The following is a 288,358-nucleotide window of genomic DNA, read 5'->3' on the forward strand; positions in this document are numbered from 1 at the left end:
GCGATTGCAAACCTAAACATTCAAGCTGTCAGAAATACCTGGTTGCCAAATATACCATACTATTTGTATTTTTTGAAAAATCGCGGCTTGCTCTATGCCCGGCACAATCGGCATACCAGTGGTACACTTGCGGCACACTGAGAAAAATGTTGACGAAGGTTGGTGTGCGGAGTGACCTACCCCTTGGGATGAGGGTCACTTTCCAGACAGATGGAAGAAACAGAATCTAGTGTTACTGCCAGAGCGAGCATAACCTCTGGGGGATCCAGCATCGTGCATGCCTATATGCCTGTTGGATACGCTCGGAAAACTCTTGGAGAGGATTATCTTCAACAGGCTGACGAAATGTGCGGAGAGTGAGTATGGATTGTCGAAGATGCAGTTCGGATTCAGGAGAGGCTGTGGTTGAGAGACCCGAGAAGTCAGTCCATTTACGTTCTTTATTCATAATTATATAGCTAGCTTTAACAAACTCATCACCTTGCTTCACACAGCAAAATATTAACGTTTATTTTAAAAAAGCATACATTATTTGCCGATTTTTTATGCGAAGACCTGCCACCCAACTATTTACAGCCCCATTTTGACACCAAAACGTGCTTTTTTCTGTAATTATGGCCAAAAAAGTGGGGAAACTCTAAATTTGCGCGGATTCATTTTTTCAATTTTTTTTTTCTCTGTGGTAAACTAGTGAAAATATCCTTTGAAAAGTCGAAAAAAAATGGCCGCATTATCAAATGAGCTGTAAACAGCAAGCTCCGTCAACAATTTAAACATCGGTGGAACAAAAGAGACGATGAATTCTCTGGGCCTCACCTCTCAAATGAGCAAACATTATTATTATTATTTAGCTTTATTAAGGAGGCTTTCAGCCTTAGGCTGGTTCGCCTCCAAAATGAGCAAACATCAGTCTGTGCGTGAAACATGGTGAACATTTCCTTACGTAAAAGGGAAAATCCCATAAGATACTGTCACTCTTCTCGTGAAAAGACGGCGGCTTGCTGGTACCATGATGGTGGAATGAACAGATACAACAAAGCCCGCTAGATTTCAAGCATAGATTGTCAGATGCTTATAGCGCCCATTACACATGTCAATATATTGACAAACATCGTATTGTCAATTTTCCTTACAATATTATCAATACATAAATATTGACAACATTAATGACAACACGCTAAAGCGCTCGTTACACGGGTCTATATATTGACAGTAAATTAAAATACTGACAATATTATTGAAATTGTAATATTGATGACGATGGATTGATGACGAGTATTGTTGAAAACTGATTTTCATTTCACTTTGTCAATATTCTTCCCCTACCCAAGAGGAGGGAGAACGTATAGCAAACCCCACACGCATCAATATATTGACGCGAAGGGGAATTATTGACAATAATATTGATGATGTGAATTCAGAAATATTGTCAATCTCGATGTATTGACGTCAATATAGAATGTATTGACAATACGATTATTGTCAATAAAAGCAATCGTGTAGGGTCCACTTATGTCATTTAGATGGACTGACTCACACAGCACCTTCGCGCATGCAGCGAGGCATGCAGTGTTGCCATTTGTCTTAATCTTCGTGTGTGATTTAAAATCAATTTCAAACTAAATAAAAAATGTATCTTTTTACACTCACCAATCCCCCAGGCTTCGTTTATATGGATGTACATTTTCTACAAAATCACAAGCATAATCATGTTATTTTTTTTACTTTAAAATAAAATAAATACTTTCAGCGTTTCACATCCCAAGAAACATTGCAAGTTTTATCACGGTTTTAAAGCATGCTACAAGTCTAATTCATAGTCTACAAACCCCCATAAAACCCTAATTGTTACTTGGGATACCTACCCGTAACGAAAATTAATTATTATATGCATGATTTTCATTTATGGTTATTTACCAAAACATCAGCATGATAGTTTCTATTTAGGAAACTGCGTAGCGTGAACGTGGGTTATTCCCGAGGTTATTCCACACGTGTAGTAATTCCGCGCACTCGGTAATCGATTTGATTAAATTCGATTAATTTGGAAGTACATGTCATGTTATCTGTTGTCCTGTGGATTTTCTGAGTCCTGTCAAACAGTTACAACATTTGGTAAACCAATTTGGTATTTGAATGACGAGTCCGCGGAATTACAGCTCACGCAGAATAACCCACGTTCATGGTACATCCAATGTTAATAAATAAACTATGTGTGTGGCCATTAATACAGTTCATATGATATATTTTCTTGCACGTCTTCTGGTCATTAGTTGACTTTAATAATCATCAATAGTAATTTTCCAGAAAGTATAAGAGAATTTTCATCACGATAAAACTAGTGTCTCATTATGATAAAACTCAGCATTATATGTATGGGTAACATTAGGTAAACGTTATTGTTCGAACGAAACAGGAGAGTTCAGTGATATCAAAAATAAAATTGGATGCTATAATTAATCACCTAGTTCTTATATCATTATGAGAACATAATAATAGGCCTGGAATAGATTATTATTTAACACTATTTATTCTAAAAATCCTGAAAATTAATTTAAAATGTGCAAGTATAAGTAAATGTTGGGTGAAAATTGGTTTCTATATAGGTCCAGGACTCCGCTGTTTGGTAATTTTTGAACTACGGAACTGTTCGGTAAAAGTTTAAAAATCAGTGAAAATTTTTAAAAATTTAGAAATTTATTCCAAAAATGTACGGCCTAGTTAACCCCATTTAATGATACAAATCAAATTTGTCGATTTTATTGATTTCCTTCGAGTAACGGTCATTTGAATTTTTTTCCAATTTTTGCATCTGTTCAAAAACCCGGCAAATTTTACCAACTTCGGTGATCCGAATTCAGTGTGTAGCTAGTATTTTCAATACATACAGGTCCAGCAATCGCTTCTGTTTGGACCCGAATGCAAACATTAACTCTAACACTTTCGTTCGCTGATCCATATTTCTTGTGTGGGGAAATTGAGACAAGTAATATTGACTTTAATAAATTGAGGTAAAAAGGCTTCTAACGTATTGCCATTAATGTTGTCAATATTCGAATATTCGAATTGATGGCAAAATTGACGGTTTTTTGTCAATACTTTCTGAGTATTGACAAAGTGAAATTAAAATCAACTTTTCGTCAATACTTGGCACCAATCATCATCTTCAATATCACCTTTTCAATAATATTGTCAGTATGTCAATTTATTGTCAATATATTGATATGTGTAATGGGCGCTTATGAGATACCATAGGAGTAAAGAGTTGCAGAGTCGCCGTCAACGAGCATGCAACCATATATCTGCTTTTCTTTCATAAGGGCCAATGCCGCAAACGTAAATAATTGCTTTTTCGGCGAATTTCTCGAGAATGAAAACTCACACAAGTAAACCACCACGATGATTGTGTAGAGCGAGAGTCCTCCTGCCCGATAGAATTGGTGGCTTACATTGATTGACTTTGAATTACGAGAAATTTACGAAAGAAGACATTGATTACGTTTTCGACATTGGTCCTTATGAACGCTCAGTCTCGATATCACGAAAATTTTGTTTTGACACATCGATGTCCAACTACACTGAACCAAATTGTCCATACATGAATGTATGATTATTGCTTCACTTGAGCCCCATACGGATTATTTTTCTATTTGTGAAAGATTATCATTCTCTGATTCAGCTCTCAAAGCACAGAAGAACTGAATAGCATTAATTCTAAAACAGGATGATTTTCATTCTGCACGCTGTAAACCATTAGTTCTAAATCAGCATGATTATCATCCATTCTTAGGAAGACTTGTAATGAACAAACCGTATGATTAACATTGAGAAAGATACGGACTCGTCATACAGTTTCAAAATAAATTGTCATGCAATGTTTAAATGAAATATAAGAGCAATCTGAATGAAAAATATATGGAAGAAGAAAGCTTATTTTACAGTTTAAAAATTGTGATCATAACGAAATATATCTCTTCTAAATAATTGGAACTGTAAATTAATGTTGTAAATTAAACGCTTCTGTTTTATAAGTTGAACAATTGTTTTATTCATTTATGATAAAACAACCACACTAAATGCTGCACTGGGCCGGCCTCGCCCTTGGCGTCCCCATTGAACAGTGGATTCGCCGAATAGGACTCGTCATCCACGGAATCGAACCCAATCACGTTCTGTAGGAACTTGTGCAATTTAAGATGTTGGTTGTTTGTGGCCTCGAAAAGCAGTTTGAAAATGTTGTCCAAAATCTGCTGGAACGAGCTCATCAGCTGGTTGGTCTTGAAGATATCACTGGAAGATAAATTTGTTTAGGTAGAATCGTATTGCTTGAAACAAAGGACCTCCCTCCCAGTAACTTACTGAAGTCTAGGAATTTGAATCAACCAGCGGATGTTGTTTTGATTACACGTTTCTGTCGATGGCCACTTAGCCAGTTTGTAAAACTCCACTCGTTCGGCGACTTGCCGTAGTACGAAAGAGGCAGTTCGGCGTTGTGGTACTTGCTTTCCTCAAAGTCGCTGACCACCTCCTCGAGGGGGGGTCTGGATCGCGAACAATCCACGGGCACTGAAGCATTCGAATCAAACGGGAACGGAACGAGTAGATATTTTTTTGCCACATGAATCCGAAAACTTTTTTCTCGTTCGCGTTTTGGTGACACTCCCCGTGGTATGCGAAAAAACTGTGTACTGCTATTCGAGAGAGTCGCAACAAGCTGCGAAAAAATTGCAAGGCCAAAACGCAATGGGAGACTGAAACGATATGAAAATGAATCGCAATGACAGTTGTATGATTTTCGTTATGGGGTTCACTTGGATGATTTTAGTTCATTTATGCTATTGAATTCATTTATTGTTAATAAAGGGTGATACGGTCAAAATTTGGTCAAGGGAAAACGCGTGTAAATCGGTGAAATCGTTTATTTAAAAAATCAAATTAAATTTCTTTTTCAAGTTCAATTAGTATAAAATTCAGGAAAAATATTCAGTTAGGCTTCCGCTTTTCCAAATCCGAATTGCCGGGCCTTACGCTTGACCCCTGCCATCAGATTTTGTACAGCCACCTTGTCCACCTTCTTCGCCGCAGAAAGCCAGTTTGCCTTGAACTGCTGCTCGCCCTTAGCAGTTTTTTTGGTCTTCTTTAGGTTCCGCTTGACAATAGCCCAGTATTTCTCAATTGGGCGGAGCTCTGGCGTGTTGGGAGGGTTCTTGTCCTTGGGAACCACCTGCACGTTGTTGGCGGCGTACCACTCCATGGCCTTTTTACCGTAATGGCAAGATGCCAAATCCGGCCAAAACAGTACGGAACAACCGTGTTTCTTCAGGAAAGGCAGCAGACGTTTATTCAAACACTCGTTCACGTAAATTTCTTGGTTGACAGTCCCGAAAGCTATGAAAATGTTGCTTTTCAAGCCACAGGTACAGATGGCTTGCCAAACCAGATATTTCTTTGCGAACTTTGACAGTTTCATGTGCTTGAAAACATCTGCTACCTTTCCCCTTCCTTTTGCCGTATAAAACTCCTGTCCCGGAAGCTGCTTGTAGTCGGCTTTGACGTAGGTTTCGTCGTCCATTACCACGCAGTCAAACTTCGTCAGCATCGTCGTGTACAGTCTCCGGGATCGCGCTTTGGCCGTCGTATTTTGTTTATCATCGCGATTTGGAGTCACTACCTTCTTGTTAGTCGATAGTCCGGCTCGTTGTTTGGCTCGATGCACGGTTGTAGACGATACACCCAGCTTATTTGAGGCATCTCGGAAAAAGAGGTTAGGGTTTCGCTTGAAACTACCGGCAACTCTCTTTGTCGTCTCAGCGGCTTCCGGTTTTCGATTTCCCCCCGATCCAGACTTCCTGGCTGTCGACAAACGTTCCCCAAACACTTTAATTACATTTGTAACGGTTGATTTGGCAACTTTTAGCGATTTTGCCAACTTTGCGTGCGAGTAGCTCGGATTTTCGCGATGCGCGAGCAAAATTTTGATACGCTGCTCTTCTTGCTTGGACGGCATTTTGACAACTGAAGAGTGAATTCCAAAATCAAAATAGGAGCAACATTCTACACACACACACCTTCAAAAAGAGGGGTGTTCAGGTTTTTTAAATGCAAAATTGAAAGAAATACGTCAAGTTGATATTGACCAAATTTTGACCGTATCACCCTTTACCTTTCAAAATTTGAACGGTACTTCATTAAGTGGTTGATGTTATTTCCTTTTATGATATGTATGATGAATCATCCCATTTAATGTCAATTATTAGTCAATCGGGTATCTCATATTATTTTCGATGTTAAAGAAATCGGATAGCTCTGAATGATTAATCATGCAATGACGACATGGTAAATTCGCTCAGTGTATGCCAGTTATACCACCACTGAGGCAACACAAAAAAGGGATCAAATTTTAGCCAGCTATTTTGCATGAAGTTCCACATATGTTATGTGTCCACCTTTAGCCGCTGACTTGGTCCTGCCTAGGACTTAGTGCCACGCCGTCCGAAGTGGTAATGAGCAGAGTAAGTAGTGGTAGTACATTGATTTATCATTTCAATTGATTAGCCTACCTGGCTCTTCATCTTTGTTTAATTTGATATTCTAATTTAATATTTTCTTTTTTCAACTAGTTTACAGAATACCCCTTTGGGGATGTGTTTTATTTGAATTGAAAAAAGTGATAACCTACCTAACTACGAGTATAACTTAACCTAACGTGCTAGATCACGTATGATCTGATGATTTGATCTCAGACAGGTGTATCTGAACCTTTCCAGGATGAATACTCTCCGTTCTTCTAATGTCTGAATTACAGCCAGGAGGTGGATCTTAGAATTTCTAGTCCGCGGGGGACTGTTTAGGACCATCCTAAGGATCTTGTTCTGGATCCTTTGGAGTTTAAGGTGATGGCATTTAGCGCAACTCTCCCAGATTGGCATACCGTACTCGATTACAGGAAGGATGATTTGTTTCTAGACAGCAAGCTTATTTTTCAGGGAAAGGGTTGACTTCCTGTTGATAAGTGGATACAACGATCTTATCAAGATGTTGCACTTGGTTTTCGTTTTGTCAACGTGCTCTCTGAAAAAAAGCTTGCTGTCTAGTGTTAGCCCGAGGTACACGACCTCTTTGGACCATTCCACCACTGTACCGTTCAGGCAGATCTTATTATTCACCGACCGAACAAGTCTAGGAGATTTATAGTGTGGAAAGATAATGACCTGGGTCTTTGCCGCGTTGATACGGATCTTCCAGCTGTTGAAATATTCAGACAGGACGTCCAGGCCTCTCTGAATTTTGGCAGTCAGAGCTCCGATGACCCTACCCTTGTAGACGATGGATGTGTCATCTGCGAACAGAGACAACGATCCACCATCAGGGAGAGCCGGCATTTAGGAGGTAAACAGGTTGAATAGGATGGGGCCAAGGATGCTTCCTTGTGGAACCCCGGCACCGATGTTGAAAGCATCCGATGTGATGCCATTCAGAGAGACACGAAACGTCCTGTGTGATAGATAGTTGTTTATTATCTTCACTAGGAAGATTGGAAGACCGTACTGTTGCAATTTGAACACCAGGCCATCATGCCAGACATTGTCGAATGCTTTTTCAACGTCCTACAACGCCATGGCAGATGTTTTCGAAACAGACTTGTTCCGTCTGAGAATGTTTGTTACTCGAGTCAGTTGGTGGACGGTCGAACGACCTTTCCGAAAACCAAACTGTTCCTCGAGTAACAAGTTGTTTTCATCGGCAGATGTTAGGGTTAGGAGCCGGTGGTACACTGCTCTTTCGAACAGTTTTGATAACCCTGAGAGAAGGCTGATTGGTCGATAACTTGAAGGAGAGGACGGATCCTTCCCAGGTTTCCGGATGGGTATGACTTTAGCTGACTTCCAACACGAGGGGAAGTAGCCAAGTCTGAGGCACTGACTAAAAATCAGTGCCAGATGGTTGTAGATTCTGGAACTCAAGTGTTTGAGTTCCAGATTCAGGATGTTGTCGAAACCTGGGGCCTTCATGTTTTTAGATGATTTGATATAGGCCAACAGTTCGTCAGCCGTAATCTCGGATTCCTCTGGGAAAATGTTAGGAATCTGAAGAAAATTGGTTGCATTTTCAGCAACCTCAGATTCATGAGGGCTGACGATGTTTTGTCCGAGATTATGGGAGCTGACGAAGTGTTGACCTATCGTGGCAGCCTTCTCTTCAGGAGTTATCAGATGAACCACTGGGTCGCCGGGAATGGACCTTGGCTTGTTTTTAAGAATTTTTGTAAGTTTCCAGAAGGGCTTAGCACAATCTGGGAGAGAGCGGATCTTACTAGCAAAATCGTTATTTCTGAGATCCACTTCAAGTTAGGCCAGCCAGTACGCTGGTACTGCCTACGAATGGTGTTACGGAGTCTAATGATATCTTTGGTAGGGCTGTCAAGGTTCAGAGTGTTACTCACCTGTCTGGATACTGGCACGTGTTGTTTCCTGGCCCGGGAAATCGCCTCCTCGATGGTTTGAAGACACCGGTCAACATCTTAGGACCTCCCCGGTTGGACATCGTAGTCGATGGTTGTGTCGACGCAGTGTTGATATTGCGCCCAGTTGACTCGATGGTAGTTGCGCCGGGAAGCTTCGAATCGGCTAACCGAGGATCCAACTTCGGCCACCACAGGGTAGTGGTCCGAGCTCAGCTCCTGGAATGCCACAGGTGAGCAGAGTAAGGAAAGCAGCGCTGTTTGTTTTATATCTTTTCAAATTCAAGCAGAATGATGTGCAACCAAGTGGTATATTCGGTTATGATGACTGGGTTTGGGGAAAACGTTTAGTTCATGAAAACAGTGATAAGGTAGTATTTATTTCAGCAGATTTGTTAAGTAATATCCTTTCGATTGGCGTATTTGGATTTTAGTTTCATCTATAAATGACAAAGTGACAAGCGTTCGAAACCTAACACTATTTCACCACACATATTTTTTTTATTTGTACCCCAGTATAGTCGACAAAGACGTAGTTCTACGTCAAAATATAACACATACACAAACACACACATTTTCTCTACTTTTAAAGTTGATACATATGTCTTTATCGACAACGGAAAATTGATTCAATAATTCTCATTATTTGATGGTTTAGAAGAGTTTTTACAAATAATAGTCATAAGTACACAAATTTTATTATTCTGTACTAAATTTTATATATTTAATATTCATAATAATCTGAAAATGATTAGATAGGTAGATTTTGACATTGTATCATCATTTTTTTCTTTCAATTCGTTTATATGGGAGCCTTAACTGTCCTAAAAAAACTTTTCGGAGCCGAAAGTATTTTTTTCCCATAGTAACTATAAAATTTAATGGATGGCCCCTTAGAATATTATTGAGATCTCATCTAACAAATAGATATTTTGCTGAGCAAAATAAAATGCCAAGCTAACCGGTTGTTGGAGATTTTATCTAGAATTAATCTACTATTGAGAAAACATTCCAACATTTTCATCAGTTAACTGATATTCACTAAACGCCCAGCAGGATTAATCATAGACGTGTACAAATAACTAGCATCAACCAATTTACATCCACCCCTTACTACGCCGTCGTCGCTTCGCAATCTCAGGTGTGCTGGCTGGGGCGTTCAACTAGCGCCTCATTGCTGAAGGCGACCAGTCTTGAGCGATACTCGAACGACGACGGACGGAAGTCGTATCGGTCGGTGGTGGCTTCTCGTATAAGTTCATACCTTTCTGCGGTAGCTCTTCTGGCTACTTTTGTGTTTATTATACTTTCGAATCGGAATAAAGGGGAAAAAAGCTAGTCAACACGCGACAATCAATACAAATCACGGTACGGCTTATCGTATTTACAAAATTAATAATTCATTAACAGTGAATGGACATCGGAAGAGCAATAACATAGTGTACCTACACACAATTCATTGAACGCAGACTGTGACGGTTTTGGAATTTCTCTTTTTTACTTTACTGGCTTGGTGAACTTTTTTACTTCAGGTTTATTACAGTGTCTTGTCGGTTAGCAGCAGTCTTGCTTGCTACCACTCTTTTTTTCAACAATAACCTGCACTATTACGCATAGCGCTCTGGTTTACCTTGTTTTTGTTTTTTACTGCTGTTTTCTACTACGCGGACTTTTTCCTGCCAACCAATTAGCTAATAATTCGCGCAGCAGTGGTCAAGGTGCGATTTTTATGATTTTCAAATCTGGTGAAATAAATCGCATGGATTCTCGTTGAAATCGTTCACAGCGCCTAACACGAAAACGAAATTTGCCCAATCATCGACTAATCGTCCAAAGTGCAACAGCGATAACGCGAGTATTATATTTGTAATCAGAATCGAATCACCTTATTTCCAATCATAAAATGTTTCAACCAAAGAAGTGTACAAAGAAGAAAACCTGATAAATCGCCTTATCAAGTGCATGTGTTCGAACGGTAACAACGGAATTGTTGGGTTCCATCAAAGTCGCAACCGAACGGCGAGCAGTCTGAAACTTATTATGTGTGGTGGGTGACAGTTTGAATCGGGAGAAACAGAATCAAATGCAATCAAGTGCACCTACCTGACCGATAAGGGCCGCATTGTGCTCTCTAACCCCCTCTACCTTGTGCTTATTTGTTTGATAATCGTGTGTTCATCAACTTTCTTATTTAAATATATTGCGTCTGGATCGGATCGACTTCTGCTGCCATCGTCATCATCCTGCCTGCATTGCCGTCATATCGGTAGGAACATACAGGCATATCAACAACATACACAGTTGAAAGTGCTCGCCAACAAACGAACGATGGCTTCGAAAGCGCCAGCATTGCAAGACGATGAAAGATTCGCTCTGATGAAGGTAAGCGAGTTTCGATAAAATTACAATCTAGTGGTTTTTTGTTTTCGCTTGGATGATGGATTGATTTATTATACACTTCAAACAATACATCGCATCGTGTCGTAACCATAGTGCATCATTGTATCTTTATTGTTTTCATATTTTGGTGGTAAAATTGTCATAATAAGATTCTACGACTTTTAAATCAATAGCTATGAAAATTCCAATCACACAGATTCAAACAACTTCTTCTTCTTTGGCTTTATTACGGCCCCAGTGGGACATTACACCGGCTCTGAACTTAGAGTTCCTTGAACACATCCACAGTTGTTAATTGAGAGCTTACTAAGTCTGTACTATTTTTGCATTAGTATAGTTTTGTGGGAAGAACAATCATACTCTTTGTCCAATTCGAAAAATTCCTAGACCGGACTGGGAATTGAACCCAGCCACCTCCAGTATGGTCTTGCTTCATAGCTGCGCCTTTTCCGATTAAGCTAAGGTAGGCCGCAAGCAACTAGTGAGTTGATAATTCTCAAGATAAGTACTTTTTTCGTTATTTTTTTCATGATGGTACCTTTGGGCCTATCTAGTCCCACCACCACCCCATACGCTTTGTTTGAGCATGGGAGGCTTACAAGACGAGTTATCTTTTTGATATTTTGATTGAATCGTAGTCATCATGTCAAGAACCACATGTGAAAAGGGCATACAAGCTTTTTGTAAACTAACCGAGGATCGCCCACGCAAACCAACATCATCATCGTGAAGGGGAATGTTCCCCCTATCCGATGATGTTGATGGTTTGCGTGTGTGTGTCATGTGGGTGGCGAGAAAAGGTTTTTTTTTTTTTTTTTCTTTATTATAGAGATTTTTAGCCTGAGGCTAGTTCATCTCTTGGCGAGAAAAGGGCATAATAAGCTTGTATGCCCTTTTCACATGTTGTTCTTGATGCTATTGTGTCAATCTGTCAATCTCTTAAGATTCGTCTCGAGCTTTACCTCCCTCAGCAAACGGTTAAACAACTGAAATCCTCTAAAGAACAGTGAATTCTTCGTGCTTGTTTTTGTAAAATTCGGTAGTCTTGCATCTGTTACGTGTTCAGTTAAATACTGTGGTTTCATTCCATTTTTATTATACACATTAGTGTTCTACGTATAATTCCCAAGTTAAACAAAATTCATAGAATTATGTTGAGTAAACTGCTATACAACCAACACTAGTCATATAATGGTTATGGCCAGTTTAAGGCCAAATGACGAATCGACCTTCTCCGAACTGATTGAAACTTTGCATAATTGTTTGTTATGAGTAATTATTCGCCACCTCTAAGAACATGGCTCCCATATCGGTACACCTGGAGATCGCCGCAGCTTACAGAATTGCAAATCGACCACGTTTTGATCGACGGAAGGCACTTCTCGGACATTATCGACGTCAGGACCTATCGTGGTGCAAATATCGATTCGGACCACTACCTTCTAATGGTCAAGGTGCGCCAAAAACTTTCCGTTGCCAACAACATTCGATACCGACACCCGCCACTGTACAATCTGGAGCGACTGAAGCTGCCGGAAGTCGCAACTGAGTACGTGCAATGCCTCGACGCAGCGTTGCCGGATGAGTGAGAGCTCACCGAAACCCCTCTTGAGGACTGCTGGAGCAACGTGAAAGCAGCCATTAACAGCGCTGCTGAAGGCGCCGTTGGGTTCGTGGAGCGGAATCGACGGAACGATTGGTTCGACGAAGAGTGTCAGACGGTTTTGGACGAGAAGAACGCAGCGCGTGTCGGGATAAGGAGGGGGTATCTTAACGGACGAACGTGAGGTGATTGAAAGGTGGCAGCATGCCAGCTACCACGATAGGTGAAGTTAAGGATGCTATCCGACAGCTTAAGAACAACAAAACAGCTGGGAAAGATGGTATCGGAGCAGAACTTATCAAAATTGGCCCGGATAAGTTGGCCACTTGTCTGCACCGACTGATACCCAGGTAAAAATGTGATGCTTAACAATTGTTGATTAATCGATTTCAATTCAGCCTTAGATTGAATAATTGCTGTACATAGACCACGTTAACCTTTGTCCAGCTTTTAAACATCTAAATCTGGTGATTTTAATCAGCCAAAAGCTTAACAGTAATGTACATTATAAGCTTTTAAAGGTAATACATAACAGTCTTTTCCAACCCTTGTTCAGACTTCTAGTTTTATTTCAAAAATAATAATGGCAGACCGTTTCATATATTATGCATTTAGAGCAGTTCCATGCTTTAACTTGTTGCTGACTAATTGGATTACCATATTTATATTGTTAATATAAGTCTAAAAATTACCTATGCATTTCGGAATTCGAACCGGCAGTCGCTGATTCATAGGCGTCTACCATACCTACTGGACCATTTAGGCATTTGTGTGGTAAAAGGTATGATCATTAACTTCAAGCACGTCAAATTTAAGTTGAATAACAGCAACCGGAAGAGTATTATACAGCAATGCAGAATTGTAAACAACAACTGGTGACAGTTAAAAATTCCTCTCATTTTCAAGTGCACTTAGCACAATGTGACACAAGCACGCGATTTATTTTGATGATTTGGGTGCTATTTTAGAGCCAAAATTGAGTAATATTTTTGGAATTCGGTCTGAAAATTCAGTGCAATATAAAGTGGTGAACAGTCAAAACACAGAAGTACCTGGAACTATTCCTAAAAATCTCCTTATCCTTGTCTCTACTGCTGCCACAGCTTGTGATTAGAAAGGTAGGCAGTGAATTTAGTAGAACTAAAATGCCGGACATGCAACGAGTGACACAGACACTGACGACATTTAATAAATCAAGCTATCAAAATATGTGTAACGCATTGCTGATTTGTGGAGTTGTGTTAAGCTTAAATAAGGCTTGTTCAATCTTTGGATCAACTAACCTATTGAGGTTGGATTATGGGGATACAATTCGCTTCATGCACTACTAATCAACTATATATTCAGCCTGATGTTAATCAGCTTTGTACACCTTAATTATATCAACCAATAATCAGCTTCTGTTCTTAATGTTCAGCTTGAACTGTTACTTGGGTAGTCAGGATCTGGGATACACAACAGCTACCGGAGGAGTGGAAAGAGGGAGTAATATGCCCAGTATATAAAAAAAAGGCGACAAACTAGAATGTGAGAGCTATCGAGCGATCACTATTCTTAACGCGGCCTACAAAGTGCTTTCCCAGATCATCTTTCGCCGTTTATCGTCGCTAGCAAGCAAATTTGTGGGAAGTTATCAAGCCGGATTTGTGGACGGGTGATCGACAACGGACCAAATATTCACGTTGCGGCAGATCCTCCAAAAGTGTCGTGAATATCGAGTCCCTAAGGCCACTTTTGATACTATTGACCGTGAAGAGCTATGGAAGATTATGGACGAGAACGGTTTTCCCGGGAAGCTGACCAGACTGATCAGGGCTACGATGGATGGTGTACAGTGCTGCGTAAAGATATTGAGTGCGTTATCGGACTCGTTTGAAACTCGCAAAGGCGATGGTCTTTCCTGCCTCCTGTTCAACATTGCGCTAGAAGATGTTACGCAACGTGCGGGCTTTAACATGCGGGGAACGATCTTCAATAAGTCTAGCCAGTTCATCTGCTTCGCTGACGACGTGGACATTGTCGGAAGAACGTTTCAGGCCGTGGCGGAGCAGTACACCAGGCTGAAACGTGAAGCAGAGAAGGTTGGATTGATGGTGAATACGTCGAAGACAACGTATCTGTTAGCTGGAGGAACCGAGCGGGATAGGGCTCGCATAGGCAGAAGCGTGACAATCGACGGAGATGAGTTCGAGGTGGTGGATGAATTTGTGTACCTCGGATCATTGGTGACGTCGGATAACAACTGCAGCAGAGAAATTCGTCGGCGTATTATTGCCAGAAGTCATGCTTACTACGGACTCCACAAGGCCCTGAGGTCGGGTAAACTTCACCTCCGTACTAAATGTACCTTGCACAAGACACTGATAAGACCGGTAGTTTTCTACGGGCACGAAACGTGGACGATGCTCGAGGAGGACCTGCAAGCACTGGATGTTTTTGAACGACGAGTGCTTAGGACCATCTTTAGCGGGGTATGTGAGAACGGTGTATGGAGGCGAAGGATGAATCACGAGCTGGCGCAACTCTATGGTGAACGGAACCCTGTATCCAGAAAGTTGCGAAATCTGGACGGGTACGATGGGTGGGACAAGTTTTAAGAATGCCGGACAACAATCCCGCAAAAATGGTGTTTGCCTCGAATCCGGCCGGTACAAGACGAAGAGGAGTACCATAGAGGTAACTCTAAGACCACTGGGTCCCGAAGAAAATCATTATTATTTTTGGCTCACTCAGTACCAGAACAACGGTCCCAAGCAGTCCCAATCCCAATCACTCACCCCTGCATGTTCTGCATGAATCCACACACCCCTGATGTTATCTGTCAAACTTTCATAGCGAATCAAAACAAACATAGTGTAGTAATAGAATTTCAACTAGAATAGGGTACGTTAATTGTTTGCTTGGGACCAATAGGCTACTAAAGTGGTGAGCCAATTTAAAATCGTTAGTTTCGTATTGATTGTTGGGAGTACAGCGAGCAACGTAGTTAGACCAAGTGCAGCAGGATCTTGGAAGTGTGGGACTGTCAAGAAATTGAAGAAAAGCAGCCACGGACCGAGTGAATTGGCGTAACATTGTGATGCAGGTGCAATCCTGAGGGATGCCGGACCAGGATAAGTAAGTAAGTAAAGAGTAATTAATCACTTTTTTGCAAAAAATCATCTATTTAGGATTTTGTATTTTTTGATGTAGTACTACGTCTTTGTGAACTATACTGGAGTGCAAATCAAAAAAAATTGATAACGAAATATTGTTAGGTTATAAACGCTTATAACTTGGCCATTTACTGGTGAATTTTAATTCTTTTCACACCCTTTTGATTCAGAATTGGTAAAAAATTCGTTTGGTATGACGATTATAGAAATTTATCATTATTAAATTATTGAAAATTGATTAAAACTGTTATGTCGTAATCAACCAATCGTATTCAAGCAGACTTTTGAGGAAAATTTGACTCACTCAGTGAGTAACCCCACTTTCACGATTTTAAGTGAAATGTTCAGTGATGTCATGGTTAGATGTCATGGAATTCCAAATGAGTAATCAGTTCCAAATTTACCATGACATCATTGGGTTGCGGTCTTCTTTAAAGCTGTTCAGATGCATAAGGCCTACTAAAATGTGAACAGTTGAGTTCAGAATTCGTCTACCAGGTGGCACAATTAAATTATTTGCTTAACTTGAGATCTTGACTAGAAAGAAGGTTTCTGTTTTTCAAGTGAAAGAGACTCATTGGATGGTGTACATCACACTAGTATACTTTTAAACTTCTTTTTGCTAGCATACCATTTCACTTCTTATTGCTTTAATTTGCGACATCGACTAGATAGAAGGTAGCGGTCTTGGACAAAATTTTTCTGATGAATAAGACCTATGGATTGATGATTGACAGTTCAGTTCAGAATTTACTCACCTTGTGCAATTTGACATCTTATTGATTTAAAGCAAACACGACAGTACGACTAGATAGAAGTTTGCTGTCTTCAGATCTAACAAGAAATAACAAGACAACAAATAAAATAACAGGACAACAAAATAATAAATAACAAGACCAATCGTATCTCACTCGAAAAAATCACTAGCCACTAGTGCCATTTGATACCAATGGCTTGCTTAAGTCGACATCTTGACTAGATAGAAGGTTGCTGTCAACACGACCTATTTGTTTATTGGACAGCTAAATTACATTTTATTTTTATCTAGGTGCTCCAGCTACTACAGTAACTTTCCAGCCTTAATTGTTATGATATATATCTAAGTGTTTTTAAATTGTTCCTGCCTTCGCAATTCAGTAATTTAAGCAGGTTTTCTATACCTGCACTTGTTGACCAGGAAATTGGAACTCGGTTCATAGTGACTATGTGACTACTACTAGGTGTCAAAAAGGAAGCTCTAGGCTTATGTGGAAATATTATAAGTTGAGTTTTGGAAGCGTTGGGAGAAATCTTCCATTTTTGTAAATAAGAAGAGAAAATATCTAAACTTTTCTGCAGTCTGCTGCAAATAACACGAAGACTTCTTCTTTTAGCGGAAATGCCCGTGTCATCAGCGAACAAAGATTTGTGGCAACCCTGAGGCAAATCAGGGAGGTCCGAAGTGAAAATGTTTTACAATAAAGGCCCAAGAATGCTACCCTGAGGAACTCCTGCTCTAACAAGTAGTCGATTAGATTTGGAATTTTGATAATTTACCTGCAGAATTCTATCAGTTAAATAATTTTGAACCAATTTCATAATATAGTGAGGAAAATTAAACTTTTTCAATTTTAAAACCTTCGAGAGAAAATATTCAGATAATCCCGAGCAACCTGATTCCCAATAGGACTAGTAAGACCCAAACTAAAATTATGGGAACTCTCGAATTGCTTAGCAAGTTTCTGAGCTTTTTCCGATCAATCAAAATTTTACCACCTTCTTTAAGCGCTGCAATAGGCTTTTGAGATTATTTTCAAAAATTTTGTGAGTTTCCAAAAGGGTTTGGAACTGGGGTCTAATTTCGAAACATTACTTTTAGTGTTTGTTCCTCAGGGAGAATCGCTTTTTAATTTTTTCTTGCAAATCCCTCCAGATAACTTTCATGACAGGATCGCGTGTTCTTTGATATTGCCGCCTACGGACATTTTTCAAACGGATCAAGAGCTGAAGATAATCGTCTATTATAATTGAATCGAATTTAACCTTGCATTTTGGTACTGAGGCAGCTCATGCTTCAACTATAGAAGTAGTCAGAGATTCAAGAGCATAATTAATTTCATCTTTGGTTTGCAAAAGAATGTTTGGATCAAAGCTATATTCGATAAATGTTCGATATTACTCCCAATCACCTCTATGGTAGTTGAAGGTACACACTTAGAAATCCCTAATTTTACACGTGACAGAATCCATCTTTGACATAAAAGATGACACGTAAACAAACATGTCATGTAAAATTAAATGCTCCGAGACTGAAAAGTTTGTTACTCGATGAAAAGTACGTTTGATTGTGCTGAACTTCGCGTCTATTATGACTTGTCAGTCTCAGAGCACCTAAATTTACATAAATTTTTCTAAGTGTGTAGTGTTGTTGGGATTAGAAATTATTGTTTGGAATATTTCAATAGTTACGGGAAGGTGATCAGAACCGAAGTCAGCATGGGTAACCAATTGGCATGTTGGGCTGTTTGGATATTGAATAGTGTAATGCAGAACAATCCTCAAACAATTGCTTTGAGCATGATTTCAAGAGCGATGTTTTGCATTAAAATCATCAATAATAAAGAATTTAGACCTATGAAGGGTAACTTTCCGAAGAATCTTTTGCTGGCCTAAGCAATGGAATGGAAAACTGGCAGCTATAAAAGTAAGTTATCCAGTATGCAATTTGTGGTTCCATGACCCCATCCCTGACATTTACGGCACTGGGTGAGGTTTTGGAAATTTTCTCTAGTCTTCCTGAAGTGTTCCCACTTCACTCGGACATGGAGCATAAGACTAGCTTGTACGAAGGCCTTAAGTTTGTTTAGTTCACTAGACTTGAAGTGAACTAAATAAAAATCATTGGAAATCCCATTGCGTGAATTGCCAGGACGGGATTTCATTTTCATTTTGATTACTTGGACAGGGTCAACTCCAACTAATTTAGTCAAAACATATTTGATCTGATCCAGGGTTTTACCACTGGGCAAACCTTTCAAGACAACCTTGAACAGACGTTCAGTTTTGGTGTCATAAAAAAAATGTGTGTTGCTTCTCAGTAAGGTACGTGAGAAGACGTTTAAATCCGTCCAAGGTTTCAGCCAATACACGGCATTCACCCCGATAGCCAATTTGAAGTGAAAACTAAAATTGAACGAAGTTCAAAAGTTCCTTGCGAAGAGTATGGAAATCGGAAGTGGTTACAAAAATCGGGGAAACTTTTCCTTTTGGCATTAAGCTGGTAATGTTTAATGGAATTTTGCCTGGATGATGGATCATCCTCATCATCCGTAAGCATATCAAATTAATTGCTCAATTAAATTTAATCAGAAGGGGAATCAAGTGATTGCCCTTTTCTTTTGCGCTTAGGCGCCATGACGGCAGTAAAACGTTTCTCCAAATCGACTTCCAAACAGATTACTTTAAGAATCCAAAGGATCGAAAAGGATGATGGTCAATAGAGTGATGCAAAATTTGAAATTTTCGCTCCACAATACCTAAACGATTCCAAATCGGGTCCTGACTAACCTCTCAAAATTTGAACCCATTTGGTGAGAAACTGAGAAGGCACAAAGCATTTGAAGTTTGTATGGGAATTACTATGGTAAAAGCAAGATTTTTGTTCATGTCTATATAATAATTCACCACATCGGCCTGCTTCAAAAGCTTTCAATTTAACTTGTAGGAAATTTTCCCAGCTACAACTTTGCTCAAGATCACTTTTTGATTAAATGCAAGGATCGAAAGTTATCAATGGTTCAATGCGCTGATGTCTTATGATCATGCTCAATCAACTGCTCAGCAGGCAACATTGGTGTTTCTGGGGCGTTGAAAAGGACACAAAAATCATGGCTACTATGCCACACTGCAAAATACAGTGTTGCCTACAGAGCAGCTGCTTGATCATGTCATAAGTTTACCAATCTCTTAAATAATTAATAACTTTTTCCTGTCTCGTTTTACATAGAAACGATTTTAGCAAAGTTGTAGCTGAGAAAATTTTATATAAGAATGGCTATCGAACTGTTTCGCAGCTCAATATGGAAAAATACTAGAAGGCAATGAATAAAAACTTGAGATTTCCCATAATAATTTACATGTAAACTTCAAATGGCTTGTGCGAAGTCTGTTTCTAACCAAATAAGTTCTAACTTTGGGAGACTAATCAGGACCCGATTTGAAACCATTTAAGCACTGTGGAGCGAAAAAGTCAAATGTTGCATCAGTCTAATGGTCAAGCAGGATTACCTCGGGTAGGGTCCACACAAGGATCGAAGAGGAATAAGAGTCAAACAAGGTAGAAATTTTACAGGTTGAGCACTGAAAAGTGCTGTTTAAATTTGTTGTAGCTATATAGTTAGCAGTAACACTTCCTTCAGCAAAAAGCAAATAGATCCGCACGGCAAAAGAGCACGATGCGGACGAATTTTGCCAACACTGGTGTTGGGTATTCTTAGATTAAGATTAAAGACCTGTACTAATGGCCTCATGTTGATTGTTCCTCCTTGATATAATCATGTTGCTTTATTTGCAACCATTTGTAAACTTGATGACGTGACACATGGCTGTTAGTTGGCTCGTGAATCATAGCCAACATTTTTCTAACGATGATTGATTTTTCACCGTTCTCCGTCCGAACCTGCATCATCTCTTCTAAATACGTAAGTGTAGATTGTTGGTCACAGAATGTATGTACATAGGGGCAATTTGGCATGCACTCGCTGAAGGTCATCAGAATTGTTCAATACATTCACATCAGCAGCAACTTTGCCGGCGGTGGCGGTTCGTCAAGTAAATGAGGTTGTTCACAAGCATGAAGAAGAAAAAATAACAATAGCAAATCAAGATCAGCACGGCAACACCAGCGTATCGGAGATCAAAAAGCGGAAGCGAACAAAGTCAGAAGCATGATTCACAATCGATGGATAGCCGGTATATCCCAACAGCAGTCACGTCAAATCTCCGAAAAATGAGCAGTCTTTTGGCAAGCGAATAAACAAGAAAACCTCACCCTCTAGTGATGTATAAACATTTTATAAAATATCGAAGGAAATTGTTGAAAACCAATCATGTTAAAATAGTGTGTTGTTTGCGGAAGGATATTGTATTGCTGTAAACATATTTCAAATCATCCAAGACATCTCAGACCATAAAGGTCAATGAACGTCAGCAGCAGTCATATGCAGCACCCATGGGACTAGAATTGCATTTTGCCATCGGACTTCAAGGTGTGCGAATTAAATAAGCACTCTGCAAAAGAGAACTTGATGTTTGATCTTGAAGAACACTGCCTTCGCTTGCTACTCATGTGAGTAAATACATTCAAACCTTCAACCATTGTTAGTAAAAACACACTCATAAATGTTGCCATTCCATAGAACTCATATTAGGATCGCCCGCCACCAGTCAGCGGTTTTGATGATGGCGGTTTTAGTGCAATTTAGTGTGATGTTAATTTTTTGTGTTTCTCGTCTTAGTTGCATTGGTATATGTACTTGACCGTGAATTCCGTGAACCAGTTTTAGCATCTTCTGTTTTGGCTTTACGTTGGTTTATGCTTGTTCATAGACCATGTCATTTTTAACGAACCGTCCTTACACGGTCATTGTCAAGGTGGATCGTTTTGTTACCATTAGGAACCACGCTGTTTTGGAAAACATGTACGAACGATGTTTTTGTTTCTAAAGAAATACTTTTGTTTCTAAAGAAACACTATTCTTTGTGAAAATTGTTAATGCAAAATGTGTACAGAAGCATTGTGCAAGACTCATCTGGTAGAAGATTTTTGCTTTATCAAATGGAGTACAGGAATCATTCGTCACCCCACCGCAATTTTTCGGCTGTCTTCCAAACCAATTGAGCTGACATGCTTATGGTTGACCGCAATCCAAAACCCAAAAAACAAAAAAAAAAAACAGCTAAATTCGATGGAGGACAGCCGATAAATACGGGGGATTCCAGTCTTTAGTTTGCGCGGATGTGTTGTGATTGGCTAGAATTCCACATTTTAAGTAAAATCGCGAGAAATCGACATTTTGTGTTTTTTTTTTTTATTATGTCTTGTAAAAAGATGTGGGGTTTTTCCGCCACTTTGGAATCTCCCCATTCAATATCCAAATTTCAATAGGAAAACACAGTCAGATGAGATAGTAAATAAATTAATACATTGTTAACATTTGACACTAGGTCCTTTTCACATTGTGCTCTAACATTTGTTTAATAAGCGTGACTTCGATGATAAAAACTAGGTTTCCTTCACTTGTTAGCTTAATATTCTGATGAATGTTGTGGCTTATGTATTTAGAAGCAAGCATGTTGTTTGTTCCTTTAAGAAATGCTAGTGGAGCGTTGTGAAAAATTATAATGCAACGGGCGTCTACGGTAACTTAATAAAACAAAAACCAGAATCAATATTATATCATCAATCAAATCTCAACCAACCCACCCTCCAGTAACCTCCATCCTGTGCTTTAAAGACTAATCAAGGCAACCAGTTTGGAGCATAACGTCGTGCGCTGCGCCGTTCTATTTTCGTCAAATCAAAACAACGGAAAAAACGTAAAATCGGATTTAGCAATCCGCGTCAAAACAAGTTTTTTGAATTTTAGTTATATTTTATTGCATCACGAATGAGTTAGCTCGACTTTGTTTGTCAATAGAGTTTCGGTGCCACCCGAATGCATAAATATCGGACTCAACCTATCTGGTGTGACGCTTGTCATAAAAGATATTGTTTTGTACACAGCCATATATAGTGGGGATGACGTGCATGGAAGATGACGATTGATTACTGTGGCCGTCGCCACTCAAAAGATTCCATTACCAAGCGACGAACACTTTCATCTGACCGTGTCCGAGCTCATGGTGGAGTTTTCTGCAGCAGCCTGCTACTTGCGTTTATTGACAAGAAAGTTGCCTCAATGGAAGCAGTTCTTCGAGCATTGGAAAGTTCATTGCAATGGTTTTTTTCTTCTTCACCTATTGCAATTTTACATGTAACCTTTGTGACTAATCGAGGGCTGGAGATGGGTCAGATTTAAATAAAATTATCTTGCATGGTGGAAAATAACTTTCATTTTGCTTTAACCTCTAGCAAAGACATTAGTTTGATTTTTAAAATTCAAAGCATTAAGCAGGCCTAATCGCTAGAGCTTTAGAGTTTCGTAGAGTGGGTGAACCAATAGAAAGAGAAGCTTCCTCAGAAGATTACTATTTAGAGACGCGTAGAGCGAATATTTGCCAATCATGCAGCATGGTTTGCGAATGATTTTTTTTTTCAAATATGAGGAGAATTAAAAGGGAAACCACAGACAAACACATATAAATCTCGCATGTTGTTCATCGAATAAACATTTAACACTGATTTACATTTTTAGTTGGTAGTACCACCATAGAGGTAACTCTAAGACTAGAAGGTCCCGAAATAACGTGCTCAACTTTTTGGCTCAGCTCTGGTACTATCTTCGGTCCCAAGCTAATCGATGCACCCCTCGAAACATAGGAAAATCCACGAACCCCTCATTTTGTCTGTCAAACTTTCATATAGCGAATCAAAACAAACATTGTGTAGTACTAGAATTTCGACTAGAATGGGGTACGTTAATCGTTTGCTTGGGACCGATAGGCTAGTCAAGTAGTGAGCCAATTTAAAATCGTTAGTTTCGTATTGATTGTTGGTACCACCGCCGTAGAGCGCATAGTCAAGTCTTTTTCGTTTGCCGTTTACACACTACCGCAATCTGTTGAGCGTACTGCCCGTCACAAAGTACTCAACAGATGGCGGTAGTGTTAAATATTGAATGTGCTATGTCTGTTTGTCTGGGGAGAAACTTTAATGACAATTCCAAGGGAATTCTGACCACAATACCATGAAAATATTGACATAAACTCCATAGGAATTCTGACATGAATTTCAAGAGAATTGTGATAAAATTACAATACAGATATTTTCAAATCAGTTCTCGGGGAAAATAAATTATTTTACAGCAATCCACGTTCGAAACGCTGAGGACCCAACAAAAAATTCAGAGTCACAAATAAGCATATATATTGAATAAATGATGTATAACAGTGTACAATGCTGAATAAAAAGAGTTGTCGAATTATGTGCTGTAAAAGCTCATGAAAAAGATAGATGCACATTAATTCCACTGTTTGCTCTGCTCTGATTAATTTACTTATTAAAAACTGTAAAAGTGTTAAATGTCTTCCCAATTCAACGCCTGAAGTTTGATCTAATGACAAACTGAATAGGTGTAATTTGTACATAAATAACAATGTCTAATTAAAAGTTACTTCTTCTGAGAATCAAACGTATACATAACTGTTTTAAGGAAGCAGTGGATGTCTAATGAACGCTGAATAATGAAAAAATTATCGCATAAACTCTGTTACAACTCATATAAGTCGAATAAAAGCTTCTCGCAATACCTGAAAAAAAAGCTGAAATACAACACCACAAGTAGTGTTGAATAAATTCTCCAGATTTGTGTGAACAAAGCCTGAACAGAAGGTAATATTAAAAATAGTACAAGTACTATCAAGCATGCAGTTGAATAAACTGGCCAAGAAGTCGTTTCTTCAATAGACGATTGTTTGTTGGGGAGTTTGTATGGAATATTAGTAGAAATTATAAGTACAATTCCAAAGTTCTGCTCAGAATTGTAATGGCGAATTCCATGGAAATTGTGAGAAGAACTTTTAGAGAATTCTAAGATGAATCGCAACATACAATGTGAATACGCTGGAGTTTTGAGAAAAATTTCAACAGAATTTTGAGCAAAATTCAAATGGAATTCTGAAGTCCGATCCGCTTCATTGTCTGCTGGACGAATCAGACGGAAGAATTGACCTTCTTGGCCAGGTCCCGAATCGAAAGGTTCGGATTGTGCTTCAAGTAATCCCTCACCTTCCTTGCGTTCACGGGTTCGGTCGTCTTCGCTTTTCTTGCGCTGCCAGCTCGCCGATGGGTCGTCTGGGTCTCCTTGAATGATTTTACCACACGGGACGCGGTCGAATTATCGATTCCAAACTGTTTCGCGATCCACCTGTGGGACTGGCCTGGATTTTCCACGACCGCTCCCATAATGTACTGTCGAAGCACTTCTTGCTTGAAAGCCATATCGATAACCACTTGACAGATTGTGACGAGATTTTGCACATGTAAACATTACACTCTCAACTAGTTTTACACAATTACAATTTTTACACATGGAATAAAAAGTTATAAACGAAACAAAGCGTTTCATTTTATTCGAGTACAATCTTTACTCCTAGACTAAGTAAAATTTTCGTCAATTTTTCCTATTTTCCGGAAGATTTTTGAGGTTTTCCACTGGAAAACATGAGACAAATTTACTCATCGTTGAGTTCCTGCACTATTTCCGATTCATGAGTAAACATAACTCAAATTTGGATTGATCTCATTGGCCATGTCTCAGTCTTGGAAAAGAAGGAAACACCTTTAATCGTCTCATCATGTATATTTTCTAGAAGGAAACTTTTCGTATCATTTTGTTTCCTTGCTCGCACATGATGCCCTCCAGCGTTTAACAATGGTATTGTTGAACGCTAAATGCTTATCTGAACATTTCACTTCAAATTCGCTTTAAAACTGCGTATAACAGATAACAATTTAGCAAACGTGTTTAACCGTATTTCCTTTACTTTCAAACGTATTTTAAAATAAATAAATTGATTATAGTTATAGTACTATCTTAAAACAATATCTCCCGTCTAGATATTGGAAGTTGTTCATTATATCTAGCATCTATATTGCTAATGAAATAGATATAAAACCATGTCAATACTCATTGATCAATTAAAAGAGCAACACACATTTTCGTCTAGAAAATCATCATCAATTAGTTCAGTGGACATGTGAAATGGATAATCTTCTCAATCATAATAGATACTTAATAGAGTATAATATAGTAATTGTTGTTGAATTCCGTTTCCCTACATAATCTCGCCGATCTCCGCTTCAACGTGTTTTCTGACGTACTGAAGTCTCTAATAGCATTCAAATTGGCCTCATTCGATTACTCCCCAATGACCTGTCGTTAGTAACGCAACTCATTCATCCAAGTGTATGCCGAGAACTCGATCGCTACTAATTGGGGTGCTGACAGTATAAATCAATTATAATCGGGTGGATGACTGAGCTGAATTTCCGAACGTTTGGCTTCCTATAGGTCTGTTCCCGTACTTGCTTTTAAATATATGGTGCAGAAAGAACGGGAACATACTTTTGCTTTTTGCTACACAGAATCTTACAGAAAAGCAAGTACGGGAACAGACCTCATGTAAGCACACAAATAATTGGTTACGGAAAAATTCACTGGACTAAATTACATTACGAGATGCGTTGCACAATGGGAAACGGGTTATTAGAGTAACCTTGAAATTAATGGCGTACCGATCGGTATAAATTAATACGAATCTTGTTGCCTTGTTTTCATGCTAGAAAGGAAACAAACTTGTTTGATTCGCACCTCCTGCACACAGTGGTCCATATTGGAGAAAAAAAAGTTGTCAGAAACTCAATTTACAAAATTATCAGATCATCGCAGAAGCTACCGCACATGTTTCTGTAACATTTGGTTGATTTGATATCACGTTTGATTTTTTGTAAACACTCAATTTTGGAGTTCTTTTTTATTAGTTCGTATGTAAATTTGAAAATTTTTTGGTAAATACAATTTTTTTTATGAAGTCGATAATTCTTTCAAAATGCTGGTGAATTAACACGACCTATTTCAGTAAACATTCTAAGTTTTGTTTTTCTGAGTTTCGGCAATTTTGAACTTTCGAATGTATTTTTGGGGACAAATAAGAAAAACATATTGTATTTACTAATTCAATTTATATTCACAGTTTATTTCATCTATTTATTGAAGATGCGCACTTATTTCTCAAGCTACTTAGTTCCAATATTCTTGGTAGATAATAGGTGTCTCCGTTTTGCAGAAAAGGCAGAAATGCTGTCTCTGGGTATAGAAGCATGTCGGAACTTTCCACACATCAATTTTTATTTTCGAACGGTTTCTGTCTCTGCTCTACAGCAACCCGACCAACCGTTCGTGAAACTTCTTCAAAGTTCTTTATACAGAAATAAAGATTTATGTCGGCAATTCTTTACTTTAAATTTTCTATGATTTCGATGTACACATTTAAAAATCTTTATTGATCGATACTTACATTTAAGATTATTTCTTAATCGGTCATATGATAGTAATCTATAAAGGTGCCATACTAAATTTCTTTTAATTTCGATATGTCACATGAACTTTAGTATTCTTTACAAATATTCATCCATAAATATTTAAATACAGATATTATCGTAACTTTGAACTTTGACCAAGAACAGATTGCAATCGATGACATTTATAATCTCCTTGTTATCGATTTGCATCGCTGGTTAAAGAGAGTTCGAGACACACCACGAGACGCAATGTTTATATTATTTATCGACATATTCGGCATTTCATCGGAAGAAGCAATCTGCCGGTAAATGAACGAGAAGACCGATGGCCGCTACGCAGCAAATGTTTACCATTGTAGTTCTTCAAGTTTACGTCTATATACTTAATAACCCGTGATAGCATGCGTGGTGGGATTCTCGGCATTTGGAACCCAATGAGGAAAATTGATATCTTTTTGACCTCTATTACACCTACATGGTTGATCGTTAGACGAATAAATATTGAATTCATGTATGAAAAGATTTACAGAAATTTCAATACACCACATACTAGAATGTGTTTACCTGCCGTTGATAAGCTCATCAAAAGCAGCCGTGGGCCCGAGGATTAGCAACCAACAACGAAATCAGTTCGTGGACCCGAGGATTAGCAACCAACAACGAAATCAGTTTACAACAGAAATCGATATTTTGATCTGGCAACACAATCGATATATTAACATTGGTAACGATTGGTAGCAATATGTTGAGAAAGATCTTTATAAACGATTCACGATTAGACTTTTAGCATCTTTACAATTATTCATGAAATGGTGACGATCGCTATCGATTTTTCTTATGAATGGCTTTGAAGATTGATGTATGGAAAATTAAAGAAAATTAACGAAATGGTTGATCGGGAAATCACCACACACAAGCACTAATGTACATCAATCCACTTAAATTGGTATTTTCAGCAAGTTAATGAAAATGATCATTTTTACAACTTTGCATGTAGAACACTTCAATATAATTAATTAACACTCAAAAAAGTTAAACAAATTACGTTGCGTTTTAAGGAACTTAATTCATGCACGAACCCTTCATCCGATGCGCATTTATCTAACTAATAATTCTCAAGACACCAACTTGATTAAACTTCGTCTTTGTGCACCTTTTTAAGTTATTTCCAGAAAATCGCCCTTCTGGACCACTGTGCTCCTCCATAAGGCCTCTTCTATGCGGTATTGAAATCACGGTCACCTCGGTAGATTTGTGCAGATATTTATGTGTCTGCACGAACGCATGCTGAACTGTTGCAGAATGCGTTAGTCGAATGCAAAACTTCCCCTGCTTAGGTACAGCTGCAGCAGTGAGCGCATCGTGTGAATGTGTTAAGAGTTACATTCGTTTGTAAGTTTCAAAGAAAATCCTTGTAGCTATCCGAGGGCGGGGGACACCGCACGGGCACTGGTAGGGCTGTAATATTGGTAAACAGAGTTCGTATACTATGTACACCGCACCAAGGCAAACACAATATTGGGTAAATTGAACGGTTTTTGTTTTCTTCTTCGTGGTTCACTGAAGCACTCTCGGTTGGAGTTGCATACGGCGTAAAATTTCCAATGTCTCAATAATAGCAACAGTGTAAGTTTGAAGTGCGGGTTGTGTGCAGTTGATACTGATCACTGTTGAAATAGTTCTGCTTGTAAATAGGTGATTTATTGGCTTAGCATGTACCTTTAGTTAGTTGCATTGCCATTTTTAACCGACCTCTTTCTAGAAATTCTAAAGAGTGAGATTATCTTACAGTTAAAACAAAAAAACAACACTTTTTGCATTCTCTTCTATTTAGTTGAGTTATTCCAGCAATCGAAGCTGATTCTAAATTCTGTTAAATTATCTCCAATGGTGTTAGTGTTTCAAAGTCAAGTTCCGGAAAATGAATGCTACTGAAATACACTACTGCACTCAAGCCTCGATTGCAAGCCAAAACTAAAAAAAAATACACAAATGTAATTAAGGCCATTGTGCACAGAATAATACACAATACCTTTATGGCCTACCTCTAGGGGCCCAATTGACAGTCCATGGTCAAGAAAATGTTACAAGCATAGATGCTAACAGGTAGCTGTAGCTGCTCGATGAACCCGGCAGAAGGAGGGTAAAAGCGATGCAATATTACTCCCCTCAGCAACAAAAAGCATAATATCTCTATCTGGTGAAGGTGAACAACTTTTTTCTCTGGCTGGCTGCCACCGACCGGTTTCCGCTGGGTGGAAAACCCACCTCCAAGCTCCGAGCATCGAACCAGCTGATGCTGCTGCAGGTACCTATCCGTGCAGATGGAAGCGACCACCAATCGGTCCGTGGTCGTGGTGTCTTTATGTGCAAAACTGAAACTGCAAAAAACTGACAATTACCAACTCATGAATAAAAGATCTAAGCGAGTGAAAATCTCATCACCCCCCGCAAGTCTTCACCTATACTGTAGCACAAAAAGCCGGTGCACGATTATGGATGGAAGAAACCCAATCCAAGCGAGCGGACTCGCGTGGTGGCATTGCACTTCGATGCAAATCGTTCTCGCAGATCAGCATCATTCAGCAATGTGGTTTACCCACTGACTGACTGACTGACTGACTCACTCGCTCTCTAGTGGTTGGTGAGTCTGCCTAAGCCAGCAGCAGCAGAGTAGCCATTAGCGATGCATAGTTGGTTTCGGGCGCACGAGCGAACCTGATTTGCCATTTACACGTGGAATTTGTTTTTCACGCTGTCAATCTCGTTAGCTCTGGTGTTGGGACAAATCATATGGTAGCAGGGGTACTTGCTCTTTGAAATTGGAAACCTTGTTGGCAGTCTGCAGTCAGTGTCCCTCAATCAGCGTCCGTTATTATCACAGCAGGTGTTTGTAGGTAGAATGTCAACAACCAAGGGCACGTGTTGTAAATGGTTTTTGATAATTGACTATGTTGAGTGACTTTATTTAGTTCTTTAAATTACACTGTGCAACAAATCGAAACTTTTTTTTCTAGGGCTGAGAAAATTGACCATATTTGACTTTCTTAAAGATTTCTGAGTAAAAGTCCTGAACATACTTATATTCTAACACGTCCTACACAGCTAAAAAAAAGTAGTGTAAATTTCCGTTACTATGATGCACATAAATGGAGCGTCATAAATCATACAAATTTAAATTATAAATCGTGTAAATTTATGAGACATGTCATGCAATATTCCATATATTGTATGCAACTTTCCACCTTTGTTTGCAACATTTCTTGCAAGCTGCTAGTTTACGTGAAAAGGAAGTTTACATGCATGAATGTTTGTATGCATGGATGTTTACATCACCAGTAAAATTCAGATTTTTTTAGTGTGTAATTTTGTGGTACCACCCTCTTTATGAAGTTTGGTATGTTGTCCCGATGTCGGTCGTATACTGCCTAACTAAAGCATGTTACAACGTTGCTGTCGAAGAGTTTTTTGAAGAAAATTACTAGAGGAACATTTTTCTATAATATTTGAAAACAATATCTCGTTGCCTTACCCCTCGTTTGGGTGAGAATTCATGTAAAATCACTGTATAACTCGTAGTATGTGCTGGTATGTTGAGATTTAAGAATGAAAACACTCTAAATCCGATGATTTTAATTATACTTTCTAGGACTGAGACAATTTACCATATTTGACTTTTTTGTTGTCCCGTGAGTAAAAGTCTAGAACATACCTATATCCTAACACGTCCTAATTTTTGGTACCGCCATCTTTATTGGTATGTGGTCCCGATGATGGTCTTATACTGAAAACTTATTGGGAAATGCGTGGACAACACCAGCTAAGGAAATCTAATGTAATCTACCCACCACTCGTTCCCAGAGACTCAATATTGCTTCTTCCCCTCCATATCAGCTAGGGATAGTTAAAAACTTTATTAAGTCATTGGACAAGAAAATTCCAGCGTTTCTATGTTTGCGTGACGTGTTCCAGAAACTAAGGCCAGCTGAACTTAAAGAAGGTAGCAAGGAAATATCTATATCATAGAATAATCTTAATTTTATTCGTTCGGCAGGAATACTTAATGGATATCAGGAAGCTAAAGAAGAGTACAGTCTTCGAAAACCATCTTTTACCAAAGGAACAAGTTGCCTGGTGATGCGTTAAAGATGTGATTCATAATTGTCTTGGAACAAATCGGTCTCCAAGATGCCGATCAAATATTGAGAGTATGATAATCGCGTTCAACGATATAAATGTGCACATATCTCTAAAAATCCATTTCCTGCATGGCTATCTCGATCAACAATTGAGAACCGAAACCGATGAACACGGAAAAAGATTCCATCTGATTGCTGCACCTTTTGAAGCTTGGTATGCAGGAAAAAAATTGGTATCTCTCTGCAGAACTATGCTGGAACGTATTTGAAGCCGAGTAATTAATAGTTGCAATTTTGGTTTTATTGAGCATTTCCCATAGTTTTAGATCTTTGAGTGACTGCAGGGTGCCTTCCATTCATTTTGACTAAAAAAATGTTTTAAGCAATTATGGAATAATAAGATATTATGATGATATTTTGTATGTGTAAGTAACAAGAAAAGATTGTAAAGTTTGTGTTTGACACATAAAACCTGAAAATTTAGCTTTGACAGAGTCACAATGAGCGAATTTCTGACCGCCTCTTCGCGAAGATTGAAGAGCGAAGGGTGGGTGAGATAATGTGACAAAATCGCTTATTGCGACGCTCATGTAGCAAAATTGGCTGGTACTATGTGTCAAACACAAACTTCACAATATTTTCTTGATGTTTGGACAAACAAAATATTATAATAATATCTTATTGTTCCATAATTTCATAAAACATTTTTTTAGCCAAAATGAATGGAAGACACCCTGAGTATGTACTTTATAAGAAAAATCACAAAAATGAGGAATAATAGCATGTGTAATGTCGTAGCACATTCAAACAGACGTAACTCTTTGAAAAAGTTTTTCTTGAAAACATAGTATCTCAAAACATAGGACCTCAGTAACGACATCTTTCTGGCTTCTCGCGGAAAACAAGATTGCTCGTTAACTCGCAAACAATATTGCATAAAAGTTCTTTGACGTTTCTGTCAAAGTGATCCGATGCCAGCGCTGCGGCGAGTAGTTCGCGGAACTGATAATATTCAAATCAACAGTTAAATGCGTAATCGACGATACACAATGAAGTGCTACGTCTGTTTGTCTGTGGTTGTACCGTGAATTTATATGGATTTCATATTTTTGAGAGGGGGTGCTCAATTTTAAAAATCACCCGAACGAGGGGTAAGACGGCGATATATCGTTATTAAATATTCTAGAAAAATGATCCCCTAATCATTTCTAACAAAAAAAAACTCTCAGACAGCAATATCGTAACATGTTGTTCCTGCAAACGATCTTCCTAGCATTGATGTTCTTCGCTCGAACATGCCCGCATCATGCTATGCTCTCCTTGATGGTTTCAACGTGCATGGCTTAACGCAAATCAACTCGATACTGAATAGCAACTCTCGGCTGCTTGATCTCGTTCTGGCGAACGAAGCTGCAGGACTGGAATGTTCTATCCTAGAAGCCCCAGAGCCTTTGATTGGCATCGACACCAATCATCCTGCGTTGGAAGTTTCCATCAACCTATCTGTTCCTGTTCGCTACGATAACATGATGTACATGAGCTCGACTTTCGTAGAGCAGATTTCGTCGCGCTGAGTCACTCGCTTGCCCAGGCAGATTGGCAGTTCCTTGACACGTGTTCATCTATTGATGAAGCCGTCAACTACTTCGCTGAGGTCGTCGGCCGGGCAATAACTGATTCTGTCTCATTGAGGAGACCCTCTCCCAAACCCGTATGGTCCAATGCTCGACTACGGAATTTGAAGCGCCTGAGATCGAAGGCCCTCCGTAAATACTGTCGTACACGTAACCCATTCACCAAACGATTATTTTCAACAGCGAGCAACGAATATCGCTCATATAACCGCATTCTTTACAAGAGCTACACTACACTTTACAAGAGCTACACGCCAGCAATTCCCTTGAGAAATGCAATCTTCTGGCAGAACATTTCAAAAGCATTTTCAATGACACTACGGCTTCGTTGTCCCAAGTTGCTGAAGCGGTGAGGGACACTCCTAGTGATGCTTTCAATTTTTCGATTACCTCGGTTACAGTAGACCTCGTCGAATCCGCCATCAAGAAGCTGGAATTTTCTAATGCTGCTGGCCCTGACGGGATCCCCTCAAGCATCCTGAAGCGATGCTGTTCAGAGCTTACAACACCGCTTTCGAAGCTGTTCAATATTTCATTACAGCAGGGGGAGTTCCCTACGCGTTGGAAATCGTCAATCATGTTCCCGATCTACAAGAAAGGAGACAAAAGAAACGTCGAAAATTACCGAGGGATCACATCACTCAGTGCCTGCTCTAAAGTTTTTGAAATCATCATTAACGATGCATTATTCTCTAGCTGCAGAAATTACATTTCTCCTGACCAACACGGTTTTTATCCCAAGGGATCAGTTTCAACAAATCTAGCTCCGTTCATTTCTTTATGTCTTCGGAGTATGGAAGCTGGAGCGCAGGTGGACGTTGTATATACAGATCTCAAGGCTGCATTCGACCGGGTTGACCACTCCATACTGCTAGCTAAACTTGAAAAACTCGGTGTATCCTCGGGTTTAACTCGTTGGTTCAAGTCCTATCTGACCAATCGGGAACTTTGTGTTAGAATCGGATCAGAGCAATCGGACTATTTTACAAACAGCTCCGGTGTTCCTCAAGGTCAGTGTTGGAAAAGTTCGCGATATTTCACGAAGTTCACCAAGGGAAAAGTTCGCGAGTCATAGGGAACTTTGATGAACTTTTCCATCACTGCTCAAGGTAGCAACTTGGGACCATTGCTATTCTCGATTTTTGTGAATGAGGCCGAACTGATCCTCCCAACTGGTTGCCGATCGTTCTACGCGGATGATGTAAAGATCTATGTGATTGTTCGTAGCTTCGCCGATTGCTTGCGGCTTCAGCACCTAATCGATACTTTCGAAAAGTGGTGCTCAAGAAACTATCTCACGTTGAATGTACAAAAATGTAATATTATCTCATTTCATCGCAAGCTGAAACCAGTGGCATTCAACTATACGATAAATCACCAACTTCTGCAACGTGTGGACAATGTTCGTGACCTAGGAATCACGCTGGACTGCGCCTTAACATTCAAGCTTCATTACTCATTACAGATCGTTGCGAAAGCTAACAGACAACTCGGGTTCATTTTCAAGATCGCTGACGAGTTTCGCGATCCTGCCTGTCTAAAACCTCTATACTGCTCTCTAGTGCGATCGATCTTGGAATTCAGCTCGGTAGTATGGTGCCCGTATCAAGCAGTTTGGATAGCGAGGATTGAATCTGTTCAAAGGAAATTTGTTCGGTATGCCTTTCGTCACCTTCCTTGGAATGACCCTGTGAACCTTCCGCCGTACGAAGATCTTTGTCAACTCCTGGGTCTTGAAACACTAGAACATAGGCGGACGATTAGTCAGGCCGTGTTCGCAGCGAAAGTACTTATTGGTGATATCGACTCTCCAGGAATCTTGGCTGAATTCGAAATCTACGCACCCGAACGAGTTCTTCGGTCGAGGAGTTTCCTGCATCTTGGACCTCGTGCTGCAAACAACAGCTTGCATGACCCAATACGGTTCATGTCTGGGCGTTTCAACGAGTTTTACGAGTTTTTCGACTTCAACTGTGCAGCGGAAACCTTTCGTCACCGTATTCAACGCAGACTTCTGAGAAGGTGAGTAGCTGTCCATTTAATGAACACGCGAAGGATTGCGCTACCTGTTTATTTTTTGTTTCCAGTTCAACTGCATGACGAGGACTTCTACTTGATTCACGGACAACTCTATGCCATAGGAGGATAACTTTTTTTATGCTATAGACTTGATTAATGTTCGTTGTAATTGTATTGTATTATTGTGATTCATGTATTTCGAAAAGATATGGGGTTTTTACGCCTTTTCTAGGCTTTTCCCCATCAGGCTTCATTTAGACACGTTAAGTCCGATGAAGAAAAACAAAATAAATAAATAAATAAATAAATGTTTTAGTTAGGCAGCAACAACCATCACCGGGACAAGAGGGTGGTACTAAATAATTAGGTCGTGTTAGGGTATAAGTACGTTCTAGACTTTTAATCAGAGGACAACAAGAAATTCAAATATGGTTAATTTTCTCAGTCCAAGAAAGTCGTGTTATTCTTATAATTAGGCAAGACCGGTAGCATTATTAAAATGATTAAAATAACAGTAAAGTATGACTAAGATCATCGGATTCAGAGTGTTTTCATTCTTTTGGGTTGTTAAAATAATTGCTTTAAGGAAATCTCAACATACCAGCACAAACTATGATTTTTTATAGTGAATTTGAATAAATTCTAGATTTTTAGGGGGGTGCCCAATTTGAAAAATCACCCAAACGAGAGGTAAGACAACGAGATATCGTTTTCAAATGTTTTAGCAAAATTTTCCTCAAGTAATTTTCTAAAAAAAACTTCTGGACGACAATGTCGTAACATGCTTTAGTTCCGCAGTATACAACCGACATCAGGGCAACATACCAAAATTCATAAAGAGGGTGGAACCAAAAAAATAGGACGTGTTAGGGTATAAGTTTGTCCGCTACTTTTACTCAGGGGACCACTAGAATGTCAAATAAAGTGAATTTTCTCAGTTCTAGAAAGCTTTGTTGCACAGTGTTATTTGTAATAACTACCTATCTTTCTCATGTCTCATCGTATCGTAGTGATCATCAATGCGGAGGTTAGAACAGGCCAAAATGCACCTTACTTACATTCTTACTTAAGTATCCTGGGCACCTCCAGTAGAGTAAAGGTCCAACGTGAAAGACGTGCCTTCTGTCGACTTCCTTGATTTCCTCGTGGAGGGTTCACCACCACCACCAGCTCCTGGGTCTGCCTCTACTGCGATATCCTGCCGGGTGCTTCATTTTGAAAAAAGTTATGAACTTCTGATAGGCCACCCTCCAGTACGATTCACATCCCCAAAATATAAGTCTGTACAAAAATGGTAAAGATTGATGAGAAGGTTTAAAGGTCGCTCAAATGAATTGAAGTTTGTATGGAGCTTCAGTGAATTAGCATGGGAAATTTTCACTTTAATTACTCTTACTTTGGATGTACATATTTCAAAAGGGGGCGGGCCCGGCATCCATGTCTGTCACGCTAAAGGTTCTTCTTCTTCTTCAAGTTTATTGCTTATCGCCTATTAGCTTATTGAGTGAGAGCAACTTCTAGATGCCCGTTCAATTTTTACTTGACAGTGTTCAACGCCTGAACCATTTTTGCATTAGTATAATTGTGTGGCAAGTACAATCATGCAATCTTACCATAGAGGTAACTCTAAGACCAGAAGGTCCCGAAGAAACGTGCTCAACTTTTTGGCTCAGCTCTGGTACTATCTTCGGTCACAAGCTAATCGATGCACCCCTCGAAACATAGGAAAATCCATGAACCCCTTATTTTAAATGTCAAACTTTTATAGCAAATCAAAACAAACATAGTGTAGTACTAGAATTTCGACTAGAATGGGATTCGTTAATCGTTTGCTTGGGACCAGTAGGCTAGTCAAGTAGTGAGTCAATTTAAAATCGTTAGTTTCGAATTGATTGTTGATAGTATTGCTTTGTAGCTGCACCATAACCGACTGAGCTAAGGGGGCCCCTAAAGGTTACGAGTTCAAATCGCATCCCCGAACCAATCATGAATGAGCATAAACATTAGCATTAGCATGATTGACCGCCCGCGGATGCTACTTTGTTATTGCCAGATCAACTGTAATGACACCGAGGGCCAATAGACGATGCTTGGGATTAGCATTCATCCTCAATATGTAAAAACAGGTGATCTCAAACTAGGGAATACCAGCACCGGTTGCGCCCGAACGCAGGTCAAGAAAGAAAAAAGGTAGGAATATGTTGGCGTAATACCCGCTATGTTGAAAACCAAGAAATCCTCTGCACTTCCACGAGCAATCACTGGGATGTTGGATAAAAGGTTTGGGTTTGCAACAGGATTCGTTATGGTAAACGATAAGCACAATTGATATCCTAGCGATCCTATAATGCGAAGGAGCTTGGAATTGAACCCACGGTCTTTGCTCAGTAAGGCACTAGGCAAACGATCTCCTTTGTATTCACATTAACAAATCAAGCAATTAACGTATCTTGAATGTGGAGGGGCTTGAGATTAAACTCATGATGTTCTATTCAGCATGCAAAAATGGTCGCTCTAAGACCACCAAGCTTCTCATATCACATCATACAAGCTACGATCGCATTGTTACTGTAACCATTCAAAACCGTTGGTGACGTTGATGACGATGTTAAGTTTCACAAAACACACGATAATCAAGCGATGTTACCATAAGTCTCCTTAATATGATAGGACCTGGGCTTTATTCAATTCAAGCTCGAAGGCGGTGCCCTTTACACAAGAATAAGCCTCTATAGCCGATGATCTTTTAAACCTGAATGAAACTCAAGCTTCACTAAATTCTACTTTTACGCGACGTTTGTTGTTTCGATTTGGTCCTTACGTTAGATGGGAACAGAATCTATAAAACTACTAGGGGCTACCGTACCCCTAACAGAGCGTACAAATATTGCACATCTTTTAAGCTATCTCTATTGCATTTTAAATCGACTGTTTTCTCCTTCATATTTCACCGGATCGCCCCGATTTTGCGTCAAACCACCGCATCAAAACCACCAAACCACACAATCAAACACGTCCCATCGTGACTACCGCCATTCTTCAACCCATCCATGACCTAAAATGTGTGAGATCTTAAAAAAATATTCCAAGAGAATATTAAAAAGAATTAACGGGAAGAATTTGAACTCGAAGAACATTCTTAAAGCAATATGGAGAAAATAAATAGGGAATAAATAACAGGGAAAATTCCAAGATTATTCTTGAGAAATTTGGACAAGTTCTTTGAGGGGGATGATTCAAAGAGGATCCTTGAGAAAGTTTGAAATAAAACCCGTGAAGAATTCCATCAAAATTATTAAAATAAATAATTAGGGATGGACATTTTTTTTCAAAATTCCAAATTAAAGACATTTTCTAGATTTTGGAATTTGACATTTTTTCGACTTTCCGGGACAAAGTTTTGGTAAAAATTTTAATATGCCAGACATTAGAAAATAAATAAACTCAAGGGAAATTTCCATAGCTCTCAATATTTCTTCTCAGTTTTGATTCTAAGTTCTTTCTATTCCAAAACCAGGTGCTTATTCAATCAATTAGAAAAAGGGGCGTTTTTTTAATAATGGACCAGCCACTGGCTGAAAGTCAGTCTAATTAAAAAAAAAACGGACTTTATTGCCAAGGGTGTAGAAAACACTCTCTACGACGCTTCGAAAGCACTTATTAAACTCCGAATATCTTGCGATCAGCACAAATGAAAACCGCTTAAAGCGAAACATGGAGGAATATCAATGAAACAGCTTTCAGTCCATTGCTGCATCCATCACTGCCTTCACATCAATTTTAACAAATTAGGAAGAAAGTAAAATCCATCACGATACCCAATCATCAATTTTCACCAGACCGAATCGAGCCACCACCACCATCCGCTGTAATTTGCACTCGTCCAGCGCATCATTGTGCGATCTGTATCATTACAGTGTACAGTACCGCACATAATTACCGCACATTTTTTGCTGTCCAGCAAAGTTCAAAGAGCTGTAGCTTTTCCTGCATATGAAGTCCTCTAAAATCTTGGATGCTGGTTGGTCCAAGCATTATCGATATAACTTTGTGCTTGATTGGCAGAATCCAGGCATGACGAACCAGAGCGAACAGAAGCCACTACTGTTTTTCAGTGAATGTATTTTACATTCACTGAAAAACAGTTACATGTTCTGCCCGCTCTAATTTGTGATGCATAAGAGATACAGATTTGAGTTACGGACAAAAGTTGTAGCTAATAACAAAACCTACTAAAGCTCTATACATCATTTTGCGAATTGCTGTTGATGAAAAAAATTAGAGGTAAATGAATGTAAATGATTGCATGAAATGAATGCAAATGATTTTCCATGCCTGCCAGAATCTGTATGAAGTTTGAGCAATTTTAGTAAAACGCCTCTCTTTGGTATATCCTTTAAGTACAATAAACCAAATTTCGAAGACTACAAATCAAGAAGGCTGGCAACTTTCTCCCATACAAATGTCAAACGTCACTGAAACAGCGCCTCTGACAATCAAAGGTGGAACTTTGAAGCACAAGTGTTAGTGAGACTGCTCATTAACAGTGACTGTGTGTGTGTGACCTAATGTCACCGAAACGAATAATCGTAACACGGTACTCGTTGTTGTTCTTGTTTTGCTCTACAAAATTTCACGGCAATTGGTACCCTAATCACATCAAGCCGGTGGTTTTCCAACTCCAAACCGAAAAACTTGTCATGGTGGATCAAGTACAGGATTGGAACTCGGATCGATACCTAATGAAAGTGACTTTTACTTGTGTACGATGAACCGAAATATGGTTTACTTTGCCTGTTGGAAGCAATCAATTATAAGGAATTGGCGGCTTCCACCTCCGTTGAGTGAACTACCATCATTCGAAAGCTGCTGAAAATTCAAGGATCCAAAAAGAAGAAAGATCCGGTACCTAGGGGAATTTACGTATTCTCGTCAATCTAAGCAGCGTCCGAACTTCTTTTAGCGATTTTTCAGCGTCACACACATACATGACAGGTTTGTTTGTTGACATTTATCTGCTGCTTGCTGTTCTACCAATTCCAACCGACAGAAACGGGTTGAACATGTTTTTACAACGCTCCAAACTTCTCAGGTGAGAGTGACTATTGTCGGCAGTCTCTTTTTCTTCGGCACTCTTTCCATTTGAACTGCGTGTTAACCAGCTGTTCTATTATCGGCAACTCGAAATCAGCCGTATTTTGTAGTATGTATATTTCATTTAAAGAAAAATATGGTATAACAGGAATTCACAGTCGTAAAAATGTAATCAGATTTAAGCTGAAAAGGTAAGGAATCGGCTTAATACATTCAGCGAAGAGTTTTGATGGGAAAATACAGTGAAATAAACGTTTCAATTTCGGTTGCCGAAAACAGTCAATGGGTGCCGAAGCCATAATTTACCCTACATCACGATCCAACGGAAAGCGTAGCAGGAGAAATCGAAAAGGAAAGGTTGAAGGACTACAATCCCAAACGGAACGTGTTGATAAAGAATATATTTCCATTTTAGATGTTTTCAGAATATGAAACCACCGTATAGTAATCCTCTGTATGCTTTAACAATTATTGGAATCGACCAACCCCTTCCAGAGAATGATGACAACAGTGTCGGATTGGCCAGAGAACATTCAAGTGGTCAGCGAGTACTGTGCCAAGTTGCCGAGCGTCACAGCTTAACTCCCCCTGTTGTGGCCAGGTGCCAAAGCCATGCGGAACGGGCATGCATTTTATTAATGCAAAGGTCTCACCATCATTGTGAATGGCATCATTGCCATAGTTTTAATTTTCAAAACAAATTTACTTACGGATCTGTTCAATTTCAGCTGGAATTTTAACTCGTTGTCAGCATAAAGCAAAGAAAGAAACACTTTTTACGACGACAATCATAACAAAACCAATAATTGACAATTAATTATTTCTACCTGTATGTGAATGCACTCGTGAATTAACACACACCATCATACACATGTTCCACTTTTGCTCAGAAGAGGCTTTGCCGTGACTGTCTCCTGATTTTTGGCAGAGTTGCCAGTCTTCTTGATTTGTAGTCTTCGCAAATTTGCTAAATTTTTGCTCAATTGAAGTCAAAATATGGATCTAGCATTTGATTTTGCTAAAATCCATTCACCTCGAAAAAAGTTACATCCTTTTAATTGTTTTTAGCCATCTGATCTTGATCAACCAGCGGCCAAATTTTCAGCAAATTTCATGTTCATCCGGAAAAATAACAGCTCTTTGATCTTTTTTGGAGAGAAAAAAAACCAGCCAGGTGATATATTTTTGTCTGGTACTGTATATGTAGAAGATAATATGCATGCGTCTAGGTATTAGACGTATGCCGTTTGCGCTTCCATCAGCACGATCGACAGTCATAGATGCATTATGCACTGCCAACGTCGTTGTCGTCGTCGTTGTCGTCGACGCCGGTAGTGAAGACCCGATCAATCTGTGTACCCCGCCTGCTGTATAATTATTTTCGACAGTAATGTGGGCTAATCTAACAATAATTATCAATTGCATGCTCGCCCAGTGAGGGACCCTGTGTAGGTCGAATTAACCCCAGTCCAGTAGGGTGAAAAGATCAGGGAGAAAATCGTTGCACACACACCTTCCTTCGGTGATCATCAGAGAAGATCTTGCACTTACAAATGCAACAACAGCAGCAGCGGTGCGATATTCTTAAGTGGGTGTATCATTCAGTGACTAATGAGCTGGGCAAATTTGTTGTTTCCTATCATTCTCTGTAATTTAATTGCCTACAGCTATCTAGTTACCGGTGATCACAGAGAGTGACAGTGCTCCACTCAAAGCATCACGTCATGATCGGGTACGATCCATCTGTGCTCGGCGCGAGAGGTGAAGTTCATGTTTCGCGGAAAAATATCAAATGCTCTCACGTGTTTTGTGTCACGCCGGCCGGTAGAGTCAATTAAAAAAACTCTCTCAAGCTCACGCTCAAGGTCATCCGTGCGGTCACTTTATCCGCGTTGGGCTAACAGATCCGTGTTATGTAACTGCAGCAAAAACTCCTTCGCCGCGCGCTGGCTACTATTTACTGAGGCACTGTGTAATTAGGCGCTTACCTGAACTAAGCGCTTGATATTGGACCAGTTATTCTATAACATAAGCTACTATGCTACTACCTATACCTATCTGGAGCTTAGTTCGTGTCCGGGAAATTAGTGCACTAGAATGTGTGTACGGATAGAGTAGTCTCTGCATATAAGGGCAACGTGTTTGCCATGCCGGCTTCATTGGCTTTGAGCTTAGATCAAGGACTGAAAGATTTCCTATTTTGGATAATTGACTAACAGTGCATTGTTTCTCTCTTGTCGTTACAGTTCCGCCGACAAGTGGCAGATGTGTTGAAACCCGAACATGACGACTACTACCTTCTACGATGGCTGCGAGGTAAGTTCAATTTGGTATGAAAATTTTAGCAATTGTTTATGGCGCATACTGTAGGTACATTGTCTATTTATTTTGTAACACGTTATCAGATTGCGATTTACAGTATCACTGGACACAACTCGCAATTAGCCCGGGAGATATTACTTGCGAAGGAACTACCGCACATATAGCTACTACGACATTCATATGAACTCTCCAAGTTAGCGGTGTTCACCAGTCGCAAGGACCTGGAATCGCCTTTGGATCAGGGGGGTTTTCTTCAGTGAGCGGTGTTCTCGAATGAGGATCGCTTTGAGAAGCTTCTGATTGTTCAGTCGTAAAAAGAGTGCCGTTTATTTCGAAATCCTTGAATTTTTATAGCATGATGTTACATTGGTTTACATTTGGGTTTTGCTATTAACTAATGTATAGGAAAGAGATAGAAACAGACGCCTGGGACAGAAGTGTTGACAAATATTGGAATTTGGTGTTTTACCCTTGCATCGATGCAGTTGTTTGGTGTTTTGTTTCTACTGTTTGGCTCTGCATATCAGATTGCGATTTACACTATCACTGGACACTGGACACAACTCACCTAGCACAACATGTACAGCCAGAACATGAAATAATCCTGAACAGTGATAGGTGGGTTATTCCGTGCATATCTTAATTTCACGCACTTGACAATTAATTTGATGTTTTTGATTTTCTAACTCCGTTATCTTAATATATTTTCCAATATTATTTCATTTTCGAAAATTATATGAACCTCGTCAATTGGCGTCATTAACAACATATATCTAGATAGAGCTGAAATTAGGGCGTAACAGCCTTTGTAAACAATGACTTGTCTCGTTGATTTCTCGCAATTCAAGGCACGCTTACAAAAACCATCATATCCATCGGGAAGGAGAAGTCTTCCTCTACTCGATGGTGATGTCGATATGCCAGGGAGAGCCATGGCTTCCGAGAAATCATCAAGAGAAGTAATTGTTTACAAAAGCTGTTACGCCCTTATACCTGCTCTATCTAGATATACAGTGTATCTCAAAATTGATCGTACACCCTAGAGGACAATTTTTTGAAACAGAGTGAATAGATATATTTTTTTTTGAATTGTGGCTGGTGGTTGAACAGATGTTTATTGATTTATAACTATAGTTTTAGTCTTTATTGAAAGAACCTGAATGAAGATAGATTTGTTTTAGTAAAACGCTCGATTTTTAGCTTTTGACCAAGTGTACAAATTTTAGTAAAATTAGTGGCATATGAATGATCTTTATTACGACTAAAAATGAGCAAAATTTCAAGAAGTTACAATCATTTTATTTAAAGAAAATAAGGCTTTTCAGGAAAAATGTGATTTTCTTAAATTGCTTTATCATTTTGTAAACTCAACCAAATATGCCCAATACTCAGCCAAAAATTCAGAGACATATATTTTTAACTTGTGATTTTAGAGCCGTTTTTCTTAAATTTAAGTACAGCTGTGCTGTCAATTTTGAGATTCACTGTGTATATTAAATAACTTCTTAATAAATGTTCAAGCTTCAAGTCAAATTTTTCTAAGTTTCAAACTTTTTTTTTTCAAGTTCTTCCATCCTTGAAATTTAGATAACTTGCATAAACAAAAAGTTTTCAAAGACGATTAGAGCCAACGCTATTGGGCTCCTTTGGTAATGAGCCCCAAATATTGGATAGCGAAGATCAGTACTGTTATGGTAAATTTAGAGCTGGCTACTCTCTGATTTTTCATATCTGCTTCGCCACCCGCCTTAAATCCTTCTGCCGATAATTGTTATAAAAGAATGTATAACACAATTCAGTTCCCAAGTAACCAAAAGTTCTAATAAAAGGCTATTTGTGGCTTAAGCAGCTTGGTTGAAGGTGGTCTATAGAATTCTAAGTAGCCTCATTTTTAAGTGGTTATAAGAACTTGAAAGTTCCGGTACCATAATTGAAGAGCATTCAAAGCAGCCTCTGGCGGAACTTGAACGGAACTTTTAGAAAATAAGTTAAAAAAGGTTTTTGTCCTCTACACCAATTCTATATTTAGTTCGCACTTTTATGTAAGTTATTTTAGTTTTTTTATTAACAAGAAGCTTTTATGAAAGTTATTTCAAAAGGCAGGTATTAATGTAAATTGATTTATCAGCATTAGTAGTAGAATTGGAGCTGTTTGAAGAATTAAACCCAGGCCTTCTACGTCATCTGAGATATATTAAAGTGGGATGTTGTCTCGCCTACTGTTGGATTTTTCAGTGCCAGCTGACTGACTTGAATACGAAACACAACACCTTGATGAATTTTAAATTGGTGTTTGCCCTCATGGTATTCCAACACACTTGTGGCGCAGTGGTTAGCAAGCGAAGATCGCACGGGTTCGAATCCAGGAAATTACCCTTTAATATTTTTTTTTTTTGGATAGAATGTTGATGCACTGCATAAATATAAGAATTATGATTTATGAAATATTTCATATTTACGTACATTAAATTTTGTTACTTTGTTACTTGTGCGGATTGCTTCATGTGGCTTGAATGTTCTGTCGGAACTTTATTTGAACTTTATGGAACTTGAAAGTTCTGTCGGAACTTTATTTAAACTTTATGGAACTTGAAAGTTCTGTCGGGACTCTATTCGAACTTGATGGAACTTGAAAGTTCTTTGGGAGCTTTATTTGAACTTTATGGAACTTGAAGGTTCTGTCGGAACTTTATTTGAACTTTATGGAACCTGGAAGTGATTTTAATTGTTGAATGCGGAACTTTTGGTTACTTGGGTTCACTCTTACTGACACTGTGATATGAATAAAACTTGTATGGAATCAGGTCGCCATAGAACTTAAACATAATTAACCACCAAAAACATAGATTGCCATTCATACTGATTGAAACTACAGCTGTTCAAACTAACGCATTGAAAACGTGTACCAATCAATTAGTTGAGCAATAGTTTGTTTATTTGAAAAACTCGAACAGCTGGTACAATTTGGATCTTTTGCGTCGTAAACGTAAGAGGGACAAATCGTACAAAAAGTCTTGTAGCTCAAATAGTGATAATCATTGGAATAGGTACACAATCATGCGTAATAAATATTTACAATCGATAATAAAACTCGTTGTGAATATGTCCAGAGGGAGATTGATCAGCATCAAAACAACAGCCAGGGTTGCTTCCACTCACTTGCCATAAAAAAATGTTTTTCGGAATTATGAGATCGTTAGATAATATAATGGTATGCTGTACTTGTACATAACTGGAAAAGGGTGTGAAGTATGTGTTTGACTCATAAAACTTGTAAATTTCACTTTCAGAGCATCACAATCAGCGATCTTATGATTCGTGAGCGTTCTCTCAGAATGAGCGTTCACGAATCGAAAAATTCCTGATTGTGGCGCACTGAAAGCAATATTGACAGTTTTTTTTGTGTCAAACACATACTTCACGACCTCTTCTTGTAACTTACAAGTAGTAATTATCATTATAACATCTAATCTAGATAAAAATTTCAAAAGGTCCTATCTGCATTGATCGATTCTCTTCCTCGACTTTCTCTTTCGTCAATAACTCAGCTGCAAAACCTTTCCCTGTTGTATTTGACGTTTTGGACGCTAGATAAGAACCTCCTTTATCAAACCATGTGGTAGAATTAGCGCGAAATCTGTTTGCATAGCAGTGGTTATGAAAAGAGAAAGTCGATTAAGAGAATCGACCAAAGCAGATAGGACCATTTGAAATGTTCATCGAGTAATGATTTAATAATTCTGAAAAACGTTTTTTTATAGCAAGTGAGTGGAAGTAACCCTGACAACAGCAAAGAGTTATGGAAAATTTGGAAAACTTTATTGAAACCTAGTAATTGCAAACCGCTGTCCATAACTTTTACATTAGAACAGTCAGAACAAGTAATTGTATCTAAGTTTAATGATTATTTTGTCGACAGGTTTTCATTGATTAATCAATCCATTGAATAGGTCGATGAACCTGACGAAATAAAGCAGCCAGTTAATATTAGTTGTAGATTTGAAGGTTTTCACTCAATTACATTAGATGAACTTGGAGTTATTTGCTTTTCATTAGGAAACTCGGCTGGAGGAGATGATGTTAATGCTAGAGCTATTCAAGATTGCTTTCATGTTGTTGGCCACATCTTGCTGGACCTTATTAATGAATCATTGCAGACTGGACATGTACCACAAATTTGAAACGAATCCTATTTAAAAAGTTGCTGGAACGATCAAAGCCGAAGAGTTTCGTCCCATCAACATGTTGCACACATTCAGCGTTGCCAGTATTCCAGATTTATCTGGATTTTCCAGATTTTTAGTCGTATTGCCAGATACACAGACATACCACGTATATTTCCAGATTTTTTAAATATGTTCCAGATTTTCCCAGATTTTTTAAAAATGTTGCTTTAAAAATATCACTGCAATTGATTTACCCTCTAATAAAAAAAAGTTAAACTTGCTACTTCAATTATTAAAGGCCATCAACGTTGGACATTATCGGAGTTTTAAGGTAATTCTGAAAATAGTTCACAATTAAGTGTGAGGAGAATTCTTTGTGAAATCAAAGGAGAATTTCAAGCTACTTCTGAGTAGAATTACATCTATATTTGTGGGCTTCGGGGTCGTTCGGCGTCACCCATCATTTAGGCGTATTGTGAGTGCCACGAAGTGAGGGTTCGATTTCCGCTCCAGCCGGTGCAAATGTTGGCAACCTGAAACTTTCCCTACTGGTCTAGTGGGTGTGGTGTGTTGTCCGTTGTCTAGTGTCAAATATTCAGTCTGCGCAACCTCTGGTTGAAGACGGCGTAAATTGTCTTGTCAACCATGATGACAATTGCATGGAGATTTTGTCAATAAAGGAAATACAATCCGGAAGAGAAATCATAGAAAATTCTTATGATGAAACTAAGGAGTATGCTGAAACCACAGACAAACAGACATAACACTCGCAAGTTGTTCGTCGAACACGCATTTAACGGTAAATTTAAAAGTGTTCTAGTTGGTAGTACCATAGTGGTAACTCTAAGACTAGTAGGTCCCGAAAAAACGAGCTCTACTTTTTGGCTCAGCTCTGGTACTATCTTCGGTCCCAAGCTAATAGATTCACCCCTCGAAACATAGGAAATTCCACTAACCCCTCATTTTATCAGTCAAACGCCACCTGTGACGCGCACAATAAATTCCCTTGCGTTTGACGTTTACACACTACCGCCACCTGTTCAGCTTACTGCCCATCACGGTACGCTCAACAGATGGCGGTAGTGTTTTAGTGACGATGTTTTATAGTGAAAAGTAGGCAATGTGTTATGTCTGTTTGTTTGTGCTGATACGAATCGTGAGAATAATTTCAAAGGAATTCTGTCCAATGTTTCTATGGAGATTAGCTTTAATAAAATTTTAATCGCAATTTCTGGGAGACTTTCAAAACCATTTTGGCAAAGTACTTGAGTACTTAGGTAATACTGAAAAGGATTTCAAAACAATTCTGACCTTACCTACAAAGCAGTTCAAAGGGAATTATTGGATAAGTCTGAGAAGACTGTGACGGTCATTCTGAAGAGTGTACCAAGGAAATTGTTAAGAATATTTTAAGAAATTCATAGAGAAAAATGGACACGAAATTGAGCCAATTCTCGGGAATTATTACCAGTTTGAAGGAGTTGTGGAATTGGAGAGTGATTTATAAGAGATTACAAGAGGTAATGCTAAGAACTCTTATAATGTTACTGGACAAGTTTAGATATTTTCAAGATTGTTTTAGGGGAATATAGAAAAGAAATATGAATTAGGAAATAGGAATTCTACGATGATTCGAATTGAACTAAAAAAAAGGCGAAGATATCATGTGAAGAGTTCCAAGTAAATTCAGACTATCAAAAAAATGATGATCTGGGACGCAGGAAAAATATGAATTCCGGAATTTATAATCATTGGAAGATCTTGAGACTTCAAAAATGAAGCTGTCAGACTTTCATTTTAGTAATATAATGAAATTATTCTCTGGCATAATTGTCATGCGAATAGTGGATTTACCCGTAGTTTAGGAAAACTGTGTGTGAGTTCCACGATGTTAGGCTTTGATTCCCACTTCAGTCCGGTGAATTTTGCTTCAAAATAAAATTGCCTACTGGTCTGCTGGGTTTTGTGTGTTGATGATGTCAAGAATTAAACTGTAAATCTGATCAACCTCAGAGTAATATTAGAACTAATAAAATCTTTAAATTCTGGTACTGCATCAAATAGTAAGGACTACATCGACTATTAGTTCAAAAAATCCATCCCATCAAATTTCCTTTTTTTTTTAACTCTTTATTTGTTCCAAATTCAAAATAAATTACATTTCATTTTAACCTAGGTGCTCCAGTTACTGCAGTAACGTACCAGCCTTAATTGTTATGATATATATCTAAGTGTTTTTACATTGTTCATGTCTTGGCAATTAAGTATTTTAAACAGGTTTTTTAACCTGCATGTCAGTATAACAATTGATATCTTAAAACTAAAAACTAAAACTAATCTTATCTAAGTATAAAGGGAATTAATCGTTGCAATTGAGGATTGCAACGACTTTTGCCTTTAATTATTAATTATTTTGTTGGACATTTGTGCTAAAGTCTCAACATTCGAAATTCTATGTACTTCGGTAGTACTGTACCAGGGAGGCAACTTCAAAATCATTTTCAGAATTTTGTTCTGAATCCTTTGAAGTGCTTTTTTCCTGGTAGTGCAGCAACTAGACCATATTGGCACAGCGTAAAGCATGACCGGTCTAAAAACTTGTTTAAATATTAGAAGTTTATTCGTCAGGCAAAGTTTGGATTTCCTGTTTATAAGAGGATACAAACATTTAATATATTTGTTACATTTGGCTTGAATGCCCTCAATGTGATCTTTAAAAGTTAATTTTTGGTCAAGATATTTCACTTGGTTTGACCAGGAAATTGGAACTCCGTTCATAGTGACTATGTGACTACTACTAGGTTTCAAAAACGAAGCTCTAGGCTTATGTGGAAATATTATAAGTTGAGTTTTGGAAGCGTTGGGAGAAATCTTCCATTTTTGTAAATAAGAAGAGAAAATATCTAAACTTTTCTGCAGTCTGCTGCAAATAACACGAAGGCTTCTTCCTTTAGCGGAAATGCCTGTGTCATCAGCGAACAAAGATTTGTGGCAACCCTGAGGCAAATCAGGGAGGTCCGAAGTGAAAATGTTATACATTATAGGCCCAAGAATGCTACCCTGAGGAACTCCTGCCCTAACAGGTAGTCGATTAGATTTGGAATTTTGATAATTTACTTGAAGAGTTCTGCCAGTTAAATAATTTTGAACTAATTTCATAATATAAAGTGGAAAATTAAACTTTTTCAATTTAGCAATCAAACCTTCATGCCAAACACTGTCGAATGCTTTTTCTATGTCTAGAAGAGCAACTCCAGTTGAGTGGCCTTCAGATTTGTTTGAACGAATTAAATTGTTAACTCTTAAGAGTTGATGAGTAGTTGAATGCCCATGGCGAAATCCAAACTGCTCATCTGCAAAAATTGAGTTCGTATTGATGTGAAGCATCATTCTATTCAAAATTATCTTTTCAAAAAGTTTACTTATTGAAGAAAGCAAACTTATTGGACGGTAGCTAGAAGCTTCAGCTGGATTTTTATCCGGCTTCAAAATTGGAACAACTTTTGCATTTTTCCATTTATCAGGAAAGTATGCCAAATGGAAACATATGTTAAATAATTTTACCAAGCAAGACAAGGTACTCTCTGGGAGTTTTTTGATGAGGATATAGAAAATTCCATCATCACCTGGAGCTTTCATATTTTGAAAATTTTTAGTTATAGACCTTACTTCGTCCAAATCAGTCCCCCAGGAATCATCAAAAATATTTTCCCGAGAGAAAATATTCAGAAAATCCCGAGCAACCTGATTCTCAATAGGACTAGTAAGACCCAAACTGAAATTATGGGAACTCTCGAATTGCTTAGCAAGTTTCTGAGCTTTTTCCAAATTTGTGATCAAAATTTTACCACCTTCTTTAAGCGCTGGAATTGGCTTTTGAGGTTTTTTCAAAATTTTTGTGAGTTTCCAAAAGGGTTTGGAACTCGGGTCTAATTTAGAAACATTATTTTCAAAAGTTTTGTTCCTCAGGGCAGAGAATCGCTTTTTAATTTGTTTTTGCAAATCCCGCCAGATAACTTTCATGGCAGGATCGCAAGTTCTTTGATATTGTCTCCTACGGACATTTTTAAGACGGATCAAGAGCTGAAGATCATCGTCTATTATAATTGAATCGAATTTAACCTCGCATTTTGGTACTGAGGCAGCTCTTGCTTCAACTATAGAAGTAGTCAGAGATTCAAGAGCATAATTAATTTCATCTTTGGTTTGCAAAGGAATGTTTGGATCGAAGTTATATTCCATAAATGTTCGATATTGCTCCCAATCAGCTCTATGGTAATTGAAAGTAGAGCTGTTGGGATTAGAAATTATTTCTTGGGATATTTCAAAAGTTACTGGAAGGTGATCAGAACCGAAGTCAGCATGGGTAACCAATTGGCTACAAAGTTGACATGAATCAGTTAAGACCAAATCAATAGTTGAGGGATTTCTTGCAGAAGAAAAGCATGTTGGGCTGTTTGGATATTGAATAGTGTAATAACCTGCAGAACAATCATCAAACAGAATATTACCATTGGAATTGCTTTGAGCATTATTCCATGAGCGGTGTTTTGCATTAAAATCACCAATAATGAAGAATTTAGACCTATGACGGGTAAGTTTCTGGAGGTCACCCTTGAGAAAATTCTTTTGCTGGCCTACGCATTGGAATGGCAAATAGGCAGCTATAAACGTAAGTTGTCCAAATTTTGTTTCAACAGAAACTCCCAAAGTTTCAAAAACTTTGGTTTCAAATGAAGAAAGAATTTTGTGTTTGATTCGTCTATGAATAATGATGGCAACGCCACCACAGGGTCCATCAAGACGATCATTTCTATAAATCAAGTAATTTGCGTCCTTCTTAACCTTATGGTCAGGTTTAAGGAACGTTTCAGTTATAACGGCAATATGCACGTTATGAACTCTCAAAAAATTAAATAGCTCGTCTTCATTATCTTTAAGAGATCGAGCATTCCAATTTAAAATGTTTAATGCTTTAAAATCCATTACTGAATTTTAAAGTCATGACAATATTATTAGCAAATTTTACTCCAGTTTGAATAGCATCAAACATGGAGTTAGATTTAAGCATATCAGAAATCATGTCAATTAATGAATTCTGTAAAAATTCCATTTTAGGAGCAGTAATGCTTCCTAAGTCAAAATTGTCAAAATTTCCGTTAGAACGTTGGTTAGTATTTTGATTTCTACCCGCTGCAATAGCAGCATAGGTAGCTCCATTAACTCGCTGAACATTGTTAGCAGCGAGGGGAGTAGGTACAGAAGAAGCAGGGGTGATATTTGTACCTACGGGTACGAATGTAGAATTTGTTCCTCGCTGACCGTTGTTAACAGCAGAGGAATTTGTACTTGGTCGGAAACGTGGAGCGTTTCCTACCTGACGGTTAGAACGAGATTGTAGGATCGCTTTGCGAGTCTTACATTCCCAAAAATTGGATTTGTGGTTTTCACCACAATTTGAACATTTAAATTTCTTAGGATCTTCCTTCACAGGACAGTCGTCCTTTGCGTGAGAGGAATCACCACAATTCATGCATTTAGCTGGCATGTAGCAATTTTTAGTTCCGTGACCCCATCCCTGGCACTTACGGCACTGGGTGAGGTTTTGGAAATTTCCTCCAGTCTTCCTGAAGTGTTCCCACTTCACTCGGACATGGAGCATAAGGCTAGCTTTTTCTAAGGCCTTAAGGTTGTTTAGTTCACTAGACTTGAAGTGAACTAAATAAAAATCATTAGAAATCCCGTTGCGCGAATCGCCAGGACGGGATTTCATTTTCATTTTGATTACTTGGAGTGGCACAACTCCAAGTAATTTTGCCAGTTCATCTTTGATCTGATCCAGGGATTCACCACTGGGCAGTCCTTTCATGACAACCTTGAACAAACGTTCAGTTTTGGTGTCGTAAGTAAAAAATTTGTGCTTCTTCTCAGTAAGATACTTGAGAAGACATTTAAATCCGTCCAAGGTTTCAGCCAATACACGGCATTCACCCCGACGTCCAATTTGTAGTGAAAACTTAACTTTCACGAAATTCAAAAGTTCCATGCGAAGAGCATGGAAATCGGTAGTGGTTATCACAATAGGGGGAATCTTTTCCTTCTTGGCATTAAGCCGGGAAAGTTTACTAGAATTTTTCTTGGATGATGGATCATTCTCATCATCCGTGAGCAAATCAAATTGATTACTCAAATTAATTTCATCAGAAGGGGGGTCAAGAGTTTGCCCCTTTCTTTTGCGTTTAGGCGCCATGGCGGCAGTAAATTTTTTTCCAAATCAACTTCCAAGCAGATTACTATAAGAATCTGAAGGATCGAAGAGGAATTTTCCAAATCGATATCCAAGAAGGATTACCTCGGGTAGGGTCCAAACAAGGATCGAAGAGGAATAAGAGTTGAACAAGGTAGAAAATTTTTACAGGTTGAGCACTGAAAAGTGCTGTTTAAATTTGTTGTAGCTTTAGGTAGTAGTAACACTTCCTTCAGCAAAAAGCAAATAGATCCGCACGGCAAGAGAGCACGATGCGGACTGATCATCAAATTTCCTTGATTGTTTGCTTCTCATTCTTGTTAAAAAAAGTTACAGTTTAAAAAAACAGTTCTAACCATATTTCTGCTATTTTTCACCCAAATTTAACTAATTTTTTGAAATGCTGCGTAATGTATATTTGAACTTTTTATGCACACCGTGTCAATACTTTTCAACATTTGGATGATTTTAGTAATGCTTACAAGTTATTTGCTTTATATAATTAATTAAAACATGTAATTTATAACCATTCTAGTACATTCCAGATGATCATACTGACCTATTTTTACGGGAGATTGGCACATCACTTTGATTTCAATAGCATTATGTTAAAAAGAGAATTTTTTGGAGCATTCCAGATTTTATATTTTACCTGGTCCAGATTTTTCTGAAAATGACCTGGCAACGCTGCGACACATTAGAGAAAATTCTAGAACTTGTTGTGAAAGCCCAGCTGTTGGAATTTTTGAATAACAACTCTTTATTGATAACCGGAATATTCAGGATATCGGGAAGGTCATTTTTGTGAAACTGCATTGAATTTGGTGTTAGCAAAGTGGAAAGACAACTTGGAGCGCAAAGATAAGACTGTTGTGGTTTGTTTGGAACTAAAACGCACTTTTGAAACAATTTCTAGGCCCTTATTGTTAAGTACAATCGCGCGCTTTGGAACTATGAGCTCTGCATATAGTAAGTTGCGGCTTACCTGCCAGCCTGTAGCTGGCACAATTTACGAGCAAGGGTACTTCCCCCAAAGTCGTTCGGATTTTGGTGAAACAACAAAACAACAAGAAGGAATCAATTGGGTTGTTTAACTTCGAGAAATATACCGGTTTTCTGAGCACAACGATATTTTTTATCGATCTTGTAGGCATTCATCTCTATTTTTAAACCAAGATGTAAATTTTTGATCGTTGACACTAAATCTATTCGTTCACAGCTCGCTCCCATACAAAGTCCCAACAAGGTGATTTTTGCTAATGTAATCGTACTTATTTAAAATAGTTCAAGTGTACCAAAACTGATGAAATTTTGGATTTCGGTTCCATTTTCAATGCAGATAACGAATATCAATACCCCATCAACAATCCAATTGTAGACGTCTATTATCTTCTTATCTTTGTCCTCCTACTCGCTGTTGCTGCTGCTGTTCGATGGGGCCCTTCGATGACGGTCTGGCAGGGGTTCTGCTGCTACAAAGCACGGACTGTGCTGAGCGGTTTGCTTCTTTGGCTGCTTACCAGCTGTCCTTGACACCCGGAGGGGGGCGGGGGGTGATGAGCGGGGCTCGTATGTTGGAACCCTCCCGGCGATGTTGGTGATGAATCCGCAGATTGCCTACTCGCTGTAGGCAACCCCGGCAGACACCGCAGTGTTTCTGCACTCAAAATATTTTCAAATCTAAATAGATTGAAAGTTACGCTAAATCGAAACTCTCCTGACCAGGCATGGAAAATCATTTACATTCATTTCGTGCATTCATTTACATTCATTTGTCTATAACTTTTTTCATCAACAGAATTCCGTAAAGTAATGTATGAAACTTTTGTAAGGTTTATAATTAGCTACAACTTTTGACAACAATTCAAATCTGTATCTCTTATGCATGATAAACGAGGGCCACTATTGTTTTTGAGTGAATGCAAATTACATTCACCGAAAAACAATAATATGTTCTGCCCGTTCTAGTTCATCATGCATAATAGATACAGATTTGAGTTATAGACAAAAGTTGTAGTTAATTATACAACCTACAAAAGCTTAATACCTAATTTTACGGAATTCTGTTGACGAGAAAAGTTAGAGGCAAATGAATGTCAATGAATGCACGAAATGAATGCAAATGATTTTCCAAGATTGGTATAAAGGAGGAGAATACGAACTTAGTATACAATTGCTCTATGAATAGCAGTGTATAAAGTGCACATATTCTTTCTATGTATAATCAGCGTTATTAATTCGTGTTTGAGGTTTGAAGTTGCTGTCGTTCATTTTATTGCATCCTTGTTTTTATTTTCCTTTTATAAAAAAAATAACAAAAATAGGGATACTCTTAAATATTTTTGACGTAGAACTACGTCTTTTCTCGACTATACTGGGGTACAAATCAAAAAATATGTGTGGTGAAATAGTGTTAGGTTTTGAACGCTTGTAATTTTGTCATTTATAGATGAAATTAAAATCCAAATACGCCAATCGATAGGATATTACTTAACAAATCTTCTGAAATAAATAACTTTTCCCATTTTTAATAAAAAAAACTTTTGAAAAATGCGCAAATGATAATTTTCGGCCCTGTTTTCATGAACTAAACGTTTTCCCCAAACCCAGTCATCATAAACGGATACCACTTGGTTGCACATCATTCTGCTTGAACCTGAAAAGATATAAATCAGTGCTGCTTTCCTGCCTCTGCTCATTAGCGCTTCGGACGGCGTGGCACTAGATCACGGCGTGATCACCACAATGAGGAATGAGACTTTGAAAAGTAATGTATGTAAAACCTCCTCCCCCCTTAACAATGACCCGAAAAAGACATGGACTTTGACGACCACTTTTTTTCCGGGAGATAAATTTTAAGCTCCCCAATTATAAGTAAAAGCAAAAGCCAAAATTTTCAAAACAATTGCTTAAGAGGAGACATCATCCGATGAAATTCTGTTGCTAAATTTCCAACAACTGGCTGTACAACATATCTGGTACCTCTATATATGCAATTATATTAACATCCATTGTCCATCTTTTTTTTCATATTCCGCACAAAAGAAACGTTTTGCCTCGCCCCATTCGTAATAAAACGGCGGAAAATCCTGTTTGTTTGGGGGCTTAGAAAGTATGTTTTGTGCAGAATATGTAAAAAAGGAGGCCATACTTTAAAATAGGCCTGATAGGACTAGGAACTGTAAATAATAATTAAAATCTCAAATGTACTAAAGTTGCAAAGACGCATCTGTGTCACTTGAACATTCATACATGTAAACCACACAAACACAAGAAATAAAGATCATTTAAAATCAAAAGAAGCTAGCAAGCACTAACAAAATTTCAAATATTGTTTGTATGTGTCCCATACATGAATTGTTGCACGTGATCAACAAATGATATCTATGTGTCAGCCACATACTTAATATGCATACATATATAAACCATGCGTGACCACACATACTATTCATTTGAGGGTCTGTTCATAAACTACGTAGACAGTTTTTTTTTATTCTTGACCCCCCCCCCCCTGCGTAGACAAGTGTCCATACAAAAAATTTAAAATTTGTATGGGCCGTGGATAATTATCAACTCCCCCCCCAAACTGTCTACGTACTTTATTAATAGCCCCTGACGTATAAATTGCATGCGTACTTCTGAGTGGATTCTGTTTATGTGTGGTCAAATGAAAATCATGTGGACTTTCACATGGATATTTGTCAAGAAAAATGTGTAAATTGTTTTGAGTGAACCATAACCGAAACATTGAAATACTTGAAAATTTTAAGATAAAGCATAATAGTCAAAAATGCATGAAAATCATCAATTTTGCGTGGTTCTACGTCATACTGCGGTCGTGTCTAGGACACAACCCTTTAATTTATTTTTTTAATTAGAGAGCTTCGATTCGTATTAGCTCCGTGCATTGTTGTGCCCGAGTTGTTTTCCACATCCGCATCAGACATTCTTTCGTCATCTGCCTCGGACTCACCGTCGGCTCCTCCACCGGCATTGGAATCCGTTCCCGATCCCACTACCGAATTGAGCAGGTTCTTGTCCTTCTTGACTGCGGCACGTTTGGAAAAGAGAAAGAGCACCAAAGTCGTAATCTGGTTCCGGACGTGCCGCGAGGATGCATGATAGCAACCATGCATAGATATAGAAAGAGATAGAGATAGAGATTAAAGAGTAAGAAGGCAGTTGTCTCCTCTTCTTCTTAGGCAGACAGCTTATAAATCCTGGATGAGATGACATTTTGTTCAACACTGCCCTCGAAATCCATTGTAACAAATGATAAGACAATCTTATTAAAATGTCGTAATAATACCTCTGACCAAGGAAAAATGATTTATATAATTTTCATAAAAGTTGACGATACAAATACTAATGAGGAAAGGAATTCCGCATTTCCTTTTCCCAAGTCCTTTTCCTCTCCTTCCCTTCCCTTCTTCTCTTTTCAGAAAGCGAGTAATGGCGCTATAACCATATGCCATATAGGGCTAGGACAAGAGTTAGTGCTCAGGTCCCAACTGCTAGAAGAAAATGGTAGCGAGCAAGGGCGCTATAACCTAGGCGAATACAGCATTCCCTCCGTATAGGTTACGTCCGCACACCGCTCTCTGTTGTCCTTCGACTGAGGTCGGCTGGATCGATTGAGGGATGGCAGTGGGTTGGCGGTGCCGTCCACGCTTGTACGGAGGGAGGACTGTACGCTCGAACACAAGGGGTAAATACCTGTGTTCCATCCCAGGAGATCGGACAACCAAGGAGTGTACATTAACTTTCTTAGCTCTGTCACTCCCAACGATTTATATAGCCTATTTTCAAATCCAGCATACGGAGCGGTTGGTACGGTATGTCCCCGCTCTTTGATTACCTGTGGATTAAATGTTAACCACTGTCTATACTTATTAAGTAGACATGGTAAACATTCACTTCCACAAAAATTAACTAAACGCTACACAGTAGGCCTGGCCGCTTTATTGTTTGTTTCACATCCTTGATGTGCAGCAGGCATTAATAATGACAAGAAAAATGATAGATGTATCATTTTCCAGGATTCTTTCAAGTACTGGCTGTGTATGTGTAGACTAGACTAGACTAGACACTGCCCTCGAAATCCATTGAACACTAAATGTCCCTTTCAGTATTTATCATTAAAAAAATAAAAATATGAAGCGTTTATCAAGCGACGAACCTTTCGATAATTGACACCTTATACCATGCTCCTTATGCGAAACCTACAGCACTATCCTGTAAGCAAAGAGGTATGGGCCAGTGTTTAGCATGTGTTAAGTTCTAAGCCCTTGGATACAAATTACCTGATCGTAAAGTACTTAATCGAATAACAATGCAGAACTGGCGACCGTAAAGAAAATGTATATTGAACGCAGAAAAATATTAACCATTAACTGCTTCTCACGCATATTAAAATGCACGTTCATTGTTTCAAACGTTTATCGTTTTCATTCACACCATCCATACCCAACAAAACGATTGCATTCAAAGTGCTACGCTTCATGCCTTCCATTAACGCATTTAAATCTATACTTTCCCACAGCACGTTCCTGGAATCCGGAGGCCGCCGAAAAGATGCTGCGTGACTCGATGAAGTTTCGCGAACGCTGGAATGCCGACGACATCGACAAGTGGCCCACGCCGCAGATTCTTAAAGACTTGGCCCCGCATGGCATGGCGGGTTTCGACCGGGAGGGATCGCCGATCATCATCATCCCCTTTTCCGGGTTCGATATCTGGGGCCTACTGCATACGGTCTCCCGGGCAGACATCATCCGGATGACACTGCAGGCTCTGGAGGGATACATGAAGGTGGCCTTCGAGCAGAGTGAAAAAATGAACAATCCGGCCTGCCGACAGTTTGTGGTAATTTTCGATATGGAAAATTTCAGTCTGAAACAGTACGTGTGGCGGCCGGCGAGCGAAGTGATTATTTCACTGATCAAAATGTACGAAGCAAACTATCCAGAAATTCTTAAATGCTGCTACATCATCAACGCACCGAAAGTGTTTGCCTTCGCGTACAATATGGTGAAGAAATTTTTGGGTGACTACACGATCGACAAGATCAAAATTTACAAATCGGACCGAAACAAGTGGCTACCGGCAATCCTGGATCGCTGTCCGGCTTCCCAGATCCCGAAGCACTTCGGGGGCACCCAAACGGACGAGGATGGGAATCCCAAGTGCGAGAAGAAAATCTGCTATGGCGGAAAAGTACCAAAGTCCATGTACACCTCCAAGGAGGATAGCTTCAACAACAACCTCACCTTTACCGAGATCGAGATCAAGAAGGGCGGCAAGGTGAAGCTGACGTTCGACTGCGAGGACGCCGGGTGCTTCTTGAAGTGAGTATGCTAGTTTGGCTTAGTAGATACCTATTAACACGATGATCGCATGGACTGGGAAGCATATGAATGGACCATAAATCAACATTACCATCACCATATACTATCCTTTGTCCATAAGCTTTAATACGGTAGGTGGCCTTTGGTAGAGCCAACTCTGAGCAAGTTGTATACTCACTAGGTTTATGGCCATTGTTGTGATTGAAAGCTGTGGGTAATAAGCAACCAATCAACGCGTGATAGAGTTTCCATTCTACATAGATTACTCTACATTAGAAGGTTCATCAAATTCAAAATCAGAAAAAAAATGCGTCGAAAAGCTTTCAGATAAATACAGGCAATTTAGAATTCTGATGAATGTCGGCGTCTTAGTGGAATACCTGTATAAAGATAGAGAGAAAGATAGAGAGAGAGAGGGAAGGATTAGTAATTTCCATTTAATTCCACTACCTTATTATGCAGACTTCTTCAGTGTCTTGTACTAATACTCGACTCGACTCGACAAGACACTGAAGAAGTCTGCACATTGTAGATGAAATACGCGTATCTGTCAAGGATAATCAAATAAGGTAGTGGAATTAAATGGAAATTGGCCGGCGCCGGTGGTGTAGTGGTAAGCGTGACTGCTTTCTAACACCCCGATGGGTCTGGTTTCAATCCCAGCCGAGGTCGGTGGGATTTTTCTGAGGCATAAAAATTTCTGGTCACGTCTTCCTTCGGAAGGGAAGTAAAGCCGTTGGTCCCGGCCCATGTGTGTTGAATGGGTACGATATCCTACGCAGGTGTGGCAGCTGCCTTGCTGCACATTCGATTGCCGTCAATGGATGGCTATCGATGTCCGTCGGTGATTGGCAATAGATTGCGGAACAGAGACCGACGTTAAATAAAGGAAAGAAGAAGAAGAATATTATATTTGAACAAAATTCGAGTGAAGTTTAGTTCAATCACCTTTATTTTAGTACAAGAATAGTTAGTCCCCGAAATTTAGCATGACATGTGTGTTGCTTCAATTCCAGATGGGAATTCCGCACCTTCGACCACGACATCAAATTCGGCATCAAATGTGTCAACAAGAAAACTCAGGAAAGTGTAATCGAAGTCCCGCTGAAACGAGTAGCCTCCCACCAGGTGGACGAGTCTGGATTTATCACCTGTCAACCGGGATGCACCTGTAAGTAGTACATTGGGGAACATCCTACCTGCATTGTCTAACGATTCCCATTTCGCCATTTTCAGATTCTGTCCTATTTGACAACTCGTACAGCTACTTCAAGAACAAGAAAATTCGCTATTCGGTCCTGATGACGACACCGCTCAGTGAAATCGAACAGACGGCCAATGCAATCACCGTCACGGAAGAGGCAGTCGAAGTCACCGAGGATTAGGTTTGGGTTAATCAACCCGAAAGGTCGTCGACTGTGTTTATCGTTTTAGGTTCTAAATCACACCTTCATTTTTTTCGAACTATATTGAGAAAACAGCTTGAATGAAAATGTGTTTACATGGCCATGGTAATACAAAGCAAAAATCGGTACCTTGTACTTTCTGGAATGTTCGTCGAGAAATTAGCGGTACTAGTAAAACATAAAAAAAATGGTAGCATTCACAATTTAGTCAACACCCTGCTGTATCACTTTGTACATAACAGATTTGAATTTGAACTTTATCTTTTAAGCTAGATTTGTAACCTAATGTGAAGGAAAAAAAAGTCAATGAATAAACTTTGCACTCAGATTTCTTGAACTAGTTCAGGCGTTTAACGACTAAGCTTACTGGTGGTAGACTGTAATATGTGGCTATTCAAAAAATAGTGGATATTAATAGTTGAATATATCCAAATTCATATTTTTTTTTTCTAAAAGAAAAATACAAACAACAGGGAAGATACACAAGACCAAACATTGTTTCGTTATTCAACAAATGCTATATTCCAGTCCATAATTCACCTTAATTAGCGTCTCTAAAAAAACGAACTGAAAATACATGTGACAATATGATTATCCTGAAAAACAGATCACCAAAAAATATCTGTCACGAGAGTCAATTAGGAATCGGCTGTCAACAACAAAATGTGTGATTTTTAATTGTAATATCTATGTATAATTGAAAATAAACAGATTCAAGGAGCGAAACTTTTTGTTATTAGAGAAAATACCCATGCCATCCGAAACTCAGATTGTTTCGAATATACTCATCGTTTTCGTTCGAAACGTATTTTTGATGTAAAATCTTTTTTTATATGGAAAATATTAAACGGAAACGAGTTTATGAGTGATAGACTTCTCTGAAGCCCAAGTAAAAGTGCAAACTAAAATTAATCACGCCAAGGCTGTGTTCCATTTGTTGAATTTTCACTTAAATTTGACATTTCAAAAATATATTATAATTTTCAAAAATCCATCAACTTCCACCTTTTTGAACCCAGGTTTATTTGAAAAATTTCAATCTGTCAACCTTTCCAATAAACCTGCTATTCCACCAGACTTAACTCTGACCGTCAAGGAATTAATTTTGACAAACTCTTTTTTGAAAATTGGACGATCAGTAATAGAGAGATTTCCAAACATTTTAGCTAGCATTTTAGTTTATTTTCGAAGTGTCAAAGCGCCTTTTTCCTCTCATAGTCGACTTCATATGCTTCTTCTGCTGAACAAGAATTTAGGAGAATCGAGGCAAGTGTGTGCGTCGTTCTACAACGTTAGAAATAAAAAGCTTGCTGGTAAAGGGTGTCCCACATCAAATTGTACACGGAAAAAACACTATAGAAAATTACCCATTGGGTATTTTCTCTTGAACATTTGGGTAGAAGTAGTTTAGAGTGTATTGTTTACACTGTATTTTTATCGCTGTCAGTTTTTCGAAAGTTGCAAAAAATGGCGTCAACCGAAAAGCAACGTCGAGAATTGATTTTGCGCAAGCACCTGGAAAATCCTCAACTCTCTCGTCGGGACATCGGAAAACAACTCGGAATCATGCAGTCAACGGTGAGTGGTGTGATTTAACGTTTATACGAAACTCTGAGCATCGAACGGAAGGAGAAATCCGGTCAGAATGGATGTTCTTTTAGCGATCAGTATCACAAGCGTGTCGTGAAAGCAACAATCAATATGAAACTATCGATTTGAAATTGGCTCACTACTTGACTAGCCTATTGGTCCCAAGCTAATCGATTAACGTACCCCATTTTAGTCAAAATTTTAGTACTACACAATGTTTGTTTTGATTCGCTATGAAAGATTGACAGATAAAATGAGGGGTTAGTGGAATTTCCTATGTTTCGAGGGGTGAATCGATTAGCTTGGGACCGAAGATAGTACCAGAGCTGAGCCAAAAGTAGAGCTCGTTTCTTCGGGACCTACTAGCCTTAGAGTTACCTCTATGGTGAAAGCATTTAAGCGACAACTATTCAAATGTTTTCCTGGAGTGGTACGAAACCAACAGGGTCACTTTCGTTCCCAACCCCCAAAACACCGAAACTAAGGCTCATCGAAAAATACTGGGCTATTATGAAGCAGGCACTACGGAGGTCAAATCTGAGGAAGACATGAAGAAAAAGTAGGTTTCCGTACAGAAGAAGCTGCAGCCAGATGTTGTACAGAGCCTAATGAGTGGAGTTAAGCGTACGGTTATGGTATAGAAGGTGAATGAAATAAATATGGGTTATATTTTATTGTCTGAAAGTTTGAAAAGGATCGGTCAACTAGGTAATTTTCTACAGCGTTTTTTCCGTGATGCAATTTGATGTGGGACACCCTTTATAGCCGAGAGCGTAGACAGAACACGAAATAAAATAGATATTTATAAAACCATTACAACCACACTGGCATGTTGTTCATCGAACAAGCATTCAAAGGACAATTTAAAAGTATCGTAGTTGATAGTACTGCCACCTGTGACGCGCATAGTCAATTCCCTTGCGTGTAACGTTTACTCACTGCCGCCATCTGTTCAATGTAGTGCCCACCTCAGTGTACTCAACAGATGGCGGCAATGTTTTAGCGACGATGTTTTACAGTGAGAAATATTCAATGTGTTATGTCTGTTTGTCTGTGTTTTTAGGTTTCCGTGTGTAAGTGCACTAAGGCTCTGAACCATTTGGTGGATTATTTTAACTTTTGGTTAAAATTTGACAGATGAAAAGTTATCGATTAACCCTGCTATCCGAGCATGGTTATTTCTGACAGACAAGAAGTTAAATTTTGACAACCGTGGCTCGAAAACCGGTCGATCGACAGCACGGGGGTTTTCGAACATAGAAAATAACTTTCGAAATGTCACTTTTAACCACGAGTTAAATTTAACTCGGCAAATGGTTCACAGCCTAAACCGTGGACATAGGATCGTTTCTTGTACTTATACTTGGAGAGTCCCATTTTAGTTTGCATTAAATATTGTGCCTAGACTAGACCTGTGTGCCGGTCCTTTCATCGGCGGCGGCTTCGTAAAAATAATTTTTGCCTCGGCAGCGGTGGCGTGATTCCGTGCATCACTATGCTGGCTGTCAAAATGTCACAGTTCAAAGTTGAATTTAAACCAAAATATTGTTTTACTGTATATGTAACTTCCCTAATAAACAAATACCACAAACGAACTGTATCCCGAATGGGTAAACTATCCCACAAATGGTTTGGATGATACCCCGAACACGTCGTTAAGCCGTCAAAACATTTCGGAACAGTATCGGAACTATATCCTAAGGCAGTTTTTTCAGTTATTAAAATCATCCCGGATTAAATAGCCTATTCAGTAGAGATGGTCAGGCAAGGGTATTTTTACCCGAAACCCGACCCGTACCCGTACTCGACGGGTTTGGTTGAATACGGGTATGTAAATAAATAAATTTTCAGGTTCAGTTCGGGTACGAGTAACAACAAATGTGGAATAGTCGGATATCAATATTATCCAATAAAGAAAGTAATGATTTTGAGCATCAAAACAGACTTTTTGGTGAATTTCTTTAACAAATAATGTGTGTCTTGACAAAAGCAGAAACCTAGTATACACACTTAATCTAGCTCGGTAAAATCCAAGGGGGGGAGGTGGCTGTCAAATACGAACAATCGTCGCCTACCTCGCATAACTGGTTCCAAACGTAAACAAGCCATAAGAAACCTACAGCGTTTGTTTACGTTTGGAACCAGTTTCATACAAGATGATCAGTAGGCTGATTTGACAGCACTTCCCCCCCCCCCAGGTAAAATCTCCAAAAGCCGATTTCCTCGGCATTTACTTTTGCTGATATCTACGCAAAATATCTGTTTGTTAGTTGATATTTCAGCAAAATGTTATTTGATAGCTGAGTCTCGGCAATTGTTTTACCGAGTCTCAGCAATATAAATTGCAGAACTACTCGGCTGTTGGAATCTCGGCGAAAAAATTTAAGTGTGTATATGTTGATTGAACTGTAGATAATCAGGAATGGCTTTGTTTACCCAAACTCAAACCATAGAGATTTTCACGTCCGGTTGTGTTGGTGCGATATGTGAGAGCGTGTTAGTGAATATCCGAGGAAAATACATAACAAATCGATGTCAAACTCATTTTGACAGATCTACTTTCATACATTTTTTAGGTTAACCAGAGGAAAATAATAAATAACTTTACACGGCGTTGCTCCCGCTAGTGTGCGTGCGTTAAACGTCACTAATCTCTATACCCGTACCCGACAAGTTCGGGTCAGATGAGGGTATTAAGAAAACAAGGGGCTTATTACGGTAATCACGGCTCTTATTCTGAGTATCACTTGCTTATCACCGTGTAGTGAAACCCGTAATAAGGCCCAAAATTTTTGGGTTCTGATTTGGTGATGTTTCAGTACAATCTTCTCCATGTACTCTTTGAAAACTTATACCGACCACATACCAGTTTGATACAAGGGGCCCGTAACATCCTCATCATGCAGTGGAAGCTTCTTCAAATCAGAAATAGGCAATGTGGCGTCAGCATTTCTCCAGCAGCGTTTACAGTGAAAGCCTTTATCGTTGATGATGCCACGGATGTCTTAGAAAAACTTGATTGTTTTTTCCAGGGCGTTTTTTGAAAGAACTCTGGTAGTTGTTTTACAGCGACTTACTAAATTTTGTCACTGCTTGAATCAGTCGAGCCAGACGTGGCTCGAAGGATTTACAACATTTTACAACGTTGAGCTCTGTGACCAAGTTCGATGCTTGCGCCTGTAAAAAATTAATGAACAAAAATATTCAATAGAGTTATAGAAACGTTTTAACAAAAAAAGTAAACAGGTTATAATGCGATCTTCTAACACAGAGAATAATGGTTTTTGACCCCGACCGGGAAGACGACAGCGTCTTTTTGACCATCGCGATCTGTCGTTCACTACAGCCTCTATTTGATTTTTCCATTTAATCCATCCCTGTATAGCGTTGATGCGGAAATATCATATTTCAGAGCAAGAGATTTAATACACTTGCCATTGGCGTATTTCGAAAGTATTTGCAGCATCTTCTGAATCGTAAAACACTTTCGCTTATTTTGTGGTTCTATTCGAGGTTCTATCATAGAGGTAACTCTAAGACAAGTAGGTCCCGAAGAAACGTGCTCAACTTTTTGGCTCAGCTCTGCTTCTATCTTCGGTCCCAAGCTAGTCGAATCACCCCTCGAAACATAGGAAAATCCAATAACCCCTCATTTTATCTGTCAAACTTTCATAGCGAATCAAAACAAACATAGTGTGGTACTAGAATTTTGACTGGAATGGGGTACGTTAAACGATTTGCTTGGGACCAATAGGCTAGTCTAGTAGCGAGCCAATTTAAAATCGTTAGTTTCGTATTGATTGTTGGTTCTATTCCGATGTCTGGCTAACCTGAATGAAATCTGCAATCTGATTTGACGAAATCCTCAACGTTTGCGGCGTAGAGAGGGTCCAGCAATAACTCCTCCTCATCGAGATAATCTTCCTCCATTTCGAAGCTGCTATCTGCTTCCGACTGTGGCTGTTCTGCCGTTTCAACGGACTCAAAGACTATTTCCGCCTTAAACATCGTGCCGCACTGGAGATTGTTTCAAAAATAATGTTTTGACGTTGGATAACGTCTTTCGGCAACATACGGGGGTACAAAATTGAAAACAGTCATTTTGGATGCGTTACGAAAAATTAAAAGATTTTGAACGATAAAAACTCAACCGTCTCTCGATAGATTTACGAGATAATGGCATCAATCGATTGGAAATATTTCTAGCAATTTGCTGAATGTTTCAAAACTATTGATTTCATTCTGTAAACTATTGAAAAATGGTTAAAAGTAAACCATTGTCTAAAGATGGTGAAAATCGATTGATTTTTTTATATTCTTATACTTTCTCCAACCGAGACATCAGATGCGAGTATCTGACACCTCTGATATTTTCTGTTCTACTATATAAGCGTCCAACAAGGTCGCCCGTTCCATAATTGTCAACAACATCAGCCCAACAAAACGGCCCTTTTCAGGGCCACCAAACTTTCGCAAAAGAGTTATTAAGGAATATTCTTAAAATATAATATACACAATTAAGTACAACACATAACAGACGTTATCCAACGCCAACCCTGCGGTCGTATCTAGTATACAACCCTTCCAACTTTTTTATAGTATTTTCACTTTCTTTCTTACCTTGTTTATGTTACCTGTATTCAAGCTTGAAAATGCTCATTACAGCTAAAATGCTATTCCCAACAAACAATCGTCTATTGAAGAAACTAATTCTTGGCCATTTTATTCAACTGCATGCTTAATAGTACTTGTACTATTTTTAATAATAACTTCTGTTCAGGCTTTGTTCACACAAATCTGGAGAATTTATTCAACCTCAACATTGAACTGCTGGTGTTGTATAAGGTATGTCGAGAAGCTTTTATTCGACTTATATGAGTTGTAACAGAGTTTATACGATAACATTTTTGATTATTCCGAGGGGGGCGACACATCTAAATCTCAATTCTAGATGCTCAAAAAATCTCACACTAGCGAATCAATCTTCGAAAAATCATCTTTCATTTCTCGCATCTACTTGCATTGTGCTTCATCTTTTTACAGGAAATCTTCAAAATCGACATAAATCTTCCTTCTATCTACTCAGCGTGCGTGCAGCTAGCCACAGCAAAACACAATCTTTTCTGCATCGTAGATAGAGTCGTCCCCCTCGGATTATTCAGTGTTTATTAGACATCACTGCTTCCTTAAAACAGTGATGCTCTGTATACACTTTGATTATCATGTGAAGTAACGTTTAATTAGACATTATTATACATTTATTGAACCATTATTCAACTATGGGAAAATTAACCCGAAAATAAGAGGACAGGGGACAGGGACAGGGAAGGGTGTTGTTGTGTGTTTTAAGTGTATTGTAATTCAATATTTCTGACGTGGCTCGCACCACACAGATATTAGAAAATTTATTAAATACTTATACATGACATTGTATGGGATTCGAACCATGTACCTTCCGATCACCAGCCGCTTGCCTTGTCATCTGAGCTATCCTAGAATTCATCATATGGGCAACTCAATAATCTATAAAAGCTTGCATGAAAGTAAATACCTATCAGCACTCCCGATCGCAACTCTAGCTCCTTCAAGGCCCTGTGGGAATAATTAATTCATTCGTCGTTGTTTTAAATGAGGCCAATGTTGCCTTTTCACATCTCCAAGTCGAAAGAAAGGATGCTCGGTTATATTTTAAACTAGATCAATGCTTTCATTATCGTGAGTCATGTGATCGATATTACTATTTAAATTAATAATGTTCTACACAAATAAAAAAAAAGTTGATCTTGGGATTGAACTCACGACCTTCTAATTGGAAAGCGGAAACGATAACCACTACTCTACTGATTTCGCCTTGTTGTAAGACTGAATCAGTGTTGTCGAATAATGAATCTTATACGTCGTTTATAAAGCATTAACAAATCATGTGATTACAACATGGACGCATAGTTGTATAAGAGCTATTATGCTGACTGTATTCACCTTTATTAAGCAATATTGTAAAGTAATGCAATGAAGTCTAATAAAGGAGCTGGAGAACATTTATTAGACATCTAATAAAGCATGTTATTAAATCAATTGAAAACAGTCGAATTAAAGTGTCAATGTATGTACAAATTACACTTATTCAGTTTGTTATTAGATCAAACTTCTGGCGTTGAATTGGGAAGACATTTAACACTTTTACAGCTTTTAATAAGTAAATTAATCAGATCAGAGTGGAACAATGAGCTTTTTCAGCACATAATTCGACAACTCTTTTTATTCAGCATTGTACACTGTTATACAGCATTTATTCAATATATATGCTTATTTGTGACTTTGAATTGTTTGTTGGGTGGTATAAGAGTTATTTTGCTGAGTGTATTCACCTTTATACAGCAATATTGTAAAACAATGCAAAGAAATCTAATAATGGAGCTGGAAAACATTTATAAGACGTTTAAAAAAGCATTTTATTCAATCAATTGAAAACAGTCGAATAAAAGCGACAATATATGTGCAAATTACACTTATTCAGTTTGTTATTAGATCAACCTTCTGGTTCTGAATAAGGAAGACAGTCAACGTTTATAAAGCTTTTAATAAGGAAATTAATCATATCAGAGCAAACGGCGGAATAAAAGCGCCTCTATCGATCTCAATGAGCTTTTTTTCAGCACATAATTCGACATCCTGTTTTATTCAGCATTGTACACTGTTATACAGCATTTATTCAATGTGTATGCTTATTTGTGACTTTGAATTGTTTGTTGGGTTTTTCGGATTTATGAAGCTATGAAATATTTTAATGATAATCCTTATTTACAAGATGCAAGAAAAGCAGATAAAGTGTGTGTATGACACATAAAACCTGTCAATTTAGCTTTCAGAGGGTCAGAATAGCGATTAGTTCTAACGATGAGCAACGTGATGAGCGAGCAATCAGCGATCATACAATCGCTAGCTGTGACCTTCTGAAAGCAAAATTGACAAATTTTATATGTCATACACAAACTATACCACCTATTATTGCTTCTTACAAATAAAAATTACCACTATAGTATCTCATAGTTTCATAATTACGAAAAATAGAATTTTAGCTGTAATGAGCAATTGCAAGCCTGCCTGTATTAAGCGCCCATTACACATGTCAATATATTGACAAACATCGTATTGTCAATTTTCCTTACAATATTATCAATGCATTATTATTGACAACATTAATGACAACACGCTAAAGCGCTCGTTACACGGGTCAATATATTGACAGTAAATTGAAATACTGACAATATTATTGAAATGGTAATATTGATGACGATGGATTGATGACGAGTATTGTTGAAAACTGATTTTCATTTCACTTTGTCAATATTCTTCCCCTACCCAAGAGGAGGGAGAACGTATGTCATTTAGATGGACTGACTCACACAGCACCTTCGCGCATGCAGTGTTGCCATTTGTTTTAATCTTCGTGTGTGATTTAAAATCAATTTCAAACTAAATAAAAAATGTATCTTTTTACACTCACCAATCACCCAGGCTTCGTTTATATGGATGTACATTTTCTACAAATTCACAAGCATAATCATGTTTTTTTTTTACTTTAAAATAAAATAAATACTATCAGCGTTTCACATCCCAAGAAACATTGTAAGGTTTATCACGGTTTTAAAGCATGCTACAAGTCTAATTCATATTCTACAAAACCCCCATAAAACCCTAATTGTTACTTGGGATACCTATCCGTAACGAAAATTAATTATTATATGCATGATTTTCATTTATGGTTATTTACCAACATATCAGCATGATAGTTTTTTTTTTTTGGGAAACTGCGTAGCGTAAACGTGGGTTATTCCCGAGGTTATTCCACACGTGTAGTAATTCCGCGCACTCGGTAATCGATTTGATTAAATTCTATTAATTTGGAAGTACATGTCATGTTATCTGTTGCCCTGTTTATTTTCTGAGTCCTGTCAAACAGTTACAACATTTGGTAAACCAATTTGGTATTTGAATGACAAGTCCGCGGAATTACAGCTCACGCAGAATAAACCACGTTCATGGTACATCCAATGTTAATAAATAAACTATATGTGTGACCATTAATACAGTTCATATGACATATTTTCTTGCACGTCTTCTGGTCATTAGTTAACTTTAATAATCATCAATAGTAATTTTCCAGAAAGTATAAGAGAATTTTCATCACGATAAAACTAGTGTATCATTATGATAAAACTAAGCATTATATGTATGGGTAACATTAGGTAAACATTATTGTTCGAACGAAACAGGAGAGTTCAGTGATATCAAAAATAAAATTGGATGCTATAATTAATCACCTAGTTCTTACATCATTCTGAGAACATAATAATAGGCCTGGAATAGATTATTATTTAACACTATTTATTCTAAAAATCCTCAAAATTAACTTAAAATGTGCAAGTTTAAGTAAATGTTGGGTGAAAATTGGTTTCTATATATGTCCAGGACTCCGCTGTTTGGTAATTTTTGAACTACGGAACTGTTTGGTAAAAGTTTAAAAATCAGTGAAAATTTTTAAAAATTTAGGAATTTATTCCAAAAATGTACGGCTTAGTTAACCCCATTTAATGATACAAATCAAATTTGTCGATTTTATTGATTTCCTTCGAGTAACGGTCATTTGAATTTTTTTTCCAATTTTTGCAGCTGTTCAAAAACCCGGCAAATTTTACCGACTTCGGTGATCCGAATTCAGTGTGTAGCTAGTATTTTCAATACATACAGGTCCAGCAATCGTTTCTGTTTGGACCCGAATGCAAACATTAACTCTAACGCTTTCGTTCGCTGATCCATATTTCTTGTGTGGGGAAATTGAGACAAGTAATATTGACTTTAATAAATTGAGGTAAAAAGGCTTCTAACGTATTGCCATTAATGTTGTCAATATTCGAATATTCGAAATGATGGCAAAATTGACGGTTTTTTGTCAATACTTTCTGAGTATTGACAAAGTGAAATTAAAATCAACTTTTCGTCAATACTTGGCACCAATCATCATCTTCAATATCACCTTTTCAATAATATTGTCAGTGTGTCAATTTATTGTCAATATATTGATATGTGTAATGGGCGCTTTATTATAACTATTTAAATTTGATGTTTCTGAGGATCGATCGTAAACTTGTACGTGCTTGTACTTATTCACAGTTCGAAGAAATTCTCGCGACGTAGTATAACCATAGAGGTAACTCTAAGACCACTGGGTCCCGAAGAAAATCGTTATTATTTTTGGCTCACTCAGTACCAGAACAACGGTCCCAAGCAGTCCCAAGCTATTTCACTCACCCCTGCATGTTCTGCATGAATCTACACACCCCTGATGTTATCTGTCAAACTTTCATAGCGAATCAAAACAAACATAGTGTAGTAATAGAATTTCAACTAGAATAGGGTACGTTAATCGTTTGCTTGGGACCAATAGGCTAGTCAAGTAGTGAGCCAATTTAAAATCGTTAGTTTCGTATTGATTGTTGGTATATCCATAGAGGTAACTCTAAGACCACTGGGTCCCGAAGAAAATCATTATTATTTTTGGCTCACTCAGTACCAGAACAACGGTCCCAAGCAGTCCCAAGCTATTTCACTCACCCCTGCATGTTCTGCATGAATCCACACACCCCTGATGTTATCTGTCAAACTTTCATAGCGAATCAAAACAAACATAGTGTAGTAATAGAATTTCAACTAGAATAGGGTACGTTAATCGTTTGCTTGGGACCAATAGGCTAGTCAAGTAGTGAGCCAATTTAAAATCGTTAGTTTCGTATTGATTGTTGGTATATCCATAGAGGTAACTCTAAGACCACTGGGTCCCGAAGAAAATCATTATTATTTTTGGCTCACTCAGTACCAGAACAACGGTCCCAAGCAGTCCCAAGCTATTTCACTCACCCCTGCATGTTCTGCATGAATCCACACACCCCTGATGTTATCTGTCAAACTTTCATAGCGAATCAAAACAAACATAGTGTAGTAATAGAATTTCAACTAGAATAGGGTACGTTAATCGTTTGCTTGGGACCAATAGGCTACTAAAGTGGTGAGCCAATTTAAAATCGTTAGTTTCGTATTGATTGTTGGTATAACGAACTAAGAGGTATAGTATACGCTCTTTACCAATAATACGTATATTCGTTATGAGCCAGGTGAGACAGTAGGATTTTTTTAATGACATTCCTTGGTATTATTTCTAGTGATGCACCGAATAGAGCAATTCGGCCACGTATTTGTCGTTTGCACCAAAATTTTAACTGATATTTCCCATCTAACAAGTGGCTGACAAGGGGTTTGAGAGAAATTTTTAAACTACCATGCTTGTATTCGTATTCGTCCCCTAAGTATTCGACCGAGTATTCGGTCGAATGATATGGCGGCTGAATATTCGTTGCCTCACTTATGTGTTTTGGGAAATATAACATTCTAGGATCCTCTTATAGTTCTTCAAAGTGACTGCATCCTGAAAGTCTTGTCCAACCCAAGGGTCTTATTTTTTTTTTCAAGGACCAAAATCTTATTTTTTTTTTTGTCGAAGAGAAGACGAAGTATTTTTTTGACTTTGAATTCCCGCCTTTTTTCGGTTTTCCCGAATTCCCGGTGACCCTGAGTTTATGTTCTACGATTTTAAGTGAATTTTGAAGTGACGTTGTGTTAATTTCAGAAAATTTAGCATGTTTGATTACTTTTCAAATCAATAGAAGGATAAAATATGAAAATGTTATTGAAGTTTTTTTTTTAACTTTATTTCATTATTTTACGAAAATGTGTTATCGTTTTCAGTGTTTAAAAGAAAAGGCAATCTAGTTTCGTGCAACTTTGTCTCAGACGTCGTTTTGATTAGATTGAGGATTAGCCAACGGGCGAAACAAATAAAAATTCTTGGAAAAAAATATCTTGTACAAGCCGTTATTTCATACACCCTTATGAAAGATCACTGTCGAATTTTTCAAGCAAATTTCAGTACCGGGAGCAAAGTCGCGCGGGAACAAAACAAAATTCCACCAAAATAACAACCGCCTTTTCCCCCGTCAGAGTTCGGGTCTCTTCGGAATTCAAAAGGAAACCGAAAACCCGAAGGCTCCGCGAACATGGCGCTGTCAAAGTCGCCACAACTGTCAAAAGTGAAAAATGCCACTGTGTTGTTTTTGCTTTCCCGTGGAAATGCTGCTCTGATTTTATTCAATTCTTGGTGGTAATTTTAGCTTGAAAGTGGAAAATTTCCTACCGAAACTGTGTAACGATGTCCGTTTGATCGGTTGTCGGTGAAATTTCCACCGCGGAAGCGTTTTCCAGTTGGAAAAAGAACATTTTCTGCGCCAGTGCTACGGTGTTTCCCCTTCTCCCCCCGTGGTAAACGTAGAGAAGAGTGGAGCGCTCCTGAACTCATTAAAGTTTTTTAGTTAATTGCAATCTAATTCCTATTCGGGAAGGTTGCGAAAGCAAGGTTTGAATAATGACTCCGCAACCGCTCGAGCAGGGAGGAGCTGTCGCCAGCTTCATCCCGACCGGGCAGGAAATGGCGCAGCGGCAGAATCTGATCCCACTCGGGAGATTAATCGATTTTATCATTCAGCGGACGTACCATGAGCTAACGGTACTGGCGGAACTGTGAGTATTGTGGAAGGATGAGTGATGTGGAATGGATTTGAAGAATAACTGCTTTGCTTTCAGCTTACCCCGGAAGACGGATATGGAACGTAAGATCGAAATCTACAACTTTTCGGCCAGCACCCGGCAGCTCTTTATTCGTCTGCTAGCGCTGGTTAAGTGGGCGAACTCCGCATCCAAAGTGGATAAATCGGCCAAGATTATGGCCTTTCTGGACAAGCAATCCCTTCTGTTCATGGACACGGCGGACATGCTGTCGCGGATGGCTCGTGAAACGCTAGTCAACGCTAGGCTTCCGAACTTTCACATTCCGGCAGCGGTGGAAATTCTCACCACCGGGACCTACTCCCGGCTACCGTCGATCATTAGGGAGCGGATCGTTCCACCGGATCCGATAACTTTGGTTGAGAAGCGTCAAACACTGCAGCGTTTGAATCAGGTTATTCAGCATCGACTAGTGACCGGAAATTTGCTCCCTCAGCTGAGAAAGTTCAAGATTGAAAATGGTAGAGTCACCTTCAAAGTGGATCACGAATTTGAGGTTTCGCTGACGGTCATGGGTGATGGGCCGAACATCCCGTGGCGTCTGTTGGATATTGATGTTTTGGTGGAAGATAAGGAGACGGGAGATGGTAAAGCTTTGGTTCATACACTGCAGATTAACTACATTCATCAGTTGATCCAGGGACGGATTGTCGACAGTCCGGATGCACTGGCAGAGGTCTACAATTGCCTGCATTATTTCTGTCAATCGCTGCAGCTAGAAGTGCTGTATACGCAAACTCTTCGCTTGATGCGTGACCGGCTGGATGATCACATTCAAGTTGATGAGTACATTCCGGGCACAAAACTGACAGTATCCTACTGGCGCGAGTTGACCAACAAGGACCCCAAATCGGTACTCGGTTATAGGTTGATGATTCAAACGGATTTAAATGATTCCACCAAGCAGCTGGCTATTTTGCATATTCCGTCGATTGGGACCAAAGAGGTGGACATCGCTGACCGTGCAGTGCGTTCCGAGTTGCTATCGATGGAACGGCTCCTTGTTCACACGGTCTACGTTAGATCACTGGCCCGTTTGGGTGATCTGAAAACCGAACTTCAGCTGTTCCTCAAGGATGTGGATTACAATATCCAAGGCACTCCTGCTATGTTGACGGTTCCCGTGCTGAATCCATGCCTTCGGGCCGAACAGATCTACATCACCGTTGACACACATACGGGAATGCTCCGTTGTCACGTTCCCAAGCACTTGGACTGTCCAATCATGCCGGAAATGCAGCAAGCGTTGAACAACAATCGCAGCAAGCTGCAGCATCTATTTTCGGAACTGCGCTATTGGATCACCCAGCGCAGATGCGAAAAGACCCTTCAGCACTTACCCGCGACAACACAGGAACGGCTGCCGTTGGTTTTCCCCCCGGATCATCCCATTGAAAAAATCGGACCGCATAGGGTCTACATCCAGATGTGCCGCCATTCGAATGTCATTTTGGTAAGTTGGGTCTGGTGTCTGGCGATGGTGCGTTCTTCATGCTATTAAAACGTCTCTTTTACAGATCGTCGAACTTAAAGAGCAGAAATCCAGTCCCAACGAGATGACCTACACTTTCTATCTTGTTCTGGTGAAGCCGTCCTCGGTGGAAGACAGCCAAGCTCAAGATCAGGATCAGTCACAGACAACCGGTGCCTCGTCCAGTCAGTCGGGACCGGGTTCTGTGCCACCGGGAGGCCCACCAAGCGTCTCAAGTGTTACAGCCGGAGGAACTACCCAGTCCTCATCGGCGGCCGGCGGAGCTCCCGAAAACGATGGAATGCCAAAAATGTACCTCAAAGTTCAGGCTCTGATCGAATTTGACACCTTTGTTGCAACTCACGGCCCCGGAACATACGTAGAGGAACAATCGCTCGGATGCAAGCGCAAACTATTCCCCGGGGAAGGCCCTTCCGCGAAGCAATCGAAAATCATCTACCCGGCTTACTTCATTCCGGAGCTGGCGCATGTCGTGGCCATGTGTGACGAGAAGCTACCGTTCGTAGCCCTCGCCAAGGAACTTACTCGCCGCAAGATTCCACACGGTGGCGTCCAAGTGGAAGCCAATGCAACTTCTTTGGTACTGAAGTTGCTGACATTGCCGCAACCTAAACCCCCGGTGATTCCGGTTTCCAGCACTGCAGCGGCAGCAGCAGCAGCCACAGCAGCTCAATCGGGTCCAGATCAAAAACCACCCGAGCCGAAGGTGGTTAGTGTTCCTAAGATTGAGAAGGACGTCTGGAATGCACTGCTGAAACGGCTTCTCTCTGTGTCGGTCCGTGCTCAGATCAACAAGAGCACTCAGACTCGGCTGTGGACCACAGAACTGGTGTTCTACGGAACGCCCCTATCCAGCACTCATCACAAGGAGCAGGGAATGCGGCGGGCAGTTTATTTGACTTACGATATGCTTCCCGTTGATTCGGTGGATAAGATCGTCGATATGATATTGAATGATTGGTCCAAGATAGTCTACCTGTACACGCTGGTGCACGACTTCCGTGAGCAAATCAAGAATGACAAGTACAACCTGCACAACATCGTCACCATCAAGTCGTATAGCTATACGAATCTTCTGTTGGCCTACGGACCAAACAAGGAAGTCAACGTAAACATCTACTGGGACACCGACGCCAAGGAGTTCAAAATGGTGTTCACTGGAGGCAACAACGCTATCAATGCACATTCAATGATGCGAGATCAGCTGCAGGCTCATCTGAACCACAACTACGATCTGGCTCAGATCGTCAATCTACTTCACGAGACGTACCAACCGCTGTCGTCCATTGCCAAACTCCCAATCATACCGCATCTGGCAATACTGCAAAATCCCAAGGTCCCGGTCCTATCATTCTGCATCATTCCGCAATCTCCCACTCTGCTGAGGATTTCCTTCCAGGGAGTCTACTGTCTGGAGGTGCGCCTTCGCGCAAGTGGTCTCTGTTCGATCCGAGACGGTGCCTACAGCCGATTCGATCGCAGTCACGTAGTCGAGGAATTTACCCCTACCCAAGGACTGAAAGGTTTCCTCTCCAAATACGTCGACGAGTCCGCCGTCTACCGGCGTCGGTCTCAATCGGAAGACGACAATCCACCGTCGCCCATCACCATGGAAGACCCTCATGGTGGTCCAGCCTCCGTGGGATCGACCTTCCTCAGCGGAAGTGGTATGCGTGGCCCGCAAAGTCCACGCGACCCGGGACTTCGTTTCGCAGCACCCTTGACGCCTCCCTCGGGATCGAATCCGCACACGCCAGCTTCGCCGCATCCGCAGGGAATGGGAGGCGGTCAGAGTCATCCGAACTTCAACATGACTTCCCCACCGGCTCCGCATATGCCGCATCCATCGCCAAGTGGTGGCTTGATGCCGTCGTCTCCGCTGAATCCACAACCCAGTCCGATGGCGGCGCATTCCCCAGGACCGTCCAACCTGCCCTACATGGGCCACACGGATAGTCCCTTCAGTGCACACTCACCGGCGGCATCCAACTGGCCCGGTTCGCCGGGAATGCCGAGACCTTCGCCCCGGCCCGGACAGAGTCCTGACCATAAGGTTCAGAGTGAGTATTTTTTGCATGATTGTCGTCTAGACTCAACGACTACAACATTGATCACATTAAAAAAAACTCCACTCCTTCCTAGCACCCCATCACAACACTTCGCGAGTGCTTCCGGCACGTTCCTGGGCTGGTGCCATTCCCACTCTCCTGACGCACGAAGCCCTGGACACGCTGTGCCGCGCAACGTGTCACCCACAGAAGGAAATCCCCGGACCGGAACTCAGTCCCCTGGAACGCTTCCTCGGATCGGTGTTCATGCGTCGGCAGCTTCAACGAATCATTCACCAAGAAGATAACGTAAGTGCTTTCATTCCTTCCTAACCAACAACGGAATTTTAACTTGCAAACGATCGCTCTCCCACTCCAGCTAACGGCCATCACGTCGAATGAACCCGGAGTGGTGCTGTTCAAAGCGGACAACCTCCAATACCAGGTGTTCCTGAATCCCAACCACATGCAATCGCTGCACATGAAGATCAGCCAAGCACCGATGGCTCCCACCATGGACGGCAAACCGCCATACCAATGGTCACCAGATGATCTCCAGATCCTGGAGCAATTCTTCGACCAACGGGTCGCTGCTCCACCGTACCGCCCGGCCGTCGTAACCAGCTTCACCCGTATGCTGAACCTCCCGTCGCAGGTGATGAAAGATTTCATCCAAATAATGCGAATGGATTTAATCCCCGATCTGGGTCAGGGCAACAAATGGAACGTGCAATTCATTCTCCGTATGCCACCGTCCGGAACACCGATCGTTCCCGTTGGAACAACCACCATTCTTTCCCATCGTCAAAAGATTCTTTTCTTCATCCAAATAACACGTATTCCGTACCTGCCCAACATGGAATGGAAGGACTCGGTTACCATGGTACTTCCGATGGTTTACGATATGACCGTTAACCACACCTCGCTGGCGGAACGGCGCGAACAGGTGATACCGCAGCTGACCAGTGCCGTCAGTGCCCATCTGCGGCGGTTCGTCGAGTGCACCGGTCTCCAGCAGGGTGAATGCTCTCTCTTCCCGGCGGTACGCGATCTGCTCATGAACCTAACCCTACCAAACGAACAACCTCCACCGGGACAGATGGCCAATCAGGTAAGTTACTTCCAATGGAATCGCAAACATTAAACTGACGCATTTGTGCTTGCTATTATAGATTGGAGCGATGGGTGCCATGGCACCGGGAGGTCCGGGCCCCGGCCCTATGGGAGGCCAGATTGCACCGTCACCGGTGGGAGCCCAGGTTGGATCGAGTCCGAATCCGATGATGCACTCACCTATGCAGATCGGAGCCGGCGGGCAGCAGGCCAACTACGGCGGAATGGTCGGTGGAGGTGTACAGTCAGGTGGACCGGGAGGTCCCGGCGCCGGAGGGCCCAACTGAAATACCCAATCTGCTATTGATTGATAAGGCTTTGTTTATAAATAAGTTACGATACAGTAACATACAAAATCTACAAGTTCTACTCACGGCAGACGAGAGTACATATAGGTACATATATCAAACTTAGCAGAAGTATGAATAATCAGAACGTGATTAAGTGCATAGAAATAAAGGATTATTCGTAAGTAATCTTGGAAATACGCAGCCGGTGCTTGACGATCGGTTTGAAGAATACCCCAAGTCACGCTCAAAGAAGCAGAACTCAAGTCGACACTGATTCGCGTTTCCAAACGAAGGTGTAAAGTGAATAAGTCTATAGATTGTTCAAAGCATCGATCTTTTTTGACTCCGAGGTATTGTTCCGAAAATGCTGGGCAAAGTTAGCCCCTCCCCATGGACATGGAGGTTGACGGTACTGAAGCAAAGGGTTATGTTTAATTTCTTTATATTTGCAACGATGATGATTTCCTATAGTGACACATATCACCTTCTTCATGCTTCATTATGTCTCAAACAATTAATTCTTGGTTGTTAATAGAACTTCCTTGATGAAATCGGCTGCTTCATGCAGACTGAGCAATTCTGATTATAGCATCAGATTTGTTCTGTATACAGAGGAACTGGGAGGGCTTATTAGAAACTTCTCACCTATAAAGTAATGACCTTCTAGTAAATTTTATTAAAATTTTATTTTATTTTAGCATATTACTTTTGTTGCAGTCAATTAGCATTAGTAATTTAATATTACTTGCTCGTTTTCTGCGTAAAATAATCAATATTTATTTTACTTGTTATTACCTTTGAAACGTTTTAAGTTTTTGTGTTTTTTTCTTGTGATCTGATAGATTTCCCAGTTTGGTTAGAAGTTTCCAAGCTAACGCATGTCCACAGGCCTAATAGAAAGATAGGTAGAAAAAGTGTATCATGAAGAAAGGTTGCGTGCAGGGTTGCTTCCACTCACTTGCTATAGAGGAGTGATTCTCGGGGTTTTGGATTCGTTGGATGTTGTAGTGGAGATGTGTACTTGTTGGATACGGAAAGAGATTGGATGGCGGGTATTTGACGCATAGAACCTGTTAATTTAGCTTTCAGAGTGTCATGGTCGGCGGTTTTATGATTCGTGAGCGATCAGAGTTAGCGCTCGCGATTCGTAGAATCGTTGATTGTGACTATCTGCAGGTGGATTTGACGGGTTGTGTCAGACGCTTGCCTTTCGGCCTCTCCTTGTGTCTAACATGTGCAAGTTGGCGATTGAGTGGAAGCAGGCCTGGTTGCGTGAACTACAATTGTGAGAATATCTTTTCGAGATTTTAGTAGTCACGTTTTATTTGTAGTTTATATTTTATTTCTTTCATGTTTTATAGTAAATAATAGTTATTCAATAATAGATAATTCATCCATATATTCAATAATAAATTTACGGATGACTATAATTTGGATACCTAATAATTGGACAGAATCAGTAGCAAGAATAGGTTGCGGCTCGGGTTGCGGAGTGTTCGCCTTCGAAAATTTCGATACGTTTTTCAGGGTTGTAGTTTTGGTTTTCATCAGTGATCCGGCTCTGGTTGTGAACGGTTTAGGTAGAATTTTTAGGTAACTATTTAGCTTTATAGGCCTATTCTGCGCGGCGTGTGAGGGGGGCCTCCCTTAGCTCAGTTGGTAAAGGCGCAGCTACAAAGCAAGACCATGCTGGAGGTGGCTGGGTTCGATTCCCGGTCCAGTCTAGGAATTTTTCGGGTTGGAAATTTTCTTGACTTCCCTGGGCATAGAAGTATGATTGGACTTGCCACACAATTATACCAATGCAAAAATGGTACAGGCATCGAAAGCTCTCAATTAATAACTGTGGAAGTGCATCTAGAACACTAAGTTGAGAGCACGCAATAAGCTAATATGCGATATCAGGCATAACATTTGATAACGGCACAAAAGCATTTGTAAACAAACTTTCTAAGGCCCTTTACACGTGAACCAAAGTTCGCCCACGCAAACCAATACCACTTTCGGAAAGGTGATAGTTGCCCCTATCCGATGATGTTGTTGGTTTGCATTGATGTACTTTGGTTCGCGTGCAAAGGGCCTTAGAAAGTTTGTTTACAAATGCTTTTGTGCCGTTATCAAATGTTATGCCTGATATGCAATAAGCTTGAAATGCGAAGAAGAAGAAGAAGTGTGAGGTGAGGTGACAGTGAAATGATGGTGAAGTGACAATTGTCACCTCGGGTGAGGTGAGTCTCCGTTCAAATCAAATGGAGAGTAACCTCACGCGAGGTGACAATTGTCACTTCAGAAGTGACAGCGTGTCACCTCACCTCACACGCCGCGCAGAATACGCCTATTTAGCCCAACTTTGCTTCTACGAACCCACAAAAGACATTGAATTAAAGGTGGATTCTGGTACGGACTTACAGGCTGCTATTTTGAGCAACTTATCGTCATAAAATTAAAAATTACACACTCAAAGCGCTTCATAAAGGAATTCCGGTAAGAGGTTCCTTAAATTTAAATATTAAAAATTACATTTAGGTATTAGTCAACAAAAGTAGATAGTAAGTTAGACATGTTATAGTATGAACTTTTGCTACATTTTTTTTTTAGTTAATGGATCAATGAAAATGCTGAGGTTTTGACAGAATTATACTGTGGCTAAAACAGTATTTTACTTTTGATCGTCCATATACAGTAGCGCCAAAAGCATGCTATGATGGGTCCAAATCCATCTAAAATGATCAATTATTCTTGAACACAGTTTAAACTAGGAGATGAGGAAGAAATATAATCATTTGGTGAAAACACACACAGTGAAAAATACTTCCACGGATACTTTCAATACTGTCATTGACAAGAACATATATACGTTGATGACTACACGGTAAGAAAAAAGTACCCAAAATTGAGTTCCTTTCACTCATCACGTGGCTTCCGTGGGGCTAGGTAAAATTAAGTTAAAGAAGAAAACTCAATTTTGAGTAATCCTGGCGTTGGAGGCGAACCAGCCCAAGGCTGAAAGCCTCCTTAATAAAGCTAAATAATAAATAATAATAATAATCCTGGCGTTGACCAAGTTGACAAAAAAAATAATTAAACGGCCCAACAAACAATTCACAGTCACAAATAAGCATACACATTGAATAAATGCTGTTTAACAGTGTACAATGCTGAATAAAACAAGATGTCGAATTATGTGCTGAAAAAAGCTCATTGAGATCGATAGATGCGCCTTTATTCCGCCGTTTGCTCTGATATGATTAATTTACTTATTAAAAGCTTTATAAACGTTGACTGTCTTCCTAATTCAGAACCAGAAGTTTGATCTAATAACAAACTGAATAAGAGTAATTTTCACATACATTGTCGCTTTAATTCGACTGTTTTCAATTGCCTTAATAAAATGCTTTATTAGACGTCTTATAAATGTTTTCTAGCTCCATTATTAGATTTCATTGCATTGCTTTACAATATTGCTGTATAAAGGTGAATACAGTCAGCAAAATAGCTCTTATTCTACTATGCGTCCATGTTTTAATTGCATGCTTAATAAATGCTTTACAAACGGCGTATTTATTCATTATTCCACAACAGTGATTCAGGCTAACAACAAAACAAAATTGGTAGCATAGTGGTTACCGTTTCCGCTTTCCAAGTAGAAGGTCGCGAGTTCAATCCCAGCCTCAACCCTTTTTTTTTATTTATGTTCTACTCCTAATTAATTTAAATCGTATCACTCACGACAACCAATTCATAGATCTATTGAAAAGAATAGCATCCCTTCCATCGAAATTAGAAAGATGGAGAGGTAACGTTGGTTGGTCTCATGTTAAACAACTATGAATGAATTAATCATTCTCACATCTCCTTGAATTAGCTAGAGTTACGGCTGGAAGTGCTGATAGGTTTTCAGATTCAAGCTTTTATTGCTTATTTAGCTGCTCATATGATGTATTTTAGGATAGCTCAGATGGCAAGGCAAGCGGCTGGTGATCGGAAGGTCATGGTTCGAATCCCATTTAACGACATGTGTGTGTATGTATGTATGTAATAAATTCGACAGAAATAATGACACAACAATCACTAACGAAAACAACCCTGCTCGTGCCGTTCTTATTTTCGGATTAATTATCCCGTAGTTGAATAATCGTTTAATAAATGTATAATGATGTAATAATTAAACATTATTTCACATAAGAATCAAGCGTCTATTTACACCTTTATACCATCGCTGTTTAAGGAAGTACAGATGGTCTAATAAACGCTGAATAATCAAAAATTTGATCGAATAAGCTCTGTTACAACTTTTGTAAGTCGAATAAAAGCTTCTCGACATACCTTATTCAACACCAAATATTTCGATGTTGTGGTTGAATAAATTCTCCAGATTTGTGTGAACAAAGCCTGAACAGAAGTTATTATTAAAAATAGTACAAGTATTATTAAGCATGAAGTGGAATAAAATCGTCAAGAAGTCGTTTCTTCATGGGGGAGCAGACTGGAACCGAACCATGGACGTTGAGATTACGAGGCCCGTGTGTTGACCACTCGTCTATCAACGCTTGTGAAAATGAATTGGTTAAAGGCTCATAAAAGCAACCTCAATGAAAATAAACTTATATTTGAGTTCATTTATTATTACTCAATAGTTGAGTAAATTTTAACCAACGCCGCTTTTCTGATTCACTCAACGGCGGACCTCAAATGATAGAACCCAACGTTGAGTTTTTTTTAAACTTAATTTTGAGTATTTTTTCTTACCGTGTAGAAATACAAGAAGGAGATAAATGAACGGAGAGAATGTTTTGAGCTAAATGAACTGTCAAAATCTGAGCCAAACGAACATTCCCATTACACTCAAAAAATTCCACACGTCATCATCATGTGTCTCACACTTAATTTTGCGCATATTGTGAAACACATCCATTTCATGTGTGAATCTTATGCTATGAACCATGCCTGAACACTGGATTTGAATTGTGACACACTTGGATTCTATGTGCCTCATATGGTGATATCAATAGCTTTGCACACCATAGTTCAATATTCTACAATATTCTACTTTATCGAATTCTACTTTACCGACTCTAAAAATGAATCGACAAATATATAAAACAAAACTGCCAGAGGCCAGAGCTTTCACATATATTTTTAATGGGTCTGATTTGGGATTCGATCATCGACTGTTGGGGTATGCTGCTGCCGGAGTCTTCGTTCGATCTCACTGTGCCACGGTTGTTCTCATATATGAGGCAGGTTGATAGGATAAAGTCACAACTCTTGTTATCGATGTTTACCTTTCTGAGCAAGCAATTCACATCGTATTGAAATGCAAAACACTTTAAATCCATCTGTTTTGAACAGTAGCGTGATTCAATGTACAATACACTTGAATAGATAGTGAAAGATTTTCAACATTTCAAAGTTTGAAACACTATAAATTAACGTGTATAACACATTGAACCAAGGTGAAATACACTTAAAGTAAATGTGATTGTGCATTTAGAAAATCAAGTGTTTAAACACTTCGATCAAACATGTGAAATTTTTTGAGTGTACTAGATTAAATTTGAGAGTATTGCAATCGAACGGAAATTCAATCACCTTTATGTTTCGTGTGCTTCTCAAATTCAACTAGTTTTTGGAATCAAAAGCAATATTCTAGCTCTATTGATTAATTATTGATCTTAGTTGGTTAATTAATGGCACCAAAAAATGAGCAAAATATTGCGATGCAATCAATTATTAATTTACACGTAAATCGAATCAAAAGTAGATGTCATGTGAAATGCTAAGTTTTAGCAAGGGTTGCAAGATAATTTAGATACAAATCCCTGCTGCCGAATTGTATTTTGTTATCTCCGCCCATCTCTTCCTCTGAGTATTTCCAATAATGACAATGGCAACTGACAAACGTAAAGACATCGACAAAGACAATGGCACTGACTGACACTGATTCTCAAAGATTTTCAAAAAGATCATGATTAAAGGCCTGTATAGAGATCGAAGCGAAGCGAAAACCTCATACAAAATACTAAATTTTTCACCTGCACGAAAAACGTATTTGGCAAATGTTTCACTTCGCTTTGAACTGTAAACAGATACGATCCAGCGAAATCTAATTTTGTGGATCGCATCTTTTTCGCTTACGTTTATTTTTTTTCGCGCATGCAGCGCTCGCGAAAAAAAACAGCAGCTAAGCGAAAAGTTGACGTTTCGGGAGAGCGTATCTGCCAGATTTTCACTTCACCGGAGGTGTAAACTGATCGATTTCGTTTCACATGAACTGTGCACTGCGAAAAAAAGAAACTGGAAAATGTTCCACAAACATTTTGTCACAACCTTTTTCGCTAGCGAAATTTCATGATTTTTCGCGTGCTTCACATTTCGTTTCGCTTCGATCTGTATACTATAGGCTTAAGAAGGTACATATCACGCTTATTCAAAATTGAGTCGAATGCACTCATTTCAGCGGCAAGTAGGGCTACTCAAAATTGAGTAGCCTTATGTTGACTCACTTTTGAGTAAACGACGTTCTCATGTAGACTGAGTCAAATCCACTCAGCGATATTTTCAGTTGCGGGGAGTGTTTTTGTTTTGATTTTTATTTAAGGAAATGGAAATTTCCTGCTCCGGATTCATTCTACCGGAACAGAAAATGCTTCACCACCGTTTCCCTAAGCAATTCCTTCTTACCTGGAGGCATTTCAGCCGGTTTTGAGTAACTTTTCCTAGGAAGTTTCCTCCAACATGGTTGACATTTTTTCTAAGTCCAGGATTTTGCTGACTGAGTGGCTTTTACTCAGTTTGACATTTCTCGTTTACTCAGTTTTTGACAACTCGATACATCGGACGAAAGTGAGTACGATCGACTCACCCGGTGAGTAAGCTAAAGTTAGCGGGTTGATCCCTGTGATTATTATTCTGTGGTGCCAAATCTTTACCTCTACCCTTGTGCTGTATGGACAGTGTCAGTGATTTTTCACTGGAGACTAAATTTTGACTTCGGTTAGGCATCTTGATGTCATTTTTGACAACTGTCAAACTTTCCGTTCCGCTTCCGCCACATTGCGTTTGGGCCTTTACGCAGAGTGAAGCTTGCAACACTGATATCTTTGTTTTTGCACAGACAAACAGACGTAACGGTTCATTGTGTATACACGGTAACCGCAAAATACCCAATAATGACTACAAAGTAAGCATTTTCGAGGGAGACTGGGACTACCTATTAAATGAGTAAAAATATTACCCATTTATGAGTATTATTTATTCAAAAATGAATACTTACTACTTGTTTTTTCAGTTGTAATTACTCATAAATGGGTAAAATTTTACTCATTTAATGGGTAGTCCCAGTTTCCCTCGAAAATGCTTACTTTGTAGTCATTATTGGGTATTTTGCGGTTACCGTGTAGGCGAATCCATTAGAAATTAAGCGATCGTTTCAGCCTCTGGTTGCCACAAAGCGTATGATCCGGCTCTGGCTCTTTACACGCTTACTTCAGGTTACTCACCGGGTGAGTCGATCGTACTCAATTTCGTCTGATGCATTGGGCAGGGTTGCTTCCACTCACTTGCTATAAAAACATATTTTTCGGAATTATGCAATCATTAGATGATATAATGATATGTTGTACTTGTAAGTAACGAGAAGCGGGTGTAAAGTATGTGTTTGACTCATAAAACCTGTCAATTTCGCTTTCAGAGCGTCACAATAAGCGATCTTATGATTCGTGAGCGTTCACTCAGAGTGAGCACTCACGTGTCGTAAAATCGCTAATTGTGACGCACTGAAAGCAATATTTACGGATTTTATGTGTCAAACACACACTTCACGTCCTCATCTTGTAACTTGTACTAATTATCACTATACCATCTCATGATTTCATAATTCTGAAAAACATTTTTTTTATAGCAAGTGAGTGGAAGTAACCCTGGCATTGGGTCGTCAAAATCTGAGTAAATGAGTCAAACTGAGTAAAAGCCACTCAGTCGGCCGTGTCAGCGGGACTTACCCTAATAAAAAATAACCATAAACGAACGATAACCCAAATAATTGAACTTTTCCACTAATGGTTTGGAAGATACCCAGAACACGTCGTTAAGCAAAATAACCATAACAATTTTATTAGGGTAGACAGCCGTGTCAGAGCAAACGCTATAAGAAACGACGAAATGATTGTATAACGGCCGAAATGTATTAAGGTAAGTAGACATTGCATGCGGAGACGGCTTACAGTCGTCTTCAGCTCCAGTTAAATGAATCTGGAGCAGGTAATTTTTAAAGTTTTAATCAAAACAAATTAAAAAAAAAAGAATGTCGTTTACTCAAAAGTGAGTAAAAGCATAGAGGTAACTCTAAGACCACTGGGTCCCGAAGAAAATCATTATTATTTTTGGCTCACTCAGTACCAGAACAACGGCCCCAAGCAGTCCCAAGCTATTTCACTCACCCCTGCATGTTCTGCATGAATCCACACACCCCTGATGTTATCTGTCAAACTTTCATAGCGAATCAAAACAAACATAGTGTAGTAATAGAATTTCAACTAGAATAGGGTACGTTAATCGTTTGCTTGGGACCAATAGGCTACTAAAGTGGTGAGCCAATTTAAAATCGTTAGTTTCGTATTGATTGTTGGTAAAAGTGCGCCTACTCACTTGTGAGTAGCCATACTTTCCGATGAAATAAGCATGTTCGACTCAATTTTGAGTTGTTACGAGTTACCGTACACACAGCAAAAAAAAATGTAATATCGATCAACGTAATTCAAGCTGATGTATGAAATAGTGATGTAATAGCAAAAAGCAGATACAATATTACATAATTTTGTTCGCAAAATCGATGTGCACTCAAAAATATTACTAAACAATGAATGATTAATATTTAATCATTTTATGGTTTGTCAATATTTATACATTGGTTTGATTACAATTTGATTTCAAAATTATACTAAGTCGGAATAAAGGCGAAGAATTTGTTCAGTGTATAGGTATTAACGTAAATATTGCAATGGCGCTCGTCAAAGTTGTTATCGTTCCGTTTTAATGTTTTAATTCAATCTCGGTCGTTGGGTTCCATCGGTAGATTAGTGGCCTAATATGGACTAATATAAAGAAAAAAATCACTTTCAATTAACAGGTAATGTAATAATCAACATTGAAAACCAAAGCCCATATTGTTTACTTTTTTTCAGGACTAAGCTCGCAAAGGATGTTACGACCGGAGGCCGGATTTTAATAGGATCGGAAGCATGTAGAACACCGATTTGTTCAACAATGGAGTTTTAAGCCTCTGACGATCGGATGTATAAGAGATGTTCGTAGGCCTAAATGAGGAGCCATTGGCAGAAGTGCTGATACCACTCTTTTTAGCTACCGAAATACATTCTTCAACACCTACGCTACACGATGTATCCTAATTCCTCGCTACTGCTACCATACACAGCAAAAAAAAATGTAATATCGATCAACGTAATTCAAGCTGATGTATGAAATAATGATGTAATAGCAAAAAGCAGATGCAATATTACATCAATGGATGTAATTTTGTTCGCAAAATCGATGTACATCGTACAATGTGATATTACTCAACCGATGGATTGACCTGGTTGCAGCAGTTTCGATGTAATATTCAACAACTTTTTTTGCTGTGTATGACCATGGTTGGAAAAAGCTTCGTAGCTCAGTCATGGATAATCCGAAAGATGTAATCGATTGATATGCTGCGGATGTCGTGGAAAGCAAACGAGTATATTAACGAAGAATGACTGTCTGATAATTCCTTATCGCCCTCAGCGTGTGGTGATTATTATTCCCATTTATGTTTTGTGGTGCTTTTATTTCAAAATACGTCAATAAAAATAAATAAAAATGTTGTTTATTTTTTTTTAAATAACCAACCATAATAGAAAAAGTAATCATAAACACATCCTGGCGAATAAACAAACTTTATGCATTGTATGAATACAGCAAATTTATACTATTCAATGTATAAACCATTTTTATACAAAGTTTGCATTCTCTCTCTTTATACCAAGCTATGCGTCGGGCAGGAGAGTTGCGATTTAGCGTATCTTTTATACTATTTAGATTTTAATATTTTTTGAGTGTGCATCGTACAATGTGATATTACACAACCGATGGATTGACCTGGTTGCAGCAGTTTCGATGTAATATTCAACAACTTTTTTTGCTGTGTAGAGTCGAGGTACGATTCATTTTTAAACGGATCGAATCGACGATATTTCCGCCACGACTTTTTTTTTTGGCATGTGTAGACCCCTTGCCAAAGTTTCTGATGCTGCATGGGCCTCCCTGATCGTTTTCGGGTTTTGACATTTGAAACTGTCAAAATGGCGCCGCACGCGAATGTCGACTCTCTTGTTCAAAATCGGAGGACGGTCGACAAAAGCGCATAAAAAAATAATGACATGGCTGACTGTGTCGTTAGTGTGTGCTTGGTCGTGGTAAGTTTTTTTCTTGTTAAATATTTTAGATGAAATTGTGTGAATTTCCTCATGAAAAGTGGTCGAAAATGTAGTTTACGATCCCGTGAAGTGAAATTGAACACTGGTTCCTGAGGGGTGATAGTTTCCGGGCTAATAATAATGAGTGAAAAAATGGAGTTCAGATTTTCACCCTGCTGCCAATGTTCGTTCCCGAAATCCGATGTCTCTTCTTGGTTGCCTTTTTTCTGGTTCTCACCCGTGTGCCCATCATCGCCCATCGCCTCCGCCACCACTGCCGCTGTTGGTGATATTACGATACGACGACGACGTCGGATGGGCAAAAGGAATGCAACGTTTGACACACAAAAAGGGGAATGGGATGCGCAAAGGGGAGCAAAATGGAGAAATCGACCCAGGCGACCGAGTTGAATAGTTTTTTTTTTCTTGTTTTATTTATGCTGTCTTTGTTAGTTTCTTATCTGGATCAATATTTTTTAGTTCTTATGCAAAAAAAAACTGGACTAATATGTTTTATCTATTTTCTCTTTCTCTGCTTACAGCTTGTGTAACTAAAAAACCGCTATTTTAGACTAAAAAGCAGTATAATCGAATCTACACCTACAAAAAGCAACCAAACAGAAAATCAAACACTACTCATCAATATTGTTTCTTTACCAACCACAATTAACGGGAAAAATACTCAAAAAAATAAAAATCTTTCACCGAAACCAAGAAATCGCGACATTAATCTTAGTGTTATCGAGACAAAGCCTTAAAGAAAAAAAGAAAATATTCGTAATGCAATTGTGATCTCCAACTTTATTTTTTCAATTTTTGTTTGAGAACAAAAAAAAAACAAGTGTTAAAAGGAAAAAAGTATTGAGGAACAGAAGTTATAACAAAACAACTCAGCACGCATTTACGACATCTTTTGGAACCAAGAATTGAAGAAAAAAAGATCAAGAAACAACCATCGCCACCACAACCACCACCTCCAGATCAGACCAGTTCAGACACACAGCCTGCCTGAAACATTGATTGATAACAACAACCCAGTAGTAGCAGGAAGAAAGAGCGAAACAGCAGAATCAGCCGAACAGTGTGGCGTGTGCCAGCAGCCACTTCTGCCCGGCAGCAGCAGCAGGAACAGCAACAACAACAACAGCGAACGGAACGAAAGAGTGAGTACAAAGCAAATTGGGAATCATTTTTGGTCGGTGAATCATTGAAACAGACTAGTTATGTATCTGGTCAAAACAAAGGCAATCCTAATTTGTGATGAGCAGAATCATGGCTAATAGATAAATGTAATATGTACAACGACGCATAAAAAAATATTGAGCTTGGATTTAATAATACGACGTCAGCGCGTATCTTGTTTCAACCCGGTAGGCAGCGGATTATCATTGATAACAATGTTAGTTTGTGTCTCTTCGTTCAGAATACATGCATAATGTTTATCGAAAGTGGCGAGAAGAACTGAAACTTGCCGTTCTTGCTTCAAACAGTGTCTGAGCTAGCACTTTTATGTATGATGTCATCCTGGATTACTTTCGATTAAAGACTGTTAAGGGTTGTCCGCGAACTACGTACAAGGTTCAGAGAAGCTCTACAGGTTTTCTATGCGGGGAGGATAATGTTATTCATAATTCTTTGTTTGATTAAAGGGCGTTAAAATGGTGTCTGTTTAGTTTTGTAATGTATAACACTTCATTGTATTTTTTAAGCAGTAAACAGTTGGCACTATAGTCGCTATATTTATTGTCTGGCGGATAGATTATCGATCTATAGAAAATCGGAACCAATTCAATATTGAAAGGTACTATAAACTTTTATAATCAAAACTTTGATAGTTCTTTCCTCGCCAACCGAAAGCAAATTAACAGCATAATCGGATAGGGGAAAGTTTCCCCAACTCGATGATGGTATTGGTTTGCGTAGGCAAGCCTTGAGTCACGAGAAAAGGCTTTCCGAAATTTAGTTCGCAAACATATGTGCTCTTTTCAAATGTTGGTCGTGATATCTAGACTAACTTTTGAAGAGGGCGCAATTCCAAAATCACCATATCGAGTAAACCGGTTCCGAACATTGCTGAACATTGCACTAGGTCATAAGTAATATTGACTGATTATCTTTCGTTAATAACTTAAGCACATAACCGTTTCTTGTTGTGTTTGTCTTATTAGGAAGGTCCATTAATTATGTCACGCAAATTTAGCCCATTTTCGACGCAGCTAGATGATTTTTCACGTACATTGGGCATACATATGTTGTAGAGTGTACATGCTTATCACTTACTTTTTACGTGAATTTCCCGTAGCATCAACAAACATGAAAATCACGTAAATGTTATCAAAATTTCATTTGACATCCCTAATAAAATTTGTATGGTTATTTTGCTTAACGACGTGTTTGGGGTATCATCCAAACCATTTGTGGAAAAGTTCAACAATTTGGGTTATCGTTAGTTTATGGTATTTATTTATTAGGGATTGCCGTGAGGCACGTGTAAATGATTGGAGTGGGATGTTCAAGAGGTTGCGTGATTTTTAACGTAGCATGAACGTGAAGATTTTTTAAAGTGTAGATAAATGCTTCTTTTATCGATCTGTGTGCTGAAAATACATGTGAATGTCTTTACATGGCCGTGGGGATACAAAGAGAAAGTCGACAAAGATAATCAGTCAATGTTACTTAGGACCTAATGCAATGTTCAGCTTGAATTTTATTAGCTTGACATACAGTTAATAGTGCAATCTAACATCAACACTGAGAAGAACTGGCAACACTGGTGATACGTCCTGGAAATACACCCTCAGGATTTTTTGTTTGTTGTTCTGCCTTGATTCTTCCCTCGCAAATTTTGTGAGAAAGGAATGACGCCCGGAGATTTATTGCTGTCTTCTTTTTGTTCGTTGTTTACACGTGAAATATCAATCGGATGCATTTCAAATGAATCGGGCGTGACCATGTAAGAAAAAATGTTTTTGATGATTTGAAGTGATATTTTCTTCTACTTTTTCGTGTTTATCGAGTAGTTTGTGAACTGTTCTCTCTATTTGTGGCAAAATATGGTTTGTTTACATTTTGGAGTTACACCCTTTTCAAATGATAGTCTAGATTTCAAATGAATCGGGGGTGACTAGATACTACCGAATCGGAACATTTTGCATATTAAAACAATAGAATTCGTATAATAGTTTGGTGCAAGGCGTAAGAACCAGATGCATCATAAAGTTGAAAATTGGAACCGGTAAATCGCATAGGGAGTTCATCAAATATATTTTCCATAATTCATTAAAATTTCAAACCTTGTTAACTCGCAGGAAAAGTATGTATATTTTTAATCGGTTAGAAGCAAAACATTTGACGTAGAGGGAGGTGACTGTCAAATACGAACAATCGTCACCTACCTCGCATAACTGGTTCCAAACGACAACAAAGCCGTAAGCAACGATGGTTTCTCGCGTAACATTTGAAAAGGGCCTATGTCCAAAATGTAAACAATCCAGAAAATGAATTGTAAATTTTTCCGCCAGTATTTAATTCCTATATAAATAAATTGAAGTATTTTAGGCATTTATATTGTTCACAATAACCATAGTAGCTATATCTCAGTACACAACATCCAAAACATGCGAAACGTTTTCAAAAATACATGAAAATCGATAAAAATTTAATATCACAGTAATAAGCCTTTTTGTGAATCTTTAAATGGTTAGGCCCTTTTTGTTAAGCCGTTGTGCTTGGCATCATAAATTGTAGGCCCTTTGCTAAGCCTTTTCTTAACGTCAAATAAATCATCGGCCCTGCCTCAAGCAGTAGGGCCTAGCTTTGATTTGAAATTTTTCAATCATTGGCCCTTCTACGTCGCTAGGCTTATGAATGGAACCTCATCGAACAAAAAAATATATATGTTAGGCCCGAGGTTAGGCCGTTTTAGCATGAATGATTGGAAAAATTTCGTGGATCGGCCGTTTTTAAAATCAAGTTATTTTTAATGATTTTTATCGATAATGCGGAACATTCGGAATATTCCCATATGACAAACTCAATGAGCCTTACACATGTTGATCTCATTGATGGATTGTCAGTAGGCCGATTTGACTATAGTCGCTATATTCATAGTCTGGCGGATAGAATCTCGGGAACCAATTGAACTGTCAAAGAGCGGAACCAATCGAGCAAATCACGACCAACAACAGAAAAGAGCACATCAGCTATTCAAACAAAACTTCGGAAACTCTTTTCTCGTGACTCAAGGCTCGCCTACGCAAACTAACACCATCTTTGGGTTGAGGAAAGTTTCCCCTATCCAATGATGCCGGTATTTTGCGTTCGATTAGCGAGGAAAGAATAATCCCCTCCCCATGGACATGGAGGTTGACGGTACTGAAGCAAAGGGTTATGTTTAATTTCTTTATATTTGCAACGATGATGATTTCCCATAGTGACACATATCACCTTCTTAATGCTTCAGTATACCTCAAACGATTAATTCTTGGTTGAACTTCCTTGATGCAATCGGCTGCTTCATGCAGACTGAGCAATTCTGATTATAGTATCAGATTTGTTCTGTATACAGAGGAACTGGGAGGGCTTATTAGAAACTTCTCACCAATAAAGTAATGACCTTCTAGTAAATTTTGCATATCATTTTATTAATATTTTATTTTATTTAAGCATATTATTTTTGTTACAGTCAATTAGCATTAGCATACAATACAAGAGATTTAATATTACTTGCTCGGTTTTGCTTTAATTTTTTTTTTTTGTGATTTCAAAATTTTCCTAGTTTGGTTAGAAGTTTCGAAGCTAACACATGTCCACTATAGTCGCTATATTCATAGTCTGGCGGATAGAATCTAGGGAACCAATTGAGCTGTCAAATAGCGGAACCAATCGAGCAAATCACGACCAACAACAGAAAAGAGCACATCAGCTATTGCGAACAAAACTTCGGAAACCCTTTTCTCGTGACTCAAGGCTCGCCTACGCAAACTAACACCATCTTTGGGTTGGGGAAAGTTTTCCCTATCCGATGATGCCGGTAATTTGCGTTCGATTGGCAAGGAAAGAATAATCAACGTTTTGTTTATAAAAGTTGATAGTACTTTTTCAATTGATGGTCTAAAATATATTGAAATGGTTCCGCTTTTTGATAGATCGAAATTGTATTCGCCAGACTATGAATATAGCGACTATAATGTCCACAGGCCTAATAGAAAAATAGGCAGAAAAAGTGTATCATGAAGAATGGTTGCATGCAGGGTTGCTTCCACTCACTTGCTATAGATGAGTGATTTTCGGAGTTTTGAATTCGTTAGATGTTGTAATGGAGGTTTGTGTTGTTGGATGCGGGAGGAGATTGGAGGGCGGGTGTTTGACGCATAGAGCCTGTCAATTTCGCTTTCACAGTGTCGCAGTCAGCGGTTTTATGATTCGCGAGCGCTCGAGATTCGTAGAATCGTTGATTGTGACTGCCAGTGGATTTGGCGGGTTTTGTGTGTCGGACGCTTGCTTTTTGGCCTTTTCTTGTGTCTAACATGTGCAGAGTATCATTATAGCTTCTAATGGTTTTGAGATTCCTGGTTGCGTGAAATATACTTGTGAGAATATCTTTTTGAGATTTTAGTAGTCACGTTTTGTTTGTAGTTTAGGTATATATTATTTCTTTCATGTAATTATCGTAAATAATAGTTATTCAATAATAGATAATTCATCCATATATTCAATAATAAATTTACGAATGACTATAATTTGGATACCTAACAATTGGACAGAATCACTAGCAAGAATAGGTTGTGTTCGCCTTCGAAAATATCGATTCGTTTTTTCAGGGTTGTAGTTTTGGTTTTCATCAGTGGCCCGGCTATGATTGTGAACGATTTAGGTAGTATTTTTAGGTAACTATTTAGCTTTTAGCACAACTTTGCTACTACGAATCCACAAAAGACATTAAATTGGAGGCGGATTCTGGTACGGAATTACAGGCTGCTATTCTGAGCAACTTACCTTCATAAAATTAAAAATTACATTTAGGTATTAATTAGCAAATATGAATAGTAGTTAACTTTAACATAATTTTGATAAAACAATCATTTCATCCAGTTCACTTTAAAACAAACAAGTATGAAAGGAGATTTCTTAGAATAAAGATAAAAGTAATAAGCGCAATATTAAACGACATTAAATTTGAATCTGATACGGTTGGCCATATAACAGAGTCGATAGCCATTGCAAATCAACCATCTCTACCTGTTTATTTTCCTAACTTTCACTATTATTGCTGTTACTCTGACTATCCCCTATGTTCAACAGCTTTCCTTACTATCCGGTATCGTAAACAGGATTCATTTGACCCCTGTGGTTATTATTCTGTGATGCCAAATCTATACCTCTACCCTGGTGCAGTATGGACAGCGATTTTTCGCTGGTGACTTGGCCCTATGACCCCCTTCTGTGCTTGAAAATGAAAATGAAAATGAAATGATTAGCGAGGAAAGAATAATCAACGTTTTGTTTATAAAAGTTGATAGTACCTTTTCAATTGTTGGTCTGAAATATATTGGAATCGAAATTCTATTCGCCAGACTATGAATATAGCGACTATACATTTGACTGCACATCCCGCCCCTGCATTTGACAGCTCAAGTGGCTCTCGACATTGTATCCGCAGAGACTATAAATATTGCGACTATAGTTGGAACTTCTGGATCAACAATAGAAAAGGGCCCATCAGCATTTGTAAACAAACCGTTCTAGAGCCTTTTCCTCACAACGCGAAGGTCACCCACGCAAACCAATACCATTGGTTGGTTTGCGTGAGTGGCCTCCGCTCTGTGAGGAAAGGGTTCTAGAACAGTTTGTTTACAAATGCTGATGGGCCTTTTCTATTGTTAATTAAGACTTGGGTTATAAATGTGAGTTTCAGGGTTTACTGTTTAAAGAGAGAGAGAGAAAGATTAGTAATTTCCATTTAATTCCACTACCTTATTTGCTTATCCCTGACCGATACGCGTATTTCGTCTACAATGTGCAGACTTCTTCAGTGTCTTGTACTAATACTCGACTATTAGTACAAGACACTGAAGAAGTCTGCACATTGTAGACGAAATACGCGTATCTGTCAGGGATAAGCAAATAAGGTAGTGGAATTAAATGGAAATTACTAATCTTTCTCTCTCTCTTTATACAGGTATATTCCACTAAGACGCCAACATTCATCAGGAATAAAACTGTTGCTTTACATATTATTCCACTTTGCTTAGAGATACAGCGTCAATGAAACCATGAAATCCCCTTTGCTGAATGATTGAATTGAACGCTAGATTTCTAGAAAAGATGAAGTCATTTGTTTCTATTTTCTTTGCCACTATATTTCTTTACGTCTGAGATTCTCAATAGAATGGAAACATGCTTGAGTTTGGCAGCAGATCTTCTTCTTCTTCGAATTTTTGGAGATTAGCTTATTGCATGATGCCAACTTAGTGTTCTAGGTGCAATTCCACAGCTATTAATTGACAGCTTTCGATGTCTGTACCATTTTTGAATTAGTATAATATAATTGTGTGGCAAGTACAATCTTATACTCAGCGAAGTTAAGAAATTTTCCAAGCCGAAAAAAATCTAGACCGTACCGGGAGTCGAACCCAGCCACCTCCAGCATGGTCTTGCTTTGTAGCTGCGCCGTTACGGACTGAGCTAGATTTTCTGAATACAGTCACTTTGAAGAACTAATAAAAGAATTTTAGAATTTTTTTAAATAATTCTGCGAAGATCTATAAGGAACTTCCGAAGATAATTCCAAGCATATTTCGAATGGAATTTTAATGAGAATTCCATGTAATTTTCAGAAGAATTTAGAGGAGAACACCTAGATAATTCTGAGCAAAATTTGAAGACAATTCGGGAGAATTTCCCCTGTCCGATGAGGAATGGGGATAACAAGTTTTGCTCATAAAAGCTAATAGACCCTTTGTTGATCGAGAATCTGAGGTGAATTGAACGGCTACGGAGAATTTTAGGCCGATTTTTAAAAAATTTGAAACTCCAGAGAATTCTTAGAAAGAGTTTAAAATTCGAAGATTATCTACGGACGAATTTTGTGATTTTTTTTGGAGTGTTCTACAGAGAATTCCTGTACTGTTATAAAGACATTTCCGTTTTTGGTAACACATGATTTCTGTCTTTTTTGCATTCTATGAAATGTATCGAACGATCTATTCAATTTGAAGTTGTACTGGATAAGAGGGTCATGTGTTACTTCATGCCTGAAGTTAACGATTTACATAATTGGAGATGTCAAATATCAGCCAATTTTATACGATAGAGAAGGAGATGAAAGGGTATGTAGAGATGCTAGTTCTATTATAGTACGGCAACTTACCGTCATTGGAATCATCTGCTCCGGGTACATACTCATCGTCTTCACTCAAAAGACCCTGATTCCGGAATTTTTCAAAATAATCCGTCATATCGAATACATTTATTTCCGCGTTATCCCAGGTACACACTTATCCACCATTTTCATCCAGAACTCTGATTCAGAGTAGACACTTTCCAGTATCTACGATTACATATGATCTGAGAGAGTTAGATCGATTTTGGACATCGCCATGCGCACCATGGGGCATGGTAGCCGCATGCGAATGTCTGCTTGAGGTGGACGGAGATGTTGCCCCGGAGAATTTAAGAGTTACGGTGCTCAGGTCGATTTTGAACATCGCCATGCGGACCACCACGGTGCATGGCAGCCGCTTTTTGTTAAGGGCTGAACACAATAATAATGGAATAGCGGCAAGCGTATATTTTCCAATGCACTGAAATCCGTTTGACAACCCACAATAAGCGTGTTGCGGCAAAAGCGGCATTGTACTAAAACTCGTTTTTTTTTAACATTTTGGAAAAACGCGGTGCGCTTAAGCGGTAACCTGAGAGGTGCTCAATGTTTTCATACGTATGTTTTGTAATTTTGAATTAACCTGAAACTTCAGGTTAAATAATCATCCAGGGTAGTAAGTAAGTAGTCAGAAAAATGTTGGCCGCATCCGGACATGTTCTGGATACCCCCGAGGAAGTGGTCAGCTTCTTCTTGAACCAACACAACCACATCAAACTACATTAGAATTAAAAAAAATATGACCATGTTTGTCCATATTAAGTACTGAAGACCACGTAAGCCAGATGTTCCGGATGGAGAAGTGAAACTTGAACCTACACCCTCATGTGACACATGATAATTCAAAAATAAGAACATTGGTGGCCATATTAAGTAAATTTCCCGAAATTTTCCTGAGGCTAGTGGAACTTCTATGGAGTTCTCAGAAATTTCCTGAAATTATCTTCAGAACTACTCTGAAGGTGCCCTCACAACTACTCTATAACTCTCCACAGAACTACTCTAAAGTTCTCCTCAGAACTACTCTGCAGTTCTCCTCAAAACTACTCTGAAGTTCTTATCAGAACTACTCTGAAGTTTTAAAAAAGCGCCCACATTCATCAGGATACTCTGAAGTTCTCTTCAGAACTAAGTTCTCGTCAGAACTACTCTGAAGTTCTCCTAAAACTACTCTAGATCTTCGATGAAGTTTTCAACATTTTCCCGAAATATACAAAGTTGTCTGAATATTCTCTTGAAGGTCTTTGAACTTTCCCGATATTCGGGACTTCTTTAAAGATATCGTTACTTCCCAAAGTTTTTTAAACTTCTCAATAAATTAGAGTTCTCTGGACTTCCCTAAAATTCATGGAACTTTCCTTAAGCTCTCGAAGTTTTCCTAATATAAGTAATTTTTCTGCGAAGTCCTCATAAAAAATACCATAGACGAATGATTACCCAAATTATAGAACTATTACACAAATAGTTTGCATGATACCCGGAACACGTCGTTAAGCAAAATCACCATAACCATTTGATTAGGGAGCTCTCGATATTTTCCCACGGTTCATGGTACTTCTTCAAAGTGCTCCCAAAAGTTTTGAAGTTAATGCAAATTCAGAGACGCTCACTGAACTTTGGAGAATTTCAAAGCCCCTTGGATATTTTTACAAGATTGATCAATTATTCAGAAGACCTTCTACTGATCAACTATTCAATCAGATAATCCCTCACATATTTCTTCACTATGTCAGCTGAATAAGAGATTATTCAATTTGGGCTTCATGGCGATTAGCTACGCAATGTGGGCGGAAGCAGAACGGAAACGGAAAGATTGACAGTTGTCACAAACGAGGGGGACGACTCTATCTACGATGCAGAAAATATTGTGTTTTGCTGTGGCTAGCTGCGCGTACGATGAGTAGATAGCAGGAAGATTTATCACGATTTTGAAGATTTCCTACAAAAAAAATGATGCGCGATGCAAGTAGATGCGAGAAATGAAAGAAGATTTTTCGAAGAATCGAGATTTAGATGTGTCGCCCCCCTCGGTCACAAATGACATCAAGATCAAGATATACGACTGGATGCCTCCCTTCAGATAACAACTTGAGTGCGGTACAATCGATAGAACTGTTTCAAACACATCGTCGGTACATGAGCAAGTCGGTGATCATCTCTGCCGTACTCTAACGGAACTATCAACTCTATACTGTTAGTCTGTTTATTGAAATTAGCATCTTCAACTATGTAAATCGTTAACTTCACACAGAAGTAATACAAACAAATAGGTGAAGGACATTAAGGTGCCCAACCAAAGGCGATTTGGTTCTAACTAGTTTTCAATCCGACAAAGTAGGCTTACTCAGATCGGGCTTGTCCGTTGCCGCTGCCGTTCCGCTTTCGCTGTCATTGCACTTGGGCCTTAACTCTCCGAATCTCCTGTATGCATCTCCATCTTTTATACGATGTTCAGGTCGATTCATGGCATCACCACGATGCGTGACAACCCCTTCGCAATGTCCGTTTTTGTTAGATACAGATGTTTCCAAGATATTCGGAGAGTTACGGTATGTTCAGGTCGATTCATGGAATCGCCATGTGCATCTCCACGGTGCATGCAAGGGGATGGGATTGGGCACAGTCATTGGCACTGATTGGCACCCATGGTTACAATTTATCTGATCTTTAAACATTTAACTTTTTCTACGCCTGCACAGTGTGCATATGTCAAAATTTGTTTTTGATGTTGCCACAATATAATCAAATTATTTTCAAATCACAACCGTGAATCTCCACCAAGTCTTGCCATGGATTCTCTTAAATCGAATTGTCAGCGCACATCCCGATGCCTGTCCGAAGAACTAGGTACATCATTTCGTGCCGGACTGCGTACAATCATTCCGACCACCCAGCATGAAGAAATCAGGGCAATCGCTTGCACATTTCCTCCTAGACGAACATTCGCACTTGCGACGGGTGGCAGCCCTTGGTGGTATTGAAGAAGTGGAGAATGCGATTTTTGCTGGCCTGGGTCAACGAAAGGAAGCGATTGTTCTTGAAGGCGCTGTAGTCCTTCAAGCTGATCGAATTGTCCGGCAGGGTGTAGGGGTTGATGGACTCTGAAAAGTAGTGCTGCTTGGAAAATGCAATCTGAGTTTTGCTACCATCATTATCGATTAGAATGTTAATCAACTGCTGGATGCTGCGTTCGACTGCGATGGCGTCTCCCATCTGGTCCATGGCGGTACCCTCTTTGGTCTTCAGGAACTTCATCCTGACAACATTTCCGTACAGGCAGAACAGATTGAACAGCTTATCGGTGTTGGCTGTGTTGTTATCGACTCCGTAGACCATGATCGCTGAACTAGCCTAAGGCTAAAAATCTCTTTAATAAAGAATTAAAAAAAAAAAAAATAAGTCAACTCCGAAAAATTACTCTAAAATGAGAACGTTAAGACGCCCTTTCAAATGCCGTAAAAAGCTTTTTTTTTTTTGTTTGCCCCAACCAGAGATATTAACATTTGAAAAGTGCATATTTTTAGTATAAACACGTCAATAACTCTTGATCGGCGAAAGATATTGACAAGCTTTGTGCAGCAAAAATTTGCGCCTTTTTAAGATCTAAAAGTTATCTGAAGATACCTTTGCTGAGAAATTCTAAATAAGATAACTAGAGCAAAACAACTGTTTTTTTTTAAGAGCCACCCTAACTCAATTCAAGAAAATAGCTCTAAATCGGCCAATTTAAGAGATACAAAAATTTTATTTTGAGCAAAGTTGCTTGACATTAGCTCAGCTATAACTTTGCCGAAGAATGTATACCTCAATTTATTCAAACAAAAAAGTTAGATTTTTGATTTTAATGATAACAGGAACCACCCTAGAATTCATTGTCATAAAAATGAGGGCCTAACAATAAGCAACAACTTTGTAGAGGAGACTTTTAGTTTAAAGTTTCAATTTCAGGCTCAAAACATATCATTCCACCGCTTGCAACGCCTATCGTAAGCTTAATTCAACCCTATACAAGTCATATGTCTTGCGTGTCCAGACCAATTTACGTAGAAATCCCAAGAGCTTCTGGAAGTTTGTGAACTCCAAGCGAAAATCGTCGAATATTCCTTCATCCGTATTTTTTGGCGATTTGGAGTCTACTTCTATGCTCGAATCGTGTGATCTATTTTCCCGCCACTTCAGTTCTGTTTTTTCGGATTCAGTCGCCAACGCAGATGAAGTAGAAAGAGCGGCTTGCAATGTTCCTGAGGGTCTCATCGATTTGCGTACATTTGTGGTTAGCAATATGTATGTCGTTAAAGCTGTTAGGAAGTTGAAGAAATCTGTTTCACCGGGTCCTGATGGTGTACCTGCAATCATTTTTTGCCGCTGTGTTGCTGTTTTAGCTGATCCCCTAGCTCGCATCTTTACCGCTTCGTTGCACCAAGGAGTTTTCCCCGAAATATGTTCCCTGTCCATAAGAAGGGCGACAAACGTGACGTGACAAATTATCGTGGCATAACAAGTCTATCTGCAGCTTCAAAATTATTCGAGATCATTGTGAACGATGCTATCTTCTTTCATGTCAAGAGCTACATTTCAGCAACGCAATACGGATTTATGCCAGGACGCTCAGTTACATCAAATTTGCTGGAGTTCACCTCAACATGTATAAATCACTTGGAAAATAGGGCTCAAGTAGATACCGTTTATACCGATCTGAAAGCGGCATTCGATTGCATCGATCATGGTATTCTTCTTCGGAAAATGTCTCGCCTGGGAATTTCGGATGGTTTGGTTGATTGGCTGAAATCATATCTTTCCAACAAAACACTTCGTGTCAAGCTGGGTTCGTGCACTTCATCACCATTTGCTGCAACCTCCGGTGTTCGCCAGGGCAGCAATTTAGGACCATTGCTGTTCACAATCTTCTTCAACGATGTGACGCTCCTCTTGCCGAGTGGTTGTGTGCTCATATACGCTGATGATCTCAAACTATACATTGTTGTCAAGAACGTCGAGGATTGCCGTCAGCTCCAAGCAATGTTAGACCAATTTGTTGATTGGTGCCGCTTAAACAAGCTTTCCGTCAGTATATCAAAATGTGTGGTCATGACATTTAATCGCACAAGAACGCCAATCGTATTCGATTACTCAATTGATGGATTTGTACTAGAAAGAGTAGAACAAGAAAGCGACCTAGGTGTAATGCTGGACCCTAAACTTACGTTTGACTTACACCGTTCAATGGTAATCACTAAGGCTAATCGTCAGCTTGGTTTTATATCAAGAATCTCAAGAGATTTTTCGGATCCGTACTGTTTAAAAGCACTGTACTGTTCACTCGTTCGTCCGATTATCGAGACTGCATCTGTTGTTTGGACTCCCTACCAACTTTCCTGGAACATCAGAATAGAACGTATCCAAAAAACATTCATTCGTCGAGCATTAAGACAACTTCCTTGGAGAGATCCACTAAACTTACCTCCGTATGCTGAGAGATGTCGCTTGCTAAGCATGGACACGTTACAACGACGGCGACAAATTCAACAGGCAACATTCGTCGCGAAGTTATTAAGTGGTGAAACTGACTCTACCCACTTACTCTCTTGCTTGAACTTTCGTGCGCCAAGCAGATTTCTACGCTCAACGTTCCTATTGCGTCAAGACTCACACCGCTCTTCTTTTGGACAACATGAACCTGTTACGAGTATGATTCGCACGTTTTCTACAGTTGAAGAGTTGTTCGAGTTTGGGGAACCTGCTGCTCAATTCCAGAGACGTATTATTAACTCCAGATACATTTAGTATTTGTTATGGCTTCTGGTTCATTAAGACTTATTGTCAGATGGATGTATTAAATAAAAATAAAATAAATCTGCATTCTGAACCACTGTGCGGTGTTGGTTCCCAGTTTTCCGACGGATGATACTCAGGTTAGGATGGTAGGTCGTTTAGCAACGGAGCTCGTCCAATGTGTAGTCCCAACTGAAGCCGGTGTCGTTTTTGTAAACATTGAAAAACAAAACAAAAACAAGAGCTGTTAAAATACCGGGTTGCCAAACAAGGCATTATTCACAAGCAAGCAGTCAGTTCAATGACTTCTCGGCACAGCTGCGGCACACTGAGAAAAAATTGCCCCAGATAAGTGTGTAGAGTGACCACCCCTTGGGTGCATGCTAACTGTATGCGATCTTCTGCTTGAGGAGGATAGGTGACTTGTTTCGTGTGTCCGTGAATAGTTGTGTTTCGATTGAATTGATACTTTGCCAGGTGGTGCATCGTGGGCGCATGTGAACTTCAGCTTGAATGAGATAAATGCTAACGTCGATCATTCTTCAATGCTTTGAAGCGTGCAAGAATTCACGAGAATCATTATAAATTGAGCAGTTCCCTATGGCACTTAACACACTCCGATTGGGCACAGATGACACACTGCAGCTCAAGCTCGAATAGTCAGATTTTCTTTTCGTCCGAACGTCCAGTGCACTCACACTCAGGTCTGTTCAATATTCAGCGGATCCGAGTGAGGTTTGCCGATAGAAAATATCTGGATAGCCGTATTGCATTCCCTTATTTTTTTATATTTGAGCATCAGTACATTGCAGAACGATACATTAGACGTTGGAGTCCGAAAACATTTCCGGCGATTTGAAGCATTGTGCTAATGTAGCTCTGTCCATCTCTCCTTCACTTGGATTTCCTGGGTTTTCGTTTCTGGCTGTGTCCACCATATCCAGCTCTTCAAAATATCCTGCAGAATGAACATTATTTTCTTCGCTCAGATTTAATTTTCTAAAATTTTGGAACGCGTTAGCATTCTGTACATCACATTGTTCTTACTTATAGAAGGTCCTGAAATTTGGCAGATTCCATTTGAAAGAGTTTTCTCAATGATTTCAAATTGAAAACTACGGAAAAAGAATGTTTAGACCTACTGAAAACCTAGCTGTCAATTTCGCCTTTTTGTTAACAAAGAAAACGAGGGGCGAAACAAAGCCACTATGGCATCCCACATAAATTCAATTACGCCTTTTTGTTTATATTAAATCCTTAATGACAAAAATTATTTTAATATAATTTGATGAAAATATGTATTTCTTTAGAGCATTAGCTGTCTACTTAAGTTAAAAAAAAAACGCCCTTTTGAAATGTTGGCATTGATTTTATAGCACATGTGATTTAAAATTTCGTATGTTTCAAATATATTGTCTACTATAATATAATAGGTATATGTTGCTCAAAAACCTAAAATCATACACCAAATAAAATTCCATCTCGACCATCATGTGATGAACTAGCGCTCGGCTAAATATCACTTTAATAAAGGTGAAAAATAAATTTCGGCCGCCATGCCCACAAATATTTTCTAATACTCTCTATTGTCTCACTCCTCAATCCAGGCTAGAAGCTGGGCCATCGAATGTCATTAGCAAGAACATCAGTAGCAGCAGCCTAAAGGCCACTTAGAACAGCATAATAACAACAACATCCTCCAAGATAGCTCAGTGCAGACAAAGCAAAAGGCAAGTGTATGAGTTGGGGACAATTTTTCGCTAGAAACTAGAGAAACAATTGTTTGTTGAACCACAGTGAAAAAAATCATTAAGGATAACACCAAAATTCTTCTTGTAATCGAAAAGTGTAACGACTCACAAACGGAAGCCAAAAAATTGCATAGCATCAACTAGTATTGTACAACTCGGATAGTGTACCCCAGTTCGCTCGTTTTCATCAGCTTTGAGTTTCGTGAACTATTCATGTATAATTTCTCCTGGGACAGTTTGTTCCAATCATCGCCATCACAGTAACGTAAACAGCAGCAACAACACATCGGAAAAGAAGGTAATTTTGAAGGACAATAGTGACAAACGCAGAAGAAAACTACTACTACTACTACCAAGTACAAAGTATCAGAAAAAATAAGCAAAAACAAGGGAAAAGCAACACATTTCGTTAAGTTAGTTTATTTAAAGTAATTGAAAGTACACGCTCGCAGTTACGGAGTTTTAGTTGGTTAAATTGTGACTGTTTTGTAGCGAACGGTAAAACTTTTACTTCAGTGGGTGCGAAGAAGAAGCAAAAGGAAAAGAGACAAGAAGTGGAAAACTGATAACAATAAAACAGAAAGAAGGATCCTGGTGGAAGCTTTTTTTTGTGGTGGATACGCGGAAAAGGAAAAGTGAAACGTTTTATATAAGAGGAAGAAGGTGAACACTATAGGAAATATTTAACAAATCTAAAAGTCTAAAGCGGAAAACAAAAGAGAAATTTAAAATTCTGAAATAAAAAAAAAGAATACAAATAAAACCATTCTGTGATAAAATTTAAAAAAATAAACAAGTAAACAAAAGTAAGCGTACGTTTATTGATGCAAAACTAAGTTTAAGCTAAAAAGTAAGTGAAAACCCCCAACCCTGCGAAGGGTGCCACACGAAATACAACATACTGAACAACCAACTGTAAGTGAAACAAAGAAGCAGAAGAAGAAAAAGAAACACCTCCTACCGTAGTCGGGTGCGAACCTGTGTGAAACGTAAAAAGACTAAGTGAAACAACCTAACAACAACAGCAACAGAACAAGCGAAAAAACAAGTGTAACCGGACAGTGATTCCTTTTACATATAAATATATACAATACTGATAACGCTAGCTTTTATTTATCGAATTTCCTCTTGTTTTATTCAACTGCTATTTAAGTTTGAGTTTTTAAGTTTCTCTATTTGAGTGATCACAAGCAACAAGTGAAGAAACGGAGCTGTTTTTTATTTTTCAAAAACCGTGTTGATTCGTGTGAATAATTCTCGAAGCGAGAGGACAAGCAAAAATATGTGTATGTTCTTCAAAGAAGAATTGAAAACAAATCTGATATATTATTGAAATTACTAGTAAACGGCAAACACAACAAACAAACAAACAAACAAACAACACTAGTTAAGTGAGGCAAATCGAAAGCGAAGAGAAGTGCCAGTAGACCATTAAACTTTGGTGTGCTTTTTGTGGTAATCATCATCTACATCATCACTCTATACCTACGACAGCAGTAACTGAGCGCAAACTTTTCAAGAAGTGATCTGATCGCCTGGGAGACACTCGCAGAACTCTGCCTACAGAAAACGGACCCAAAGTGTTGTCGAAGAAGTTGTGTCCGTCTGGAGGAAGAAAGCGCGAAAGGAAGTCGTCAGAACGCATCGATCGCAGATTCATTTGGCCGAACAAAACGAACGCTGAATACTACATTTGGGAGAAGAAAATATCCGATAAGGCTGATTTGTGAATATAGAAACCAAATTCAAATATTATTACTAATTAGTGAAAGAAGCAAGTAGAAAACAACCATTTTTTCTTCGTCGTAAGTCATTATTAAGGAAAGCTACATACTAGAAAGAAATCTGCTACTAGTGGAAATTTTAGTGTGATTACAGTAGTAAACAAAATAAGGAGCGTTGCTTTTGTTGTGTGCGATCTGGAAAGAAAAGAATAAAAAATAAATAAAAACTTCAACCGGGCACCGGTTCCAGAGACAGATCAACCAATGAGTGAACGCAGAAAGTGAATTGACTCTCACACAATCTGAGATATTTGCACCGACGCAGTGCTAGGAAGAGATTCGAAGAAAAGTGGAAGTGATTCTAGCCCCGGGAAGAGAGACCAAGCAACCACCGTCGCCGTTCCGTTTGGTGATTGGATCGAAATTGAAGTCAAGTCCGACAGGAAGTATCAAGTGAATTCAAGAGAAACCAAATCCGAGCAACAGCAAAAAAAAAGTGATTAAGAACTCCGGATAGAGGGCAAGCGATCGTCGTTTCGAACAAGCAGCAAAAGTGAATACACTGTCGCGTTCCCAACGAGCAACAGGGCCCATTCCCGACGCACTAATGAACATGGGTAGCCAGACCAAACCTTTCCGCTCGGCCGATGGTGAGTACCTCCAATGATGCGTTCCGTATTTATTCGTAAAGAGTTCTAAACTTAAAAATAATTTCGAGGAGACTTTTCTAAAGCCGCTGCCATAGTGGGAGCGAAGAGGCGCGCTTAGCGTTCTGTTCAAAAGAATTCTTATTATTGATATTATTCCTTACACTCGATTTCACGCTTTGCGGACCTCTTTGCTCTCACTATGGCAGCGGCGTAAGAGATTTGTAAGGAGAACTGAAAGTGAATTCTAAGGAGTACTCCAAGGTACTTATAAGTAGAATTGCAAGTGAAGAAGGAGAATCCAGTGGGAATTATAGGAGTATTTCAAAGATATTTTGAGAAAAGTTTGAAGGAAATTTCCAACAATATGTTGTTATGAAGAGTTTTGAGTGGGTTGGTTTATTTCCTTTAAATTCCGTTAAAATTGCTTATCTTTTGACAGATACGCGTATTTCGTCTACTACTTGCAGACTTCATCAGTGCCAAGTACTCAACACCAGTGGTGTGGTCATTTTATACGATAGATGAGGAAATGACAGTATAGAGTTGATAGTTCCGTTAGAGTACGGCAGTGTGAAAATTGTGTATAGAGAGTAGAAAGCGAGCAAAGGTCAATATTGAGGAAGGCACGAATCGGGTTAATCATCTCCTTTACCAAACTTCCCTATTGTCGATGACAGGAGCACATACAGCGCACAGTGGGAACAAATCGACATAAAAGGAGCAAAATTCATTATCTCTGATCAGCGCTGATTTAACCTTTGCAAATACAATCATTCTTATGGGAAAAATTCTCAGGAATCCAGTGGGAATAGATTCGTCCTGTGCAGAATAGAGCAAGTTGGGGTTTTTGGAGCATTTTACTCAAATTTCTTAAAATTTTGTAAAAATGACTTAAAAATACCTTATTGTGGTTAATATACGTTCTGAAATATTGTCATTCTTGTAGAAAAACATCTGGAGAATCCATTAAAAATGGTTTTAAACATCACCAGTCTGTGCAGACTATGCATTTTAGTCAATTTTACCCCTATTACCTTATTTTCGATATTTTTTAAAAGACAGTAGTCAGTGATAAGAAAATCTGTCCAATGATAGCCCTTCTTGAAGGAAAACACCTTAGGGATCAAAAAATTACGTTTTAGATTACATCGAAAGGTAAGCTGATGTATGGAGCCATTTTTTCCTAATACTCCCCTGATTTTAAAGTTAATCAGTAGTGTTACACGGTTATACGCGTTAGTGCCTGTCATACTATACCCTCGTGTACTGTATTTTTGTAAAAATGACTGAGGAATCGAATGGTGATGGTTTCATCTTGAGAAAATTTCAGTAAATTACCCATTTTGCCCAATTTCCCCCTTTTACTGAAGAAAACAAGTCATGATATACTTTTATACGAATTAAGGCTTGTTATTTTGATCGTTCGGGCACTTTCCCTCTGTAAAAATGTGTGAGAAATTTAATGGTGATGGTCTCAATTTGTGATCATATCAGCTTCTTACCTATTTTTCCTGATTATCTCCTTTAATTTAATAAATCAAGTAGTATTCGAATTCACGCATGTAATATCGAATACTCGTTTATTATATCATTGTAAATATGTTTAAAGCATAAAAAAATGCTTGTCTCATCTTGCGCAATATTTAGATAATTAAACATTTTGCCCGATTCTCCCCTTTTATAAAAGAAAAATCATACGATTATACGCCATATTCATATTAAACCCTCAAGCACTGTCCTACTGAAAGCATCTAATGGTGATAATCCCATCTTAAGTGAACCTCACTTACCGTAGAAATATCATTCAATAACTTTATGTATCACATAAAATTAATTATTTCAGAAGTTGCACAATCCGTGTTTCGTGTGTAAGGAAACAAACAACAATCAATCAACTTTCTTAATATCAGTTTCTTTCCAATTCAGTTCCGTTTTAACTGATCCTAGTAGGTAATTCCTTACAGAGTATGTTCCTTACCGCTTATCTTTTTATCTATATCCCTCTAAACGATCATTTCTATGAACCAGTAAATAGAAAATACAAAGATCAGTGCTGATAAAAATCATTTATTCTACACTCAAAATAGCTGAAAATTAAGACAACCTTAACAATAAGACCAACTACTTGCATGAATCTGAGTTTTGACATAACAGTTTTCTATTTATCAAAGCAACTTCAGAGTATCGTAATCAACATTTGTTTTTCTTCATCCGTGGCTGGATGTTCATTATCGCCTCCGTTGATGTCAATATTATTATTCGTCTTCATCTTGGCGGGGATGATTTTGAGGATCAAATGCATAATGATTATTTTCATTTTAAAAAATATAGCGCTGAAGGACGTGTCGTGCAAGTTTTTACACACAAACCGATGGCAAATTATTGCCTCATGTTGAATTGATGTTAAAATCCTGGTTTTGGGCTCTGGAGTCAACAATATTCAAAACAATCACTTTGCCCAAAATGAATTTAATTATTTTGCTTTTGAGGATCATTTCTGATTTTGACAATTTTGGGTTGGATAATCAAGCACTGGTGAATATCAACAAACGCGTATTCGTTGATGCATAATGAACTCATTTGTTCATTTCGCTCGTACGTAACAGCGAAGATTTTTAAAACAAACGCATTTAATCTACACTGAGTTGAAGCGCTATCCCTTGCGATGGTAAATGATAAAAATAGACACTGACAAAAATATTGGATTTGATGAAAAATAATGGAAAATATTAACCCTGCTGATCAAATCGATTCTGTTTACGATGCGTGTAACGTGAAATCATACATTCATGACTTACTCAAGGTTAAGAAGTGACGGTTTATCTTTTTTACAGTGACAGGGTTAGAATGCAGGATGTTGATATAAAACTCGGTCTTGGGGTCTGAACGAGCCAATGCAGACTTTATCAAATCTGACAAATTGGCCTCTGGAGAAGTTTTGCGAGCAAGATGGGGCTAGATTCACCATCTTATTTATCAACAAAATGCAATGGAAATGGCTTTAAAATAAACAAAATTAATTTGTTTATAATGCGTAGATTAGTAATCAATGATCTTACCAACTTATCTATGTATTCTGCTAAATGTTTGTATGGAGGTAGATTTCTTATAAACGGAAACTCAGTGTATACCTGCTCTTCTAAGATGTTGTACAACTCTGCTAACTTTTCCTTGTTCAAAAATTGGTTTGACAAGGCAGGTTTCTCATCACATCAGCATCCGCATTAAGAACTTTTGCAAACTTTTCCGGCTCAGAGAGTAGCCTTCTGGCCATGTTTCCATTATTGGAACTTCCACTACCTCCAATTTTCGGGCGGTTTACGTGCATCTTGAAATGCCCTTCGAGTTTGTTGGCCATCTGTCTGGCTTTAGATTTCACGTCCGGATTTTTGCCGCTGTCCGAATCATCCACTCCACACAATTTAAGCGGGAGTGAAAATACGATGGTCCTAATTGTTCGTCCGCACGTAATAGGGGTAAAATGGTCTAAAATGTATAGTCTGCACAAACTGGTGATGTATAAAACCATTTTTAATGGATTCTCCAGATGTTTTTCTACAAGAGTGACAATATTTCAGAACGTATATCAACCACAATGAGGTATTTTAAGTCATTTTTACAAAATTTTAAGAAGTTTGAGTAAAATGCTCCAAAAACCCCAACTTGCCCTATTCTGCACAGGACGAAACTATTATCACTGGATTCCTGAGAATTTTTCCCATAAGAATGATTATATTTGCAAAGGTTAAATCAGCGCTGATCAGAGATAATGAATTTTGCTCCTTTATGTCGATTTTGTCCCACTGTGCAGCGGTAAAAATAACAACAGCTGCAATTTCCAATCCTATCGAGTAGATTCTTACGACACATGACGGCTTGAGTGTGAAACAATCGATAGAACTGTTTCCGCACATCGAAGGTACGTGAGCAAATCGACGATCATCTCTTTTGCTAGTAGTGGCGGGGGGAGATGCCCCCCAACAGGTAAAGGAGATGATTAATCCGATTTATGTCTTCCTCAATATTGACCTTTGCTCGCTTTCTACTCTCTATACACAATTTTCACACTGCCGTACTCTAACAGAACTCTATACTTACATCTTCTCATCTATCGTATAAAATGAACATATGACCATTTCAAGCAATTCACGAAACCACGCCAAGAGTACGTATTCTGAGAAGAATACAGAGGGAAATTCGAAGATTATTCCAGAGGAAGCAAATTATAAGGAAATACTTAATATAAACTCTTACGAAACTTTTTGTAGTTTCTAAGAAAATTCTAGAGACAATTCAAAATAATCTTGTATAACGTTTCAAGTAGATTAGTATGAAGAAAGCTTATCGAGATCACGGAAAAAAGAAAATTCTGAGACTATGAAGTTTTTTTAACTACCCCATTTCCGGCCTATTAAGCATAACCCGCACCTAGTCTTTCTTAATCTAGCGCAGTTTCAGACCAAACGGAATGTTATTATTACTGATGGCTTCTAAATTTATTTACCTTTCCTTACGTACCGTAAGATTTGATAAAGAGAAACCAATCGTTGAGATAATGTCAAAAGTCTAACACTGCTTCTTGACGCCAAACTCGGCCTACGGATTCTAAATTCGGCCTAACGCATTGAAACGCCAATGAATTCACTTTGACCTAGCGGATGAAGATAAAAATTGATTTGGTCGGAGCGTATGTTTTGTTTTTGTGAATTATGGGTGCAAACCTTCATATCACGCGTTCTCATTGACTTCGTTCGGTAGCTTATTAACTAAAGTATCGTACCAAACCCATAATTTACTTGTTAACTCTGAAATCATGGATGTTTACTTAGGAAAGTACTGTACGGCTAAAAATCTCAAAAATAAAGTTAAAAAAAAAAGTTCTCTTGATTCTGTATTAAGAAATATCTACAAGTTTAAGTGAATTTTTTAATCGATGTTCAGGACATGTAAAAAGTGTGGTCTTAGACCAACAATATTCCGGAAATTAAGCAATTTCCAAGATTCTGGAACAAGAAGCTTTATGATGACAGTTCCAGTCAAGCGGAAAAATGATTTTTTGAATCGACCTTCTCCTATTTGTACGAAACTTTGCGTAATTGTTTGTTATGGGCAATGATTCCCATTTATACTCAAATTCGATCATTTTGGATCTTGTAAAATTTTCAAAATGGCGTCCTTGAATTTTTTCAAAAAATTGCAGCACGGAAACAACATTTCTGATCGAAATGTCATCTGAAACAAAGTTGTAGCGAAAAGTAATGTCTTTCTGCAATGTTTTTTTTTTTAATTTTTTTTAAATATTCAAAAAAATTAAAAACCCAAAAATCTCGAAATGTCCTTGTCCGTTTTTTTTTTATTTTCTTTTTCGAAAAAAATCTTATTTAAAATATAAACTTTTGGAATGTTTAAATACATGGACACTTGAAAGCTAACAAAAACCGTAAAACAAGAACTTTTGGTCAAATTTTTAATTTTTTTTTTGTGTATTTTTTTTTTTCATAGAAAATGATTTAAAATTTTTGAAACATTGTTTTCTGAGTATAAATTAGATGGAACAACGTTTTAATATTTACTACTGTCATGAAAATGGTTGATTGAAATTGCTGTCTCATTTTACTAAAGTTAAATAAAATATAGACCAATGTAAAACCTTATGGGGGGTAACATTGGCTAAATATCACGTGTAACCCTCGTATATTCACATAAAAGTGTGTTCAAACTTTTGTTTGCCCGTGAACATTTTAAAAAACGTGGGGTGGTCAGGGTGGCCAGCAAACCGGGAAATATCCGGTAATTTGAAAAGTAACCGGGAAAAATAAATAAACCATACCATAGGAACAAATTTTACACCAGATTTTCAGAATAAACCATTAAAATAGAGTGATCCTTTACCAAATGAATGTCTTGCTCTATTTGCTGCATAATTTTCTTCAGTTTCCCGTCTTCTTGTTTAAGAATTTAATCACTCAGCAATCTTGCAAATTGATTTTCGTCGTTTCAATTTCAGATGTAAAGTGCATGCTTCCTTGACTTTGGAAACAAATATTTGTAAAAACCGAAACTGAATTATTCTTTTCCGGGGTTTTAATTTTTCGTTGTTCAAAATTCTATGATATGATATGAATTCCAGCTATACTATATATGAATTCTTCTCTAAATTGTCATGGAATTCTTCTGAAATTAACCAGAAAACACTCCGCGTAATAATTACCGTTCTAAGAATTTGATTGGAATCCTTCTTAGAATTCCCTTGAACCTATTCGGAGACTTTGATTCCTTTGGAAATCTTTTCAAAAATTTCTTTTACCTCTATTCAAAACAGCAGAAATCTTTCGAAATTTTATTTAGAAACCGTTTGGAGTATTTAAAGAATTTGTTTCTAATGTTCAGCAAATTATTGCCAGAACACTCTTAGAACTCTGTTTCTTGTTTAATTCTGATCATAATTCTCTCGGAATTTTTCTTAAAATTCATCTGTCATTTTCCTCACGATCCCCACACAAATCTCCTCAGAATCACGTAGGAATTTTCCTCAAAGTTTTGTTTTTTCACAGCTCCTTTTGAAATCTTCTAAAATTACCTGCAATTTAATTTAGAACTTGCATTCTTCTCCACAGAAATGCCTCTGAATTCATCTAACAATTTCTAAGGACTTCATGTCAGAATAATTCTGAAATTCTGCTCAGAACTTCTCCTTCGAAAACTGTGTGGGAATCCTTGTCAATATTTGTTTGAAATGAACACTTTGAATTCTTTTAAATTTTACTACAAATTCCAGGGTTTGTCCGCAAGATCCTATAGATTGTTCTGAAATTTGTTGTAACCCTTAAAATGCTTCCAAGTCTCAGAGCGTGACAACCATAAGTATTATTTATTTTATTTTTTTCAAATCTGTGATCAGGATTTTTTTCAAAATCTCACGTTTAATTATGTTTCACAAAGATTGCTATTAATCACAAATTTTGTAGAAAAGTTTCTTCGTAAATCATTTTTTATCCATTCAGTAAATTCCTTTCAGCAAGTTTTTTTTTTTAAATACGTTCAATTTGAAAATTAACAATCGGGAAATTTTTAAGGTTTGAACCGGGGAAACCGGGAAAAAACCGGGAATTTCAAAATGAAAATTCACTGGCCACCCTGTACTATTTATTATAGTAATCTTTGCAGCATTATTTAAATAAAACAACCATGGTAAATTTTATGTACACTTTACTCCAAGAGTTTAAGAAACATATTCTAGTCATCATTTTCTGCACATTTAAGATATTTGCATCAATAAACATTTTCAATTAAAGTTATTTGGTATTGCGCATTTCACACCAAACTGGACAAATAAGCGCATTTTCACTTATTCTGAGTTTTTCACATCCCTCAGAGCCCGAGGAAAACAACCCGCAATACCCGTTGACTTTAAGTTATGTGTTTCTGAAACGGATCGATTCGTGGATTTTGCAGTAGCTTCCCGAAAAAATAATTATACCAAATTGATAACATGATCTGAAACCCTTTTATCAAGATTTGATAACTGAACATGGTATTATTTTGGTTGAATAAACAGCCAACATAACACCAATTATAACAAAAGAATACTCCGTGAATATCAGAAAAATAACTGATTTAGTTATCATTGAAAACATCTTTTATAACAAATCCTGTGATCCATGCAAATGTTTTGAACAAATTTCAACTTATTTCATCGATTTGGTATTAAAGGCTTACACTGATAACTGAACTATGATTGGCAGGGTTTTTTTTACCATGCGGATTATATTTGAAGTTTTGAACTAACCTTGCATCATTTCATATTTTTTCATGATAACAACGGATAACAAAATTAGTCCAGGTTGATAACTAAATTAGTTATGCGATAACAACTGAAAACAAAATGATATCTGGAATAGCAAGACTTGTTTTCAAAGTGATATCAGGTTGTTATTTTACTTTGCTAGGGTTGTCTTCTCGTGTTCCTCCAAGTTGAAGCGTCAGCCCCACTTCGGTGTTCCACCATAGTCCGTCTTTTGTGTTTCGGTACATTTTTCGTCAGATTGAACTAACACCACCATAGTGCGTCCCCAAATATTGTGTTCTCAGTCCTTAGCCCTCCATCCTCCTGTGTGTCAATTGTTACCCTTAACCTCGAGCAAACCTCAAGTAACCCCGCTCGACTAAATTTAGTTTTAAGTAATTTTGTTGAACAAAAACTGAAATTCGGCTCCGTAAAGCTACTGCGAATGAGCCAAATAAACGATCTATAAAAAAAAGTGCGAGTGTCTGTCCAATCTTTGTCTTTGGTGCGCTTATTCCTTATGATGCAAGCAATAAGTGCTTCGAAGACACCGAAACGATTTGACGGAAACGGGCACTTTTATCACACTTTATGCATTTTTGGGGCAGTCCAGTTTCAGATCCGCAATCAGCAACATAATAGGTAAAAAGTTACAGCTGTTTATGTGTGTGCCATTTTATCGATTACACCCTTTATGCAACCCGGAGAAAACCGGGAATTTTATTTCTTAATTACAGTGGCCATCCCACCAACTCGCCAAACCACTTCCCCTAGTAGAGTGTCTACGTGATTTATGGACGACCCCTTATTGCATGATGTGATCATCAGGCAGATAGTGTCTCGACCTAGCGATAATTTAGATCCCATTCATTCCGTGTAGCAGCATCAGATACTGCTGTCTACGGTTAAGTAACGTTACGTGTTGCGATCCGGCCACGTTCTTAGATTGATCATTGCATCACTCTCCACCTTCGGCCCCCACCAACTGACCGACCATCATCCGTCGAGCAATCATTATTCGCCAACCTAATTTTCATTTATGATGTCGTCTCGCTTTGCAGCAAAATCGATACTCTTCTGGTCCGTCGCTTGGCGTGAACCGCTTCACTGATTTCACGTGGCGGCCCATTATCCCGTCGTCCTGTCCCTATCCCAGTGTCCCCTTCGCGGTCATGCGTTACGTTGATGGTACTGCTGCTATGTCAACCATTTCCGTCGCATACATGGTGATGTGCGGTCGTGCGATGCTGCTGCACTTCCAATTAAATTCTAATTTGTTTAGCTAAATTTATCAATCTTCACTCCACTCGATTCAATGTCCGGGTGGTGAGGGAGGGGCGGTCGAGTAACCGCATCCAATAACCTTTCGGCTGCGGACTGGGCTTTCATCTATATTTATCTGCTATCCATCGCGCTTGATAATTTGTGGTTAGACTAGGGCTATTAGCATTGAACGGGGTTTGTTTTTGTTGCTTTGTTTTACTCTACTTGGACCACAAGTGTTTTGATGCATTGGAAAGGTGCGTTTAGTGGATTATGTTCTCGTGCTTTAAAAATATTAAAGCTGTGTTTTGCTCAAAAAGTATGCCGCTCGTAGCAAGTCCGTCACATAAAGGGTGTCCACGATGAAATTGCCACACACAAAATTGATTCGCAAAATTCGAGTTTTCATCCGATTGCCATCAAATTTTCAGGGATTGAGAAATAACTATTAAACTTCATTTTACCATTTTACTCGTATTTTATTTACAGTCCATACGCAAATGCCCGCACCTTGGCCTTAACCCCGGCCATAAGATTCTGCACAACCTGTGAATCAACCGTTTTTTGCATGTAAACCCATACTTTCTTCAGTTCCTCGACTGTCTTCACTACCTTAGGTCGTTTAAGAAGGTGCTGCTTCATAATCGCCCAGTACTTCTCGATGGGGCGGAGCTCCGGAGTGTTGGGAGGGTTGAACATTTTCGGCACGAAATTGACCTTATTGTCCGCATACCACTTCAGCACGTCCTTGGAGTAGTGGCATGAGGCCAAATCCGGCCAGAAGATTGTTGGGACGTTGTGGGCCTTCAGGAGAGGAAGCAGCCGCTTCTGGAGGCACTCTTTTATGTACACCTGTCCGTTCATCGTGTCCTGGGTCACGAAAGGTGCACTCCGCTTCCCGCACGTGCAGATGGCTTGCCAAACCAGGAATTTCTTCGCAAATTTGGACATCTTCTGAGTGCGGACATGCTCTGGAACGCTGAACTTATCCTTGGCCGTGAAAAACAGGTTGCCGGGGATCTGTTTGAAGTCGGCCTTCACATATGTTTCGTCGTCCATGATGCAGCATTCAACTTTCGTCAGCATGTTGAGGTACAACTTCCTGGCACGGGTTTTGGCGGACTTGTTCTGCTTCTCGTCGCGATTAGGGGCCTTTTGTACCTTGAACGTTCGAAGCCCAGCCTTAGTTTTGGCCTTCTGGACAAAACTTCGGCTTAGGTGCAGCTTCTTAGCCACATCCCTAACGGAGGCGTTCGGATTTCGGTTGAAGGCCCCAACTACGCGGTTGTGATTTTTAGTGTTGTACGGAATACTTTTTCCTTCACTTCTGGGCTTCCGATCGGTGGTCAACCGTTCCTCGAACCGCTTAATCACTCGCGACACCGTGGAATTCGCGATTCCCAACGTTTTAGCGATGGAACGATGCGAGAGATCCTTGTTCTCGTGATGAATGCGCAAGATTTTATCACGCACGAGCTGTTCTTTCGACTCCATTTCCGCGAGTTTTGATCACAGGACTTTAAAACTTGCAAGATGTAAATAATGCACTATGAACTAAATCCACCCTAATTTTCATTAAATTCTACCCAACGGTTAAAAAGTTAGAGCAATTTCATAGTGTGGCAATTTCATCGTGGACACCCTTTAGCATAAACCAGCATGCCGAGAAAAATGCGTTTTAAGTTTGCTTCTTATGTAATGGGGTTGAGTTCATTCAGTATTATGAAACTACAGTCAACTTTCCACAACTCTATGTCCACTAACTCGAATTATAGAACCATAGTCAAAATGAATTTCATGGTTACTGCGAAAGTGATTTCCTATCGCATTGTTGTTTTATAACTCGATATTTCTATAACGCGATGGTCCCTTCAATATCAAGTTATAGAGAGTTCACTGTATGGATGATTAGCTAACATTTAAAAACTCAGTTTTGACAAAAACGCAAATGGGACCGCTTAAAGTGCCATTAGTAGCATTGTTTCATCTAACAGCAAGTTTCCCTCTCTTCAACATAAATGGTAGGATATGAAACTGCACAGAAAAAGTAGTTGAATATTACATCCAAACAACTTCACATAGGTCATTCCCTGAGAACTCCACGTGCGGAAATTTTGCAAAAAACATTGCAAAATTCCCTAGATAATCTATCGTTCTGGGCCAGAAATTTGGGGATCGAGTTTTCACCGCAAAAACTGAATTGGTAGTGTTTACAAGAAGGCGGTTTCCAGCCCAACTGCGTCTAAATCTTTTGGGCAGAGACATTACCCAATCTTTGACCTTAAAATACCTTGGAGTGTGTTTTGATTCAAAATGCACTTGGGGTACCCACATCACGCATTTGAAAAAAAAAAGTGTCAACAAAGGACCAACTTTCAGTGTTTACTCGGCTGTATTCATCGGATATAAGCCTTCCTTCCTATAATGGGGAATCAAAAATAATTGGGAATTTGATTAAAACTTTAAAATGTATTATTCTGTTAATAAAAATTGTTGTCCGATATCATATCTCTAATATTTCTCTTAGAATCTTGAATATTTCTTCAAGCTCGGAATTTTAACTTTTGCTTAGTACGCTTAGAGTTTCACAAATGTGTCATGTCCAAGATCGTGATAACTTTTCTTAATGACCTCAGTGAAAATCCTAAACAATGTCCAAGCCTTAGACGCGTCATTTTTCGTTTAGTTTTGGATTTCTGTATATCTTCTTCTTCTTGTTGTTGTTGTTCGTTGCGTTTCAAGCTAATTGCTTATCGCATATTAGTTTATTGCGCGCTCTCAATGAAAAAATAGCAGCCGAAGCTACGAACTGCGATTCTCATGTGAATATTATATGAAAAATCATATTTTTTTCAAGTTAAAATCAGTTGCTGGCATGTTGTGTTATATCAGCGAAAAATATGACAACTCGAAAAGCAGAAATGTGACTTCTAGACTAACATTTGAAAAGGACGGAACTCCAAATTTACCATATTGAGTAAATCGCTTCCGAATTTTTTAATGATCTAAAAATTAATCCTATTTCACGACTTTCCATTTTCTGGATGATTTTATAAGCTTGACATATAGTTAATAGTGTAATCTATCATCATGCATCACTAAAACTCAAAAAAAAGTTTTCTTTAACGTGAAATTGAGAAGAAAACATCATGCGCCCTGATTATTTCTTACATGTTGTTACCCCCCGGATCTTCCATCCTTTGAACTGCCAACACTGGTTATACGCCGTGGAAGTACACCCTCGGGAATTTTTGTTTGTTGTTCCGCCTTGGTTCTTCGTTCGCAAATTTTGTGAGAGTGGAATTTTTTGGTCTTCTTTTTGTTCGTTGTTTACACGTGAAATATCAATCCGATGCGTTTCAAATGAATCGGGCGTGACTAGATACTACAGAATCAATACGTTTGGCATATTAAAACAATATAATTCGTTGTCCTGGTACAAGGCGTAACAACCAGTTGCATCATCGAGTTGAAAGTTGGAAATACGCCATGTAAGAAAAAACGTTTTTGATGATTTGAAGTGATATTTTCTTCTACTTTTTCGTGTTTATCGAGTAGTTTGTGAACTGTTCTCTCTATATGTCCCAAAATATGGTTTGTTTACATTTTGGCTCTTCCGTCCCTTTCAAATGTTAGTCTAGACTTCACCTCTGGACGATTGAATTTAAGGATGGGACTGATATGCGATTACTTTGCTTGATGGACAAACTGACTTGATGTTGTTTTCACTTTTTTCTTGTTCAAACTCCGTAGTTTTATCTCATCATATGAAAGTAGATGCCAATTGATAGTGGATAGCGTTGTTATCTCAAAATTGATATGAAACTGATATGCAATTATAGGCAATTAAACAGTTATTATTTGAGAGTTTTAGATGCCTGTACCATTTTTGCATTAGCACTATCATACTCTATGCCCAGGAAAACCGTGAAATTTTCCAACCCAAAAAACAAATCCTAGACCGGACCGAGAATCGAACCCAGCTACCTCCAGCATTATCTTGCTTTGTAGCTGCGCATTTACCGTCTGAGCTAAGGGAGGAGGAATGTCTGTATATGGGATCATGAAAAAAATGTCCAAATTAACAAAATTATTATTATATAGGGGAAATGGATGTAATGTTGGCCTAAATGCCCCATAATTTGGGCCCATACATAAATTCAGCAATCGACTACATTTTCAATAGTGACCAAAAATATATAAAATTGATAAATATCAGATTTTTAGCAATGGGTCCAATCTTAGATCCATAGGCCAAAATTGGAGCCGTTTCCCCTATATTAATCATTGATTTTTTGGACCACATAGGAGAAGTTACGTATTCTCGTCAATCTAAGCAGCGTCCGCACTTCTACTAGCAATTTCTCAGCGTTCCGCGCACATTTGACGTGTTTGTTTGTATACATTTATCAGGCTGTTTGCTATTCTATCCATGCCAATCTACAGAATTGTCCGAAACGGTTCGAAAACGTTTTTACAACGCTCCAAACTTCTCAAGTGAGTGTGACTATTGTCGGCAGCCTCTTTTTCTTCAGCAACCTTTCCATTTGAACTGCGTGTTAACAAGCTTTTCTATTATCGGCAACTTGAAACCAGCCGCATTTTGTAGTGCGTTTATTTCATTTAAAGACAAATCTGGCATAACAGGATTGCTCAATTGTAAAAATGTAATCAGATTGAAGCTGAAAGACTAAGGAATCGTTTGAATACATTCACCGAAGTGTTTTGATAGGAAAATACAGTGAAATTACCGTTTACGTTTTTGTTGCCGTTTACAGTCAATGGGTGATGAAGCCATCATTTACCCTCTATAACTCAAACAAAAATATATAACCAATGCATTGTAAAAAATCTTTAGTGAACATTCACGATGGTTAATTGGTATTACACACAATAAAGCGCTTTGAAGTTTTGAATTTTACATAGTACTGGTTTGTGTAACAAAACAAAAAGGTCAGCTTTTAATATTTTTATTTCTAGTCCCGCGTGGAATAACTTTGGTATACTTCAGGGAAGTGTATTAGGGCTTCTTTTATTTATTGTATATATCAATGATATCGAACGCACTTAACGCTTTTGCGATATTATTTTGCCGATTATACAGTACAATGGATAGCAAAAACAAATGGAAGATGCCAGTGTTAACTGTCTTAATACCAAACCTACCTGCAAAGTACGTGTCGATCCTGTGACATTTAACGACTGTCTCGTTTTAGAGAAACGATTTTGTTCACGGCATCGACACGCGTTTTGCAGGTTTGGTATTATGGCTGTTAAATTTCCTTATACCCTAAGCAACCAACAGTTCCACATTCAACGATAAAACTCACTTTTAAGTTCCATAAAGGTCGAATAAAGTTCCGACAGAACCTTCAAGTTCCATAAAGTTCGAATAAAGTTCTGACAGAACTTTCAAGTTCCATAAAGTTCGAATAAAGTTCTGACAGAAGTTTCTTCTTAAGCTGCCAAAAGTTCCGCATTCCTTTATAAGACGCACTTTCAAGTTCCGTAAAGCACACGAGGAACTTCAGGCACTTGGGCCTCCCTTAGCTCAGTTGGTAAAGGCGCAGCTACAAAGCAAGACCATGCTGGAGGTGGCTGGGTTCAATTCCCGGTCCGGTCTAGGAATTTTTCGGGTTGGAAAATTTCTCGACTTCCCTGGGCATAGAAGTATGATTGGACTTGCCACACAATTATACCAATGCAAAAATGGTACAGGCATTGAAAGCTCTCAATTAATATCTGTGGAAGTGCATCTAGAACACTAAGTTGAGAGCACGCAATAAGCTAATATGCGATATGCAATAAGCTTGTAATGCGAAGAAGAAGAAGAAGAAGAACTTCAGGCACCATAAAGTTCCGATGCGTACTCTTAGCTACTTGAAGTTCAAAAAAATTCCAAAAAGCATCCCTAAGCACTTCTTAGGAACTTCAGGCATGGCTGAAAACATGGCCGCAGAAATTTTCCGAACAAGTTCCCGGTGGAACTTCTTAGCAACTTGAAAGCTTCTAAAAAGGTCCGTCAAAGCCCACATGAAAAAATCAGCAAAAGTCTTTATTAGAAACAAACTTTCATGTACTTAAATATTAAATTATCAGAGGCTCAAATAAATCATAATTCTTATATTTATGCAATGCATCAATATTCTATCCAAAAATTTAAAAAATATTAAAGGGCAATCTCCTGGTTTCGAACCCGTGCATTCGGCATGCGATCTACGAACGCTAACCACTGCACCACAAGTGTGTTGGAATACAATGCGGGTAAACACCAATCTAAAATTCACCAAGGTGTTGTGTTTCGTATTCTAGTCAATCAGCTGGTACTGAAAACTCCAACAGTAGGCGGGACAACAGCTCACCTTAATATAAAGGGTGTCCACGATGAAATTGCCACACACAAAATTGATTCGCAAAATTCGAGTTTTCATCCGATTGCCATCAAATTTTCAGGGATTGAGAAATAACTATTAAACTTCATTTTACCATTTAACTCGTATTTTATTTACAGTCCATACGCAAATGCCCGCAGCTTGGCCTTAACCCCGGCCATAAGATTCTGCACAACCTGTGAATCAACCGTTTTTTGCATGTAAACCCATACTTTCTTCAGTTCCTCGACTGTCTTCACTACCTTAGGTCGTTTAAGAAGGTGCTGCTTCATAATCGCCCAGTACTTCTCGATGGGGCGGAGCTCCGGAGTGTTGGGAGGGTTGAACATTTTCGGCACGAAATTGACCTTATTGTCCGCATACCACTTCAGCACGTCCTTGGAGTAGTGGCATGAGGCCAAATCCGGCCAGAAGATTGTTGGGACGTTGTGGGCCTTCAGGAGAGGAAGCAGCCGCTTCTGGAGGCACTCTTTTATGTACACCTGTCCGTTCATCGTGTCCTGGGTCACGAAAGGTGCACTCCGCTTCCCGCACGTGCAGATGGCTTGCCAAACCAGGAATTTCTTCGCAAATTTGGACATCTTCTGAGTGCGGACATGCTCCGGAACGCTGAACTTATCCTTGGCCGTGAAAAACAGGTTGCCGGGGATCTGTTTGAAGTCGGCCTTCACATATGTTTCGTCGTCCATGATGCAGCATTCAACTTTCGTCAGCATGTTGAGGTACAACTTCCTGGCACGGGTTTTGGCGGACTTGTTCTGCTTCTCGTCGCGATTAGGGGCCTTTTGTACCTTGAACGTTCGAAGCCCAGCCTTAGTTTTGGCCTTCTGGACAAAACTTCGGCTTAGGTGCAGTTTCTTAGCCACATCCCTAACGGAGGCGTTCGGATTTCGGTTGAAGGCCCCAACTACGCGGTTGTGATTTTTGGTGTTGTACGGAATACTTTTTCCTTCACTTCTGGGCTTCCGATCGGTGGTCAACTGTTCCTCGAACCGCTTAATCACTCGCGACACCGTGGAATTCGCGATTCCCAACGTTTTAGCGATGGAACGATGCGAGAGATCCTTGTTCTCGTGATGAATGCGCAAGGTTTTATCACGCACGAGCTGTTCTTTCGACTCCATTTCCGCGAGTTTTGATCACAGGCTTTAAAACTTGCAGAATGTAAATAATGCACTATGAACTAAATCCACCCAAATTTTCATTAAATTCTACCCAACGGTTAAAAAGTTAGAGCAATTTCATAGTGTGGCAATTTCATCGTGGACACCCTTTATCTCAGATGACGTAGCGGTTCGTGCTGAGGCTCTCACGCAGAAGGACTGGATTTAATTGACCACTTTGTCAAGCAGTTTTGGCGTGACTTTCTACCAGCGATTTCACAAAACTGGACCAACTAATTTCTACTTTTTGTGAAACGCACAAATGTTGGCTACTTTTCTCGTGATTCTAGAAGAAAAAATCTCAAATTTGTTGCTGCCGCTATAAATTTTCAAATGTGGCAGAGCCCGACGCCGATGGTGCGATCGAACAGTACCGTTCAAGTTCCGTCCGAGGTATAAAAATGAAACTACAATGTGTTGAATCGGAACCTACCTAACTAATAAAAACCAAAGATTTAAGTAAACTAAAGGAGAAAAATCTATACAACTCTCTCATTACTTCATTCCGTTTGGTACTAAACTGCGCTAGATTAAGAAAGACTAAGTGCGGGTTATTCTTAATAGGCCGGAAATGGGGTAGTTAACGCTATGTCTTTTCACGTCAGGATGAAAATCACAAATTTTGAGTCGTTGGACGGTACCAGTACATGAGGATTAGAAAATTTGCTTTTTAGGATCTTCCGGAACCGGTTCTGGGAATCCGGATGTAGCCAGATTTACCTGTTGGTCCATAGCATGATGTCTATTTATTTTTGGATGAAAATCATAAATTTTGAGCCGTCGGACGATACCAGTACATCAGGTTTTGGAAGTGTCTTTTTTGAAGCCCGGCCGGAACGGGTTCTGGCTATCCGGATGTAGCCAGATTTACCTGTTGGTCCATAGCATAATGTCTATTTATTTTTGGATGAAAATCATAAATTTTGAGCCGTCGGACGATATCAGTAGAGTACATGAGGATTAGGAAGTTTCCTTTTTGAGCCCTCCCAGTTCTGGGTATCCGGATGTGGCCAGATCCTTCTGTTGGACCATGGCATGATTTATATTTTCTTCTGAATGAAAAATCATAAATTTTGAGTCGTTGGACGATACCAGTACATGAGGCTTAAGAAGTGTCCGTTTTGAGCCCTACCGGAACTGGTTCCGGATAGCCGGATGTAGCCAGGTTCACCTTACAGTCCATGGCATGATGTCTATTTACTTCTGGATGAAAAATCATAATTTTTTTACCCGTCGGAAGGTACCAATGCATGAGGATTTGAAAGTGTTCTTTTGTGCCCTATCGGAACCAGTGACAGGTAGCTTAAATGACCAAATTGACGAAATCATGGGCAGGGTGCCATACTAGGAACCATCATTAATTTGAGGTCAATAGATCTAGAATCGGTTCAAAAATTGATTTTTGGGAGCGAATTGCGAATTGTTCCAAATTCAAAATAAATTACATTTCAATTTAACCTAGGTGCTCCAGTTACTACAGTAACTTACCAGCCTTAATTGTTATGATATAGGGGAAATGTAGGTAATGTCGGCCTGCATGTCCCTAATTTGGGCCCATCGCTAAAAGTCTGCTATTTATCAATTTTATCTAGATGAACGCGTTATTGGGACGTTACTAATGGATATTTTTGGTTGCTATTGAAAATTTAGTTGATTGCTGAATTTATGTATGGGCCAAAATTAGGGACACTTAGGCCGACATTACCTGCATTTCCCCTATATCTAAGTGTTTTTACATTGTTCCTGCCTAGGCAATTCAGTATTTTGAACAGGTTTTTTTAAACCGCATGTCAGTATAACAATTCAAATCTTAAAACTAAAAACTAAAACTAAATCTTATCTAAGTATAAATGGAATTAATCGTTGCAATTGAGGATTGCAACGATTTTTGCCTGAAATTATTATAATGAGAGAGAGAAGGATTAGTATTTTCCATTTAATTCCACTACTTTATTTGTTTATCCTTGACAGATACGCGTATTTCGTCTACAATGTGCAGACTTCTTCAGTGTCTTGTACTAATACTCGACTTAGTACAAGACACTGAACAAGTCTGCACATTGTAGACGAAATACGCGTATCTGTCAAGGATAAGCAAATAAAGTTTAGTGGAATTAAATGGAAAATACTAATCCTTCTCTCTCTCATTATACATTCATTATTATTTTGTTGGACATTTGTTCTAAAGTTTCAACATTCGAAATTCTATGTACTTCGGTAGTACTGTACCAGGGAGGCAACCTCATTGCACAATGTGTAACTTTTCTTAATGCATTAGGAAAGTTAAGGTAGGGTAGAGAACTACTTCGGCCTAATCGCCCATTTTAGGCCTATCGAGCAGAAAACTTTAAATAAATCCATGATTTCAGAGTTAACAAGTCAATTATGCGTTTGGTACGATGCTTTAGTTAATAAGCTACGGAACGAAGTCAATGAGAACGCGTAATATGAAAGTTTGCACCCATTATTCTCAAAAACAAGTGAATTCATTGGCGTTTCAATGGCGTTGCAATGCGTTAGGCCGAGTTTAGAATCCGTAGGCCGAGTTTGGCGTCAAGAAGCAGTGTTAGACTTTTGACAATATATCAACGATTGGTTTCTCTTTATCAAATCTTACGGTACATACGGATAGGTAAATAAATTTGGAAGCCATCAGTAATAGTAAAATTCCATTTGGTGCTAAACTACGCTAGATTAAGAAAGACTAAGTGCGGGTTGTGATTAATAGGCCGGAAATGGGGTAGTTAACCCTACCTATTAAATTTTCTGAAATATTTAAATATCAATGAAGTTCCTTGTGCTTCTCTAAATTTCAGTGATTTTTTCTGAAGCCCACTAATCTTTTTTTTTAAATTCAACAAATTTATCTAAAAATTCTAAGACTTCGCTGGAGTGCATACAACTTCTATAAAGCCTCTAAACCTCTCTGAAGTCCTCTGCACTAAATCAGAATAATAAGAAGCTGCAAAGGAACTGACATAAGGTCGTGGAAGTGCTGAGAGGTTTTAGAGATTTCAAGGGTTTCAAGTACTCAAATACGTTCTGAAAACATAAGGGAGTGTGTTTAATTTATTTGCGACAGTGTTTATTTAAGCCGGCTAGTCAGAAAGGAACGGGAAGTTACTTGTTTGGCAACTGGAGCAAAGATTTCGTGCAAGTCCACACTAAAGTTTTGTGTTGTGTAAATCCATATTGTTTTTTCCTTGATTTGTTTTCCGTCGATCTTGTTTTCCGTGCTGAGTACCAACGACGCCAGGAAGGCAGCTCCCCACACCTGAACCCTACCTATCGACCCATCAACTAATGAACCGGGGATAAACGGCTTTACTTCAGAACATCCCTCAAGAGATGAACCAGCCTCTGGCTGAAAGTCTCGCTAATAAAGATAACCTAACCTAACCAGAACATCCCGGTGGCGCCGACTGGGATTGAACCCAGGCCTGCTGGGGTGAGAGGTAATCACGCTTACCATTACACCACCGGCGCCGCTGTGTAAATCCATATTAACATCATCTTTGTTGTGAATATGTATTAGGATCAAAGTTATATTCCATAAATCAAGCTGAAAATTGCATTAGGTCCTGAGTAACATTGACAAATTCTCTTGGTCGACTTTCTCTTTGTATTTTAACGGCCATGTAATGACATTGCCAGGTATTTTCAGTACACATATCGGTAAAATAAGCTTTTATCTAGCATCTAATACGACAAACACAACAAGAAACGGTTATGTGCTCAAGTTATTAACGAAAGAGAAAGTCGACGAAGAGAATCGATCAATGTTACTTAGGACCTAATGCCATGTTCTGTATTGATTCCTATCAGCCTTTTCTCGTTCACGTTGATGTCTCTTTCGCTCATGGAGCTTCCATCCAACCTTCTTGATAGTTTTTTTTTTTCTGAAACTGATGGTCGATACCAGGTCGCATTTCAAACGCCAGCTTGAACAAACCATTTGCTCGACTTCTTGTGACATTAACGTTTTCGAGCAGTTTATCTGTCCTCAAACACTGGTTTGACGCACCGGAATTGAAGTTGGTAGTTTTCCTCGGTCAATGAATAACATTAAATTTCAAACAATAGTCTACACTCTGACAAATCTTCACGTCCGATTTACGTGAAAACACAGGTGGTTTTCGTCCACCCTATTTTGCACGTAACTTTTGGGGTGAAAACTACTGTGGAACTGGTAAGTTTCACGTGACATTCCGTTTTGTTTAAAATACCTTTCACTTTTCAATGAGAACAATGCATGGAACGTATATATAGAAGCAGTCAATGTTATGCAATTTTATCGGGCAAATATTAATTCTTCGTGTTTTATTTGATACTTATATCTGTTCATAAAATTGCAAATTATTGACTGTTTGATTATTGTGAGGTAAAAATGTAATGTGAGTCTTCCTAACAACAACTAGACTCAAAATGCCGATGCCACCTCCTGAAATTATAAAAGTAGAACATATAACCATAAATTAATTAATGTAAAACAATCAAATTACCGTCCAATATTTGCAGCAAACTGCTGGGAACTTTTAAATCTTTGAAAAGCTCTTCTATCACGCTCGATGATGCCATATAGATATGTTTTGCATACCTGAAAATCACGTAAATCTCGTTTCGCGAAAATATTGAAGTCCCTTACATACTAACACAAATACACTAAATCTGTTTACGTTATATGGTCGATTTCACCAACATTTTTAGTGGACATGACGTGTAATGGAGTCAAAGTTACTAACGTCACGTGAGAATCCAAGTGAAATTTATGCGTCACTAGTGACGGGAAATAGTACTAGTCGATGGTGATAAATGTATGACAGTCGGTTCAAATTCCAGAATTTGAATGTTAAATTATTGAATTGTTAAATTATTGAATTGGCTAGTTTTTTAACCTGGACGTTGGTGGGCGGGCCTAATCTTATGCTTCATAGTGGAGCGTTGGAGACGGTTGGTTTAGGTCCGGCATCGTTGGCTCATGCCGTGACATGCGATGAGGATTACTGAGCTTCTTCTCTCTGATGAACCATTGCATAAGAGAACCAAAGTTCTAGCCTGAAGTGATAGTATCACACTTGTTACTCCTTTATTCAGTAGTACGCTTACGTATAGGCACTGACGTTGGGTGCGATACTGGCGGGTTTTGCCGCAAATCACTCTTATTTTATTAATTTTTACGCAGATAGATTTATTGGGGAGGGGATTATACTATTGAAATATTTCAGAAAGTGCCCAACAGTACTCCTTCTACTTGCGTGACAAGCTTTCGTTGTTGTTTTCATTGAGGTATTACTCAGGGAACAATGTTAAACACCATTTTTGTACATGGTATTGCAACTAATCTTATATGTGCTTCATTTTGATTTGGGATAAGTGTTTGAACTATGGCTCGGGATTTCCACTGTGGTGTGCTTCTATTGTGACAAAATAACGTATTTTTGTGGTGCGACATAGTGGAAACGTGTGAGCGTAGTTGAAGCATATAGCCTATGTAATTTCAAATCAGCTAGGAAACTTACTTCAAAGTGAAGCATTTTAGTCACTTGAAGGTGTCACCTGGGACGAACTAATATATATAAAATATAGGTCAAAGTAAAAAACAACTTGAAACACGTTAAATTTTAGATTACATTCACAAGTGCAGGTACTTAATAAAGCATGGTAGGTAGATTAGAGATTTCAATTATTCATTAAATTAGACTAGAGATATCATAATCATCAAACGAACTTACATAAGAAAATTTAGACAGCCTAGTAGCATTAAGTGGATTAACAGAAGAGTTAGGATGCGGAGGGTCCGCTTAGGGAGGCAACTAGCCTTTAAAGCAACTGGCAACTAGCCTTTTCATATATTGTCTGTTTATTTTGATTATTGCTTTAAAATATCAATTTGGTATATATGTGAAAGGATGAATCAGTGGGAGATGGATTTTCGGTTTCTTTACATTTAGCATCACTATGTGTCCTTTCCTCAAAACCCCCCAATAACCGGCATCTTCAATCCCTTCCTTTTCCCATGGCGTTCAAGTGGTCCGCATAGACTATTCATCCATTACCCGTCCTTTATCCTCGGCTTTGGATTGACTTGCGCTCCCGTTGCCCCACCAAACGCTGCAAAATGAAAATGAAAATGAAAAAAAGGTTCAAAATAGAGCGATACGATCATTATTATGGATGATACATGTAGGAAATTTGTCGAATAATGTAATGTTATGTTAATTTCCATTGCAATGTCATTGAAAAATAATGAAAATGCGTTTGACGTCCAAGTCAGTCTGCTGGATATACTGGATTATGTTGATCACTCCGTGCTAGCGGATTTAGAGACCTAACATATTGTATGCCAGTAGATCAGCAGGAAAGCAAGAATTGAGGGGAATGGTTTTGTGCTGCAAAGTTCCCTTCCCGGGGATCGACCACAAGAAAATAATCTAAAATTACCACACGACAACAAACCCAAATTATATTCTAAAAAGTCTGCTTCAACAAAATGATGGGAGCATATCCGCTCTGTCCCTGTTCCGTAAACAGTGGTAACCTTTCTTCACTGCGAAAATTTGTCCTCGGTGCATCCCGGGATAATGCAACGATCCTGCAACATCAAAGAAAATGTTAAGCAGAAGAGCTTGCGTTTACGTAGTCTAAAAATCAACTTTTTTCCTGATTGCAAGCAATTATATTACTGAAGCCACTAACCATTTTGCAGAAGACCACTTTTCCTATAATTTTATAAGCCTTTTGATCACCAAAACGTACAGAAAAAGGCAAATTTTCAATTTTAAAAGTGAAAATTATGATGCGAGTCGCGTTTGACAGTTGTTTACATTTGTTATCACCGCTACGACAACAGCGCCTAGGGTGGCTGGTGGCTGATTGGATTTCACTATTCATACCGACGTAAATGCATTTGTAAATAATGATTACTTCAAACGTCAATTCAAGATCAACAATGGAAAAGGTCTCCTCATCAGCTTTTGTAAACAAAACTTCTTGCGGTCTTTTCTCATGAATCGGAGTTCAGCTATACAAACCCAGTACAACACCATCAGGTAGAGGACAGCTTCCTCCAGCCGATAGTGTTGTTGGCAAGGGCGCAAAAAGGTTAGGTTAGGTTTCGTTATTAAAGAGATTTTCAGCCATTGGCTGGCGCATGCCGCAGAAAGTTTTGTTTACTAAAGCTGATGATGTCTTTTCTTGAATTTATAGAAACTGATAGCAAACCCACGCAAACTAATACCACCATTGGTGTAAGTTTGCATGGACGAGCTATCAATTTCGATTTGTTTACAAAAGCAATTAGGTCGATATGAAAATTTGGTCGAGATATGCTAAGATAGTAACATTCCCAGACTTACGTTTGATATATTATCACATTTGATGCACCAAACGCACCCTTCAATTAATTTATTCATTGTTATGACGCATCCGTTGTGCTACTCACCTTTTTTTTTTGAATCTCTGGCCCTATGGGCGTTATTTCACCGCTCTGTGTCTCCTCGCGCTTTGTGCTCCATATCCTTCTGCTGAACAGGAAAGTACACAAAAAACCGTAATTGGGTGATAAACTCAATAATTACGCATTAACGATTGGATGACCAGCGACCCGGTGTTACCTATGTATGTGCTTCGCTACATTATTGCAATGAGTCGGAACGGGGGTAGTCTCAAATAAATGACACATAATTACTTTCATTCCACCCCATTCGGATGGTAAATTAGCTATCTTCAGGTTCATTTCGTTGGTTTGATGGTTTCATCAATTTGATATGCGCGGATTCGTATGATTACTTTTGTTGAACATTCATGAACTTTTTTTTTGTTTTTCTTTTAAAACAGCTGGTCCATTCATGGACTACGTCGACTACGGTCAGCGGGACATGTTCTTCGGCGGCCAGGGCAATCCGTCCTCGGCTTCGCGGCCTCCGATGACACCGTCGAACTCGTTCCCACCGATCGGAACATTCACGCTGGATTCTGCCACCATGGCGGCTCCCCAGAGCCAGAATACGGTCTTTGGCGGTGGCGATTCGATGAGCGTTCTCGGAGGGTCCGGTAATACCGGTACCATTGGAGTGTTCAGCTCTAATTCGGTTATGTCCGGCAGTGGTAGCGGTGGCGGTAGTGGAAGCAATGGCGGTCCTTCCGGCGGTATTAGCGGTGGTAACTCAAGCAACTCGTACGGTGGAGGAAGTCAATCCAATAGTAACGGGGCCGACGCCAATCAAGGAACCCGTGAAACCGGGATCATCGAAAAGTTGCTGGTGAGTGGAGCTTTTCTTCTTCTTCTTCTTCTTCTACCTCACAGGGAATGTAAGTGTGGTTTCTTATTAAAATGACGTCACTTTCAGCATTCGTACGGGTTCATCCAGTGCTGCGAGCGCCAGGCTAGGCTCTTCTTCCACTTTTCTCAGTTCGGTGGTACCATCGAGCACCTGAAGATTGGCGATCCGGTTGAGTTCGAAATGACGTACGATCGTCGTACGGGAAAACCGATCGCCAGTCAGGTGACCAAGATTGCTCCGGAGGTGGTCCTGTCGGAGGAACGGGTCACCGGAACGGTTACCACCGAGCTGAAGACCGAATTGTCGTTGGCCTCCTCGAGTGACACCACGACCGGTCGGATCAGCTACGAAAACCGGGGCGAGTGCTTTTTCCTACCTTATACCAAAGATGATGTCGAGGGAAATGTATGTCTGAGAGCTGGCGACAAGGTCAGCTTTCAGATTGCCACCAATCAAAGGTAGGTTCGGATGGTTTATTGAAGGGAAAGGGGAGCATAATTTGTTTTGGATTTTTAGGGGCAACTTGGGAGCATGCCATATTCGGCTGGAGAATCCGGCTCATCCGGTCAAGTATCGCGGGGTGGTTTGCTCGATGAAGGACACATTCGGTTTTATCGAGCGTGCGGATGTGGTCAAGGAGATCTTTTTCCACTTTTCCGAAACCGACAACACGATCGAGCTGCGCCCGGGAGACGATGTTGAGTTCATCATACAGACCAGAAATGTAAAGCTTTTTTGCAACACATGATAAGTGAGCTCAAATATATATGGTTTTTTTTATTTCGTTTCAAAGCAGGGCAAAGAGGTTGCATGCAACATCGCCCGTCTCCCGCCGGGGTCGGTCATTTTCGAGGACGTCGATTCCACCATCTACAAGGGCCAGGTGCTCAAGTCGCTCGATCGCAATAATCAGCTGCGGCAACAGAACAACGATCCGCTTCCCGGACGAATTAGATATAGAGCTGCCGACCATTCGGAAGTAGAAGTGCCATTCGGGGACAAGGACCAGAAGGGTGACTTCACCCTGCGCCACGGTGACTGGGTGCAGTTCCTGTTGGCGACCGACCGCCGCGATCAACTGCAGCGTGCGACGTCAATTTCGCTGCTGGACGAAACCTTCCAGGTTTCCGGCGAGAAGCGCGAGCAAGGCGTTGTGGCTTCGCTCAAGGAAGGCTTCGGCTTTCTGCGCTGCGTTGAGCGTAACATAAGACTGTTTTTCCACTTCACCGAGGTGTTGGATACGGTAAGGATATTGTTTTCTTGTAAATGATGTTTGCGCCTTTAAAACTTATATTTTTTGTCCTGCAGAGTCGCGAGATATGCGTTGACGACGAGGTAGAATTCACCGTAATCCAGGATCCTGGCTCGAGCTTTGCCAACACTCGCCAGAGTGCGATTCGTATCAAACACCTACCGACGGGAACGGTCAAGTTCGAAACCCTGATTGAGAGCAACGTCGAGGGTATCGTATCGCGCGAGGCTCCCAAGAGCCCGATCAAGTCGCAGGAACGTACCGAGGGTGGTGTCATTTCCTACGGCCAAGGCCCCAACAAAAAGACTATAATGTATTTCTTGAAAGATTGTGATAAAGCACCGCGTGTGGGTGATAAAGTTAGATTCAATATCTGTCAAGTGAGTTGATATTCTAAGGGAGGATTGATCGATTGTTTAAAATGTGTTGTTACCCCCGACAGGTTAAACGTAACAAAGAGTTGATCGCTACTAACATCCAGGAAATCACTAACCAACTGCAGCACCAGACGTCGCTTAGCGGCGGCGACCAGCAGCAGGCTCTACAGCAACAACAGCAACCGCAACAAATCCAGCTGGCTTCTCTGCACAACCTCCAGCAGCAACCTAACTCGCCGAGCGCTGGAATGAACAACGGCAACCGCTTGAATAGCACTTCGGCCATGATGAAGGCCAGTTACGCCAACGGCAACATCAAGCCCGGCAAGGTTCACCATGGTTTCATTGCTGTATTAAAGGTAATTTGACAGTTTTTTTTTTATTTAAAAAAAAACGAACCTCACTCAAACCAACCCTTGCAGGAGAACTTTGGCTTCATCGAAACAGTCGAGCACGATCAGGAAGTATTCTTCCACTTTAGCAACTTTATCGGCAACACTAGTGCCCTCGAGCTCGGTAACGAGGTGGAGTATTCGCTGTCGACGCGCAGTGCCGTCAATGCTGGTAACTGCATTCCGGCCGAAAATGTGAAAATCATCCCGAAGGGTAGCATCTCGCAACCGAAGGTACTGCCAGCCGTGTACAACGGTATGGTTCTGCGTCCGCTTCGTTGCATCAATCCCGATCAATCGGAATACTGTGGACTAGTGCAAGTGCGTGGCGATGCCGGCGAATCTATATCGACGCATGAATTCGGCATCACCAGTCTGAAGAATAAGCGAGATCTGCTGCAGAAGGATGATATGGTAACATTTAAGGTCGATGAACAGAACCGTGCCGTTGAGGTATGTTCGTTGTTCGCGAAAATAATGATGATCTTTCAAATTGCTACTTTTTGAAATGTCCGCAGGTCACCTCGATCCGTACTAAGAAGCAAGCCAAGGTCGACTCCGTGAAGGGTCTGTTCGGTTTTCTGGACTTTGAAGTCGAGGAAGGCAAGAAGCTGTTCTTCCATATGTCAGAAGTCCAGGGCGGCGGTTGTCTGTATCCCGGCGATTCGGTTGAATTTTCCATCGTTACTAACCAGGCAAGTGTAGAGTAATCGTACCACGTTATGCTTTGTTTGTGGTTTTCTTTTTTTTTTGCGCTTTCAAATTATCAGTACGATGTTCTAATTTAATCCTTATTTTTATGCTTTTCGACAAAAAAAAACAGCGCAACGGCAAAACATCGGCCTGTAACATGATCAAGGTAGCGGACGCGAATGGAGTGCGCGCCGAGCGGCTCCTATCGCGTATCAAGCTCAACTCTGTTGACGACAGCGGACCACGTTTGACAGTAACTCGTGCACCGAAAGGACCAGATGGTACAAAAGGCTTCCATATTTCAGTCAGAGCTCCACGTTTAGTTGGTAAGTGTTGGCAATAGTCAGTTACTTTTTTCAGGTGCATTTACTTAAGACCAAGGTCTCATCAAATATCAAAGCAGTACACCGGGAAAAGCCGGTGACAAAAGTCACTTCGACTCTCGGAATAACCCCCTTTAACCCTTTTTTTTAAGATTTTGAACCTTAAGATTCTTGTACTAGATTAGATTTTCTTTATGGATTTTGTAGAATGAATGTCAGGGCTAACACCAAGGTATTTTAGAGAAAATTAAAGGGAGTTTTGTAATTAGCTCTTAATGGTTTTAGAGTAAAGTTCAGAGTGTCCGGAGATGAACCAACGTCTGGCTGAAAATCTCCTTAATAAAGACCACCAACAACCATCCAAGTTCAGGTTAAACAAATTTAAGTAGCTCTGTGGAAAATCTTGTACAGTACTTGTTCGCTAACTGGGCGATCTTTAACTGGGCTGTTTTTTAATTGAGCGTTCGTTAAATGGGTTGTAGCCCAGTTAAAAAGCAGTTATACGTCAAAAATAGACATTTAGGCCCTTATTACGGGTGTCGCTTCACGGTGAAAACGAAGTGAAGTGATTGCCGTGTAAATCAAATGGGAATCACTTCACCGTGAAGTGACATCGGTAATAAGGGCCTTAGTTGTCATAATTGGTGAGGGGCATTCGAATGGAATATTAAGTGATATAATGTAAATAAATTTGAAATTATTTTCATTTCACACTGAAATCACGACTTAAAAGCGTTATGAGCAAAAGTATTAAGTCTTTCTAAACTAGCTAGATTGAATGCTGTGAAAATAACAATGACAAACTTTACACTGTATCAATTCAATGCACATGAATTTTTATTAAAGTCGATCAAACAATCCATTGTAGCTCCTCTCAGTGTTTTTTTTTACGTTTGACAAGTCAGCCCAGTTTTTTTTTTTTTTTTTCTTTGGTTTGTTTTCCGTCGATCTTGTTTTCCGTGCTGAGCACCAATGCTACCGACGCCAGGAAGGCAGCTCCCACACCTGGACCCTACCTATCGACCCATCAACTCATGAACCGGGGACCAACGGCTTTACTTCCCTTCCGAAGGAAGACGTGATCAGAGATGTTATGCCTCAGAACATCCCGGCGGCGCCGACTGGGATTGAACCCAGGCCTGCTGGGGTGAGAGGTAATCACGCTTACCACTACACCACCGGCACCGCTGAGTCAGCCCAGTTAGCGAGTGGAATTCGCTAACTGGGCTGCGCTTTTGGCCCAGTTAGCGAACAAGTACTGTAAACCTAATTTTGAGCGTACAATTCCAAAGAAATTCTGAGGATAATTAAAATGAAAATCCGATTCAATTGCCTGCGAAAAAAGCTATCCCTAACACAGATTTCAAAATCGAATTCCATCCGGTCTCGCCAAACGGTGTTTATTCAATCACAGCGTGTGGTGAGTGGTGGTGTCCGGTCATCATCAGCAGCAGCAGCAGTGCTTTCGGCGCGTGACGTTGTACATTTTTTCCAGCACAACGAAAGGTTCCCCACAAGCAGCTAGTTTTCAAGGCTGTCCATAAGAGCCCTAAATTCACCGCTACTGATCGGATTCAGTAGCTCTTCGTGAGTCACTGTGGACCATCTATGCCGCGCGCGTCACCCTCATTCCAAACAACTATTAGCTCAGCAATAATCAACCATCACGACAAAAAGGTTCTTTTCAGGACCACCACATCACCCCAAAGCTCTTTGATAATGTACCCAGCAACCGAACATTTGTGATCAAATGTGTAACAGTATTGAAGTGGTTCATAAAAATTCTTTCAATGACCGAATACCACATGACCTTGTCAATTAACCAGAAACACTTCGAATTAAAGTATGTTTTCTCCAGGACTCTAGAAAGAAGCCAACAAATCTCGAATTTACTCGAATAGGGTAGAGAACTACGTTGGCCTAAACGCCCATTTTGGGCCTATCAAGCAGACAACATCAAATAAATCCATGATTTCGGCGTTAGCAGGTCAATCATGCGTTTGGTACGTCCCGGATGTTGCTTAGTAACATTTGAGCACGCCATCACGGTTCCACAATGGTCGGATAGTGATGTTGTGTTGCATCAGAGGTATTGAAGCTACGAGATGGAAGATTTTCAGCGTATGAATTGTTCTTAACAGAAGGATGCTTGCCTGAGAGGGCAGCTTGGAAGACCCTGCCTCCAGAACTGAACACAGGGCCAGGACGACTTCGACGTTGGTAGTTGAGCTCAGGATGCAGCACGACTGTGTCAGACGGATAAGGGTCTTCCTTAGTGTCTGCTACGGTGCGTCCTGGGATTAAAGAGCGAGTATCTATGATGATTTCGGAAGACGGACAGAGAGTCTGTTTTTGTTTGTTTTGGTTATGTTCTAACATGCGGACAGTAATTCAATCAGGCCAATACCACGGATCGCCAACCACCTCCGATACCGTTTTGGATACGGTAACTTTGAAAGAGACGAATGAAAGATCCTCCAGACTCTTTCCTCGAGGGACTAGCTTGGTGATTTTCAGTTGAGATGAATCAACATTGGTGATGTCATGAACATGCTGCCTCAAGTCATTTTCATTCTGTTCCGGCGTGAAGGGAGTCACGTAGTGATGTGTCCGGAAAGTAGTTCCGGAATAGAAAGATAGCTTGATAAATACTAGAGATGTTTCTTTATTCAAGGTCTAACGTATATTCCATCAATACTTGATTGATTAAATGATCTTTATTTTAGTTTAACTTGGACGATTACCATATAAATTTTTTTTTTTTTTATACTAAGTGATTTAATTGCTTTCTTCATCTTTAGGTATGGGCAAAATTTAAAATTTGTTTTACAGGATTAGTCCTAGACTTAGTACACGGTCGACCACCTTGGTGGGATTGGTTTGTTTTGTTTTTAGAATTTGAAGAGAAACTACTTAATACTACTATTTACAGCTTAAAACTAACTTACTCTACTATATACACTTAACCTACTATGTACAAATTGCTTATTAAAGCATGTTCAGAAAGATTGCATTTTTGAATAAATTTAGTTGTCATATCATCAATTTTGGAATCTACTTTGGGAATTTCTGCCTCTTGATGGAGGTCTGCTATTCTTGTGTCGAATGGACGATCTAGGATCATCCTCAACACTCTATTCTGTGCAACCTGGATTTTGTTCCTGTGGGTCTGAGCGCACGATTCCCACACCGGGGCGGCATAGAAGATCGCGGGGGCTATGATCTGTTTGTAAACAGCCAGTTTGTTTTGCCTTGAGAGGCGGGATCTGCGGCAAATGAGCGGATACAAACACCTAACCAAGGCGGAGCACTTAACTAGGGTTTTCTCTATGTGCGAGCGGAACAGGAGCTTCTCATCGAACAACATCCCGAGATAAGTAACATCAGTGGACCACTCGACCCTTGTACCATCCATTATTACGGTACAGGAGGGAGACGGTTTAAGTTTTGGTGATTGTCTGTGAAGGAACATGATCGCTTGGGTTTTCGAGGCGTTGATTTTGATTTTCCACGAGGTGGCATAATCAGTAAAGGTGTCAAGGCATCGTTGAAGCTTGTTCGTAATTTCACGAGGCATCCTACCCTTGACGGCTATCGCGGTGTCATCTGCGAACAGAAAGAACACGCAACCGTCTCCTAGAGGAGGTATGTCCGACGTGTAGATGCTGTAAAGCAGTGGTCCCAGCAGACTCCCTTGCGGAACACCTGCTGGGATCGGAAATTGTCCCGAAAGGGAACTATTCAACGACACCCTGAACGACCTTTGCTGGAGATAGTTACGGGTGATTTTCACAAGGTATGGTGGAAAGTTGGAGTTACAAAGCTTGTATATAAGTCCGTCGTGCCAGACATTGTCAAACGCCTTTTCGACGTCTAACAAGGCCATGGCTGTGGACTTGGATACAGCTTTGTTACTTCGGATGTTATTCATCACCCGCACTCCATCAATACTTGTCAATTGCACCGTTTATATAGTGTTCCAGTGATTGCTATGATCCAACTCCGTTGTGTCTGCCAGGATGCTTACCAAATCTTCTTCCATGGTGAGTGCTGCAATCACAAATTGGTGTATTGGTTCGGTCGATGAGCCGGGTCGCTGGTGGGCACATGTTGAATTTCGAAGTCGTAATTGAGTATCGTGAGTGCCCAGCGTTGCAGTTTGTTCGTAGTGTGCAGTGGAATTCCCTTTTTCGAATTGAAAATATACAGCAATGGCTTGTGGTCGGTCAACCATGTGAAATCTCGTCCGAGCAAATACTTATGGAACTTCGTCAATGCGTAGACTAACGCAAGTCCTTCCTTTTCAGGTCGTCCATAATTACGTTCTGCGGGTGCAAGTGTTCTCGAATCGTGGTGCACAACCTTCATGATGCCATCGGGAAACTGGTGAAAGATTACTGCACCGATGCCAGTGCTTGATGCGTCTGCTGCCACGATGATTGGCAGCTTGGGGTCGTAGTGTGTCAACAGCATGTTTGATTGAAGAACTGCCTTGAACTTTTCGAAAGCTTGCTGGCACTCGGATGTCCATTTCCACTTTGTTTCTTTCTTCAGAAGCTTGTCCATGGGGCAGCGCAATTCTCGTAGGTTGCGCACAAATCTTCCGTAGAAGTTGACCGCGCCCAGAAACGATCGCAGCTCAGTGACGTTGGTTGGAGGTGGCATTGCAGTGATGGTTTTGATCTTCTCGGGGTCTGGACGGATACCTTGTCGGTCCACGATGTGTCCCAAGTAGCGGATTTGCGACTGGAATAAACTACACTTCTCTGCCTTGACGTGGAATCCATATTCCTTGATGTCGTAACCGGACCGAGGTTTCCAGCCTCGGTCACGGCTACACGAATCTCGGCTGCTACGCCTCCACTGGTGCTGTCGCTGCTTCTAATGCTGCTGCTACTGCTGCTGCTTCTGCTGCTTGTCCGTCACCTTCAACATTCGTCACAAGAATACCTTCTGCAAGTTATTAACAGTTAAATGATCTTTATTTCTTGTGTTTGTGTGGTTTACATGTATGAATTTTTCAAGTGACACAGATGCGTCTTTTCAACTTTAGTACAGTGAGATTTTAATTATTATTTACAGTTTCTAGTCCTATCAGGCCTATTTTAAAGTATGACCACCTTGGTGGGATTGGTATGATTTGAATTGGAAAAAGGAGTCTACTTATAACTACTATTTACAACTACAACTAACCTACAATTACTATGTACACCTAACCTACTATATACAAATTGCTTATCAAAGCATGTTCTGATAAATTACATTTTTGTGCAAATTTAGTCTTAATTTCGTTAATTTTGGAATCTATTTTGGCAATGCCTGCCTCTTCATGTAAATTTGTTATTCTAGTGTCGAAAGGACGATCAAGAACCATCCTCAGCACTCTATTCTGAGCGACCTGAATTTTGTTCCTGTGAGTCTGTGCACATGATTCCCACACCGGAGCTGCGTAGAGGATCGCAGGTGCTATGATTTGTTTGTAGACGGCCAGTTTGTTCACCCTTGAGAGGCGGGATCTGCGGCAAATCAGCGGATACAGACACCTAACCAAGGTAGAACACTTGACTACAGTTTTCTCTACATGCGAACGGAAGAGGAGCTTTTCATCGATCAACATCCCGAGATAGGTTACTTCGGCGGACCACTCAACCCTTGTGCCATCCATGATTACAGTACAAGATGGAGCCGGTTTCAGTTTGGGCGATTGCCGATGTAGGAACATGATCGCTTGTGTTTTGCAGGGATTGTTTTTAATTTTCCACGTGGTGGCATAATCAGCAAAGGCGTTAAGGCATCGTTGAAGTTAGTTCGTTATTTCGCGAGGCATCCTTCCTTTGACGGCTATTGCGGTATCATCTGCGAACAGGAAGAACACGCAACCGTCTCCAAGGGGAGGAATGTCGGAAGTATAAATGCTGTAAAGCAAGGGGCCCAGCAGACTGCCTTGCGGCACTCCTGCTGGGATGGAAAACGTGTCGGAAAGACAACCATTCAACGATACCTTAAACGACCTTTGCTGAAGGTAGTTACGGGTGATTTTAACCAGATGTAATGGGAAGTTGAAGTTACAAAGCTTGTACACAAGTCCGTCATGCCAAACATTGTCAAACGCCTTTTCAACGTCTAACAAGGCCATGGCTGTGGACTTTGATACAGCTTTGTTACTTCGGATGTTATTCATCACCCGTACTAGCTGATGATTGGTGGAGTGCCCTTTCTGAATCCAAACTGTTCCGGAAGGAGAATGTTATTTTCCTCGACAAACTTGAGCAAACGATTGAGAATGAGTTTCTCGAACAATTTGCTCAGCGCTGAAAGGAGGCTGATTGGTCTGTAGCTTGAAGGCAATGTTGGATCCTTACCGGGTTTGCGGATTGGTATGATTTTTGCTACTTTCCAGATACTTGGAAAGTAGTGCAGTTCCAAACATCTGTTGAAGATAGCGGTTAGAAGAGACTGCACTTTCATGCTGAGTCTCTTCAAGATCAAGTTGAATATACCGTCAAACCCGGGAGCCTTCATGTTCTTGGTGCATTTCAGCGCTGAGGCATCTAGGTTTTGAACGCATTGCGCAACCTGATCTTCGAGCGGACTTTGGATATTCGAGCCAAGCAAATGCGATGAAGCGACATGCTCGCCGATCGCATTTGCTTTCTCCTGTGGGGTTATTAAAACCCGATCGTCATCATTTTCGACTCTGAGAGGTGGAATGGGTTTGGGATGAGTTTTCAGGACCTTGGCTACCTTCCAGAATGGTCTGGAGCGGTCGTCCAGATTCTGGACAACACGCCCGAAACTTTCATTTCGGAGTGAGTCCATTCTGGAAGCAATCTGTCTGTTCAGATCAGCCATTTCACGTTTTTTGCCCAGATCTCCAGTCCTCTGAAACTGGCGTCTACGAACATTTCTCAGGCGAATCAAAAGTTGGGTGTGGGAATCAATGGCAATAAACTTACCCCTCACAGGAACTCGTCGGACGCACGCCTCGTCAGCCACGGTTATGGCTTGGTGGAGTCCCTCCAACGCTTGGTCGATGTCCTCCACGGTGTCAAGCGGCGGGTTGTCGATGATGTGCCTGTCTACCACGCGTCCAAACTGGGCCCAGTTAACGCGATGGTAGTCCTTGCGCAGGCTTGAAGCAGGAGCCACGTTGCAGCCCAGTTCAGCCACCACCGGTTGGTGGTCGGAGCTGAGTTCGTTCAAGGCTACCGGCTTGGACAAGCCGATATTTGTCAGGAACAGGTCTAGCGTCGATGGGTTGCCCGCCGGTGAGATGAATGTTGGTTCATCCGAAAACCAAACGGAATACAGCCCATGCTGTGAGTGGTCGAACAGGAGACGACCGTTCTGGTTCTGCTGGTAGTTCCGCCAGGCCTCATGGCGAGCATTCAGATCTCCTCCAACTACGAAGCGGGAACCGGTACGGGTGATGGTGGACAGGTCCTTCTTGAATTTAGCCGCTAGTCCACTGCTGGCGGCACACTGTCGAGGGCAATAGACGGCGATGAACTGGACGTATCCAGTCGACGACTCCACCTCCACACCAAGGGCCTCGATGATAGAGGTGCGGATATGGGACAGAGTTTGGTATTTTATTCCTTTCTTGACGACGACCGCAACACCCCCCCCCCCTGGAGCTGGTGCGATCAAGCCGGATAGTGTTGTGGTCAGGCAACCAGAAGCTGTCGCCGGACTTTAGATGGGTCTCGGTTAGAAGGCCCACGTCGATGCTGTGCTTGCGGAGGAAGTCGGCAAGCTCAATCTTTTTTGCTCTTACAGAGCAAGCATTCCAGGTGACGATAGTTAGCGGTTTAGACGCCATACTGGATGATGAACTTACCGAGCACTTGGATCTGTTCGGGCTTATTGCGGCACTTACGAAGAGCACCGGACATGTTGACGAAAATTTCCATCAGTTCATCCGCTGAGAACAGATCGAGGTTGTTGTTTTGCGCTGTTGGTTGTCTCCAGAATCCAGGGGGGGATGGAGAGCTTTGACCAGCAGAATCACCGGAAGCTTCTTGAGGGGGGGCGGGTTGCACCCGCGAATTCGCTTGCCTTTGCTGGGGAGCACGAAGAGGCGGAAAATCCTCCGTCCTGAATGATGGGGTTTTGTCCTTCTTTCGTCCTGGTTGATTGTTGCTTGACGCCAGCTTTCGGATGCGTTTGAAGTCCTCGCGTTTGGAGCACTGTCTGTCAGAGCCTTGATGTGCACCACCACAGTTAGCGCATTTTATCGCCACGGCTCCATCCGCAGGGCAGTTGGAAGTGGCGTGTTCTTGAGCGCAGTTGCTGCAGCGTGGCTTGATGTTGCAGTTGCGGGTACCGTGTCCAAAATTGAGGCACCTCTGACACTGCGTTACGTCACGATGACCGCCACGGTATGGCTCCCACCGTACGATGATGGAGTAGATCGATCGGATGGCTTGTAGCGCATTGAGCGTCACCGTCCCTTTCTGGAAGTGCACCAGGAAAAGACAATCCGGGTATGTCTTCACGTTTTCATCTCTCCTTGTCATTCGGAAGACAGCGATTGGGGTTAGCTTGTACCGGTTGATTTCGGCTTCGACCATCTTGGGGTCGAAGTTTGGTAGACCCCTGATGACTACCTTGAAGGGCTTCTCACCGGGGATGTCGTGCGTGAAGAATTCCGCCTTGGTATCCTTCAGATATTTCACGGCCACTTCGTACTCCGCTTTGGTTCGGAGCATCACCTTGGTGCCGATCCTGCCGAGCTTAAACTCAGCTGCAACGCCCAGCGATGAAAGATCGCCAATCAGCGTGTTGAGTGGGACTTGCTTCACCACCAGTGGAGGAAGCTTCATTTTTGCTGCACTCGGGCTGGCAGCAGTTTCGTTGTCGACGGCGTCGCCGAAATCACCAATGACGCTGACGTTCGTCGCGGTGGCATCGTCCCGTCCACTCGCACCATCGGACTGGCATTGATTTTTCTTCCTCTTCTTAGACCGCTTCACCGTGGCTGAGGTGGGATTCCCTACATCGGTGGGAAGAGTAGCGTACCTATTCGAAATAGGTACACTCAAGCTACCCTCACCGCTGTTCTTCTTCTCCGTTTTCTCTCGGAGCCTGCTCCGGGAGCGCTGTCTTCCCATCACACGAAGCGACCGACACTACTGACGACGCGATTAAACTGCGAATGTTTGGAACAAACTAAAAACTTTAGAACAACTCGACAGAGCGAGCAAAGACCGAACTGTACTGCTTGACGTTCAAGCAGAGAATCATGAGCCACCTTCTGCAAGCTTAGGTAGCCCATATTTATACCGAAGGAATATCCCATATTTTACCTCGTCTTTTACACAGCGCTGCTAGCTGTTTTGAGATTTCTCCTCACAAAGCAATGGTAATGAGATTTTGTTCACATGCACGATGAATTGGTTTTCACCAATTTAAGCGTTTCGTTACATGACTCAACTTATATTTTTTAATCATTATCATCCTTACCAACTCTATGTTCCGCACTTGAGACGTAGGAAAAACTGGTTGAGTGATGCTGCATGCGACTCCAAGTCCCGGCCGAATACTATGGCATCGTCGATGAAAGAGCGGATGCCAGGTATTCCCGCAATCATTCCATCAACCAGTCGTTGAAACGCTCCCGATGCAGACTTCACCCCTGGAGCGAGGCGATTGAACCGGAATAAACCCCGCTGCGTATTGATGGTGAGCAGCTTTTTTGAATCGTCATCTACCTCGAGCTGCAAGTATGCATCGGAGAGATCGATTATGCTGAATACGGAACTGTCATTGAGTTGGGCGAAAATTTCCTCCGGAGTGGGAAACGGGTAGTGATTAGCTTCTAACGCCGCGTTGAGTCCTGTTGAATAGTCCGCATAGATACGTACCCGGCCGTTTGATTTACGTACAGCCACGATTGGAGCAGCCCACTCAGAGAAATCGATAGGCTCGATGATACCCAATGATTCCAACCGTGTAATTTCTGCATCGATCAATGGAATTGTTATGAAAGGAACGGGCCGCTTGGGACAGAAAACAGGTTGAGCATTAGGTTCGAGGCAAAGCTTTACCTTTAGCTTATTGCAATGTCCTAGTGGTTGAACACATCTGCGTGCTTGGCCTGGAATTCACGTACTTGCTGATCGATTGGGTCTGTCTTCACTTGGTTGGCTCGAAAAGTTCGATCCAGTCGATGCCTAGCAGGTTCAGATTAGCAGCCGTTGTTGTGACGAAGCATCTTCCTTGTGCAGTTTTGCCGTTGATTCTCATTTCGCACTCGAACTCACCCATCAAATGGAGCGGCTTGCCTGACGCGTTCATTGCTTCAATGGTTGGTTTCTTGATTGCAGGTTTGCCCAGATAGTTCCAGGTTTGCTTCGAGATTACCGTGATGTCGCTCGCTGTATCCAGTCGTAGCTTGGTTTCCACGCCGTTGATGAATGTTGATTTATTCGATGATTTCTTTTCCTCCCCAGCTTGAACGGATTTTGGTTCGGAAAAGCAGCCACAGTAGCCAACCTTGTGGCCGATACGGTTGCTCTACTTACACTGAAGATTCGAGAATGGACAATCCCGAACATAGTGCATATGGCCGCATTGCCAACAAGGTGTGCGAGGCGATTTACTTACCTTCCGTCTTCGAAGCCTGTTGTTGTCGAGAGGTTCCCTTCTTCTCCTGAACTGTGTGCACCGTTGGTTTCGAGCTTGACTGACGCTCGATCATGGATGTGTCCGCCTTGAGATTGACGTGTTGGAGTGTTACGGGAGCTTCTGGTGTTTCAGCTTCGATCCGGCAGCGTAGCCTGGCTCGTATGTCTGCATAGCAATGGCTATTGAGACCGCAGACAAACACCGTAGCTGATGATGTCTTCTGCTTCAGATTTCACCAGCTGTAGGCACTGATATCGCTTGTTGAAGATGGAGGTTTGTGATCCGAAGATCTTCTTGAGGGTTTCGACTGTGTCAGCAAAATTGAAGTCTTTTGAATGCTTCGGCAGGATGTACTTAGTTGGTGTACCAGGTGTGTGACGGTGTATCCAACTTCTTCAGCAGCAATTGGATCTTGGCGGCATCTTCTAGGTTCTTGGCATCCGAATCGAAACGATCCGCATACCGGCTGTACCACTTCTCGAAGGTGATTCTATTTTCCGGATCGAACGAAAATTCGCTGATGTTCGTTTCCAAGGCCTCGAGTATTTGCTGTGGGTTTCTATGAACTTGGTTGGGTTCCGATAACTTCTGTAGGAGCGCTGCCATCTGTAGAATTGCTTCCTGAAGTTCTGCCATCGCTTCTGAATTCTGGAATCCTCGTCGCCAAATTGATGTGTGCGGAAAGTAGTTCCGGAATAGAAAGATAGCTTGATAAATACTAGAGATGTTTCTTTATTCAGGGTCTAACGTATATTCCATCAATACTTGTCAATTGCACCGTTTATACCCTCCCCTTGGCTTGTTTTTTGAACTGGACGTTGGTGGGCGGGCCTAATCTTATGCTTCATAGTGGAGCGTTGGAGACGGTTGGTTTAGGTCCGGCATCGTTGGCTCATGCCGTGACAGAATAGCGTCATGAGCATGCGATGAGGATTACTGAGGATTACTTTCTGATGAACCATTGCATAAGAGAACCAAAGTTCTAGCCTGAAGTGATAGTATCACACTTGTTACTCCTTTAGTTGAAAGCCGCGTTGTAGTACGCTTACGTATAGGCACTGACGTTGGGTGCGATACTGGCGGGTTTTGCCGCAAATCACTCTTATTTTATTAATTTTTACGCAGATAGATTTATTTGGGTTTGCAAGGGAATTATACTATTGAAATATTTCAGAAATTGCCCAACAATGCTCCTCCTACTTGCGTGACAAGCATTCGTTGTTGTTTTCATTGAGGTATTACTCAGGGAACAATGTTAAACACCATTGTTGTACATGGTATTGCAACTAATCTTATATGTGCTTCATTTTGATTTGGGATAAGTGTTTGAACTATGGCTCGGGATTTCCACTGTGGCGTGCTTCTATTGTGACATACTCATACGTATTTTTGTGGTGCGACATAGTGGAAGCGTGTGAGCATAGTTGGAGCATATACCCTATGTAATTTAAAAATCAGCTAGGAAACTAACTTCAAAATGAAGCATTTTAGTCACATGAAGGTGTCACCTGGGACGAACTAATATATATTAAATATAGGTCAAAGTCAAAAACAACTTGAAACACGTTAAATTTTAGATTACATTCACAAGTGCAGGTACTTAATAAAGCATGGTAGGTAGATTAGAGATTTCAATTATTGATTAAATTAGACTAGAGATATCATAATCATCAAACGAACTTAAATAATAAAAATTAGACAGCCTAGTAGCATTAAGTGGATTAACAGAAGAGTTAGGATGCGGAGGGTCCGCTTAGGGAGGCAACTAGCCTTTAAAGCAACTGGCAACTAGCCTTTTCATGTATTGTCTGTTTATTTTGAGTATTGCTTTAAAATATCGATTTGGTATATATGTGAAAGGATGAATCAGTGGGAGATGGATTTTCGGTTTCTTTACATTTAGCATCACTATGTGTCATTTCCTCAAAACCCCCCAATAACCGGCTTCTTCAATCCCTTCCTTTTCCCATGGCGTTCAAGTGGTCCGCATAGACTATTCAGCCATTACCCGTCCTTTATCCTCGGCTTTGGATTGACTTGCGCTTTCATTGCCCCACCAAACGCTGCAAAATGAAAATGAAAATGAAATACTTGTCAATTGCACCGTTTATATAGTGTTCCAGTGATTGCTATGATCCAACACGTAGAAAGATACTATGTCGTTGACTGTCTGGTCTTTCTTTACAACCCTCAGAGATGCGATGTTTGGCCGGGTACTTTTAATGCAGATTACACAGATGCATTTACCTCAATACCCTTAAAGAACCCAACTGTCGAAAAGTGATGCTAGTTTCAAACAATAATTGTTGCGCGAAGTGAGATTTCTGACAGGTGCTTCAAACCATGCCTGAACATACTCATTGTTGGGATACCTTCGTTGGTCGTCCTTGGGTGACCTTGTCGCATCGCTGGACCAGCTGTTTGCTGTTGGTGGTACTTCGCTGGCATTGGCTGAACAATCCCTGGAGTTCCGGATTACACTCTACGGGGCACAATTCGGGGACTTCTTCGGGGCACAATGCACGTTAACACCGGTTACAATTAATTACACTTTATTTGAACGAAAAACTACAAGACATATATTTACGCTATTTCACATCGAGCATTTATTTGTATTGATACGTGCGGAGGTTCGCCCTCCGTTGACCGTTCGCGAGCTGTGGTAGAAGCAGACTGATTCTCTCTGTTTATCGTCGTTGGATCTCGGTTCTCTTCCTTGCAGTAGTATGGGTTGAGGCGAAATCATTCTAACCGATGAGTGCCCGTATGGTTCTCGCCTTACTCCGACATGGCTCCTCAAGTGATACAGTGCGATCACTCGACCTGGCTGCATCCATACGAATCGATCACATCATTCGCAGACACTCATTATAGCTAAAATACTACTTTTCGAAATTATGAAACTTTACCTTGTTTACTTTCATCTTACATATAAAAATTATTATTATAATATCTCATAGGTTCATAATTTTGAAAAGTAGTATTTTAGCTGTAATGAGTATGTTCAGGCCTGCTTCAAACACATAGGGCCTCAGATAGCCTAATCAGTAAAAGGCACGGTATTGTCAAGCTGAAGGCGGTGGGTTTGATTCCCGGTCCAAACGAGGAAATGTTTCGGATTGGAAACGTTCTCCATTTCCCTGGCCCACAGAGTATCATTGTTCTCCAGTTTTACCAGCATCGGCTGGTAATAAAATTTAATTAATTTGAATGAGTTAAAACTGATCTTATAACACCATTCTTTATTCATCTCGTTTCAGGAATTTGCTTGGAATGAACACTTTACACTATTATTAACTCATAATAACGCTATAGTTTTTTTGTTTTATTTTTTTTTAATGATTTATTATTTAAATTATTTAAACAAATCTTTTTATTGCAACCTATATAATTGTGAAACGTAAACGCTAAGTGATTATTATTTATAAACGAAAAAGAAGGAAACAAACAACAAAAAAGTAACAAAACAAAGTGAAATGAAACAATACGCCGCATATATACACAAGTAAAAACAAACACACACACACATACATATATACAAAGAAACAAATGTGAAAAAAAGAGTAGAAAAGGAAACAATTACGAAAGAAAGAGTAGAAAACAAAAACAACATTATGTAACTAGCGCGGCATGAGCGGAAACGAAAGAGCATTGGTAAAATCGCATCTTACTACTGAAACAAGCAGAAAAGTGTAATAATAATCAAAACAAACATTAATAAAGTCATGGATGTTTTACAAAACAAAAAATATACACACCTACAATGTAACGCTGAAACTGCGAACGAAAATAACCAAGCAAACAAACAGCAAAAACCGTTCTATTTACTGTTTTTATTACCCGTCGTAGTCTGTCTTTGTATTGTCGCAGTAATTACGCAAATTTGTTATCGCTATTGTTTCTAAAACATACACATACAAACACATTTGTATATTTTTGCTCTGTGACAGAGAGAGAGAGTTAGTTTTGAAATGATGATTTTTACACGTAAAACATTCGAGCGTTTTTGCCCACTCGTGCGCGTACCGTTCTTGATTGTTTTTTTCGTCATTTTTTTTTAGCTGTATCAGTTAAGACATTGTGTTTTTCACTCGCACGAGTGGTTTACTACTTTTCAGTACGAATATAACCTAAAGCAAACAAAATATGAAGGAAAACAGAAGAAAAGAAAACAGAATAAAAGGAAAGCATACGCGAATGAGCCGTAACACGCGGTAAGAGATACATCATTAACCTAGAGAGTAATAATTATTAATGCAAGCAACCATTAAGACATGAATCTAATTCATCGTTCTACGAGAATCGCTAAATGTAACACAAGTAAAACAATACAAGTAAAGAATACCAAAACCTATTTCTTTCGAGAGAAGAAACAAAAAAATAATCGGAAATCTTCAGACTGTTATTGCCCACACTTTTTCAATGTGTCTCTCCTGTCTTTTAGAATTTACCCTCGAATTACCTATTATACAAAGCTAGAAAAACGGAAAAACAAAACAAACGTAACTTATAATGTCTGCTTACCCCACATCGATAGCCGCCTCTCCGGACAGAAAATGTGTAGGAAAATGAATTTTTGATATTTGGTCGTTCTTTTGTTTTTTACTTAGTTGGGTTCGATCACTTTCGATCGGCACTGTGCGCACTGATCCGCTTCGTAATTCGTATTTTAAATTCTTCGTTTAAAATAACATTCGATCAATAAGCCCTGCTGATGATGAATAGTGTTGAATTTGGTTGTTCCCTTTGTGGAAACTCTTCGATCGACGTTGAAATTTTTAGTTATTTTTTTCCTATAAGAATGAAGTTGATGTTTTTAGTTGGAACATTGATCTTGAACAGAGGTGGTAAATTATAATTTAATAGAGACGAAAAATAGATGGCTTCATGTCCAAAGGAACCTCGCCTGAAGTAAAGAATCACATTCTGCTAAGCTAAGCAAAACGCAACATACAAACTGATGGAATAAACACACACTCACAGATATACAACAAGTTAATGCTTGAACACTCGTAAACGTACTATTTATAAGTGTGATTAAAAGGTGAAACTAATTTAGGGATTCTATTGACAAGAGAAAGGAAAAGGTGAAGAAACTAACTAACAAGTAACAAATTCGGTACATGAGCGAGAGGGAGGCTATCGTTATTGAGTAACAAACATCCTGATAAGCTCCCTATATATTTTTTTTTATTAACCATCAACTTGATCTAGTCTTCGTAACAAAAGCAAGCAAACAAGAAGAAGAAATGAGTAAGAAGCAACAAGTAAGAAGTCGCAAAGAAACAAGAAGAAGAAAACATTACACAACAGACCCTTCACAGCCTACAACTGCTGCTGAACAAAGCAACAAAACATTCACGCCAAGTACACACAAATAAATCCATTTCCCTCTGATTCATCCCCCCGAAGGATTCCCGTTTTATTTTCACTCTCCAATTACATACGCTGGAAATCATTCATTAAACAAAACAAGAACGCATCGCAAAAGGAAAATCATAGAACAAACACTACATAGCATACATGGAGGAAACAAAAAATAAATAAAAATGAAAAAAGAAATAACTTCAAGAGACTACGGGATCAAAAATTGCATGTGAAAGCCATTGAGTGTTAACTTTTTCACACCGATCAAAAATTAACTAACAACAACAAAAAAGAAAAAAAAAACAAGAAATGTGAAAGCAAACAAAAAAATCATTTTAAACATGTAACGAAACGCTTCTGATTTTTGTCCCGTGTATATTCAGACAAAAGTAAAACAAACAAGAAAAGCTACTACACTACACACACAAACACACATAATGGAACAGCAAAAGAAAGAAAAAAATACAATTAAAAACAAACAAAAAAAAATAACAAAAAAGGAAACGAAAAAACAAGCCAAAAAAATTGAGAAAAAAGAAACAAAAAACAAAGCGAAAAAAAAAATCAATAAACAATGTAATTTAAACGAAAATCTCTAATGTAACCAAGTAAAAGTAAAAGATAAATGAAACATTGTAAGGCTAATTACGCAAAACCGACGTATGAATTCTGAATGAAACAGAGAAAAACAAAAAGAAGAAGAAGCAGAGAAAAGAAAAAAACAAAAAACATTGTGAACGCATGGTAAAACAAACAACACAAGATGAAAAAAATGAAAATAAAAACGCAAAAAAGAGATATCTAAAATCAAGTAACTAATGGAGAAACCTTTGTTCTTTTGATGTTTCTAACAGGATCCGAAAGTCCCTGGCCGAGCGATGATGGTCGGTGCTTGCTTGCATTATTGCCTACTTACATGACATACGACGGTTGAGAAAAGAATGCTGGACGGTAGCCTTTGCGCAGTAGGTAAGTGAAGCGTTTTTCTTTTTGTATTTTTTCCAGCTAATATGGAACTCGCTATGACTGTGAATTATGCAACGAATTGAATGCCAAGCAATCAAATCAGCTCGTTGTGAAACTTTCATAGAAATCTAACCCTTCACCTGCTGCTCGCGCGGTAGGAAGGCCATCGTGAAATAAGAATAGTCGAATCAACTCAGAATTACGACATGTATTTATTTACACTTTTATTCCAAGCTTCTTAGTAATCTTACAATTTTCACTACCTACGTAAATATTATAATATAACGCATTCGCGCCCGGTTCGTCATTGTTATTGTTCTGGGCTTGATAGCAGTTAGTCTGCCGCTTATCAGCAGATGTTGGCAGCTTCCATCGGGCTGGGAAGCGGTTTCAAACATCATCGGTTCGGGCTCACGGTTCATGGCAATACAGAAAACGAACGACACAAATGTAGGAAATAATTATCGAAAGAAAAGAAAGAGTTTCATGTGTTGCCTGCCTTATCACTGGTAGTGTTTCTTTTCATTTGAACAAAAAAAAGTTTTCCATTCACAATATTTTGTAGAGCATTGCTTTAGTTGAACATACATGACGAATACAGTGGCGTCTTTCGGTGTGGTGTTATGCTTTTTAGATTACCACGCATTCGTGTGGGAATTTCGTACCAGCTGTTACTTGTTCCGGCTTGGGACACACTGCAAGGTTGAAAGTAATGTAAGATTGATTTCTTTTCCAAAATGAGTACGTTCAAATATACTAACATCGCTGACATCGATTGCCCCAGTATCCGGTTCCTTCGCAGCGGCACTTGTACTGTGGCATCGCGCTGACCTGCGTGCAGGATCCACCATTCATGCACGGTTGCCTACTGCAGATATCATTGGATCGGCCCTGGAATCAAATAGATACAGAGTAAATGACACAGCTTCTGGAAATTGGAACCATACTTTTAGGGCATCTTGACACTCCTTCCGGGTGGCATATCGGAACTCTGATTTACAACCAAAGGCACAGGTGCATTGTCCGTTGTCTATCCGACAGCCATGCTGGGTCTGATCAAGCTCGCATGCCCGGGTGAAATAGATGAGTCCTGTCGATAGAAAAAAAAATGTTATGCTGTTAGTTTTTTTTTTTTTTTTTTTTAACTCTTTATTTGTTCTAAATTCAAAATAAATTACATTTCATTTTTTAACCTAGGTGCTCCAGTTACTGCAGTAACGTACCAGCCTTAATTGTTATGATATATATCTAAGTATTTTTACATTGTTCATGTCTTGGCAATTCAGTATTTTAAACAGGTTTTTTAACCTGCATGTCAGTATAACAATTGATATCTTAAAACTAAAAACATAAACTATATCTTATCTAAGTATAAAGGAAATTAATCGTTGCAATTGAGGATTGCAACGATTTTTGCCTGAAATTATTCATTATTTTGTTGGACATTTGTTCTAAAGTCTCAACATTCGAAATTCTATGTACTTCGGTAGTACTGTACCAGGGAGGCAACTTCAAAATCATTTTCAGAACTTTGTTCTGAATCCTTTGAAGTGCTTTTTTCCTGGTAGTGCAACAACAAGACCATATTGGCACAGTGTAAAGCATGGCCGGTCTAAAAACTTGTTTAAATATTAGAAGTTTATTCGTCAGGCAAAGTTTGGATTTCCTGTTTATAAGAGGATACAAACATTTAATATATTTGTTACATTTAGCTTGAATGCCCTCAATGTGATCTTTAAAAGTTAATTTTTGGTCAAGTATTAATCCAAGATATTTCACTTGGTTTGACCAGGAAATTGGAACTCCGTTCATAGTGACTATGTGACTACTACTAGGTTTCAAAAAGAAAGCCCTGGGCTTATGTGGAAATATTATAAGTTGAGTTTTGGAAGCGTTGGGAGAAATCTTCCATTTTTGTAAATAAGAAGAGAAAATATCTAAACTTTTCTGAAGTCTGCTGCAAATAACACGAAGACTTCTTCCTTTAGAGGAAATGCCTGTGTCATCAGCGAACAAAGATTTGTGGCAACCCTGAGGCAAATCAGGGAGGTCCGAAGTGAAAATGTTATACAATATAGGCCCAAGAATGCTACCCTGAGGAACTCCTGCTCTAACAGGTAGTCGATTAGATTTGGAATTTTGATAATTTACCTGCAGAGTTCTGTCAGTTAAATAATTTTGAACTAATTTCATAATAAAAAGTGGAAAATTAAACTTTTTCAATTTAGCAATCAAACCTTCATGCCAAACACTGTCGAATGCTTTTTCTATGTCTAGAAGAGCAACTCCAGTTGAGTGGCCTTCCGATTTGTTTGAACGAATTAAATTGGTAACTCTTAAGAGTTGATGAGTAGTTGAATGCCCATGGCGAAATCCAAACTGCTCATCTGCAAAAATTGAGTTCGTATTGATGTGAAGCATCATTCTATTCAAAATTATCTTTTCAAAAAGTTTACTTATTGAAGAAAGCAAACTTATTGGGCGGTAGCTAGAAGCTTCAGCTGGATTTTTATCCGGCTTCAAAATTGGAACAACTTTTGCATTTTTCCATTTAGCAGGAAAGTATGCCAAATGGAAACATCTGTTAAATAATTTTACGAAGAAAGACAAGGTACTCTCTGGGAGTTTTTTGATGAGGATATAGAAAATTCCATCATCACCTGGAGCTTTCATATTTTGAAACTTTTTAGTTATAGACCTTACTTCGTCCAAATCAGTCCCCCAGGAATCATCAAAAATATTTTCCCGAGAGAAAATATTCAGATAATCCCGAGCAACCTGATTCTCAATAGGACTAGTAAGACCCAAACTGAAATTATGGGAACTCTCGAATTGCTTAGCAAGTTTCTGAGCTTTTTCCAAACTTGTGATCAAAATTTTACCACCTTCTTTAAGCACTGGAATAGGCTTTTGAGGTTTTTTCAAAATTTTTGTGAGTTTCCAAAAGGGTTTGGAACTCGGGTCTAATTTAGAAATATTATTTTCAAAAGTTTTGTTCCTCAGGACAGAGAATCGCTTTTTAATTTGTTTTGCAAATCCCGCCAGATAACCTTCATGGCAGGATCGCGTGTTCTTTGATATTGTCTCCTACGGACATTTTTAAGGCGGATCAAGAGCTGAAGATCGTCGTCTATTATAATTGAATCGAATTTAACCTCGCATTTTGGTACTGAGGCAGCTCTTGCTGCAACTATAGAAGTAGTCAGAGATTCAAGAGCATAATTAATTTCATCTTTGGTTTGCAAAGGAATGTTTGGATCGAAGTTATATTCCATAAATGTTCGATACTGCTCCCAATCAGCTCTATGGTAATTGAAAGTAGAGCTGTTGGGATTACTAATTATTTCTTGGGATATTTCAAAAGTTACTGGAAGGTGATCAGAACCGAAGTCAACATGGGTAACCAGTTGGCTACAAAGTTGACATGAATCAGTTAAGACCAAATCAATAGTTGAGGGATTCCTCGCAGAAGAAAAGCATGTTGGGCTGTTTGGATATTGAATAGTGTAATAACCTGCAGAACAATCATCAAACAGAATATTACCATTGGAATTGCTTTGAGCATTATTCCATGAGCGGTGTTTTGCATTAAAATCACCAATAATGAAGAATTTAGACCTATGACGGGTAAGTTTCTGGAGGTCACCCTTGAGAAAATTCTTTTTCTTGCCTACGCATTGGAATGGCAAATAGGCAGCTATAAACGTAAGTTGTCCAAATTTTGTTTCAACAGAAACTCCCAAAGTTTCAAAAACTTTGGTTTCAAATGAAGAAAGAATTTTATGTTTGATTCGTCTATGAACAATGATGGCAACGTCACCACAGGCTCCATCAAGACGATCATTTCAATAAATTAAACAATTTGCGTCCCTTTTAACCTTATGGTCAGGTTTAAGGAACGTTTTAGTTATAACGGCAATGTGCACGTTATGAACTCTCAAAAAGTTAAATAGCTCGTCTTCATTATCTTTAAGAGATCGAGCATTCCAATTTACAATATTTAATGCTTTAAAATCCATTACTGAATTTTAAAGTCATGACAATATTATTTGCAAATTTTACTCCAGTTTGAATAGCATCAAACATGGAGTTAGATTTAAGCATATCAGAAATCATGTCAATTAATGATTTCTGTAAAAATTCCATTTTAGGGGCAGTAATGCTTCCTAAGTCAAAATTGTCAAAATTTCCGTTAGAATTACTTTGGTTAGTATTTTGATTTCTACCCGCTGCAATAGCAGCATAGGTAGCTCCATTAACTCGCTGAACATTGTTAGCAGCGAGGGGAGTAGGTACAGATGAAACATTTGAAGCAGGGATGATATTTGTACCTACGGGTACGAATGTAGAATTTGTTCCTCGCTGACCGTTGTTAACAGCAGAGGAATTTGTACCTGGTCGGAAACGTGGAGCGTTTCTTACCTGTAGGTTAGAACGAGATTGTAGGATCGCTTTGCGAGTCTTACATTCCCAAAAATTGGATTTGTGGTTTTCACCACAATTTGAACATTTAAATTTCTTAGGATCTTCCTTCACAGGACAGTCGTCCTTTGCGTGAGAGGAATCACCACAATTCATGCATTTAGCTGGCATGTAGCAATTTTTAGTTCCGTGACCCCATCCCTGGCACTTACGGCACTGAGTGAGGTTTTGGAAATTTCCTCCAGTCTTCCTGAAGTGTTCCCACTTCACTCGGACATGGAGCATAAGGCTAGCTTTTTCTAAGGCCTTAAGGTTGTTTAGTTCACTAGACTTGAAGTGAACTAAATAAAAATCATTAGAAATTCCGTTGCGCGAATCGCCAGGACGGGATTTCATTTTCATTTTGATTACTTGGAGTGGCACAACTCCAAGTAATTTTGCCAGTTCATCTTTGATCTGATCCAGGGATTCACCACTGGGCAGTCCTTTCATGACAACCTTGAACACACGTTCAGTTTTGGTGTCGTAAGTAAAAAATTTGTGCTTCTTCTCAGTAAGATACTTGAGAAGACATTTAAATCCGTCCAAGGTTTCAGCCAATACACGGCATTCACCCCGACGTCCAATTTGTAGAGAAAACTTAACTTTCACGAAGTTCAAAAGTTCCATGCGAAGAGCATGGAAATCGGAAGTGGTTATCACAATAGGGGGAATCTTTTCCTTCTTGGCATTAAGCCGGGAAAGTTTACTAGAATTTTTCTTGGATGATGGATCATTCTCATCATCCGTGAGCAAATCAAATTGATTACTCAAATTAATTTCTTCAGAAGGGGGGTCAAGAGTTTGCCCCTTTCTTTTGCGTTTAGGCGCCATGGCGGCAGTAAATTTTTATCCAAATCGAGTTCCAAGCAGATTACTATAAGAATCTGAAGGATCGAAGAGGAATTTTCCAAATCGATATCCAAGAAGGATTACCTCGGGTAGGGTCCAAACAAGGATCGAAGAGGAATAAAGTTGAACAAGGTAGAAATTTTACAGGTTGAGCACTGAAAAGTGCTGTTTAAATTTGTTGTAGCTTTAGGTAGTAGTAACACTTCCTTCAGCAAAAAGCAAATAGATCCGCACGGCAAGAGAGCACGATGCGGACTGTTATGCTGTTAGTTTATTTTCAGCAGTACATCAACAACCGAACAGTGGGAGTTATACCACAGAGAACAGACATTGAGGCTCGAACAAAATTTCTCTAAAAACTTGTGTAAAGATTCCTATTCGACTTAAGCGCCACTAACGGCCACTTTACCACTTAAAAAACCTCTTTGACAACATGATGGCACTGGCGTTGCAAAACTTACACTAGACACTAAGTGTTGGTAGCGCCAAGTGGCAATTTTCAACAGGTAATTTATCGATACTAGCGCCAAATTGACCGAAAGTGCAAAATTTATAGCGGAAATCAGGAGATGCTAGCGCTACGATACGGCGACGTTTCCACTTAACTTTACACAAGTTTCTGGCCGAGCTTGGACGTCTGTTCTCTGTGGTTATACCCCGTTCACATTACAGCGTATATCACGTAATATAGGCTGTCTTGCAATGAGCACTCATACATCTAGTTTTCACTGGAAATCCTATGTATGAATGCTCATTGCAAGACAGCCTATATTACATGATATAAGCCATAGTCTGTACGGGGTATTAGATTGAACATTTCAAGCTGAACATTGCATTAGGTCCTAAGTAACATTGACCGATTCTCTTCGTCGACTTTCTCTTTGCATCCCCACGACCATGTAAAGACATTCCCAGGTATTTTCAGCACACAGATCGGTAAAAGAAGCTTTTATCTACCATCTGATACGACAAGCACAAAAAAAAACGGTTATGTGCTCAACTGCCGGTGGAAGCATAACTGTCCCATGTTACAAAACACAATAATGAGAAAACTGCAGTTAAAGTTTGAACAGACTTTTTGTTGCTAGCGTAAAATTTCACGGAAAAATGTGATTCTACTTCGAAAAACTGACGTAATATAACTATTCCATAGAAAGTTTGTCAAAATTTTGCAAAAAAATAAATTTTTCCATTAAAAAATCTTCTGTGACACTTATGCCGCGAATTTCTCTGACGAGTTGAAAAATGTACGCATATCTGTCCCACTGTGAACAACTTCTCAGTTGTTGCTGTTATTATGTTTGGAGTTTTTTCTTTAAATTGTTGATTTCAGTGCTAATATTTCAAAGGGGCGTAAATGCGTTTGTAAACAATGGATTTAGACGTCGATTTCTCGCGGCTAAAAAAGCTCACTCATTAAAATTAATGACAGCACAGAGACACCGACTAAGGAATGTTTAATCTACCAGCTAGCAATGTTAATTTAAAGGGGTGAGCATTTATTTGCGAGATATCGACGGCTAAAGCCATTTTTTTTACAAAAGCAATTACGCCCCTTTAAAATGTTGACACTGTTTTAAATGTGGGCCGGAAACGTCTACCATAGAATATTTAAAGAAGTACGGTGGTTCCAGTGATAGTGATAGCTATTAGTCTTTAACGAGACATTTGCTCCTGTTGGCGCATACGCACGATCATTTCCAGTGTCTGCCTGCCCATAATCGCATATCAGCCCCATATGGATAGGAAATCAAGTAAAGATGGGACTGATATGCGATTATGGGTAGTGCATGTATTAGGCCCGAGCCGATCGGTGGTTGCACTGCAAATTACATTCTTAGTGGTTGTTTTTTTCAGAGTTATTAATATGCATGCTCACCTTAACAAACTTACATTTTGGTTGGACAGTTGCTCATCCCAAAATAAGAATTGGAATTTGTTTCAACGCATCATCCTTCTGATAAACAGTACGGAAATTCAAGCTGAGCAAATACTGTTCAAGTTTTTTTAATCAGGCCATACTTTTATGGCCGCTCAATCATTTCACGCAGCGGTTGAAAAAAAAAAATGCGACTCGAACGTTTCGTTCCAAGCCAAGTTTAATGTCTCACAGTACACGTTGAACTTATTCAAGCCATCGTGGACATCATGAGAAAATTGGTTTTTCAAAAAGGAAATTATGAGCTAGGATCCGCAAGCAACATCAACAGTAAGGACCTTAAATACTGCAAACTGTTTTCCAAGAAACAACTCCAGCTGATCGAAAAGGATACGTACTCTACTGAAGCTAACGTACAAAGGTCTCCTTGTGAAATTGAAGTAGATAGGAAAGCCTCTCTGTTGGCAGTTGTCGTACCTGTTATTGGAGAAGACGAAACATCATTTTTAGTTGGTCTTCCGACCAAGCAACATGCATCGGAATGATAGTTATTTAAGGTTAACCGTTGTATGCATTTCTTTTATTTAAAAAAAAAATCTCATTATTTTTTTTTCAATACCAAATAATCATATGTGTCACGAAAAGGTACAAATAGGGTAAGGTGTTGCAAATTGATTACTACATTTTTTTATTTTAATTGTTTGTAAATAGTAACAGAACTGAGAATGATAGCTCAAATATTCCTTAAAAAGTGTTAATGTGCTTACGACGTTATCGAGGTATCATCCAATTAAAAGATTAATTTTACCATTTGGGCAATCGTTTGGAGCTTGTAATATGTTTACGATGTATTATTTGGATAACAGACTATCATTTTTGAATAATTTCTTATACGTATTAAAAATTAGAGTAGTGGGACAGATATGCGTCCATTTTTGCAATGGGACAAAACGACTCCACAGTGTTCAAACGGTTTTAAATCGGGTCCTGATTAGCCTCCGTAAGTTTAAACTCATTTGATAAGAAATTGACTTGGCACAACCCATTTGAAGTTTTTATGGAAATTACTATGGGAAAACAAAACTTTTTATTCATTGTCTTCTAGCCTTTTTACAAATTCTATTGCTATTATTATGGTAATTTTTATCAGCTACAACTTTGCAGAAAATCGTTTTTCAGCCAAACGTCAAATTAAATAGTTATTATTTTTTTAAGAGATTGGTAATCTTATGGCAAGATTAGGCAACTGTATTGTGGGCAACACTGTAGCCATGATTTTTGTCCTCTATTCTACGCGCCATATACACCAATGTTGCCTGCTGAACAGTTGATTGAGCATAATCATAAGACATCAGTGACTTGAATTATTAATATTTACATTTGATCGGAAAGTAGTCTTCAACAAAGTTGTAGCTGAGAAAATTTTCAACAAGCTCAGCTATCATTTTTTAAAGTAGAGTGAACTGGTGAATTTTGAGATAGACAGGAACCGAAATTATGGGTTCTCCATAGTAATTCCCATATAAACTTCAAATGGTTTGTGCCAAGTCAGTTTCTCACTAAATGAGTTCAAATTTTGGGAGGGTAATCAGGGCCCGATTTGGAACCGTTTGAGCACTGTGGAGCGAAAAATTCAAATTTTGCATCAGTCTATTGAACATACACACAAACACGCGGAACAGCAAAGGCTGCACGCCGGACACAGCAAACGGAGTAGCGAACGCGTTTGCAAAAAGCGGGAAGTTTGCAGATGTTAACAATATCGCACCAGGGGACCACATATAGTTCCAGTTGTAGCAAACCCAAAGGGGAACAACGAGGAGAGCAGCTTGGTGCAGTGTTGAGCAAGATGCTCACACCTAAATCCATCAGTAGCACATGCCAAGATGGACAGCAAGGACTGCAGCTTTGAAGAGCCAACATGATAGAAGTCAATCAATGAGTTTATCAAGGACAAAAGCAACGTCCACACAAGGATCAAGCAACAAATGATAGGAATTAAATCCGCCATGGCTGTTGCCGAACGTAAAGGGAAAGCAATCACCCTAATTATGTATTCCGTTCGAAATTGATTTCCCATACATTTTTTTGTATGGGAAATCCGGTTCAAACGGAATACAGAGTACAGACTAAAGTCACTTTTTCTTGTAATAAGTCACTATTTCAAACTTATTTAAACGTGAATATATTTCAAGTTTGATCATATATTTTGTTCTATTTATGAACAATTCGAAGTTGACGACCTGGTATAGAGATTTTTTTCGTTTAATCGTTCTTCTCTATCTACAGGGTGTCCACTGATATGGCTAAATAAAGTTCCATGAGTTTTTCAGGTTTTTCCATAACTTTGGCAGATAATTTCCAGGGTTATTATAAAAACTCAAACGTTTTTAAAACATGACAATCAGTTTTAAAGAAACAGCTTTAGTTCAAATCCATTAAATGTTGAAGTTCATTTTAGTAAGTCTAAGATCACAACATTTTTAATGTCTTCACGTTTCGTACTATAGAAAATGTGGAAACTTTAATGATGTTCTATTGATCTCAGAAAAGCGAGATCTAGAGATCTCAAGTGGAAGTCCCCGAAACTTTAGCCCAGACTATTGAATTGGTTTAAAAATCTATAAGCGTGATTTAGACAGCGTCAGGATAGTTCCATGAGGTGCTGAAATAAAATCGAGAACCCTTAAGATGTTCCGAGATATTCAGTATAGAGACCTTCAGAAGTTTTTTTTTTATACTTCAGAAATATTTCAGGAACTTCACAGAAATCCAGAGCATTCCAGGAAAGTTTAAAGGTTTTTCGAGAATTCCATTTATTTGAAAGCAGAACTGAGATCTTCATTAGAGTTGAGAGTTTTAGGGAAGCTCCGAGAACATGAAGACAGATCAGAGAATTAAAGGGCAGTTCAAAAAATTACAAGGAAATTGCAGAAACCGGAGTTTCCGGAAACTTCTGTTTGCTCAGAGAAAATTTCTGGAACGCATTAAAAATTATATGAACATCCGGAAAATGTGAGAGTATTTCAAGGGTGTTATATCATGGAAATTTCAAGATCTATAGAAAATCCGAAAATTTGGCTAAGTTGATTAGAGAACATCAACGAAGTACCATTAATTTAAAAAAAAAGACGAGAACTTTTAACAAGCACCGATATTTTCAAGAAATTCCAACTTCTAAGAAATTTAGATATTTTTGATTGTTTCATTATATTCAGTGAAGTTCCGAGTACTTCGAGGACAATTAGATAACATCAGAAAAATCCCATTAACTTAAAGGAAATTTGCAGCGACTTACAAGGAGTTCCTTGGAATCATGGGATATTCCGAGAATTCTATGATTGATCCGAAAACTTAAGAAGCTTCTTATATATATATCAGAAAATTTACCAGAACATTTGATCAATTTAGAGAAATTAAGGTAAGCATATAGAAAACTTCTTGCAGGGAAAATTAGTGCTTTAAGGCAAAGTTCCGTGAGCGTTTATAAACTTTATAAAACATAAGGAAAATTGTAGAACAAATTGTAGAACTTAAAGGCAATGGTGGGTTCTTTAAAAAAAATACTAAGACAGGGCAGTCTAGAGGATTTCAAGAAAATTGAGAAATATTTTGGGCAGTTGGAAACTCTTGACTATTGAAGAAGTTATGAATTAGTTTCGATAATTTAAACTTCAGATACATCTTGAGAACTTCAGTGAAAATCATAGAACTATATCAATTATTTCGCTGCGGAGCGGAAGCCTAAAGAAGTTCCTGAAATTTCAGAATAACTTCGATAATTTCACAGAAGTACAGAGATCTTCAGAAACATTTCGAGAACTTCATAAAAGTCTATGGAACTTAAATGAAGATCCGAGAACTTCAGGAACTTTTATGGACATTTCGGGAGCATCTCAAAAAAGTGTAGTAAAGCTTCAAAAACAAAGGGAATTTCAGGGAAGTTCAGTTCAATTAGTTTCACTAAATTAGCGGGAAATTTCAAGAAGCTCCCAGATTTTCAGAGAGCTTTAGAGATTTTAAGAAAATTATTGACGTTTCCATATGTCCAAAAGATAACGAAAGCTTAAACATTTTTAGAACAGTTCAATTAAATTCATGGTAGTACAACAAGCTTCATGAGAACTGCAAACACTTTAGAGAAGTTTCGAGAAGTTCGAGAAAGATATTGATCTCGCTAATACCTAAAGGTCTAAAAAAACTTCAAGAAAGAACGGATATCCTCAGAGCAGAGATATTCCAGAGCAGGGAAATTACATAAATTTTGAAAAAGTTTCGGGAAATTCAGTAAATTGTTAACACTTTAGAGAAGATTCATGATCGTTAGGAAAATTGTGGAAACTTCAGCAAGTCCGAAAAAGTTAAAAGAAATGATGAGAAGTATTGCGAGCATCAGGTTAGTTTCTCAAACTACAAAAGAACTTCAAGGCAGTTTAATCAAATTCAGGAATATTTTGGGAACTTTCAGATTAGTCCATTCCATATTCAACGGAGATTTCTCATGAAAATTTGCATGGAGTTTACTATCTTAAGCTTAGGCTTCACATGAAGTCTAAAATTCATCAGAAGTACCATGAAAGTAGATTGCGGTTGATGTTTTTCTCATAGATTTTTTTTCCCCAGAACTCCCGTGGAATGGGTCCATAGAAATTATAATAAAATTCCAATGGCCTTAAAACTGTGCAAGGAAGTTGATTCCAGATTCTTGAAAATTTCTTGAAGCATTATAACTTTTCAGTTCAGAATGTGTAAATTTCAATGTGTGAATGAAAATAACTAGGGATATTAAATGTTTTTATTTTAAAATGCATTATAAGTAAGAAAATTATTAAATTTCCTGAGAAATGATAAGATTCCCTGCAAATTCCCGGTTTTTCATGTTTTCCCAGGTAGTAGAAGCTTGTAGCACAGACAAACAGACGTAACACTTCATTTTGTATCTTCGTTCACGCATTTAACGGTTGATTTGAATGTTATCAGTTCCGCGAACTACTCGCCGCAGCGCTGGCATCGGATCACTTTGACGTTTCTATACATTCTATAGAACTTTTATGCAATATTGTTTGCGAGTTAGCGAGCAATCTTGTTTTCCGCGAGAAGCCAGAGAGATGTCGTTACTGAGGTCCTATTTTTTCAAGAAAAACTTTTTCAAATTGTTACGTCTGTTTGTCTGTGCTTGTAGGTTTGGTCATAAACTTTCTATTGAATCTTTCGCTTTAAAGGTTCCTATCGTCCATATTTAAGTGTTTATGAGAATCTAATTGAATAAGTCTAAAACATCAAACATTTATTTGGTATGCCATCAGAACGACTAATGTTCTACCCTTAGGTCACTTTTTAGTAACTTTTTTATAATTATAAGTCACTATTTGGTCACTTATTTCTTCAACATGGTCACTAAAATCACTATTTTTGACAGCATTGATCACTACCAGCCTTGAGAGTAGGGGTTAATGCTGGCTGAAGCGCACTGCCTATAAAATCATAGCAGTCCCAGTCAAACGGTGGTGCAAGAAAATAAGGTGTATGCGAAGAAGAAGCTGTTGAAACTGGAGCAACTCAAGGCGCTGCTGGAACAAGAGGATTCTCATAAGATGGATGTTTGGTCGAACAGACAGTTATTGTTCTTGGCGATTTTAACCTATCGGACATTGTATGGACTCCAACCCATAGTGGTTTTTTTTTGTCCTGATCACGAGCGTTCATCTTTCCACGTAGGAACCATCCAGCTCCTGGAAAGTTATAGTACCGCAATTCTGTCACAAATCAATGGCCTGTTGAACGAAAACAACCGCACCCTGGATCTCTGCTTTGTGAGTGCTCGTGATACAGCTCCTTTCTTCTCCACGGCACCCGAACCTTTAGTCAAGGAAGTGCATCATCACCCTGCTTTAGTCATCGTGATCGAAAATAATATTGTCCATGATTTCACCAGCACTCCAAACGCTGTGTCATATGACTTCCGTAGAGCTGACCATCGCAGTATTGTCCATGTGCTGTCTAACCTAGATTGGGAGCATATTCTAGATCCTGTAGACGTCAACATTGCTGCACAAACCTTTTCTCACGTCTTGGCATATGTCATTGACAGACACGTTTCCAAAAAGATCATCCGTATCGACTCTCGCGTCCCGTGGATGACGAAAGATCTTCGCTCGTTGAAAAGAACTAAGAAGGCTGCTCTCAGAAGACTACTACTAAACTCCGCACACTGCCGCTGGAATGCTACTATGTCAGACTCAACCACGAGTAGAAGCGGTTAAGTCGTCTCTGTTTTCAACGCTATCAACGGCGGCTAAAATCACACCCGAAATCCTTCTGGAACTTCGTAAATGAGCATCGCAGGGAAGTCGGCTTACCCTCTTCCATGATTTTTGATGGTGAAACTGCTGGCAATCAACAAGACATTTGCAACCTGTTCTCAGCCAAATTTGCCTAGTGTGTTTGAAGACGAGCAACTCTCCGCTAATCTCATTACTTCCGCGGCCAGTAATGTTCCTTTGGTCAACCAAACGCTCAGCATGGTCGAAGCCACTACAGATACGATTTCTAGAGCCGCATCTAAACTTAAGACTTCCGTCGATTATACTTAAAAAGAACATCACTTGTCTTTTTAAGATCCACTGCGCCGTATATTCCAGCTCTCTCTTTCCAGCGGCATCTTTCCGTCTTGCTGGAAGACTGCGGATATGTTTCCTGTTCATAAAAAGGGAAGCAAACGCGACGTAAACAACTACCGGGGAATCACGTCGCTGAGTGCTGTATCAAAACTTTTTGAATTGGTTGTCATAGAGTCCCTAAATGCGCATTGCAAGCAATATCTAAGTATAGATCAACACGGATTCATAACTGGGCGTTCCACAACTACGAACCTGCTGTGCCTAACGTCTTACATCACAGACAGTTTGATTGCTCGGACCCAAACGGACGTTATCTACACAGATCTTACGGCAGCCTATTCGATAAGCTGAACCACGAAATTGCGATCGCTAAACTTGATAGGCTAGGGATCGGTGGAACTCTTTTGAGATGGTTTCGTTCATACCTCACGGAGCGCCAATTGACAGTAACTTTGGGTACTTGTCGCTCAGTTCTCTCCAAAATCGGATTGACATCTTTGCTGACTGGTGTAGTCTAAACCGACTGGTGGTCAACCCAGCTAAGTGTACAGTTATTTACTTTCTCACGCAAGAAACAACCGATTATTTTCAACTGCAAACTACTAGGCACGACTATCGAACGGGTGCATTGCGTGAAACACTTAGGTGTTTTTCTAGACTCAAAGCTGACATACTCACACCACAGACAAACAGACGTAAAACTTTATTCTGGATCATCGTTCACGCATTTAACGATTGATTTGAATATTATCATTTCCGCGAACTGCTCACCGCAGCGCTGGAATCGGATCACTTTGACGTTTCCATATATTATGTTTACCTTGCATGCAACATTGTTAGCGACTTAGCGAGCAAGCTTGTTTTCCGCGAGATCTCTCGTTAGTGATGTCCTATTTATTGAGGTACAATGTTTTCAAGAAATCTTATTCAAAGAGTTACGTCTGTTTGTCTGTGCTCACACCATATATCGTATGTCGTTGACAAAGCGTCCAGAACTCTTGGCTTTGTCTTCAAGATTACTAAGAACTTCACAGACATTTACTGCTTGAAATCGCTCTATTGCTCTCTCGTACGATCTACGTTGGAATACTGGTCTGCAGTCTGGAGCCCGAACTACAATAATGGGGCCGAGCGAATTGAATCTGTGCAATGACGTTTTCTTCGCTTCGCGCTCCGTAAGCTGCCTTGGAGATACCCACTTCGTCTTTCAAGCTACGAGAATCGCTGCCAATTGATCAATGTTGAGTCCTTACGTATCCGAAGAAATGTTTTCAGAGCTTTAACCGTCGCCGATACTCTGCAAGGAAGAATCGACTGCGAAGCAATTCTACAACAAGTGAACATTAATGTTCAACCTCGATCACTACGCAACAGTCTTATGCTGAGACTTCCACTTCTTCGAACTAATTATAGCTTGGGGAGCGCTATTTACGACTTGCAGCGAGTGTTCAACCGAGTAGCGTCGATGTTCGATTTCCACTTGACACGGAATATGCTTCGCCGAAGATTCTCTGCCTTTTTTGCTGACCGAAGGCGCTTAACGCCCAACAGCTAAGTGTAAAATTTAGGACTTACACATTTTTAGTAACTTGACAATGATTTCCTAGTTATTTTCGTTTGTAACTGTAGTAACTGTAGTACATATATGTAGTCTGTATAATCTGTACTTTTTTTTTACAACACATCATTGGGACTATTTCTAGCCTGTTGATGCAAACATAACAAATAAACAAATAAACAGAGATTGTTGGGGCTGACGAAAACATGGTGCAGTGCGATGACTGCAAGCAGTGGGTGCATTTTCATTGTGCCGAAGTTGATGAGAGCATACAGGATAAACCATGGAGCTGTCCACAGTGCATGAATCGGCTATGTGTTCCGGAGCAAACGAAGCAGAAGAAATCTACCAAGAAGTCTGGATCTGGATCTAAGAGCGATGCTGGATCCGTGAAAAGCCTGGTTTCGGTAATAGAGGAGCTGGAAAAGGAACAGTTTGCTAACGAGAAGACTTTGGAGGAAGAAAGAGTCGTTGCTATTAGATATTTTGCAAACAGTGACAGATAGCGGACATGAAGAACCAGTGGAGGTGCCGGGCAAAGGTGTTTATCCTAGACAAATGGTAAGTTACAAATTCTCTGTTGTCGTTGTCGTAGGCGCCGTCGTAGTCGCTGTCGTAATCGCCGTCGTAGTCGTAGGCAGTACCGTTAGTATATTTAAAATTAAACATCAACCGCTGAAAATATGAATTATCGCGTATTTCTGTTGTTCATAACATTCCAAGTGAAATTCGAGAACGTAATTTCATTTGAATAGCTTGTTTAACCAGGTCTTAAAAATCGTCACGTCGGTCATAGCTTGTTATGATTGTCTGAACCACGCGTAAAGAGGAAATCGAAACATTGAACGTCGCGTGAAAGTAGATCTTAATGAAGGCCTAAGTACTCTTTCGTAGCTTTTAGTTTTAGGATTTCAAAGATCGTCGGTTGCAGTGGCTTGCTTACTGAGGAGAAAAACGCGGTCCCAGATCCTTTCATATTAAAAATATTAAAATATCGCTTGTTTATCGTGTATTTTGTAAAACTTTTCGTTGTCGTCGGTGCCGGGTTTGAATAGTTATAAAAACTTGAGTAATGCTATAATCTGAAATGAGAGACTCTGTAGCCTTAGAGCAACCGTTTTTGCTTACTGAGCAGAACATCATGAGTCTAATCTCAAGCCCATCCACATTCAAGATTAGTCAATGATTAAAAAGGAGCTCGTCAGCCTAGTGGCAAACGTTTTTGCTTACTGAGCAGAAGACCGTGGGTTCAATCCCGAGCTCTTTCGCGTTATACGATCGTTAGGACATCAATTCAGCTTATCGTTTACCAAAACGAACCCTGCTGCTAACCCAACCCTCTTACCCAACATCCCTGTGATTCCTCGTGGAAGTGCAGAGGACTCCTCGGCTTCCATCAAAGCGAGTGTCACGTCAACACATTCCTACGCATTCCTTTCTTGACCTGCGTTCAGGCGCGGCTGGCGCTGGTATTGCCTAATTCGAGATCACCAGTTTTTACACATTGAGGATGACTGCTAGTCCCAAGCATCGTCTATTGGTTCTCTGTGTAATTACAGCTGGTCTGGCAATAACAGAGTAGCAACCGTGGGCGGTCAATCATGCTCATGCTCAAGTAAGAAAGGGAAATTCGAGAGAAGGAATTGAAGCGGGAGACTCTGAGCCGCAGGTTTATGTTAGGGATGTGGCGAAATTTGGATCAACTTGCTCGCCGTGCTCCGCTCAGTTTATAAAGAACTTAAACGCGGAGGAGTTTTCCGGACAATTTCCGGGTGCTTTCGACGCTATAACAAACCGTCATTACGTAGATGATTACTACTATAGCGCGGACACTCCGTCAGAAGCAGTGAAGCTGGCAAAGGAAGGTAAATACCGTATGCGTGATAATGTTTGAACCATCGTAAGGTTCCCGTTTCACCTGTGCATACAATGCCTTGGTTTTCTTTGCATGCACTTAACTATTGTTCATACCGTAGTAGGCTGTGTATAAAAGAAAAAATGATTTACTTAGTTTGACAGTTGCACCATGGCGAAGTGGCAGCGTATTCGTGATTTGTCCCACGCGCTAATGTTGCAAAAAGACATTTCAATCGCCGTGGGAGTGTCCCGGTGGACCATCAAAAGGGGTTTAGACCGAGAAAAGAAAGGACAACTATCCGCGAAGGTGGCCACAGGTCGTCCGAGGTCAGCTCGGGTTCCGAGGGTTATCGCTGCTATTAAAAGGAAGATTCAGGTGAATCCAGTGCGTTCAATAAGAAAAATGGCAAAGGAACACGGGATCAGTGACTTTACGGCACGGAAGATCGTAAACGAAAATTGCGGGCGAAGTCGAGGGCACGGAAAAAACTCAAATGATTACCAACCGCATCCGGGAGCTACAAGTCGAACGATGCTAGAAAATCTTGAACTTCCTTAAGCGAAAAAATCCGGTAATCCTGTTCACCGACAAGAGCATGTTTACCGTCGATCCCGTATCAAATTCCAGAACCGACCGGTATATTAGTTCTCTTCCGGTAAAAGACGTGGCCGACGAGTACAAGAACGAGTATCTGACCAAGCATCCTGCTAGCGTTATGGCGTTTGGATTGGTGGCTTCCGATGGCAAAAAAATCGACGCGGTGTTCATTCCAGAAGGCGACAAGGTCAACACGAAGGTCTACATCGGGATTTTAAGTAAGTATGTTCTTCCGTGGATCAAAGAACAGTACGGTCCGAAGCCAAATGTTGTATTTAAACAAGATGGGGCCCCATGCCACACCTCGAACCGTACTCAGAAGTCCGTCTTCCGTTCTGGGCGAAGGATATGTGGCCGCCATCCAACCCCGATCTTAATCCGCTGGATTACTCAATATGGAGGCCAAGTCCTCTTCTAAACGCCACCCGAGTACAGCAAGCCTCAGATTATTAGAACCTGCCGTGCATTCCGGAAGCGTGTGGAGGCCGTAATTGCAGCAAGTGGAAACTCGATCGATGATTAACATAGTTTAAGACTCTGAGAAACATCCCCCTTTGAATAAATAAAAAAAAAACTCGAAAACGAAATTTTTGAGATTTTTTTTTTATTTTGACATTGCTTGATGGTGCAAACATTATTACGCATACGGTATGTGCACTCGAGAGGAGGATTCCATATTCGGAATTGGGTGAGTACTTCGGAAGCATTCGTTCAAGAAATGGATGATACCGTCCATTTGAAAGATAAAGCTGCTGGTGCTGATCGAGTCTCGGACTCATCTGGAACACGAAAGACGATACGTTTTCGTTCGTCGCTCCATCCCAGAAGAACGATGACGAGCATCCGACCAAACGCAGCATCCTGAGCTGTGTCATGTCGGTGTTTGATCCAATGGGCCTCTTGTCACCGTACAGTGCTCGGTAAGATGCTCATACAGGATTTGTGGAGAACTGGGTGTGCATGGGATGCACCTATTGACGAAATTTCGCTCGTTAAGTGGAAGAACTGGGTCCAGCAGATTTCGATGATCGAAGCGGTGAGAATTTCAAGAGCATATTTCGGAGACAACTACATGTGTTTACCGGCGCTATCGAAGCCGCTTACGGTTGCGCTGCATACTTTCCGGTCGTGGTAGGGCTTGTACTCGAAAAAAATGCACCATCCGTGTGTAACTTTTTTATCCGTGGGTAAAAATTGATTAAAATCTGGGTATAATTAGTTTGGAGTGAATTGTTTACATGATCCAAATTTCATAACAATCGATTTAGTGGTTATTGAGATGTCATCGAAACAAGAAGAAAATAGCCGGAGAATTTTGCGCGCCGTCATGGAAAATCCGATTGCGACCATGAGATGGATGGGAAGACAACTGGGAATCACCCATACAACTGTGTCTCGGGTGGTAAAATCGTTTAAGGAGTCCCAGACGACCGAGCGGCGGGCTGGAAGTGGAAGAAAATCGAAGACAGCTAACCCTGTGAGGCCTTTCGATTCGCGACGCGGCTCTGAAGGCAAAGTGTTCCGCCTGGTTCGTTCAGCAAACCATGAAACGAGCTGGGCTTCGTGTATTCAAGGTCCGGAAGGCACCGAACCGGCGTGATCAACAAAACACGGCGGCCAAATCCCGCGCTAGGAAGCTGTATCGAGAGTGGTTAACGAAACCGATGTGTGTGGTTATGGATGACGAAACCTACATCAAGGCAGACGCAAAGCAGATACCGGGGCTGGAGTTCTACCATAGAGGTAACTCTAAGACTAGTAGGTCCTGAAGAAACGTGCTCAACTTTTTGGCTCAGCTCTGGTACTATCTTCGGTCCCAAGCAAATCGAATCACCCCTCGAAACATAGGAAAATCCAATAACCCCTTGTCTGTCAAACTTTCATAGCGAATCAAAACAAACATAGTGTAGTACTAGAATGTCGACTAGAATGGGGTAAGTTAATCGATTTGCTTGGGACCAATAGGCTAGTCAAGCAGTGAGCCAATTTAAAATCGTTAGTTTCGTATTGATTGTTGGTTCTACGTTGCCGAATTACGGTTTGATGTTCCGGAAGACATGATGTTCCGGAAGACATGATGTTCCGGAAGAAGAAAGTGGACAAATTCGCTAAAAAATACTTGCTCTGGCAGGCCATACGCCAATGCGGTAAACTGAGTAAATCGTACATCACAATGGGTACCATCAGCAGCGAAATTTACCGCACCGAGTGCCTCCAGAAGCGTCTGTTGCCCTTCCTGCGGTCCCACGGAGGCGAGACATTATTTTGACCGGACCTGGCATCATGCCATTACGCGCGATCGACGTTGGATTGGTACAGAGACAATAACGTTGTTTTTGTACCAAAAACCGCCAACCCCCCAAATTCACCAGAGATTCGTCCGGTGGAAAGATTTTGAGCCATAATGAAGGCCAAAGTTCGAAAATCGTCCAAGGTGTTTAAAAACGAGCTGGAGTTGAAGAAAGAATGGATTAAAGTGACCAAAAAGGTAGGCTCCACCATTGCACAAAATGTAATGAGGGGTCTTAAGGGAAAGGTGTGGGCTTTCAGCGATGGAAAGGAAATTGAATAAAGTAATTATGCCGAAACATAATCCATTAGTTCATTCCCTGAAAAGAGAATCCGACTTAAAATAAATTTTTGGCGAACACTTTTGTCTGGTGCATTTTTTTCGAGTACAGGCCTTACGTGGAGAGGTTCGATGTGTTTTGGTGATGAGCCGCACTAAAGTGGCGCCGCTTAAGCAATTCCGCGATTGGAGCTTCAAACCACGGTGTTGGGAGCGAGACTAGCAAAGAAGGTATGCAGCAATCTGGTGCGATTCACAGACAGTGTTCTCCTGGATACGTTCCGATCAGCGTAAGTATAAGCCTTTTGTGGGATTTCGAATTGGTGAAATTTTGGAACTCACAAGGTTGTCGGATTGGCGATGGGTTCCGACGAATCACAACGTTGCAGATAAGCTAACGGTGAATGGGATTTTGAGGTGGGCAGCACCTGGTTCAACGGACCAAAGTTCTTGTACCAGGATGAAGCTGAGCAACCTGTGATACCAACAATCGTCGAGGAAGATCTTGGAGCCGACTACCTATTCCATGACATTACTATACCGCAACCCCTAGTAGATGTTCAGCGAATCAATAAGTGGACCGTGATGGCTTGCGTGTTTCGCTTCATTTCAAATTGTAAAATAAAGAAAGAAGGGCTGCCGATTGAGACTCTCAAACCGACAAAACAACAAGAAAAGGTATTGCTCAATTGCGGAACAGCGATTCGGACACCGTTGGAACAGGACGAATTCAGGAAAGTAGAGTGTTTCCTGATAAAAACTGCTCAGGCGGACGATCTTAAAGTGTTGCTGAAAAATCAAGGACAGCCTTCGGATCTATGGTACGCGTTGGAGAAATCCAGCCCTCTTTACAAGATTACGCCGTTGATGGATAGTGATGGAATCATTCGCATGGAAGGAAGAGCAAAGGACGCCGAGGCATTGCCGTTTGATCTACGCTTTCCTATCATTCTTCCAAAGGGTCCAGCATTACCACGAAAGGTGTGGACATACCTTTCGCGAAACTGTGAAAAATGACTCAACGCTACTACATTGAGAACGTTAATGCAGCCGTGAAGAAGGTGTCAGCCAGTTGCATTTGGTGCAAGGTGCACCGGAATCAACCTAGAATTCCTAGGATGGCACCGTTATCGATAAAAAGGCTTTATCCCCATCGTCGCCCGTTCAGCTATGTCGGAGTCGATTATTTTGGACCCATTAGGTTCTGCAGCGTGACGTCAAGAATGAACTCAGTGTTAATCGGCTGAACCTTTTTGACAGTTCAGTGGTACTGTTTACAAGCACTTAGTCGTTTTTTCGAAAAAAAAAATTCTAAAATTTCCGAATTTTAACTTGAAAATTGGCGAGGAACAGCGCATTGCAAGGATGTTGCTCGTGAACATTGCAGAAATGTGGTTTACATCTCACTGCAATCTGAAAAATTATCGAGAAATTCCACCCAAGAAAAAATCGGCTAAGTCCACGTAAACAGTACCACTAAACTGTCATCAGATTGAGGTTAACCCCGACGGTGCAAAACCTAATTGAGGTGATCGTTGGACGCAGTCGGCAGAAAAGGTGGGGTGTTTTGTTCACCTGCTTGGTAGTTCGTGCAGTACATCTCGAGATTGCGCACGATCTGTCGGCAGCCCCATGCCTTATGGCCATCCGAAGATTCGTGTGCCGCCGTGGACCTCCACTGGAATTCATTTCCGACAAGGGCACCAATCTGAAAGCAGCCAGCAAAGAAATCACCGAGAAGATCCGTTTCATCGAGGAAGAATGCGTCGAAGTACTAGGTTCATCTCTCCTGCAACTCCCCACATGGGAGGCTCTTGGGAGCGCCTCGTCAGGACCGTGAAAGATGCTCTAAGTGCGTTTGACGATGGAAAAAGACTGACTGATGAGACCCTACAAACGTCTATTGTGGAAGCGGAGGATCTAGTCAACTCTCGTCCCCTTACATATGTTGCCGAGGGGTCGATCGACGCGCTAAGCCCTAACCATTTCTTGAAAGGTGCGTCACCGAACGAACCACTCATGGTTCCCCCGCCGCCACATTCTGCTGAGGCTCTTCGCAATGCCTAGCATCGGTCACAGCAGCTGGCCGAAGAGTTATGAATTATAAAATCAACTGAGCAACTGCTGAAAACCAATTAGAATACTATTGATTTTGAACAAAAAACTTTTTTTTAATGGATTCGATAGACTTAAACTGTACGGAACATCTTTTGTTCTAGTCTATTTTTTTTTTCAAAAACACGTTTTTACATCTCAAAACAACGAAAAATCTTCTGGCAAAGAAAGGGTTTAGAGGCGTCCTCAAATTCACTGTAAACCTTAACCGGTAAAATGAAACCCTGCTGATCGCGAATCTTTACCAGTGAAAGTAAAGATGAAGAGTGCACCAACAACGATTCTCTGCTGCATCGTGCTCCGATGGTGCGTTGCGATCCCAAAAGTATCTCTTCCTTCCTTCCTTCCTTCCTTATCGCCTTCACCACACCTTCTTCTGCTGTTGCACTTGCACTTTGTTCCGTGTACGGTCCAGTTTTGGTCTTCCTTTTCTCGACGGCTGCTACAACGTAAATGGGGCCAATTATTTGTAAAATTTACGTTCTCAATTCACTATCACTTTAACGGAAACTAGGAAGCTCATTCTTTCTGGTAACTGATAACAGGGCACACTTATTTTCAATATATTGCTAGAGCATCGTCTGGTGATGTTCTGCTCTCAAGTCCAAAAGTGTCGGGTCGATCGGGATCGGGATGTGTACACTCGCGCGCGGCTGACCACTGACTGACGTGCTCTGATTTTGCTTCACAAGATTCCTATCCTGCCGTATGCTGACTGATGATCGTGTTCTCGTATGTTTTCCCTTTTTATTTCTGTTCTCTTCAAGGTTCCATGATCTGTACCATGTGTTATTAATAAAGTTGAGATTGGCAATTAATGTTCTCGTTTATTAGTCGAATTAGTTATTAGTCGAAAGCAATGGTTTGACTTATTTGTAGAATCATTCGAGTTATAATTTGAAAAAAAATCTCTAGGTTCATTCTGTAACCGTATAATGAAATAGACCGCATTCTCGTCTTATACTGTAACCGTTTGGCGATAAGCCACCGTATGTTGATAACGCACCCCTCACAAATGGAATGGTATTCAGTCCATTGCCCTTGTTGCATTTCTTCCGTCCTGGTTTTCTTTTCGTTTTGATTCAGTCTGTGTGATGCTCGCCTCCTGGACTTCTGCACACTTCTTTACCCGCAAAGTGCCGATCCTTCGGAGTGGATTGAGTCGAGGATTGAGTCTCGAATAGTAGGGGAACTTCGTTGAAGTTCCGATTTTTTTTAACTTCATTGGACTTTGTAAAACTTCAACGTAGAAATTCTGGAAATTTAATATAAATTCGGGAAACTTCGTAGGGTTTTAGATAATTTCGAAAAAAATCAGAATGCTTCGCAAATCGGGAAAACTTCGTAGAATTGGGAACCTTATACAAGTTTCCGAAACTTCCTTGAAGTTAAGTGAAGTTAAGGGAGCCGGCGTCGGTGGTGTAGTGGTAAGCGTGACTGCTTTCTCACCCCAATGGGTCTGGGTTCAATCCCAGCCGAGGTCGGTGGCATAAAAATCTCTTGTCACGTCTTCCTTCGGAAGGGAAGTAAAGTCGTTGGTCCCGGCCCATGTGTATTGAAAATGGGTGCAATATTCTACGCAGGAGTGGAAGCTGCCTTCCTGCACATTCGATTGCTGTCAATGGATGGCAATCGATGTCCGTCGGTGATTGGCAGAGATGCCAGAGTTGTATGAAATTATAAACTTTTACTTTTTTCACAGACATTTGTTTCGTTACAGACATTTACAGACTATTTAGTTTTTTCACAGATATTTACAGACTTTTGTAATCAGGGGAAAACTTTAAAATTTATTTGGTTACACTGTTTTACATCTTTAATCAAATACCACGTGCGATGCATTTTGCAACACGCATTAGAAACTCGCGCGATGTCAAATCCACGTCTATCCCGTTGAGATGAGTCTATTCGTATATGCCATTCGTCTCTCCGGGTCTTGGAACGAAATTGTGTTTTTCAAGTGATATCATAGCCTTTCGGTACACCTTGGTGGTATCATAAAATTGTGTTATAGGGGAAATGGCTTTAATGTTGGCCTATGGATCTAATATTGGGCCCATCGCTAAAAATCTACTATTTATCAATTTTATCTACATGAACGCGTCATTGGGACGGTACTAATGGATATTTTTGGTTGCTATTGGAAATTTAGTCGATTGCTGAATTTCTGTATGGGCCCAAATTAGGGACACTTAGGCCGACATTACATACATTTCCCCTATTTAGCCAAGTTTTTCTCTCAAGATGTGTAATCATTTTGCAAAATGTAATAAATATGTTGCTTGATATATTTTATTGTAAAACTGTATTTGTAAAATCGTTACCACAGTGTTAGTGTTTAGCACCAATTCATCGTACTTGGCTTCGTTGTTGATATATTGCAAACGTTCTCATATTCACGGAGATGAAAAACTACCCAAAATTAAGTACTTTTCCCTCAATTCCGGGGTTCAGCCCAATAACCCAAATTTGAGTAAATCGCATATAGTAGTTTCCATATAATACCAGCAAAAAAAATTACCTACTCTTAAGTATATTCTACCCAAAATTAAGTTTAATTCACGTAAATTTGAGAATATGCATTTTACTCAAAAGTAGCTTATTGGGCTGAACTATATCGTTGGGTCGAATCTCTTGTTCCTTTTTTGACAACAATAACGAGTGCAAGTGAGAGGCTGAAGTCAATATTAAGTAAAAAGAACTCAAATTTTGGGTAGTATTTTTTCTCCGTGTTGACTCTATTGACTGGATCGCAGTAGGCCGCGCTTGAAAGCTGACGTGTTTTGCTTTTGCTGCGTATTTTTTTGACTTGAATTTGTTAAAATTTAGTTTCAAGTGTTCATAAAGTTATCATTTAGTAATATATCGTGTTTTTTCCTGTGTTGAGGCGTCCAGTTTTGAAGCCAAATTTGTTTAAAAAATAAGAGAAGAATATGGCAAGTGAAAAATAGAAACAAGCAGTGACAAAAGAAAGAAGCAAGAAAAAAAGGTCCGTCTTTCAAAAGTACTTATAGTAATTAATGCGTTTTGAAGTAGTACTGACGGTAATTAAAATTATCTATCCGTAATAAACGTAATTAACAGTATTTAAAATGTAAATAATGTACTTTAATTACGAAATTTCAACTGAAATTAATGGAGTTAAATAGTAGTTATTGTTCTACATTGTGTAATTAATGTAATTAAAGCAGTAGTTAATGGAATTAATTTAATTACAGCCGTTGCCTGCGTTGGAGTTATAGGTTATTGCGTGCCCCTAGATTTTGGCCATAAAATAAAAATTTCACGAAATTTTATCGATTTTTTTTTTTGGTGAATATAGATGCATTCTATACGCCTTTTTAATGCCCCACCAACGTAGAGTGCGCCACACGAGTTCGAGAAAAAACGTCAACCAAATCGTTTGTTTACATCAGAATTAGTATTTCCCCAACGCAAATAACAGCATTTTTCATTCAAAATCTTGCCAATTTCCATCGGTAATTGTCTTATTGTACGATTTTCCACAAATCTGAACTGATTTGCACCTTAACTATTCACACACAAGAAATCCGGAAGTCCATAACCACTAAGGCACTTCTCTAATTTTCCATTTTTCTCAACAAAAATATTGCTGAACACCAGCAGGATCTTTTCAAAAACGTTACAGAATTAAATTTTTCAACTGTAGATTAAGTTTTGCAGCATCTCAGATGAATCAATTTATCAGGAAAAGTAAAAAAGTGTTCCGCTTCCTATGTCTCAAGGCAAAAAATTATGCTCACAACACTCTTTTTTACGTTATCCTATTCACCACCAGAGGTTGAATCGATCGTTTAGTTTCTATTAAAAAGGCTTATCACATTGTACGTTTATTTTTAAATTTATCTCTCTAAAATAAGTGTCAAATCAGAAAACTTGTAAAATCTTTGAACGCTTTACAAATGAGACTGACTTGCGATTATGGGCAGTTGATTTCGGTTGATTCTGGAACTTAAAGCACAGACAAACAGACATAACTCTTAGGGTGTGAACCATTTGCCGAGTTAAATTTAACTCGTGGTTAAAAGTGACATTTCGAAAGTTATTTTCTATGTTCGAAAATCCCCGTGCTGTCGATCGACCGGTTTTTGAGCCACAGTTGTCAAAATTTAACTTCTTGTCTGTCAGAAATAACCATGCTCGGATAGCAGGGTTAATCGATAACTTTCCATCTGTCAAATTTTAACCAAAAGTTAAAATAATCCACCAAATGGTTCAGAGCCTTAGAAGAAAAATCTTCAAAAAATATCGTCAAGCGTATCTTGCATGTGCACTAGCACCACATACAAACAGACGTAACTCTTCATTGTGCATCTTCGTTCATGCATTTAACGGTTGATTTGAATATTATCAGTTCCGCGAACTACTCGTCGCAGCGCTGGCATCGGATCACTTTGACGTTTCTATATATTCTATAGAACTTTTATGCAATATTGTTTACGAGTTAGCGAGCAAGCTTGTTTTCCGCGAGAAGCCAGAGAGATGTCGTTACTGAGGTTATATGTTTTGAGATACTATGTTTTCAAGAACAAGTTTTTCTAAGAGTTACGTCTGTTTGTCTGTGCTAGCACCATCTATCATCCACATTCTCAAGCATTGATGTGAAACCAGAGCATCCCTCGTTCATGAAATTTTTTCACCAGTTGCTTTTCCCTCGTTCTGTCAACGCATCAGCTGCACTCAAAAAATTCCACACACCATCATCATGTCCCAACTAACAATTTTCGCAATGTAAACGCTTTACTCATTTTATTAATACAGCCTCAAGCTGTATTCAAATGTTATATGATATGAGGAAACCTTTACTCAACCTCTTTACAAGCAAATCTGGCGAACTTAGTCAGCTACTTATGGCTGTTGGGACAGTTGTATCAAGCTCTTATTGCATTTCCATTTACGCTTCTAAACAGCTGTTATCCTGTTGTTTAGTTGTGTGCGAACTTGAAAGGTGCTTATTCAACCATTTTCCGGTTATCCAATAATCACTACACAGCTTTCTGTTGAAGCCAGGTTAAATATTGTTTACGTTTTTTTTTTGTTGGAGGAATTGATTGAGTCTATTTTGCTGTGGAAATCAAATTAATCGAAATTAGTTATAAAGCACACACCACCAAATTATTTACCCTGCACCGGAACCTGGAATCGAACTCGAGACGACCGTATTGGCAAACCTTGACACTACCAACTCCGCTACGCCAACACTTTGAACTGACGTAAACAAATATACATGCCCTTCTACAATAATATCGTTGAGTAGAGGCTTTATAATAGTGTACATGAATCACTTTTCTCGACTAGTTGCTTCAGCTTTGTAAAGGAGCAAAGTAAAAACTGTAAAACTGCACACTTTAGACGTGGTAAACCTAGTTGACTGTAAAAATGCTTCCGAAGTAGCGCTAACACAGTTTATTAGCTGAGTACAGGTTGTTTAGTTGTTGAAAAAGCACTTTTGATGTTTATGTTATTCAGCAAGAGTGGTTGGTTGTGTAGAAGCCATCAAATGAGTAATATATTCACTTTATTAGCTTTGTTCTGCAGCTACCAGTTGAAAGTTGATTCTCGAGTTGATTAATATTTGCATAGAAGTGACATTAGTGTTTATTGGCTGCTGTTATTCAGTGTGACTGACAAATTGAATAATAGTTGCGAAAAAGTTGAGTAAGTGCTCTCAAAAACTATTTTGCTGGCTTCTGCTTTTAGCTGTATCTGCAGCTTTTTTCAGCTACTTCACAGCACCATGCTGGAAAAGTTGGCTTATAAAGCTGAGAATGTTAGTTGGGGTGTCTCACACTTTATTTTGCGCTTATTGTGAAACACATCCATTTCATGTGTTAATCTTATGCTATGAACCATGCCTGAACACTATGTATTTGAATTGTGACACACTTGGATTCTATGTGCCTCATATGGTGATATCAATAGCTATCGCGCTCAATATTCTACAATATTCTACTTTATCGACTCTAAAAATGAATCGACAAATACATAAACAAAACTACCAGAGGCCAGAGCTTTCACATATCTTTTTAATGGGTCTGATTTTGGATTCGATCATGAACTGTTGGGGTGTGCTGCTGCCAGAGTCTTCGTTCGATCTCACTGTGCCACGGTTGTTCTCATATATGAGGCGGGTTGATAGGAAAAAGTCACAACTCTTGTTTTCGATGTTTACCTTTCTGAGCAAGCAATTCACATCGTATTGAAATGCAAAACACTTTAAATCCATCTGTTTTGAACAGTAGCGTGATGTGCAATACACTTGAATAGATAGTGAAAAATTTCAACATGTCAAAGTTTGAAACACTATAAATTAACGTGTATAACACATTGAACCAAGGTGAAATACACTTAAAGTAAATGTGATTCTGCATTTAAAAAATCAAGTGTTTAAACACTTCGATCAAACGTGTGAAATTTTTTGAGTGGTGTTGAATAAAAACAAAACAGATGGAAGTCAGTGATGTCGGTTCTACGAAATTTTCCGTAGATCTGTAGAATTGATTGAATTCTGCAGAAATACGGATCTGTAGGAAAAATTCACAGAAGCTTAGACTTTTTTTCAGGGATTTGTTTTGTTTGTTTAGTGCTAGGTTTAGTGTGCTTTTTCTTCTGTTGGAAACAAGTTTTTAAACGGATCACTAATTAGTGCCCTTTCTACCACCGCTCATCACTTTAATGTGTGTATAGCAAAAAAATATAATATGTATCAATCAATAAAATTTATTGTGAAGTATTGAACGTCAATAACTGATAAAAGGGGTAAAAGTTGATAGAATATTACAGTCATCAACATGATTTGCTCTTGAATTCTGTTATTATCGCACAGCGTAATATCAACAATCAATACGAAACTAACGATTTTAAATTGGCTCACTACTTGACTAGCCTATTGGTCCCAAGCAAACGATTAACGTGTCCCATTCTAGTCGAAATTCTAGTGCTACGCAATGTTTGTTTTGATTCGCTATGAAAGTTTGACAGATAAAATGAGGGGTTATTGGCTTTTCCTATGTTTCGAGGGGTGAATCGATTAGCTTGGGACCGAAGAGAGTACTAGAGCTGAGCCAAAAAGTTGAGCACCTTATTTCGGGACCTTCTAGCAACAATCAATACGAAACTAACGATTTTAAATTGGCTCACCACTTTAGTAGCCTATTGGTCCCAAGCAAACGATTAACGTACCCTATTCTAGTTGAAATTCTATTACTACACTATGTTTGTTTTGATTCGCTATGAAAGTTTGACAGATAACATCAGGGGTGTGTGGATTCATGCAGAACATGCAGGGGTGAGTGAAATAGCTTGGGACTGCTTGGGACCGTTGTTCTGGTACTGAGTGAGCCAAAAATAATAATGATTTTCTTCGGGACCCAGTGGTCTTAGAGTTACCTCTATGCTTCTAGTGAGTTACCTCTATGGTAATATTAGGAACGGAATGACTAATGTGCAGCACTTTTGATGTAATATTCAACATTTTTTTTTTCTGTATTCGTCAGATGTGGTATGTGTCTCCAGTGGGATGCCTTGACCACTTATCATTTTCAAGAGCTGACATCTACTAACAAGACGTGAAAAAGAACTAGCATCACTGATAAGTTCGAAATATGGTGGCTTGCTCATTGCTTCAGTGGCGCCACCATGACAAGTGCAAGCACATTCCCAACTAAAACATTATTTGCAATGAATGTGATTGTGAGTGTTATGTCTGTTTGTCTGTGCTTAAAGGGTGGAACGGTCAAAAATTGGTCGACTCAAATTTGGCGAAAATAATACGACAATATTGTAATTAAATAAAACCATCTTGGATAGGCTTTATTTTTATTATTGGCTTGATATATTTTAGGGAGATGAATTAAAACATATGATAATAAATTAAGAATCATCGTTATCATATATTCAGTAACGTTTGACCTCAAACTTCAATTCTTACAGATAATAACAATACACAACGAGAGCGGTAAGTTATGCAGGTTTAGGGTTACTAGTTCGTGTGAAAAAATATCCGCCCATATTCTTGTTTTCGGTCGAACCGTATTTTCCATAAGGTTTTTTTTTATGGAAAATACGGTTCGAATGAAAACAAGAATATGGGCTATCGTCATGTTGCGAGTTATTTTATTTGTCGGCGTGTCTCTCTCTTTTATAGGGCTCTATAGTTTCTAATATTGCTCAAAATGCCGATGGACGCATGATTGTCCAATGTCATTAATTTCCTTTGGAATAAGTTTGAAATATACCGTCAGTTGTGTCGACTTATTTTCCCTGAAACGGCAATATAAAATACAAAGACATTCCAGCTGCGGGCAGTAACCGGAGTAGGACATTAGGGTGAGTTTAATTTAATAGAAAAGTCTTTATTGAATCAAGGTTTAATCCGAAATCAGCAAATACGCAAAACTAATTATAAGCCACAACCAATCACGCACTCAAAGAGATACGATGATCAGTTCATCTTGAAAAACTGCTTGTGTCCCCGCCCGCTAGGAATTTGGCCGCGGGCGCGTATTTGTCGCACAGCTTCCCGCAGATACTTGGGTTGTATTGCTCCGGTTTCGCCTGTACGTTCCATCACATCGAGCGCTTCCTCTACCATCTCGCCGACAAACACCTTCGCTATACCGGACATCGCAATGACTACATTCTGCGACACCGAACAGCCGGTTATGGTTTGCATTAGTCGCTTGACGGCCGCCTTGGGAAATGCCGCTCGCCGATACATCTCGTACCGGTCCAGTTGCTCTTCGGTGAAGTTGGACACCAGAACCCTGTGGGAAGGTTTCGATTAAAAACGATTCTTTGAAACAGAACTGATCAAACTACTTACTGCATCTTCTCCAACTCCTCTTCCTCCATGACCTTCTTGCTTTTCAGCTCTTTTCGCTTGGCCCGGTCGAGATCTTTCTGCTCTTTACTAACGATCATGGATGTGCTGCTGCTTTCGCGTCCGATCGCCGGAAAGATAATGCCCTCAAATTCGTCATCCCCCTGCATGTAATGCGGCGACGAAGAGATGGTTCCCTCCTGCAGTTGAGTTGGTTCGATTTTTATCGACGAGGTCGGTGGACCGTCGAAGAAGTCGTCCTCCGAGGAAAGCAACGACTGCAACGACTCCTTTTTGCTATCCGAAGGCATGTTGTCATCGGAACTGCTTGGCTCTAGGATGTTTTCCATTTTTATGTTAGAAATTCATCAGAGTTAAGTTAAATTTTTGGGGTACTGCACTGACAGTGACAAGCTTTGTTTTAAAATTGTTTCTGACTTTGGCTACCGTGCAACGTACACAAAAGGCTTTTTTGTTCAAAGGGAGAAAACACGGTAACCACAAACTACCCAATAATGACTATACAGGCATCTAAGAGCACCCGCACCAATGCGTTGCTAAAGCTATTTTAGCTACCTCCACCATAAAGGCCGGCGCACAATGGATACGTTTTCAGGGTTTTTGACAGTGAGCCCATGTATTATCTGTCAAAAAACCCGAAATCGTATGCATTGTGCGCCGGCCTTAACGCAGTAGCCACACTGGGGGTTGCTTCAAGTGCGGGAAATTACAATCTGCCTCTCGGTGAACAGCGTGTGTACAAATATCACCGACAAACCGACATGAATGACCATACAAGTTACCATCAAATATCTGATCAAAGCACAACCCTAATAAAAATTGTATGGTTAATTTGCTTAACGACGTGTTCTGGGTATCATCCAAACCATTTGTAGAATGGTTCGATGATTTGGGTTATCGTTCGTTTATGGTTATTTTTTTATTAGGAAAACTGACATCTGCCGCCGTGTTCACGAAAAATGTGTATCCTAGCCACGAACACGCATACAAAATGTATGAGTTGGTTCGTGTCTAATCTATTCCGGGCGAATTATTTTTATCTAGATAACAAATTTCTATGGTTTTGACAGATGGGATCGCTGCACATTTGAATGCGCCGTTATAGCTATCTATGAAATGTTTGTTTTGTTTTTCAGTTGAACATTGTGATTTATGAATGAATTTGTATCTGGGACAAAAATGTGGACCCAAGGGACAGCAAAGTATTCCTCTGGAAAAGGTAAAAAAGGATCTAGATTTTTTAATCAACTTGTTGTTATGCTGCATGAATGAATTTGGATTTGAAACCAGTAAGCGCACTCTGGTGGCCATGAAACGGTCCTTTAAAAGATCCGGAACATTGGTAAAGGGGGCCCAATCATAGAAAAGATCCTAGTGCTCCATATTTTTTTAAATCACTCATTTTGATGCTACATTAATGAATTTGGATCTGGGACCAGCATGCAAACTCTGCTGGCCACAACCCGGTCTTTCGGAAGGTCACGACCATGCGTAAAAGTGATCAATTCATAAAAAAAAGATTCAAGAGCTTCACGATTCACTTATTTTGAAGCTACATGTATGAATTAGAATCTAGGGCTAGCATATGCAATAAGGTAGCGGTGTGGTTCTCTGGAAGATTTTGAACATCCACAAAAGTAGACAATTCGCGTAAAAATCCTATTTTTTTTACTTCTGTGAGGTTTTGAATCTTTCCTGAAGTTCATTGTTTTTCAATTGTACCGAAAATTTTAATTGTTTCTGAAGCATAACAAAATTCATAAAATTCTTGAAATATCCAAGTAGTACTAGAGTTTTGACTAGAATGGGGTACGTTAATCGATTTGCTTGGGACCAATAGGCTAGTCAAGCAGTGAGCCAATTTAAAATCGTTAGTTTTCACCGGTTGGTAATACCATAGAGGTAACTCTAAGACCACTGGGTCCCGAAGAAAATCATTATTATTTTTGGCTCACTCAGTACCAGAACAACGGTCCCAAGCAGTCCCAAGCTATTTCACTCACCCCTGCATGTTCTGCATGAATCCACACACCCCTGATGTTATCTGTCAAACTTTCATAGCGAATCAAAACAAACATAGTGTAGTAATAGAATTTCAACTAGAATAGGGTACGTTAATCGTTTGCTTGGGACCAATAGGCTACTAAAGTGGTGAGCCAATTTAAAATCGTTAGTTTCGTATTGATTGTTGGTAATACCATAGAGGGAAGTCTAAGACCAGAAGGTCCCGAAGAAACGAGCTTAACTTTTTGGCTCAGCTCTGGTACTATCTTCGGTCCCAAGCTAATCGATTCACCCCTCGAAACATAGGAAAATTCACTAACCCCTCATTTTATCTGTCAAACTTTCATAGCGAATCAAAACAAACATAGTGTAGTACTGGAATTTATACTAGAATGGGGTACGTTAGTCGATTTGCTTGGGACCAATAGGCTAGTCAAGTAGTGAGCCAATTTGAAATCGTTAGTTTCGTATTCATTGTTGGTAATACCATAGAGGTAACTCTAAGACCACTGGGTCCCGAAGAAAATCATTATTATTTTTGGCTCACTCAGTACCAGAACAACGGTCCCAAGCAGTCCCAAGCTATTTCACTCACCCCTGCATGTTCTGCATGAATCCACACACCCCTGATGATATCTGTCAAACTTTCATAGCGAATCAAAACAAACATAGTGTAGTAATAGAATTTCAACTAGAATAGGGTACGTTAATCGTTTGCTTGGGACCAATAGGCTACTAAAGTGGTGAGCCAATTTAAAATCGTTAGTTTCGTATTGATTGTTGGTAATACCCCGTAAAGACTATGGCTTATGTCATGTAATATAGGCTGTCTTGCAATGAGCACTTAAACATAGGATTTCCAGTGAAAACTAGATGTCAGGTATAACATTTGATATGGGCACAAAAGCATTTGTAAACAAACTTTCTAAGGCTCTTTACACGCGAACCAAAGTACGCCCACGCAAACCAATACCATTCTCGGAAAGGTGATAGTTGCCCCTATCCGACACGCAGAAAAAACACTGAGGCGTAAACCAATAAAATAGTTTGTTATTATTTAATACGAAATTTCTATTTGTTTCAGTTCAAAATAAAGTTTCAAATCTGAAACTTTATTTTGAACTGAAACAAATAGAAATTTCGTATTAAATAATAACAAACTATTTTATTGGTTTACGCCTCAGTGCTCGCCTCAGTGTTTTTTCTGCGTGTCGGATAGGGGCAACTATCACCTTTCCGAGAGTGGTATTGGTTTGCGTGGGCGTACTTTGGTTCGCGTGTAAAGAGCCTTTTTTTTTTTTAATAATTCGTTTATTTTTCCAGGCTCATTTGCTGTAGCTTTGCGGAGCCGAAATTCATTGTTTAGATAACAAAATTACTTAAAACTAACGTTAGTAAAGCGGGGGCCGATTACTCGTGGCTATCTCGAGGTTAGGGGTAACAAATTGTAACAAATGGATGGCAGGGTAGGGATTGTGAACACAAGGTTTGGAGAGCAATGGGCTCTTGATCTCGAACTAGGCGACACTCTGATGAAAAAGACAAACATGGGGGTACACCGATGGGTAGCTAACAACTTGGGAGAACACAAGATGACACTAACTTCTAAATCCTCAAATCTATCCGTTTTAAAAACACATAAATTAAATTCAAATAGTCAAGGTCTCGGCTCGCCAAGAAATCTCTAACGGGTATCGCGGGTTGTTTTCCTCGGGCCCTGAGGGATGTGGATAACTCAGATCTGGCAACACGGTGTAAGGTACACGACCAAACAACATGTTCGATATCGTGATAACCACTGCCACACGCACATAAATTGCTGCCTGAGAGCCCAATTCGATAGAAGTGCGAGTCTAACGAGCAGTGATTGGACATAAGCCTTGATATAACGCGTATAAAGTTGCGGCTCATGTCCAACCCTTTGAACTATGGTTTGTTCGACACCTGTGGGAGAATAGAATGTAACCATCTTCCCAATTCACCATCATTCCATTTTTGTTGCCAACTGATGAGGACTTGCTGGCGAGCAATGGAGAAAAATTCGTTGAAGGCGATTTGTCGCTCAAAAATATCGCCTTCGATAGCGCCCACCTTAGCCAATGAGTCCGCTTTCTCATTACCCGGAATTGAGCAATGAGATGGGACCCAAGCTAAGGTGATAGTATAGGAGCAGTTAGATAAAGCACTCAGTTTAGTTCGTATTTCAGGCAGGAAATACGAGGAGTGCTTCATCGGCCTCATTGAACGAATAGCCTCCAATGAGCTAAGACTATCCGTAAAAATGAAATAATGGTCAGAAGGTAGTGAGGCAATTCGCTCTACTGCGTAAAATATAGCTGCGAGTTCCGCAACGTATACGGAGCATGGTTTCTGCAGTTTATAGGAGGCGCTATGAAATTGATTAAACACACCAAATCCAGTGGAAGCATTTATGGTTGACCCATCTGTGAAAAATCTTTTATCGTTACTTACATGGTGGTACTTGATTGCAAAAATTGAGGGAACAACCATCGACCGATGGTGATCTGGTATTCCATGGATTTCTTGCATCATGGTCAGATCAAAATTTACAGAGGAACTATAGAAGGCTTGAAAGCAATCACGATTGGAGATTAATGAAGAAGGACCAACCTCCAGCGTCATGTACTCATAGTACAAACTCATGAATCTTGTTTGAGGATTTTGGTCGAGCAGCTTCTCAAAGTGTTCTATTACCAAAGGATTCAATACTTCACAACGGATGAGGAACCGGAAAGACAGCTCAGCGAAACGATCTGTCAGTGGGAGAACACCCGCGAGTACTTCTAGGCTCATCGTATGAGTCGAGTGCATACAGCCTAGCGCAATACGAAGGCAACGGTATTGAATCCGTTGCAGCTTAAGAATGTGTGTTTTTGCTGCGAATTGGAAGCAAAAGCTGCCGTACTCTAAAACCGAAAGGATGGTTGTTCGGTACAACCTGATAAGATCTTCCGGGTGTGCTCCCCACCAAGTTCCGGTAATTGTACGAAGAAAATTGATTCTTTGTTGGCATTTTTGTTTTAGATACGCAATATGTTTTCCCCATGTGCATTTGGAATCGAACCAGACACCTAAATACTTGAAAGATATACTTTGAGTGATTGTTCTACCCTTTAGTTGAAGCTGTAACTGTGCAGGATGATGCTTCCTAGAAAAAACAACCAACTCAGTTTTCTCCGGAGAGAATTCGATACCCAGCTTCATAGCCCAAGTAGACAAATTGTCTAAGGTATCTTGCAATGGTCCTTGCAGGTCCGGTGCACTTGGCCCTATAACGGACACAACGCCGTCATCTGCAAGCTGCCTTAGCGAGCAATTTTCATCAAGACAACCATCAATGTCTTTAACGTAAAAATTATAAAGAAGAGGGCTTAAACATGAGCCCTGGGGGAGAGCCATGTAACTAATTCGTGAAGTTGTCAAGTTTCCATGAGAAAAGCTCATATATTTCTCAGACAACAAGTTGCTCAAATAGTTGTTCATAATTGGTGAAAGCCCACTATCGTGGAGTTTATCCGAAAGGACATCGATACAAACAGAATCAAAAGCCCCCTTAATGTCCAAGAAAACTGAACCCATTTGCTGTTTTTGCGCATAGACCAGTTGAATTTCAGTTGAAAGCAACGCAAGACAGTCGCTCGTTCCTTTGCCTCTCCGAAATCCAAATTGCGTATCTGAAAGTAAACCATTCGACTCGACCCATTTGTCTAGACGAAAAAGAATCATTTTCTCGAACAATTTCCGTATACAGGACAGCATCGCGATGGGACGGTACGAGTTATAATCCGACGCGGGTTTACCAGGTTTTCGAATGGCGATAACTCTTACTTGCCTCCAATCATCCGGAACAATGTTGTGCTCCAGAAATTGATTGAATAAGTTCAACAAGCGTCTCTTCGCGACGTCTGGGAGATTTTTGAGCAAGTTGAACTTGATTCTATCCATTCCTGGAGCTGAGTTGTTACATGAGAGGAGAGCAAGTGAGAATTCCACCATCTAAAACGGAGAATCTATTTCGGTATTACCCGACGGACTATCACGAACGTTGGTTTGAACCGACATCGAATCCGGGCAAACTTTCTGCGCGAAGCTGAATATCCAACTGTCTGAGTACTCCTTGTCTTCGTTGACCGGTGATGACGCGTTTCGCATTCTCCTGCCGACATTCCAGAGTGTTCTCATGAAAGTCTCTCTCGACAAACCATCGACGAACCGACGCCAGTAACCGCGTTTTTTGGCTTTAATCAAGCCCTTAAAAGTTTTCTCGAGGTCGGTGTACCGCTCAAAATCCTCGACCTTACCGTGTTTGCGGAAGCGTTTAAACGCGGCGGACTTCTCGCTGTTCGCGTCGGTGCAATCCTTATCCCACCACGGAGTGAGAGGTCGTTTGCGAACGAAAACACCCGGAACGCGTTTCGTCTGTGCTTGAAGAGCGCTGTCAACGATAAGTCGCGATAAAAAGGAGTACTCATCCAGCGGAGGGAGTATCTCAACCGAATCAGTACCACCGAGAACCGCGGACGCAAATTTTTGCCAGTCGATGTTTTTCGTGAGGTCGTACGCGATGTCAACCGAGCGAGTGGAAGATGAACCATTGGTAATAGAAATTTTGATTGGCAAGTGGTCACTACCGTAGGGATCTTGAATTACTTTCCACGAGCAATAAAGAGCCTTAGAAAGATTGTTTACAAATGCTTTTGTGCCCATTTAAATCAAACCAACACAATTGTTTAAAAATCTTTTTTATGATTGTGTGTGTAGTGCAGTGCCAGTCTGTATCGACATCACAACATTGTTAACACTTGTTTTAAAAAAGCAAAAAAGTAAAATGATAATTTCCCTAGGCATTTTCAAATATTGTATCATTCAAGGGGTAAGTCACTCAGCACATTGTGCCGAAATTAGATTCGGGACAGTTTGGGCACATCTATCGGCATACCTTCTGCACAATCTCGTAGACATCGGATTGTTGTAAATAAAAGGGGAGCAACGCTAGACAACTGTCATTGAAGTTGTTCACAACATTTCGTGCTGTTTGACTGTATATTCAGGAACATCCTCTAATTGAATATATCAGAGGAATTCAGACAAGCGCAGCGGTTCACTTATAGATCTAAATACGAAATGTAGGTTCTAGAGTGGGCTCAAGAGAAAGAGGCAGTAAATCAGACCCCATTAGTACCCTTAATTCAAATAATGGTGCAACTCACAAAAAAAAAAAAACTACAGAAGTCTACTCATCATCCTATAGTCGGTCTCCAACAATGTTCCCCACCGATTCAAATTCTTTCCGGCCGCTGACAGACCGTTGCTTTTCACATCACGAAAAGCTAGGTTTCTGGTTTGCCTTTGAGGGCATTATAAAACCCTAAAACACTGGACTTTTATTATCATATGAACACAAAACAAAAAAAAAATCGCACGCCCGCCACTTCCCGCGTCATCCTCAATCCGATTTATCGTTGCGATTTCAAACCAAAAACATTCAAGGTGTCAGAAATACCGGGTTGCCGGGATGGGTATTTTACAAACAATCGCAGCTTGCTCTATGACCGGCACAATCGGCAAACTTGCGGCACACTGACAAAAATGATGACCCAAGATTAGTGTGCGGAGTAATCTACCCCTTGGTATCATTACAGGAACTCCTCCTCTGCACCGCCGAAATGCGTCAACATCGGCATCTACAGCAGAATCGGTACCAGCAGCACAACAATTGTCAAAATTACCCTCGAAATTATCACCAACAATGACATTAGAATCTACACCATGGTGTACAGAATTGATTGATTGATTGATTTATCTTTATTAAGGTTGTACACACGGCACACAAGGGAAAAACGTTCTTCCACCCATTCACGCACAAAATAAATTAATAAACAAACAGTGGCTTAGTTAGTAACTTAATTGAAACCATAATTGAAAAATGTGGGTTTATTTTTTATAATGACAGCTAATCTGACCTGGGAATTTAAATAAATTTGGTTTTGAAACAATAAAAATAACATTCCAATGCAACAAAAACAACAATTACTTTAAATAATGCTTCAATTTGATTCAAGCAAACATTTTTTTAAATCAATAAAAGCCGATGTTCAATTCAATAAAATTAGTAGTATTATCCCAACTCAATTTTGTTGTTGAATTAATCCATCAATTTTATTGATCCATATTCTATTCAAAATTTTGTTTAACATGAAACATAATTTGTTTGATTGCACTATGTTTTTTCTGCGTGGATGATGTTGTTGGTTTGCGTGGGCGTACTTTGGTTCGAATGTAAAGGGCCTTAGAAAGTTTGCTTACAAATGTGTTTGTGCCGTTATCAAATATTATGCCTGATGTATGAGCGCTCATTGCAATACAGCCTATATTACATTATATACGCCATAGTCTGTACGGGGTATAAGAGACCGTGCTCGAGACCGTGATATCGGATTTTCCAGTCTCCACCCGAAAAAAATAACAACAAAAATACATTAAAAAACAATGTAACAATAAGACGAAAATTATTGTCTTAACAATGATTTATATTGTTACGTCTACAATAAATTTACCTTGATTTATGTTGTACAAAACAATAAATTTCATGGTAAATGGAAAATTTACAATAAAAAAGGGGGGTTGTTAAGTATCTTAACAATGAAATTTTCGTGATTTTCCCATATAATTTTTTTTCAATAACATTATATATTATTGTTATTTTACTGTTGGTTGGCGAATTTATTGATTAAAAAAATAACAGTGTACTTTAGAGTGTATGTGTTGGTTTGACAGATCTACTTTATCGACTTTAAAAATAAATCGAAATAATAAAACATTGCCCCGGGAAGGGAAGGGGGTGGTATGTCTGTTACGGGTGGTCCTTTTTTTACTGGTTATGGATCGAGATTCGATCCGGAACTTGTGAGAAATGCAGGCCAACTCCCCTGCGCTCGATATCCCTAGGTCACGTCTCCTTGGTGGTTGAGCGTCGTTGATAAGTTAATGCATTCGACTGGAGAGAATCGCCCATGAAATATGCTTCCACATGAGAGTTCCTTCTTGACATCTTCAAGTGGTGGAATTTTTTATTATTATTGATGATTATTGACTGCACGGAAAAGGTCTCCATTAAGCTTTAGAGAGGGTCTAGGATAAGATATGAGCGGACGTGGACTGCCTGGTTTTGAGCCAAACGAACTTTCAAAGCCAGAGCCATACGAGCAGCGCCTATCTTAATAGAGCATTTTATGAGACGTTTCTGGTTCAACTCATGAATGAACTGCAGGAGGCGGTTACCTAACGGCTGTGAGAAGCAATATCAATATCATCAAATTCTGGCAGGCAAACCAGCTCCTGTCATTTCATAAAATGGACTATTACATTGGCAGTGTTGCTGACAATCAGATTTATTTTTATTGTTCGTGAAGTAACCCACAATGAAAATACACCAATATTTAATGTAACAACAATTTTTATTGTAATAGAGTTGTTCATTATTGTTCATGATCGAATCATGTTAACAATAAAATAAATGAAAAATACGATAAAAATCATTGTAACAACATTTTATTATGTACATTCATTGTACAGCTAGGTAGCAGTTTTGCCGTTTTCGGAAGAGTACAACATTATAACAATCATTTTTATTGTCGACAATAAATATTAATGTTAGAGCATTGTTTCCACTGAAAATTTCACTGTAATTTTTTTTTCGGGCAGTCACCGGATTAACGAGAGCCGGATTAGCGGGGAGATACTGTCGTTTTTGGAGAGAGTCACACATCTTAATCGTAGATCTGTGATCTTCTCCAACAACAACAAAAAGGCCTTTCAGCTTCGCGGAATCGAATCTGTCAAACTGCGCTGCGATCGTTACTGAAAAGATTCACACGCAGCCGTCAGAAAGTTTTCTTGTTTTTTCACCAACATCATCACAAAGTGAAAAGAAAATCCCTGTTTGTATGCGCGCTTGCATCTCTTGTTAGTTTCTCCGTCGTCGTAACTCGTAACATTACTACAAAACAGCACACAAAAGCTGAGTTTCCATTCGTCGTCGTCGCGGTCGGTCCGTTCGGAAAGGAGGAAGAAAAAGATCAGCAGTTTTTCTCTGCTCAAATCCCGTTAGAAGAAAAGTGTTTTCCTTTTGGCCTCTGCCAGCCCAGCTACTATAGTTCTGTGTATTGTGGCCCTGCGACGGTTTCGAAATTTGTATGTCGTGTTGTCCGTCGAGGAGGAAGTGAAATTCGGGGAAAATGTTTTAGTGGGCCACAGTCGAAATTTGATTATACAATAGAAAAAAGAAGAAGAGACAGAAGAGTGCTACGGCCAAGTTGAAGAGGAAAATATTCTTTTTTTTTTGTTGACAGTGTGGTGTTCTCGATTTTCTTTCGGTTTCGCTTGGTGTATTTTCCGACACTGACTGCGCTGGTGTCGGACTGGAGCAAGTTGACGTCGCGGAAAATATTGTGCAATAATCATTACGCGGAATCGGTTCTGCAGAGAACGGGTACAGTATCGTGCTTTCGGGTGAAAAATCAAGTCATTTTTGATCGGAAAGTGGGTGGACGGACACGGCCCAGGGTGTGTGAGTGTGGTGGTTCCGGGAGACGGGAAAGCTATGAAAAATAGCACACGTCGATCAATTTATGATAGCACAGCAGAAGCATAAAGTTCGAATGAATCGATTGCAGTAGGGACGGTGGAGAAAAGGGGACACTTTATCGTATTCTGCAAGACATTTTCCCTAGCTCTCGGTGTCGATCGATTAGAGAAGCGATTTCGTCACTGGGGAGAAATAGTCACTGAAACAGTTGAAGCAACATCCGGGGCTAGGCGGCGGCGGCGGTAGTAATTCTATTACGGGGCACGGGAGAGCCTAAATAGATCACCATCACCATCGTCAGCAGAGCAGCAGCAGCCAGTAGCAGAGACGAACGAACCAGAAGGAGAAAACATCCAAAGCAAACACAGAAACATACAAACCACACAAAGGTAAATGAGAAAGAAAAAGCGAAATCTTTGTTCTCCTTTTTGTTATTTACCTTTGCGGGGCGAGAGATATCTGGCCAGTTTGTACGCAAAGCGGGAGTAACATTACGCTATTAGAGTGCTATTTAGGTTTTATGCAAAGATACCTGAGTCAGTTGATGAATAAACTCTTCGACTGTTACGACGAGCGATGTTTTGTTTGTAACGTAAAACAGAAGGTCAAATCACTTGAAATATCTCTAAGCACTGGATGGAAGTATAAGCAAAAAGCTTATCGGTTAGTAGTAGTAGAGGGATTGAATCGGGAAGAATGGAAGATGTAAATTGTTTATTAATTGTATTTCACTCTTCAATGGACTAAGGTCAGTTTGAAGCAGTATCGGTCAACTGGTTGATTATTGGGTGATGGCATCGGCTTCGATTTCGGCTATAGGTCATTACAGTAGTGATTTTGTCAGCCCCTCCGCGCATCGGATTTTAGCTTTAGATAATTTTACTCAACCGTTATTCCAAATCTTTCAAAGATGAATGTTTAAGTTTAAGGTATACTTTGGTGCAATAAGACCACCTGAAAATTGCATGGGTTTGCTAGGCAAAAACGGGTCATTACTGTATTGTGATTGTCTTTGTCTATGGATTTGTTTGACTGTGTTAGAGTTAAATAATACGAAATTAACGTTTACTCGAATTTGTTTATATTCTATGGATTATGCAAGAAAAAAATACTCAAAGAAAAATGTACCACAGAAATCCCAAAATGAAATGTAGTCGTTGAGAATACCCAAACAGATGAGATTATGCTTTGACTGTCCAGAGAGCTGAACAATGCATTAGGTCCTAAGTAACATTGACAGATTCTCTTCGTTGACTTTCTCTTTGCATCCTCACGGCAATGTTAAGACATTCCCAGCTAATTTCAGCACACAGATCGATGAAACAAGCTATTGTCTAGCATTTTATACGACAAACACGACAAGATACGATTCCATGCCCAAGGAATTAATGAAAGAGAAAGTCCATGAGAGAATCGATCAATGTTACTTAGGACTTAATGCATTGTTCAGCTTGAACTGTGATCGTGATCTAAAACTAGGTACTCTAGAATCATAAATATTTGAATAATGGAGAATAGTAAAACCGCAAAAAGGAAAATCTTTTGATCTAGCTCATCTTTTGAGAAACGAAAGATGAAAATTTGCTTTTTTAATCTTTCACTTCTTGAGAACTGAAGAATTTCTGGTTCCAGAAGTGGCAACTTGATGAACAATTAATCACAAAGTCGAGCAGTTTTGAGACCATCTTCTACCAGAGATTTAAAGAAGATTAAAATCAGGCAACAAATTCTAATTTTGTTTGGCTTAGCATAAACAATACCCAAAGTTCTAAAATAAACAATCTTACAATATTGCCTCGCTGTAAAGTTCGAGTGAAAGGAAACATTATTTTAAACTGCTCGATGAGTTTCACGCCAACTTGACAAGTAGTTGGCAGCATCCTCTCAGAATCAGATTCTTCTGACGCTCACTTGTGGAGAGGTGATCTGTCTATCGCGTTACGTTGGTAGAGAAGCTCAGAGCACTTCCAACGAGAGGTTAGATAACTTCCAATAAGAAGTTTACAGAACTTTTGACGAAAATTTCACAGAACTTTTGACGCAAAAGTTCACAGAATTTCATTAAAGTTGCCTGAATTTCTGACGAGAAATTCAAAGTATTTCCATCTAGAAGTTTAAAGATCTTCCGATGACAAGTTCAGCGAATTTCCTACGAGATGTTCATTGAACTTCTCACGAAAAGTTCACAGAACTTCAGACGCGAAGGTCAGAAAACTTCCGACGGCCCGTTTCAGAGATCTTTCATAGAGAAATTTCGAGCAGATCACAGAACTTCATTTAAACTCCCTGAAGTTCCAACGGGAAATACAGAGACCTTCCGACGAGAGGTTCACATAGCTTCCGCTAAAAAGTACACAGAATTTTTGACAAAAATTTCACAGAACTTCCCTGAAAGTCCGACGATAAGCTCAGAGTACTGCCGATGAGAAGTTCAATGAACTGCCGACAAGAGGTTCTGAGAACTTCCAAAGAGATCTTCCGATGAGAAGTACAGAGAATTTCGGAGGAGAAGTACAGAGAACTTCCGAGGACAAGTTTAGAGAACTTCCGAGGAGAAGTTCAGAGAACTGTCAAGGAGAGGTTCGAAAATACTTCCTAGGAGAAGATCAGAGAACTTCCGGTGAGAAGTTCAAAGATCTTCCGGAGAAGTTCAAAGCTTCCGAGGAGAAATTCAGAGAACATCCGACATTGAGAGATCTTCCGATGTGAACTTTACAAAATTTCCGACGAGAAGTTCAGAGAACTTCCGACGAGAAATTCTGTTCATCCAGAAGAGCAGCATTAACAGAAGCATAATCCATCCCGAATAGGCAACAAATTTCTTGGCAAACATGGAACATGAAATATGGGTAATATGATGTTGCGAAAAAAGTTTGTTTTGGAATTCCATATTCTTGCCGACACTTTCAATCACTTGCTGCTTCCTCCCAAATAAGATGCGTATAACTTTTCTGAATTTATTTGTAACAGCCGATCCGATTGTCCAGGAAGATAATGAAGATGATGAAAAAAAAAATCCATCCGCGGAAGGACGTTTCGATTGGAACCAAGCCGTAACAAACATTCTGGTAGCTGCGGTCGGAACAGATGCAGCGAATCGGATTCCGCAAACAAACAGAAAAATGGCATTTGATGCTTGTGTATGTTGTGACCGGACCGAGATTTCCAGCCTCGGTCACGACTACACGAATCTCGGCTGCTAAGTTTCCACTGCTACTGCTGCCGTTCCTGCTGCTACTACTGCTACTGCTGCTGCTGCTGCTACTGCTACTGCTACATTGTGGAAGGTTTGATACTGGCTTGATTGACGGGCGCTACTGTTGAGCAGTCCCGGTCAGGGTATCACATCACCCTTGCGACTGATGAATAGATCTTCGAAGTCGCAGTGAGGGAAACTCTTCAAAAGCCCTCACTGTCGATGCCACTGAAGGTGTGGTTGCTGGATGGGCGCTACTGTTGAGTAGCCTCGGCCCGGATGTTGTTGTTACTGGATGGACTCCTGATGGAGGCCCGCTACTGCTGTATTTGCTATCTGTTGCTGGTTCTTGGTTTTGCCGCTTCCAAGTCTACCGTAATTCTATGTGTGTGTGTGTGAGAGAGAGCGGTGAAAGCAGATTTTGTTTTGGCTGCATTTTTGTTGAAAATCAGTGATTTCAGCACCGACGAACCGACGTGACAGCTTATACAAGCTATTTTCAAATTCGTGCCCAAACCGTATTTAAAATACGTTAAACACTACCGACATCTACTCATCCGATCACGTCATATCATGAGCAAGGACACGAACCCACATATAATTTATATTGACTTCTTGCCGCAAGATTTCACCAATACAACGTTGCTAGTGTAGCCGTGTAAAATCGATTTGTTTAATATTTTCAAACACGAAATCAGCTGTCAAAGTGTTCGACTTGACAGCGGTTTGTTTTTTTTTTATTTTCAACCAGTAAAACGCTTGTATTAATGAAACTGCTCACTAATACTAACGGTGGTAGAGAACTCTATTGCCTTGGTTTGCGTCTCACCTCGTTTGACAGATCTGATCGCCCGTTTGAAAGTTCGAATCACTCGTTTGACAATTAGGTTCTTTAAGGGTATTGAGGTAAATGCATATTCGTAATCTGCATTAAAAATGGAATCCAAACCCAAAATTTCATCAATTTTGGTGCACTGTAACTATTTTAAATAAGTAAGATTACATTTGCAAAAATCACCTTATTAGCGCCCCTCGGTGTCACTTTGTACCCTCCCCTTGGCTAGTTTTTTAACCTGGACGTTGGTGGGCGGGCCTAATCTTATGCTTCATAGTGGAGCGTTGGAGACGGTTGGTTTAGGTCCGGCATCGTTGGCTCATGCCGTGACAGAATAGCGTCATGAGCATGCGATGAGGATTACTGAGCTTCATGCTTGGCAAGCACAGTTTTGGTCACAAACTGCTCATTTGCTAGTGACTTTGCACACAGTTGACAAAACGTAGTTCTGTTTGAAGCAGTAGATAGAGTAAAGTTCAAGCTTGTAATAGGTACGTAAGAGAAGGTAGATTTTAATTCTAGTAATAAACTGCATTTGTTTTTGCGTTGTAAAAATGAAGTGAGAAATGCTCGCTGCACATCTCGGACTTTAAGTGTAAAAATTCATTGGTGTTGATTCAAATGTTAAGATTTACCTACTCTTTGTATATCTATAGTAGGCTATGATTCTGGTCTATCAATTACTTTAAGGAAAATCAATTTTCAACAACTGAGTGAGGGGTTGTTGGCAAATGAGCGGTTGGTGTGTACGACTGTGCATGCCAAGCATGCTGAGCTTCCCCTCTCTGATGAACCATTGCATAAGAGAACCAAAGTTCTAGCCTGAAGTGATAGTATCACACTTGTTACTCCTTTAGTTGAAAGCCGCGTCGTAGTACGCTTACGTATAGGCACTGACGTTGGGTGTGATACTGGCGGGTTTTGCCGCAAATCACTCTTATTTTATTTATTTTTACGCAGATAGATTTATTTGGGTTTGCAAGGGAATTATACTATTGAAATATTTCAGAAAGTGCCCAACAGTGCTCCTTCTTCTTGCGTGACAAGCTTTCGTTGTTGTTTTCATTGAGGTATTACTCAAGGAACAATGTTAAACACCATTTTTGTACATGGTATTGCAACTAATCTTATATGTGCTTCATTTTGATTTGGGATAAGTGTTTGAACTATGGCTCGGGATTTCGACTGTGGCGTGCTTCTATTGTGACATAACCATACGTATTTTTGTGGTGCGACATAGTGGAAACGTGTGAGCGTAGTTGAAGCATATACCCTATATAATTAAAAAATCAGCTGGGAAACTAACTTCAAAGCGAAGCATTTTAGTCACTTGAAGGTGTCACCTGGGACGAACTAATATATATTAAATATAGGTCAAAGTCAAAAACAACTTGAAACACGTTAAATTTTAGATTACATTCACAAGTGCAGGTACTTAATAAAGCATTGTAGGTAGATTAGAGATTTCAATTATTTATTAAATTAGACAAGAGATATCATAATCATCAAACGAACTTAAATAAGAAAATTTAGACAGCCTAGTAGCATTAAGTGGATTAACAGAAGAGTTAGGATGCGGAGGGTCCGCTTAGGGAGGCAACTAGCCTTTAAAGCAACTGGCAATTAGCCTTTTCATGTATTGTCTGTTTATTTTGATTATTGCTTTAAAATATCGATTTAGTATATATGTGAAAGGATGAATCAATGGGAGATGGATTTTCGGTTTCTTTACATTTAGCTTCACTATGTGTCATTTTCTCAAAACCCTTCAATAACCGGCCTCTTCAATCCCTTCCTTTTCCCATGGCGTTCAAGTGGTCCGCATAGACTATTCAGCCATTACCCGTCCTTTATCCTCGGCTTTGGATCGACTTGCGCTCCCATTGCCCCACCAAATGCTGCAAAATGAAAATGAAAATTAGCGCCTCTCGGTGTCACTTTGTATAAGAGCGAGCTGTCAGTTTGCTGGTTTAGTGTCAAACAGTGAATTTATTATTTTGCTTTAAATCTTGATTTGCTCTGTGCTCAGAAAACGAAGCTCTTTCAGATGATACATAAAAAACGATATATTCTTCAAAATTAAAGAACCCAATTCGAATTGTGGACAAACGAAATGCTTCTGTGGCTTGTCGGTTCGTCGGTGATTTCAGTGCTAACATTTCAATGGGGCGTAATTGCTTTTGTAAACAATGGCCTTAGCCGTCGATTTCGTGCCTGAAAAATGGGTAAAATTTTACTCATTTAATGGGTAGTCCCAGTTTCTCACGAAAATGCTTAGTTTGTAGTCATTATTGGGTATTTTGCGGTTGACGTGTAACGATTCTTAGCGTGTTGCTAGGCGTGTTGAAAGTTTTCTTCCTGTCAGTTGCCAATGTGGCATGTAAAGAGGAATGGCAGATATAATCAGCATTTTCTTTTATTTGTTTGGTGCTCCTCTAAGCTAATACAGTAATGTCCCGATTTTGTCAGCCCCCTGATGAATTTAGGGCTGACAAAAACGGGACACTGACAAAATCGGGACATTTTTTTCGCTTAATTTTTTAACATAATATCTTTTAATGCTGTTTTATAATGCAAGATTTATGTTTTAGGAATCATTATACAAGCCCATTTAGGGGGGCGGGAGGAGCTGGAATTTCAAACTTTTCGTAAGTGTCATATAAGGAAAGACATTCTTAATTGATGGTGCGGAGGGGGGGGGGGGGGGGTGACTAAATGGACATAGGTAAGAATTGAATGGCCACTTAATGTATATGTGGTTAAGCATTTTCTGTAAGAACAACAATAATAATACATAGTGCATACTAAAGATTTGCATATGTTCCGTGGACCCCATATTAAAATTCTAAGAATGAAATTTGTAGAGATTTTCACACACACACACACACACACACACACACACACACACACACACACACACACACACACACACACACACACACACACACACACACACACACACACACACACTTTCGTAAAGTCGAAAACCAGAAGGAGAAGAGGAAAAAACTGAAGGAAGAGGAACAAAGGAAGAAGGAACAGAAGAAGAAGGAGGAGAAGGAAAAGAAGAAAAAGGAGGAGAAGGAAAAGAAGAATGAAAATGAAGAGAAGAAGAAGAAGACGGAAGAGAGGAAGAAGGAAGTCAAGAAGAAGGAAAACCCCAGGCATCGTAGGGAGAGAAGTAAGGGCGACGCTCTGGTTATCGAGGCGAAAGACAAAACGACATACGCGGCACTCCTCTGGAAAGTGAGAGAGGATCCGGAGTTGAAGCAACTAGGCGAAAACGTGGTGAAAACCTGGCGCACCCAGAAAGGCGAGATGCTCTTCGAGCTGAAAAAGGAGCCATCGGTGAGGAGTTCAGCCTTCAAGGAACTCGTCGAAAAATCTCTTGGCGAGGACGCGAACGTAAGACCCTTATCGCAGGAGTCAGTGGTCGAGTGCAGGGATCTGGATGAGATCACAACGGAAGACGAGGTACGATGTGCGCTGAAGGTACAATGCAATCTGGGAGATGTGCCTATGACAATCCGGTTGAGGAAGGCGTACGGTGGTACACAAACGTCGTCGATACGACTTGCGACGGACGCAGCTAACGAGTTACTGAAGACAGGACGAGTCAAGGTTGGGTGGTCAGTATGCCCCCTGTAAGCTATTCTTCGGGTTACCAAGCAAATTGAGAGATGCTTTAAGTGCATGAACTTTGGTCACCAGGCGAGAAACTGCAAAGGCTTTGATAGATCGGAGCTGTGCAGGAAATGCGGAGATAAGGGGCACGTTGCTAAACACTGTAGAAAGCAACCGAGGTGCATGCTCTGCAGAAAGGAGGACGGAAACGGTCATATGACGGGAAGTTTCAGGTGCCCAGCTTACGAAAAGACGATAGCGGGCCAATAGTAATGGAGATAATCCAAATAAATCTCAATCATTGTGACACAGCATAGCAACTGTTGTGGCAGTCGACAACGGAAACAAAGTGCGACGTTGCAATGATTGCGGAGCCGTATCGAGTCCCTCCCGATAACGATAACTGGGTGGCCGATAGAGCAGGGATGGCGGCAATACAAGTTATGGGCAGGTATCCCATACAAAAAGTGGTGACGAGGTCTTACGAAGGTTTTGTGATACTTTCGTATATAGTTGCTATGCACCCCCGAGATGGACAATGGAGCAGTTTCACCAGATGCTAGATAGACTCACCGGGGAGCTCACCGGACGGAGACCAATCGTCATTGGAGGAGATTTCAATGCTTGGGCAGTGGACTGGGGAAGCAGATGTACCAACGCAAGAGGGTATATCCTGCTGGAAGCTCTGGCAAAGTTGGACGTCAGTCTGGCCAACGAAGGAACCATCAGCACCTTCCACAAAGATGGTAGGGAATCCATTACACTAGTTTACAAAACAACATAAAAAGTGTGAACTTTAGTGGTTGACCAACGTTTCTAATGCAAAATCCTACGCTGAATTCAATGCCGTGGTCAGAAAAAAATTAAAGTAGAGCCATTTTTGAGATATACAAAAAAATTGATTTTTTGAATTTTGGACAAAAGTACGATTACTAAAATGTCAATATCTTTGGAACTAGTGCACCAATTTTAAATTTGCTATCGTTTACTAGAATATAATGTCTTAATTAAAAATTTTGAAGTCATTTAAAAATTTACAGCATTTTTTTTTTATTTTTCCTGCGAATTTTCCATAAAAATCTTGTTTTAATCAACATTTTTAATGGGATAAAAAGATTCAAAAAGTCATTCCATAATTTATATTTAAAGTCCATTAAAAACTGGAGAAAATGAGCCTTTAATGGATGAAATCGGTTGGAAATTGTCGGAGTTATGTTTTGTAAAATCATGGAAATTGAATGTTCCAAGATTGGCCGTTGTCCCGCTCCTAGGCTCCATGCACCACTTCCAGTAAGCCTTTCTGCGGACGTGTACGCATACGGTGCATTTCACTAACACTACCAGCTGTCACGCAAAATTAAATGCGATATTTTCAACAATATAATTTACGCTAGTGTTTGTGAGACCGCTCGGCGAGAACCTAACGCAACCAACTCAATTTGACAGCTTTCTTTCTTTAACATTGCTTAACGATGTATACGACAAAACGTGAATTCAAGTGTAAAAATGATCCTCAAAAGTTTTGCTACGCGTTGCCACACGTTGCCATATATTTACAAAATCGGTCAATTTCACTGCTTCGTTGCAAACTGCATACAGGCTTTATTTTAAAATTGATCCTGGAGACTTTGACGAACCGTGGATTCCAAAAGTATTATGTAGTTCGTGCAAAACGTGCTTGGCTAGGTGGATGTCAGGCGCAAGGTAAATTGATTTTATGAATAAATTTCATATAAACAATTTATGTACAGCATGGTAGTGCTTTGTTCTTTCCTGATCGACATTATCTTACTTCATCTATTTTTGATAAGTGTTAATGTCTTACTTACTAACTCACTTATTTGTTATCTGTCAGTCGCTATTTGTCCTTTGACATGCCCACCATATGGCGTCGACCGTTTTGTCATGCAACGGATTGTTATTTCTGCTTGACAAAAGTTAAGCAACATGGACGTCTCAAAACAGTTGAGTATCCACAAGTGGCTTCTATGACAAAACCTGTTCCACATTCAAGTTCGGTCCCGTATCCTGTTTATCCATATAATTAATTTCAAATCCTTTTATTTCACTGAACACAGGTGTGAATATGTCTTTGAAGATACAGTTCCTACATTCTCACATGGATTTTTTCCCGGAAAATCTTGGTGACGAGAGTGATGAGCACGGCGAACGTTTTCACCAACAAATGAAGATGATGGAACGTCGTTACCAAGGGTTTTGGGATGAAGCAATGATGGGTGACTATTGTTGGTTTCTGATTCGAGAAACAAGTTCAAAATATCGAAGACAAAGTCATTCGATTCTCAATCATTTTTAATAAAACCTAAATAAATTTCTTTTGTATCAACTCGGTTTTAAATCCTGATATGCCTTAATCAAATTGATATGTAGAGAAAAGAATCTCCCATGAAAACTTTACATGCGATTTGGATGCTTACAACGACACCTAGAAAAGGAACTCTAAAGCTGTTGTATTTCAGCAACATTTTTAAGTGTTTTACAAAAATGCTCATAACTTCGACAATTTCCAACCGATTTCATCCATTAAAGGCTCATTTTCTCCGGTTTTGAATGGACTTTAAGAATAAATTATGGAATGATTTTTTGAATCTTTTTATCCCATTAAAAATGTTGATTAAAACAAGATTTTTATGGAAAATTCGCAGGAAAAATAAAAAAAATGCTGTAAATTTTTAAATGACTTCAAAATTAAATTTTTAATTAAGACATAATATTCTAGTGAACGATAGCAAATTTATTTAGCTTCATTTTCATAAAAAAGATTTATAATTGGTGCACTAGTTCCAAAGATATTGACATTTTAGTAATCGTACTTTTGTCCAAAATTCAAAAAATCAAAATTTTTGTATATCTCAAAAATGGCTCTACTTAATTTTTTTCTGACCACGGCATTGAATTCAGCGTAGGATTTTGCATTGGAAATGATCATCACCTTATCGAGTTCAAAAATGCTGTAAACTAGTGTTATCGACGTCACTTTCTGCAGTCCGTCGTTAGCGGCAAGTATGAACTGGAGAGTGTGTGAGGAGTACACTTATAGTGACCATCAGGCGATTAGGTACAGCTTTGGCCAACGGATACCTACGGCAATGTGGAAAACGAAAGTAAGCAAGCGGAGGTGGAAGACGAAGGCATTCGACAAGGATCTCTTTGTAGAAGCTCTCCGGGTAGACAGCAGCGTCCCAGACCAAAGCGCGGACGAATTGACCGAATCGTTAACGAGGGCATGCGACACAACCATGCCGAGAAAATCGGAGCCAAGGAACAGCCGGCGCCCTTAGCACCCTCCGCGCTAGTTGCCTCCGAACCAGAAGGGCAAGAAACGTTCAGCGGGCAAGAAACGGTGCAGACAGAGCAGAGCTAAGGGTGGTGTTTCGAGCAGCCAAGGCCGCTCTAAAATAGGAGATAAAGCTGAGCAAGTCAAACTGCTTCAAGGAGCTGTGCCGAGACGCTGATGCCAACCCCTGGGGTGACGCATACCGAGTCGCGATGGTGAAGATTAGAGGTCCAACGACGCCCGTTGAAATGTGCCCAGACAAGCTGAAAGTCATCGTGGAGGGACTTTTCCCGAAGCACGACCAAATGACCTGGCCACGTACACCGTACGACGAGGCAGAGGCAGACAACACCGAAGATAGACAAGTCTCCAACGAGGAACTCGTAGCAGTGGCGAAAGGGCTGAAGACGAAGAAAGCTCCCGGTCCGGATGGAATCCCCAACGTGGCGTTGAAGGCGGCGATGCAGGCGTTCCCGGACATGTTCAGGATAGTGCTGCAGAAGTGTCTGGATGAAGGTCACTTCCCGGACCGATGGAAGATACAGAAGCTAGTGCTGCTGCCGAAACCCGGAAAACCGCCAGGGGATCCAGCATTGTATAGGCCTATATGCTTGCTGGATACAGTCGGAAAGCTATTGGAGAAGATCATCCTCAACAGGCTAACGAAATGCACGAAGAGTGAGCATGGATTGTCGGTGAGGCAGTTCGGATTCCGGAAAGGGAGATCAACGGTGGATGCAATTCGGACAGTGGTCGAGAGTGCCGAGAAAGCGTCTAAACAGAAGCGGAGAGGAGATCGATATTGCGCCGTGATAACGATCGACGTGAAGAACGCATTCAACAGCCCCAGCTGGGAGGCCATCGCCGAAGCACTGCATGGAATGAGGGTTCCTGATTCCCTGTGTAGCATTATAAGGAGTTACTTCCAGAACCGGGTTCTAGTCTACGAGACGGACATGAGAGAGAAATCAATCCGGATCACGGCGGGTGTGCCACAAGGCTCCATCCTTGGCCCAACGCTCTGGAACGCAATGTACAACGGCGTGCTAACGCTGAAGCTGCCCAAAGGAGTCGAGATCGTAGGATTTGCGGACGACGTCGTGTTGGCGGTAGTAGGTGAGACGTTGGAAGAGGTGGAAATGCTGGCAACCGAAGCGATAGACACGGTTTCCAACCGGATGCAAGGAGCGAAGCTGCAGATAGCCCACCACAAAACGGAAGGGCTATTGGTCAGTAACTGTAAAGCTGTTCAGCGAGCAGAAATTACCGTCGGGGAGAACGCCATAGCATCAAAGCGCGTGCTGAAGTATCTTGGAGTGATACTCGATGACCGACTAAGCTTCAATAGCCACGTCGACTACGCATGTGAGAAGGCGGCGAAGGCCATCAATGCGATAGCTAGAATCATACCGAACAACTCTGGACCAAGCAGCAGCAAGAGGCGTCTTCTGGCTAGTGTATCGTCATCGATACTGAGGTATGGAGGTCCAGCCTGGGATGCAGCGCTGAAAACGAAGAAGAACCAAAGAAAATTGAACAGTACGTTCCGCCTCATGGCCATGCCAGTTGTGAGTGCGTACAGAACAATTTCGACGGAAGCAGTATGCGTTATCGCCGGTATGATACCCATCGTCATCACCTTGGCGGAGGACACCGAATGCTATATGCGAAGAGATACCAGAGGAGTACGGACATTGGTGAGAACGGAGTCGATGGCTAAGTGGCAACAGGAGTGGGACGCAGCGGAGAACAGCTCCTGTCTGGTCCTGGCTGCTTCAGGAAGTAACTGCATCGCTTTGGACACACAACGTCACCCCTCTGTCCGGAGTGTGGTAACGTGGACGAAACGCCGGAGCACGTGGTTTTCGACTGCCCAAGATTTGAGGCAGTGCGAGTGGAGATGCCGGTCCTTAGCGCGAGAAATGTCGTCAGTGAAATGTGCCGGGATGAGAGGACGTGTAGCGTCGTCAGTAGGGCAGTGCCGCAAATTTTGTCGGAACTGCAGCGAAAATGGAGAGATGATCAGCGAGTTAGAAGCGCCGGCTAGCTGAGCTAAAGAGATGTGCTTGAGCACAGGCCCCCCACCCCGACAAAATACTCTAGGGGAGTTCCTGGGGGATAGTGGCTAGAGGCGAGTAAGGTTTTAGTGGTTAAGAGTCCCACACTGTGCCAGAAGGAGAACAAACACGCAACACAGTGACAGGCCGGGCTTTTGAAGCTTTTCTCACTACAAAAAAAAAACATACATAACGTACATAATTTTCAACTAGCCCCTCAACCCCCTCCCCCCTGCTTTGATCTTGCCACAACTGCACATTTAATTCTCGAAAAATGTCATTATTGAGCTCGACAATCAATAAAATACGAATACGACTGTACAAAACAGTCCACCTCAACCGAAACTAATTGAATCATATAGGCTGACAAAATCGGAGGTGGACAAAATCGGGGGTAGACAAAATCGGGTCACCACTGTAGTACATTCAAACTATAGCAAATATCACGTAATTTATGCACTTTTGATACCATATTATATTACGTTATTACGGTACTAATATCAACTATAGTCTGAACGTAGTACAATGTCATGACGTCAGGGTAGGCGTGTAACATGCATGAGAAAGCTTATACTGTTTGCCACACCTTTTATTTGACTAAACGTATGAATTGATTACACGTTTAAATAATAAGGCCACGAATGTTTGTAGTCACCTTCCTCACCGGGAGTAAAGCCCTACAGCAAAAGCAACCAGTGGAAACTAACGATTTTAAATTTGCGCTCTACTTGACTAGCCTATTGGTTCCAAGCAAATCGATTAACGTATCCCATTCTAGTCGAAATTCTAGTACTACACTATGTTTGTTTTGATTCGCTTTGAAAGTTTGACAGATAAAATGAGGGGTTCGTGGATTTTCCAATGTTTCGAGGGATGCATCGATTAGCTTGGGATCGAAGATAGTACCAGAACTGAGCCGAAACGTTGAGCACGTTTCTTCGGGACTTTCTGGTCTTAGAGTTACCTCTATGGTAAAAGTATGGACGTCTGTCAAAAGTTGTTCCAATCGAACCGTCAAAATGCACCGCTTTGCTCGATTGGAACAGCTAGAGGGCTTTAATCGGGAGAGGGTATACTTATGCGTCTTTTCATAAACACATGGGAATTCTGGAAGTAAACCATATTGTTAATTTATAATATTTGCTGATAGCTTTTATGGGCAGTAGAACAAACTCCCCAATCCACCCATTATCGATGTCCAAAGGTGCGGACCCTCATATTATGAACTCAAGTTGCACTCGCCTCATATGCCAGAAAACGACCCGGAATTCGTCCTAAATACACAAAATGTATACACTTCGCACAAGGCAAATCATACAAGGCCCCAAATCATTCTTCACGATAACCACCGACAAACTGACATTCATCCGATTCCGCCCGCACAACAGTTATAGGATGTCTATTTAACTATACAAAAAAATAGTTCTGATTTATTTTTTAGTAAAAATTAATAAAAAAAAATGTTAAAAACCTAATCAAAATGTTCTTGCCTAATTTTAATTTTTTTTTCAAAGAAATGCTAATGAAAAATGGAAACTTTTGGAATGTTTAAAACTATGGACCCTTGAAAACCTACAAAAATCGTTGAACAAGAACTTTGGGTCAATTATTAAAACTTTTGTTAGTACGCTTTTTTGAGTACTTGTCTTCACAGAAGATGATTTAAAATGCCCAAAAAAAAAATCTCAGTATAAATTTCATAAAAAAAAAACAATATTCGGATGTCAATTTTTAAGCGTCCATGATTTTAAACTGTTCGAAAGTTTACATTTTTCATGAGCATTTTAATAAGATTTATTTTCAAAAACCAACAAGGACATATTTAGGTTTTAATTTTTAATTTTTTTTACTTTAATTCATTTTGATTACAAGTGCCATTTCCGTGCTACCTTTTTTTTTTTTAAATTTCGATGATGCCATTTTGAAAATTTTACAAGATCCAAAATGGCCAAATTTTAGCAAAAATGTGGATCATTGCCCATAACAAACAATTTCGAAAAAATTTCATGCAAATCGGAGAAGGTCGAGTACTTTCCAAATTGTCACTCTTGGTGGCTTGGTCAAAATGAAAAATGGTTTTAATGAAGGACACTTAATCGGTATTAAATATGACCTAGACGTCGTAACATTCCCATCACATGGACTGACTCAAATTTGTTTTCTCTTTTTTTTTAGTCATATTCCAACATCGATTGCTCGAACAGAGCACAGAATCCAGCGAGCTGAAACAACCACCAACAATAAAGATGACTGCAACGGACAACACGATCCGCTTCAGTGACCACACGCTGGACAAGGCGACCAAGGCCAAAGTGACACTGGAGAACTACTATAGCAACTTGATCACCCAACATGGGGAGCGGAAGCAACGGCAAGCCAAGCTGGAAGCTTCCCTCAAGGACGAGGCCCTATCGGAGTCACAGCGGCAGGAGAAGCGCATGCAGCATGCCCAAAAGGAGACGGAATTTCTGCGGCTCAAGCGGTCCCGGTTAGGAGTGGAAGATTTTGAAGCACTCAAAGTGATAGGACGGGGAGCGTTCGGTGAGGTACGGTTAGTGCAGAAGAAGGATACGGGTCATGTGTATGCGATGAAGGTGCTGCGGAAAGCGGATATGCTGGAGAAGGAACAGGTGGCGCATGTGCGAGCCGAGCGGGATGTCCTAGTCGAAGCCGATCATCAATGGGTGGTGAAGATGTACTATAGTTTTCAGGTACGTGATTCCAGAGGGTTTTGAAGGGAAAGTAAAGCTCATGCCGGGAATTGTTACTTGCAGGATTCGGTCAATCTGTACTTGATTATGGAGTTCCTCCCGGGTGGAGACATGATGACATTGCTGATGAAGAAGGATACGCTTTCGGAGGAGTGCACGCAGTTCTATATCGCTGAAACGGCGCTGGCAATCGACTCCATCCATCGGCTTGGATTCATACATCGTGATATCAAACCGGACAACTTGCTGTTGGATGCTCGTGGACATTTGAAGCTATCCGATTTCGGTCTTTGCACTGGATTGAAGAAATCTCATCGTACCGATTTCTATCGGGACTTGTCGCAGGCTAAACCGTCCGATTTCATTGGAACCTGTGCTAGCCCGATGGATTCGAAACGACGGGCGGAGAGTTGGAAACGCAATCGGCGAGCCCTGGCCTACAGTACCGTGGGAACACCGGACTACATTGCACCGGAGGTGTTTTTACAAACCGGCTACGGACCGGCTTGCGATTGGTGGTCGTTGGGGGTTATCATGTATGAAATGTTGATGGGTTATCCGCCGTTCTGTTCGGACAATCCACAGGATACATATCGGAAGGTGATGAACTGGCGGGAGACGTTGATCTTCCCACCGGAGACGCCGATCTCAGAGGAAGCCCGGGACATGATAGTCAAGTTTTGCTGCGAAGCGGAAAGGAGGTGAGTTCAATGGATCGGATTGATTTTGCGCGGGATGTTTTGCTAATACGGAACACTCATCATTACAGATTGGGGTCACAGCGCGGCATCGAGGATTTGAAGTTGGTGTCGTTCTTCCGGGGAGTCGATTGGGAACATATTCGTGAACGGCCTGCAGCCATCCCGGTTGAGGTTCGTTCAATCGACGATACGTCTAATTTTGACGACTTCCCCGACGTGGCACTGGAAATACGTGAGTACAATTTGTTCTTCGTCATTGCTTTGAATTGTGTTTATTGAAATTTACATTTAATGATCAGCCGCCCATCCCACACCGGAGGGCGAAGTCCTCAAGGATTGGGTATTCATCAACTACACCTTCCGACGGTTCGAAAGTCTTACGCAGCGTGGAACCCCGACGAAAAAGTAAAGTCCAGAATCTGTGTGTCCTCTCAGCTTCCGCCGGCAACTATAATTATGTGTTTGCTGTTCTTATCTCTCCGCACTCCCTTACTATTAGTACTACGTACCGCCGTTCTAGCTGACAAAAACAAGGTCGGTATAGAGGCAAGATGGAAGATTATTTAACACAAGAGTTCGCCACTCTGTCTCTAGATAGCATCCTTCTGAATCCCTCCCTCGAATGTGAGTGTAGGGCGTCGAAGGTAACAAAATGACTCAATGAAAAAAAAAAAGGAAAATCGTAATTTAATATCCTCTATAACAAGTACACAAGAATATAGTGATTAAACGTAAAGCAACACTAAACAAACTCGTGAAAAAAAAATCAAAGAATATCGATAACGGAACGTAAAATTAGAATTTAAATTCAGTTTGTTCACTCACAAGTTTCTTCCCTTGTCTTGCGTTTATTAGCGAACGTGAAAAGGAGAGTTTCCATAATTTCCAGCTTTCACAGCCAAGTAGACTTACCGCAACATTAAAGTAGAATTATCTAGCAACAGAAGTAAACGAACGGATCAGATCAGCGAAAACGCTTGCTTTATATAGGGAAATATGCTGATGATGATAGCCCATCCCACCCCCGCAGAACAAAACAAACTATACAAACCAAGAAGATAGGCTAGTGTCAATCAATGTGCAACTTCAACAATATGGAAACGTCCTAAACAAGCTATGTAGCCGTAATTTGCAATAATGTAGCAACATGACGAAGAAAGATGGGTTGAAAAGTGCAACAGAGCGAGCATTTTTTCTGCGTAGAGAAAACAAGAGACAAGCAACAGCAGCAGCAAAGGATTTAAAGATAAATAGTATTAGTAGAATTTATTATTATGATTATTTTTTTAAACGATTATGCTTTTACATTTAAGTTTGAATGTTTTATAGGTAGTAGATCAGAAGAGAGTTATGCACTTATTTCGACTTAGGCAAGGGAATTATACTGCAAGTGATCGTTTTTAAGTTGTGTAAATATTCAACAAACAAAACAAGGTTTGAAAATTGGGAAAACGGTTGACGTGTTCTTATGATTTTTTTTTAAATATTTCTTTTCTTCTGAAGGGTTTTGCTTGAAGCAATAGCCAGGATGACGCAAAAAAAAAAAACAAACATGTTCTCGTTTTGGTTCTTCTATTGGAAATTTTATTTATATTATTGTTTTTGGGGATCTAAATAGTTGCAACTCTAAGCAACACTATTTCTACGCTGATTTTGTAAAACAGAACTGTAAGCTTCTTTTCAAACATTAGGGTAAGAAATACGTTTTCCGCGTAAACCTATCGCTGAGAAAAAGAAAAATAGCTGTAGTTAATTTCAGAACAAACCCAGCCCCTCCCCTTCCTTTGATGGCTCCTGCTAATAATGCAATAGTGGATGATCGTAAACTTAAAGTTCTGGAGTTTTGTTATTCCTGTTTTCGCTTATCTCTTTTCTTTGTGAGTTGAAGCAAAAAAAAAAAAACAACAAATGCATTCATAGTGAGACATACCCAACCCCCACAGCAACATTGAAGAAGAATAAAGTGATACTGAAATTCAATGGAAATGAAATATGCGACGTGGGTCGTCTTTTGTCTGTAGAACGTGAGAATATCATATCCCCGAACTAGGTTCCAATGCAGATCTCAGCTAGGTTGCGTTGACCAACATGTAAGATTTCTGTAAGACTGCTCTCTAGTGCGAATATTCTTGGAATTCGGTGTCGTAGTATGGTGTCTGTTCAGAGCAAATTCGTTCGTTATGCTCATCGCTACCTTTCCTGGAACAATGAACCTTCCACCCTCAACTACTCAAGTCATCCTTCAATCCTGGACCTGATGGTGTTCCATTTTTGAAGAGACATATTTCTAGCTTGTTAATTCCGCTTCTTCGCCTGTTCCGAATGTCTCTCTCCAGTGGCATATTTCCATCTTGCTGGAAATTTGCGCACATGTTTCCCGTCCACAAAAAAGGAAGGAAACGAGCTGTGGATAACTATCGAGGAATTACATCGTTAAGTGCCGTTTCGAAGTTATTCGAGCTAGTGTTTATGGAACCGTTGCTGTCCCATTGCAAGCAGTATTTGAGTGCTGATCAACTTGGGTTTACTGTCGGCCGCTCTACAACCACTGAGTTGGTTTCGATCATATCTTACCGGTCGGCAGCTAAAGGTTGCCATAGCAGATTGCAGATCAGCTAGCTTCTTCGTCACATCAGCATCAGGTATACCTCAGGGAAGCCACATGGGACCGTTAATTTCTATACTGTACTTCAACGACGTGCATCTGGTCATCGAAGCTCCTCGGTTATCATATGCAGATGACCTCAAAATCTTCCTACGAATCTGCTTAATTACTGACTGTCACTTTCTTCAACGTCAGTATTAGCTAGTTGATGTAGTTTAAACAGAACGGTAGTGAACCCAGCCAAATGCTCCGCTATTACGTTCTCACGAAAACAACAACCGATAATATTTAGCTATGTCCTGCTTGGCTCGACAATCGAACGCGTGAATCAGGTGAAAGACTTGGGTGTGATCTTGGTTTCGCAGCTTTCATTCAAGCAACACATTGCAAGAACTTTAGGGTCCATTTTTAGGATAGCTAAGAACTTCACTGATATCTACTGTCTAAAATCTCTCTATTGTTCGCTTGTTCGATCGACGCTTGAGTATTGTTCAGCGGTTTGGAACCCAAACTACAACAACGGTGCCGAGAGAATTGAATCTGTTCAACGTCGCTTTCTTCGTTTTGCGTTGCGTAGATTGCCTTGGAATGATCCGTTTCGATTACCCAGTTACGAAAGCTGTTGTCAACTTATCGACCTAGAACTTCTCCGGACTAGAAGAGACACAAGCATAGCACTAACCGTGGCCGATATGCTGCAAGGAAGGCCAGATTTTGAGGCTATCCTTAGGCAAATTGACCTGAATGTTCAACCCCGACCGCTTCTTAATAACCTTATGTTAAGACTGCTTTTACGTCGCTCAAATTATGGAGCATACGGTGCGATTTGCGGACTACAGAGAACATTCAACAGAGTTGCATCTGATTTTGACTTTCATCTCTCCCGTGATGCGCTTCGTCGACAGTTTTCTTCTATTTTTCGCCGGCAGGAGTAACTGACTTGTATTAAAATTTCGGTGAATTACATAGTATGGGAAAGTATTGACTTTCATTTACGTTTACGTTACTTGGGTTTTAGGTGTCCAAACGTTAAAAAAAAGTACATGGTTATCATGACAATTATCAGCCTCATTCATGTTGTTGTTGTCTTGCACATATTCATCTGTCAATTTACCTTTTTTTCGCTTTTCTATATTTCTTGATACCTATGCTGTAAAACTGATCGTAACAACAAAATAATGTTCATTGCCATATTAATTTTTTTTACAAAATTTGAACATGTAGAAGCAAAGTTAGAGCGATACTGATACAAGTTATTTTTGAAATTCTTCCATAGTAATCTTCCATATAAATTACAAATCATATCCTCGACCTCTAAACCTTGATCAATCTTTACCTTTGGCACAGGTGAAAACCTAGCAAGCGACGAGTAATCACCACAGTAGCCTTAAAATAAATATATCAGAATAGTTTTTATTAAAGATTCATTCATCATTCTGCATCATACCGTTGTGCAGTACAGTCGGTTGTTTGATTCGCTCGCTCAGTGCCAGTGATATTAATAGCGTTTGTTCACGTTTTCGGTCGTTTCGGTGCATCGCGTGTGATGTCGAAGCGGAAGAAGAAGACAGGCTCGAACCAGGCTTCGAACCCTGCAACCTAGTCTAACGCTGCCCAAGGCGGCAAAAAGACGAAGAGAGACACATCCGACCGTGGAAGTGTCCATACCCCAATGAATAGTGGTCCCCAAGATAACGCCACAGCAATCAACGGTAGTGACGTCGGTGATTTCGGCGGGTCCGTTGAAAACATGGCCACGGGCGGCCAGAACGGTCCGAAAGTGAAACTTCCAGTACCACTCGACAAGCTGGCTCAAGAGATGGCATCCCTTGGCGTCGCTGCCGAGTACAAGCTGTGCGGGATTGGCACGAAAATCATCCTCCACACCAAAGCGGACTACAACAAAGCTTTGGCTTCACTGAAGAATTCCAAAGTGGAATTTTTCACACACGACATCCCGGCGACAAGCCATTTAAGGTAGTCATCCGAGGCCTTCCGGATTTCGAAACGAAGGTGATCTAAGCTGAAATTAAAGCCGTCTTTCGGATCAAGAGGAGGAACGAAAGCCAGAGGAAGTACCAGGATTGCCTTTTCCTAGTACACTTCAAGAAGGGGACGGTGACGCTTAATGCGTTGCAAGCAATCCGCTCGCTCTTCAACGTCATCATCCGTTGGGAGTCCTACCGTGGTGGCCGCCGCGATGTAACGCAGTGTCAGCGCTGCCTCAACTTCGGACACGGCACCCGAAATTGCAACATCATCCCACGCTGCAGCTTCTGCACCAAGGACCATGCCTCCTCCGACTGCCCAGATGACAGTCCTGAGGTTATCAAGTGTTTCAACTGTGGCGGTGCTCATCAGGGCTCTGACAGGCAGTGCCCCAAACGCGAGGAGTTCAAGCGTATCCGAAAGGATGCATCGACCTCCAACCAACCAGGACGTAAGAAAAATAAGTCCCCGACTTTCGGGCCAGGCGATTTTCCGCCTCTTCGAACCAACCAGCAACCGCGAGTGCAACCCGCTCCCCCTCAACCAACGCCCGGTGAACAAATTCCACTCCCCCCTGGAACCTGGAGAACACCGCCAACGCTAGAAGGTATGTACTCGATGGACGAGTGTTGGAACATGTTCGTCCATGTTACAAGCGCTTTCCGCAAGTGCACCAACAAGAACGAACAGTTCGAAACTATCGTGAAACTGGCTATGCATTATGGCGTCCAAACCACTATGCATAGTCACATGGAACGCTTGCTCCTTAAAAGCAAAAACCATCGAGCTTGCGGACTTCCTCCGCAAGCATACCATCGACGTGGGCCTCCTCACCGAGACCCACCTCAAGTCCGGCGACAGTTGCTGGTTACCGGACCACAACATCATTCGGCTTGATCGTACCAGCTCCAGGGGGTGGTGTTGCGATCATCGTCAGAAAAGGGATAAAATACCGCAGTCTGTCCCATATCCGCACCATCATCGAGGCCCTGCTGCCCTCGACAGTGTGCCGCCAGCAGCGGACTAGCGGCTAAATTCAAGAAAGACCTGGCCACCATCACCCGTACCGGTTCCCGCTTTGTTGTTGGAGGAGATCTGAATGCTCGCCATGAGGCCTGGCGGAACTAAAGGGTGATACGGTCAAAATTTGGTCAAGGGAAAACGCGTGTAAATCGGTGAAATCGTTTATTTAAAAAATCAAATTAAATTTCTTTTTCAAGTTCAATTAGTATAAAATTCAGGAAAAATATTCATTTAGGCTTCCGCTTTTCCAAATCCGAATTGCCGGGCCTTACGCTTGACCCTTGCCATCAGATTTTGTACAGCCACCTTGTCCACCTTCTTCGCCGCAGAAAGCCAGTTTGCCTTGAACTGCTGCTCGCCCTTAGCAGTTTTTTTTGGTCTTCTTTAGGTTCCGCTTGACAATAGCCCAGTATTTCTCAATTGGGCGGAGCTCTGGCGTGTTGGGAGGGTTCTTGTCCTTGGGAACCACCTGCACGTTGTTGGCGGCGTACCACTCCATGGCCTTTTTACCGTAATGGCAAGATGCCAAATCCGGCCAAAACAGTACGGAACAACCGTGTTTCTTCAGGAAAGGCAGCAGACGTTTATTCAAACACTCTTTCACGTAAATTTCTTGGTTGACAGTCCCGGAAGCTATGAAAATGCTGCTTTTCAAGCCACAGGTACAGATGGCTTGCCAAACCAGATATTTCTTTGCGAACTTTGACAGTTTCATGTGCTTGAAAACATCTGCTACCTTTCCCCTTCCTTTTGCCGTATAAAACTCCTGTCCCGGAAGCTGCTTGTAGTCGGCTTTGACGTAGGTTTCGTCGTCCATTACCACGCAGTCAAACTTCGTCAGCATCGTCGTGTACAGCCTCCGGGATCGCGCTTTGGCCGTCGTATTTTGTTTATCATCGCGATTTGGAGTCACTACCTTCTTGTAAGTCGATAGTCCGGCTCGTTTTTTGGCTCGATGCACGGTTGTAGACGATACACCCAGCTTATTTGCGGCATCTCGGAGAGAGAGGTTAGGGTTTCGCTTGAAACTACCGGCAACTCTCTTTGTCGTCTCAGCGGCTTCCGGTTTTCGATTTCCCCCCGATCCAGACTTCTGGGCTGTCGACAAACGTTCCCCAAACACTTTAATTACATTTGTAACGGTTGATTTGGCAACTTTTAGCGATTTTGCCAACTTTGCGTGCGAGTAGCTCGGATTTTCGCGATGCGCGAGCAAAATTTTGATACGCTGCTCTTCTTGCTTGGACGGCATTTTGACAACTGAAGAGTGAATTCCAAAATCAAAATAGGAGCAACATTCTACACACACACACCTTCAAATTAAATGCAAAATTGAAAGAAATACGTCAAGTTGATATTGACCAAATTTTGACCGTATCACCCTTTACCATCGACGTGGGCCTCCTCACCGAGACCCACCTCAAGTCCGGCGACAGTTGCTGGTTACCGGACCACAACATCATTCGGCTTGATCGTACCAGCTCCAGGGGTTGGTGTTGCGATCATCGTCAGAAAAGGGATAAAATACCGCAGTCTGTCCCATATCCGCACCATCATCGAGGCCCTTCTGCCCTCGACAGTGTGCCGCCAGCAGCGGACTAGCAGCTAAATTCAAGAAAGACCTGGCCACCATCACCCGTACCGGTTCCCGCTTTGTTGTTGGAGGAGATCTGAATGCTCGCCATGAGGCCTGGCGGAACTACCAGCAGAACCAGAACGGTCGTCTGCTGTTCGACCATTCGCAGCATGGGCTGTACTCCGTTTGGTTCTCGGACGAGCCAACATTCATATCACCGGCAGGCAACCCATCGACGCTAGACCTGTTTCTTACAAATACCGGCTTGTCCAAGCCGGTAGCCTTGAACGAACTCATCTCCGACCATCAACCGGTGGTGGCTGAACTGGGATACAACGTAGCTCCTGCTCTAAGCCTGCGCAAGGACTACCATCGCATAAAGTGGGCCCAGTTTGGACGCGTGGTAGACAGGCACATCATCGACAACCCGCCGCTTGACTCCGTAGAGGACATCGACCGAGCGTTGGGGGGACTTCACCAAGCCATAACCACCGTGGCTGACGAGGCGTGCGTCCGACGAGTTCCTGTGAGGGGTAAGTTTATTGCCATTGATTCCCACTCCCAACTCTTAGTTCGCCTGAGAAATGTTCGTAGACGCCAGTTTCAGAGGACTGGAGATCTAGCGAGGAAACGTGAAATGGCCGATCTGAAGAAGGAGATTGCTTCCAGAATGGTCTCACTCCGGAACGAAAGTTTCGGGCGGCTTGTCCAGAATCTGGACGACCGCTCCAGACCATTCTCGAAAGTTGCCAAGGTCCTAAAGACGCACCCTAAACCCATTCCACCACTCAAAGATGAAAATGATGAGGATCGGCTCATAATCACCCCTCAGGAGAAAGCAAATGCGATTGGTGAGCATATTGCCAAATCGCACTTGCTTGGCTTCAACATCCAAAGTCCGCTCGAAGTTCAGGTTGAGCAATGCGTACTCAACCTTGATTCCTCCCCTTTTGCCATCCCTCCGGAGGATGGAATCACAGTGGAACAGATTTGCTCAATGCTGAATCGCACCAAAAACATGAAGGCCCCCGGGTTTGACGCAGGTTTGACTCAGCATGAAGGTTCACTCTTTGCTGGCTGCTGTCTTCAACAGATGCTTGGAACTGCACTACTTTCCAAGTATCTGAAAGACAGCGAAAATCATACCTATCCGCAAACCCGGGAAGGACCCAATGCTAGCTGCAAGCTACAGACCAATCAGCCTCCTTCCAGCGCTGAGCAAATTGTTCGAAAAACTTATTCTTAATCGTTTGCTCAAGTTTGTCGAGGAACACAACATTCTCCTACCGGAACAGTTCGGGTTCAGGAAGGGGCACTCCACAAATCATCAGCTAGTACGGGTGATGAATAACATCCGAAGTAACACAGCTGTATCCAAGTCTACAGCCATGGCATTGTTAGACGTTGAGAAAGCGTTTGACAATGTCTGGCACAATGGGCTTGTATACAAGCTTTGTAACTTCAACTTTCCTTTACATCTTGTTAAAATCACCCGTAACTACCTTCCTCAAAGGTCGTTCAGGGTATCGTTGAATGGTTGCAATTCAAGCACATTTTCCATCCCAGCAGGTGTTCTGCAAGGAAGTCTGTTGGGCCCTTTGCTATACAGCATCTACACTTCCGACATTCCTCCCTTAGGTAACGGTTGCGTGTTATTTCTGCTCGCAGATAATACCGCTATAACCGTCAAGGGAAGGATGCATCGTGAAATAACAAACAAGCTTCAACGATGCCTTGACACCTTTGCTGATTATGCCACCACGTGGAAAACACTGGCGTGCACAGGGTGGGGCAAGGTGGAGCAATTGCCCCACCTTTTATAAATAAGATTTTTATTCCAACATTTACTAAATTATGATGTAAAATAACTTGATTTCTTGATAACTTGATTTGAAGGTAAAATAACTTCATTTCATAATATAAGAGCACTGAAAACCTTTGAGATGGTGCCTGAAAATAGCACTACAAAAGGTGCATGAAGGGACCAACTACAATGAAATTTTTTGGTAAAAACATTGCAGCACAGTGGAGTGGTGCATACAAAAAATTCTGGTGTTTTTTTTTCAAGAGTGTTCATGGAGGGTTAAAAGAAGAGGGTAAATTTAATGTTGAAAAAATTCACCTTCGTGATGGTAAATCGAAGAAATAGCTTGCTATTGAATATTTCTGGTGTAAAAATATCATCAAGGAACTAATCAAAATGAATAACTCTGGTGGAAAAATTGAATCACGCCAAAAATTTTGAGGTGCACATTAACTGAAAATTTCTGGTGGAAAGTTCGCATAACTGTGGTGAATGTAAAATCAAGGTTTATTCATTTCTGGTGCATAATTTGCATCGTTCTGATGAATGCAAGCTTCATTGACAATTTATGGTGGAAAATTTGCACCATTCTGGTACATGAAGAGGCAAAGTCTGAAAATTGCACCACAAAGGTGCATGGTGAAACAAACTTCACTGACAATTTTGTTGCACCGTTGTGGTGAATGGAGGAGCATGCTTTACTGAAAATTTATGATGCAAAATTTGAATTGCTCTGATAAATGAAATTAAAAGAAAATGTCTGGTGGTAAACTTGCACAGGTCAGGTAAATGAAGACACAGGCTTTATTCAAAATTAAGCTATATTGAAAATTTCTGGTGGAAAATCTACACCGTTCTGGTGAACGGATGGGAAAGCTTTTCTGAATATTTTTGGTGTTTAATTTGCATATGCTGAATAGAGAAACAAATTTCAATAATAATTTCTGGTGGAAAATCTACACCATTCTGATGATTAGAGGGAAGCTGCTTTACTGAAAATTTATTATGAAAAATCTAAAAATAGAGGCAAGCTTTATTTGGTGGCAGACCTGCAACATTCTGATGATAGGAGAAGCAATCTATATTGAAAATGTCTGGTGGAAAAAGAAAAAAAAAAGAAATGTGCACCAATCAGAAGATTCGAGAAGCAATTTTTATTGAAAATTAACGGTGGAAAATTTGCATCGTTCTGGTCAATTGAAATTTTCTGGTGTAGAATTACCTGCGGGCAAGTTTGCATTGAAAATTTTTGGGTTAAGATTTGCAACAATCTGCTGCATGGAGGAGCAAGCTGAACTGAAAATTCCTGATGTGAAAATTGCACAGTGTTGTTGAATGGAGGGGCAAGCTTTATTTAACATTTCTGTTAAAAATACTACAACGTTTTGGTGAATGGACGGAGAACTTAAACTTGAATTCTGAGGACAGTTCCAAAAGAAAAAAAATCTGAGATTGATTTCATGAAAATTCTGCGAATAATTTGTAGTGAATCTTGCAGATAGGTCCAAGATAATTTCGAAAATAATACCGAGAGAATCAAATTTTGAATGAAATTCCAAAGGGATGTTGAGGAAAACTTCAAGCTCATTCTGGAAATAATTTCTGGAGAATACAGAGGAAATTCTACTGAAACATTAGGGGAATTTCAGTTCCAAGGTGTTCTGAGAAAAAAAAAAGTCCAGAAATATTCCGAGAAGAACCTCAAGGATATTTAATTTTTAGAATTCAAAGAAAATTCTGCGGATAATTTCTAGTGCTTCCTGCAGATAGTTCCAAGATAATTTTGAAAAGAATACCGAGATAATCAAATTTTGAGGGAAATTCCAAAGGGGTTTTTAAGCAAAATTTCAAGCGAATTCCGCGGATAATTTCTAGCTCATTCCGGGAAAAATTTCTGAAACTCTAAAGGAATTTCAGTTCCAAGGTGTTCTGAGAAAAATCATGAAGTATTCTTAGTATAATTCCAGTGGACTTCTGAGAAGAATTTCAAAAGAGCTCTTAAAAGAGTTCTAAACATATCCGAGACAGTTCGAAAGTATTTGTGAGGAGTATTCCAAGAAAATTCTGCGAATAATTTCGAGTGAATGCTGCAGATAGTTTCAAGATAATTCCGAAAAGAATACCGAGAAAATTACTTTCTGAGTGAATTCGGAATGGATTTTGAGGAAAATTTCAAGGAAATACCGATAAGTTCTAGCTCATTCCGGGAATAATTTCAGGATAATACTGAGGAAGTTCTTCTGAAACTCTAAGGGAATTTCAGTTCCAAGGTGTTCTGAGTAAAAGTCAAGAAGAGTTCTCAAAATAAATCCAGAGGTTTCCTGAGAAATATTTTAAAAGAGCTCATAGAGTTCTAAAAATTTCGAAAGGAACCTCAAGGAATTCTGAGGATGGACTTTTTCGCAACTGTACCGCAAGTTAAAAGACAGCTTTTGGATTCCCTAATTGAAAAGTGGGTATTAGTTTGCCATTGAACCTTGGTCTATTGTTATCTTACTAAGAATTCGTCTAAGTATCATTTCGGTTAAAGCCCTACTATTGCAACCATTTGACGAACCGATCATCATCGACATCGTCGATGAGATTAAATTGCCAATTCCATTGGCTGTCTGAAAACAGTTGGCATTGCAGAAGATGAACCACCACCGGAGCAAAAAATAAATAAAATGAGCTAAATTGAACACTAGCGAAACAGTGATGCACTTTGGAGTACTCCCCTTCCCCAGATTAAATGCACCATAGAAAAAAAAAATTGCCCCTCCTTAAAAAGATTCCTGTGCACTCTAGTGGTGGAAAATTAAAATCAATGTGTGTGTGTGTCATCCTCTATCCCAGCCGGGGGCTTTGGACAAGTAGAACTGCGAATAATTTGATCAAATCTCATGCTCCGTAATGGTGCCCTTTATGTTGTGCAGACTAGTACTTCAAAAAGGGTTACTTTTGAGGTAAGACAGGGTGTCCCCAACAATTTAAGGGAGCAGGATGCACTAGATGTCCACAACAGGAACAGCAAAACATCACATAGACGCCCTTATTCACACTAACTACGCAGGGGGTAGAAAACTACTCAGGGGGTAGAAGGTCAAGAAGAGCCACCGCCGCCAACTAAAGCTTGAACCGGGTACCTGGGACTCCCACGTTATACCCGCGGCAATGGTCAGCAGACGATGCCCTGTCCGTATTTAGTATGTAATATGTTTTATTTGGATACACAAAATGTTTGAAGCCATGCGTCATTAGAGGTGAACCAGCCTAAGGCTAAACATCTCTTTAATAAAGCTTTAAAAAAAAAGCCATGCGTCATCTAAACCATAATTTGCATCACCACAAATACACTTTTCAACAATCTTCAACTGGAACATACTCACCAAATCACTACACCCGGGAGCGCATTCCCGATGCTTCCACGCATATTTTTCTCTAGTCATCCCTAAACAAACTTCTCCAGCGACTCCAACCACACAACAACCAAATATCACTTTTCTTCGCTTTTCTTTTTCAAGTCACTCCGTGCACAAAAGCAATGCACATCGCAAAACCCTAACAATAGATCAGCGCCGTTCTCCTTTGGTTTGTTTTTTTCCGTTGATCTTGTTTTCCGTGCTGAGCACCAATGCTACCGACGTGCCAGGAAGGCAGCTCCCACACCTGGACCCTACCTATCGACCCATCAACTCATGAACCGGGGACCAACGGCTTACTTCCCATCCGAAGGAAGGCGTGATCAGAGATGTTATGCCTCAGAACATCCCGGCGGCGCCGACTGGGATTGAACCCAGGCCTGCTGGGGTGAGAGGTAATCAAGCTTACCACTACACCACCGGTAGCGCCGTTCTCATCACCGCGTAAATAAACTGAAATTAAAACTTTCACTCGCGATGCCACAATTTTTTGGTCCGGGAGAAAAAACCAAACCACGCAGATAGCGCCAAATCTTCTGATGCTTGCAATTTTCCAAACATGATGAATCATGTGTTCTTTCTCGATTCTACAACTCCTCGGAAAGCGAGAAAACCCAAGTGGAAAATTAAAATTAATGCTTCCAAAACCCAAACAATAATGTTCCTCCATCGACAATCTACCAAACTAAAACCAGCTCCCTCTTGTACTGTAATCATGGATGGCACAAGGGTTGAGTGGTCCGCCGAAGTAACCTATCTCGGGATGTTGTTTGACGAAAAGCTCCCATTCCACGCGCATGTGGTGAAAACCGTAATCAAGTGTTCCGCCTTGGTTAGGTGTCTGTATCCGCTGATTTGCCGTAGATCCCACCTCTCAAGGGTGAACAAACTGGCTGTCTAAAAGCAAATTATAGCACCTGCAATCCTCTACGCAGCTCCGGTGTGGGAATCATGTGCTCAGACTCACAGGAACAAAATCCAGGTTGCTCAGAACAGAGTGCTTACTGCTTAGAATGATCCTTTATCGACTCTTTGACCCAAGAATTTCAGACGTCCACCAAGAGGCGAACATTCCAAAATTAGATTTCAAAATTAATGACATTAAAACTAGGTTTATGTAGAAATGCAATACATCAGAACATGCTTTGATAAGCAATTTGTATATAGTAGGTTAGGTTTATATAGTAGTTACAGGTTAATTGTAGTTGTAAATAGTAGTTATAAGTAGTCTCCTTTTTCAAATTCAAAACAAACCAATCCCACGAAGGTGGTCATACTCTAATAACAGGCCTGATAGGACTAGGAACTGTAAATAATAATTAAAATTTCAAATGTACTAAAGTTGAAAAGACGCATCTGTGTCACTTGATAATCCATACATGTAAACCAAACAAATACAAGAAATAAAGATCATTTAAATGTCAAAAAAAAATGTGACTTGTCTGGGGGTGCGATTTGAACTCGTGACTTTGGCGTGAGAGGTATGGATGCTAACCACTACGCCGGGGTCACTCCCGTTTATTTATTGAATGTTATACCAGACTTTTATCTTTCAATAATTTCACATAACCGTAATTCCAAATCGTTCTCATTCATCTTCAAGATGGATGTTTAAGGTGGTGCAGAATATTAGACAAGATTTTCAAAATGGGGACCGACAAAATCGGGTTATTAATGTATTGCAAGATAGAGCACCCTTCATTCCAAATCTAGTTTTTCTTAGGCCGCACGTGGAGTTGCATTATGATACACAAAACCTGACGGTTCTTGACCTTCCCGGTGATCTCGACCTCCCAATGGCTATGGCCACTTCCTGGCATATACCTGAAAAAAAAAACAAAGCGTGTTGCTTGATGAACTACGGTAGGCAATTGATCCTACAACAAGCCATACTTGACCAAATTATCGTCGACCAGCGTTTCTCCGTACGTGTAAATGCCCTTCCGGAAGGGACATTCGGCTTTTGGGCTCATGTTGGTCAGATACTTCATCCACATCATGTCGCTAAGCCCTAGCATCATGCATTGGTTCGAGTTGGCCAGGTTATTCAGAAAGGGCCGACAGCTGTCCGATGCCCGAAAGTCGTCACACTTCTTCACCGAAGCCGACACGTCCCACCCGTTGAGGAAATCCTCCCGGAACTCGATTATCCCACTGACAGCGTTGTTGGTGGCGTTGTATGGCGCGATACGCATATCCGGTGCGAAAATCGGGAGATCCTTTTTGCCCAGGCATTGACCTACCCGATGAACGACCAGCTTCTTCTTACCCACGTTGCCGATGTTAGGGGCTAGGCCGAACAAGTTTTGACTGATAGCCGGAGGGGGATGTACCAGTAGTAGTAGTGGCAGCAGCACGGTTCGTAGACCGGGACGGTTCATGATGAAGTGACTTTGGAGTAAACTATCGGCGACTGTTTTATGAACCAACCGAACGGAAATGTCTAATGTTCACTTTAATTAGCACTGTACGTCGGGGTAATGGACGGTGAAATGAAAATGAAACGATTTCGGTGTTAGTTTTATCACAGATTTTATTACCAAAAATTTAATGAAAAAAATCAGTTTTCTTTCTGCTAGATTCGCTTTATAATAACTAGAATTAAGTTTACTGTGTGCCTCACCACCGTGTTCACTTTGTTCTTCTTGTTGTAGTGTTTCCAGTGTTCGCGCCTGGCTTTGTTTTAGTTGCTTATTATTTAGTTATTACACTATGTAGTTGTTCATAGATTTGTTTCAAGCTACTACTAGCACTTGCTTGCCGTTTTCAGCTAGCTAGCGTAAGATCTGATTTGCGCAGCAATCGGAGACTGGGGCGGGGAAAAAGGTTCGTCTTCAGCGATTTTGCTCTTGCTTATTGTTGGAAAAAAGTTTGTTATAAATTTGAAAAATTGTTTCATTCGTTTTTAGTCACTTTGGGTTTGCTTGTTTTTTGTTTTCTTCAAGTTTTAAATTTACAACAGTAGAAAATTTTCATTCGATTTTTGTTTTTATTCAGTATTACCTAGTGATTGACGAGTCTTTTTACAAGAGTTGATTTCTATTCCACAGATTCGTTCTTTTTTTTTTCGTAACTGAGTCATTCATCTAGATTTCTTTTTTTCATTTGTTCTCTCCCTAAATCGAATCTATTAGGAAAGCCATACAAAAGCAACAACGGCAACAATCGATCCCAAACTAAATTACCAACGATAAAGTGAGTTCTAATTACGTAGAAAGTTTTTCTAGTTAATTACATTTTTGTTTCATTTAAGTGTCCAGTCAAATTCAATCTATACTTTCAACAACGGAATGTAACAATAATCTGGTCAAAGGTAACTCAAATATAAGTTTATAATAATCTGGATGACTTCCGTACCAAATCGAGTGTCTCTCGATCTTGAGAGAGCTTTACTTAAATTCGTAAAGCCTCCTACTTGGTGTGAGTGAACTTCATCCTTTTTCAACTTGTAATTTCACATTAACCAAAGGACGTGTGGAAACATAAACATAACCTATTCCTGGTCCATTTTATCTATCGTGGATGACACTTCAACCAGCTACGGTATAGTGTCCTTTTTTGGCCTCTTCCGTTATTCCGCCTGTTCTTTTCCTACTTTCATTCTATATTCGTTATTTTGCTTTGTACAAGAGATGAGATTGGTTAATTCTATAAGAACTGTTAGTTAGTATTAATTCGATAACAAAATGTGTATAGACTTTTTTTTCTCGTTTCAGTAGCACTGGGTTTTGTTTGTTTAAAAATCTTGTGAAATTGAGTAACAGAATTTTGCTAAATTTATTTAATGGTTCTAGCAGCGGTTATTGTACTAAATATAACGCTTTTTTTATTGGTTGAAGTGATACTTAAATTTCTCTCTTATTGAAAATTGAAAGTAACAATCAAATTGTAGCAATAAGTATGAATTGTTGAGACTTGTTCGTTTTTTTTTTATTCGGAAGGATGTTTGCTAGTGGCGAGTTTGATTGGTTGATTCGTTTTTGAATGTTCCTAGCATCCGAACAAATTCACCAGTAGCAAATGACCCGGGTTGAAAGCTCTCAGTATTTTCTTTATTATCGCAACTATTAAAAGTTTGTATATGGTATAATCGTCTTCGTCGCTCCTATTTTTCATCTTCTTTACAACGGCAAATGTAAAACCCGCGATTCGCTCTTTCGAGGAAAACTTAAGCACGAAAAAATGTATGTTGGTTGGATAACCTTTAAAGCGCCATTACGCCTTAATCGCGATCCATGTACATCAGCTGTCCCAGAATCAGGACGGTCCCTATCAGTGCCCAGCTGGATCCGACCAATGGCGATCCTCGGCCGCACAGTTCGATTACACTTTCCTATGACAGGGAAAAAAAAGAAATTAAAATTTAAGACATTTGAGTCTAGTTTTTGCACAAAAGACTTACATTCGCATGTTTATTGATACAGGTGAGCGGTCGTCTCCGCGGAAGTTCGACGTTGTGCACCTTGTGACACGCCAAGCTTTCATTGTAGTCGTGTTCGACGGGCCACGTGGTAACGTGGACTTGTGAAGGCACCGGACACAGCGTGTCCAGAACCAGTAGGATCATGTTGCTAAACGGGATTGGCATCACCACGTAGGGTCTACGATCAATCATGAACAAATTTTCCCACATCAGATCAGTATGAAGATTATAAACTTAACAATGGCAATCCTACAAACCTCTCGCACTGATGAGAATCCTTCCGGTACACGGCCGGATCGGCGTCGTTGTTCTGTTCGTATAACGTGATGACGTGATCGCATGGTTCCGGTCGTGTTCGATTGATCAGAACCTTGTTGAACTCCGGCTCTTTGTAGCGACCGGCCGTCGGGTCCTCAATGTCGCCTAAATCCGAGGCCGCGTCGTACTGGCTGCTATCGTACACTGAAACAAAACCACACGTTATCTCCATTGGGCGAAATCCAATCATTGGATGTCCTACACACTTAGAAATTATTACCGACTTCGGTAATTTATTACCCAACTTTGAACAGCGTTCGGTAAAACTTTGGCTCTCATTTCAAAAGTTATTTAAATTTCATACCACTATCAGCCTTGTTTAAGGTGAAAGTTAATGCTTTTCCGTTGATATTGACCCCACACTCGTTCGAACCACACCCAAATTCAAAATGCACCAATACCTACAAGCATTGCAAATTAGTAAAATGGGAAGTTTTGAAATTTTGAGCATATTCGTAAATACAATATTATTGTATAATTATAATATTTCTCGATAACTTTTTCAAAGGGACGATGCAGAGGCGTCGCGTGCCTCATTTGTTTACCTGTGCACCAAACTTTGTTCGTTATAGTTTACCACCACATATTAGTTTTTGTTTTTTTTTCAACGCTCCATGAATTCGAAGGACATATTCTCTATTACTATATTAATCACTACGTAACGTAACATTTGAAGGGCCTATCGTCTTGTGTAAACAAAACTTGTATGGCCCTTTTCGCGTTAACCGAAGTAGGATGAATTGCAAAACTTATGTCGTTTTCGTTTTTGTGGTGTAGCACTGGTGTAGTGTAAGCAGGAATAAGCGCGAGTCTTTGACAGCTCAACATCATTTGTTCATAAACAAAGGTGCATCCTATATCTACACCCTAAAATATTTCGGTGTACGGCAGTGTAGCACCGGTGTAGCTACACCGCAAAAACGAAAACGACATTAACTAATTCTCGTTTTTATCACAAGGAAGTCGAAGAGTTATCTTTCGACTGAAGCGTAATGAAGAATATCGAGAATATCCGTCAAACACTTCCGAAAACATTTTTTGATACAAAACAGTGTCAAAATCTAGAGAACCGGCGCACCGGCGCAGCCATCGGAGAGATTTGATTGAGAGATTTACAACTGACAAGAGAGTGAGAGTGAGCTTTTGCGCTCTCTTTCTCCATTAAGCTGGGCTTAGACAGGGCAAGTCAATTGATCAAGTCCAGTGCTGTAAATTCTCAAAATCATTTGAACATTTTTGATGAAAATGAGAAAAGTAGCTATTCGCTATCAAAGGGGACCTCCTCCGAATGGGTGATATCAGTTGCTTAGTCATTTGACGAAGGCATGGATCATTCTCATTTGAGAAACGCTATATACCTATCATTCGATTGAGTGTAACCTACACACAAACGGAGCTCTGGTCGACATTCCGGCGAAAAAGCTAAGCCAACCCGACACCAACCTGACTTCTATCAAACCCCAACCCGATGTTGACCCGACATTGACCCGACATAAACCCAAAATTGACCCGACATTAACACGACATTGGGTCGACATCGACCTTAAATTAGCCTTACATTGATCCGACATCGGGTCGACTTGTCTGTTCGGGACCATTTTTCTGGATTTCTTCCATACTCCACTGTCGTATATCAAATGATACTGAGTGACTCAATTGACAGTGACAATGAGCTTCGAATGAGAAAGGGGCTCTTCAAATTATGGTCATGTGAGAATTCGTTTACACAGAATTGATTGAATGGTTGTAGTGGTTCATCTTCAATCGAATGATATGAAAATTTACAGCACTGATCAAGTCAGTTGAATTCAACTGACTAGAACGCGAATTGAACGTGTAAACCATGCCATTCAACTGACTTGATCAACTCACTTGAATTGAAAAAAGTTGAACCAGGCTCAACTTTTCAAGCCAATTGAATTCAACTGAGTTGATCATTTGACTTGCCTAGTCTAAACCCAGTGCCTGAAATCAGATATCCAAGTGCACAGCAAGAAATGCACGTTTTAAGCAAATGTTCTTCTAATTTAAACTCACACATTCATACCGGTCTGCAAGTATGATACACGTCCAAAGCGTACCAGACTGCTGTTTCCGTGTTGCTTCCGTTTGATGCGTGACAGCTGAAAGTTTCAATTACAACTAGTGGTGCAAACCGCCTTGTATTGTGGAAAATTTCTGGTACATATGTTTCAAGAGGTGATAGAAGGTCTGCTTGGATTACATCAGGCATTTGACCATTCACAAACTTGCCACCCGCCACCCAAAAAAGCTCGCTTTAGGTGCACTATTTAACGAGTTTTGTCGTAGTAGTGATATCGACATGCTTAGAAATCAATGCATTAGGGATTAGGCAGACCATCCGAACTAAATTTAATCCCTTTTGAAGCAAACCAAGGTTGAAGATTCAATTAAGCCACAGTATAAAATAGAGCTATAATGTAACCATACACGGATAGAAATCTCCTTATACCTTTTGGCATATTTCTATTGCTGATTATTCATAAAATGTATAAGTCAACTAATAAGCAGACGCCTTGCAAAAAGTTTATGAAGATCATGTGTCAAATGAAATGTATAAGCGGTCACACATACCTTTTATGCATTCTTATAGGACCTATATGGTTTGTCTTATGGAATGTATAAGGCTGATGTTTGGCAAAAATGTATAAGTGAAACACATGAATAAAATAATTGATTTTCGTTTCGTGTAGAAATCTAAACGCATTTTTTTAAAAAATTATTTACTCCTGTGTCGTGCACAGGTTGCACATGTGGACGCGACGCCACTGGACGTATCAGCTTTCGTAAACAATGCATTTGATCGTCGATTTGGCGTAACTGGTAGCTCGCCCACGCATACTAACACTACCATCAGATAGGGGAAATTTTTCCCTACCTGCTAATGGATTCCAAGTTCAGGGAAGACTTACCGAAGAACAGGGAAGTCTTACTGAAGTTTAGGGAAGTCTTGCCCTAGTTCAGGGTAGGCTTGCCGAACTTCAGGGAAGTCCTTCTGAACTTAAGGGAAATCTTGCCGAAGTTCAGGGAAGTCCTTCCGTAGTTCAGGGAAGTCCTGCCGTAGTTCAGGGAAGTCCTACCATTACAATTCTCGGACATCAGGGAAGGCCTGTCGAAGTTCAGGGAAGGCCTGTCGAAGGTCGGGGAAGTCCTTCTGAACTTAAGGAAAATCCTGCCGAAGTTCAGGAAAGTCCGGCCATTTCAATTCTTGGATGTTCGTTTATTTTCTCAATGATGGATCCAAGATGGCGAACGATTTTCAAAATAGTGGATTTAAAATGGTAAGTCTTTGATAAAGTGTTAGATCTTTCTAAGTATAATACTTTTGTATGCTTATAATAACTCCACAATTGAAGTTGGAGATTTCAATTCCAAAATTTTGGCTGATTTTCAATGCTTTGGATTTACGATGGTGGGTTTTCGAGAAAATAGTCATTCTTTCAATATTATAGTATAGTTATAATTATTCCAATATTGTTATAGAAATTACAATTGAAAGATAGACGTGGAATTTCAAAATGACGGGTAATTAAAATAATGGTGGAACCAAGAAGGCGGATGAATTTCAAAAGAGTGGTTTCAAGATGTCGGGTCTTTCATGAAAAAGTCGATCATCCTAAGTGTAATATTGTTGCATAATTATGATTATTCCACTATTGAAATGACAATTTCAATTTGAAGATGTCGGTTTATTTTCACATTAGTGAATCCAATATGACGGATTATTTTTAAAATGGTAGATCTTAGTAGTATAGTTGTAGTTGTAGTATAGTTTTAATAATCATTGAAATCAGAAAATTCAATTCCAAAATGATTTAAAAAATGGTGGATTAAATTCATGCTTAGAAAATTCGATGTGTGTTCCTGTTGAATATACTAATCTGCAATAATTTCAATATCCTCAGACTTGTAAACTACTTGTGAAAATTGAGAAACGTTTTGATTTAAAAAAAGTATTTCATTTAGCAATTGGAAAGGTGGTCTAAAATAGTTCAATTTATCTAATTATCTTTAAAAATATTTAAATATATCAGAATAGCTCCATCAAATAGGCTAAAACTTTCACAGACTATGTGGAATACTTGTGAAACTACTTGTGAAAAATGGGATCAATTTGGTTTAATTTTTTTTATTTATCAATGGCAAAGGGGGACAATTTCTACAATAGTTGAACAGTTGAACATGATTTGGAAATACCCTCAATTTAGCATTATTATAACTATTTATTGTCAAGCGCTTTCATCAACGTTTGGATTGGGGCAAAGTTGCCAGTCTTCTTGATATTATGTCTTGGGTTTTATGTATTTTGCTCTACCTGTATATGGTAAACAGACTTGTACTGTACAGAGTTGAAACACTTATCGACTTAATTTTCCTTAGTCTGGGATAGAAAATAAAATTCTTAGTCTCAGGATTTCCAGCGGCTCAAAACTTCTCCTGTCCCGAGGTGGTTTACCAATCAGACTTACATATAATGAAGGCTGACACGTGCCCGAGGTTTTGGAAAATTTTCGATGCTCGAATTACCTAGATAATTTCAAGATGTAATTCTTCATAGGATATATCAGGGGCCTCCCTTAGCTCTGTCGGTAAAGGCGCAGCTACAAAGCAAGACCATGCTGGAGGTGGCTGGGTTTAATTCCCGGTCCGGTCTAGGAATTTTTCGGGTTGGAAAATTTCTCGACTTCCCTGGGCATAGAAGTATGATTGGACTTGCCACACAATTATACCGATGCAAAAATGGTACAGGTATCGAAAGCTCTCAATTAATAACTGTCGAAGTGCATCTACAACACTAAGTATGAGAGCACGCAATAAGCTAATATGCGATATGCAATAAGCTTGAAATGCGAAGAAGAAGAAGAAGAAGATATCTATGGAATTTTCTCAAGAATTTCCTTAGAATCAGCCCAAGATGTCTTCAGAGTTGCTTTCAGGATTCCCCAAAATCATTTTATAATTCCTTCTGGCATTATCTTGAAATTTTCTTTGAAAACAACCTTAGAATACCTCTTTAGGGATTCCCTCTGGGAAATTCTTAGAATATACTCTACAATTCACTTAGTATTTTCAATAATTCTACTGTGTAATTTTGCATAGCATTTGCAATGTAAAGTTAGACGTACTACAGTAGCGATAATTCCTTTAATTTTCTCTCCTAATATATATTATATATAATAATACATATAATATTCCTAATAATTTTCCAGGAATTCATCACAGAATTACCTTGGAAATCAATGGAAATTCTCTGAGTTTTTTTTTCCAGGAAATTCCCTTGAAATATAACTTAAAGGCTGACTAAAAGTAAATTGGTACGCCCCTCGTGCGCCGCTAGCACGCCTCTAGTGTTGTGAATCAAAAATCTTTGACAGTTGATTGTTTAAACTTCTATATAGAACAACTATAGATGGACTTGGAATTAGGGCGTAATAGCTTTTGTAAACAATAACCTTCTCTCGATGTTTTCTAAGAATTCAAGGCAAGCCCACGCAAACCAACATAACCATTGGGTAGGGGAAGTCTTCTCCTACCCGATGGGGATGTTTATTTGCGTAGACGAACCTTGACTGTCTAGAAATCATCAAGAGAAGTCATTGATAACAAAAGCTGTTACGCCCTAATTCCAGCTCCATCTAGAACTGGTGCAAGTTTGATCAAAGTAGTCGATCGCGTTCAGAAATAACGTCAAATGGAACTCGAAAGAAAAAAAAATATTGTGCACAAACACCTGGAAAACCCAGAGTGGTCCGGTTCCAAGCTGGCTAAAGTGCTGAAGATGCCGAAAACAACAGTTTGTCGAGTGGTCAAAACCTACAAGGAAACCCTGAGTGTGGAAAGGAATCAGCGGACCTACGAAAAAACTGGAACCAGGGATCGTCAGCTGCGCAGCAAGGTGTTGTTGAGGTGCGTTAAAGCCAACCCCGGTCTTTCGATCCGGGATGTGGCCAGAAGGTACAACGCCAACTTTCAAACGTTGCGGAACATCATTGCCAGGGAAGGATATAAGTCGTACATCCGAACCGGCACATGAAGCAGAATTCCATGGCCAAAAAGCGTGCAAGGCTCTTGTACGACCGTGTTTTGACGAAACACAAGGGCTGCACTTTGATCGTTGACGAAACATACGTCAAACTCGATTTTAAGCAGCTTCCCGGTCAAAAGTTTTACATCGCGACTGGACGTGGGGATGTGCCGGGAAGATTCAAGTTAGTGTTTTCTGACAAGTTCGCCATGATTTGGCAAGCGATTTGCAGTTGTGGCCTGAAAACAGAACCATTCGTCACATTCTCGACGTCTCAAGTTTACATCGAAGAATGCCTGGAGAAGCGTGTATTGCCCAGCTGGGTGACATGCCGCCATGTTATTGAAACCAACATCTGAAACGTCACAATTCCAGTGTGAACTGCAAAAATGGCGTGACTGAATTGTCTTATTTTTATCAACTGAAATTATTTTCCCTTTTATGCCATATAAATGGTTGACTTCGTGGTAGAAAATTAGAAAATAATATTTTATGAGTCCTAAGTTTATTTTTCACAAAATGTAAGCAAAAATATTAAGAATATCCATAATATCAGTCACGCCTTTTTTGAAATTCTGGCTTGAATCTTCTATTTGTTTACAAATTATGAGCTGTCAGTGGGGCCCACGATTCGCGGGCCCGCAGCGATGTTAGCTCTTTTCAAGGCAAGGCAAACAAGATAGGGATGCCACCCAGCTGGTATTGCCGTTCATCCGCAAGCATAGGGGCAAAGTCATCTTTTGGCCCAATTTGGCCAACTGCCACTACTCCAAGGTGTTTCTGGAGTAGTATGCTGCCAACAAGATCGATTTTGTCCCCAAGCTAATAAATCCTCCGAATTGCCCGGAATTTCAACCAATCGATAAATACTGGGCAATTTCAAAGCAGCGACTTCAACGAAGTGGCGGGGCAGTCAAGGACATTCAACAAATGCGGGAAAAATGGAAGAAATGCACTGATTCCGTGTCCGTTTCCACTGTGCGGGCGCTGATGGGCTCCATCAAGAGGAAGGTTCGAGGTTTCGTTCAAACTGCAGGAATGTAACTATTTAATGCTGTTACTTTTGAGTTTTAATAAAAGCACTGTAAAGCAACCATTAATGGACTTTTTGAACTTATTGAATCACGTATTACAGGTCTTTTTGTAAGAATCAATTTATTTTTAGTCAGTCTTTAGTCTTGTCAAAGCATCCTCTCGGACTTCGCTTTAAATTCTCTACGTAATTTATTTGGATTTCTTCTAGAATTCACGTCAAAACTTGTCAAAAATTCTTCTTGGAATTTACTTGTAATTATCTTCAGAAATCATTTGAAAACTACGTATTTTGATCTCACAACTACAGACTGCACTCCAATGGGTCAAAGATTATCCGAAATAATAATCTATGTATCAAATAACAATTTTGGTTCTATCATACTGATAGACCATAATTAGGTAGACCATAATTTAGACTAGGACTTCGATGATAAAACTTGTAATGTTATTCAGGGTATTTCACCATGGTTGGTAGACTGATGCAAAATTCAAAATTTTCACTCCACAGTGCTCAAACGGTTCCAAATTGGGCCCTGATTAGCCTCCCAAAATTTGAACTCATTTAGTAAAAAACTGACTTGGCACAAACCATTTGAAGTTTATATAGAAATTACTATGGAGAAACCATAATTTCGGTTCATATCAATCTCAAAATTCACTAGTTCACTCTGCTTTAGAAAATGATAATTGAGCTTGTTGAAAATTTTCTCAGCTACAACTCTGTTGAAGACCACTTTTCGATCAAATGTAAGGAACAAAAATTATTAAGGATTCAAGTCACTGATGTCTTATGATTATGCTCAATCAACTGTTCAGCAGGCAACATTGGTGTTTATGGCGTGTAGAATAGAGGACAAAAATCATGGCTACTATGTCACACTGCAGAATACAGTGTTGCCCACAATACAGTTGCTTAATCTTGCCATAAGATTATCAATCTCTTAATCAATTAATAACTATTTCATTTGACGTTTGGCTGAAAAACGATTTTCTGCAAAGTTTTAGCTGATAAAAATTCCCATAAGAATAGCAATAGAATTTGTTAACAGTACAATATGTAAAAAGGCTAGAAGACAATGAACAAAAAGTTTTGTTTTCCCATAGTAATTTCCATATAAACTTCAAATGGTTTGTGCCAAGTCAGTTTCTCACTAAATGAGTTCAAGTTTTGGGAGGCTAATCAGGGCCCATTTTGGGACCGTTTGAGCACTGTGGAGTGAAAATTTCGAATTTTGCATCAGTCTAATGGTTAGCTGTTTCCATTAAACCGGAAAAAAAATATATTAGACAACCGGGAAAAACCGAGAAATAGCCGGGAACTCAATCCAGTGGCCACCCTGAATAATCCACTAAAAAGTTCTTAGAATTCTTTTGGAAATTATCTTTGCATTGCTATAAAAGCTTTCATTAGAACTCCATTAGAAGTATCCGCAGAATTCTTTGGAATTTTCCTCCTTGAAACACGTCTCTGAATTCCCTTGGAGACTCTTCTCAGAAATCTCTTTGAATTCCCCCAGTATTACCTTTAAACGTTTTCAGAAATTCCTTTAAATTCTTTTAGAAATTCCTTTGAAGTTTTAAGAATGCATTTGGGGTTCTCCTCTCCCCTCGGCATACTCTTAGAAATTAATTCGATTTTTTTATTGTAATTCGCGTGGAATTCTTCCCGGAATTCGCATGGAATTATCCTTGAAATTCCCTAGAATCTCTTCTATGAATTTCCTTGAATGTTTTTCCGGAATTTCCTTGGAACTTTTATCCTCAGTATTACCAACCGGTGGCAACTAACGATTTTAAATTGTCTCACTACTTAACTAGCCTATTGGTCCCAAGCAAATCGATTAATGTACCCCATTATAGTCGAAATTCTAGTACTACACTATGTTTGTTTTGATTCGCTATGAAAGTTTGACAGATAAAATGAGGGGTTCGTGGATTTTCCTATGTTTCGAGGGGTTAATCGATTAGCTTGGGACCGAAGATAGTACCAGAGCTGAGCCAAAAAGTTGAGCTCGTTTTTTCGGGACCTTCTGGTCTTAGAGTTACCTCTATGGTATTACCTTGAAATAGTCCAACAAATTTCTTGTAGAATTCCGGTCGAACTCTTATGGTGTTAAGCTCCAACAGGTATTATCTTCTGATTAAATATCGATCAGGAAAGTCGGGTTAGTATACCAAGTATTACAAGTTAACCCGCGCTGGAGCTTACCAGCATTAGAGTCATCTGGGGGTTTTTCTCAGTATTCCCCTGTAATGTTCCCAGTAATTCCGGAGAATTCTTTTTTGGGATTTCTTTTGTATTATTCTTGGATTTATATAGAATCCTCTCCTTAGAATTCCTTTGGAACGTTGCTCAGAATTTGATTCCTTTGAAATACTTCTTCGGACACTATAACTCAAACATCTCTTCAGAATTCTTTTCGAACTCTTTGTATTAATTTTGACTTCTCCACACAATTCGCTTGAAATTCTCTTCATAATTTCCTTGGCATGTTCTTAGAAAATCATTCGAAATTCCTTGAAATCCTATTCAAAATTCTCCTCTGAATGCCTTAGGAACTCTCCTCCGAATTTGGTTCCTATGGAATCCTCAGACAGGTACATCAGAATGCTCCCAGAAAATTTATTTGAAATTCACTTCTTAATAATTTTTAAATTCTTAGAATTCATATGGGAATCTCCTCATAATCTGCAGGGAGTTATCTTTGCAATCCCCACTGTCTCGACTTCCCTGGGCATAGAAGTATGATTGGACTTGCCACACAATTATACCGATGCAAAACTGGTACAGGCATCGAAAGCTATCAATTAATAACTTTGGTGTGCATCTAAAACACTAAGTTGAGAGCACGCAATAAGCTTATATGCGATATGCAATAAGCTTGAAATGCGAAGAAGAAGAAGAAGAAGATCGTTCCGGGGAATGCTTTCCAGTATATGATTTTCCGGTTCGCTCACCAGAATAGATTTATTTAGTAAACTTATAGTAACATCACCGACAAACCGACATGAATGACGATAGCAAAAACAATAAAATTTCTGACCAAAGCACACTACTGACATCTGGCTCCATGTTTGCGGGAAATATTTAGCATAAGTCATGAACCCGCATGCAAAAGTTATGAATTGGTTCGTGTCTGATCTATTCTGGACAAATTATTTTTATCTAGATCAAAAAATTCTATGGTTTTGACAGTTCGGATCACTGCACATTTAAATCGGCCGTTTTCGATTTTCGGGCATAAGTCAGAATTAAGTGTCATGTCGGTTTGTCGGTGGTAGCATCATTACCTTCATCGTAAGCCTGTACGATGGTGAAGAATATCTGCACTACGACCCATAGGATGTAGGATATCGCGTTCGTCAGGAACCACCAAATGATTTTCAGTGGCTGAAATCAAAAGCAAAAAAAAACATATGAAATCATCTTTACCCATAGATAGATAGAACCGATAGAAGTACGAACCGTCTGGATAATGTTGCCCAGATTGATGATGTTCTTCCCCATGAAGCACACCGCCTGGTAGTCGTAGATGGTCACGTTTTTGAACATGCCATCGTCGATCAACCGTTGCATAAATGCAGGCTTCACTTCGCCGAAGAACGCCCCCGTCTCCTGCAGTTGTTCGCTTATCACCACGAATCCGTTGTTATCGATCACGTAGCACTGGAAGTCGCCCGTGAAGCACGTCTTCTCGCACGCGTGGTCACTGCACTGGCTGGTGATGTTCTTGAACAGGGCGTACATTGCCGAATGGTGAAACTGGAAGCCAACAACGGCCACCGGTGTCTCCTTGCCGCCGTCCGTGTGGAAGATTGCAGTGCTAGCCGTCACCAGGGTATCGTTTCGGTTCCCGGCATCGAACGGGACCGAATAGACGAAGCTGGTCTTGTCGCTGTCGGTATCCTTTCCGTTGCTGCCGTCCTGGCTGCGCTTGTTCTTGTTGTTGTAGTAGAACTCCACGGCTCGCTTGTACCAAATTTCATCGATAGCTCGACTGTGGGTTTCACTAAAGTCGGGCCTGGAAAGTACGATGATATATTTGAATAATCACAGATAGGAGGGGATTAACAAGGAAAATCAGGACTTTCTTCTACGGTTACGAAATTGTCTTATAGTATATAGGTTATCCCTTTCCTCAATAAAAGAAAACCTGGCATATTACATATCTTGATAGAGCTGGAATTAGGGCGTAACAGCTTTTGTAAACACTTTTTTCTCTCGATGATTTCTCGAAACTCAAGGCATGCTTACGCAAACCAATATAACCAACGGGAAGGGGAATTCTTCCCCTATCAGATGGTGACGTTGATTTGAGTGAGCGAGCCTTGGCTTTCTAGAGATCATAGAGAGAAGTCAAAAACTGTTACGCCCTAAATCCAGCTCTATCTAGATATATTACCCACACCCCCATACTTACTCTGCTTGCTTGGACTCGTCGCCAATGTTCATGTGGTCCTGCCACCTGGTAAGCCCACTGTGGGTCGCCAAGAAGGAAACGGTAATTCCGAATCGTTGCTTGAACTCGTTCCTACGCGCATCAGCAGGCCATGTAAAGAGAATCGGAAGGAGATCAGAACAGAAACAAACATTGTAGTACCGGACTCGCAAATGGCTCATCAATGTCAGCAAACGATTAAGTTCACGTGTGACGATTTCTACACAAAGTCCACCCGTACGCTAGCAGCTTAATTACCTTGGCAACAAACCCATCAAAACTGCAATTGGGCTAGGGCTATTCCATGTGAGTGAAAATGATCGAAAAATAAACAAATCGGAACCATAAAGAGAAAACATAGGATTGTGTGCATGGCATCCAAACCATGGTGCGGTTCGTTCAAGCGATATTAGCGGTTAGTGGATTAGAAATTGCATGTGGACACATTGGATAAATTTACCGGTGCGTAAAATGAGTTTCGTGTTAAATGGAAGGGAAAAAAGAAATTTAATCATTCAACTTGTAGCTTCATTAGTCACGCTCTGGCCTTCAAAATTGGTAAATATAAAACAAAACCTAAAACACAATAGTGCAACTACTGGAAAATAAAGGGCACTTTTTGGTTGGCTTCGTCATAGCAATAAAACTTACTCTTGTTTTTCGTCCTTGCTGCCACTGCCGCCGCTGGTGTTTTTGGAGTACCATTCCGTCACCTTGGCATCGAACACCAGGGCTTGCATTAGATTGCGATCGCCTGCCGCATGGGTTGAGATCAAAAGAAACCGAACATGGTTAGGGTACGGAACCTTTGTGACAACATTTACTATCTTTACTATCATCGAAGATATCATATCAAGAAAACTGGCAACTTTGCCAGAATCCAAGCGACAGGTAGAGTAGCGCTAGACAAACCATTCTTCTTAACTAGGTTGGAATCTTTGCTATCTACATCGTTCGGAGAATTTGCCTATGATTGTGCCTGTCTCATAGCGATCGTATGAGAAAACGGGCGAGTTGTCAGTCTTCTTGATATGTTGTCTTTGCTATTATTAAACTAAATTTGGTGCTGTTCGTTATATAGGTGGTGATAGTGGTGGTGGTGGTTCACACATATCGAACACAAGATGGCGAAAACAATGGGATTAGGCGAGTATGGATAATGGATGTGCAACTGTGGTGAATATGGTGAATTAGAGGGGAACTGGTGAATTACACAACTATGGGAAACGATTAAGTGCTTCGTGATTTCCGAGTGGTTACACAATAGGTGCATGCTTTTTGTTGGTTGATTGAAACAATCACAATTCCATGAATAACATAACGTAATCATAAAACGTGGTCTGTGGATTAGATGTGTGGTAGAACAACACAAGAAGAGTATACACACTGCAGTGAATAAGGTTGTAGTAGTAGTAGTAGTAGTGCATTGTTCGTGTTTCGTGTTGTGGTATTGTAGAAATGTGATTAACTGTTGAGGTTCCGTTTGTGTGAAGAGCATCAAAAGTGTTAAAACTTTTCGTCGATTTACATCTTCGGAACTAATAGTCCATTTTGTGAAGTTGTGAATGAATTAAATTGCACAGAGCTGCTGATGACATTGCTAAAGATTGTTTTTGATGATTTAAAAATGGCCAGCCAAATTTTACAAGTAATCACAACAATCAAACTCTTCGGTGAGTCGCTGGCCTTTCGTTAAGTAGATGTTACATCAAAAATATCCTTTCTTTCCCCGTAACGGAGAAGATGGGCGTGGCCGGCAATGGTAATTGTCATGCTATTCCTGTCCTGAACTTTGTTTATAAGAGCTATTCACTCCCAAATAGTTTTCCTTAAGCAACCAGAATAAGAACATTAAAATAGATACACGACAGTTGCCAGTATGCAATCTACGAAATACTCCGTTGCAAACTTCTTCTTTTTCTAGGCTTTTTTCACCTCTTTTTCCTGAGTTCCGGCAATCTAAACTTATGTAGTTTTCGTTTTTGCACCGGTGTAGTGTAAGCAGGAATAAGCGCGAGTCTTTGACAGCTCAACATCATTTGTTTGTAAACAAAGGTGCATCCTATATCTACACCCTAAATTATTTCTGTGTACGGCAGTGTAGCACCGGTGTAGTTACACCGCAAAAACGACATTAGTGTTCTAGACACGGGGGCAACAATTACGAATTTCGGCGGAGCTCACATAAATGTGATGAATAAAGTGGGTGAGGATCAATGAGATGGATTACCGAGGTGAAGCAATCGGTTAAGTTGTGTGAGTAAAACCCCTGTACGATACAAGCAATTAGTGACGTCACTACTTGCGTTTACGTTGATTTTTGGTTTGCTAATACAACCATATTTCACGATCTGCTTCACCTCTCTCTGTACCTCATTGGGTGAGGAAGACTGCAACAGACTGCTCTTTCTAGCATTTCGCAATGCGATGCAAGTGTGAAAGAGTAAGCTGCTTTGTACTGTCATACCTTCGTCAGTTTTACCGCTGTCAGTTTGCCCAAAAGTGTCAGGTTGTCCAAAAATGACAAAATCATGTGAGCTATGGTGCATCTATATGTGGTTGACAGGGATAGAGTCCCCCTGGTTCTAGATACACTTCCACAGTTATTAATTGAGAGCTTTCTATGCCTACCAATTGTATATTGCATGGCAAGCCTAATTATACTCTACGCACAGGGAAGTCGAGAAAATTGCCAACCCGAAAGATTTCCTAGATCGGACCGGGAATCGACCCCGGTTAATGTTCAATATTTTTGACGTAGGACTACGCCTGTGGATTTCTATACGGGGGTTCACTTTGGGAAAACCGAAAATGGAAAATGTAACAAAATTATGAAAGATTTTAAACGTTAATAACTCAGCTGCTCCTGGACCAATTTCAATCAAGGTTGCAAAGACTCATTTCAGCTAAAACAATGTTTTTCTAAATTATGAAATAAATAGATGCCTTGATCAAATTTTGAATTGGTAGGATACAAGAAGAGGTTGCAAAGAATGTGTTTGACATGTTAAACCTGTTTATTTCACTTCATGAGAGTCACAATCAGCGATTTTTCACAAACTCACTCACTCACTCACTCAGCGATCAGCAAATCGCTGATTGTGACTCATAGAAAGCAAAATTTACAGGTTTTATGTTTCAAACGCATACTTTGTAACCTCTTCTTGTAAGTTACAAGTAAAACATGCCATCATACCATCTTTTGGTTTTATTATTCCGAAAAACATTATTTTAGCTGAAATGAGTCTTTGCAACCTTGATTTCAATAATTGTATCACCAATCGATCAGAAATATTCTTATGCATCTGTTAAATTTAAGACTGTATAATTTTTTAAAATATCACTACTGAAAATTGCACGAATGTGCAACTGTTGCTATGATAATTAAAATTATCTTCGATTGCATGCGAAAAGCAATTTCCCTAGCACAGATTTCAACGAGGGGGACGACTCTATCTACGATGCAGAAAATATTGTGTTTTGCTGTAGCTAGCTGCGCGCACGCTGAGTAGATAGAAAGAAGATTGATGACGATTCTGAAGATTTCCTGCAAAAAGATGATGCGCGATGCAAGTAGATGCGCGAAATGAAAGAAGATTTTTCGAAGATTAATTCACTAGTGTGAGCATCTACAATTGAGATTTAGATGTGTCGCCCCCCTCGGATTTCAAAGTTGAATTCCATCCGGTCTCACCAAACGGTGTTTATTCAGACACCGCGTGGTGACTGGTGGTGTTCTCCAGTACACAACGAAAGGCTACCTGCAAGCAGCGTGCTACAGCACACATGAGCATCCACGAAGAAGGAAGAAGCCGCACCGCTATTGATCGAAATCAGTAGCTCTTCGTGAGTCACTGTGGGCCATCTATGTCAAGCGCGTCACACTAAAGAGTATAAACAGAGAGAACCCCGCTAAAATTCCTATTCCTACACAAAATACAAGCTCCTGCTGCAGTTAGCAAATAAGATTTATTTTATAAGACCACGTAGTCCTACGTCACCATGGCGTACAATTCCATAGGGCTGTCCCTTGTAGTTTTTTTTACTTTAAATGATTACCTTGGCGGCCCTGGAATTTATTCGTCGCAATACGGAAGAGATGAACTAGCCTTAGGCTAAAAATCTCTCTAATAAAGGAAAAAAAAAAAAACGTCGAATACAAGTGGCTTCATCGATATATATGCTCTCAATGCACTATACTGTTCAATTGTTCGAAGCATCATGGAATATGCTGTTCGTGTATGGTCTCCATATGATGCACAGCAGATCATGAGAAAGGAAAGGGTTCAACGTAGCTTTATAAGGTATGCTCTTCGACAACTTCCGTGGAATGATCCAGTAATTCTTCCTGACTATAGCCGTTGCAGACTTATAGACATGGAAACTCTAGCTATTTATGTTATTTGTATTCGATATTGTTAAGGTTAACAAGGTTATTCAAAATTGATCATTCTTCTGTATGATTGGATAGTTCAATCGATGCCTACATGTTGTTTTTTTTTTTTTTTTTTTTTTCTTTATTTTAGAGATTTTTAGTCTGAGGCTAGTTCATCTCTTACCTACATGTTGTTCTCATTTTCGAATAATTCGAACATGTGTTGCTTCTACAGAACTTTTGGACTTTTAATCGTCTTTCTGTATTTACAGAGGGTCTACTCATTTGACTAAATAGAATTCCCTGATTTTTCCAGAACTTTAACGGATAATTTACAGATTTATAATAAGAAAACTATTTTTTAGATGCGTTAAAATATGCTTTTTATGATGTTTAATATTGATTTAATTTGAGTAATTCTAGGACCTCAAAATATGCTATGTTCTGAAGATACGTTTTCCTTGCACAAATTTAAGATATTAAAAATTTTGAAAGTGCCAAAATCAAGGAAAAACAATTATTGATTTGAAGTTTGTAAATAACGTTGTGAACGATTAGAGATCTTCAGTCCCATTAACGTCACAACAATTGTAGGAACTTTACAAAAGTTCTGAGAAATAAAAGGAAATGCTGATAATTTCACCGAATAAAAACTTCGGGGACATACGGGAAGTTAACATCCTGAAAATATGGGGAACTTACTTGAAGATTTTAGAACCACTTCTGTTAGCTTCTGAGGAACTGCAGGAACTTTTAAAAAGTGCCTAGAATGTCACAGAACTTCTCCGATGCCAAGAGTACTTCAGAAATAAAGAGAACTTGAGGAAAGTTATGGAAACTTTGAAGAAGTTTTAAGTACCTCAAAAAAGTTAAATATAGAGATGTTTTGGGAATTTCAGGGATCTTAACGGCAGTTCCTGTAACTTTATTCCAGATTTTTTTGAGGTAGTTTAAAGATCTATAAGAGTGAATTTAGCTAAATTCAGGATAGTTCCATGATGTATAAAAAACATCGAGAACCCTTCAGATATTCCGAGAATTTCAGGGAAGTACGGAGACCTTGAGATAATCACTGGAAACTTCAGATTCCAGAAATTCGAGTAACTTCATTGAAGCCCAGAGAATTTGAAGGAAGTTCAAAGGTGTTTACGAAAATTCATTTTTTTTTCAGTGCAGTACCGAGATTTTCGAAAGAGTTGAGAGCTTCAGGGAAGCTCCGAAACATCCAGACCAATCAGAGAATCAAAGTGCAGTTCAAATAATGTCATGTAAATTGTAGAAACCTTAAAGAAGTTTCGAGAAGCTCAGGGAATTTCCGGAGCAAAACTACGAGAGAATTTCTGGAACGCAATAAGGAGTTAAAGGAGGAATTTCAGAAAAACTTCGAAAACTTCACAGAAGCGCAGAGATCTTCAGAAACATGTCTGAGAACTTCATAGTAGTCTATGGAACTTAAGGGAAGATCCGATAACTTCAGGAACTATAATGAAGATTAGCAAAATGCGAGAACATTTCAATGAAGCTTAGTAAGCTCCAAAAAGGGGGTATTTCACGGGGAGTTCAGTTCCATTAGTTTCAGCAAATTAGCGGGATATTAACACTCCGAATACGATCCTCCGAAAAACGTGTAACGGCAAGTTTGCAATAGCATAGCTTAGCCATTTCTTGATGAATTTCAAAAATTGTGGTACTTCTAGAATTCATAGGATCTGTAAATTATTTTGATTGTAAAAAGATTAAAAATAGGGTCGTCTGCTTTATTTAAAAGCGAAAAGAGTCGTTACACGGTTTTTTAAAGGAGTGGTTCCCAAGATTCATAAATTAGATTAATGGGCATAAATGTTCATATTTTGCCAGAATACAGTCATGGTTCCTATATATGGACCCTGGAGACAACGGAACGGTCCTCCGGAAAGATTCGGATCATCCATAAAATTGGTCAATCCATGAAACTGATCCTAAATCTCCGCGTTTTTTTTCGAAAACACATGGAACAGTGATATAAGAGAGAATTTGGAGTCGTGACATAAACATGGTCACAGATGGCATCCGTAAAAGTGATTCATTTATGAAACTGATCGTAGAGCTCCGCGTTTTTTTTTTCAAACACATTAGGAACTGTGATATAAGAAAGAATTAGAGGTCGTGACATAAACATGAACCTGGATGGTCATTGGACCGTCATTCGGAAGATCCGGAACATCCGTAAATGTGTTTCATACTTAAAACTGCGAAAGAACCGTTATTTTTTTCGAAAACTTCACAGTTCGAAGTGTTTTTGAGAAAATCGTGAAGTTCTTGAATCAGTATCCACTTTTACGGATCTTCCGGAAGACGGTTTCATGGTCATTCGGGTTCATGTTTATGTTACGACCCCAAATTATTTCATATATCACAGTTACACGTGTTTTCGAAAAAAAAATCGTGGAACTCATGGATCAGTTTTATAGATTGACCATTTTATGGATGTTCCAGATCTTCCAGACGACGATCCCATGGCCATACAGGTACATGTTTATGTCATGACCCCAAATTCTTATATCACAGTTCCTAATGTTTTTGAAAATCAGGATCAGTTTCATTGGTTGACCTCTTTTCCGAATTTTCCGGACCTACCAGAGGACGGCCTCATGGCCATCTGGGTTCAGTGTATGTCATGACCCCAAATTCTTTATTAAAACACAGTTTCAATTTTTTTCGAAAAAACGTAGAACTCTGGGATCAGTTTCGTGGATTGACCATTTTTACGGATGTCCCGGATCTTTCGGAGGACAGTCTCATAGCTATCAGGGTCCATGTTTGTCACGACCCAAAATTCATTCTATCATTACAGCTCCTAGTGTTTTTTTCTTAAACTGCGGGGCTCTAGGATCAATTTCATGAATTGACCACTTTTACAAATGTTTCGGATCTTCCGGAGGACGGTCTTATGGCCATATAGGTCCATTGTTATGTCATGAGCCCAAATTCTTTCTTATGTCACAGTTCCTAATGCTTACGAAAAAAAAACGCGGAGTTCTAGGATCAGTTTCATGGATTGACCATTTTTAAGGATGTTCCAGATCTTCCGGAGGACGGTCCCATGGCCTTTTAGGATCATGTTTATCTCATGACCCCTAGTGAATTTATATATGACATTTCCAAGTGTTTTAGAAAAAACGCGGAGCTCTAGGATCAGTTTCATAGATTGAACACTTTTACGGATGTTCCGGATCTTCCGGAGGACGGTACGATGGCCATTCGGGTCCATGTTTATGTCATGAACGCAAATTCTTTCTTATATCAGAGTTCCTAATGTTTTCGAAAAAACCGCGGAGTTCTAGGATCAGGGGTTTATGGATAGACCACTTTTACGGATGTTCTGGATCTTTCGCATCAACATCGCAGACACATCAAGCGTGCAACTACACTTACAGAATTCAAGAGACGCTGCATTTCACATGTAAAAGCTGTTTATTGAGCAGTTAAATTTTTATGAATGGATAAATCATGTATCTTGACAAAGTTATCACTAACGGATTAGTTTGTATGGAGACTGTCATCAAGACATTTTAGTAATGTGTGTAGCATATACAAAAAACTACATTGTTTGCCTCAATGGTGATGATGGATTTTTAGTTTTTATGATTTTGTAGTAGTAATAGTAAAAATAGCTTTGAGTAGTCTACAATGGTTTGAGCCTCGCGCGCGGAATACAGGTATAAATGACTAATACGTGGAAATTGTGGCAAAAGCCTTAAATTAGTAAAGGATTGGCTGGAAGTCGTTTCCTTGGATATAGTCCTGGCACTGCGGAAGCTTAAACGTGTAAATCCCAGGTCACGTGTAAATGGAAGTATTGTCGAGGACTATACTTGGACTTTTGATAACTAGCTACACCTTTGAATGTTTTTGGTTGATGCCTATAGCATATTTAACAGGACATTTATATCTGTAATTGTAACCAGCTCGATTTTGTTTGCAAACCTGGTTAAAATGTTTATATTTAATTATCTTAAAGATAACTCGTCCAGCTCAAACCTTTGTAGGGGTAAGAGGTGGGACCATCATCATCATCATCATCGAGGACCGTTCCTTTATCTCCAGGTTCCATATATAGGAGCCATGACTGTATGCTGGCTAATTATGAACATTTGTGTCCGTTAATCTAAATCATGGATCTTAAGCCACTTGCAAAACCCATAAACATGTTACTTAAAAAAGAACGTGTAACGACTCTTTTCGCTTTTGAAAAAAAGTAGACGATCCTATTTTCAAACATCCTGCAATTAAAATAATTTACAGAGCCTAGGAATTCTAGATGTACCACAATTTTTGAAATTCATCAAGAAATGGCTAAGTTTTGTCAGTGCAAACATGCTTTTACACGTTTTTTTCGGAGGCTTCGTAGTCGGCGTGAAGTATTTTACCCACCGTATTCGGAGTGTTAAGAAGTTTCCAGATTTTCATAGAATTTCAGAAATGATAAGAAGATTATTGATAACTTCACATAAGTTTAGAAGTTCGCGGATGCTTAAACATATTTAGGGCAGTTCAATTAAAATCAGGGCTGTACAACAAGCTTCATGAGAACTTCAAAAGCTTTAGAGAAGTTTTGACAACTCAAGGAAAGAACAGATAACCTCAGAGTAGTTCCATTAACATTAAATAAATTACATAAACTTCTTTAAAGTTTCGAGAACTTAAGCGAATTGATAAAACGTCAGAGAAGTTTTCGTTGATCGTTAGGTAAATTGACAAATCTTTATGAAGTCCGAAAAAGTTCAGGGATGTTTTAACATTTAATGAGAGGTATTGTCAGCATCAGGCTAGTTTCTTAAACTCAGAACTGCCTTGAAAGCAGAATGCACTTGATGTTTTTTCTCAGAGATTTTTTTTTTCCCAGAACTCCCTTGGAATGAGGTCCTTGAAAATTAAAATTAAATTCCACGAGCCCTTAAAACTGGAACTTAACTCCATATTCTTGAAATTTCTAAGTCCAGAATTAAAAAAAAAAACTTGTCCAAATTAAAAATAGTCTGAGTTTTATAACTTTATTTGTTACTGAAGATTAGTCCACTTAGGATGTATAAAGTTCAATGTGTGAATGAAAATAACAAGCAAAATGTTTGTATTTTAAAATGCATTCTTTTCATTAAAATATTATCATCCTAAGAAAATTATTAAATTCTGTCAATAATGATTAAATTCCCTGAGGGCTTCCAGATATTTTCAGGAAAAATTAAATTCCCTGAAGATTTGCCACTCTGGCTAATACCGTGGATCCTGATGAATTTGGGCGTCTTAGTGGAATACCTGTATAATGAGAGAGAAGGATTAATAATTTCCATTCAATTCCACTACCTTATTTGCTTATCCTTGACAGATACGCGTATTTAGTCTACAATGTGCAGACTTCTTCAGTGTCTTGTACTAATAGTCGACTGAAGAAAAACATCGCATTTACCGAATATATATTAACACAGGTACATTTTCACTTAGATAATATATTCGGTAAATGCAATGTTTTTCTTCAGTTGAGTATTAGTACAAGACACTGAAGAAGTCTGCACATTGTAGACGAAATACGCGTATTTGTCAAGGATAAGCAAATAAGGTAGTGGAATTAAATGGAAATTACTAATCCTTCTCTCTCTCATTATACAGGTATTCCACTAAGACGCCCACATTCATCAGGATTCATCGTGGCAACCAAGCCGTCGGAGCCAAATAAATTCATCCGATTGAAGAAAACCATCGCATCGCTTCACAAGGACGTAGCATTTCTGAAGAAATGAGAAAAAAAAAGGTTATACCTATAAGCCATAGGATTAAGGTACGGACACCCACCCCACCCAGCGTAGTAAATAGGATGGAAGCAGAGTTCATCAAGGATAGCATCAGACGGCTATATAGCAAACTGGGCATGAAGGTTTTGGAATGTTATTATCTATCAAATTGGCCAAGGAGTATCCAATTAAATTCCAGGAGTTTCTGTCTAGGCCCAAGGTAGCAGAGAAGTGCGAATCGGATAGGAAGCGGAAGCTGCAGGATAGGAAGCTAAACAGACTACGACAGGAGTCTCAACGGAGACGGACGACACACCGGACGGGTGAGCAGATCCCATCAACCATCACCACGACGCCGAGGGTTCACTCCATTGATGGATTGGTTGTCAACCGATCGACGACCGCATTCACGGAAGAACAATTGACACACCTCAACAAGGGGCTAGGATACGCGGTTACAAACAAGCCAGACGTGGAGCAGATCATCATTGACGTAGAAACAGCGATTACCAAGACACTTCCAACATCAACACAGAATACGGTTAGGACTATCACATCGAACATAATCAAGGACGGACAGGAACAAAGTCGCGCCAACGAAAAAGAAATTCGGATTGTAAAGGAGCTAAAAAGTAAAGCAGTATACTACGTGAAGGCAGACAAGGGAAACGCGGTCGTTATCCTGGACAAGGACGATTACGACAATCAGATGACAACGAAGATTAACAACGGACCGTATAGATAGCTTCGAGTAGACCCCTTACAGAACATAGTGAAACGCGTGGAGAAAGCACTGAAGGAGTGCAAATCAATATTAGGAGATGGAGCAGGTCGTTTACGGGAACCCAATCCCATTCTACCCAGGATCAAAGGTCTCCCAAAAGTCCACAAACCGGAAAATGAAATGCGAGAGATCGTGTCTGCAGTTGGTTCCTCCACCCACAAACTAGCGAAGTGGCTAGTCAAAGAGTTCCACCAGAGTATGCCGAATCAGTTCCAGAGTAAAGCAGTTAGTAACACCCAGGAGTTCGCCCAGCAACTACAATCTTCAGGAGACATCAACGAGGGCGAGATTGTGGTATCTTTCGACATCACAGCTCTTTTTCCCAGTGTACCGGTCAAGGAAGTGATCAACCATTTGAAAAACTGGCTATTAACACAACGAGAGAATGCAGCATGGAGAAACAAGGTTCGGACGTACCTTAAGCTGACCCGCCTTTGTATGGACGAGAACTACTTCTCTTTCCGAGGTAACTTCTACAAGCAGACGAAAGGAGCCCCAATGGGAAACCCCCTATCCCCCTTCTTGTGTGAACTTTTCATGGCCAACTTGGAGACAATCCTGAAGGAGAAAGGACTGTAACCAAACCGTTGGTGGAGGTTTGTTGACGATATCTTCAGCGTAGTTAAACGGGAAGCCCTTCCACAATGATGAGATGAACAGAATTCACAAGGATATCAAATTCACTCACGAGGTAGAAAAAGACGGGAAACTCGCATTTCTCGATCTTCTAGTCATCAGGGAATCGTCATCATCTTCCTCGCTTGAATACGAAATTTACAGGAAGCCATAATAAGCACCAAAAGAGTTATCCCCTATACTTCGAACCATTCGTTCCAGCAGAAAATGGCCGCCTTTCACCACATGATTCATCGAATGCAGACTCTTCCACTCAGCGATACAGGAAAGGTTAAGGAACTACAGTACATCTTCGAAACAGCAAGACTCAACGGATACAAGGAGACCACAATCCAGGCAATCATCGATAAAAAAGCGAGAATTCTACAAAGGAGATTATTTACAGCCCTCACCGCAGCACCTGAACCATTGAAACGAGTGTCCGTTCCATTTGATCAAGATATTACTTGTAAGCTAAGACCACAGTTAAAACAATTCGGATTAGATTAAGTTTTCACGAGTAGACATAATCAGTTGAAATCATTGTTAGGATCCACTGAAGACCCAGTTAATGTTTTAGGTGAAGCAGGTGTATATAAAATAAGCTGTAATCATTGTAACAAAGTATATGTAGGACAAACCAAGAGAACTTTAGCAACTAGAGCGGAGGTTAATAAGGCCAAAAAGCAAGAGGAAAAAGGCCTAACATATGATTTCAAATCAAAGGTTGCAGAACACATCTTCACAGAGGACCACCAACTATCGACGGAGGACATCACGATTTTACGAACCGTATCTACACCATGGAAATTGGATGTTGTAGAAAGCCTCGAGATCAACAAACAACGTAATTCAACTTTACTCAACAGGGATCAAGGAAACTTTTCAAGTTACTACCTAGGACACATAAACGAGTAAGCAGCGGAGTACCTGTTCCTACAGGAAATTAGATTTAAGTTTACCTTGTTTCTAAGTGAAAATGTACCTGTGTTAATATATATTCGGTAAATGCGATGTTTTTCTTCAGTCGAGTATTAGTACAAGACACTGAAGAAGTCTGCACATTGTAGACGAAATACGCGTATCTGTCAAAGATAAGCAAATAAGGTAGTTGAATTGAATGGAAATTACTAATCCTTCTCTCTCATTATAATACCGTGGGTTTGGTGATAAATTTCTCTTGAATCTTGCCCTTTAAAACTTCATATCGTACATAAGTGCTTATAAGATACTAATTGATTAAGTCCAAAACATCAAACATTGATTTGGTGTGCGATCAGAACAACTACTTTTCGTCTCTTAGGTCAACTTTTAGTCCCTTTTTTACTACTATAAGTCACTATTTGGTCACTTATTTGGTCTTCAACATGGTCACTGAAATCACTACTTTTGATTGCTACCAGCCCTGGTCTGTAGAGTTTTTTATAAATTCGAGACGAAGAACAAATAAATTAAAATAAATAAATAAAATATATTGTGAGTTCTGGTGAGAATCCTGAAGTTTTTGATTAAACTGCGTAATATTTTGGAATATTTTAGTTTAGTTATGATTGGCTAATATAGTAGGTAAACGATGAAGATGCAAAGATTTGAGTAATGGGCCATAAGTTTCTCTGTTACAATCAATATGCACAGAGGTGTGTATATTCAAGGTGAACGAGTTTTCTGTTGCAGTGTAACCCGGATGTTGTTCAGTTTATGGTGACTGTTGGTTTGTGGTATTAGTAGTAGTAGTATTAGTTGGTACTTATTCCTGCATATGCAACTCCTCAGCTAACAAATGAACGGTTTTCGTAAACTCTGTGCAAGTGAATAAATACTTGGAGAAAATTGTACATACAATTAGGATTATATATTGCAGCCTACTGAAACAAAGTGTGTGTATCGTAACTAAAACAGGTAAGATCACTCATCCAATCAATCGGATTGCCTAATTTTCTTCTGAACAATACTGAACAACTAAATCGCTAATCGGAAACTAGGAAACGTAAACAAACCAAACTTGAACTATTTTCTGTAATTTTTCTCTTGTTTGTTGGATTTATTTTTTCCCTCAAATCAACTCATAATTTCACTCAATTGAATCAAAACTGACTAGAACTAAATTGTTACGGTAACTCAGGGTTGAAAGTTGGGTGCTCTAAAAACGTGCAATCGAAACAACCAATTCGAGTTTGATACTTTTTTTTATTTCATTCATCAAAATCGACTTGGTGTCGGCTTGTGCAGAATATTTCTTTTGTGTGAGTTAGGAATAATTTATCGTTTCGGTAGGTGCGTGATCGATATGAACAACTGGATTCGCTAATCAAATACTGGTAAGTGTGTGTATGTAAATAAATATAAACGGACTTTGGTTACTATCTGTTTTTTTTTTGAGTAATTGGCGGACATTTTGTTTATCTCGTTTTCTATTGAGTTAGTTTGTGATTTGTGCTAGATTTATACGTTATGTATCGATTAGGAAGATCTTACTCACAGTAATAGTAGTCCTTTTCAGGCATTCGGGTCGAAATGTTAGCTGCGGATTTGCAATTTTCAGTTTATATATTTTTTTTTGTTTGATTTGGCACACATTGGAGCCAGTAGTAGTGGATGATTGGCGCACGAAAGTTCGTCAATTTCGACAGAAGACAGGGCAATTAATTTCGACAACGTGTGAGATTTCAGTTGGATGATTTGGACACATCGAAATTAATCGAAAAAGAAGAAAAGGAAAAGAGACGGTTATTCAATAAACAGAATCTACAGCTGAGATATGAACGTTGTCAGTTGTTGGTTGGGTTTTGCTTGGATTTTCGACAAAGAGACATCAAATGAAGGTGAATGGAATGGCGATCGCAACTGACACTGAGATGAATGATGGCAATGAGAGGGGATCTTTTCCCGATAAATGAGTGTGACTGTTTTGTTCGGATGATTTTCACTGAATCCGACGATACATAACATACGCTCCGTTGCGTTGGTTGGTATTGAACACAGAAAAGTAGGATTGACAACGTGAGTTAACACTTACAGAACATGGCGTGCTCCGGCGGAGGGGGAGTCCGGAGTGCTGGCCATTTCCAACCGCCCTGTTTCATTCGTTCTAGGAAATGCTTCAGCTCTAGCTCGGGAGTACCGAACGTTTCATTCGCGTGTTCGTTCAGATATTTGCAATATACCCTTTGGAGGATGTAAGAAATTATGATTAACAATTTGCTGAATCTGAAACGTTTCCAAAATTACCAGTCTGGATGAATCTTCCAGTTGATGCCGCCAAAGAAGCTAGCAGCATTGCTGCCTTTTGCATGGGTACGGTGTATTTCGTCGTCCGTTCGAATCTGGAGCCGATTGACACCGTACGTTTCCGGGTACGTTACTACCAGAGTGAATGGGGTGTTTTTGATCGGAGTCCAGTAATACTGGCGCCGAGTGCGGGATACCCGTTTCTAGAAAACATACAAGAAATAGGATAAGATTGGATGGAAAGGAGATTTTCCACAGCTGTTCAACTTACCATTTCATCGAAATGATACTTCACGTGGACCCATTTCGCTCCGGTAGATTGATTGATTATAGATTCTCGTATCTGGCATTGGATGAGAATGATTGTTTCGGTCTTTGAAATGGTGCTCCAAATACTTACCAGCAATAAGGCAGGATTAAAGTCCCGTGGTCCACGGTCGTCGTCAGTTAGCTCCACCTCTATCATGTCGACCGTATTGTAGGCTGGTTTTAAAATATCTTGGAACTGTAGAGACAGAAAAGTTCGAGAGTTATTTCTGTGGCATGGTGATCGAGCCTTATAAATAAGTAAATTGCCGGTAAACCACTTCAACGAAAAAAAAAAAAAAAATTGCACTTCACTGAAGGCAAAAGTTTCAAAATAGGTCAATACTCCCTACTTTAGCACCTGGGTGATGCGGTGCCCGAGCAAAGCTGGAGATCAAATTGTAATCAAAATTTGCTGTTATGATGTAGCTTATTTTGAATACTTCAGTTGATCTCATCTCACAGCAAAAATGAGAGCAAAAATTTACACTGTTGAATCAAACGTAAAACTAATCCGGCTATCAATGAAATCAATTTGATAACTGATTTTGCATTCATAATATTTAACTGAATACGGGCCTGGCGTAAATGGTTAGCATCCATGCTTCTCACGTTGAAAGACTTGAGAAATTTCACTCCGGGCTAGTCACGATAGGTCATTCGTGTGTCAAATGTGTTCAACAAAACAATTAGACAATCGTTTGTTTAATTTTTACGAGACGTTAACAGCAGAACTTGAAGCTAAGTTGCTGTCATTAAAATAAAACTGAAAGCACAATATGTTATCAGACTTATTTCGCAACAATTGAAATCAAAATGAGTTTTCATTATGATAGGAACAGTAAACTAATATCGGTTTGCTTTAATTTTGCTAACCGACTCGGGTGTGGCTTCTTTTCAATGCCATCGGCTGGCAGCAAGCGCTGCCAAATTCGTAATGCTCAATCTTGACTCTTCGATTGTTCGTGAGTACATCTGTGAGCGTACCCAATTCTAGTCGGAATTCTAGTACTAAACTAAGTTTGTTTTGATTCGCTATGAAAGTTTGACAGATAAAATGAGGGGTTCGTGGATTTTTCTATGTTTCGAGGGGTGCATCGATTAGCTTGGGACCGAAGAGAGTACCAGAGCTGAGTAAAAAAGTAGAGCACGTTTCTTTGGGACCTCTATGTTAATAACAAGTAGTAGTAGTACTACAAATACCACACTAACGGCACAAAGCGAATGAATTTCAATCCAAATTGGCTACCACTAGGTGGACGTCGGATATATTCGCTGAAAGTAGCAAGCATTCATCTGATCAAGATCTTGAGCCAAAGCCGTATTGATGATTTTAACCTGGTTGGCGAGAGTTAAATTTTGCGCCTTTATCCCTGATTTGATGGTAAGTGTAAGAGCTACTTAGGAGATTTTAGCAGAATGGCCACTGACCACTGAACTTTAAAAACCGGGAAATAACAGGGAATTTGATTGGAACTTTAACATATAATTTGTATTAATAAATATTCAAAGTCTGATGTATCGAATATTTCTCTTAAAATTTTGAATCCAGCCCCATAGTCTTGTAAAGTGTTCTAAGACCTGGATCTTGAAATTTGAACTGAACTCAACTGAAGTCTCAGAATTTTGACCATTTATTTTGTTATTCCTAGATCTTATATTTCTGTGTATGGTATCTAAATCTAGGATTCGAGTTTCGAAACCCGTTGGATACGGTTCTGTTTTAAGTTTGCTCTCTGTTTTGTGCGTGCGTTCGCTTTGATCGTTTTCGGCTGCATTTTACTGATTAGCGCTGGCACTCTGCCTCCCGGACGGTTATACGTGTGTGATTGTGGTGGTTTTCTCGCTTTGTGGGAACTTTTCGAATCGAGAAGGAAACGTGATTCATCGTGTTTGCAAGCATCAGAAGAGATGTCGCTATCTGTGTACTTGTTTTATTTTCTTCGCGTGTGCCGCTCCCGGACCAGAAATTTGGGGCATAGTGAAGCGATCGATGCCGAGGTGCTGGGTATTTTCTAATCGTTCTATGATGGTGTTTGAGATCAGATGTACTCCAAGCACTGGAGGGTCTGCGCATTCGGCTGTGAATCCTGCGGTTTGCTTCCAATACAGTAACGCAGGCGAAAGAGTGGTGAATGGTTTCAATGCTTCGGTGTGAAAAGAAAACGCGTGCTGGAGAGTACTGGCAAGGAAGATGCATAGAACAGCTTAGAAAACATGGAAAGATAGGCTTATAGCAGATAATTTTGGTGAGATCTTTCTTTTTGTATTCATTAATTTTGTTTAAATTTTCACATAATCTTTACTCTATATTGCCGAATAGAGATTCCTAAATATATTCCATTTCCTACTAACACAAATTTTCCCTCCCGTGGCATCTATGAAGGTAGTATGGGTTCCCTGCACCTTCTTAAGTAGATGTTGGACTAATTTTCCTTGCTATCCCCTGCGATTGTAAGGATGTGGCCAGGTGTATAATGCGATGCTTGATTTGCAGATTTTGACGTGTTTTTTTACACGATATTTCCTGCAAAATGTATTGGTTGACCATTATATAGACCCCCCCCCCCACGATTTGTGAAATCGCGTATGCTATGCTATGGTATCTAAAACATATCTAAATTATTTCTTTGAAGCTTATCTCATGATGTATTTGCATATTTTTCAAGGATTTCCTTAGGTTCATTTCAAAATCTCTTTTGTTTGTGCGGTAATCCCTAGAAATTGTCTCCTTAAATGTCGGAATTTTGTGCAGCACACTTTTGGAATTACCTCCAGAAAACTCTTTTAATTAACTCTACAGTTATCGTTCTATTCTTAAAAATTCTCGCTAGGAACTGCTTTTCCTTTTCCTCTGAGTCAAAATTCCTGAAGTGGACCACTGATTTTTCACAAATCATTGGATTCCATTCAAAATACGTCTATATATTGCTCTTACCACGACAAACAATAACCCAAAATATTTCGGCAAAATTCGCATTTAAACAAAAGTTATAAACAATTAAGTTTTTTTGACCCTTTTTCGAAAAAAAATTTTATCTCTAGATCGGGCCAATGAATTTTTCTCCAGTTTTGATATAATCACAAGAAGACATGTTTCTTCCAAAATCACTAAAATTTATTCATAAAAAATGTAATTTGTTTATAATAATTACAATTTTTTATAAACAAATGCATTTTTTTGGTGTTCCCCGCGCGATACAAGATTGCTTTTTTTTTAGAATTGTTCCCTGACTTTTTTCCCATACAGAACCGTTTCAACATTTTTGTCACCAGTATTGGGAGCCGAGTTATAGCAATTTTTGTAACGCGCCGCACCAAGCGCGCGGCGCCGCGACGCGCCGCTCGCGCGCGAAGCGAGTCGCTACGCGCTCTTGGTCCGAACTCGTTTCCTCGTTTCGTCTTTCCCGTGTCTTTCCCGATGCGTGAACGCGCGAGCGGCGCGACGCGGCGCCGTGCGCTTGGTGCGGCGCGTTACAAAAATTGCTATAACTCGGCTCCCAATACTGGTGACAAAAATGTTGAAACGGTTCTGTATGGGAAAAAAGTCAAGGAACAATTCTAAAAAAAATCAATCTTGTATCGTGCGGGGAACACCAAAAAAATTGCATTTGTTTATAAAAAATTGTAATTATTATAAACAAATTACATTTTTGATGAATAAATTTTAGTGATTTTGGAAGAAACATATCTTCTTGTGATTATATCAAAACTGGAGATAAATTCATTGGCCCGATCTAGAGATAAGATTTTTTTTTCGAAAAAGGGTCCAAAAAACTTAATTGTTTATAACTTTTGTTTAAATGCGCATTTTGCCGAAATATTTTGGGTTATTGTTTGTCGTGGTAAGAGCAATATATAGACGTATTTTGAACGGAATCCAATGATTTGTGAAAAATCAGTGGTCCACTTCAGGAATTTTGGCTCTCTGTTCGGGGCATAAAACTACTGCGACCATTAATTTGATCTATTGTAGTATATCCCGTGTCCTTAGTTTAGTGCATGCCATATTACTCCATCACTATTAAGAAATGGTGAAGTATTCGGTGTTGATACAGTTGTCATTCCTGCCTTCATCGCAAGGAATCGATTCTAACTGAAAGATCCCGCTATTTATACCCTTCGAAGAGTGAGAGCACCCTCCAAAGGCGCGCCCCTTTGTCAATCAAAATTGGATTCTCTAGCATCAAAATTAAGCAATGACACCGATAGTGACCATGCATCAGAACCCTAGTCTTAACCACTTCAAACCGAGCTTCAAACTAGGGAACAACGAATAGAATATTAGGAATCACATAGATGAAGACTAACTAACTCATGTTTTCCTTATTTCAAGATCATCCTCGGTGGACAAAGCTGAGTCTTGCCACTATCAACAAAGCATAAAAAGTAATAAGGACTAAGATGTGTTTTTTTGAATACTGAAAAATCCTGTTCCCCTAGTTTGAAGTAGTCATGACTGCTTTAATTTCTCTCCATTATATTTGCTACAATTAGCTTGGAATATTCCTGGAAATCTCGTGGTATGAATTCTAAAGAAATTTTCCGCAGAATGTCCTTGAAATACTTCTCGAAATGTTCTTCAGGAGGATCTCTTGGATTGAAACTCGGAAATTTCTTCAGAATCTCCTACTACCCAAAGTTTCTTAGGAAATGTGCTCAAAATGTCCGACCAAATTCTGTTAGACTTTAAGATATTTCTTCAAAATTCTCATAAATTCCTTTATTAATTGCAGAGTGAATCAAAGAAGCTTCTTAGAGAATTTCTTGAGTATTATGGAGCAAATTGCAAGGAAGAGGTCTAAGATGCACTCTGAGGAAGTTTTGAGATGATTATAAGGAAATACTTGAAACAAATATGAACAGATCCTGTGAAGAGTTCTAAGGGTATCAAGATGATCATCACATAGAATTTTTTTTAGAGATCGCAAAAAAAATAAAAATATACTTATATATATACAGCCATTCCAAAGCAGAACGATATAGGGGAAATGGATGTACTATCGGCCTAAATTACCCTTATTTGGACCCATACATAAATTTAGCAATCGACTAAATTTTCAATAGCGACCAAAAATATCCATTAGTACCGTTCCAATGACGCGTTCATCAAGATAAAATTGATAAATAGTAGATTTTTAGCGAATCGTTGTTCAACGGGAGCCATTCTGTGGCGGCCGTCACGACGTCACCCAGTGTTAGCGTTGCCTGGATTTCGAGCATGGCACCCGAAACTGCTACATCAATCCGCGCTGTGGCAAATGCGCTTAAAATAATGTCTCCTTTGAGTGCGTTGTCGACGAGCCGGAAACGTGCAAATGCGCCAACTGTGGTGGAGCTCATCAAGGGTCCGACAAACAGTGTCCCAAACGCGAGGATTTCAAGCGGATCTGAAAGCAAGCATCCACAAGAAGCCAACCAGAACGGAAGAAGGAAAACACTCCGGCATTCAGGGCTGAGGACTTCCCGCCTTTTCGTGTTACGCCGCACGGTCAAGCAAATCCGGCCCCCGTCAAGAAACGTCCGGTGCGTCAGCTGGACAAAGCTCTCCAACACCAATCCCGATCTCTTCTCTGCGGATGAGCTGATGAAGATTTTCGTCGACATGACCAGCGCTCTTCGTCAGTGCCACAACAAGCCCGAACAGATCCAAGTGCTCGGTAAGTTATTATTCAGTATGGCGTCTAAACCATTAACTATAGTCGCTTGGAACGCTTGCTCTGTACGAGCCAAAAAGTTCGAGCTTGCTGACTTCCTCCACAAGCATAGTATCGACGTGGGCCTCCCATCAGAGACTCATCTAAAGTCCGGCGACAGCTTCTGGTTGCCTAACCACAACATTATTCGGCTTGATCGCCAGCGGATATGCTCAGCGCTGAAATGTACCAAGAACATGAAGGCTCCCGGGTTTGACGGTATATTCAACTTGATCTTGAAAAGGGAGTCGAGTTTCGAACGCCTTTGGATACGGTTGTGTCTTAATTTTCTTCTCTGTTTTGTGCGTGCATTATTTTTTTTCCTTTATTTAACGTCGGTCTCTGTTCCGCAATCTAGTGCCAATCACCGACGGACATCGATTGCCATCCATTGATGGCAATCGAATGTGCAAGGAAGGCAGCTTCCACACTTGCGTAGGATATCGCACCCATTCATCAACACACATGGGCCGGGACCAACGGCTTTCCTTCCCTTCCGAAGGAAGACGTGACCAGAGATTTTTATGCCTCAGAAAAATCCCACCGATCTCGACTGGGATTGAACCCAGACCCATTGGGGTGAGAAAGCAGTCACGCTTACCACTACACCACCGGCGCCGGCATGTGCGTGCATTAGCTTTCATAGTTTTCGGCTGCATTTGCCGGATTAGCGCTGGCACTCTGCCTCCCGGACGGTTATACGTGTGTGAGTGGTGGTTTTCTCGCTTTCCGAGAAGTTTTAGAATCGAGAAAGAAAACATGATTCATCATGTTTGCAAGCAACAGAAGATTTGACGCTATCTGCGTTGTTTGATTTTTTCTCCCGGTCCAGAAATTTGTGGCGAGCGATAATTTTAATTTTAGTTTATTTACGCGGTGATGATGTTGGTTCATTCGCAACTCTTTTTGAACAAAAAAATTAAGTGTTTTCGAACGAAAGTGTACCAAAAGTGCTTCTGAACGTGTTTCGTAGTTCGGGAAAGCACTAGCTGCGACCCTCCTCCCAGATGACCATGGCAATACAGGAAGTATTGGTATTGGAAGGTAATTGCTATTAGATATTTTGCAAACAGTGACAGATAGCGGACATGAAGAACCAGTGGAGGTGCCGGGCAAAGGTGTTTATCCTAGACAAATGGCAAGTTACAAATTCGCTGTTGTCGTTGTCGTAGGCGCCGTCGTAGTCGCTGTCGTAATCGCCGTCGTAGTCGTAGGCAGTACCGTTAGTTTATTTAAAATTAACCACCAACCGCTGAAAATATGAATTATCGCGTATTTCTGTTGTTCATTCTTGTTCAGTAAAATTCGAGAACGTATTTTCATTTGAATAGCTTGTTCAACCAGGTCTTAAACAATCGTCACGTCGGTCATAGCTTGTTATGATTACCTGAACCATGCGTAAAGAGAAAATCGAAACATTTAACGTCGCGTGAAAATGGATCTTAATGAAGGCCTCTTTCATAGCTTTTAGTTTAAGGATTTCAAAGATCGTCGGTTGCAGTGGCTTGCTTACTGAGCAGAAAAACGTGGTCCCAGATCCTTTCATAATAAAAAGGTATGGTTAGATCGCTTGTTTATCGTGTATTTTGTAAAACTTTTCGTTGTCGTCGGTGCCGGGTCTGAATAGTCATAAAAACTTGAGTAACGCTATAATGTGATATGAGGGGATCGGTGGCCTTAGAGCAACCGGTTTTGCTTACTGAGCAGAAGACCGTGGGTTCAATCCCAAGCTTTTTCGTGTTATATGATTGTCAATATGATTGTCAATTCAGCTTATCGTTTACCAAAACGAACCCTGCTGCAAACCCAACCCTATTACCCAATATCCCAGTGATTCCTCGTGGAAGTGCAGAGGTGTTCTCGGCTTCCATCAAAGCGAGTGTCACGTCAACACATTCCTACCCCTTCCTTTCTTGACCTGTGTTCGGGCGCGGCCGGCGCTGGTATTGCCTAGTTTGAGATCACCAGTTTTTACACATTGAGGATGATTGCTAGTCCCAAGCATCGTCTATTGGTTCTCTGTGTAATTACAGCTGGTCTGGCAATAACAGAGTAGCAACCGTGGGCGGTCAATCATGCTCATGCTCATATTCAACTTGATCTTGAAGAGATTCAGCATGAAAGTGCAGTCTCTTCTAACCGCTATCTTCAAAAGATGCTTGGAACTGCACTACTTTCCAAGCATCTGGAAAGTAGCAAAAATCTTACCAATCCGCAAGCCCGGTAAGGATCCGACATTGCCTTTAAGCGCTGAGCAAATTGTTCAAGAAACTCATTCTCAATCGTTTGCTCAAGTTTGTCGAGGAAAATAACATTCTCCTTCCGGAACAGTTTGGATTCAGAAAGGGGCACTCCACCAATCACCAGCTAGTTAGTACGAGTGATGAATAACATCCGAAGTAACAAAGCTGTATCCAAGTCCACATCCATGGCCTTGTTAGACGTTGAAAAGGCGTTTGACAATATTTGGCATGACGGACTTGTGTTCAAGCTTTGTAACTTCAACTTTCCTTTACATCTGGTTAAAATCACCCGTAACTACCTCCAGCAAAGGTCGTTTAAGGTATCGTTGAATGGTTGTCGTCTTTTAGACACGTTTTCCATCCCAGCAGGAGTCCCGCAAGGCAGTCTGCTGGGCCCCTTGCTTTACAGCATCTACACTTCCGGCATTCCTCCCCTCGGAGACGGTTTCGTATTTTTCCTGTTCGCAGATGATACCGTAATAGTCGTCAAAGGAAAGAAGCCTCACGAAATAACGAACAAACTTCAACGTTTCAAAACATGTTCCTCCATCGGCAATCGCCCAAACTGAAACCGGCTCCATCTTGTACTGTAATCATGGATGACACAAGGGTTGAGTGGTCTGCCGAAGTAACCTATCTCGAGATGTTGTTTGATGAAAAGCTCCTCTTCCGTTCGCATTTAGAGAAAACTGTAGTGCCTTGGTTAGGTGTCTGTATCCGCTGATTTGCAGCAGATCCCGCCTCTCAAGGGTAAACAAACTGGCTGTCTACAAACAAATCATAGCACCTGCGATCCTCTACGCAGCTCCGGTGTGGGAATCATGTGCACAGACTCACAGGAACAAAATCCAGGTCGCTCAGAATAGAGTGCTGAGGATGGTACTTGATCGTCCTTTCGACACTAGAATAACAAATTTACACAAAGAGGCAGGCATTGCCAAAATGGATTCCAAAATGAACGAAATTAACACTAAATTTGCACAAAAATGTATTTTATCAGAACATGCTTTGATAAGCAATTTGTATATAGTAGATTAGGTGTATATAGTAGTTGTAGGATAGTTGTACTTGTAAATAGTAGTCATAAGTAGTTTTCTTTTTCTACTTAAAACAAACCAATCCCACCAAGGTGGTCATTCTCTAAAACAGGCCTGATAGGACTAGGAACTGTAATTAATAATAATTGAAATTTGAAAGAACTAAAGTTGAAGAGACGCATTTGTGTCACTTTATAAGTTATACATGTAAACCACACAAATTCAAGAAATATAGATCATTTAAAGTAAAAAAAAAATTCGATGGGCACAATCTTAGATTTATAGGCCAACATTAGAGCCATTTCCCCTAGTACTATGAGACTAGACTACCATGCGTCGTGACCATGTTACAGTCGCTATAAATCGATGGAAACGCATGGACCACTCTAACATGGAAATGGTCACCCTAATGACAAAAAAAAAAAAAAAGAATACGGGTCTAATATTTTGCGATAAGGAACAAAACTACCCATTTTTACGAAATTCTGAGAACCACTATATCTTTTTGCTATGGAATGGCTGAATGTTAAGATTTAGATTGCCTTGTAATTATTATCCTCTCTTCAGAATTTCTCTTTGATTAATCGATTGATCAACATTTAAGGGATTTTCAACTGTTGGTGATTGTTAGGTGTAGTTTCAGGATTGTAGTTATATCATCATAACGTTTGCCTCATGGTTAATTCACTTTGAATCCCCACCCAAATTATTTCGGACTGCTTCAATCAATTCCTTCCGATTGGCCTTTGAGTTCCCTGGCATACTACTTCTCGTGGACCAACTCCAACGAAAAGTTCAATTAGAATTCAATTTGATGTTTTGATAAGGCAATGAAAACAAATCTGCAATAACATATTTTTGAAGAGCAAATGTATAGCAAAATGAAAAACATACTTGTTATCAAATTTGTCAATCGCGTAAACTGAAATCAAATTAGGATTTCAGTTTAATGTTGACATCAAAATATGAATTCAATTTACTGTCATTTTGATGCTGATTTGTTTACAAAATGAAAGCAAATCGATACTAAAGTTTGCAGTTCCTATCATAATGAAAACTCATTTGGATTTCAATTGTCACGACGTAAGTCTGATATCATATTGTGCTATCATTATGCAGCCAAGGCTTTTTAAATGAAAGCAAGTTAACTTGAAGTTCTGCTGTTAACGTCTTGTTTAAAATTTAATTTAAGCTCATCTGTCGTTGCACTAACGCTTATTGTTTATTTGTTTTGCTTAACACATTTTAGATAATTCGTTACTTGCCAGAGGTGAGATTTGAGCTCAAATCTTTCAGCGTGAGAAGCATGGATGCTTACGTTTACAGAAATTTAAATTGATGTCATTGAAATCAAGATTACTTTTCCGTTGGATTCAACAGTGTAAAAGTTTGCTCTCATTTTTGCTGTTAAGTAAACCAAAATAAGATCAACTGGAGTATTCAAAATAAGTTACAACATAACAGCAAATTTTGATTTCAATTTGATCTCCAGCTTTGCTCGGGTAGCACATCGTTACGCGTCTTGATTAGGTGTAGGGGAAGTGCGCGATTAGGGGTGGAGGATTCAAAAATCCTCTTTTAACTATGCGTAATATTTGAACGGTCCCCATTCAGTAGATTTGGTGCCAAGTACCAAGTGCCTTGGTATTCCAAGTTTTTCATGATTATTATGATTAGCAAAGTTACTCACAACTGGACGGAAATCGGGGTGCGTTAGAATATAGCCGTTATTCGTAACGATGAAGGCGTACCCGTTGACTCCAAGCTGGAAAGGTGGAAACCAGTGTTATTTGCATCTACAATCTTTCATTATATATCATCAATATACTCACCAAATGAGGCTTCAAATATTTCTTAATCTCCGAGATGGGTACGTCAGCCCCGGCTACACCGAGAATGTTCGCCACCTTGGTCTGCATGCAAACACGAAATGTTGGCATTAGTTTTTGTTTTTGGTTTCGAGGTGATTTGTTTGGTGGTTGTTATAGGTACTAGCAAAACTTGTTATGAGTACTAGGTTGTTTTTATAAACGGTGAAGAATGAATTAAACTCTCTAAAGGTCTAAATAAGATAATACAGCTACGAATGTATGAAACGATAGTCATTAAAATGTTCTATAAAATCTTTAAATGATGCATATATATTGTTAACTCATCAAATTCTATTTAAAAAAAATGCGAATATCTCCATACTACTTGCAAGAAAATCCGCATTTTTTATGGCGCATACTGTACGCTCAACTACGGCAAAGTTTACTAAGAACTGAAACGCTTTATACCATGTTAATTGTTCCTAAAATCACCAGACCAGAGCGCCCGGTTAAAATAATATTCACGCTCGCAATTTTTACAACTAATTCGACTATCGAAATTGATCCAGGTCCGTCGCAATGGAATCAGTTAAGTACTCTGCGTCTCCATTGTTGCGTGATTCAATTCAAATTACATTTATTTTTCGGTGGAGGCGGATCAAAAACAACCAAACATCTTTGCTCGAAGTATTGATTGAATATACTGCATTTTATTACTAGAAACTACCTACGAAAATACACACTCAGAAATGGATATGGAAATACGATGCTAACTAGTAGTATTAGGGTGTTTTATAATTCCAACCTGGAAACTATTCTATACTGTCTGGGTTTTGGCTAATTCCTATTGAAGGGATTGAGTGGGCTAGCTTTCCTATGCAATTTATGTACTCTACCTAATAAATATGTATATAGAACACACTCGCTGGCAATAAAGTAAACTGACTAATCAAACTTTGACACACACTTTGCCTAAGAAACATTGCCTGAAAATGTCTGTTATCTGTTTTCTATATAATGCAATTGAACAAATACACACACACACACTCAAGCACGCATGAAACTAGCCAAACGAAACACTCCACGTTGCATTCTAATAATATGTGGTTTCAATCGGTAACTCTTTCTCAACGATTAACTTGGTTTATCTGACTGGATTTTAGCACACTAAGTAGAACTCTTGCTAGGTGGTTAAATATCGTTTTGTTTTAAAAATCAAACTGTCGCCCTAAACACTGGCCTAGTTCAACTCTGCTGTTATCAAACTATTTATCTGTGAAAAGTAAATCCTGAATTCGAAGTACCTCTCGTGTTACCGAAACCCAGTAAGCCTCATTGATAAGGACGTCTTCGGTGATGTTCTGAGTAGTGGTTAGTTTGAGTTTTTTTTTGTATACACAAGTTCAGGTTTAGATAGGATTTTTTGTTTGTTTTCATAGTCATAGAATGAAAAGAAAACCAGTATTATAAAACATAGAAGCGAATGAAAAAAAATGTTAAAAAAATAATGATGAGGTATACACAGTTTGGTTGATTGCCTCCCGGTTTGAGAGGTCTCAACGTTGAGGAAACTTAGGCGGAAGCTCAGTAATAATGACATTACCTTGAATCTCCGGGTAACCTGAAAAAGGTAGATAGGAACCATTACGAAAGTAAATACTTACAGCATTTTCTCGACGGTCAAAAACAGGCATCGACACGGTTGTCATAAAATTGTATTTCTGGGTGTTGGAATACGGATCTTGATTCTAAAAGTGAAAAAGGAGGAGGAATCAGAACGATGATGATTACTGATCGAATAATCTAATCGTTTTAAAGTTGTCTAGATACAACCTCTGTTTCCCGGAGTTTGGGACTCAAAGCTTAGATGAAAATTTTATTAAGTCTATCGGCAGCTATGTAGTGGTAACTTCGAAACACTGAAATGCTTTGGAACCTTTGAAACTCGTTCAATAAGTCGAAATGTATATCAAGATGCGTATAGCTACTCAGATTTATTACGCTGCATATTTTTTTTTTGGCAGAGGAGCATAGCAACGGGCAAGTAATGGCATTTACGTTTTAAAAAAGAAACAAATCTTTAATACATAGAGCAGTTCCACGCTGATTTCTACTCACCAATTTGTCTCGCCGGGTTTTCAATCAATCGCTCTGATCTTCTGCGAGTGACTAGTTCTCCATTGACACTACTCGTATACAAAAATCAGACCGACTGGTTGTAAGCCCGCCGAGAAAAAGCGGTGGTTAGAACTCAGTAGTTGAGCATTCCTCAGGGGGGTACCTGTAAAGGACCAGACTTTCTTGCAAGCTACCTCAGGAACTTTCTTCCAGCGTTTTCAGTCGCCCAGTTCTTCAGAAGACGAAAGATTTTCCAGGAAGTTGCTTTAAGCTTCTGCCGGAAGATTCCAGTTCCCAAAAGTTTCTTTCGTCTTCCTCTGGAAGTTGCTCCATTGGCTTCACTGCCTATAATCGCATATCAGTCCCATATGGGAAAAGTAGGCATTGAGAAAATGACCGTGCAATTCCCATGTAAATATTTGAAAAATCATAGTAAATTTATTGATAATATTTTCAAGTTAAAATCAGTTGCAATGAAGCTTGCATGTTTTATTATATCAGCGAAAAATATGGCAATTCGAAAAGCAGAACTTTACCTTGAACTATTTTTATTGAATTTCAGGATGGGACTGATATGCGATTATTTTGCTTGATCGGACAAACTGACTTGATGTTGTTTTTACATTTTTAATGGACAAAGTCCGTAGTTTTATCACACAATATGAAAATAGGTGTCAATTGACAGTGGATAGCGTCGTTATCTCAAATTTGACCAAAATCCATACAGGAGTAATATGCGATTATAGGCAGTTCATCCGAAGGTTTTTTCCTACTTCTATTGGAAGATTTTTCCGAACATCTTCTAGCTTCCCCTGGAAATGACTACTCTTGGAAATTTCATCCGATTTACGAAATCTTTCTGGCTTCGTCTGGGTGTGTCACCCGAAACATTTCCCATAAGTTTTTCAATATTTGTCTTGGAAGTTCCCCAGATGTTTTTCCTACTTGTCTTAGAATTTTCTTCAAACTTCCTCCAGAAGTGCTTCTTTCAGCTTTCTCTGGAAGTTTTCGTGGTTTTATTCAGAAGTAAACTCAAACATGCCCCGGAAATTCTTTCCGACGTTCCTAAAAAAGGCCGTTCTTAGTCCTTCAAAAACGGCAAAAAACCTTTCATACCGATAAACTTGAAAACTCGCTCCTCCTGTTGGCAATCCCTCCTTTTGAAAACATTGCCAAGTCTTCATTCAAATCGAAAAAAAAATCGCTACAGATTCTAGCTTTTTTCAAGAAGATTTCGCATGGAACTGCTCCATATCTAATCTAGCATTTTTTCATAAATCATTACACATAATTGTCCCGTCCCAAATCCCGAGAAACACATGAATTTACCCACCAATCACTAAATGAATGTTAACTGCTAACCAGTGTAACTCACCATTCTCTGCTTCATAATCATTCGACGATGCTGTTCCTCTGGGGAGAAGAAAATCACCCGATTCTTACGGTAATCTATGAACCTTTCCTTTTGCTCGGCTCGTTCCTTGATCTCCCACAACCAATCGGTCATTTTCGGATCCTGAAAAATAAATACACGTAAAACTCGAACCCACCCAGATCTATCCGTCTGACTGTCTACCTCAACGTCCGCGTACACCTCGGACCACACCACCGGATGTTCCCGTTTGTTCAGCACCAGTGGCCTCGCTATCACCGGTATGTAGTTCAGCACCTCTTCCCGTACCTCGGCCAGCGTACTCAAGTGGACGTAGTAGCCTTGATTCTTACAGGCCATCTCCTTGATCTCCTTGACATCGGCAACCTCCCGCCCGATCAGATAGGTAAAAACCCGCACCGGAATGAAGGGCAGATCCTTCCAGTTGTACTGCTCGAATATTTCCTCGAAACTGTATGGAACACCATCGGACACGAGCATAATGGCCTGGTTGCAACGGGCCCCACTTCGGCTTTCACGGAATGTTTCAAGTAGCTCGAAAGCCTTGGTCAACGCCGCCGAAACGTTTGCGATCTCAGTCGTCGCGATGTCATCCATTCCCAGCTTCAGCTCTCGGATGTTACCCATGTTTGCCTGGACCATCGTGTCGCGAAAGCAGTCGACGATTTCGGTCACCTCTTCCGAAAAGGAGAAGATGTTGACGTAATCGTTCGGACCTAACGTGTCCAGGATGTTGGACACGACGTGCTTGGCTATGTCTTTCCGCTGGCCCGTCATGGAACCGGAGCTGTCTACTAGGATAATGACATCTTTCGGACTGTTGGCCGCCTCGATGTACCACGAGCGCAGCCGACAGTCGTAAAGATCGACTGGATCCTCCACCCACTTAGTCGCCGGAAACTGCCGGAGGAAGCCCGACGAGCTGCCAAAGTATTGCCACGTCAGTGTCGGGTCACCGATGTAGTTGTTGTAGAAGATCGAGTCCAACGCCTCGGACCACTTGATCGCTTTGATCACTTCAGTTGCTGGAAGTGCGAGGGAGAGAAGTTTAAGGGAATTCTAAATAGTTCAGTTGCCTACAAACCTCTATCGTACACATTGGTGGGCACGTGCACCGAGCTGACCGAGGTGTTGACCGCTTCGTTGAAGAAGTGCTTCTTCTTGACGAGAACAATCTCTTTCGGGGGGATGGGTGTGGTGATATCGGCCGGGTCCTCGTCGATCATCGGTATCGGTGTGGTAATGATCTCGCCCGGTTCGATCATCTCCTTTGCATTGTAGTATTGAAAACTCTGGTTCACCGGTTCCTCGTCGTACGAGATGGCCGTATTCTCGGCGGTGTCCATGATGCGCTAGGTGGAATAGGGTATGTCAGAACATTGAATCTTCCGTGGCAATCAAATCTCAAAGTAGGCCTCAACTGAAGGCCCATGACATTCTTTCACATTTTTTCATAATGATCATGATGTCTTTGCTATCAGTCCGCTTTATTCGACTGAAGAAACCGGATGGTGCTTGTCAAAAAAACCATCGCTCCATTCTATGGAGTATACCGTTTAACGTTTGTTTACGTTTCATGAAGCATTAACTTTTTCCCCCCTTCCACATGTAGCGTATTTTCTATATGGCTGGTCACCCTAAAATGCTACGTCATGTATGCATCTTCCCTTGGAGTTTACAACCCCCTACTGCCCACTTCTCTGTCAATTTGTATTGAGGTTTACAGTAACTGATCCAAATTTGAACATATTTCAAGCTGAACAATATATTAGGTCCTAAGTAACATTGATCGATTCTCTTCGTCGACTTGGGTATAGAATCGTTTCTTGTCATGTTTATCGTATTAGAAGATAGAAAATAGCTTCTTTCATCGATCTGTGAGCTGAAAATAGTTGGGAAGGTGTTAACATGACCGTGTGGATGCAAAGATAATCTGTCAATGTTACTTAGGACCTAATGCAATGTTCAGCTTGGTTTGCTTGTGATCTTGATTTGCGTGAGAATTTTATTGTTTGTTTGGAAAAGTGTAATATAGATGGAAAACAAAAATTAATTTACCTATGAGTCATTCCAGCTCAAGCTACTTTAACAAAAACAAAATGTGGGTACACCTATACGAATCTTAATTAAAAAACCTTCAAATTAACGTTCTAAGATCACGAATCGCGTATTTGGTTGTGGAGTAATCTTTTCTGAAAGTTGAAATTTTTTTAAATCTTTAAAATCCAGGGTTGAAGTCCAGAAGGATCTGGGCACTCTAGAGCAAAATAAAAAAAGGCGTTTGTCCAGAATGTCAAAATAAGCGTTTTGGCCAATTTTGGCACAAATCGGTGACGTCGACCACAAATTCTGTACCCACTTGAGCAAATATTTCTAGATTCTTACCATATAAAAAGTTACTGTCTTCGGCAAAGTTTTTCAGGAAGTCCAGATCTTTTCGTTGGTGGAGTAGTTCAGAAAATTCTCACTACGTGGCGCTAGTATATACATGCAATTTTCGCATATACAATAGCTCGAGATCCTGAGCAGATAGAAGTTACTGTCTTCGGCAAAATTGTTCTGGGTGTCAAGTAGTTTTGGCTGGTGGACAGTAGTTCAGAATTTTCTCACTACACGGCGCTAGTATAAACGTGAAATTTTCATATAAAATATCTCGAGATCCTGACCAGATAGAAAGTTACTGTCTTAGGCAAAGCTGTTCAGGAGATCATAGCTTTTTTTTTTTCTGATTAACAGTAGTTCAAAATTTTCTCACTAGGTAGTGCTCGTATACATGTTAAGCTCTCGCATGTGATACATCACTAGATTCTGACGAGATAAAGAATAAATGTCTTTGGCAAAGTTTTTTAGAAAGTCAAGATCTTTTCATTGGTGAACAGTTGTTCAGAATTTTCTCCCTACTCGGTGCTAGTATACACATGCAATTCTCGCATATACAATAGCTCGAGATCCTGAGCAGATAGAAAGTTACTGTTTTCGGTAAACTTGTTCAGGGGGTCAAGACTTTTTGGCTGGTGAACAGTAGCCTAGAAATTTTTCACCACATGGCACTGGTAAACGTGTACAATTCTCGCGTATGCTAAGTTCGAGATTCTGAACAGGTAGAAAATTACTGTCTTCGAAAAAGTTGTTCATGAGGTCAATGCCTATTGCTTGGTGCACAATAGTTCAGAATTTTCACACTACGTGGCGCTAGTATACACGTGAAATTCTCGCATGTAAAATATCTCGAGATTCTGATCAGATAGATTTCTCTAGTGGACAGTAGTTCAAAATTTTCTCACTACGTAGTGCTAGAATACACGTGAAATTCTCGCATGTGGTTTGTTTCGAGATCCTGACCAGATAGAAAGTTACTGTCTTCGACAAAGTTGTTCAGGAGGTCAAAGCATTTTTGGCTGGTAAACAGTAGTTAAGGATTTTATCACCACGTGACATAGATGTACACTTCTCGCATATGCTATATCTCGAGATCCTAATCAGATAGAAAGTTACTGTCTACAACAAAGTTATTCGTGAAATTTGGCCAAAGACGTGAAATTCTCGCATGTGGTTTGTTTCGAGATCCTGACCAGATAGAAAGTTACTGTCTTCGACAAAGTTGTTCAGGAGGTCAAAGCATTTTTGGCTGGTAAACAGTAGTTAAGGATTTTATCACCACGTGGCATAGATGTACACTTCTCGAATATGCTATATGGCTGGTATGGCTTTTGGCTGGTGAACAATAGTTTAGAATTTTCTCATAAACTCTAGGCTTTAAACTCCTGAACAACTTTGTTCAAGACAGTAACTTTCTACCTGGTCAAGAACGTGAGATATTTTATATGCGAGAATTTCAGATGTATACTAGCATCATGAAGTGAGAAAATTCTGAACTACTGTCCACCAGCCAAAAGACCTTGACCTCCTGAACAACTTTCTATCTGATCAGGATCTCGAGATATAGCATATGCGAGAAGTGTACATGTATACAAACACCACGTGGTGAGAAAATTATTAACTACTGTTTACCAGCCAAAAAGTCTTGACCCCCTAAACAACTTTGCCGAAGACAGCAACTTTCTAGCTGATCAAGATCTCGAGCTATTGAATATGGGAGAAAGGCACGTATATACTAGCACCGCAAAGTGAGAAAATTCTAAACTATTGTCACCCAGCAAAAAGATCTTGACTTCCTGAAAAACTTTGCCGAATACATTTACTTTCTATCTGGTCAGGATCTAGAGATATTTTATATGCAAGAGTTTCACATCTATAGTAGCGCCGCAAAGTGAGAAAACGCTGAACTACTGTCCACCTGCGAAAAAGCCTTGACATCCTGAACAACTATGCCGAAGACAGTACTTTTCTATCTGGTTGGGAACTCGAGATATTTTATATGAGAATTTCACGTGTATACTAGCGTCGCGTAGAGAGCAAATTCTGAACTATTGAGCACCAAGCAATAGGCTTTGATCTCCTGAAAAATTTTGTGAAAGACAGTAACTTTTTATCTGGTCAGGATCTCGAGATATATCACATGCGAGAATTTCACATGTATAGTAGCGCTACGTAATGAGAAAATTCTGAACTACTGTCCGCCAGCGACAAGGCTATGATCTCCTGAACAACTTTGTCAGAGACAGTAACTTTCTATCTTGTCAGAATCTTGATATATTCCATGTTGTAATCAATTAAGTCAAATCCCACGTAGTATGGTCACAGTTTTCGCGGTTTCCATTTACATTTTCCTTATTATCCGCATTTTTTTATGTGTTTACTGTAATTTTATTAGTTTAGCTTGTTTAGATCAAAACAAGTTTTTTTGAGGAATACTCGTTGGTTTCAGATCGATTGGTAACTCAGCAACAAAATGGCAATGGAACACTCATGTGTGTTGTACAAAGTACAACAGCGCGAGTAACGGAGGGTTAATAAAACTTTACAGAAATTTCTGTAAAATTGGGTTCTTATAAAAAAATAGTGAGAAATTCAGGGCAGTCTAGAAAACCTTAAGCAAAGTCGGAAATATTTTAAGCAGTTTTAATAACATCAAGAAAGTCCAGACTATTGAAGAAGTTATGAATGAGTGTTGAATATCTTGAGAACTTCAGTGAAAGGCTACATTAATTATTTCGTTTTGATTCCAAGAAAATTGCTGAAGCTTAAAGAAGTTCCAGAAATTTCAGAGAATATTCTCTGCCTCAGTCGCGCTTATTCCAGCCAGCAATCTGCATAGTCGTCTCGGCCCTGAGTGTAGATGTAGGTCGGGGTCTTCCAACCAGCTATTACTGGCAAGTATATTGACGATTCAGCCTCTCCTTTGCCTGATACCGCTTCAACTTCTAGCTGTGTTTCCGGTTCTGCGACCTTCACACTAGCCACATCATGTCCATGCATCCGTTCTGCCAACTACCAGCAGGTTTATGCCACCACCTGGTCTTCCTCGGATCCGGGACACCCTAAAACAGGCACTGAGGAAGCTTCCGAACCTCCCGACCCAGTCGCACTTGCTGCAGACATCCGCCATCGTCATCGTCCCGGTCCTGTGGTCGGTGATGGTATCGGGGCCTTCCGGCCTGCAACCTCAGGCGAGTATGTTAGCGATTCCAAGCTTTCGGTACCTGATGTCCTTTCGATTTCTAGTTCCCGTGATTGCTCCTCGAATAATCTCCGGATCTACTACCACAACGTGCGTGGGCTGAGGACTAAAATCGACTCGTTTTTCCTGGCTGTTGCGTTGCGGAGGCCGATTGTGCTGACGGAAACGTGGCTGGACGACCGAATTTACTCATCGCAACTTTTCGGGTTATTCTATTCCATCTTCGGAACTGATCGGTCTGCCCTAAACAGTCAAAAATCGCGCGGTGGTGGAGTCCTGATTGCAGTATCTACGAGACTAGCCAGCTACGTTACCCATTTCCAGTCAACTGGAACAGCTGTGGATTGTCGTAGAACTTCCACAAAGCAAGCTTAGTGTAGGCGCAATCTACCTGCCTCCCGACCGCAAAAACGACTGCACGATCATTTGTGAGCATGTGGAATCGTTAGGCTCAATTTCGTCACAATTAAGTCCCTGCTATCCCGCTTTCGTATTTGGTGACTACAATCAAGCTGGTCTGCAGTATAGTCGCTATATTCATAGTCTGGCGGATAGAATCTTGGGAACCAATTGAGCTGTCAAATAGCGGAACCAATCGAGCAAATCACGACCAACAACAGAAAAGAGCACATCAGCTATTGCGAACAAAACTTCGGAAACCCTTTTCTCGTGACTCCAGGCTCGCCTACGCAAACTAACACCATCTTTGTGTTGGCGAATGTTTCCCCTATCCGATGGTGCCGGTAATTTGCGTTCGATTGGCGAGGAAAGAATAATCAACGTTTTGTTTATAAAAGTTCATAGTACCTTTTCAATTGTTGGTCTAAAATATATTGAATTGGTTCCGCTTTATGATAGATCGAAATTCTATTCGCCAGACTATGAATATAGCGACTATAGTCTGCAGTGGCGCTTTACAGATAGTGGCACACCATTAATTGATCCACTGCTTTCGCATATGCCGGTTGCTTGCTGTGCTCTTTTGGACGGTTTTAACTTTTACGAGTTCACACAAGTGAATACTTTTCCGAACCGAAATGGACGTTTGCTAGATCTTGTCCTGGCAAATGATTCCGCACTACCGGGCACTTCTGTTTCCTTGCCGGTCAAGCCACTGATTGATCTAGATGCCGATCATCCCGCTCTCGTCGTGTCATTTAGTTTACCTACGCCGACATCTGAGTGCTACTCTTTGGACTTTCGCCGGGCCGATTATGTTGCATTGAACAATGCGCTTGCGGAAATTGATTGGCAATTTATCGAAACAGCCGCTAGCGTGAATGATGGTGTGGATTTTTTCAGTGCTGCACTGGAAGATGCTATTTTCCGCATTGTACCAGCTCGACGGTCTCCGCTAAAGCCGCAATGGCCTAACCCACGCCTACGCGTGCTAAAACGTCAACGCTCTGCCGCCCTCCGAAAGTATTGTAACTCTCGCTCGCCGTACTACAAACGACTGTTCAATTTTGCGAGTCGTAGTTATCGAAATTACAATCGTTTTCTCTATAATCGATACGTGAGACGCACGGAAGCGAACCTTCGCACGAATCCGAAAAGTTTTTGGTCGTTTGTCAACTCCAAACGGAAGGAATCCGGGTTGCCTTGTTCCATGTTTCTCGGGAATGACTCGGCTAATAGCGAAAGAGAAAAATGCGACTTGTTGCTCGTCATTTCAAGCAAGTGTTCCACGATTTCTCCGCTTCGCCAACACAAGTGCTGGACGCTACTGTTGGGATGCCACGTAACACGCAAACTGAAGCTCTCGCTCGCCGCCGGACCTGACGGCATTCCGTCATCAGTTCTAAAACGTTGTGTAGCCAATTTCTGCCTTCCACTTGCGAGGCTAGTCAATCTCTCGGCACAGCAATGTGAGTTCCCCTGCCGCTGGAAACTTTCTTATCTGTTCTCAGTGTACAAAAAAGGAGATAAACGGAATGTCATACATTATCGTGGAATCACCTCCTTGTGTGCCTGCTCAAAACTGTTCGAGATTATCATAAATGGTGCTCTGTTCGCACGCTGCAAAAATTATATCGATACAGAACAGCACGGTTTCTACCCGAAGCGCTCCGTGTCCACGAACCAGGTGCAGTTCACTTCTAACTGTCTGCGATGCATGGATTCAGGATGGCAAGTCGATGCTGCGTATATGGATCTAAAAGCTGCATTTGACACGGTGGACCATAGTATCTTGCTGGCCAAGTTGGAGATACTTGGCATCTCGTCAACTGCTGTGGATTGGTTCAGATCTTACTTGGTGAATCGCTATGGACATGTCAAGATTGGCGCGTCGGAGTCGGATGTTTTCTCAAACAACTCGGGAGTTCGGCAAGGCAGTTAGGTAGGACCGCTACTATTTTCGATCTTTTTAAACGACGTCGCCTTGCTGCGCGTTTTCTACGCAGACGATACGAAAATCTACAAAATTATTAAAAGCCTCTCGGACTGACTGGTGCTCAAGAAATGTGATGAGTCAACATGTAACATTATTTTTTCTATCACCGAAAAATCGAACCAATCATGTTTGACTAGTTCTCTACGGACGCTGTCTTGCTCGTGTAGAGCACATAAAGGATCTGGGCATTACCTTGGACTGCAGACTCACTTTCAGAATCCACTACAATGACATCATCTCCAGAGCTAATCGACAATTGGGCTTTATTTTCAAAATTGCCGACGAGTTTCGTGACCCGCTATGCTTGTGCGATCCTTATTGGAGTCAAGTTCAGTTGTTTGGTGCCCTTTCCATGCTAGCTGAATCACTAGAATTGAATCCGTTCAACGCAAGTTTGTGAGATATGCTCTTCGTTTCCTCAACTGGCGTGACCCAACGAACTTGCCACCGTACGAGGAGCGTTGCCGTTTCCTGGGAATCGAGCCATTAGAGGTGAGACGGACGGTCGCTCAAGCTACGTTCGCTGGAAAGCTGCTTACGGGTGACATTGACTTCCAACACTGCTGTCACAGCTAAATATGTATGCCCCTGAGAGGTCTCTTCGTCAACGCGACTTTCTGTTTTTGGAACCACGGAGTCGGAATTATACACAAAACACGAGTCAATTCGAGCAATCAGCCGGCAATTCAACAACTTTTTTTTATATGTTCGACGTACCGTACCGTACCGTTGACCGTAACTATTTAGTTTAAGTTTTATTCATTTAGACAATAATTGTCAGTTGAATTTTTCAATAAACATATAAAAAACATACATCGTTCATATCGTACGTAAGTGTTTAACACTATTTATGCGATACTAATTGAATAAGTCTAAAACATCAAACATTTATTTGGTGTGCCATCAGAGAACGACTAATTTTCTTATTAGTAGTACTTTTTAGTAGTTTTTTTACAACTATAAATCACATTTGGTTTAACATGGTCACTAAAATCACTATTTTTTGATAGCATTGATCGCTACCAGCCCTTAAGCCAATGTTCGGTTTGCCAAACCAAATTCAATAAAACGGCAAGTTTAGCATTCACCCCATTCTAGAATAACAAACTTTCCATCCACACAAAATAGGTCACCCGATCATTCTAGCCGTTGCCAAAATTCATCAGTCGTTCAAGGCATCAATAATATCCGACTTTCTTGCATGCATCGCATTTCTAACCCAAAAAGTTCTACACTCGTGTGCTCGCTGTCCTCGCTATAAGGAACACGGGCTATGCACCAAAACAAAAATCAATAATCCTTCAAAAGTGAAAGGAAAACACCAGCGTCTTCGGGTTGAAGCGGGGCACTACATACCTTAACGGCGCTGACTTTCGCATCCATCATGTACTTGAGGTCCTTGGCCATCTCTTCCACAATTTTTTGTCCATTTTTGCTAACTACTTGTGCTTGTTTAAAACTCTACAAGTATTAAAGTTTGAATCAATTAAGACACTCGCATATCATCGTCATTATCATCATCTTCATTATGACATGGCGAATGGGACGAAAAATCGATAATATGATGTGTCACTCGCCTGAGCCCACAATCGGACACTACTTACATCTTCTACGGCTTTTCTTCTAGTTATTAAATCTCCTAAAGCGGATAGCTCACCGCCTAGCTTGTACGCCCATCCCTCGACCCTGGAAGAATGCAGGTGGCGAATAGGAATTAGGTCACATTCCCCTGCAGGGCTAATGACAAGGAAATACTCACATGCTGTACTTGATTTTTTGTGGCTCATCTGCACTACGAGTAATCGAGATTGCAAAAACTAACAGAACGGAAAAAGCGATGAAACCCGAGCTATTCTTTATGTACATGGTTGTGACCATTGGCTACTAGTTCCAGCAGAGTCCTACGAGCTAGCTGTTCCGTTCGTTTGCATTCGTTCGCGACGAGATCTTTCTGGACCATATCCAGAATAATGGGGCCTGACTGACTGCGTATATTGCGGAAAATGTCGACCACCACCCCACACTGGACAATGCTGTGCTGTATGTAAAACAACTTTCTACGCCAATGATCAAACTGACCCGACCAAATTTACTCGCTTTCAACGGCCAGCGTCGATAGTTCACGATTGCTGGCAACTTTAACACTGTCCGAGCTTATATTTCGCCATCTTGAACAATTTTCCTTCACAACTCGTCGCCAGCTAGAACAATGGCGTCCATTTTTTCACTTTTCCAGCTCCTGTCAGCAAAATTTTTCACCAATCTGGATAAAGGGCTCCATTTTCGGCCAGTCCTGCGCAATGGTACCTCCAGTGAGCATGTCCCAAATTCACCTCCAGTGATGGTAAACAATCAACATGTGGACCTTCCAGTACGGTGAGCACGCATGGCCGACGAAGGGGAGCACGTGCTTAGAGCACGCTGCTTTGTTGATTGTTTACAATCACCAGCTGGTCCAGGACATGCGCCATTGGGGATGCTTCTATCCATAAACAGTCGCCATTTTCGACCCCAATGCTGTTTGTAAACAATCCCAGTGGGGAAACCTGTTGCTCTTGAAATGGGGATTGGCACGAGTTCCGGTTATCCGACCGGTTATGTGCACGCTGAGGGGTTTGCAAAGAACCAAATTCTGCTGTTTCGCACTCACAAACAATCCACAAATAATATTACTGTATATTTTTTTTAAATGATCAACCACCAAGTCAATCAAATCCGATCTAGTCACCTTCGAATTCAACTGTCTCCATTCCGTGAAACTGTCAAAGTTCTTTCCATCATGCCAGTGGCAGTTCGTTTGATTGAGTTCCTGACTATTGTAACCCTGTTCATTCTAGTATCGACCGGATCCTTCATTCTTTACTTTGCAGATAACATTTTCCTCCTTCTCGCAACGGTTATAACGGTAAGTACTTCGTTTGGAATAACAATGTAATGCACATTCTAAAATCTTCGGAACAACCTTTATAGCCATTGATTGAACTGATCCAGCTTGCATTGATGTCAATGGAATATCTGTTCTTCTGGGGTACGAGACAGCTGATGAGGCTTCTAACAACCGTAGGTTCATGCGGAACGGCTGCCGCTGCAGCGGCCTTCGAAGAATGACCCACCCATCAATGCATAATTGTCCCCCGTATGATTAGAGCATCAGGCAAGCTTGGGACAGTCACGCTTTTATGGGCAATGAATAAAGTTAAATATGATCGATCCTGAATAAAAAATCACGAAAATTTATTTATTGGGCATATTTTGATTTAGTTCCATTTCATTCGATTTTGTTGAGAAAGGACACTATCGTTCCGATTGCGCATGAAGCGCGGGTATAGAAGCTTTGCAGCAATCCGATCGTTTTAAGCATCGTTGTGGAATAGTGCTCGTTGAATAGGACCTAGGGAAAACAATTAATTTTTGCGTTATCAGAGTTGAGCAAGATTAAATATAAAGTAACTGACGAGAAAAACAAAACACGTGATTAATGGTGGGATCAGTTTGATCACTGTACTGATGACCAAGGTGAGCAAATGCCAAATGGCGATTGCACACACGATGAATATGAGGCAGGAAAATACGTCGTCTAGTGTTTGGAAGTGCCGTTTGGCTAGCTTTCCGAGGGTAGCGTTGAGAGTGGCCTGAAAAAAATAACATGTTTTTTGATGAGTTTGCGGACGTTTATTCTACATTGAGGCAGAGGAGCCCAGCGAGCTTGGTGGTTAGACGTAGTGGAGCAAGATCTGGGAAGTGTGGGACGCTCGAGAAACTGGAGACAAGCCTCATTGGAGGCAAAATAAGAGCTAATTCAGGCAAAACTTTACTACTTCTGCTAAAAAATTATTTATTCAGTTTTTAATAAGCAAAAATTGTTTGTTGGGCCAGACATGACTCTAGGAGGGCGTGTGTATGTGTGTCTGTAACAAAATAAAGTAAGTCGTGTTTCTCAGCTACCACTACACCAAATTGGACGCAACAACGGCTAAATGAAAGTTAGCATGATCCCATTGAATGCTATTGAATATTTTTAGATGATGATGATGGTCCCACCTGATGGTTACGCCTACAAAGGTTTGATCTGGACGATAAGATAATTAAGGCTGTGAACCATTTGCCGAGTTAAATTTAACTCATGGTTAAATGTGACATTTCGAAAGTTATTTTCTATGTTCGAACTCAGCCACGGTTTTCAACATTTAACTTCTTGTCTGTCAGAAATAACCACGCTCGGATAGCAGGGTTAATCGATAACTTTTCATCTGTCAAATTTTAACCAAAAGTTAAAATAATCCTCCATATGGTTCAGAGCCTAAGTATAACATCTTAATCAGATTAGCAAACAAAACGAACTGGTTACAGTTACAGATATAAATTCTCTTGGCAATTTTCAGTTGCTTCACAGCGATATAAATGTGAAAAAGCTTGGACGTTCACCTCCTTGTTCACCCTTTTTTCCACCTTAAATATCCACAAGCATTCCCAGCGATCAAGAGTTCACGAATAATCAGCTAACGATTTTAAATTGGCTCACTTCTTGACTAGCCTATTGGCAAAGATATCTTATTAACAAGATATCTCACTAATCAATTCCTCATACAAGTCATATAATGACCACCCTTATGTGATCGCAGTGCCACCTGTTGAGTGCACATTGAAACTGTTGGGAGTCCCCCGCAAAATTCACCACCAGGGCTCAATAACTGACAGGTGTCAGCATGACAGATGTCAACACGGACGTTGATGATCAGCCGAGGAAATACGATATTGGACCCTATATATAATAATATATAGGGGGATTAATCCTTGAACTGAAAAGCCCAAAAGCAGCACATACATTTAGTGATAAACTTCTCAGAAGACCCCCAAACCCTTAAATATCAAAATAGAGATGTTATTAATTAAGCGCGCAAAAACGACGATTTCAACCACTGTGCATATCACGATTATCTAGAAGGCACATCAGTAGTACCAGAAGTGGGATGGTACCCGCTGGCAGCAGAACGTCAACGTAGTAATCCAGAGCTTGGATCGTAGTTTATCAATACGAAACTAACGATTTTAAATTGGCTCACTACTTGACTAGCCTATTGGTCCCAAGCAAACGATTAACGTGCCCCATTCTAGTCGAAATTCTAGTACTACGCAATGTTTGTTTTGATTTGCTATGAAAGTTTGATAGAGAAAATGAGGGGTTATTGGTTTTTCCTATGTTTCGAGGGGTGCATCGATTAGGTTGGGACTGACGATAGTACCAGAGCTGAGCCAAAAAGTTGACCACGTTTCTTCGGGATCTTCTGGTCTTAGAGTTACCTCTATGGTTTTATCATACAGGTAACTCTAAGACTAGAAGGTCCCGAAATTGGTCTCCTTTAGTTTACTTAAATCTTTGGTTTTTATTAGTTAGGTAGGTTCCGATTCAACACATTGTAGTTTCATTTTTATACCTGTGATCTTGACCTTTTTACCTAGGAGATGAGTACTTAAAGGGGTTAGATTTAGATAAATTCTTTAGTGGGAATGACACTGATGAAGACTGCACATTGTAGTCGAAATACGTATCTGTCATGGATACCAAAATTAATTAAGTGGAATTAAATGGAAGATAACCTTTTTTTGCTGTTTTATTTAAGCATTCCGCTAACAACCCAATTTCATTACATCATTATGATGACACTGAGGAGGTTTGCCGCATATTCAACAATCATTTTTGCGATGTCGGAACCAACTTGGCATCTCAGATACGAAGCGATCGTGATATCCATCGTTTGGAAACGCTTCAGTATTAGCCGAATTCAATGTTTTTGAGCCCTACGTCAGTAAATGAGGTGATTTAGTTAATAAACCAACTGGATTCAACGAAAGCATCCGGCTTCGACAATATATCGTTTGGTTTTTGTAAAACAACATTTTGACATTTTTGCATCAATCATTGTGGATTTACAATGAAATCATCGAAACTGGCCAATATCCTGACTGCCTCAAAATAGCACGTGTTGTACCTGTTTTTAAATCTGGAAATCATAAGGAACTGAACAACTATCGTCCGATCTCCACGTTGTCTATCATTGATAAGATCTGAACTGTTAGCTATTTATCACAGTATAATATATTATACGAACATCAGCACGGATTCAGAGAAGGATCCAGTACTCTTACAGCAACATGTGATCTCGTCTATAGATGCATTAGACAATAACCAATTTGCGGGTACGTTGTTTATAGTACGTTCAGACTACAGAGTTATAACATGTTATAGCGCTATCTTGATGGTGGTTTCTGTGTTGCAATTATTTGACAACCGTTATAACATGTTATAACTCTCCAGTCTGGACAGCGTTTTATAGATTTAAAAAAGCTTTCGATACCATTGACCACGACTTGCTCGTGGCTAAATTGGAGGTTTACGGAATACGAGGAGCCGTTAAAATGCTATTCAAAAGTTATCTTACCAACAGGAAGCAGCATGTGTCAATCGGTCAATATAAAAGCCCATTGCAAACCATCTATACCGGAGTTCCACAAGGTAGCAATTTGGGGCCGGTCTTGTTTCTGTTTCATAAACGATTTGTCTAAACTAGGATTGATTGGAGAACTTCGACTCTTCGCTGATGATACGTGTATTTTCTACAAAGGATCGAATTGCGAATCAATTTTACAAAACATCAAACATGATGTGAATTTGCTAATGGAGTACTTCAAGGCTAATGTACTTTCGTTGAACCTGACAAAAACGAAGTATGTACATGTTGATTCATTGACCAAAGAGGTGCATTCCAGCACATGATCCACTTGTTATTCAAGGCCAGGTGTTAGACGAAGTTTCCGATTAACGTACCCCATTCTAGTCTAAATTACAGTACTACGTAGAACCCTATAACCACCAGGGCACCAAATTGAAGCGATTTGGATGGGGAGAGTGAAAATGTCAACTCCGTGTTGCTAACATTTCGAGGATAAAGGGCGGGCTCTTCTTGCCATTCTTTGGGGCATATTCCTGTTGGATGGCTCGTTTTCTGACCAATTGACTAACCAAGTTGTTGGAAGGGGTTTCTTAACTGTCCCAAGGAGATGAATAGACGAATTGCCTATCAATCCGTCCATTCGTTTTTGGCCCTTCATACAGCGATTTGTTGATGTCAATCAGAGGTTATTGAGCTTGATCAAGTTCAATAGTTAGGAGAGCTCACAGCTATCGTACTAGTTTCCTTGCTACCGTGTGTAGATGATGTAGACCACTATCATCATCATTAGATGGTGCACAGTTTAGTTCAGAATTATGTCATCAGGGATAGTTTTCCATTGAAATAATGATTCTTTAAATCGAACTTTTGATAAGTTCTAAGTTATTACGTCCCAATTGGAACTTTGATTTTGTTTTCAATTTTAATTTCATCTGCAGTTTTGGGACTGCCATTACTTGTAAAATGGAGATTACACGAATGATACGTGTTGGCTTGTAACTTATTTATTTGGCAGTATACGATTTGCAATTTTCAAGGCATTTATCAGCGAAAGAAAGCCGAACAAAGACTTATCAAAATGGTACCATAATGTTTGCAAATTTAAATACAGCCCTATGCCTTGTGTAAACGAGGATAGATCACACACTTAAAAATAACTATTTTTACACGAGACGTAATCCATCTTTGACGTAAGTTATAGAACGTAAATAAAAATTTCATGTAAAATTAAGTGTTCCCAAACCGAAAAATACGCAACTTGACAAAAAGTACCATTGATTGAATTTATTTTCTCGTTTCTTTCAACTGATTCCTATGTCATTTGGGCCGCTTGCATGTGTCGGTCTTAGGGCACGGAAATTTACATGACTTTTTGGTAGTGTACAGTTCAAACTAATAAAAAAAAACCCGAATTTATCCACCTATGGTGTGATCAGACCCTTCTTACTTATTCAAGTTTATTTATTTTATTGTCATTATCAGTGACCAAGCCCCCCACCCCCGTGTCATCCAGTGACGCTACGCCACTGTCTGGGGGTACCCGGAATATATCCGGGTGTAGTCTATTTGGTGAGGCTACCAATCACCTTATCATCGTATTTTAATGTGATTTAATGGGTTTCATATTCAAGCAACTTCCCCGGGGTACCCGGAACATGTCCAAGTGTGTCCAATGTGGTCTGGAACACTTAACACGACTTGCATTGATCTTATTTTTGAATTCTGTAGTAATTTGATGTGTCGCATGATGGTTTTGATACGTTTTCCGTTAAATCCAGCGTGAAGGCCCATATTCACCGGATCTTATTCCGGCCATATCTCCGAAACCGGTTCACCGATTCCAAAACCGTTCAATAGCGTTCAATGGGACCCCAAGACCTATCATTTGGCGCCGAGTTTGTCCAAATCGGTTGAGCGGTTGCTGAGAAACGTGAGCGCATTCTTTTCGTTACATACACACACACATACACACATACACACACACATACACATATACACACATACACACACACACACAGACATGTTCTGATCTCGTCGAGCTGAGTCGAATGGTATATGACACTCGGCCCTCCGGGCCTCGGATCGATAGTCGGTTTTTCAAGTGATATCTATACCCTTCTTTGTAAGAAGGGTAAAAATATGTTAATATCAGTTCTAACATTTGAAAACGGCACAAAAGCCATTTGTAAACAAATGGTTTGTGGGCCCTTTACTCACTACTTGAAGTACACCCACGCGACACAACAGCAACATCGGGTAGGGGAAATTTTCCCCTTCCTGACGATGCTGTTGGTTTGCGTGGGCGTTCTTCGGGTAGCGAGTAAAGGGCCCACAAACCATTTGTTTACAAATGGCTTTTGGCCGTTTTCAAATGTTAGCACTGATATGAAACAATTTAATTGACGTTAAATTTTTTGAATTACAGCGTGTTAAGATGGCAACCACTGCACATGGTGTGCCCCTACTTCTTTCTCTACGCCTATGCGTTTAATAACCTTGTTTGACGTTTCACTGTTTATCTTTTATTATAACCAAAACCCAAGTTGAGTTAATACACGTTTTTTGTTTCTTTTGCCTAAATCTGAAAACCGCGTTTTGTGTTTTTGTTGTCTTGCCCATCCGAAAATCTCTTCAGGTTTTGGGCCCAGTTATCGCGTTTAATTTCGATTAAAGTGACCGGGTTCGTTGTGCGTGATGGAGGACAGATCGGATCGAGTGTTGTTGCCGCTGTTGGACGGTCAGAATTTTTCGGCGTGAAAGTTCCGCATGCTGATACTTCTGGAGGAGCATGAGCTGGTGGAGTGTGTGCGGATGAACATTGCCGATGTGGAAGACCTGAAGGAGCAGCAGGGCGACAACCAGCAAGAAAAGGAGCGGAAGGCAAAAGCGTTGGAAAAACGAGTGAAGAAGGATCGCCGGTGCAAATCGCTGCTGGTATCAAGGATACACGACTCGCAGCTGGAATATATCCACGATAAGGCATCGCCAAAGGACATCTGGGATGCTCTCCATCGGGTGTTTGAAAGGCGAAGTATTGCCAGTAGGATGCACCTGAAGCGACAAATGTTGTCAATGCGGTTCGAAGGAGGAGACTTACGGCAGCACTTCCTGCTGTTTGACAAGGTGGTCCGAGAGTACCGTGCCACTGGTGCTACTTTGGACGACCTGGACGTTGTGTGCCACCTGTTTCTGACGCTGCGATCGTCGTACTCCGGTGTTGTTACGGCGTTGGAGACCATGCCAGAAGAAAAGCTCTCCCTCGAGTTCGTCAAGTGTCGACTGCTCGACGAGGAGACGAAAAGGAAAGGTATGGAATTGTCCACCCCATCCGGAGGAGATGCGGCGTTTCACGGGGCGAAGCAAACACGGAAGTTCAAATGTTTCGGCTGCAAAAAGGAAGGCCACAAGCTGGTGGATTGCCCGGAGAAGAAAACCAAGCAAGGACGCAGTAAGCAGAAGCACGGTTCGAAGGCGAATGTGGCGGAATCCGACGATCGGAAGAGCGTTTGTTTCGTCAGTGTCTGCGAGGTGAGCCAGCAGGAAGAAAACCGTACACAGTGGTTCATTGACTCAGGTGCCACGGACCACTTGGTGCGTGACAAGAAGCTGTTTTGCGAGCTGAAGCGATTGAAGAAACCCATCGAGATTGCGGTGGCCAAGGATGGGGAAACGATCGTAGCGGAACACTCCGGCACGGTAAAGGTAGTAGCCGTCGTTGATGGTAAGTCGATTGATTGCACGATTGAAAACGCGTTGTATGTGCCGAAATTGCGCTGTAATTTGTTTTCGGTGCTCCGAGTTGAGCAGGCCGGAATGCGTGTCGTGTTCGAAGCTGGCAAAGTGAATATCTACAGAGGTTCCGAAATCGTCGCGTGCGGATCTTTGCAGAACAAGTTGTATGGACTCGACTTTTATTCCGAAAGGCATAGTGCGGGTGGTGCCTCGATGTTCTCGTGTGGCCGTCTGAAGAAAAGTTTTGAACTTTGGCACCGGCGGTTCGGACATTTGAACGAGCAAAGTCTGAGGTGTCTCGCGCGGAATAAAATGGTGACCGGACTGGAACTGAACGCTGTCGGTGTGGCCGGTGATGTGATCGTTTGTGAGCCTTGCGTCATGGGCAAGCAAAGCCGGAAACCGTTTTCGTCGCGTGAAGGTCGAAGATCGTCGCGAGCGCTCGAACTTGTACACACCGATGTGTGTGGCCCTGTGACGCCGGTAGGGCTCGGCGGGAACCGATATTTTGTTACATTCACCGACGACTGGAGCCACTTTACGGTGGTGTATTTGATGAAGTCTAAAGATGAAGTTGTTGAGTGTTTCGAGGAGTACGAGGCGTTCGTTACGGCGAAATTCGAACGGAAGATTTCACGGTTGAAATGCGACAACGGTGGTGAATACCGTAATAAGCGATTCGACAAGTTGTGCAAGCGTAAAGGTATCCAGGTGGAGTTTACGGTTCCGTACACACCGGAACAAAACGGGTTAAGCGAGCGTATGAACCGTACGCTCGTTGAGAAGGCGAGAGCGATGCTGGAGGATTCTGCTGTTGATAAGATGTTTTGGGGGCAAGCTGTGCTGACGGCGGCCTATTTGACCAACAGGAGTCCGACCGCTGCCCTGGGCATGAAGGGAACTCCCTTTGAGCTGTGGGAGGCCAGGAAGCCGGATGTGTCGAACATTCGTGTTTTCGGCTGCAGTGTTTTCGCTCATGTGCCGAAGGAACTCAGGAGGAAGCTCGATCCCAAGGCTTGGAAAGGGATCTTCGTTGGATACGCCCATAACGGATACCGCGTATGGGATCCAGTGAAGAAGACGGTTGTTACAGCACGTGATGTGGATTTCGTCGAGAACGGTAGACCAGAAAAGCGACGTCAATCTGGATCAGCTGAGCAGTTTGTCGAAGTGTCGCCGAATATCGAGGAGTCGGACGAGGAGGAACATCATGAGGATGAAGTTTTCTCGGACGACGAGTACGACAGTTTCAGCGACGAAGAAGAAGAAGAAGAAGAAAATCCAGAACCGGAAGATCATCAAGGCGGAGAAGGAAGACCACAACGATCAAGAACGACACCTGCATGGCATCGTGATTTTGAAGTGGAGTACGCTGGTTTCGCTCTGAATGCGATGAATTTCATCGAGGATATTCCGGATTCGATCGACGAGCTCAAGAAGCGTGAAGACTGGCAACAATGGAAGGACGCAATGGAAGAGGAAATGCGTTCCATGAAGCGGAATGGCACCTGGACGCTGGTCAAGCTGCCGCAAGGACGGAAGGCTGTTACCTGTAAGTGGGTCTTCAAGGTGAAGCGCGGTGATGCGGAGAAGCCGGACAGGTACAAGGCACGGCTTGTTGCAAGAGGATTTTCCCAAAAGCCGGGCTTCGACTACACCGAAACTTATTCCCCGGTAGCGAAGCTGGACACCCTGCGAGCGGTGTTGGCTTTGG

At 40.1% G+C, this 288,358-nt stretch overlaps 9 protein-coding genes across 17 annotated transcripts; 4 read left to right on the forward strand and 5 right to left on the reverse strand.

Moving 5' to 3' along the window:
• The first annotated feature begins 9,715 nt into the window (after nucleotides 1–9,715).
• Nucleotides 9,716–60,208, forward strand: LOC135708429 (SEC14-like protein 2). Its single transcript, XM_065230532.1, has 6 exons — nucleotides 9,716–9,829; nucleotides 10,742–10,843; nucleotides 41,973–42,042; nucleotides 58,004–58,808; nucleotides 59,825–59,979; nucleotides 60,045–60,208. Exons 2-6 carry the CDS (start codon nucleotides 10,790–10,792, stop codon nucleotides 60,191–60,193), a joined length of 1,233 nt encoding a protein of 410 aa, XP_065086604.1. The 5' UTR covers nucleotides 9,716–9,829; nucleotides 10,742–10,789; the 3' UTR covers nucleotides 60,194–60,208.
• A 12,726-nt stretch (nucleotides 60,209–72,934) lies between these two features.
• On the forward strand, nucleotides 72,935–78,620 carry MED14 (mediator complex subunit 14). The gene is made up of 6 exons (XM_065230297.1): nucleotides 72,935–73,435; nucleotides 73,499–74,933; nucleotides 74,998–77,032; nucleotides 77,115–77,329; nucleotides 77,400–78,131; nucleotides 78,193–78,620. Exons 1-6 carry the CDS (start codon nucleotides 73,281–73,283, stop codon nucleotides 78,418–78,420), a joined length of 4,800 nt encoding a protein of 1,599 aa, XP_065086369.1. The 5' UTR covers nucleotides 72,935–73,280; the 3' UTR covers nucleotides 78,421–78,620.
• Nucleotides 78,621–88,791: 10,171 nt separating this feature from the next.
• Nucleotides 88,792–151,421, forward strand: Unr (cold shock domain-containing Unr). Of its 4 annotated transcripts, none has more exons than XM_065230409.1 (13): nucleotides 88,792–88,880; nucleotides 89,423–90,043; nucleotides 104,643–107,160; nucleotides 131,601–132,025; nucleotides 132,113–132,504; nucleotides 132,563–132,770; nucleotides 132,840–133,289; nucleotides 133,355–133,678; nucleotides 133,741–134,034; nucleotides 134,098–134,520; nucleotides 134,586–134,762; nucleotides 134,891–135,086; nucleotides 148,973–151,421. In XM_065230409.1, exons 3-13 carry the CDS (start codon nucleotides 107,118–107,120, stop codon nucleotides 148,987–148,989), a joined length of 2,949 nt encoding a protein of 982 aa, XP_065086481.1. In that variant the 5' UTR covers nucleotides 88,792–88,880; nucleotides 89,423–90,043; nucleotides 104,643–107,117; the 3' UTR covers nucleotides 148,990–151,421. The 4 variants fall into 4 exon arrangements, with proteins under 4 accessions (XP_065086481.1, XP_065086483.1, XP_065086482.1 ...); XM_065230411.1 differs by having other exon boundaries at nucleotides 132,843–133,289; XM_065230410.1 differs by lacking the exon at nucleotides 148,973–151,421 and having other exon boundaries at nucleotides 134,891–135,103.
• On the reverse strand, nucleotides 100,195–100,599 carry LOC135708536 (heterogeneous nuclear ribonucleoprotein L-like). Its single transcript, XM_065230642.1, has one exon. It carries the CDS (start codon nucleotides 100,597–100,599, stop codon nucleotides 100,195–100,197), a length of 405 nt encoding a protein of 134 aa, XP_065086714.1.
• Nucleotides 151,422–152,240: 819 nt separating the features above from the next.
• On the reverse strand, nucleotides 152,241–175,235 carry LOC135708479 (sushi, nidogen and EGF-like domain-containing protein 1). Its single transcript, XM_065230602.1, has 4 exons — nucleotides 174,800–175,235; nucleotides 152,993–153,135; nucleotides 152,807–152,936; nucleotides 152,241–152,740 (listed from the first exon to the last, which is right to left on the reverse strand). Exons 1-4 carry the CDS (start codon nucleotides 174,846–174,848, stop codon nucleotides 152,676–152,678), a joined length of 387 nt encoding a protein of 128 aa, XP_065086674.1. The 5' UTR covers nucleotides 174,849–175,235; the 3' UTR covers nucleotides 152,241–152,675.
• A 7,725-nt stretch (nucleotides 175,236–182,960) lies between these two features.
• Nucleotides 182,961–183,801, reverse strand: Taf11 (TATA-box binding protein associated factor 11). The gene is made up of 2 exons (XM_065230667.1): nucleotides 183,400–183,801; nucleotides 182,961–183,340 (listed from the first exon to the last, which is right to left on the reverse strand). Exons 1-2 carry the CDS (start codon nucleotides 183,744–183,746, stop codon nucleotides 183,019–183,021), a joined length of 669 nt encoding a protein of 222 aa, XP_065086739.1. The 5' UTR covers nucleotides 183,747–183,801; the 3' UTR covers nucleotides 182,961–183,018.
• Nucleotides 183,802–193,403: 9,602 nt separating this feature from the next.
• Nucleotides 193,404–212,449, forward strand: trc (Serine/threonine-protein kinase tricornered). Its single transcript, XM_065230298.1, has 5 exons — nucleotides 193,404–194,418; nucleotides 209,215–209,750; nucleotides 209,814–210,451; nucleotides 210,520–210,683; nucleotides 210,751–212,449. The coding sequence occupies exons 2-5, from the start codon at nucleotides 209,286–209,288 to the stop codon at nucleotides 210,858–210,860; spliced, it is 1,377 nt and encodes a 458-aa protein (XP_065086370.1). The 5' UTR covers nucleotides 193,404–194,418; nucleotides 209,215–209,285; the 3' UTR covers nucleotides 210,861–212,449.
• A 12,102-nt stretch (nucleotides 212,450–224,551) lies between these two features.
• LOC135708537 (uncharacterized) lies at nucleotides 224,552–225,230 on the reverse strand. Its single transcript, XM_065230643.1, has 2 exons — nucleotides 224,743–225,230; nucleotides 224,552–224,673 (listed from the first exon to the last, which is right to left on the reverse strand). The coding sequence occupies exons 1-2, from the start codon at nucleotides 225,228–225,230 to the stop codon at nucleotides 224,559–224,561; spliced, it is 603 nt and encodes a 200-aa protein (XP_065086715.1). The 3' UTR covers nucleotides 224,552–224,558.
• Nucleotides 225,231–225,364: 134 nt separating this feature from the next.
• stj (straightjacket) lies at nucleotides 225,365–278,705 on the reverse strand. 6 transcript variants are annotated; one of them, XM_065230388.1, is made up of 23 exons: nucleotides 278,220–278,705; nucleotides 278,065–278,146; nucleotides 277,817–277,921; nucleotides 269,569–269,836; nucleotides 268,668–269,509; nucleotides 268,467–268,607; nucleotides 266,638–266,721; nucleotides 266,278–266,334; nucleotides 264,995–265,075; nucleotides 264,853–264,927; nucleotides 254,281–254,385; nucleotides 254,152–254,223; nucleotides 253,881–254,083; nucleotides 253,669–253,817; nucleotides 253,132–253,173; nucleotides 239,762–239,864; nucleotides 239,369–239,407; nucleotides 239,093–239,203; nucleotides 238,138–238,693; nucleotides 237,963–238,062; nucleotides 227,530–227,734; nucleotides 227,252–227,450; nucleotides 225,365–227,182 (listed from the first exon to the last, which is right to left on the reverse strand). In XM_065230388.1, the coding sequence occupies exons 1-23, from the start codon at nucleotides 278,336–278,338 to the stop codon at nucleotides 227,072–227,074; spliced, it is 3,849 nt and encodes a 1,282-aa protein (XP_065086460.1). In that variant the 5' UTR covers nucleotides 278,339–278,705; the 3' UTR covers nucleotides 225,365–227,071. The 6 variants fall into 6 exon arrangements, with proteins under 6 accessions (XP_065086460.1, XP_065086463.1, XP_065086462.1 ...); XM_065230391.1 differs by lacking the exon at nucleotides 266,278–266,334; XM_065230390.1 differs by lacking the exon at nucleotides 253,132–253,173.
• Nucleotides 278,706–288,358: the final 9,653 nt, after the last annotated feature.

The sequence above is a fragment of the Ochlerotatus camptorhynchus genome, unplaced genomic scaffold (genome assembly GCF_037179485.1).
Source record: "Ochlerotatus camptorhynchus isolate MF236.1 unplaced genomic scaffold, CSIRO-AGI_Acam_v1.1 ptg000330l, whole genome shotgun sequence".
Classification (NCBI taxonomy): Eukaryota; Metazoa; Arthropoda; class Insecta; order Diptera; family Culicidae; genus Ochlerotatus; species Ochlerotatus camptorhynchus.

Excerpts from the sequence above, each read along its gene's own strand:
- LOC135708429 (XM_065230532.1), top strand. The coding sequence starts at position 10,790 with ATGGCTTCGAAAGCGCCAGCATTGCAAGACGATGAAAGATTCGCTCTG. Across the intron at positions 10,844-41,972 it reads AAAGATTCGCTCTGATGAAG|TTCCGCCGACAAGTGGCAGA; the intron begins GTAAGCGAGTTT and ends TTGTCGTTACAG. Across the intron at positions 58,809-59,824 it reads GACGCCGGGTGCTTCTTGAA|ATGGGAATTCCGCACCTTCG; the intron begins GTGAGTATGCTA and ends CTTCAATTCCAG.
- MED14 (XM_065230297.1), top strand. The coding sequence starts at position 73,281 with ATGACTCCGCAACCGCTCGAGCAGGGAGGAGCTGTCGCCAGCTTCATC. Across the intron at positions 74,934-74,997 it reads GCCATTCGAATGTCATTTTG|ATCGTCGAACTTAAAGAGCA; the intron begins GTAAGTTGGGTC and ends TCTCTTTTACAG. Across the intron at positions 77,330-77,399 it reads TCATTCACCAAGAAGATAAC|CTAACGGCCATCACGTCGAA; the intron begins GTAAGTGCTTTC and ends CTCCCACTCCAG.
- LOC135708536 (XM_065230642.1), bottom strand. The coding sequence starts at position 100,599 with ATGGTCTACGGAGTCGATAACAACACAGCCAACACCGATAAGCTGTTC.
- Unr (XM_065230409.1), top strand. The coding sequence starts at position 107,118 with ATGAACATGGGTAGCCAGACCAAACCTTTCCGCTCGGCCGATG. Across the intron at positions 133,679-133,740 it reads TTAGATTCAATATCTGTCAA|GTTAAACGTAACAAAGAGTT; the intron begins GTGAGTTGATAT and ends TACCCCCGACAG. Across the intron at positions 134,763-134,890 it reads TTTCCATCGTTACTAACCAG|CGCAACGGCAAAACATCGGC; the intron begins GCAAGTGTAGAG and ends AAAAAAAAACAG.
- LOC135708479 (XM_065230602.1), bottom strand. The coding sequence starts at position 174,848 with ATGCAGCAGAGAATCGTTGTTGGTGCACTCTTCATCTTTACTTTCACT. Across the intron at positions 152,937-152,992 it reads AGTGTCAAGATGCCCTAAAA|GGCCGATCCAATGATATCTG; the intron begins GTATGGTTCCAA and ends ATTTGATTCCAG. Across the intron at positions 152,741-152,806 it reads GGGCAATCGATGTCAGCGAT|TGTGTCCCAAGCCGGAACAA; the intron begins GTTAGTATATTT and ends TCAACCTTGCAG.
- Taf11 (XM_065230667.1), bottom strand. The coding sequence starts at position 183,746 with ATGGAAAACATCCTAGAGCCAAGCAGTTCCGATGACAACATGCCTTCG. Across the intron at positions 183,341-183,399 it reads GAGGAGTTGGAGAAGATGCA|GGTTCTGGTGTCCAACTTCA; the intron begins GTAAGTAGTTTG and ends ACCTTCCCACAG.
- trc (XM_065230298.1), top strand. The coding sequence starts at position 209,286 with ATGACTGCAACGGACAACACGATCCGCTTCAGTGACCACACGCTGGAC. Across the intron at positions 209,751-209,813 it reads AGATGTACTATAGTTTTCAG|GATTCGGTCAATCTGTACTT; the intron begins GTACGTGATTCC and ends TGTTACTTGCAG. Across the intron at positions 210,684-210,750 it reads CGACGTGGCACTGGAAATAC|CCGCCCATCCCACACCGGAG; the intron begins GTGAGTACAATT and ends TTTAATGATCAG.
- LOC135708537 (XM_065230643.1), bottom strand. The coding sequence starts at position 225,230 with ATGAACCGTCCCGGTCTACGAACCGTGCTGCTGCCACTACTACTACTG. Across the intron at positions 224,674-224,742 it reads GTCGACGATAATTTGGTCAA|GTATATGCCAGGAAGTGGCC; the intron begins GTATGGCTTGTT and ends TTTTTTTTTCAG.
- stj (XM_065230388.1), bottom strand. The coding sequence starts at position 278,338 with ATGGTCACAACCATGTACATAAAGAATAGCTCGGGTTTCATCGCTTTT. Across the intron at positions 269,837-277,816 it reads CGAAAGTCAGCGCCGTTAAG|CGCATCATGGACACCGCCGA; the intron begins GTATGTAGTGCC and ends TATTCCACCTAG. Across the intron at positions 253,818-253,880 it reads TGGAAGATTCATCCAGACTG|GGTATATTGCAAATATCTGA; the intron begins GTAATTTTGGAA and ends CATCCTCCAAAG.